This window comes from Hippocampus zosterae, chromosome 10, assembly GCF_025434085.1.
Source record: "Hippocampus zosterae strain Florida chromosome 10, ASM2543408v3, whole genome shotgun sequence".
Lineage (NCBI taxonomy): Eukaryota > Metazoa > Chordata > Actinopteri > Syngnathiformes > Syngnathidae > Hippocampus > Hippocampus zosterae.
This window is the reverse complement of record NC_067460.1, coordinates 6,660,329-6,948,686: the sequence shown is the minus strand read 5'-3', so window position 1 is coordinate 6,948,686 and position 288,358 is coordinate 6,660,329. Positions and strand designations below refer to the sequence as shown.

Genomic DNA, 288,358 nt, shown 5'->3' with positions numbered 1-288,358 from the left:
GAGGGCGCACAGGCTACAGTGTACACTATCTATTTTGAAACAGCTTCTCTTCCTTTGCTAATACCATAAGTGTTGCATTGGCAATGAAAGGTAATGCTACGATACGACCGTAGCAACATCCACCTGTGTCAGGTCTCCCACGACGATTTCAAGCTCAGAGAGCTACCCGTCTTGTATCTGCTTTATTTTTGTGTTTTGTTCATGTTAGGGTCAGTTATGGCTATTGCTGATCATAGTGTACATATGTGCACGTGTACGTGCTCATGCAGCCATGGGTGTGTATGCTCTTGTATGAGTTATAGGACAACAAGGATAAGTGCTGATAAGTGCGTAGATTTGCGATGTTGACACTGAATTGTTCAATCGCAGCAAGTTGGTTGCTTGAACAGTACTTTGGTCAAAAAAGGTTCGACACCCCTGCTGTTGTAACTGTTTTTAGAAGCAGGACATTCTGTTTGTAAATAACGTAAACATATCACAACAATTTCTGATGATCATTCTGAACCCTGATCAATAAAGAAAGCAGGGGTGAAGTAATATATTGTATAAAAGAAAGTGAAAATGTAATAAAGTGGGCACTTTCAGTGAGCCACCGGTTAATGGCAGCAGGCTGGCAGAGTCCGGAAAATCCTTCGTCTTCGGGCATTTAAATACCCGCACATCACATTGCATACATCTATTGTATGCATTACATGTCTACCTCTGGCAAAGAGTAAGCCTTCGGTTTGCCCGTTTTCATGCTCTAAGGGTTTTAGGTGGATCAAGTTTGACAATCGTAATGATATCATGCTCCTATGATGTTATTGAAACAAATGTGAAGAGTCAATCAAACGAGTGGCCTCACACATCCTTGTTCTGTCATTCTTGCTCATCAGTACCACAATGCTATCCGTGAGATGAGTTTCCAAATGTGTGATGTCATCCTAGCAGTGCTGATTCATTTGGCCGCAGAGCCATTGATTTCAAAACGATTAGCTGACTAAATCACCAGAGTGGCCTCATTAATTAACAAACCGTACAATGAATGACTCGGATCCATTTCAACGGCAGAATGGATCACACCCAAAGAAAGTTGGATGAATTTTGTCCATCCATTCATCCATTTTCTGATCCGTTTTATCCTCACAAGTGTCACGGAGGGGGGGGGGGGGGGGGCTGCTGGAGCCTATCCCAGCTGTCTTCGGGCAGTAGGCGGGGAACACCCTGAACCGGTTGCCAGCCAATCGCATGACATAAACGAACAACCATCCGCGCTCACACTCTCACCTCGAGACAATTTAGAGTGTTCCATTAACGCATGTTTTTGCAATGTGGGAGGAATCCAGAGTACCCGGAGAAAACCCATGCAGGCGCGGGGAGAACATGCAAACTCCACACATGGAGGCTGGAGCCGGAATCGAACCCTGCATCTCTGGACTGTGAGGTTGACGCACTAACCACTTGTTCACGGGGCCGCTCTAGGATGAGTTTGGTATCATTTCTAAATATTTTCACGTGACCCTGCTATAGCATCAATGTTTGGGCCATTTAAGGTCTTGACAATGGAAACAAACAGGCCTCGATGAATTCCTGGCTATTTGGCTCTGATGGGTTGCTGGTTGTCACATGCTCAAAATTCGTTTGGCTAATAAAGTGAGATTCATGAACACTTATGGTCCGCTCCCATTGAGCCATGAATATTTGCGAGTGCTTGTGAAGGTTGCAAATGATAGGATATGTCTAATTTCTTCAAGGTCACAAATGTTCGTTAATGTTCGCCTGTACTTTTTTTTCTTGTGAGGAGAAAATCACGAAAACTGTTGGCAAATATCTGGCAAACAATTGGCGAACATTTGCGACCTTGAACGAACCCTGATGTGAATGCGCAGTTGCGAATGTTCATCGCTCAGTGGCGTAGGGGCTGAAACTGTACTTTGATGACCTACAGACAATTTGGAGTGTTCAATCAGCCTGCCATGCATGTTTTTGTAATGTGGGAGGAAACCGGAGGACCAGGAGAAAACCCACGCAAGTACGGGGAGAACATGCAAACTTCACACAGGGAGGCCGGAGCTGGAATCGAACCTGGTACCTCTGCACTGTGAAGTTGACGTGCTAACCACTGGACTACCGGGCCGCCCTGTTGCCATCAATGTATGTATTTTGATCCTCCCCCCCAACAATAACAAAAAAAATCTCAAATCTACGAAAGACGATGATGCTCTCAGAGTCCCGAGCAATGCTTTCATGCTTTGACAGGCTTTCAGCACTGCCTCTCCAAGGACCCTGGGCACTACCACCTGCCATCTCTGGCATAACTACGGGCAGCTGCAGCTGCTCACCGGTGACATCATGGTTTCAATGCGTTTTATACATTTGTGAGCTTTTCCACGTGTGAGTTTTGACACATTTCTGTGTATTTTCTTTCCTCGCACCAATTCTGCCGTGTTTATATGTTACCTTCTACAGCTCCGGCTTCATAGTTCTTACATGGTTGTTATGTTGAGTAGCAAATTTGAAACCTTGGTTACTCTCTTCTGAATGTTCATTCTTTCACCAACCTGTTATTGAACTATTCTAGAATACTGCCGCTAAGCTTGGCCGGATCTTTAGGGACCACCATGAGCTTCTACCACTGGAGAAAATCTTGACGGTGCAGTCAGTGTAGAACACCAAAGCCCAGACAGCATTAGCGGGGAAAAAACATCGCTCTCCAGAATTCCCACACACTACAGATTTTGTCAATAGAAAAGCTAAGGGCAGGTCAGTCACAAAGATTAGGTGGTATGGGAGGACGAAAGGATAGTTTGTCCAATAATCTGTGAGTCACAATGAGTCTTGATGACGTGACATGAGAACACGCAAAAAAGAAAGAACCAAAATGAGGTTAAAAGACTGAGATAGACCTGTTATTCTTTTGTTTTTTGTTTTTTTAATCATAGCCAGACAAAAGCAACATCTCACTGGAGTTGAGCGGTAGATTGACAGCTAACTCGATCTGTGAAGCGGCAGTGAGCCTATCGTTGTGTCCCGCTTCTCGGTGTGCGGTCAAGGGAAACTTCCCCCGCCACTGCGGCCGCAAAGGGACTATTCTGTCCACATATCAAGGATTCTATGATTTTGATTATGATGTGCTTGTGACCTAAAGAGGGGTTTGTCTATATGCTAAAAATACGAACAACGCTAACTCACAAACAAGGGCCGTGTAATATGAGATCATATCATGAACCAAAACTTGGATTTTATTTTTTAACAGAAACATGAGAGCAGCCATATTTCAAAATTCGAACCCAAATCTGCATTGAACGTATCCATGACTCATTCTTATCACCCCCTAAGACGCAAAACGACTTATCCTTTCCAGTGAATAGCAACAATTAGTAAATACCAATGAAATGAATATTGATTGTAACGTAACAATGGCCCGACAAGACCACGAGCGTAAAATATTAAATGTAATCTGACTAGCCAAACCTGTATTGTTTTGCGACCCTTCCCAGTTCCGACGATGTGACCTTTTGTAAAGTGGCAGAGACTTGTGAAACATCCTGCATATTGATCTGGCATGGCACATAACGAACTGTTAATCTGTGGGTCCTGTCCTTTGATGACCCAGTAAAGGGCTGGGAGTATTAAATATCGGAGAAGATGCAACGTTTACTCCTGTTGTAAATTAAATGCCCGGCCGGCCTAACCGATCTGAGATGCCAATTAGAGGGTGAGATCTGTCTTTACCAATGAGAAGCACTGTACTCGTGGCAATCGTGTCGCACAATAAAAATAAAACACACATCAACCTCATAAACGGACAAAATGTTAGTGAGTGACAAAGAAATATTGGAAGAAATGTTGCTATATGTGTTGTTCACCTACCTGAGAAATAATCCACTGTTGTGACATGCAATAACAAGAAATTGGCTCATTAAGCTGTATCTCTGCTTCAGTGGCAACATTTGGAGGGCAGTCATGCTAAAATTACACAAAGATTTTTGCAAGCAGATGCTGCAGACATCCAAAGCGATGGTGACAAACAACGTGGCAGCTTCAAGGCCCATTCTAAGTAGAGCTGGTTTCCATCGTTCTTGCTATGCAAAATTCACGTTTGGTGATTGCAAACAGCAAAGAATTACTTGCAAGTACAGTATTATATTATTGTTATTATTATTGTGATTTGAGATTTTTTATCATTTTACATATGGATTGTTCGCCCTATTAGGGACATATTTGTTTATTTACTGTCGATTGTATAAATATGTAACAAAATGAAGTTTTTATGTTTTTGTCCCTTATTCTATGATATACGTTTTTTTTTTCTTTTTTGATTAATAATGAAATGTTGAGTCCATTACATGTCTTCAGTGTTTAGGACCATCAACAAATTACTGTCGCCCTGCAATTGATACTTTAGCACATGGGTGCCAAAGTCTGGTCCGAGAGAGCCCCTACCCCACCTCATTTTTTCTGTTATAAGCCTTCTGCAGAGCTTGCTGTTTTAGCGGACTAGTACTCGCTACTGTGCAACATTTGCACTTGTGAAAAAGACCGCTACTAAAAAGGTTCTTGAGCCCATTTGATTTTCTGTTCATGCCGGAGCCTATCCCAGCTGTCTTCCGGCAGTAAGCGGGGGCAGCCTGAACTGGTTGCCACAATCGCAGGACACACAATCATCCGTGTTCACACTCACACCTAGGGAGATTTTAGAACAGGGGTGTCAAACATATGGCCCACGGGCCGGAATAGGCCCCCAAGGAGGTTCGATCAGGCCCACATAATAATTTAAAAGTAAAGAATGCATAAAAGACACAGAAAGAATCATTTTAATTAGGTGCAATCCATGGAGTATCCGCTAGGGGACACACTGTTTTGATCAGAGAAGAAGACAACAGCAGCGTCAGTCTGTCACTGAGACAGACCCAACACAGCAGTGTTGTCAAGGACATGTGATTACTTTACTCTTCGCACATTTAATAGCACTCTCCTTAGTTTGTAAGGTGTAGGCAGGGATTAAATTTTGATTTTATATGCACATGTGTAAGTGGTTTAAAAAATTTTTTTTTTTTATGAATGGTTTAAAAATGCCTTTCTTTATAAATGTAATTTAATCTTAAAGTGCATTACTGTATTTTTCAACACCAATTGTTAAAGTTTTGTGCCTTTGTACAATCAGTGAGATCAGTTACAATGCAAATATGTGAATGATAAAATTAAATTGCACATTTGTCTAAGGAAATCTTAAGGTGCTTCATGAGATGTTTTATAAAAGATATGTTCATTAAATTTCAACATTTTCCTAATGTTCTTGTGCTTCTTTAGACCAAAACATAGGAAAGACATATTATTTTGGTTATTTATAGCAGAGTACGGTATAATTTTAATGGTCCGGCCCACTTGACATCTACCAAGGCTGTATGTGGTCCACAATGTGAAATGAGTTTGACACCGCTGATTTAGTGTTCCATTAACCTGCCACACGTTTTTAGAATGTGGGAGGAAACCGGGGTACCCGGAGAAAACCCATGCAGGCAAGAGGAGAACATACAAACTGCACACATGAAGGCCGGAGCCGGAATCGAACCCTGCGCCTCTGCCCCAAAATTGTAGGCAAATGAACAATTTTTTGTGTGTTTGCTCAAACCTCCTTCGTGGACCAATTCATGGAATCTTAGGTCAGTCTGAGCAGATGAAACATAACTTTCAGATATACTTTTAAAACTGTAAACTGTAAAACTGCTGATCTTCTCTTTCAAACTCCACGTCTCATTGCATAAAGTTGTACTTTTCTGGATATCCCATTAGTCCAGCCACAACACTCCTCCCAGGGGAATAAGGTGCGGCCCGAAGGAAATTCCATTGATGAGGACGCCACCCAGATACACCAAAACACTCCTGCCTGGGGTTAATTGCGAGCAATGTCCATCAATTGTTCAAATGTCCCATGTTTGCTTACATCCAACGTGCCATGTTCCGTGTTTGTTGACATTGAGTGAGTGGCTTCCACTGCTGCCACTCTCATTTTGGTGCACTACCTATTACGCACTCGTCAGCCTCTTCCTTTACCTTCAATTGCCTCCATTCCTACAAGTGCGGGTTGAAACCTGAACTTGTGATACCAGTAGTGTGAATTCAATTGAAAGTCTCTCGACACGTCTCTCGTGTCGGTCTCAATCGAGTAAGAGGTATCCGCTGTCAGATGATTACTTTTTGGGGTTTCTGTTTTTTCAGCGGACGTGTGGTGAATGTGTTTTCGGTCAGTCTCTGCAGATCCACCACGTGTGGGAGTTTTGTGTTTATGTGTGCATGTGTTGGCTTTTGTAGAACGTGAAAGAGCATGATGCCAGACTAAAATGTGGTTCAAGTGCCTCCTAAATCAATTCAGATTGAGTTTAATGTGCACTGTTCAGAGAATATTAGCACTATTATATTTGGCCAAAAACATCTTATTGTCTTCAGTTGGTGCTGTGAAAACGTTTGACGGATGTAATGCGAATAGCAGACATGTTAATATTGCGGGAATTAGATGTTGAGCTGCTCAAATCGAATGCAAGTCTGGAAAAAGACTGTGTAAAACATCTGGAAATAACATTCAAACATCCCAGACTACACGCACAGCCCATATGTAAACGCTATCAAGAAGCATGGTACGTAAAACCGTGAGAAACATTTTTGTCAGGCAGGCTCAGAGTAGAAAGATATGCTTCGGCAGCCTAAACCGCGAACCAAAAAAAACCACAAACAATTAAAAAAACAAACTATAAGACGTTCTAAAGCTGTGAATCTGTGTGGAATGCAAAAAAATGTAAATAATGCACGGGAATTGTTAATAGTCCTATTAAAGTTCGGTGGCAGTTTTTTTTACACATTCAGTGTTTTTTGGGGGTTAACAAGAGCATTCGACAACAATACCAAAACTGGGGAATGACCTAACCCCAAGCCAAACAAAGCACAAATGGCCAGGGAACCGGTTAAGAATGCAAATATAACAATAGCTGTGAGAAACTGTATCACTGTGTTGGTAAAATGATGGCGAACCACAAATGGAATTTTCTTCTGAGGGCAAGGGAATAGAGACGGCACTAAAGGATGGCAGGGCCAGAGAGTAAATTAGTTCTAATAGAATGGAGGAAGAATGGTGAAGGGAAGAGATATATTTCATGTGCGTTCGGAGGAAGCTATATGAAGTCTACAGATGGAGAAATGGAGGAACAAAAAAAAAACAGCAAAACAACCTGGGGCCAAATACCCCGGAAGAAAAAGATATAGCACAGAGACACGTTCCCAAAAAGAATTGACACACACAAACACACGCACTCACAGTGTGTGGCACTTCCCCTGGAGGTAGCTCAGTCACTGAGGGGTCAGCCATTTATCCTGTCCCATTACCGCAGACACTGCTGTGAAATTGTCCAATAAATCAGTGTCTTTGAGCAGCAGAGCTCCCCCTGCTGACCGGCCACCTGTCGTATACAACTCCAATTTAGGCTCACACTCGGCAGACACAGGCAATCCAATTTATAGCTACCTCAAGAGCAAAGAAGCAACTTACTTTGTCGTTTGCTGACATTATCTTGGCTGATGATTTGGAATATTGTGAAAGAGCTGCTGGCAGGAGGGAGAACAAAGTTTCTGGGTGATTTGCTTGAGCCTTAAAGGGAACGTATCGGTTTAGGGACAGAAGGGTGAAAGAAAATCAAAAAAATCAAAATTAAAAGGTAAGAAAAGGTACACTAAATCTTCTTGGAATCCCCACTTAACATTTGATAAGCAGCGCGTGATGGTGTGGTGAAGTTGTGGATTGTGTGGGAGTGAGTTTGTATTGGGTAATGTGTACACTAACCACATATGGAGTAAGGTCAGACAAGTTTATTTACTCATTCATTTTATTCATTTGGATTATTCAATCATCATTTTCCCTCTCCCTACCCAGCCTTTTTCCTTTCTGAATTCTGATTGTAATTTCCCCATTGCGGGACAAATAAAGGATATCTTAATCTTAATTTTTCTTTAACCTCACTAGGGTCGCGGGGGTGCTGGAGCCTTACCTGGCTGTCTTCGGGCAGTAGGCGAAACAAAACAGTAGAAGGATAACATTTATGGATTTACTTTGGTTCATTTTAAGGAAAACATTTCATGCTATCGAGACGTTTGCTCTTTTATGCTTTCCCCCCAGTGAGGTCACCTGTGACACCGACCAGTCTCACAACGTTCACATTTGCAGCATTATTTACCTCGGAGATCATCTCGAGATATACATTCTAAAAATGGTCATGTTCTTCCCACGCATGACTGTACCACATTCTTTCCACTTTGTCTTTCTTTCTTGGAGGAAAGTGAAATGGCCCACAAGTCCTATCATCACTTTCTACCAGCTATGGATATAATCTCGCATTTGCACCATTTTTTAAATTTTTTATCCTCATTGCGGGACAAATAAATGATATCTTAATCAAATCTCATCTGCTTTCCTCCCGAGATTGTGATTCAACTGGGTGACGATCTTCCGTTCACTGTTTCGGTCGCCCTCTGATTGGTTCTCTTCTCGCTTCTTGCCATCTGTTCCAAGTAGTTCTTTTCTTCTACCTGCATATGATTCCTTCTTTTGATTGGATTTTGTCACTGGATTTTCGCTCGCCTTTTATTTGTCGATTTCTGTTTTTGTTTCGGGGGGAAAATTTAAAAAATGGATGAAATTAAAGACGAAAAATTTTAGTCAACCATATTAATAATGGTACACGTGCAAAATGCCCATCAACTGTGCACGCAATCTATTAGAGGTAACATGCAATTTAGAGCTCACTATTTTGATCTTGGTTCAAATCAAGCCAATAATGTTGGAAAAATACAAGAACGTTCAACATCTGCATGAGTTTTTTGGAACCTCACTCATGTATGCAATGATCGCATTAAAATGTGATCATTTGTACATTTTTCTCGTACACCACATTTTCACTTGTGAATATTATTATGATACTAAGTATCATGAAGTGTTTGCTGTCACGGTCTGATATTTATTACTGTATTACTAAATTAACACCACGCAAGTCAGTGAATAAAAGTCAAAACAAAACACCTCCAATTAGCCAACCTTTAACTGCAGCCACTTTGATTGTCGTGCATAGCCGTGCTTGCAGCAGAGGGATTTTATGCGTCAGTAGCTACTATTCCTCGTAACAAGGAGATGAATGGTTGTGTTCACGAGGCTTGACTGAGGTCACATAGTCCAAGTGCCAGTGCAGAAAAGAAATACGATCTTCTCATCCATTTCCCATCTTTCTTACCTTCTCCTCGTTCACCTGTAAACCTCCGTTTGAAATCCGACTGTGTCTTTGTGCATCACTGACCACACGAGAGTCTCCTAAAATGAAAGACTCTGGTAAACCGCCACACATATTTACAGAACCAAAATGTGATAAGAATGGGAGAATTTTCGACGGGCACAACTCATTTCTTGCCCTGTGAAATAAATGGCTTCAGAAGTGGGATTGTTGTAAATATTGAATCCTATACAGCTCAGCATATCTGCTTTTTTAAAGGGAAGTTCCAACGGTCCATGTCAAGCTAATGATGGGGAAACATAGCAAAAATATCAAGTTTGATAAATGTCGGATGGTTCCATATTTGTGTCTAGTCCTGTGTACCCCAAAAGAGCACACGCAATACCCTTGGTTAATTTTAATTCAACACGCCTCATTAGGAAGGGATGTGGCGTCATTACCGCCTTCCCTTGCATTTACCAGTTTAGATTGACCGATACCCCAGATTATTGTTGTTGTCACATAGTGCTCAGGAGATCATACCTCATATCCAGAATCGCCGATTCAGTGTTTGTTAACCATTTATCCACCAAATTTCACCTCCATTTGAATGCATTATTAATTGCTTCTGGAAATCCGTTATAGATAGGTCAGAAAATGTCACAGAAAATTGATAGTCGCTTTTCGTTGGTGACGTTTCCTAGTTATTACTAGGCGGAGTTCGGGGGAGTATCATGGAGCGGTTTGTGTGAAGGAGACAGATCTGGTTTTGAGGGGGGCAAGCTTGTCGAAGCAGGAGGGCAGTGTTGTTGTAGATGTTGGCCAGGTCCGTGGGAGTGGGATGAGGGCGGATATTTTATCAGTGAAGCAGGCTGACATGGAAGAGGTTTTCTGAAGCGCTTATCCTCTTGGACTACTTTAAATACATCTATTTGTCATACAAGCTCAGAGCTAGCGCTAAACTAAGAGGCAAGCAATAAACCAAATGTTTTGATAAACTGTTCATCTGGGCTTCATTAAGTGCTTAACAGTTGAATTTAATGCTCGAAAACGATTCCACTTTTTGTTCTCGAATGCAGCAGGATGTCATATGGCGCCGGTGCTGTCATATGGTCCAGCCACTTAAGTTGTTTGCTCTCAACTGAACGCTATTCCAGCGAGACCTACAGTACATGACACATCTACTGTATCACACATGCTATTATTTAGATCAGGGGTGCCCAAACTTTTTGGACCGAAGATCTACTTTTCGATCAACTATCCTCCCAGGATCTACCCTTACCGGCACGCGCACACACGCGCCTACGCTATGATGACAAATAGCTTGAAACAGAGGCTTGCGACGCACTTTTGCAGCCTGTTAACTATCGTAGCTCACACGTACTTTTTTGAAGTGCTTCTCTGGGCCCTCCAAGATTCCTATTCTTTGCTCGTGCTCGGTGAATTGTACACGAAGCAAACTCTGAATGAGAATCATGACGATAAAAGATGGAGCGCAACAGCCCTGATCACAAGCTGCAATTGCAAACTGCTGAGCGCTAACAACTTCCGGTGACGTAATCACGTGCCACGGTAAATTTAAGATTCACCTGCTTTGTTTTATTTTTTAAATATTTTTTTTGTGAAAATGAGACTGATAAGATGATTAATGTGCAGTGTATATTAACACAAAAAATATATATTACTAACATGTACAAGTGTTTGTTTTTCTCTCCTCGACACTCCTCGGATCTACTTGGGACCTGTCTTAGATCTACCGGTAGATCAAGATCTACCTAATGGGCACCCCTGATTTAGATGTTTTGCGACTGCATTTCAAGAGCTTAGCAATTAGCATGGCTTTGCCATTTTAATTACTACTGTACTCGCCTTCCCTCCGTGATTATGTGATTACTCGCTGGTTCGCCGCCCTGCGGGCGGCTCATCAGATAATTCCTGCGGAAGGCTGGTAAGGTGGTGGTTCACCGCCCTCCGGGCGGCTCATCAGCTAGTTCCTGCGGAAGGCTGGTAAGGTGGGCCTTCGGCCCACAAAAGTGTTGTTGCTTGGTTCAACTTTTTGTTCATCTTCATTGCTTATCGCGAAAATAAAGAGATGTTTAGCTCTACTAAATAACTAACAATTTTATTGCAATGCTTGTGGGTAGACAACATTTTTTCGCTAAGATGCCCGCGCGATCGTAGTGAGCCACTGCCTGAGCGGCGCAGTGAAGTAGGTACGTTTTGAAAAGGGACAGACGGAAGGACAGACCGCGTGCGGCACGACGCGCAATATATATATAGATGCTATGTATGGATGCATAGCTACCCCATCGTGTTTAGCCACCTTAGCTTTGCAGCCGGAGCTCATGGGTTACCATGGGCTCTGCAAAATAGCATCCAAGAAACAATCCCTAATAGAAACAGTGGAATAAAGTGATGTGATGCAGCATCTGGTGGGCATAACATCTTAAAAATATAGTTTAATTCGCGGAGGTTTTATTCCACTTTATCTTGAGTCTGGCTTTACATTTATTGCAATTTTGAATAGTGAGCATTACGAGAGATGCAGACATAAACTGGTCGGTAGTATCCAAATCTCTACTTTCAAGCATATTCGTACCTTATACCATGCACCCATACCTACTCCATTACACAACCGAACGTCAAAATCATATCATATTAATTAGTGGGGGGAAAAAAAGACATTGCCGCCATCTCACTTTTTTTCCCTTTCACTTTTGAGGAGCATTTCCAGATGCTGATGGGAGCTGAAGCGCCCATCACAAACAATAGTCATCATAATAATGGGCCGTGAGTTATCATTTTTATTTTTTATTTATTTTTTGCTAATGGATGTGTCATGTGCTCAGCGTGTTGCTTGGCATTCTTGTCAACTCTCCATTTGCACCATCTCCTAATAATTCAGTTATGAGCACGGAATTCTGATTAATTCTTGTGTTGAATTTATTAAGAAGTGAATTCAAAAACACTGGCTCATTCAAAGTAGCCTGCTATCGAGCCTCAAACTCGTAACTTGCGATCACTTCCGGATCCATGATGCAAGTTCATTTCACATCCAAAGGTGGGACATATTTTCTAAACGTATCTCTGGAATTCACATCTCATGAGAATTTCACACTCTCCTGAAATTAGGGCCGCCCTTAAACTTACAGAATCACGCCTGTTTGGTGGCAGCGCACGTATGTTCAGGTTACACATAATGAGTGTGTCAGAAGTCTGTATGGGAGAATCGCGGCATCTTGAAAGTACGCAAGAAAGACGAAATTGATTGAAACACGAACAAGAGAATAAGCCACATATGTACTGTGTCACATTTATTTTGAAAACCTTACATAGGGCATCAGAGAGGTGCAGGTTGTTACAGAAAAAGGACTTGAAAAATGACAAGAGAAAAATGAGGATAAATTGAAAGCCAGAGTTCACTCCCATTCACTTGAATGTACCTGGCCTGATATATACCACCTGCGTACGATTTTATAACAATGTTCGCCATTTCATCCATCAGTACATATGAAATTGTAAACATGATACAAATATGATTAAGTATTGTTGCAAAACATATATATATAGACCGGCCAAACAAGGTCTGCGTCAGGTGCTGGGAACCAAAGCACCTTCATGAAAAATGGGATACTGGAACAAAGCGGAGATGGGCGAGATGCGATAACATGGTTCTGTTGGAATGCTACTACTCAAGCAACCCTAGTCAGAGGGCTTACATCCAGAGAATGTGGGCTAAATGGTTACTTCGAAACCCACAGTCACGGTTGACCACGAAACAACGAGTAGCTCAGTGTTCCAACATCCACAAACGGCAACTGCTGTCACAACTTGAGATTGATGAGGTACAACGCAGGTTCCATGGTGCCAGATCAGAGGAGGAGGTCATACAAGAGATTGGGAGGCAAGCCCCAATGAATGCAGATGATGAGCTTGGGTGGCCAGCCCCAATGAATGAAATGCTGAGCGAGGCAGCAACTGGCCTGAAAGCTAAGATCATGGCGAGAATGAAGGCTGGGCAACCTAGAATCCGATTACAACGGCTATGTGAAGTACCATCTGAAAGTCTCATAGAAAGTGTGAATGCAGTACTGAGGGCGATCCCTACCGTAACGATCACAGAAACCAATGAGCTGATATACGCTTCAGCATCAGTGATCCTGGAGACTCTGGGCTATAAGAGCAACCATGGAAGCCATGGAAGATACGTTACCCACCATGGAAAAGACGGTTGGAGGCTAAGATCAAGGCGGCCCGGAAAGATGTGAGTCAATTGATGGAGGCCCAGAGAGGTGTGATGAAAAGGCCGATACCCAAGAGTTACATCCAGATGACCATAGCTGAAGCACTCGAAACTGCCAAACAAAGGCTCCAAGCCTTGTCCAGTCGCCTATAGCGGTACACGAAAGAGAATGAGACCAGACGAATAAACAGGCTGTTCGCAACGCAAACTGCGAAAGTGTACGCTCAGTGGCAGGGTCCTAACAACAGAGCTGACCCACCAAGACTGGAAACTGTGAAAGGTACTGGAAAGGCATATGGGAGAAGGAGGTTGCACAACACAGCAGTGCACAATGGCTGGTGACCCTGAGAGAGGAGCACAGCAACCTCCCTGAACAGAACCCAGTTACCATAACAGTGGCGGACAGGAAAGAGTCTCAGATATGAAGAACTGCACAGCACCAGGCCCGGACATGGTCCACACCTACTGGCTAAAGAAACTCACAGCACTCCATGAACGCCTAGCAGCACAAATGAACCAGCTGCTGAGGGATGGGACTCACCCAGGATGGCTAACCGAAGGCGAACGATCCTGATCATGAAGGATCCCTCGAAGGGTGCAGCCCCATCCAACTATCGGCGAATAACCTCTCTCCACAACATGGAAGCTCATGTCAGGCATCATTGCGGCTAAGATAAGTGGACACATGGATCGATACATGAACGAAGCGCAGAAGGGCATTGGTAGAGATACCAGAGGAGCCAAACATCAGCTCCTGGTTGACAGAACAGTCGCACAAGACTGCAGGTCCCGACGTACCAACCTGTGCACAGCTTGGATTGATTACAAGAAAGCCTATGACTTGATGCCACATACATGGATCACTGAATGCTTGGAGTTGTATAAGGTGAACAGGACCCTAAGAGCCTTCGTTGCGAACTCGATGAGGATGTGGAAAACCACACTTGAAGCCAATGGCAAGCCACTTACCCAAGTGTCCATCAAATGTGGCATATACCAAGGTGATGCACTCTCCCCATGCTGTTCTGCATAGGACTGAAACCCCTAAGCCAAGTAATCACCAAGACAGGCTATGGATACCGCCTCAGAAATGGAGCTACAATCAGTCACCTCCTCTACATGGATGACATATAGCTGTATGCTAAGAGCGAAAGGGACATAGATTCCCTGATCCACACAACCAGATCTACAGCAGTGACATCAGGATGTCATTCGGGCTTTAGAAATGTAGTCGGATGGTGACTAGTAGAGGAAAGGTAGTCAGCACTGAAGGGGTCTCACTCCCTGAAGGAACAATAGCAGACATTGAGGACAGCTACAAGTACCTTGGTACACCACAAGCCAATGGCAACCTCGAACTGGCAACAAGGAAAGCGGCTACGGCCAAATACCTCCAGCGAGTGAGGCAAGTCCTAAGAAGCCAGCTCAATGGCAAGAATAAGACCCGGGCAATAAACAGCTATGCCCTGCCAGTGATCAGATACCCTGCAGGAATAATAAGGTGGCCAAAGGAAGAGATTCAGACCACGGACGTTAAGACCCGAAAGCTCCTAACCATGCATGCAGGATTCCATCCCAAATCCAGCACCCTGAGACTGTACGCAAGCCGAAAGGAAGGAGGCCGGGGACTAGTGAGTGTGAGAGCCACTTTCCAGGATGAAACATCCAAGCTCCATGAATACATCAAGGAGAAGGCTCCAACGGATGACGTACTCAGAGAATGTCTCAGACAATGGGGAACAGAAGATGAGGTGCTGGAAGAGGGACCATCATGGGAGGACAAGTCCCTACACGGGATGTACCACCGGACCATAACTGAAGTGGCTGATCTCAAGAAGTCCTATCAGTGGCTAGAGAGGGCTGGCCTGAAGGACAGCACAGAGGCACTCATCCTGGCTGCTCAGGAGCATGTCTTGAGCACCAGAGCCATCGAGGCCCAGATATACCACAAGACCCAAGGTGTAGGTTGTGCAAAGAGGCACCTGAGACGATCCAACACATAACTGCAGGGTGTAAGATGCTGGCAGGGAAAGCCAACATGGAACGCCATAACCAGGTGGCTGGCATCGTCTACCGAAACATCTGTGCGGAGTATGGACTGGAAACCCCAAGTTCAAAATGGGAAACACCTCCGAAGGTGGTGGAGAATGACAGAGCGAAGATCCTGTGGGACTACCAGATCCAGACTGACAAGATGGTAATGGCGAACCAACCAGATATCGTGATCATAGATAAAGGGCAGAGGAAAGCCGTTGTAGTGGATGTAGCGGTCCCAAGTGATTGAAACATCAGGAAGAAGGAACATGAGAATCTCGAGAAATACCAAGGGCTCAGAGAGGAGCTGGAGAGAGCCTGGAAGGTAAAGGTGACAGTCGCGCCTGTGGTGGTCGGCGCGCTCGGGGCAGTGACCCCCAAACTAGATGAGTGGTTGCAACAGATCCAGGGAACAACATCGGACATCTCAGTCCAGAAATGTGCAGTGCTGGGAACAGCAAGGATACTGCGCAGAACCCTCAAGCTTCCTGGCCTCTGGTAGAGGACCAGAGATGAAAGAGGGACGGACACCACCCGAGGGGTGAGATGAGGATTTTTTTTAAATATATATATATGTGTGTATGTTTACTCTTTGTATCGAATTTTGTCATGTGCTGATGCGGGGACCGGCTGGGTCCTGCTTTTTTAAAACACACACACACAAAAAAAAAAAAAATGTGTGAAAGCTGAAGTGTATTTTGATAGGTTGTAATTTGTGATGTAGCCGCATTGTGTAACTGTGATTCAAATACTGAATCACCGCAAAAACAGTGGCCAAGGCTAGTCCCTCATGAAGAATAGTTGCCAAACTCACACACACACACACACCGTACATTTCAGTCGGGCAGTGTGTCGCGGCTGTTGGTCTTGTCAAATTCAATAGATGTGCCAAAATTTGTTCTGGTATGGACCACGACTAATAGGTTGGCCATGATAATCCATCGATTGTGAGAAAAAAAAAACAGTTTCATAGAGCCAGTCTTTATTTGTTTTCTTTTAAACATTCAAGTGATTGGTGAAGATTTGTTGGAGTCTTGGTGTGCCCACACTAAGTCGAAGGGCAAGGTCGAGGTGACAGACATGCAGCACAAAAACATAAACTACAGTGAGGGAAGTCAAGTCAAGTCAACTTTATTGTCAAATGTGCTCTATGTGCAACATACAGCACAGGTGAAATTTCTTTCCTCTCAACCACAGTGCAAACACAAGTGAGAGAGTATGAGAGACCAAAACAGCATCGCTATGTCGTGATCGATTACATGCAGCTGAGGTGAAAAATAAAAAATAAAAATCATGATTCGAGTCATTTAGTTCGAGGTCGGGAGTGCAAAATTAAAATTTCAAATCAGGCAGGTTTCACAAACAACCTGTATGAGGCAGATGTTTGGTTAGCGCTCTATGCATGCTCTGCCCGTACGGAATCTTAAGCCTTTTGAGTTCAGGAACTACTTGGATGCTTGACGTCTGCCGCCCAACACACTGGAAATACACAAAAGTAATCAAACATGGGGAAAGTGAGAGAGACACACAATTTTGGAGAGGTGAAAGACATGACTGTCGGTAGATATTAAAACGCAAAAATGGCAGCTATTTGGAACTCGACATTGTCCATGCATTGTGGCTTAAATGGAGGTATTCTAATTGATCACAATGACAATGGATAACTGCTCACGCATGTGAACGACTTATTCCAAATGTTTCAAAACCAGAGTTTTGACCTCAACCCGAATATTGAAGGCAATGTGGTAGAAATTCAACTGCGTTGCACGGGTTACCAATACAGTGATGTTTAACTCCCTCATTATAATATTGCGACATAACTTGCTTTCATGCATGAATACATTCAATTAAGAGAGAAATATACTCATTAAAGAAAGATCTTAGAAATGATTGGTTTTGTTTCGTTTTTCTTCACGTAGTCAATGCAATTCGGGCTGAAAATAAAACCGTACGTATTCTGCTCAACTTTGTGCTGGTTTCGCTACAGGTTAGCTCAAAACTAATAAGCTAATGATGCACTTTGTCACCTAATCACTTATTTTCATACACTTTGTCCACAATGTTAAGTAATAAAAATGAGAGACGTTAAGTCCTTAAGACTTTAAATCTCCATATCGAATTTTTTAAACATCCAATTTATTTTTATCTATTACTTGAAACTAACCGTTACCACATGTAGATTCTTCAACCAGCCAAAGTGGGTAACAATACGAACAAAAGGCATTAAAAAGATATATTCAAGAACAACAAATTATAGATTAATACAATGTGAATATATAAACGCATACTCATCCTAATATATTTCTTTTTCTTGCTTTTTTTAAAAATCATTTCTTTATCAGCCACTTTTCAGTTAGAAAATGGGAGCACTTGATTTCTTCATATAAATAGGCTTTAACCCTTAGATGCATATGTGGGTCAAAAATGACCCGGTGAGGTTTTTTTCTTGAAATATCTTCGGACTGAAAATTTATTATAATTTCATATTCCAGGTATTCCTCAAAAAACATGTTTCTTATATAATGTCATTCACAATTTTCACTTACATTTTATACATTTTAAGAAATTTCAGTTTTTGTATTGCTACCCAAAGTTTCCATAAATGGGTCAAAAGTGACCCGTGTACATTTTCTATGGAGTCCAATGGAAACCACTGATTCGAATCGACTTTGGCTGTCAGCAATACATTGACTGCGGACTGGGCAGACTATACTATCAGAAATGAACCCCTCAGGAAAATTATTTTACACTGTAAGAGCTGATACGTCTAAGTATTATCTTCATATAAAATTGTTTGTGTGTCGTTCATGACTATGATTTATCTACAAATTGGCCTTCCGCCTGGAAACAGATCATATGGAAGTCTTTCGCTATGTATGGTACCTGTTCCTGGTCAACTGCAGACAGCGATTCATCCCCAGTGATTGTGTCACTGTCGATGAACAGCTTGTGCCATTCAGGGGAAGGTGCAAGTTTCTACAGTACATGCCAAGCAAGCTTGCCAAGTATGGCCTAAAGATCTTCTGGGTATGTGATGCACGCATCCCCTATGCAATATATAGTATAGTTTACACAGGGAGACAACCAGGGGAAGATGTTCAGAAGGATCTGGGAGAAAATATTGTCCAGCAGCTGTGTGGTAGATTTAGAAACACCGGTCGCAACATCACCATGGATAACTTTTTCACCAGTGTGCCACTCGCGCAGCATCTCCTGGAAAAGGAGCTCACTATTGTGGGGACTCCATGTCAGAACAAGCCAGACATCCCTACTCTGATGAAGCTTTCCAAGTCCAGGGAGGTTTACAGCACAGAGTTTGGATTCAATGACAGCCTTACCATGGTCAGCTATGTCAGAAAGAAAGGAAAAGCTGTTGTGCTCCTGAGCACGATGCACCACGACAAAGCAGTGGATGAACATAGAAAAAAGAAAAAAACAGAAGTGATCACATTTTACAACGAGACAAATGGAGGTGTAGACACCATTGACCAGATGGTTGGCAACTACCCATGCAAGCGACAAACACAGAGGTGGCCCATGGTGCAATGGTACAACATAATTGACATCGGCACCCTAAATGTCTACACCTTTTTCATGGCTCAGCACCCAGATTTCAAGAGTGGCATCACCAATGCACGACTGTTCCTCAAAGAGCTGTCAAAGGAGCTTGTCACACCACACATGAGGAGTCGACTGGAAAGCTGCACCCAACTGCAAATCCCGATTATTGAAGCAATGAAAAGGTGCGGGGTGACAAAAGCCACCACTAAGACACAGGAAAGAAAGGGCCAACCAAAGTGAAAAAGGTGTCAGATCTGCCCAAGTAACAACGATCGCAAAGTCAGCAATAGGTGTGGGAAATGCAATGTACCTGTGTGCAATGATCACTGCCAGAAAGGCAAAACAGGCAATGCATACAGACAGACAGACAGACAGACAGACAGACAGACAGACAGACAGACAGACACACACACACACACAAAATGGATGTTCACATTTTTCTATTGCTGTTCTGGGTAATTTTTTTTTCTTTCGTGATTATTCTTAACCAAAATGACAAAAATGTCATTAAAAAAGCATTGATTGTATTATGGGTCATTTTTCACCCACCTATGGAAGAGTAGGGGCCAGTCACTCATGCATCTAAGGGTTAAGTAAACAATGTCAAATCATGATTTCCATACAAAGATTTACCATTACGTTGTCAAATGTCACACCGACTACAGTCTAATTCAATCAAAAACTTTTGTTTTCACTCAGACGACTTTTATGACCTTGTAGATGGATCCTGGTTGTCAGGTGTTTCTCTTGATTCTGTTGTCATTTGCCATTAGCTTCACATTAATCCAGGAAGATTTGTGGACTGACCTCTCATCAAATCATTTGCTTCACTGAATCAATTTAGCTTGACACACACAGTTTATTAAAGCCTAAATGGCTTACAAAGAAGAGTCAAGAGAGACACAAATAGAACACTTTAAAAGTAGCTGACTGTCTGTGCTGCTCCAACACTTCCAATGTCAAATCATGAGGGCTGAGGGCTAATGATTAAAATAATTTACGAACATTAAGAGGTAGTCAAGAGCAGTACTCACTTTACTTCATAATGCAGACACACGACAGTTGCCTGAGAAATGGCATAATTCTGTCAGGTTCAGAACCGAACCAAATAATGTTTTGGGTTTTTTTTTTGGATGCCATACTTCCTACCTTTGAACATCACTCCAAATTCTTGCCCCCCCCCCCCCCCCCCCCCACAATACATCCAGCCAAAGGGGCGGCCCTTTGGCTGGATGTATTGTGAAGCTATCAATTTAGTGACTACAATTTTTTTCTTAATTTCAGGTCACCCGTAAACAATTTAGCTTCAGATTAGGACAAAAATCTATTGTTGAAGAGGAAAAGAAAGCAAGACAGTTCCTATAGGTACAGAAAATATGCATTGTCACCTGACCGCAATGGAGTCTCTGATAGGGGAACTGCCCTCCGGAGCAGAATTTGTCAGAAAAAAAAGAGTAAAAGAAAGAAAAGTGCAGCGTGTGTAAATCAATGACAATATCAAACCATTTTTGCCCGGTTGATTAATGAGCCAATTATCACCTTGTTGTGCCTCTCTTCCCGCCCTCTGTGTGCAGCATATCGGCCTTGACACAAACAAACAGGAGAGTGGCTTGCTGGCAGCAGCGGCTGACAAAGAAAAGTGTTTAACAGACTGCTTTCCATTCTGCCTAATCGTAGCCTTTTAATTCTCTGACTGATGGCGTCTTTTACACCATCCCTCCATCTGTCATTCATCCCTACGCTTTTGTTCTTACATTCCCTCTGTCTTCCATCTAATCCCAACGTGTGCTCTCTTTCAAAACTCCAAGAGAAAAGCCTAGTGTTAATATCTAACAATGCAACCGGTCAAACAAAACGTTTTGTCTCATCTGCCCTGGCTCCGGCCTTCCTGTGTGGAGTTTATATGTTCTCCTCGTACCTGCATGGGTTTTCTCCGGGTGCTCCGGTTTCCTCCCACATTCCACAAACATTCATGGCAGGCTGATTCACACTCTAAATTGTCCCTGGGTGTGATTGTGAGTGTGGATGCTTGTTTGTCTCTGTGTGCCCTGCCATTGGCTGGCAATCAGTTCAGAGTGTCCTCAGCCTACTGCCCAAAGACAGCTGGGATAGGGTCCAGCACAGCGACCCTTGTGAGGATAAAGCGGATCGGAAAATGGATGGATGTCTCATCCGCTGAAATCCCCTAATATACACTCTCTGACTGTACAGTATCGTACTAGACTACATTCATTTCCTGATGTTATAACCAATGGTAAAAAATTTCATTTGAGTTGCTTTTCCTGGCAGTGGGCCATCCATCTCATAGACATCTGGAAAGCCACTTGTTTGGTCTTTTTGACAAGCCTGTGCCATGCTAGTCTCTGGCTGCACTTATATCAAGGCCTGTAAAACAAACGTCTTTTTGCATGCAGTGCCACAGTAAATAGGAGGCGATGCTGACATTGAATTAACACAGCAAGCAAATATTCTACATGGCAAGTCATGTTTTCGGCATTCAGCAAGCCCAACCAGAGCGCCTCAGCCTAATGATATATTCCCTCACCAAATGCGTACATGCTATCGAGGACTAACCGGAGCCACGGAGAATAGGAAGCCTTTTCTGTTGATAAATGATAATTGATGATCTACCATCCATCCATCCCATCCATCCATTTTCTGAACCGCTTAATCCTCACTAGGGTCGCGGGGGGTGCTGGAGCCTATCCCAGCCGTCTTCGGGCAGTAGGCGGGGGACACCCTGGATCAGTTGCCAGCCAATCGCAGGGCACACAGAGACGAACAACCATCCACGCTCACATTCACACCTAGGGACAATTTAGAGCCTCCAATCAGCCTACCATGCATGTTTTTGGAATGTGGGAGGAAACCGGAGCACCCGGAGAAAACCCACGCAGGCCCGGGGAGAACATGCAAACTCCACACAGGGAGGCCGGAGCTGGAATCGAACCCGGTCCCTCTGCACTGTGAAGCCGTCGTGCTAACCACTGGACTACCGGGCCGCCCTGTTGCCATCAATGTATGTATTTTGATCCTCCCCCCCTATTTTTTTTGAAGAACATGAATATTTTCTTAACTGTATGAATAAATATTTACAGAAGAATCTCAGAACTCAGATTCAATGGTTTTCATCACAATAGCAGAGATGTAGAACATTTTTACATATTTTTTTTCTCCTGTAGCATTCACTGTATAAGAGAAGCAAGCTTTTGGGTGTTCAGCTATATGTACTGAGTATATGTGTAAGTCATCTGTAAGATTTAAATTTCAATGTATTTTTAATGATCTGTGTGAACTTGATGATTTATGCAAACAGCCTGTTTTTATATTATGTGCATGCGCTGCAATCTACTAAAATAGGGCCCATTGTCACAAGGGCTACATGACCGATTGGTTTCATTAATATGCAATTTAATATGTTTTGGTTGAAGCAAGTGAAGGCAACAAGAATGACAAGGTGCATATAATTTTTTTTGACTGTTGAAAATATCAAAATGCAAAAGGTATTGATTTTTCTTAATTTCGACATCCAATGATACTAGAAAGTTCATTTGAAATGAATAGGCTAATAATTTTAAACAATTTGAATTTGAAAAAAAATGTACAAATGCCAGCCATTTACTTTTTATAGAGCGCTGTGTTTGGATTGGATTGGATAAACTTTATTGTCAAATGTACTGTATGTGAAACATACAGCACAGATGAAATTTCTTCCCTCTCAAATCAAAACAGGAGGAGCCGCTCCGGGTGTCCGCGCCGCCATCAAAAGAAAAGTTAACAAAGAAAATGACAAAATAATACAAAACAACACATGAGACACAGACAATCGTGCACTCTTAACCATTTTCTTGCATACAATTTGTTGTCCGAAGCAGTTATGGATGAAAGAGGAGCGAATCAAAGTGTCCTTTTCACCAGTGGATCAAAGACGTCATGCTGCAATGTGCACGTCTGCTACAAGCTAAGTTTGAAAGCAACAAGAAGCTGAAGCATCCATTAACGAAAAAGATAGATTGGCTCTCTTCTCCTGTCCCATGTAAATCCACTTCAATTCCAAGCTGTGACTCCCAGTTCCACATACACATCGGCGCTCTGCGCTGATGCTCCTTTCTTCTCATCGTCGGCTCCTCAATCCATCAGCAAAAAGTGAGGAGAACCTCTACACAGGCGTGTTGGTTAATTTTACAGGGTTCCAGTTTTCTTTTTTTCTTTTGTAGTTAACCCATGATGAAAAGCTGACTAGTTTCTTTGAACTCCTCTGGAAAATTAAGTGCCTTTGATTATCAATGATCATAATGATTGTGTAAATATAATTGTTGCATGGTCTAATGTGGGGGTCTGAAACTCCGCTCCTTGTGGGCCGCTTTCCTGCCTGCAGAAGCCTGCTAATGATCCTGCTTATTTGAATCCATTGAGTTGCAGCAGGGGGAGATGGGAAAACATGCAGTCATCCGTCCCTCGAGGACCGACGTTTGACACCCCTGGTAATGTAAAAACAAACTACAAAAAAACATCACAGCTGCATATTTGGGCATTGGTTTGTATAAAAAAAGAAGAAAATGCAAGGCAAAAGAGGAAAAAAAAAGCAGGAAAAGTAATAAAAGATGGACTTGGATTTGACACAACAAAAGTTAGCTGCAGAAGGTTTTTTTCAATTCAATTCCTTGGAACTTTTTGTCACCCTCCTCCCTTCAACTAATCGTAAATTCCTTTTTCTGAAATTTCTACCCTCCGATCTTGCCACGCGATGTATTAGACGAACCTTTTATGGCTGCTTCGGCCAAATCAGTCACACTTGCGTGCACCAACCAACACAGACACATTTCTCCTCAGTCTTCTCTTCCCTAATACACTTTCTTCTCCCATTCGCCACTTCCTATCTTTTTCTTCACACTACATTCTCTCCAATTCTTTCCACATAATTCCTTCTTACTTTCCTCTGTGACAAGAAACTCTTTCGTTCACCTTTTTGCACACAGCGTGACACATCTCGCTGCCTGTCCTGAGAAACACTAGCCAGTATTTCCCTTCTTATCCATCCTTCACCTCTATTTACTCTTTCAATCCATCCAATATGATGCCTCTTGTAATCACCCTTTGCTTCTTCACCGACTCTTCTACCATTTTTGCTTTCAACTCCCCGCACCCACTTACTTTCATTCACCCCCCCCCCCCATGCACCCCCAGGATTTTCCTTCCATTGCTTCTTTTCTCCTGGGCTCCACCATAACCCTTATGCTGTGATCCACCCACTCATCTACTACTCACATTTCCCCCCCGTCAGAAAATCACCCCTCATGTCCCATTGCCAAATGAGATTTGGAGGCCAGGGTCTGTGCTCTTCCCACTCAGAATGAGGTCAGTTACTGTAGGCTGCATGCAGGTATAAACCATTTGCACCCCCAAGCATTTCAGCACCACCTACTAAAAAAAACATCAAATGTTTCTCCCACATTATTTTTCTGAGGGAAGCCAATGATATCCATTCAGGCCATCTAAAGCAGGGGTAGGGAACTCCGGTTCTTCGAGAGCCATATCCTACCTGTTTTAGATCCCACTCGAGTTCAACACACTGATTCCAATGATCAGCTCATCAGCAAGTTCTGTAGGCCTAAAACAATCATGAACAATTGAATCAGGTGTGTTGCAGTAGGGAGGGATCGAAAACAGGCCGGGTATGGCTCTCGAGGAACCGGAGTTCCCTACCCTTGATCTAAAGTGAATGTCAGTATCAGGGATTGACAAAACAGAGCGGCGTGCGGTCTGATCTTGTCACAACTTTTGCCTATATTTTGTGCCAACACTAATACTACAATACAATAAATTTCAGGTCATTGATGTTTTTGAGCCACTTGCTTGTCAAAATGAGCGTAAAAAAAGTCATATTCAATGAAGTTGATAAAATATGTATTTAATCTTTGTTCAAAGTGATTAACATTGTTGTTGTTTTGTTCCTCAAGTATTTTCTCATTTTGAATTTGACCACCACAAAGCTGGGATAGAGGCAACAAAAGATTTGTGAAGTTGATGAATGCTGAAAGAGAACATGTTTAGAACATTTCACAGGTGAACAGACAAATTGGACAAAGATGGGGCAAGGTTCACCACTTTGTGAAAAACTCTTGTTTGAGGAAATAGTCCATCATTTCAAAAAAACATTTCTCAACATGTAACTGCACAAAACACTGAGAATGTTTTCAAGTGGTTTGAGTACAGTCTAATGAGTTTTTAGTATCTTGTACAAAGAAAATACAATACATCTTTATTTATATAGAAACGCTATATAAGCACTAGAGCATCGGGATTGCTTTCCTGCTAGATTGCAGCCAGTTATGAAGTGATTGCTTGCACCTGGGGCCCTGCTCTGGCATGCCTATCGCCAATCCTGCACACAAACACAGAGGCGTCATGCTAGGTTCAGACCAAACGTGAAATGGCTCACGTTTGTTTGCCGTGGCCACTACATTGCTTCAAGCAGGGTAGACGAAAATAAATAAAGTTTGAACATAACTAGTCATTCAAGTGACATGTGGTTGCATTGGTTGCTAAAATGATATCTTGGTTGATCACTCAACTGGTGTCAGTCAATCCACTCACCAGAGAGTCCAACTTCCTTGCTCCCCATTCACTAAGCCTACTCCTTTTTTGTGTCGGTCCTGGCCAGTAAAGGAAGATGGCTGTTTTAGACCGCAATGATATTGTCCCACATTGTTTTGATTTCATCACATTGCGACTGTCATTTGCTTTTAACTTTATTTGACTGTGCCCCTGCTTGTTTTACGCCTGCGCCTGACCTAATAAGTACATTCTTGATACCACTTGGATGTCGCCGACTCACCGGTGGCAAAATTTCTCTTCAGCGGCCCTTGGCGAAATGGGTTAAATAGCCAAGTATTTGCTTCAAACGCACTGCCCGGCACGCAACTGTCCGGAATGTAGTGACTATTTATTCATGCCGTTTATAAACTTCTTGGCAACATGGAACTCACACTTCTTTGTTTTGACAAAGACATGGATCTCTGGGAGTCTTGGGAGTAACTGTCCCACATTCTACTCATGTTTGGAGGAGCACTGGAGAAACTAATGAGAATTTTGCAAGATTTTTAACAATTTTGACAACAACAACAACAAAGGCATTTTAGGGTGTGTCCAGTCACTAAGAGGGTTTTGAGTCTTAAACCAGGACAGAGTGTGTTTACAAAACTGATAGGCTCATGGTGGTTACTGGAGATCTGGAGAGATACGGGCTCTGGCCTCGACAGGTCTGACCTTGTAAGGTGTAGTAAATGGACAAGAAGAGATATCAAGCATCTTTCCACCTGTCTCCTTCAGCACTGTTTGTGTCAACCCAATCTTCAGTGAATTTTCATTCATTCCCAATGCAAAACGCAGTTTCTTTCCCTAATGTTCCACCTGTCCTTCACCCAGTCCCAATCACCGACGTCCCTTCACCCACATGCCTACTGAGGTCTGCTCCAAACTCCAATCTCTCCCCTCTAAATTATCTCTTGATAACCTCATTCAAATTACTCCAGAACCTCTTTTATAATAATAATATAATACCTTTAACTCACTGTCAATTGCTACACAAACGTTGACTACTCTTCGTGTTCCAACACACCCTATCTTCCTTTTCTCTCTTTTCCTCCTAACCAATCTTCCTTTCTTCCTTCTTGTCTTAATGAGTGAATGATAAACAAACATTCTCTCCCCACCACCCACCCCCAGCCCCATATCATGCCCCTCTTGGTTACTGAAATCCCAGTTACCTTATGATAATTGACTATGCCTTGCTGTGTAATTTGAGGCCGGTCCCTTTCCTTGGTCATGATTATTTTCACGCCATGATGCAAGACTGCATGGAGCTCCAGACTGACTGCAACTCATGGTCAATTTGTCCCTTTGACTTTATAATAATGCCACCAATACTTATTATACCGTCCCTGGTATCGCCTGACAGCTCTTGAGGTATAGAGATTGGAAGGGAAGAAATGTATTCTTCCAACAGGTGTGCTTCTTACATTTAATGAGTTGAGATCAGGAGAATTGAAAATTGGTTGATCGTGCAGAGCCATATGGGCACCAGCCAATCTGGGCAAGCCAGAATTCAGATTGAGTTGTAGGGCATCAAGTACTTATTTCACTCAGTAAAATGCTCTTATGAATTGTATAATGCTTTTTGGGCAGTTTTTTTTACCGATATTCTATAACCATTAATATAATAAAATATGATCAACAACCATAATAAATGGAGACGGAGGTTTTCTCCTACTTTACAAAAACAGGCAGGTTCAGTTAATCGCAAACTTAGAGATGGAAGTGGACTTCCTGAAAATAAAAATAAAAATACATTATATATATATATATATATATATATATATATATATATATATATGTTATATATATGATTTAAACTAACTTACCAGGATCGTTGACCTTTCTGATGTAGTCAGACAAGAAATCGCCGCTCAAGCCATGACCACTTGAACATGTTCCTAACACTCGCGTCAATTGCACGTATGTCAGCTTGCCTGGCTACCTCTTTGAACATTGCGCTGGGGCCATACCTGGACGATCACGCATTAATTACTTTACACAAAACACTATTCAAAAATTAATATTCAATGATTAATCTGCCTTTTGTGTGCACACGTGCACGCTTTGTGGCTTCCGTTCTCGCCAAAATGTCGAGATCTCCGAGATTTGATGAGACCATGAGAATTCAAGGGGAGGGGTATTACTGTTACTAATGTTCGTTCCTCAACATGGCTACGCTCATGAAAGCAAAATAACAAACTCAAACGTGTGTTCGATCAATGTTGTCAACTAATATTAATTGTAGGGAATTTTTCCTCAATTTTCTGGAGGTAAACGTCATGAAAATTTGAAAATCCAAAATTCTGGAAAAATCCGGAGGGCTTTCATCTCCAAGACTGTAAATTGCTATTTTTATTGGCTAAGTATTGTGTATATAAAACATACAAGAAATTTGGCTCCAGAAGTATGACGCTCACAAGTATTGTGGTAACAAGCAACTATTTAAAAAAAAAAAAATTGGGACATGACACATACGGTCTTTACGTAATGTACCCATAGTACTGTAGTACCAAACAATGCCAATGATGTGGAGAGTCAAGTAAAAATAAAGTGATCGTTAGTGAAATAATATAACAATATAATGACAGTTGTGGATTTGATGTAGAGAATCGTTGAACGATTTAAAATGAAAAGTAGTGCATTCATGAGGATACAATGACAAATTTGGCAGATACAGAAAGTGCTTGAGCACTTGTGTGGAATATTGGCAAGGGAGAAGAAGCTTTGGGAATGTCTGCTGCTTTTCATGTACATAGTTTGCTAGCACATACTTGAGGGAAGGAACTAGAAGAGGTGGTGACCAGGATGTGGAGAGTCAGAGAGAACTTTGCTTGCCCATTGATTTTTTTTTTCACCTATTCAGCAGTCCCAACTGTCCATTGCAGTCGGATGTTGTCCTTTTTGTGGCCGCACTGAACCAAACTGTAATGGATGAACACAGAACTGATTCAGTGACTTCTGCATGGATGGAATTGATGTTGAGTTGTTCTCAACTGACGACAGAGGGCAGTGAGACGGTCTGAGTGGCAGCTGTGGATGTTTCTTGAAGCCCTCAATTATCTCTACAGTCTTGATCGTGTTCAGCTCTAAGTTGTGTTGATGGCACCAGAGTAACAGCCGCTCTACTTCCTGTCGACTTGCAGACTTGTCAACGTCGTTGGTGAGGCCGTTGACTGTGGTGTTGTCTGCAATCTTCAGGAGTTTGACAGCTGTTCCAGTCATTTGCGCAGAGCGAAGATGTCAAACTCCGGTCCTCAAGGGCCGCTTTCATGCATGTTTTCCATCTCTGCCTGCTGCATGACACCTGATTCGAGTGGTCAGCTCACCAGCTAGCTCTGCAGGAGCCTGAAACGATGCTGATCATTTAAACCAAGTGAGTTGCAGCAGGGCGAGATGGAAAACATGCAAGATAATAGCCCCTGAGTTTTACACCTGTGGTGCAGAGGAAAGAGGGGCAGCAGAGAGGGGACGCATCCTTGGGGGCTTTGGTGGTGATGGTGGATGGTGAAGATATTGCCTCCCCCCACTAGCCTCACCTGCTGTGCCCTGCGCATCAGGAAGCTTGGGTCCACTGGCAGATGGCTAGATACAATCTTAGCTGGAGAATTTTGGAAGAGAGGAGACCTGTGTCGAATGCAAACCTTAAATAATCAACAAACAGGATCCTTGCGTAGGTCCCTGCGCCATCAAGATGTGTTCCATTAGTAAGTGCGCTCCCATCACATACAATAGGCTTGTGTATGAAGTGAACATATTTATTTTTAAAAATCAGTCTTGTCTCACAAGTTAAAATATAACACCGTAATTTTGTGTGCAATTTAGTAGTGCCCCTGAATATTATTATTATTATACTATATATTTGTCTCCATCCATCCATTTTCCGAACCGCTTGATCCTCACTAGGGTCGTGGGGGGTGCTGGAGCCTATCCCAGCCGACTTTGGGCAGTAGGCGAGGACACCCTGAATCAGTTGCCAGCCAATCGCAGGGCACACAGAGACGAACAACCATCCGCGTTTATAAAAATAAACACATTCAGAATGGGTGAGGGGGGGTGAGTCCAGGTTTTCAGGTCTGTCTATTCAATAGCCTGACAGCAGTCGGCAAGAATGAGCGGCGGTACTTCTCCTTCTTGCAGCGCTGGTGTATCAGTCTCTGGCTGAAGGAGCTGCCCAGTGCTGTCAGGGTGGCCTGGAGAGGGTGGGCGGGTCTGTCCATCATAGCTTTTAGCTTGGCTAGCATCCTACTCTTGCCCACCTCCTCCAGAGTGTCGAGGGAGCAGCACAGGACAGAGCTGGCCCTCCTGACTAGTCTGTCCAGTCTCTCTCTGTCCCAGGCTGAGAAGCTGCCTGACCAGCAGACTGTGCCATAATGAATGGCTGAGGCCACCACAGGGTCATAGAAGGTTTTAAGGAGTGACCCCTGAACTCCAAAATACCTCAGTTTTCCGCCCCTTCCTAATCAGAGGGTCTGTGTTGACCATTCATTCATTCATTCATTCATTCATTCATATATATATATATATATATATGTATATATATGGTCCAATATAAATTGCCCAAAGTATTTTTTTTTCTCTGTACCTTTCTTTGTATTATACAGTCCCCAATTGCTGGTAACCACACTCAAAAAGGTGAGCATTATCCACATAATTTGTAAGATTAGAATTTCTGTTTAAAGACAAGTTGTCTTAAGTTGCTCACAGTTTCAGCTGTCATTATTTTCGCTACTCATGCGAATCCCACGAGTGGATTCATCCCATCACGGGTCAGGGTGAGGTACAAGGAAATTGACCGTATTTAAAAACAAGCATGTCGGCTTTGTATGAAAGTAAATTACACAGATGGTATTTTCCAATATTTAAAGTATTTTACAAAGCAAGTCTTTTTCGTTAGTGCCATTTCACAACAGTCTTACCTCGGACACACACACACACACACACAGTGGAAATGAGCAGCTCATATCCAGGACTTTTGCTTCTTCTTTGTTTTTGGGATGTCACGCAAGAGGACTTGGTCTCACGTCATGCCGCACCTCGCTAGATCACTCAGGCTACATATCGGAGCTTTCACCGCTTCCTGATGTGACACCAAAAACACACTGAGAAATGGGACACCCATTCATTCTTGTGAACCGTGGGCTAAGAGGTGAAACAAGTACTAGGGTTAGAATTGGGATTGGCCCTAATTATTGGTGGCATGAAGCTTCTTATTTGTAAAAATTGATAAATTATTAAACATTGCAGGATTCAATGCGTGTAAAAAAAAGAACTGCCATGAGACATCAGACTGTGAAGGAAGGAGCAGAATTTGCAGCCATGGAGCAGACAGGACACAGTAGAGGCAAAGTAAAATTCTTTATGCACAAAAATACAATCCAAAATCAGCCAACCCCCACGACCTTTGTGAGGATAAGGCAGATCGGAAAATTAATGCACGTTTTGTTTTCAGCACAGCTGAGGACTTGAGGGTTTGTCGAGGCAAGTGAGGCACCCAATTGCAACGCTCCCTGCTTGACGTTCTCTAAATGGGAATAGTTAAAACATTTTAAAAATTGTGAAAAAATAACATGATTACTTTAAATTATGCTTTAGTTCTCTGGTTCGTGCTTTCCATTAACAAGTATCAATATTCATCACTAAAATGTGCGCATGTCCTATTCAAAATCATTGGCAGGAAGTGAAGCATCGCATGGCCGCGCTTCCGCTGACCATGTACACATTCGTTACTGACTGAGGTAGTTGACACTTGTACTCACACAACAGACTTTGCTGTTTGTCTCACAAATATACATGTTTTATCACACATGCACTGCACATGCTGAAGTTCAACCGTCTGGTTAATATATTTAATTCATGCCTGTGACATATTTAGTCACTCTGATAGCCAGAAAAGCGACTCAAAGTGCACACTGGAGCCCAGAATGTACCGAACCATTCCCAGCATGTGGTTTTGTTTTATTCCATTGGCGCAATGCTTAGAAGTAGCCCACAGACAGAGAAAAGCCTCGGCTGGTTGAGGACTTGTACATTTGGCCACCATCTTGAATCGTAAGTCCGTCAAGCTCTTTCATTCACTTGCTTTGATGTAAATGTGCTTCATTCCAATTAATTCAGCATCATTCGTTCAGCTCTTTACCAATTTTGACATGGATTGGTTTGTTTTAAATATCAGACATGCAGTTATGATCCCAGACACCAAGCTGATACTATAATTGGGAATTTTATAACACGGTATATTAAATATATAGGTAAGACGAAATTATTTTACTTTAAAAATGTCACTTTGCACCCGAAGCGACAGAATGATCGCTTCGTGCACAACAATAACTGGAAGTGGATTCCCGAAATAGCAGACACAGAAAAAATGTTTGTCAGAGAAAAAAGGAGATTTAATATACAATACAATACAATACAATACATGCTGATTTATATAGCACTTTCACAACAGCGGCAGCTGTAACAAAGCGCTTAACAAAGCAGTTAACATAAAGTAAAATGATAAACACAACACATAACATAAAACACGGACAGTCGTGCAGTCCTAACCGTTTTTCCGTCACACGCTTTGTTGTTTGAAGCAGTTTGAGATGAAAGAGGAGAGAATCAAGGTGTCCTTTAGCCAGTGGATCAGAGATGTCCTGCTCAAAATGTGCACACGTCGGCTACAAAGTTTCAAAGTCAACAAGAAGCTGTAGCATTCATTGATGAAAAAAGATTGGTTCAGTTCATGGAAATCCATTTCAATTCCAAGCGGCGACTCTCGGTTCCAAATACGCATCGGCGCTCTGCGCCAACGCTCTTGTCTCCTCATCCTCAACCTCAGCAGCCATCCGCATCTCCACTGAACAAGACGGGGTTGTGAAAAATGCTGCCCATTACAGGCGCAAAAAACACAAGCATCCCAGGTCTGTCTGGCGCCGACATTCCTCCCAAACAAAATCTGTGCAAACACAAAATACCCGTCTAAACGAACAACAGAAGGCGCTGGTCAAAATAAGGACCAGGAATAAATCAGGAGACAACAGAAAACGCTTGCGGAAAAAATAGCAAGGAGAATATTTAGGTGAACGATATAATCTCACACGAGAGGGTATAAAGGCGCGCAATAACAGCCACTAGGCTTTAAGTCAATGAATAAATCGAGAAGGAATGGGCGAGAGTATTGGCACGGCGTGGAATACTCCGGCAGTGAGTCGACTGCCAGAGCGCCCAAATAAAGCATGTGTAATTATCCACCAATGGGTGGCAGGTGTGCAGGCGGCAAGCAGGAAGCCTGCCCCCTGCTGACAAACACGGGATGTGACAAAAAAAAGAGGCATCTGGTAAGTTTGAGTGCTCAAACTTACCACATTTAATACTAGGGCTGCACAACACCAACCTAATTGTACACATTGACAAATGAAATTATTAGTATTAATAATTTCTTCTATCACAGGAAATATGCAGTTTGAGCTGAAGATTTAAATTTGTACAGCAATATGCCAAGCTTCGGACAGATTAATTCCTAATTCCAGCTGAATGTGAGCTGCATAGGCAGCGCTATGTGTATATGTTTATAATATACCGGTAATGCGTATAAAAGTCTTCTCATCTGTTTTTCTCTTCTTGAAGACACGCACGCAACCTCTTGTTCTTTTCTCAAATGCATAAAGAATGACAACACTTATATTTCCATGGGCATCAAGTGGACTTGCATTCCAACCCACAGCTGGATGCTTTGTGTGTATTTTCCTCCACTGCCCATTTCAACTCCTCGCGCTGAAATGTATCTCATACCTTTGTATCTCCATAGCTTGAATTTGATTGTGACCCATGAAAAAAACACACTTGTTTTTTTCTCCCAAAGTGCTTTTGCTAGTACCTTAGCTTTTCATGGAACTATGCCAAACTATGCCAAACATATTCCCTGTCTAAATACATCACACACACATAAGTCCACAGACACAGATGAGAATGCAGAAGTTATTGCAAATCATGTTCTCTCATTCGAATAAGTGCACAATTTGCCCCTTCAAAGGAATTCTTCCATGTTGAGGAGAATGCGTGTGAAAATGGCTAGCAATTGGCAAACGCAAATGCAGCAAACTATCACAAATATCAGCTCTCTTCTCACAGTGGTCCTGTCTACAGAAAAAGCAGTGCAATTATCCCTTTTTATGTCTGTGATTACCACCAGCAAGGACTTAGGGCTCCAACATTAGTATATCTATTCCGTTCCTGTCCACTTTCCTTACACTGTGTGCGTGCTTTCACTTCAGAGTATTGATTTTGTACGGGAAACAGCGTGGCATGAAACCTGGTGTGATGCTACTGTATATCAACTAAATGACCAGCCATTCTCTCTTTTACATTAGCAAAGGCAATACCTGCTGTGTAAATTACCCGACACACACACACACACACACACACACACACACACACACACACACACACACGCACACGTCTATCAGTGGAATGTACGAAATACAGTGGCAATCAGCGCCATTCCACAATAGAATAGCCGTGCTGAAAGTGAGGGTACAGATAAAAGGCCTCGTCAAACCACACAGCCTTTTTGTCTCTAACAACGGTTAGACTACCAGATGAATATACTGCTGTGTATTGAAGTGGGTGAGATGTCACACCGACCAGACCCTGCCCAGTTGTTGCATGCTTCCGTCAAGATTCAATCCCCCCGCCGCAGGTCTGTCGGGGAGGTGGACAAGTGACTGTCCACGGAGGCATTATGTTCATGTGTGTCGCATCTCTGTTCACGAAAAGAAGAAAAAAAAAAGGCTTTGGACCCATTCATTCCTGAATGGTGGGGAGAGTGCGGAATGGTCTCTTCAAAAATCACTTGAGGTCACACATTTGTTTCGTGACACCACCTTTGCAAATCAGCAACTAGCTTTCCAGTTAGCAAACGTAGCATGAGATGAAATGCTATGTATACTTTCCAGGATTTAACGTTTTGTTCAAGTCACTTTTTAAATCTTGTACACTGCATTGTGAATGTGTGCACCAGATCCATGCTCTCGTCATGAACAGGAGAGCACCATCGTTCTATTGGTCAATGCTGAAGAAGCGATCAAAGGACGACGTAGTTTTCTTTGAGTACAATACAATACAATACAATACAATACAATACAATACAATACAATACAATACAATACATGCTGATTTATATAGCGCTTTCACAACAGCGGCAGCTGTAACAAAGCGCTTTACAAAACAGTTAACAAAGTAAAATAATAAACACAACACATAACATAAAACACGGACAGTCGTGCAGTCCTAACCACTTTTCCGTCACACGCTTTGTTGTTTGAAGCGGTTTGAGATGAAAGAGGAGAGAATCAAAGTGTCCTTTAACCAGTGGATCAGAGACGTCATGCTCAAAATGTGCACACGTCGGCTACAAGCTAAGTTTCAAAGTCGACAAGAAGCTGTAGCATCCATTGACGGAAAAAGAGATTGGTTCACTTCTCCTGTCCCATGGAAATCCATTTCAATTCCAAGCGGCAACTCACGGTTCCAAATACGCATCGGCGCTCTTCGCCAACGCTCCTCTCTCCTCATCCTCAACTTCAGCGGCCATCCATCCAGCCGCACCAACGCCAACTGTCCACTGAACAAATCGGGGTTGTGAAAAATGCTGCCCATTACTGGCGCAAAAAACACAAGCGCCCCAGGTCTATCCAGCACCGACAGTCAATGGCGCCGACATTCCTCCCAATCAAAATCTGTGCTGGTACAGGCGTCACATTGCACGGAATGTGACCTGTCAAGACACTCAAAATCGGTTACTGGACGCTACGTTTATCTGCGAAACATTTGTCAGCTCAAAATCAGGCTTCATTTAGATAGCCTGATGGCGGCATAAGGCACTTTTCATTCTTAATTCTCATGTACATTATTTTTGCCATTTTCTCACTGCATGCTCATTTAGGTACAGTACCTTCAGATGTATGCTCAAGTATACCAAAAAGTCCCTCAGTTTGTGTTTGTGGTCGGTAATATCTGACCATATGAAAGACAGGTGGGGTGCAGGGAGGACAATATAAATTTTAATGATAAAATCAGTGGCGTAGAGAGTTTTAATTTGGTTTGGCCTTCCCAGTGGACTGGTGTAATGGACTGAAAATGGACATTAGGTCTGACATAAAAGCCAGGTGCACTGGTCAGTGAAAAATAAACATACTGTATATTTGTGTTATCTCAGCTCATATCGTAGAGTCTTATGCATTTTATACCGGAGGACGAATTTGTGAATGAGCTCCAGAGCAAATGTAGGGAAAGGAGAAAATAGAAGCTCCACCATGTTCACTGCCATCTAAAACAGAATACCACCAGCCCCATCTTGAGACTTGCTGTTAAGGCTACAGAGGACTCCCCCCACCCGAATGAAACCCAGACAAGGTCCAGAGTCAACACAGCTAACTAAAGCTAAACAAAGCAACACAGGGCCGCTCTTGTCTCTCAACTAATTTGGCCTGCCATGAAACATCCCCTCAACAGAAGTTTACAAAATAATAATAATAATACATTTATTTGAAAGCGCTTTTCATCACACTCAAATACACTTTACAAGAGCTTAAAACACAGGATAAAAATGTGCACATAAAACAAGCATACATAATTTACAAAAGCACATTTAGATGAACACAAAACAAAATGGGTAAAAGAGATTAAAAGGTATTAAAAGCATTGCGGAACAGGTGAGATTTAAGGGATGATTTGAAGGATTGGAGGTCAGTACAGTTGCGGATGTGTTGCGGTAGAGCGTTCCAGAGGGTGGGGGTGGCGACAGAGAAAGCTCGGTCCCCCCAGGTTTTGAGCTTGGTCACGGGGATGGCGAGGAGGTTTGTGTTTGAGGAGCGGAGATTGCGGGAAGGAGTGTATTGGTAAAGAAGGTCAGAAAGATAGGAGGGGGCCTGATTGTGAAGGGCTTTATAGGTGAGTAGGAGCAGTTTAAATTGAATACGCTGGGGAACGTGGAGCCAGTGGAGGTTTTTAAGGACGGGGTGATGTGATCACGAGTGCGGGTGGGGGTGAGTAGGCGTGGATGAGGGTTTGAGCAGCGTTTAAAGAAAGTGATGGGCGGAGACGAGAAATGTTTTTGAGGTGGAAGAAAGCAGTTTTGGTGATTTGGGTGATGTGTTGGTCGAAAGAGAGGTTATTATCAAAAAGGACACCGAGGTTGCGACAGTAAGAGGAGGGGGACAGGGTGAAGTTATCTATAGCGAGGGTAAAGTTGGTGGTTGTTTGGGTGAGGGACCGAGGACCGATTATAAGCAGTTGAGATTTAGTACAGTTAAGAGTTAGAAAGTTTGTTTGCAATCAGGATTTGACATCTAAAAGACAGTTAGACAGGGTGGAGTGGGTTGTTGGGGTAAATGATTTGGTGGATATGTACAATTGGACATCATCAGCGTAGCAGTGGAACTGGAGACCATGATGACGAATGATTTGGCCGAGGGGTAAAAGGTAGAGAATGAAGAGAAGAGGACCAAGCACAGAACCCTGGGGGACACCTTGGGACGGTGGGGCAGTGTAGGAAGAGCAGTTGTTTATGTGTATGAATTGTTTCCTGTCTGTGAGATATGAGTGAAGCCAGGTAAAGACTTTGTCGGTGATGTTTAGGGATTGTAGGCGAGAGAGTAGAATGGAATTGTTGATGATGTCAAAGGCAGCTGTAAGGTCAAGAAGGATGAGGATGGAGAGTAGGCCGGAGTCAGTGGCGAGGAGGTGGTCATTGGTGATTTTAAGGAGGGCTGTTTCAGTGCTGTGTTGTGTGCGGAATCCAGATTGAAATTGTTCAAACAGTTGGTTGTTGTTTAGGTAGGTTTTAATTTGAGATGCGACGGCACGTTCTATGACTTTGGACAGAAAGGGGAGGTTGGAGATGGGTCGAAAGTTGCTCATGATGTCAGGGTTGAGTCCGGGTTTTTTGATGATGGGGGTTATGGCAGCCAGTTTTAGTGAGGAGGGGACATAAGCAAAGTTGAGGGAGGAGTTGACAATGTTCATGACAAGGTGGGAGATGGTGGGAAAGAAGTGCTTGACGAAGGAAGATGGGATGGGATCCAGTGTGCAGGTGCAGGAAGAATTCATTGTTGATATGATATTGGTGAGTTCGGCTATGGAGACAGGTGTGAATTCAGAGAGAGGTGAAGTAGTTGGAGTGATGGATGCTGGTAGGAAGGGAGGGGGGACAGGTGAGGTGGTGAGTGAACTGTAGAAGATGTCGATTTTGGATGGAAAGTGGGATAGGAATGAATTGCACGGTGAAAGAGGTTGAAATATTGTCGCTGGGTTTGAGGAGTTTGTTGACGGTAGAGAAGAGAACCTTTTGGTTGTTGGAGTCGGTGTGGATAAGGTTGGAGTAGTAGGTGGAACGGCTGGAGTGGAGTGCGATCTTGTATAACTTAAGGTGAACGGCGTAGGCGAAGAGATGAACAGTTAAAACAGATTTTTTAGAAGTTTTTCTAGCTGGCGTTTTCGGGTTTTAAGTTTGCGGAGTTCTGGGGTGTACCAGGGGGCTGAGCGAGTGAAGGAGACAGATTTGGTTTTGATAGGGGCGAGTTGATTAAGACAGGAGGAGAGAGTGCTGTTGTAGTAGTTGGTGAGAACAGTGGGGTCATGGGACAGTGGAGGAGATAGTATGGACAAGTGGTTGAGGACGGAGGTAGAGAAGTCAGTTGGGGAAACGGATTTGAGGTTTCTGAATGATATGGTGCGCTTTACCTTGGGAATGGGGGCAGGAAGGTGGAGGTCCAGAGTGATAGCCAGGTGATCGGAAATGTTGAGGTTGGTGCTAGAGAGTTTTTCAATGGTGAGACCGGTGGAATAGACCAAGTCCAGAGTGTGACCGTGGGTGTGGGTGGGGAAGTTGACATGTTGAGTGAAGTTAAGGCAGTCCAAAAGGTCAAGAAATTCAGAGACATGTTTGCAGTTAGTGTTGTCAAGAAATTCAGAGACATGTTTGCAGTTAGTGTTGTCGATGTGGAAGTTAAAGTCACCAAGGAGTAGAGTGAAAGGTGAGATGGGTGAAAGCTGTGTGGAAAAATCTGAGAAGTCTGATAAAAATGATGGGTTGAATTTTGTGGGATGGTAAATGACAGCAATGACCAGGGGGGAGGGACCAGGGAATTTGAAGGTGATGTGTTCAAAGGACTCAGTGGGTGAGGTGGATATAGTGCTGATTTTAAACTCTATTTTATGGACTGATGCCACCCTACCACCTCGGCCGGTGAGGCGGGGTTTGTCGATGTAGGTGTAACCAGGTGGGGTGGCTTGGTTGAGTGAGAAGTAGTCCAGGTGTTTGTGTCAGGTTTCGGTGATAAAGAGGAAATCCAGGTTATTGTCAGTTATGAATTCATGTAAGACGAGTGCCGGTTTGAGGATTTTGTGGTGTGTGTGGGGGACAGTGAGGATTGGGGGAGTGGGTGGAGGTTGGTATTTGATATTTTAAAATATTTTCTCTTGTTATTATAGTAGTGAGGGTGTCTGGCTGTAATGATGGATTGAATGGGGTAGATGGCGGCAGGATCAGGATGAGACAGTGACAACCGGGGCCTGTAGGGGGGACTATGGCAAGCTGAAGTGCCGGGTGTTGGTAAAGTGGAGGAAGGGGAAGGTGCAGGTGTATGATTCGTGATTAGTCAGCTTGTGGAGTGGTGGACAGCATGCTGGACATTTGCTGCCAGTATTCTGCTGCCTAATTTGTTGGGGTGAAAACCGTCCGCCTTTAAAAGGGATGGACAGTGCCAAAATATATTAAAATTGTTTGGTTTATTATTATTATGTTTGGTTCCTTGGAACCAAACATAATAATACTAATCAAAATTACAACAGTGCGGCCCGGTAGTCCAGTGGTTAGCACGTCGGCTTTACAGTGCAGAGGTACCGGGTTCGATTCCAGCTCCGGCCTCCCTGTGTGGAGTTTGCATGTTCTCCCCGGGCCTGCGTGGGTTTTCTCCGGGTGCTCCGGTTTCCTCCCACATTCCAAAAACATGCGTGGCAGGCTGATTGAACACTCTAAATTGTCCCTAGGTGTGAGTGTGAGTGTGAAAGGTTGTTCGTTTCTGTGTGCCCTGCGATAGGCTGGCAACCGATTCAGGGTGTCCCCTGCCTACTGCCCGAAGACAGCTGCGATAGGCTCCAGCACCCCCCGCGACCCTAGTGAGGATCAAGCGGCTCGGAAGATGAATGAATGAATGAATGAAAATTACAACAATAAACACAAAAAGCACCCAAACTGCAAACAAAGTACAATCAAACAATATACCGTACCAAAATTAGTCCAAAATAAACTATATATTCGCCCAACCAGTCTACATGTGTTTTGTGGACTTGGAGAAGGCGTTTGACCGTGTCCCTCGGGGAGTTCTGTGGGGGGTGCTTCGTGGGTATGGGGTACCGAACCCCCTGATACGGGCTGTTCGGTCACTATACCACCGATGTCAGAGTTTGGTTCGCATTGCCGGCAGTAAGTCGGAATCGTTTCCAGTGGGGGTAGGACTCCGCCAAGGCTGCCCTTTGTTGCCGATTCTGTTCATAACTTTTATGGACAGAATTTCTATTCGCAGCCGAAGCGTTGAGGTGGTCCGTTTTGGGGGCCTCAGTATTGCATCGGTGCTGTTGGCTCCTTCAAACGGGGCTCTCCAACTCTCACTGGAGCGTTTCGCAGCCGAGTGTGAAGCGGTTGGGATGAAAATCAGCACCTCCAAATCTGAAACCATGGTCCTCAGTCGGAAAAGGGTGGAGTGCCCCCTCCGGGTCGGGGGGGAGATCTTGCCCCAAGTGGAGGAGTTTAAGTATCTTGGGGTCTTGTTCACGAGTGAGGGCAGGAGGGAGCGAGAGATCGACAGGCGGATCGGTGCAGCGTCTGCTGTGATGCGGACGTTGTATCGGTCTGTCATGGTGAATAAGGAGCTGAGCCAAAGGGCGAAGCTCTCAATTTACCGGTCGATCTACGTCCCAACCCTCACCTATGGTCACGAGCTATGGGTCGTGACCGAAAGAACGAGATCCCGGATATAAGCGGCTGAAATGAGTTTTCTCCGCAGGGTGTCCGGGCTCTCCCTTAGAGATAAGGTGAGAAGCTCAGTCATCCGGGAGGGGCTCAGAGTCGAGCCGCTTCTCCTCCACATCGAGAGGAGCCAGATGAGGTGGCTTGGGCATCTGATTCGGATGCCTCCTGAGCGCCTCCGCGGTGAGGTGTTCCGGTCATGTCCCACCGGGAGAAGACCCCGAGGAAGACCCAGGACACGCTGGAGAGACTATGTCACCCAGCTTGCCTGGGAACGACTCGGGATCCCCCGGGGAGAGCTGGAAGAAGTAGCTAGGGAGAGGGAAGTCTGGGCTTCCCTGCTAAAGCTGTTGCCCCCGCGACCCGGCCCCGGATAAGCGGTAGATGATGGATGGATGGATGGATGGATGGATAAACTATATATGCAGTCTTTGGGCAGTAGGCAGGACCAATCATAGGGCACATAGCGATGAACAATCATTTGCGCTCACACTCACATCTAGGGACAATTTAGAATATTAATAACCTGCATGCATGTTTTGGGAATTTGGGAGGAAACCGGTGCGCACCGAGAAAACCCACCCAAACACCGGGAGAACATGCAAAAATCACAAAGGAAGGCCGGATCTAACCCTGCACCTGTGAGGTGAACTTGCTAAAACAGTCAACACCATGCCACCCCAACATGTAATAAATAAAATAAAACAAAAAAGTACGGCACGGGCCTCCAGTGTGTGACGCGGAACAATAATGCAACACCTTCGGAACAACGGTTCTACCCATGACAGCATGAGCTGGACCCCTTTAACCAGCGAAGAATTTGTAATTGTAGTTGTCATGCGATTCATGGCAAAATGGTGGCGAGTTGCAAAACAACCGCTGCGTATTTGATTAGATTAAATTTGATTTAATTTTGAATTAGTAATTAGTCGGTCATTGCCATTATGTTACACGTGGTCATGATTTTCTCACACGCGCATGACGTTTTAAAAACTATTTTTTTACTATGATTTGCTATTCTTTGGCTATATTTTGAAATTTTGTAATTTCTGAATGAAAATGCACGTCTTAAAATACCCCACCCCTCCAACCCTGTATTAAGCATATACACTGTATATGGTTAAAACAGTATAATGTCTGTAATCACAAGTAAAATATACATTAACCTTGTTTTGATCACAGTGAAGGTAACATCACAGCTGCTGTCTGTCGGTAACAGATGACACAGCTGCTGCTGATGTCTATTGGGCAGCTCAACCAAAACTAGAAAACAAAATGGCCAATTAATTGCAGTTGCTGTTGTTGTTGTTTATTAATTATAAAATGGCTGGAAAAAAGATCTGCAATATTGCCAAATTACAAATTTTAAACATACTGTATGACCACATGCATTCGCTCTCCCACTTACCACATACACGCAATCAATATGTCAGTGTGAAACGTCAGTCCTTGCTGTAAGAGTCTCGTTCTTTTTCCTCCATGACTCTCTGATACACATACGCACACACACACACACACACACACAAAGATGCACACACAAAGATGCACACACATTTTCACACAGCCTTGTACTCCACTGGCATTTTTTTTGCAACGCGTTCACGAAAACATCAAGACAGTTTTTAAAATTTAGATAATTACAAAGTGCAGCCACAAACCCACAATGCACTTGCCAAACAACTGAGTTTTAACATTTGTAGAATGAGAACAAACATCCTGGTCAACAGACCCGTTGCTAATACACTCAAAATGCCATAATCCATCCATTACCACGTGATATCGTGTGCTTTGTGGCTGTATGCCTGATCGAGGTAAGAAAAATGTACAGAGAGCAAATATATATCGTCCAAGGACACAATACTTTATTCCATAAACAATTTAAGGAAGAGTGTGCATCTTCTTCAGATTTATTACATTGATGTCACATCCTGGCTCCAATCCCTGGCAAATCAAGCGACCAAAAAAAAGTCTGTGAAGGACACATCTGTCCATCGTTTGCCAAAAAGATATTCAGAAGTTCTCTCTTTGTCTCTCTCTCTCTCTCTCTCTCTCTCTCTCTCTCTCTCTCTCTCTCTCTCTCTCTCTCTCTCTCTCTCGCTCTCTCTCTCTCTCTCTCTCTCTCTCTCTCTCTCTCTCTCTCTCTCACCATCACACTTTAATTTGAAGTTGAAATAGAGCAGACAAGGCAACATTTTTACTCAATAGAAACAAATAAGAAAATAATATATAGAAATATGTTAGGAGATTTCATGTAAGGAAAGAATATTTACACTATCAAGCATGTATTCTGTGTCAAAAAAATTAATCCAGCGTGTGGACCTCCCTATGTGGTGTTTGCATGTTCTCCGGGCCTGCATGGATTTTCTCTGGGTACTCCGGTTTACTCCCACATTCCAAATACATGCATGGCAGGCTGATTGAGCACTCAAAATTGTCCCGAGGTGTGAGTATGAGCGCGGATGGTTGTTGGTCTCTGTATGCCCTGCAATTGGCTGGCAACCGGTTTGGGTGTCCCCCACCGACTGCCCGAAGATAGCTGGGATAGGCTCCAGCACCCCCCACCCTTGTGAGGATTAGCTGATCGGAAAATGAATGAATGAATTAATGAATATACTGTGTGTGTGTGTGTGTGTGTGTGTGTGTATATATATATGTATATATATATAAATCCTCGTCTCACCACTTGGGTGGTGTCCGTCCCTCATTCAGCTCGGGTCCTGAGAGAGGAGCACAGCAACCTCCCTGAACAGAACCCAGCTACCATAACAGTGGAAGACATACAGGAAAGCGTCTCAGATATGAAGAACTGGACAGCACCAGGCCCAGACATGGTCCACACATACTGGCTAAAGAAACTCACAGCGCTCCATGAGCGCCTAGTAGCACAAATGTCTCCTCTCGGGTGGTGTCTGTCCCTCATTCAGCTCGGGTCCTCTACCTGAGGCCAGGAAGCTTGAGGGTTCTGCGCAGTATCCTTGCTGTTCCCAGCACTGCACATTTCTGGACTGAGTTGTCCAATGTTGTTCCCGGGATCTGTTGCAGCCACTCATCTAGTTTGGGGGTGACCGCCCCGAGTGCTCCGACCACTACAGGCACTACTGTCACCTTTACCTTCCAGCCACTCTCCAGCCCCTCTCTGAGCCCTTGGTATTTTTCTAGTTTCTCATGTTCCTTCTTTCTGATGTTTCCGTCACTTGGGATCGCTACACCCACGACAACGGTTTTCCTCTGCCCTTCATCTATGATCACGATATCTGGTTGGTTCGCCATTACCATTTTGTCAGTCTGTTTCTGGAAGTCCCACAGGATCTTTGCTCTGTCATTCTCCAACACCTTTGGAGGTGATTCCCATTTTGACCTTGGGGTTTCCAGTGCACACTCCGCACAGATGTTTCGGTAGACTATGCCAGCCACCTGGTTGTGGTGTTCATGTAGTCTTTCCCTGCCAGCATCTTAGACCCTGCAGTTATGTGTTGGATCGTCTCAGGTGCCTCTTTGCACAACCTACACCTTGGGTCTTTTCTGGTGTGGTATATCTGGGCCTCAATGGCTCTGGTGCTCCGGGCCTGCTCCTGAGCAGCCAGGATGAGTGCCTCTGTGCTGTCCTTCAGGCCAGCCCTCTCTAGCCACTGATAAGACTTGTTGAGATCAGCCACTTCAGCTATGGTCCGGTGGTACATCCCGTGTAGCCGTTTGTCCTCCCATGATGGTTCGTCTTCCAGCACCTCATCCTCTGTACCCCATTGTCTGAGACATTCTCTGAGTACGTCATCTGTTGGAGCCTTCTCCTTGACGTATTCATGGAGCTTGGATGTTTCATCCTGGACAATCCTTCCTTCCAGCTTGCGTACAGTCTCAGGGTGATGGATTTGGGATTTGGGATTGAACCCTCCATGCATGGTTAGGAGCTTTCGGGTCTTAACGTCCGTGGTCTGAATCTCTTCCTTTGGCAACCTTATTATTCCTGCAGGGTATCTGATCACTGGCAGGGCATAGCTGTTTATTGCCCGGGTCTTGTCCCTTTCGCTCTTAGCATACAGCTTTATGTCATCCATGTAGAGGAGGTGACTGATTGTAGCTCCATTTCTGAGGCGGTATCCAAAGCCTGTCTTGGTGATTACTTGGCTTAGGGGTTTCAGTCCTATGCAGAACAGCATGGGGAGAGTGCATCACCTTGGTATATGCCACATTTGATGGACCGTGGTGGAGGGGGTTTGTGTGTCCCAATGATCCTAGGAGCTAAGTTGTCTGGGACTTTTATGCCCCTGGCAGGGTCACCCATGGCAAACAGGTTCTAGGTGAGGGGCCAGACAAAGCACGGCTCAAAGACCCCTGATGAAGATTAAAATAAATGGATCGAAGTTTCCCTTGCCCGGACGCGGGTCACCGGGGCCCCCCTCTGGAGCCAGGCCTGGAGGTGGGGCTCGTTGGCAAGCGCCTGGTGGCCGGGCCTACACACATGGGGCCCGGCCGGGCACAGTCCGAAGAGGCAACGTGGGTCCCCCTTCCCATGGGCTCACCACCCATGAGAGGGGCCAAAGGGGTCGGGTGCAATGTGAGCTGGGCGGCAGCCAAAGGCGGGGAACCTGGCGGTCCGATCCTCGGCTGCAGAAGCTAGCTCTTGGGACATGGAATGTCACCTCTCTGGCAGGGAAGGAGCCCGAGCTGGTGTGTGAGGCAGAGAATTTCCGACTGGATATAGTCGGACTTGCCTCCACACACAGCCTGGGTTCTGGTACCAGTTCTCTCAAGAGGGGTTGGGCTCTCTTCCACTCTGGAGTTGCTCACGGTGAAAGGCGCAGAGCAGGTGTGGGCATACTCATTGCCCCACGGCTCAGTGCCTGTACATTGGGGTTCACACCGGTAGACGAGAGGGTTGCCTCCCTCCGCCTTCGCGTGGGTGGACGGGTCCTGACTGTTGTTTGTGCATATGCACCAAACAGCAGCTCAGCATACCCACCCTTTTTGGAGTCCTTGGAGGGTGTGCTGGAGAGTACTCCTGCTGGGGACTCCCTTGTTCTGCTGGGGGACTTCAATGCTCACGTGGGCAATGACAGTGAGACCTGGAGGGGCGTGATTGGGAGGAACGGCCCCCCCGATCAGAACCCGAGTGGTGTTTTGTTATTGGACTTCTGTGCTCATCACGGATTGTCCATAACGAACACCTTGTTCAAACATAAGTCCATATGTGCACTTGGCACCAGGACACCCTAGGCCGCAGTTCGATGATCGACTTCGTAGTTGTATCATCAGATTTGCGGCCGCATGTTCTGGACACTCGGGTGAAGAGAGGGGCGGAGCTGTCAACTGATCACCACCTGGTGGTGAGTAGGCTCCGATGGTGGGGGAAGATGCCGGTCCGTCCTGGCAGACCCAAACGTATTGTGAGGGTTTGTTGGGAGCGTCTGGCGGAATCCCCTGTCAGAAGGAGTTTCAACTCTCACCTCCGACAGAGCTTTTCCCATGTTCCGGGGGCGGCGGGGGACATTGAGTCCGAGTGGACCATGTTCCGTGCCTGTATTGTTGAGGCGGCCAATCTGAGTTGTGGCCGTAAGGTGGTTGGTGCCTGTCGTGGCGGCAACCCCCGTACTCGCTGGTGGACACCAGCAGTAAGGGATGCCGTCAAGCTGAAGAAGGAGTCCTATCGAGCCTTTATGGCCTGTGGGACCCCAGAGGCAGCTGACGGGTATCGACTGGCCAAGCGGACCGCGGCTTCGGTGGTCGCCGAGGCAAAAACCCGAGCGTGGGAAGAGTTCGGTGAGGCCATGGAAGCCGACTTCCGGACGGCTTCGAGGAAATTCTGGTCCACCATCCGACGTCTCAGGAGGGGGAAGCAGTGCACCACTAACACTGTGTACAGTGGGGATGGGGCGCTGCCGACTTCGACTCGGGACGTTGTGAACCGGTGGGCAGAGTACTTCGAAGACCTCCTCAACTCCACCAACACGCCTTCCTTAGAGGAAGCAGAGCCCTGGGACTCTGAGGTGGGCTCTCCTATCTCTGTGGCTGAAGTCACCGATGTGGTTAAAAAGGTCCTCGGTGGCAAGGCCCCAGGGGTGGATGAGATCCGCCCAGAGTTCCTCAAGGTTCTGGATGTTGTGGGGCTGTCCTGGTTGACACGCCTCTGCAACATCGCATGTTCAACAGGGAGAGTGCCTCTGGATTGGCAGACTGGGGTGGTAGTCCCTCTTTTTAAAAAGGGGGACCGGAGGGTGTGTTCCAACTACAGAGGGATCACACTCCTCAGCCTCCCTGGTAAGGTCTATTCAGGGGTGCTGGAGAGGAGGGTCCGTCAGGAAGTCGAGCCTCAGATTGAGGAGGTGGTTTTCGTCCCGGCCGTGGAACAGTGGACCAGCTCTACACCCTTAGCAAGGTCCTCGAGGGTATGTGGGAATTCGCCCAACCAGTCTACATGTGTTTTGTGGACTTGGAGAAGGCGTTTGACCGTGTCCCTCAGGGAGTTCTGTGGGGGGTGCTTCGAGGGTATGGGGTACCGAAACCCCTGATACGGGCTGTTCGGTCACTATACCACCGATGTCAGAGTTTGGTTCGCATTGCCGGCAGTAAGTCGGAATCGTTTCCAGTGGGGGTAGGACTCCGCCAAGGCTGCTCTTTGTCGCCGATTCTGTTCATAACTTTTATGGACAGAATTTCTAGGCGCAGCCGAAGCGTTGAGGGGGTCCGTTTTGGGGGCCTCAGTATTGCATCCCTGCTTTTTGCAGATGATGTGGTGCTGTTGGCTCCTTCAAACGGGGCTCTCCAACTCTTACTGGAGCGTTTCGCAGCCGAGTGTGAAGCGGTTGGGATGAAAATCAGCACCTCCAAATCTGAAACCATGGTCGTCAGTCGGAAAAGGGTGGAGTGCCCCCTCCCGGTCGGGGATGAGATCTTGCCCCAAGTGGAGGAGTTCAAGTATCTTTGGGTCTTGTTCACGAGTGGGGGCAGGAGGGAGCGGGAGATCGACAGGCGGATCGGTGCAGGGTCTGCTGTGATGCGGACGTTGTATCGGTCTGTCGTGGTGAAGAAGGAGCTGAGCCAAAGGGTGAAGCTCTCAATTTACCGGTCGATCTACGTCCCAACCCTCATCTATGGTCACGAGCTATGGGTCGTGACCGAAAGAACGAGATCCCGGATACAAGCGGCCGAAATGAGTTTTCTCCGCAGGGTGTCCGGGCTCTCCCTTAGAGATAAGGTGAGAAGCTCGGTCATCCGGGAGGGGCTCAGAGTCGAGCCGCTTCTCCTCCACATCGAGAGGAGCCAGATGAGGTGGCTTGGGCATCTGATTCGGATGCCTCCTGAGTGCCTCCCTGGTGAGGTGTTCCGGGCATGTCCCACCGGGAGGAGACCCCGGGGAAGACCCAGGACACGCTGGAGAGACTATGTCACCCAGCTGGCCTGGGAACGTCTCGGGATCCCCTGGGGAGAGCTGGAAGAAGTAGCTAGGGAGAGGGAAGTCTAGGCTTCCCTGCTAAAGCTGTTGCCCCCGCGACCCGGCCCCGGATAAGCGGTAGATGATGGATGGATGGATGGATGGATGGATGGATGGATGGATGTGTCCTCTGTACCTCTGTAAGCGAGTATGAATACAGCCTTCTGACAGTCATTTAAAATGAAGCAAACAGTTCATTGTTTGTGCATGGAAGGGACAACAGTCTGCTGATCAACTCCAGTTTAAAGTTTCATTAATATGGTAATAGCAAAACATGACACATTAGTTTTCAGAAAAAGTGAGCACAACATAATGGTTGTCTGAAGACTTCTCAGAGAAGAAAAAAAAATCTTTCATCGTGTTCATTTGTTTCTGCAGGTCACTCACTCCAGTGGAAAAAGCTTGGGTTTGTCCAGCAAGTTCATTTGGCCTCGGGTAGGATCAGCTGGGACAGGCTCCAGTTCACCCACAAGGAAAATCCGCATAGTAAATGTATACATGATAACAATGATACATATTTTTGTGAATGGCAGCTGAGAAGAATAAACATGTAACACACAAAAAACAAATAAACACTGTAATATTGTGAAAATCTTCTTTAGATATTGGTCACAATACTTACCACCTCTATTTTCCAAAAGATCAGATCAAACACTGTGAAAATGCCATAATAAAACAAAACGATAAACGATGTACACAGCTGTGTGTGTGTGTGTGTGTGTTCGTCACCCCACTCCCCCACCAGTAAAATGGCTGCAGTAGAAAGTCCAGTCCAGTCCATTGCTCTGAACTGTATGCAAGCGACCGATATAAAGAAATGTCAAATGACAAAACTTTGGGCATTCTAGTGCAAATAAATTACCCCGACTGTGCTGTTGGTTTCGGCACTGATGAACAATTATTGTATTTTATTATTAAGTGAATAATACTTTCCCACCAATTAATATGTATTTTGTGCCTGGTGTTCACAGTCATAGTATAACTGCCACCCATTTCTCTTGCTTTAATTCAGAAATAATGGCACAATTTCCTCAGCATGTGCCAGACATGTGGAGGCGTTTGTGAAGATGAAAATAAAAAGCGGTTGAATTCATTTATTTTCTACTGTTAGGCAAATCCTGTTGATCGAAGAGTAAACCAGGAAGAAAACAAGTGAAAAATTGTGTCTTTGTGTAAATGCTTGTGAATGCAAAGTGTTGGAGTGAGTCATGATTTACCACGTAAAATGTATGCTGCAGGCAAAAGCTGAATGGATATGTGTCAACGGGGGGACTTAATCTTGTTTTTATTGGATGTATGTTTTTTTGTTTTTTTTTGCCCGTGGCATTTTCCTTACCTGAACTCTGACTAATGTGAGACCACAAAGCCCTGGGGGGATAAGCAAGTTTAAATTGTCATTTTAACAATGATACTTGGCCGTTAATTCATAATGTACATTACAAGCCTAGTCCAACAAACATATTAGTGTGTGTGTGTGTGTGTGTGTGTGTGTGTGTGTGTGTGTGTGTGTGTGTGTGTGTGTGTGTGTGTGTGTGTGTGTGTGTACATATACGTGTGAATGCTTTGCTACTCTTTTGGCTGTAGCATGAACACATTTCTTTAGACTCTCGATTTCGACTTTTACTTTGTGTGTGGATGTGAGTCACCAAAACTTGCACATAAATGAGTCACAAAGGGAGGAGAATCCACAGGGAGAAAGTTGCAAATTATTAGAATCAGAAGGCAATCAAAGCCATCAAGACTGAGTTCAATCATGACTTGTTTGCTTGCTCCAAATGTTCGTGACAAAGCTAAGGGAAGGGAATATGCATCAATTTGTAAACGCAATTTTGAAGACCCACATTGGTTAGTGTACGCTTTGCACGATTCATTTATTGGCTGTTAGCTCAGATACTAATGGTTAGCCTGCGGCTGATCACTAAAGTCTAATCAGTCACACCCCTTTGCACTTCCTCTTTCAGTTATTAACAGACACATTCGGGTGCTTCAGCTCAGAAAAGTCACATCTCGTTTTATCCAAATGGTAACTTTAAGATGGTCAGAATTGATAAGTGATGCTTAATATTGTGTGATCATGTATGGAGGGAGGTGGACGTTCCTTCTAGTACTGATGCACGTTTTGCTGATGACAGATGAATGATTGGAGACAAACCTAAAACAAAGTGAATAAATTGATGAACTATGCAGTGACAGAAATAGGTGTAATCATCACCAACCGGGTCAAGTACTCCTCTTAGTCCTTCACGGACGGATGCGTGTTTTGCTGAAGACTGACAGAAACATGCCCCGCTTATTTCGTATATGTTTGCTTGCAGAGGTTTCTCAGAGAGGACTGCATTGACAATATGAAGTGTCAAAGTGAGTGCTCACATGTTCAGTAGGATCTCTGTGATGGTCTACTGTGATTGGCCAAAGAGGTGAAATCAGGTGACATCACTTCAATTTGAAATACTCCAAAAAGTTTGCCAACAAACACATCCGGCCCGACCACATCACCAACAAGGACGAGGTAACCCACATCTAGAAAATAAAGGGCAACACGCACAACGGGACGGGTGACATTGGCTTTTACTGTTTTGCTTGGTTTCCATGGTAATGGACAGAAACAGCCAAAGACAAATTGCGAGAGGCATGGGATCGATGGTTTGTTTTTTGTTGTTTTTATTTTTTGGGGTCACCAGGGTTGTGAAAGTATCATTCAAATAGTTTTAACCGTTAGTATTCCTCAAAAGATGCTCGGCCAAGTTTACTCCACACTTGACCTTTATTAACAACTTCTGACCGAGCACGCACAAAGCAAAATTCTTTCTTTAATGGTTTTTTTGAATTAATGTGATGATTCTTACCAAATTCTTGAAAGTGCACCAAGTCTGCGGCTGGATGGATGCATGGATTGAGGAGTCGACGATGAGAAGAAAGGAGCGTCAGTGCAGAGCGCCGATGCGTATGTGAAACTGGGAATCGCAGCTTGGAATTGAAGCGGACTTACATGGGACAGGAGAAGAGAGACAATCTCTCTTTTTCGTGAATGAATGCTACAGTTTCTTGTTGCTTTTAAGCTTAGCTTGTAGCAGACGTGTGCACATTGCAGCATGACGTCTTTGATCCACTGTTGAAAAGGATACTTTGATTCGCTCCTCTTTCATCCATAACTGCTTCAGACAACAAAGTGTATGCAGGAAAGTGGTTAAGAGTGCACGATTGTCTGTGTCTCATGTGTTGTTTTGTATTATTTTGTCTTTTTTTTTTAACTTTTCTTTTGATGTCGGCGCGGACACCCACAGCGGCTCCTCCTGTTTTGTGTTGATAGGGAAGAAATTTAATCTGTGCTGTATGTTTTACATACAGTACATTTGACAATAAAGTTTCATTCAATCCAATCCAACCCAAATTGTGAAAGTGTACCAATAAAACAAAAACAAAAAAACAAACAAACATGTGCGAATAGATTAAATATAGCTGATGAGAACAACCTAATTGGAGAAGGAAATAAAATAAGACATATATCTGCCCTTTCTTTGTCGACTTTACCTTTTCATCTCCCTCACTGTTTGCTCACTGAAAATGTGAAGTATACATGATAGTCCAGCACTTTGGAGCAGAAAATGAATTTTACAATGCGCTTGCACTTAATGGTAAACACCGTTTGCTTGGATCCTGTCCCTCACTCTTTCTGAGGAAACAAGAGAAACTGGAAAACTGAATAGGATTCTTTGAGTTGGCTTCTCATTATCGCAAAGCAATTTCAATCCAAAATAATTAAGAGACGACAAAGCAATAACTGTCAGCTCATTCCCGAGAATAATAAAATCCACATCACATTGTCATTCTCACAAAATGCCAACTTCAGGCGCCAACTGTCACCATGAAGTCAATCCCTTCCTCTTTAACGAAGAAATTACAAAGGGGCTTTGGGAAGAGCCCCATCTGTTTCGATTTCTTATCTCCAAGTCCTGTGTCACTCTTATAGCATTAGGAAGAATGACTGGATCTGCGTGGATTACGTTGTTACTTTAAATGTAATCAAAAATTCCAGAAAACCTTTCCAAATAAAAACGTAAATCATCAATGTCCCTGCTCCAGAGAAAATATACTTCAAGAGATATTTTATGATCAAAATGTACAAAATGGATTTGATTAGTTTGAAGACCCCGGGGACAATTCCCACCTGTTGTTTTACCTTGGACAAAGGGGTGATTTTCAAAGATGATACAGTGAAATTCCTCTACAAAGAAACCTACATGGGCGAAAATACTCCCTAGTGTAAAAAAATCTTCATGCATTAACACCATCCCCACTCTCCTGCCCCCCATACAACAAAAAAAACCCTGTTGCGTTATACGAAATATTTTTCTCTGCTCTCGCCTCGCAACGAGATTCACTACAACGAAGTCTAATCCAACAGCGACCCTGCTTCGTCGACAACAGCAACCACCACACTGGTTTACACATACGCAGTAGTCCAGGAAGTATTTGATATTGCTCATTTCAGACGCAGCTAAAACGTTGCATCGCTAAAATGGACCTTTGGATGTCAAGCAGCTAAGACAAGAAGAGCTCTGACGCTGAAAGTGAGGGTAAAAGTGATTAAAATGAATGACGGAGGAAGCAAAATAAATGACATTATCCAAGGAATTGATGTAAGTGAAAGTGAATGCTGATCATACATTTTGCAATTTCTTTCCTTTTTTTTCTTTCTACACTTACTATATGAAGTGTCAAATATGTGTATGCTCATACGTACGCCCTATTGGAATAGAAATAAAGAGTACACATTTGTTTGTGTGTGCATGTACACTTTTGTGTGTGTGTGTGTGTGTGTGTGTTTACATCTGATATCAAATTTGCTACAGTGAAAAATTCCTTGCTGCAAACATGATTTTGTTGTAGAGGAGTTTCACTGTAATAATAATGCATTCTATGAATTGATTGGTTGAGATTGGTTGAAATTCATCTAACGATGAATTTACTACTGAATTTAGCCCAATTGTCTAATACCTGAACCAAAAAAAATTTTTTTTAAACACCCTCGGTCCGGCAGAATGCCCTGCCAGGTTCCCAAACAGCCCGTACCTGCAAGAAAATCAAGATGCGCCAATTTTTACACTCAATCTATCTTTGAAAATAAAGCCCAAACAGGCTCAAAATGGCTGTTACATAACAGAGATAAATGTAATGAAAGGTAAATAAACATTTTGAATTGTCATGTCTCGTATTTGCCAGCAGGGGGCAGGCTTCTTGCCTGCCGCCTGCACACCTGTCACCCATTGGTGACTAATTTCTCATGCTTTATTTGGGGGCTCTGGCAGTCAACTCACTGCCGGAGTATTCCACGCCGTGCCAAATTATCTTGCCCATTCCTATTCTAATTATTCGTTGCCTCTTAGCCTTGTGGCTGTTATTGCGCGTCGTTATTTCTCTTTCGTGGGAAACTATAAGCATTCTCCAATCAGACTTTCCTTGCTATTTTTCCGCAAGCGTTTTCTGTTGTCTCCTTAGTTGTATTCCTGGTCCTTATTTTGACCAGCGCCTTTTGTTATTCACCCGGACGGGTATTTTGTGTTTGTATTAAAACTCCTTTATTTTCTGACAAACATCTTTCTGTGTCTGCTTTTTCGGGGATCCACTTCAGTTATTTTGTTGTACTCGAAGCGTTTATTCTGTCGCTTCGGGTACAACGTGAATATTTTATATGTAAAATATTATCTATATTCATTCATTCATCTTCCGACCCGCTTGATCCTCACTAGGGTCGCGGGGGGTGCTGGAGCCTATCCCAGCTGTCTTCGGGCAGTAGGTGGGGGACACCATGAATCGGTTGCCAGCCAATCGCAGGGCACACAGAAACGAACAACCATTCGCACTCACACTCACTCCTAGGGATAATGTAGAGTGTTCAATCAGCCTGCCACGCATGTTTTTGGAATGTGGGAGGAAACCGGAGCACCCGGAGAAAACCCACGCAGGCCCGGGGAGAACATGCAAACTCCACACAGGGAGGCCGGAGCTGGAATCGAACCCGGTACCTCTGCACTGTGAAGCCGACGTGCTAACCACTGGTCTACCGGGCCGCCCATTATCTATATTAGTTGTCTATATTTATATTTATATAGCACTTAATTGAACGGTGTACAAAACTGTAACATTTATTTTGTGAATGCAAACACTTTCTTCTTTCTACCCACAATCTTGGGTCGGTAGACTGTAAATTTCCCCAGTGTGGGACAAATAAAGGATATCTTATCTTAATGGAAGTATCCTAAAACGTGTTTCATATTGGAAAACACCCCCCCCCCCAAAAAAAAAGGGAAAACAAGAAAAAGAACAAAGCTGTTACTCAAGAGGAATTGTCTGCACTTTTACTCAGATTTCTGAATCACAATAAAAAAAAATTCCATTGTTCATATTGGAAGTTATGATGCCCATTATCCCGTGCTCGTTCGTTTGCTCTCCTGCAGACTTGCATTAGAAATACTTAGTTCACTTTTTTGGAATGTAGGATAAAATTTGTGCAGGATAACAAGCGCTAATTGGCAGTGATGAAAACATGACTGTTGCACTTATTTTGTCTGATTTTTCAAAATACACACACACACACACACACACACACACACACACACACACAGATACAGTTACCGGAAAGTAAAAATCGTGTCAGAGTTAGTTCATTATTTGACCACACACATTTTTAAGGTAGCATCATTCTCTGAGCCTATGACTTAATTATTTTCTAGAAATGACGATGAAGTAAAAAATGTGGTAAGTCACATATGGGATTGCGATTCCTCATAAAAGAAAGACAACAGGCTGGAATAAGAGTCAAGGGAAAGCAAGAACCGACACATGAGCTCTCAGAGCAGTTAAGTTAGACCTGCAATCTATCTGATTTGTACACACACAAAGACATACAATTCTCATTGTTTGTAAATTGAATCATAAAAACAAATCTTGTGAGTATCCACCATCACTAATGAGCAATACATCTCCCTTTTAACGTGCAGGCAACAATACATTCTTCACATTTTTTTCATCATGCATGCTTATAAGATAAGAAAAATAAGATAAGAAAACATTTATGAGTCTCACAACAGAAAAATTCCCAATTCACAGCAGCAAAGCTATGAAGAAAGAATATATGAAAGGAAGAAGTAGAAAAACAAAATAAAGGAGCTGCTGGAAAGGCAGCCACTCTCGCAGCGCCATCTTGAAGTCAAAATAACAAAAATAACACAACACAACACATAGGACACAGACAGTCGTGCAATCTTTACCACTTTTCTGCATACACTTTGTTGTCTGAAGCAGTTGTAGTTGAAAGAGGAGAGGATCAAAGTGTCCTTTCACCAGTGGGTCACAGACGTCAAGCTGAAAATGTGCACACGTCTGCTACAAGCTAAGTTTTGAAAGCAAACACGAAGCTGTAGCGTCCATTGACGAAAAGAGATTAGTTCACTTCTCCTGTCCCACGTAATCCTCTTCGAACTCCAAGCGCGACTCCCACTTCCAAATACGCATCGGTGCTCCGCGCTAACGCTCCTTTCTTCTCATCGTCGGCTCCTCAAGCCTTACATCCGTCCAGCCGCAGACCGTTCAACAGCACCGATCTCTCCGCTGAACAAAACGGGGCTGTGAGAAATGCTGCCCATTACAGGCGCAAGACACAAGCGCCCCGGGACTGTCCAGCAACGACAGTCAAATGGCGCTGACATTCCTCCCAGTCAAAAACAGTAAACCTTTTTCCTTTGTACCTTTTTATCGTGTGGGTTTGTCTCAAAACATCGAGCTACTAAACTGCTGCTAACTGAACAATAAATATAAGGTTTTATCTTGCTCTATTTCATTCTAGTCTGTGTCTCTCCTTGCAACATCCACATTCTGTCGGGCTTATCCTCATTACAATTTGGATGAGCTAGAGTGAGAGTTTATCCCAGCTGCTATTGAAAAAAAAATCACTGCGTACACTTTGGACTGGTCAGCAACCATTCACACTCACGTTCACACTTACGGACAAATTCGAAGCAGTTGCCCTAAATTGGCTATTAAAAAAAATAAATTAAAAAACATGTAGAGTGAAAATGGCAATTAATATGAACAGCCGAAAAAACATGAATTCTTCCTCCAATCACCACAAGACGCATGTGCTTAGTATACTGGGTAGAATGGTCGATTATAGCTGTGATGAAGAATTCCAGTTTTCTCAGACATTATGAGATGAAGCGTGGGAAAGGGGAGACATTTCCACATAATTTAGTAAGAACTAAATTAATACAATTAAATCATCAATCATCTACAAGCAGAATTCTCAGGATCAATGACACAGCAACAAAAAACAACAATGTTCACTTAGAGTGATATGGGTTTTGGGTACGCACAAAAAGCCGTTCTCAAATACAGACAGAGCGTAAGAATGCATGATCGAAGTGGTGGACACACTGCTTGAAGGCAAACAAAAAAAGAGAGAATGAACACAGATAAAATTATGCATATCCACATCACAATGCTGAGTTATTTAATTATTTAAGTATGGTTTTCATGGAAAGGCCATTTTGTTTTGAATATAGCATCACGTGGCCCAGCAGACCTCAAAAAGTGCATATTAATAAAGAGCCTTCAACTCGCTGATATAAAATATTTGTGGAACTTTATATTTTAGAATTCCTCATTTAGAGTCTTTAATAAACATGCAGGTTTTTGAAATGTATACGTTTCTAGTTACCAGGGGGGGGAAAAGGAAAAGACACATGTACAGCATGCCCAAGGGCCCGAGGGCCAGATCCGGCCCCCTGTCATTTTATGTGGCCCGTGGGAGCAAATCATGTGTGTCAACTATCATGATTCTTGCTGAAATCTGTTCCACCATGTCAAATTGTCATGGGTAATAAATAACATTGAGATTTTGCACCGGCCCCCCGAGGGAAGGCGTAACTCCGAAGTGGCCCGCGACAAAAAATGAGTTTGACGACCCTGATTTACAGAGACAATGTTGCTTCACTCTGGTGACTTCATCAGATTGAAGTGGGAAACTTATTTAGCGAGGTGGGGGTGGTCCGAAAAGATGGATGGAGTGTGGGGGAGTGGTACAAGAGCTTACAACCCTGAACTGACAACTCAGTTTACCAGCTGTGAGAAGGGGGGAGGGGGGGATGGCAAGAAAGAGTCGTTAAATGGCTGAAGGGTAAGAAAACAGAATGAAGAGTCATAAATAAAAGGGGAATCTAATCAGCCATTGAATACGCAAGGTGAATTGGGAGATTCTGACTCTGTGTCAGTCAAACAGAGAGTGAGTAGGATTGCTTTATTTTCTCTTTCCGCTTCATGTTAGTCTGTCTGTGTGTATGGTGTGTGATATAGAATCAGCAAGTCCGGCTGTAGTTCATTAATGTAACACGACCTCAATAAGAGTGACTGTTGGTTTTGCCCAGATGTAATCATAATAATAGTAATAATGAAAACAGCGACTGGACAAAAACATATAACCCTCAGGGCTCTTTCATAAACAAGGCCAAGTACGTTCGTTGGGAAACTGGCACATTTTCATTTTTGTGCCGCACAAGTGTAGTTTACCGATTTTACGAATTTAACAGCAGTTAGTGTAGCGAGGGTGTTTTCTATTACATGTACCTGTCACACATGACCATTTGGTGACAGAGATCAGAATCAGAATCATCTTTATTGGCCAAGTATGTAGAACACACAAGGAATTTGTCTCTGGTAGTACAGGCGACACTAGTATCAATAACATGCAACTACAGTAAACAAGGACATGACAAATAAGTATGGAAAGACGTTCCGTAATGTACGGGTACCGTTGGGCAGTCGTACCACCCAATGACAGCTGTGACACAATGTGCAAAGTATCAAGCAGAGGTCAAGTGATCAGTCGTAGAATACAACACTCTTAACAGTTGTGCAGCTGGTTCAGATAATCATTGGACCATTTTAAAGTGACCAGTAGCAATATTTGTACAGCAACTTTAAGTGTGCAATTGTACAGACGTCCTTGAGCGCTTTAAAGTGTCTGGTGCTGTGGAATATAGCTCAGTGACAATGGTTGAAGTAAGTACAGAGCGGGAACTACAGTGATTATTGCGGTCATTCTGTTCCACAGGGTGTGTAAAATTGCAGAGCCACTATGCAGGTAGATTTGGATTACTGTTGAGGGAGTTAATGGCTAGAAGGAAGAAGCTGTTTGAATGTCTGCTGGATTTGGTGCACATGGATCGGTAGCGCTTGCCTGAGGGGAGTAGCCGGAAAAGGTGGTGGGCAGGGTATGGGGGGTCCAGTAGAATTTTCCATGCCCTTGTATCCCTTTAAGAATGTAATTTGTGCCCGCTAATCTCCTGCATGAACTCCACTGAATTGGTGAGTTTGATATGCTCCCGCAATATAGATTATGTACCTCACCTGTGCTGAATTTAAAGAGAATGAGAGGAGTCACTTTAATTGGCTGGAAATTAACTTGTCACGACCATAACAGCACAAGCAGACATTTCTAATGGCACCCATTTATGAAGATACAAAAAGAGAGAAAACTCCACCTATGCGTACAGTTAGACTGTGGATTGTGCGAGACTTGCGTAGGGCATGAAAAGAGAGCCCCCAATGTTATCATAAGTGTCAGCTCACATATGCATAAATATTTCCATCAAAAATCCAGAGGCCTCATTTATCAAGCATGCATATGCACAGAAGTATACCTAAAACATTGTACGAACATCCCCGTGCAAAAATATCGGATTTTTGCATTTGGCTTGTCGAGCACGGATGGTTTTTTCGTCTGTGTGCCCTTACATGAAGCATTTTCCTCATTAGGCGACATTAAGCTGATTGCGCACCTAGGAAGAGGAAGACATTAATGTCTTTAAAATCTCAAATATTTTTGCAATCGTTTAGATTTTTTTCAGACAGTGATGTTGGCGTCGGTAGAAATGTGCACATACATTTTGGTATTAATTGGTCATAGCTTTCTTTTATCAAGTGACTTAAAAGTGGAAGACACCCCCAAAAATTTCTTCAGAATATGTTCTATGCACTTCCACGAGCCTACACTGTCACGATAGATCTCTTTGTGACCAATAAGTGGCACTGGAGGGCTCCTCCTACAGTGCGACACCTGTTGGTAATCATGTTATTAGGTTTTTCTCTTTAAATGACTCCCTGTCCGACCACTCAGGGTCCATTGTATGTGTTTTTGTTTTGCTTCTGCCATGGGTTTTTGTTCGTTACCTTTGTTTCTTGTTGTTTTGAATTTTATTTTCTCAGTGTTTTATAAATACATTTTGTCAAGTCCACCCTGCTCCTCCCTCCTGTCTGCTTTTTGGAGTTCTCCACCACCACGACCATGACTTAAATAAGGCATTCTGATTAATATTGTGTGTGTGTGTGTGGAATATGAGGTGAGCAACAAAATCCAACTGGTTTTAGCCATCTTAAGGCTTAGGTAACGAACAATCTCACCTCACCTATTTTCTGAAGCTATGCCATGATGGGTTGTTACCTGAGCCAGCAGCAGCTGTGATGTCATTTTCAGTTGTCAGCAACTTGCAAAATGTCCGCCCCCTGAGTTAGACAAAAATGAGTTGATTTTAGGACGATTTAACTCACATTCGATAAATGCAATAGTAATCCTAATGCCGTTTTTAAATTAGTGGGGCTGTATAGAATATATTCTTGTAAAAAAAAATTTGGGGTTGTAGTTCTCATTAAGGAGTTTGCACATTTGACGCTCACTGTGCTCAAAACGCCCTGTTGAAGTAAAAGAGGACAGTTAACCCACAGTGGCTCATGAGGCTATGTCATCAATGCACGAACAAGCTGTTTTATTGCTTGCGTGGCAACCTTTACAGCCTTCATTAATCATTCTGTGAATTATGTGACATGCTGCATCAAGTACCTTAATGGTAGAATGGCGCACGAAAAGGCAAGTGAATCCCATTTATCATCAGAGTTGGAGAAGAAATCGTGTAAGGTACACTTCAGAGGTATCTAGATTTTTTACTCGGATTGGACCTTTTTATTGTCTAACTCAGTGGCTCTTAACCTGGGTTTGATCGAACCCCAGGGGTTCGGTGAATTGGTCTCAGGGTTTCGACGAAGCCTCTGCCACAGAGGGGACGACACATGACTCAACATGTCGATTAGTTATAACACGCCCGCTTGGTCATCAATGGCTGCAGATAATCAAATGCCATTGCTTGTGCAATCAGTGCTGCGGGAAATTTAGTTTGCTCAGTAGTCAACGTGTGTCACGTTGAGCCCGAGGCGATGAGAAATCGCCTCGTGCACAACAGAAAAAAACGAGGTGGATCCCCGGAGAAGCAGACAACGAAAAGATCTTGTGAAAACAAAGGGGTTTTAATAAAGAACAAAAGGAGCCCGAACAGGGAAAACGGTAACAGAAAACGCTGGTCAAATAAGGACCAGGGAAAAATAAGGAAGACAACCGAAAACGCTCGCGAAACGATAAAGGGCGAGGAACTACCGAGATAACAATATGATCACAATAAGAAGTACGCGAAGATTGAGGCCGTAAGGCAATAGGGCAGCGAGAAATTGTCAAACGACGAGAATAGCAAATAGAGAGCAATGGCACGGTAAGGAATTCTCCGGCAGTGAGATGACTGCCGGAGTCGCCTAATAAAGGCACGTAATCAGCCCGAAATAACGGGCAGGTGTGCCGAACAGGCGGCGGGAGAACCCGCCACCTGCTGGCGAGCACGCGACGTGACAGTACCCCCCCCTCAATGGACGCCTCCCGGCGGACTACCCGGTTTGGACGGATGAGCTGTGTGGAAGTCGCGCAGAAGGGACGGGTCAAGGATCCAGGAGCGAGGCACCCATTGCCGCTCCTCCGGCCCGTAGCCCTCCCAATCGACCAGGTACTGGAAGCCCTTGCCCCTGCGCCGAGAGTCCAGGATGGCACGAACCGTGTACACCGGGTCCCCGTCGACCACCCGCGGGGGCGGCGGCGGAGCGGGAGGGGGCGCCAAGGCGCTGGAAGACACAGGCTTGAGCAGGGAGACGTGGAACACGGGGTGGACCTTCATGGAGGCCGGCAGCCGGAGCCTGACCGCGACGGGGCTGATGACGGCCTCGACCTCGAACGGACCAGCGAACCGGGGCCCCAGTTTGGCAGACGAGCCGGCCAGGCGAAGATCCCTCGCAGCCAGCCACACCTTCTCTCCCACCGCATATGAGGGCGCCGGGCGCCGACGACGATCAGCGATCCGCCGGTTCCGGGACGCAGTGCGGGACAACGCAGCCCGGGCCTCCCTCCACACGTGATGGGCCCGCCTAAGGTGGTGCTGCACGGAGGGGACCTCCACCTGCCCCTCCTGGGACGGGAACAGCGGCGGCTGGTAACCGTAGGCTGTCATGAACGGCGATCTGCCTGTAGCGGAGGAGACGAGAGTGTTGTGGGCATATTCCACCCAGGGCAGGTGGTCGGCCCAGGATGCCGGACGGTGGAGACAAACACAGCGGAGGGCCGCCCCCAGATCCTGGTTGGCGCGCTCAGCCTGTCCATTGGACTGAGGGTGGTACCCCGAGGTCAGGCTGGCCGTAGCTCCGAGGGACCGGCAGAACCGCTTCCAGACGCGGGACACAAACTGGGGCCCCCGATCCGACACGATGTCCGCCGGAATGCCGTGGAGACGGAAGACGTGCTGGATGAGGAGGTTGGCGGTCTCCAGCGCCGACGGCAACCTGGACAAGGGCACAAAGTGAGCGGCCTTGGAGAAGCGGTCCACGATCGTGAGCACGACCGTCCGGCCCCGGGAAGGCGGTAGGCCCGTGACGAAGTCCACGGCGATGTGAGACCACGGGCGAGGAGGAATGGGCAGCGGCTGGAGCAGTCCCGCCGGAGGTTGATGCGACGACTTGCCGCAGGCGCAGGAGGTGCAGGCCTTGACGAACTCCGTCGCGTCGCGGCGGAGCTCCGGCCACCAGAAACGCTGGGCGACGAGCTGCACAGTCCGGTTCACCCCGGGATGACACGCCACCTTGGATGCGTGTCCCCACTGCAGGACCTCCGATCGAAGGGCAGGAGGAACGAACAGCCTCCCCGCTGGGCACCCCGCCGGCACCTGAACCCCCTCCAGGGCTGTCTGGATCCGCTGCTCAATCTCCCACTGGACGGCCCCCACGATGCACTGGGTCGGGGAGGATGGTCTCCGGGGAACGGTCCCTCCCCGCAGGTTCGTGGAGCCGGGAAAGGGCGTCAGGCTTAGTGTTCTTAGATCCGGGGGAGTAGGTGAGGACGAAGTCGAACCTGGTGAGGAAGAGGGCCCACCGGGCCTGACGGGCGTTAAGTCTCTTCGCGGAGCGGAGATAGGCGAGGTTCTTATGGTCCGTGTACACGGTGAAAGGTTCCTTAGCCCCCTCGAGCCAGTGCCGCCACTCCTGTAAGGCGGTGACCACAGCCAACAGTTCCCGGTTGCCCACGTCGTAGTTCGACTCGGCGGCACTGAGTCGACGGGAGAAGAAGGCGCAGGGGTGCAGCTTCTGGTCGACTGGGGAGCGTTGGGACAGCACCGCACCCACCCCTGAATCCGAGGCGTCCACCTCTACGACGAAAGGGCGGTCAGGGTCAGGATGTTGCAGTACCGGGGGACTAGTAAACGCCGCCTTAAGACGGGCGAACGCCGTATCCGCGGCAGGGTCCCACTTAAAAGGGATCTTGGTCGAAGTAAGGCGGGTTAGGGGAAGCGCCATCTGGCTGTAACCACGGATGAAACGCCTATAGAAGTTGGCGAACCCCAAGAAGCGCTGCAGTTCCTTACGGTTGGACGGGACCGGCCATTCAGTGACCGCACGCGTCTTAATGGGGTCCGCCCGTAGCTTGCCCTGTTCTATAATGAACCCCAGGAAGGAGATGACGGGAACATGGAACTCACACTTTTCTGCCTTGACGAAGAGCCGGTTCTCGAGCAAACGTTGTAGCACCAGCCGAACATGTTGCTGGTGCTCATGCAGAGAACGAGAAAAAATTAAAATGTCGTCAAGATAAACAAAACAGAAGATGTTGATCATGTCCCGGAGCACGTCATTAATGAGGTTCTGGAAGACGGCAGGTGCGTTTGTGAGGCCAAAAGGCATGACGAGATATTCGAAATGGCCCAGGGGGGTCTTAAACGCGGTTTTCCACTCGTCGCCCTCTCGGATGCGAACCAAGTGGTACGCGCTGCGTAAGTCTAATTTTGAGAATATGGTGGCTGATTGTAATGGAGCGAAGGCGGAGTCCAACAAGGGTAGCGGGTATCTATTTTTAATTGTAATTTCATTTAATCCACGATAGTCTACGCAGGGTCGTAGGGACTTATCCTTCTTCCCTACGAAGAAGAAACCCGCCCCTAACGGTGAGCGTGAAGGTCTGATGATACCTGCAGCGAGCGAGCTGTTAATATACTCCGTTAACGCCTCACGCTCGGGATGGGATACCTGATACAGACGCGAGGTTGGCAACGGAGCGCCCGCCTGCAGGTCTATCGCGCAATCGTAGGGGCGGTGTGGGGGCAAGGAGCGCGCGCGATCCTCGCTAAAGACCTCCCTAAGGTCCCGATAGCACTCCGGCACTCCGTCAAGGCAGATCTCCTCGGGGGGCGTGACGCGTTCGTGCCTCCCGACGGCTGACTGCAGGCAGTGCTGGTAACAATAAGGGCTCCAGCTATCGATAGCGGGGCGCGCCCATGAGATCACCGGGTTATGCGTCTGGAGCCAGGGTAAACCGAGGATGATCGGGGCGTTCCGGGACCGCATAACATAAAAACGGCGATGCTCAATATGATTACCGGATAACGAAAGCTTTAACGGCTCCGTTCGATGCGTTACCGCCGCCAGGAGGCGCCCATCCAGATCACGCACCCGCTTCGCCACAACCAACTCCTCTAAAAAGCACCCCAGTTCGGACGCCAGATTAGTGTCCATTAAACAATCATCTGCTCCCGAATCCACCAGGGCCCGAACCCGTCTTGACCGGGAACCGCCGAATACCTCCGCCTCGAGCTCGAGTCTATTGGGGTGTCCTGGTCGCTTGTCTACTCGCCTAGGCTCGGGGGGCGACGCGCGGGGCCGTGACTCACAGTACTCGGGAGGAGCGTGGAAGGACGATCCCGGATAGCTGGTTGCGGCGCGGGGGGATGGTTGGGCGCCGTTTGTTGTAGCATGGTCGCGATGACGGCGCCCTCCTTCCTCCGCACCACCGTCCTTGCCGCCCAGCTGCATCGGCTCGTCCGTGGTTGCTGTCTCCCGGCCCCGGGAGTGATCACCGAACCCACGATGTTCCTCACGGTACGTGGTGCGGCGGGACGGATACCGATCACCTCCACGCTCCCGGCCTCGCTCCCTCAGGCGATTGTCCATAAGGAGGGCGAGGTCGATCAGCTCCTCCAAATCGGTGCTGTGGTCGCGGGTCGCCAGCTCGTCCTTGAGTAATGAGTTCAGGCCACGGCGAAACACACAGGGCCCGATCGTCGTACCCGCTCTGCGCGGCCAGGATCCGGAACTCGATGGAGTAGTCAGCGACCGACCGCCCTCCCTGCTGCAGGGCGAGCAGCCGACCCTCCGCCTCTCTGCCCCGCACGGGATGGTGGAACACTCGACGGAAGGCTGCCACGAAGTCAGGATAGGAGGTGCGGAGATTCGGTTTTGCGTCACTGGTCGCGATAGCCCACGACGCCGCCGGACCTGTTAAAAGACTCATGACATAAACCACCTTGGCGGCGTCAGTAGCGTAGGCGGACGGCTGTTGGTCGAATATTAGCGAGCAATTGTGTAGGAAGTGTCCACACTGCCCGTGCTCACCCTCGTAACGAGGGGGATGTGGAAGCGAGGGCTCCCTCGACATAGTAGGGTACGAGGAGGGAGCCTCCGGGGTGGTAGGACGAAGCCCGGAAGGTGGTCCTCGTTCCTCCACCCGAATAAGGCGAGGTTCGAGATCATCGAACCGATGAGCCAGCATGGAGACCGCGCCGTTGAGTTCCGTCAGGGCTTGGCTGTGCTGACTCATTTGCCGCTCTTGTCGAGCAAGAGCGGACAAGATCTTTTCGGCGTCTGCGGGATCCATGGTGGCCGGAGAATTCTGTCACGTTGAGCCCGAGGCGATGAGAAATCGCCTCGTGCACAACAGAAAAAAACGAGGTGGATCCCCGGAGAAGCAGACAACGAAAAGATCTTGTGAAAACAAAGGGGTTTTAATAAAGAACAAAAGGAGCCCGAACAGGGAAAACGGTAACAGAAAACGCTGGTCAAATAAGGACCAGGGAAAAATAAGGAAGACAACCGAAAACGCTCGCGAAACGATAAAGGGCGAGGAACTACCGAGATAACAATATAATCACAATAAGAAGTACGCGAAGATTGAGGCCGTAAGGCAATAGGGCAGCGAGAAATTGTCAAACGACGAGAATAGCAAATAGAGAGCAATGGCACGGTAAGGAATTCTCCGGCAGTGAGATGACTGCCGGAGTCGCCTAATAAAGGCACGTAATCAGCCCGAAATAACGGGCAGGTGTGCCGAACAGGCGGCGGGAGAACCCGCCACCTGCTGGCGAGCACGCGACGTGACAACGTGTGACTGTTGTGAATTTTTTTTTAAGTATACTTATCTCTTCAAATGTTATTCAGTTTTTTCATAAATGTGTTTTTTATATACAATATATCTTGAATTTGTAAAAAAATTAAAATGAAAAAATTATATGCATCTTATCTTTGTTTCTTTTTTTTCACGAATGAAGGGTTCGGTGAATGTGCATATTAACTGGTTGGGTTTGGTATCTCTAAGAAGGTTAAGAACCACTAGTCTAACTGTTTTATCTTCTGGCAATCATATGAGTTGTGCTCAGATCCAGACGCTCCCATGCAGCTAGTACTTGAGCCTTCGGTGGGGATTTATTCGCTCCAATATCACGTTTCAAGTACGTATAGAAACTATCTACACTCTCTCTCTCTCTCTCTCTCTCTCTCTCTCTCTCTCTCTCTCTCTCTCTCTCTCTCTCTCTCTCTTTCTTTCATATATCTCATATATACATCCATCCATTTTCCAACCCGCTTTATCCTCACAAGGGTCACGGGCGGTGCTGAAGCCTATCCCAGCTGTTTTCGGGCAGTAGGAGCAGGACACCTTGAACCGGTTGCCAGCCAATCGCAGGGAACACAGAGATGAACCATCATCTACGTTCACACTCACACCTAGAGACAATGTAGAGCAGTGGTCCTCAACTAGAAATGCTGTAGGTCCACTTTGCACGGCGGTCATGGGTAGCAGGGCTATATGCCCATTTTGTGTGGTCAAGCCAAGCTTATACAAATCAACACTCCTCACAACCAACTGTGTACATACATCTACTGATGCCTAGTCTGGACACATCATCAGTGATGTTCCTGGATTCACTGGACGTTTCGGGTCTTTCAACTATCAGACGCCCTCCTCCAGGTGACCCAGCCGGGGTTGATCAAGTCCCGGCTTGTGTCCAGACAGCTAGCTAGCTACCATGACTCCATGGATCTCCTCTTTTGAGCCACAGCCAACTTGAGGCTCTTTCTGCCGCTTCAGTGGTATTGCGGATGGCTCTCCTTTTCCTCTCTCCATCGATGCCTAAACTACAGTAGGCTCTGGCCAAGGAACGGGCTGCAAATCCTCTGCAACCAACCTCCACAGGGAAACACCTTGCTCTCCAACCAGCCAGCTGGCAGTCGCTGACCAGTCCTGCGTACTTGGAGAGCTTCCTCTCAAAGGCTTCTTCCAAGCGATCTTCCCACGGCACTGTCAGCTCCAGCAGCACTGCTTGTTTGGTGGACTCCGATACGAGGACAATGTCAGGCCGTAGGGTGGTAACTGCAATATGGCTGGGGAACTTCAGCTTTTTTTCAAGATCCACCAACAACTGCCAGTCTCTTGCAGATGTCAGGATGCCTGCAGATGATGTTCTGCTGGCCGCGGTAGGCTTGTCCCCAGCTCTGACAAAGGCGATGGTTTTATTGGAGGGGCGGAACTGTTTAGCCCATGCCAGCCCTGCGGTAATGGCTTCCGCGATAGTCTTAAGGACTTGATCATGCCTCCACCTGTACCGTCCATCTCCAAGTGCCCTTGTGCAGCCACTGAGGATGTGTTCCAGGGTTCCTCGCTTGGAGCACAGTGGGCATGCCGGTGTCTCTGCTATGCCCCATGTGTGCAGATTTGACGGGCTTGGGAGCACATCATAAACTGCCTAGATGAGGAATTTAATGCGTTGAGGCTCTGCTTTCCAAAGCTCTGCCCAGGTCACTTTCCTCTCAACTGAGTTCTCCCATCTTGTCCAAGCACCCTGTTGTTTCATTCCCACAGCCTTGCAGGTTCTTGTGTCCTCCACTGCTGCTCTCACCTCGTCCTGGACAAGACGTCGCCCCTCCTTCCCCTTGGTGTTCAGCTGGGGAGATTGAAAGGATCCTAGCCCAGCTCGACCTCGTGTGACCACTCCAGTCAAGCACCTGTGCCGGAGCCTTGCATCTGCCTCTTCAACCGCTTCCTCTGCCCTCCATTTCCTGCCAGTCCTCACTTGGATCCCAGCCTTAGCCACCTTCGGATCTCTTGAGTCCCTGTATTGAACCACTTCTCTGGCTCTGGTGACCTTAAATTCCTCCTCCAAGGATTTGAAGGGCAGTTGCAGTTTGTTGCTGTTTCCGTAGAGAGCGATGCTGCTCAGGCTCTTTGGAAGTCCTAGCCATCTCCGGAGGTGGCTGCTGACCTTCCTCTCTAAGGTCTCAACTGTCGAGATGGGGACGGAGTAGACCAGGAGGGGCCACAGGATCCTGGGAAGAATGCCGTGCTGGTATACCCAGGCTTTAAACTTCCCCGGTAGGCCTGACTTGTCCACAACCAATAATGGTGTGCATGAAAATAGCAATTATTCACTTTGCCAGTACCTGTGTACTGGCAAAGGTACTGTACTGTACTGGTGTACAGGTACTGTATTGTGTTGAGGCAATGGAACTCTTTTGTTTTGTTAAGTTGTGCCTGCTTAATGATAGAAATAGCCCTTTTAGGGAAATGAGACATTTTTACTTTAATTTTGTTAAACAGCAGTTGTCTTTTTTCCCTTAATTTAGCAAAAACAAAACAAAATATTCATTTTAATATTTTGACTCTTCACCAGAGCTACTGTCTTTCGGCGTATTAGACACATTGGCTTGGTGCTCGACGGAGGTAGAATGAAAGCATACTTGTCGGCCGATTCTTCAATGAAACGCCGATTTTCACTGTATACCTTTCTCTTTGTAGCAAATTTAGAGGACGCCATTGTGATGTTCATTTCCCATGTTGCGGTGTTCTGCTGTTAAACAGCTGCAAAGATCCCCTGGTAGACGGGAGCAAAACTGCACACAATCGAAACCTCCCGCGATTCGTCTTGTCTAATTGTCTGTGTGCGGCTCTCCTGGGCTGAAGCTGTGAGCACACTGTGGCGTTGTGCATGCGTCTGTTTCTTGACACAATCATCCATTTTGAATGCGTGTGTATTGGGATAGATGTGTGCTGACGCTTATGTGGGGGCACACCTTAAGTTCAGAGGAGCCAATCAGCGCATCGTTATCGCCGACATGCCCTGCTCAGCCAGGGTCTCCAGTTAGTCAAACATAAAACAACACACAGTCGCGCTGTTGCGGTTCTCTGCAATAATACATCTGTGAGTGCACGCAAAGAATACAACGGATAATTTTAACTAGCGATCGCGGTAATGTGCAGATTATAGTCCACAAATATAAAACTCTGGTGAAGAGTCAAAATATTACAAGGAATATTTTGTTTTGTTTTGTTTTTTTGTTAAATTAAGGGAAATATTACAAAAATCACTTTATAAATTATTATTTTACACAATTTGCCGAGGGTCCGGACAGAGGAGGTGGGCGGTCCAGTAGTGGATCGCAGTCCGCCAGTTGAGGTGGATGTAGAGTGTTCAATCAGCCTACCATGCATGTTTTTGAATGTGGGAGGAAACCGGAGTACCCGGAGAATGTCAGCAGGGGGCAGGCGTTCTTTCTTGCCGCCTCGGCGAGTCGACCCTCGGCTGGGGCACCCCAAGAGGCTGGAACTTGATGGAGAGATTTATGGGGCGTGCCGGGCGCGGCGGATCAGCGGCCTAATAGATTCGGGGGCTGATGTCTGTTTTATCGATACCGACCTCGCCTCAGAGTTATGCTGTTTTATCGAGGTGTTGGCCGTAAAGAAGCGTGTTCATGATCTCGATGGGCGCCTCCTGGCGGTTGTAACACAAAGAACAGAACCACTAAAACTCAAAGTTTCCGGGAATCATGTCGAACGCAGACGGTTTTATTTAATGCGGTCCCGAGCCATTACGGTTATTCTTGGCTTGCCCTGGCTCAAAACTCACAACTCCGTTATTTCCTGCGAGCGCCCGGCAATAGAGATTTGGAGCCCGTACTGTTATGAGCAGTGTTTACGATCGGCCGTAGGGGGACGCGAACGTGCCGGTGACGACTCCCCTGAAATCATCTGCCTTGACGGAGTGCGAAATTGTTATTACATTGACGACATGTATTCAGTAAGGAATGCGCTCGTTCTTTGCCCCCGCACCGTCCATACGACTGCACCATAGACCTACAAGTGGGCGCTCCGCTGCCGAATTCACGGCTATATCAGGTGTCTCAACCAGAACAAGAGGAATTAACGGAGTATATAAATAGCTCGCTCACTGCAGGTCTAGTTAGACCATCGTGATCACCGTTAGGCGCTGGCTTCTTATTTGTGGAGAAAAAAGACAAGTTGTTGCGACCGTGTGTAGACTATCGTGGGCTAAATGACATCACCATCAAAAATAAGTATCCACTGCCTTTGTTGGACTCTGCCTTCACTCCTTTGCAATCAGCCACCATTTTTTCAAAATTAGATTTATGTAGTGCTTACCATTTCTTCCACATTCGTGAAGGAGATGAATGGAAGACTGCTTTTAAGACCCCATTAGGTCATTTCGCCATATCTTTCCTGGGTTTTATCATTGAGCAGGGCAAGCTGAGAGCCGACCCCATCAAGACGAAGGTGGTGGTGGATTGGCCAACACCGGCTAACCGTAAGGAGCTACAGCGCTTCTTGGGGTTTGCAAATTTCTATAGGCGATTCATTCGTGGCTATAGCCATAAGGCTCCGACTGACGTCCATTAAAATCCCATTCAGATGGGACTCGGATGCGGACTCGGCATTTGCGCATTTAAAGGCAGTATTCACTAATCCCTCCGTGCTTCAACATCCTAACCCTGACCACCCTTTCATCGTAGAAGTGGACGCATCGGATTCGGGAGTGGGTGCGGTTTTGTCCCAGCGTTCCCTGGTCGACCAGAAGTTGCACCCCTACGTCTTTTTCTCTCGTCGACTCAGTGTCGCCGAGTAGAACTACGACGTGGGCAATCGAGAACTGCTGGCTGTGGTCGCAGCCCTACAAGAATGACGACACTGTCTCGAGGGGGCCAAGGAGCCATTCACTGTATACACGGACCATAAGAACCTGGAATATATCCGCTCCGCCAAAAGACTAAACTCCCGTCAAGCCCGGTGGGCCCTACTATTGACCCGGTTTAATTTCACCCTCACATACTGTCCGGGATCCAAGAACACCAAGCCCGATGCCCTTTCCCGTCTCCACGACCCCGCGGAAAGGGACCAAACGCCGGAGGCCATTCTCCCGGCCCATTGCATCCTGGGGGCGTTGAGGTGGGAGATTGAGCGGAGGATACAGGAAGCTCAAGATGGTGTCCAAGTCCCGACTGAATGTCCCGCGGGGAAGCTGTTTGTGCTTGTGTTTGGACATAGTGTCGGACCGGGGGCCCCAGTTCGTGTCCCGAGTGTGGAAGCGGTTCTGACGGTCCCTCGGGGCCACAGCCAGTTTGACCTCGGGTTATCACCCACAATTCAATGGGCAAGCAGAGCGCGCCAACCAGGATCTGGGGGCAGCCCTCCACTGTGTGTGTCTCCACCGTCCCTCCTCCTGGGCCGGCCGCTTACCTTGGGTGGAGTATGCACACAACACCCTCGTCTCTTCAGCCACTGGGAGGTCCCCCTTCATGACGGCCTACGGGTATCAACCGCCGCTGTTCCCATCCCAGGAGGGACAAATAGTGGTTCCTTCTGTGCAGTGCCACCTCAAGCGGGCCCATCGCGTGTGGAGGGAGGCCAGACAGATCGCGGACCGTCGTCGGCGCTCTGCACCAACCTATGAGGTGGGGCAGGAGGTGTGGCTGGCGACAAGGGACCTGCGCCTGGCCGGCACATCCTCAAAATTGGGGCCCCGATTCGGCGGGCCGTTCGTGGTGGAGTCCGTCATCAGCCCTGTCGCAGTCAAGCTCCGGCTGCCGGCCACCATGAAGGTTCACCCCGTGTTCCACGTCTCCCTGCTCAAACCGGTGACTGCCAGTCCCTTGGCTCCTTCTCCCACTCCGCCCCCTCCTCTGCGGGTCGTCGATGGTGACCTGGTGTACACCAGACCGGTGTAGCCAAATAAGAAGAAAAGAAAGATCCCTGTGGTGTTTGAGTTTGATGCGGATGAGTTTGAGCCTGCCACACCACCCAATGACACTGCAGAAATAGCACTGGGTGTCAAGAAGTCAAAAGCATTTAATGGTTCAGCTACACCAAAAGCCAAGCCAAAGACATTTTCGGGCCATCCTGTACTCTCGGCGCAGGGGAAAAGGGTTCCAGTATCTGGTCGACTGGGAGGGCTACGGGCCGGAGGATTGGCAATGGGTCCCCCTTGACCCGTCCCTTCTTCGTGACTTCCACGCATCTCACCCGTCAAAACCGGGTAGGCCGCCGGGAGGCGTCCGTTGAGGGGGGGGGGTACTGTCACGTTCCGTATTTGACAGCAGGGGGCAGCCGTTCTTACTTGCCCCCTGCACACCTGCCACCCATTTGTAGGCGATTGCACCTGCTATACTTAGGCGCTCCGGCAGTCAACTCACTGCCGGAGTATTCCACGCCGTGTCATTGCTATTGCCTATTACTTCTTGGTTAAAACATTGCCTTAAAGACTATTGACAATTGTTGCGTTACTAGATATCTTCTCGTGAGTGATCATAGTATTTTGCCTAAATTTTCTCCTTGCTGTTTTTTTTCCGCAAGCGTTTTCTGTTGCCTCGTTACAATTATTTCCTGATTCTCTTTTTGACCAGCGTTTTCTGTTGTCCGTTTAGATGGGGATTTTGTGTTGTAATAAGTATCATTTTTGTGACAAAGTTCTTTTCTGTGTCTGCTATTTCGGTGATCCACTTATCTCCAGTTTGTTGCGCACAAAGCGATTACTCTGTCGCTTAGGGCACAACGTGACAGAGAAAACAAATGCAAAACAAAAAAAAATGCTCCACACAGTAAGGCCGGAGCCGGGATCAAACTCACGACCTCTGCACTGTGAGGTCGACGCGCTGGGCCATCGGGCCACCATATCTATACACACACACACACACACACACACACACACAATACTAATCCTACTAATAGTGATAACCACAAGATGAGCAGCGACTTTCTCCCAAAGCTTAAAGAATGTAATAACCAGACACACACCATTGTTACTCCTGACAACTGTCTACCACGCAATTAAAAAGATTCCTCGAACCATAGACGCACCAACTCATGTATGAAAAGATTTTAACCCTTTCATGCACCAAAAATGATGACCCATATCCTAATAACATGATAAGCTGTAGTAGCCGTTGTCCCTGAAAGGGTTAAATGGAGCAGCATCAAAAGATCATCCCCAACATACAGATAATCAAGTTGGGTGTCAATGTAGAAATATAAAGTTAGCTGCAGATGTGGGAGAGTAGCTGGGGGAGATAGAGCAGGTGAAGTGATTACTTCCCTTACTTGTCTAATAGGGTTCCTTAAGGATTTTGAAGCTTGTACATACAGTCACAGGTCAGAATTTTAACAATACATGGGAACAACACCCACACACCCACACATACACACTCTCACACACACACTCACACACACACACTCACACACACACACACACACACACACACACACACACACACATACACACCTAAACTCAGGGTAGTGATATGAAGCTACTTAAGGGGTCTTGAGATTTCCCACTTGAGCAATTGTTTATGGTCTGCAAGCACACACACAAGTTCCGCCAGCCCCTCTGTGTATTCTAAGCAAACAAAGCCAAGAGTGGAGTAAACAGAGCAGTGTAAAGCGATACACATGCCTTGCTGAATTTTATGGACACAATTTGTGTGCTACATGTGTTCTCTTTAACAAGAGGAATTTGTCTGGCATTACCTCTTTGTTTTTATGCCTGAATGCCATGATGAACAGTGATATACTTTCATCTTTGTCAGATAAATTAAAACCCAATTATATTTTCATTTCACACTCTCTTACTGGCTTAAAAAAAGATGGAGAGCATCGCAGCTTGGAGGATGTGAAGTGGGAGAAGGAGGCCACAGGGTGGATGATACGGAGGGGGCTGTAACTGTTAACTCCTCCCCCCTGGTTGCGTTTGATATTACTTTGTCTGTTTCTGTGACACTGCGTTTTGTTCACTCCTGTGAGGAAAAATGCCAAGTACATTAGAGTGCTATAAGGTGCTCTACAGCTGTATGGAAAACAATGTATAGGTTCTGGAGTGTGGCCTTTCAAGTCATTACTCAGAAGTACACATATAAAAAGTGGAACAAATTAATGCGCTGCATCAGTGTGTCATACTTTCAGTGTCACATAATGTGTACAGCGTAAAAGAAAACAAAATCGTTGTGCATGATTGAAGAGCGAAAAACAGACGCAATTAGCTAAGCTTGGTCATCCGGGGTGGGAAATAATCAAGTGCAAATACATTGTTGACTTTTTTTCCCCAGTGCATAGGGCTCTCGTGCATGAACATTGCCATTCAAGAATGGCACAAAACTGGTGAAGAAGAAACCAACATTAAGTGCATGAATTCATCGTGTGCATTTTTTCACAAAAATCAGCTCAATTTTTCAATCTTATCTTTGTACTGTTTGTTGTGCATGCTATTCCAAATCTGTTGTGGGCAGTGTAAGACCCTGTGCAAGCTAAACTAAGCCATGTCACATGATTCATTACTTTTGCTCAGCTCTGTGTTCTGTCCGGAGTTAACACATTTAGATAAAATACCATGAAATAAATGCTGGACCCCTGAACTTTTGTCTCATCTTTGGATCTGAAACCCAAATGTGTTCAGTATGCAACAAAAACAAAATAATTGACTTTACGGTTGCAATACTTCTGAAGAGGACGCCCGCCAGGTAATTTATATTTTCTACAAAAAATCTGCGGTTTCCTACAAAGCCCTTAAATTAACTTTTTTTCTATGTTTCACTTTAGAGTCTACATGAAACATTACTTCTACCGGTATTTTACGGGTCTTTTTTTTTAAACAAAGAGTTTGTACTTTTACTTAAGTAAACCTTGTGAGTACCTTGGTTACATGTACTGACCATTAGACACTCGCTGGGGACATTCTGGACAAGTTAGGCACCCTGGTTGTTACACACAACACACTGCTGCACACACAACCCTATTTTGCCAAACCCACTTCAGGATTTACTGAATGTCTGTCTATCAATCACTTCACAACTCATCCAGCAAATCATCCTTGTCCTTCCCATCCCCCACTTGCTCGCACTGCTAACACTTTTAAGTAGGAAGAGTTCAAAATTATGAGTTTGAAATGCACTGTCATTGGCATTTCTGCAAAGGCAATACCTTTGTTGTTATAAGTCAAATGTGCGCGTGCGTGCACGCGTGTGTGATTGAGAGACGAGAGGAAGAAAAAAGTGACATGGGCAGCGAGCGCACAAGGATGACTTTCAAATGACACCTTAATCAATGAACAGCCTTTTCACTTGGTCTACCATGCATGCTCAGTCACACACACACACACGCACACGCACACGCACACACACACACACACACACACACACACACACAGGCACACACACGGCCATTATGGTTTACATTTTTAAGGGTGCAACGGTGCATTCCCCCCCTCCCCCCATCTATGCCGGGGCCCAAGTTTCAACAATGCTTTGGGTCACTCACTGGGTGATATCACTGAAGGTGGTCATTTTGGTTTTGCCCCAGCAGCAACTTAACTTGCATTAAATAAACCTTTAATTGACAGCTCACATTATACATATACATACAGTATATACACATATTCCCATTCCTCTTTGTAACGCAGCTGTAAACGTGAAATGTATCACTTTTTCACTCACTAGTCTTGAGTTTAGACAGTGTGCAATACTGTACTAGCAGTCATACATTGTTGGAAAAATAAAAGAGGTGCAAAAACGACTTGTGATTTTGACTTCGCGCAGTTCTTCTCCTATTGTGTGGTGTGGCCTTGATAGTTGGGCCGACTCCATCAACAGGTGTAGGTAGACCCGACGGTGGCAGGTCCCATCTTGGCCCCAGCACTGAATGACTCCCCCAGCACCAATATTTCCGATTGAACTGACTCCATCAACAGACCATTTCCCCAACAGTCCCATCTTGGCCTCCACACTGAACGGCTTGCTTGCATCAATACCTCCAGGTAGACCAGCTTTATTAACAGAGACGGCCCCCACGGTGATAGTCCCCACCACGGACTCAACATCTACCGTGGTCTCATTTTCTTCATCAGTGTCAAGACCTTTTTCTGTGGAAACTGCTCAAAGTAATGTACAGCTTAAATCGAGGATTTCTCTCATGGTGAGTACCACCGGCGCAGGTGGGCGGCGGTTGGCTGGAGCTGACTTGCCTCACTCGGAGGGCATGGAAAATGCGGTGCTCGCTGGAAGGCCCGCTGCAGGGTTCCGTGGCAGGGCGGCAGGGTAGGGACACTGGTGCACTTGTGGCCTTCCCGGTGATGGAGAGCGAAAAGGGGTCCATGGAAGCCGTCCACACAAAAGTGGGACCCTCCGACGATGGGTCATGGCAGTGGTGGCGCCGAGCAAGCCCCTAGTTGAGCAAGGAGGTGACTTGCGCTGTTTATTTTTCGGTTATCCAGGTCAGGGATTTGCCACTGAGGCAAAGTGAACAGTGATCTTCCAAAGTCCTACCAAGCACCAAACGGGAATGGCCTGCACCTTGCCGCTTTGTGAATCTAAACTTTTTTTTAAGCACAGTCCTCTTGTATCGCGGTGGGTGCAGTTTGACTACAATCTGATGATGAAGGGTTGGATCACCCGGTTGCATATTTTTAAAAAAGAATTCAACAGCCACTGTTATTGTCAAAACCGCGACTGTTATGAGCGCTTCTGATGCTTGCTAGACAGTAGTGGGTGGCAGCCGAGGCAAAGAAATTGGCTTCGCTTAGTGACATCACAAGAAAGAAAATGGATAACACTGAGCAGAGCGAAACGGCACAGCATTAGAAAAGAGTGAGCATGGAATCCTTTTGAGCTACTTCATTAGCAGCTGGCCCGGAAGCACCATGGGTATCTAAACCTGCTCTAAGAATGAGGCAAAACCCTTTTTGTTTAGCTACTCCCTGTTAATCTATTGCTTAAACATTGCAAATAATTGAACTGTCAAGGGAATTATTCGAAAGAAATATGCAACTTCATCCATCCATTGTCTTTTATTTATTTGCTGTCAGGTCACGCGAGATTAACATTAGCAGGGAAATTCTGATTTATCTAACCCCAGCCACTTCATCTAGCTCTTCCGGGTTAATCTGAGATGTGTCCAGCGCAACGAGGAGACATAGTCTCTTCCAGCATGTCCTGGGTAGTCCCCGGGGCCTCCTGCCAGTGGGACATGTCCGGAACACCTCACCAGGGAGGTGTTCAGGAGGGATCCTAACGAGATACCTGAGCCACATCATTGACTCCTCTCGATCCATAGCAGCGGATCTCTGAGCCCCTCACCCAAAGGGAGTTTCCTAACACCTTGTGTAGGGATCTCATTCTGGCCGTTTGTAGGGACCATGGTCTCTAGGTGATGAGCCAGACCTCATGAGCATAGGAGAGCATAGGAAGGAACATAGACCAACTGGTAAATCGAGAGCCTTTTAACTCCTTCTTTACCACAAAGAACCAATACAGATTTAACATCCGCACTACTGCAGACGCTTGCCCGATCTGCCTGTCAATCTTCCTTTCCATTCTCCTCATACTCATGACAAGACCCCAAGATACATGAGGCAGGATCTCATCCTCATTCTGGAGAGGGCACTCCAACCTTTTCCATCTGAGTGAAAATTGTCTCAGATTTGGAGGTGTTTATTTTCATCACACTTTCTTCATTAATAAGCCAGTATCATCTTATATTGACTTTTTTGTTTTTTAGACTTCATTGTTTATTTACTATTGACAGAAAACTATTTCATTTAATTTCAAATTACTTTCCAATTCTTATCCTGATGTAGGCCTGAGCACAAACAGGGGCAAATGTTATTTTCTCGGGTCCCTAATGATCATGGACCCTGGGTCTTGAGTACAAAGCCCCCCATAAAAACGGATTCATTAGAATGCTAAATAAAGTATTATTCTACCTAATTTTTGAAAAAAATGGAACATTCAGGGATCGTGATTAGGAGGTGCCCGAAGTAATTTATCAAGTCGGCTAACTGATAAATCCATTGCTTCAAATCTGGTGGTTTAGTACAGCGAGTCCTTCCCAACAACTGATCATCCTCCTTTCAATACACAGATCTAATAGCACAATGATCAATTGTGATGTAAAAAAAAAAAAAAGGTTTTGTAAAATCAGTGCAGGTGGCGGGAAGGACAATATTTTTCGTGTTTGCTCTCGGGCAATGTGGTGATATTTAATGTAATCAAAATGAAATATTCATGCATTGCCTTTGGCCACCTACCTTTTATTAAAACACACATACACCCACCTCAATGGCTCTCCTTCCCACCATGAATTCCTAATGATTTGAAATGATTTACGGTCGGCTCCACCCTCCACACCCACAGCCACCACTGGAACAACTCTCACATATTAAAATGGACCACGCCCCCTCACAGTGGCCTTAAGTGGCCTGGTGAGCCAGCCTAAACCACCCATAAAGCTCTCTTCGTACGTGTGGCTTTCCAACTCACTTACTGTCTGCATACCATGACTGTCTGATACTCCATTATGCGCTCTTTCCTTGAATGGTCTCTGCTGACTCCACCCATCTAATGATACAGATATATTTGTGTCCTTTGCAGCAAATGTGCATTAAGATATAGGTCGCTATGAGGCTAAGTGCTTGAGAGTGTGTGCGCGCACACACACACACACACACAATTGGCGACAGTGGCAGAGATGTAAGTAATGGTGGCGTCGGACCAAGGGATCCATATAGATGACATCACCCTCGGATATAAAAAGAGGAGAGTGGTCTTAGCAAACTATGAGCTCAGAATGTCAATGCAGGAGGACAGCACTAAGCACTCCCGCTGCTGAATTTCCATCTCGACCAAGTTCTCGCCTTGGCCACCATTCAACATCCATAACTCTTTTAATTCCGAGGCTTTCATCACTGGGTCTTGACACCTGTCCTTTTCCTACCCTTCTCTCGAATGCTCTCCAGCTCAGCGGCTAACGTGGTGTACATTTTTTCAACTGACAAGGTGTCTTTTAAATAGTCTGCCTTCTTGCTTTTATTTTGTACATTCGATTGGAAACGAACGTTCTATTCAGGCACAGATACTGCATTTGCACAACAACGTTAGCCCGATTACTCCCATACCAGCAAAGAAGTAATAACTGAATTCCTCTTGGGAATCCGGGGACAAAAACAACAACACAACAGAAATTGCTGTCCAGTGTCATCGAGATTTTTTTTTTTTGAAGAAAGTGATGCATAATAATGATTTCCTCTGACAACAAAGGAAATGCGTCCAGTGTGGTTCTCGGGTATACCATTGTAATTTAAATTGTTAATTACTGAAAATTTGGAACACATTATTTGATGCTGTGCAAAAGACTGAAAACAAACCTGAATCATTGTTGCCTTTGCTGCCTTTTTAAATGGTTGGAAAATGACTATGATCTGTTTGACGAGACTTTTGACCAGAGAAGAAACCACGCAAATCAACATGCTGCTTCTGAGTATTTTGCTCATAAATATAGCAGCATTTTTTTTTTTTTGCTGGAGAGGCTTTGTCCTTATTTGTGACTCTCCAAAGCTCTTCTTCCGCAAAACCAAGCCACGGCCATGTTGCAATTTTAGTGTATGAACAGCGAAACACAAATCAACTAAAATTCCTTCCTGTGAATTCCCAAACAATAATTATACCCATACATGTAACATCTACAGCCATCAGAACCAGAAAAAAATGGTTATGGTGTATTGTGATGAATAAAACCATAAAGCAAATGGTGACATCCGTTCTGAAAGAGTGGAGGGTGCCAATCACTCAGAAAATTATGATAATTACAGCAGCAATTCAAGTCGATTTACTGATGCCAAGAAAGTACAAGTGCACCTTGGAGTTGTGCAGCGTGTTATTGTTCATTGTAAATTTCCTAAGTTGTGAGGTATGTTTGTTCTCCCTTCTCCATCCTCTCCCTCATCCCTTCATCTCGCCAACGTCCCTTAGCGTGGCCGCTCAGCTCCCTCCATCCATCTCTTTCCTTCCAACCATATCTCTTCGCCTCCATGCGTCCTTCCCTCCACGGCTCTTTGAACGAGAGCTCTTTGAGGGTCCACTGATGTAAATACTGTAATGGGGTTTCTGGCACTTGAGACTAAAGAAGTAAAAAAAGATGGCAAAGAGGGGCCGTGGAGAGCGTAAATGAAGGAACATTATAATTAGTTTTATGGAAAAACTCCTTGGTCTGTGAGCATAACAGAAAGTAAAATTCCACCGAGACGTTCTTTTGCCACGTTTTGTTGTACTTAAAGTCACTCATTTGTTATTGTGAAAGTTTAATTGCATGTGTGCGAGAGTGCAAGCAAGAATGCACAGCAAACGTTAGCTGTTTAGTGTGTATGCTCACACACACACACACACACACACACACACACACACACACACACACACACACACGCGTGTACATTCAAACGTCTTCAGAGGAGACTTTTTGGCAGCAACAGTTAATTAAGCAATTATTGATCACTGCAGCTGTGGCTCACGGTAGTAATGCCGGTGCGTTTTCGAAAGGTTTTGCAGTGTTTGTCAATTTTTCATCAGTTCAAGCTCTTCCAAGGACAGAAAAAAAATGTTTACAGGGATTCATGTCATGTTTCACTGCCCCAACTCAATTTTTAGCAGCACCTAGCTTTCGTTCAGTTAGCGACAGATGAACTCTGTAACAATTTGCTAATTCATGTTCTTCATTTGCTTGTGTGGCTTTTCTACAGGTGTGACAGCAGTGGTTCTTAACCTGGATTCGATCGAACCCTATGGGTTCGGTGAGTCGGTCTCAGGGGTTCGACGGAGCCTCTGCCATGGAAGGTAAGACACACGCGACTCAACATGTCAATTAGTTATGACACGCCCACTTGGCCATCACTGGCTGCAGATGATCACATGACGTTGCTTGTGTAAACAGTGCTGCGGAAAATTTAATTCGCAAAGTAGTCACCGTGTGACTGTCATGATAGTATGTCATACAATTTTTTAAAAACCTATACTTATGTCATGTAATTTTATTGACTTTTTTCTGTTTTTCATAAATGTGTTTTTTTCGGTATCTCTAAAAAGTTTAAGAACCACTGTGTAACAGCATTCCCCACAAATAAGCATGTCAAATGGATTACATTTTGACATTTTTCATCAGACAGGAATATCCTGACCAATTATCCTGTTGCGATTTATTCTCTCTGCCTCCAATCATGCATCCATGCACCTAGTTTGCATTCTCTGGTCTGAACAAACTGATCTGTTCATAAACAATGTCCAATAAGCACTGCAAACTTTGAATTTATACTGCGATGCCTTCACTTTGTGGGATTAACGAGAATTAGAAAAACTGTAGGATATCTTTTGCGGTAAAACTAGAGACACTAAGGACCTGCTCCCAGTACATTTCAACAGCTCCAAACACTGAGAATTGTGTTTGCACTGTGCACATAATAGGAATAGCAAATGGCAAGTAAACCAAGCAATAACATGAAGAAATTGAGCCGGCATTTGCTGCACAAGGATTTTTCCCCAACTGTCATAATACGTATTTGAATAAATGAGACGATAGAGTGTATTAGTATAATGTTCTGATATTTTGACACATTGTAAATGCTATTGTTTAAGCGAGCATGAAGATAAACAAGGATGTGCACTAAACTGGAGACAGTAAGTAAATGGAAATTCTGCCAGCTATTGATTGCACACTTTTTGAAGCAAGAAAAAAAGGAGGGAAAGGAAAAATACAAATTTAGATGCTCAAACTGGAAACAAATGTAATGCCAGTGTTAATCATTATATTTAAGATAAATATTTGGTTGCTTTTTTTGTCAATTAATAATGGTCCACTGAAATACATGACTCAAATTAATTACCGGCGGCCAGGTAGTCCAGTGGTTAGCACGTCGGCTTCACAGTGCAGAGGTACCGGGTTCGATTCCAGCTCCGGCCTCCCTGTGTGGAGTTTGCATGTTCTCCCCGGGCCTGCGTGGGTTTTCTCCGGGTGCTCCGGTTTCCTCCCACATTCCAAAAACATGCGTGGCAGGCTGATTGAACACTCTAAATTGTCCCTAGGTGTGGGTGTGAGTGCAAATGGTTGTTCGTCTCTGTGTGCCCTGCGATTGGCTGGCAACTGATCCAGGGTGTCCCCCGCCTACTGCCCGAAGACGGCTGGGATAGGCTCCAGCACCCCCCGCGACCCTAGTGAGGATTAAGCGGCTCCGAAAATGGATGGATGGATGGATGGAAATTAATTACCAATAATCCTAACAATCTAATCATCCACCGAAAAAACAGTCAAAGTGAATACTTCTTTTCCAACACAAAGTTGACTTTTTAAAAGAACAGTCGAATAATGTACATGGATCATTAACGTTGCCCTGTCATGTAAGGTAACGGTGGAAGAATATGACTGGATCTTTCCATTAGTCTTTATGAGTGGGAGAGGGAGGAGGCGGATGCATGGGCTTGGGTCAGCCTCACGTGGTGAGCAAAACAAAAGAAAAAAAATCATGTTGTCCAGCTCCCTGAGACAAACTATCTCCATCCATCATGCGTCCGCCTACTGCCGCACGTCAGCTGCAGGCAAATCCTTCCGTTTCTGTTTCAACCACCCATGTAGAAGCTGGTCTACATCAGTAGTCATGCTGACACACGCTCAGCGGCGACAGCATTTGCCACACCTGCACAATGCGCTGAGATTTGGTGAATCAAAAAGTACAAATACTGTATATTGTTTCTTGGCTTTGTCTGACAATGTGAAAGTATGCATTTGTGTTACTGAAATATGTTGCCAATGTTAATGATCGTTTTTTTCTGTAAGTGTGGAGCTTTGCATGATGGTAGAGGACCAAAAAAAAGCAGAGAGGCAGGAGAAGCAGAGTGCACTGAACAAAATGTATTAACAAAAACACCTGCACAGTCACATTGGGAAAAAAACTACATCCAAAAAACAATCAAAGTCTTGAAAATGAAAATAAATCAAAGAAAAAACCAACAAAAAACAGCATGGGGTAAAACATGAAACAAAACCAAATCTAATCGAAACCAAAACAGAATCATGATAGAACCCCTTCCTCAAGGGAAGAATGTGCGATGTGCTCTGCTCGAACCAGGTGGAGGGTCCCTTTTTGGTTGGATCGTTGTCATGTTTTGTGTGATGGGAGAGAACCAAAACAGGGAGGCAGCAGAAGCAGGGTGTCCTGAACAAAATATGTTAACAAAAACATTTGCAAAGTCCCTGTGGAAAAAAACTGAATCCAAATCACAAACAAAACCCCCAATAAACCAAAGTAAGTACTTCTGACAGAAGCGCAAACAAAGTCCTCAAAACCCCATTAAACAAACAACAACCACCAAAAAAACCATGACAGTAAAACATGAAACAAAATCAAATCTAATCTAAACAAAACATAATTATGACACTGCCAATGTTGTGTCAACATTTTTAACGAGCAAATATGTTTGCAAATACGTACGGAAAGTACTTGTAGGCTAAGTGCTAAAAGCTTTTATGCCAGGGAATTGAGCATGTGCAAGTAATATATACTGTATACACACACAAAGAGTAGGGAGAACAAGTATTTGATACACTGCTGATTTTTAAGTTTTCCCACTTACAAAGTAGGTAATTTGTATCAAAAGTACTTTTCAACAATGAGCCACAAAATCAAAAACAAAAATCTAGAAAATCACAGTTGATGATTTTTTAAATAATTATTTAGCATTTTATGACTTTTCTTGTTGCTTGTTGCTAAATCGCCTTTCAATTTTCTGGAATTTTGTTTCAGATTCTGTCCCTCAAAGTTGAAGAGTACATTTGATTCCAATTACAGACCTCTACCTGCTTTATAAGTGGGAGAACTTCAAAAATCAGCAGTGCATCAAATACTTGTTCTCCCTACTATGTGTGTGTGTGTGTGTGTGTGTGTGTGTGTGTGTGTGTGTGTGTGTGTGTGTAATTTGGCCTCCATTATTACAATATATCTGAGTATCTTGCCTCTGACCCAAAGTCAGCTCAGATGGGCTCTAGCACACCCATGACCCCCAACAGAGTTATCAGTATACATTTGCATTGTACAGATTATTTTGCATTTTTCAGTATATTTACAGCCTTAACTAAAACTCCCAATCATACAATCTCAGGGGAGTTGCCCCTGGTCCCACTCTATTGGCTTGGCTTCTTATTTAAGGGCATCGTTCCTTCCAGCTGTAAAGGATTTAATCAATTTTTGATTAACCTTGATTACAAGAGGACAAGAGGATTACAAGTTTAGAGACCAATCATATTAGTCTGCAAATTTGGAGAGGACTACCCAGATGTGTTTGTTTCCCCAGCAGTACTTTTGTTTGTAGGAAGTCTGTGCACAGCAGCCAGAAATGGTGAGAGGGTTTTCTTTTCCGTCCTCTTGGCAGCAGGTGTGCAAACACCCTTAATACAAATCTGGTTGAATGAAAGTGCCACGCGCCCCAAGCACCAATCGTCGTCACACCCCCTCACGTTCGTTAAGTTGGACTCCAACATTGATCCCAGCTCATCTGCTCATAATCAGTGTCCCTGGCTCAACGGGGTTTTCCCTCGTTTCTGGTCTCCTGGGGTACTCGTTATAATTCTGAGGCTGTAGACCGCAAGTGTTTTGGGATATAATTGTGCCAAGTGTTCTGCTTCTGTGCAGGCTGACAGCTGAACCCAAATGAAATGCTTCACTGAGCCAGATTATAGGCCAGTGTGCCTCGTTGCTCTCACTGTTACCTGTGAGCAAGATGACTTCTGGGGAAAGTGGAACAAAATGCCTCACAGCTAAAGGGAAATTGTCAGAGGGCACAATGAAACAACGCCTGTAAAGACAGTTTTTGTCGAGATCCAGGTAGTAAATAAAAATGTGTGTGTGCGTGTGTGTGTGTGCATCCCTGTGATAATTTCGCTCCACCGTGATCATCAAAGTCAAGTCAAGTACAACTTTATTGTCAAATGTGCAACATACAGCACAGATGAAATTTCTTCCCTCTCAAGACAACATAAAACAAGAGGAGCCCCTGCGGGTGTCAGCGCCGCCATCAAAAGAAACATAAAAAAAAGACAAAATAATACAAGACAACACATTAGACACAGACAATCGTGCAATCGTAACCACTTTCCTGCATACGCTTTGTTGTCTGAAGCAGTTTTAGATGAAAGTGGAGCGAATCAAAGTGTCCTTTTCACCAGTGGATCAAAGACGTCATGCTGCAATGTGCACACGTCTGCTACAAGCTAAGCTTGAAAGCAACAAGAAGCTGTAACATCCATTGACGACAAAGAGGTTGGCTCTCTTCTCCTATCCCATGTAAATCCGCTTCAATTCCAAGCAGCGTCTCCCAGTTCCAAATACGCATCGGCGCTCTGCGCTGACGCTCCTTTCTTCTCATCGTCGGCTCCTCAAACCATGTATGCATCCATGCAGCCGCACACTGTCCATCAGCACAGACCTTTTCGCTGAACAAAGCAGGGCTGTGAAAATGCTGCCTATTTCAGGCGCAAGACACCAGCGTCCCGGGGCTGTCCAGCAACGATAGTCAAATGGCGCCGACATTCCTCCCAATCAAAATCAGTTCTGGTACACATGTGCCGGCGAGAAGGCGCCACCACCAAGCACAGATTCTTGTTTTTTGACGAATGCCGTGGGCAAAAATACTGAAAACATTCCACATCAGGTCCACATGACATAATAACAACACCATGTGACAAAAGACAAAAACAACAAAAAATGCAAGGCTCTTGTAGAGCACTTGCCGACGGCTGCCTACTCGGGCGCCATCTTGGGGGAAAAAGATGCATAGTCACAGCTTTTAGCAGTGTAAACATTTCCATTCTTGTCAATCACTCCTTGTTCTATACATCTTTTGGGTGATGGGTGGTCTCAAATCTATCTCAGCTGACCTAGGGCAAGAGACTACTGTCGGCACCAGTCTGAGTGATTGGGATGGAGCACTGACCAAAAATTGAGCCAGAGCTGTGTAAAAGTGCCATCCTTGATAAATCTCATTCATTAACATATCATTTGAGTTGACACTTTAAAGCAGAAGTCAAGTCAAACATTTTTTTCACGATATATGTTCTATGCGCCACAACTAATCTGTCTTGAACTGCCACTTGCTGTCAACCGTAAATGACATTGGAGTGTAAGGTTACGAATGACAACAGTTTAAACGTGTTGTGGTCCAACCCTTGATCAAGAAACCTGGTCTTGATCCGGATGTGCTGTCAAGTTACAGGCCCATTTCCAAACTGCCTTTCATTTCCAAAATTCTGGAAAAAGTGGTGCACATGCAGTTGAAACTTTTCTTGGATGAACATAACATCTTGGAGGTCTTCCAGTCATGTTTCAAGACGATGCATAGCACGGAGTCAGCCCTGTTACGCGTTTCTAATGACATCCTCCTGGCAAATGACTCTGGAGACCACGTGTGTCTGGTTTTATTGGACTTAACTGCAGCACTTGATACAGTGGATCACAGTATTCTGCTGACTCGTTTGCAGCACTTGGTGGGCATTGGCGGTAGTGCTCTTGAGTGGTTTAGGTCCTATCTAGCTGACAGGACCTTTTGTGTCAGCCTTGGCTGCTCTGAGTCACGCACTGCTCCCCTGTCATGTGGTGTTCCACAGGGCTCAATTCTGGGGCCTCTGCTGTTCTCGCTGTATCTGCTCCCATTAGGTTCCATCTTAAGGAAACATGGTATTCCCTTCCACTGCTATGCAGATGACTGCCAGATCTATGTCCCACTGAGCAAGAAAGACGCCTTCTCATTAAGGCCACTCTGATCCTGTCTGGAAGAAATCAAAACCTGGATGGCACAACATTTCTTGAAATTCAACAAAAAGAAGACAGAGGTGATATTGTTTGGTCCCAGTGGCCCTTGTACATTCCATCCTGTAGACTTGGGCCCCCTGTCTCCTTATCTGAAATCAACGGTCTCAAACTTGGGCCTTAAACTGGACAGTGATTTCAAACTCGATCGGCAAATTGGTGCCGTTGTTAAATCCAGCTTCTTTCACCTTAGACAGCTGGCCAAAATAAAACCTCTCCTCTCACATGAACACTTTGAGACAGTAATTCCATGCCTTTGTCACATCCCGGCTCGATTACTGCAATGCCCTGTACTTTGGAGTCAGCCAGTCCTCCATTAAGCGCCTTCAGCTGGTCCAGAATGCCGCTGCTCACCTCTTGACTGGTACTTGTAAGAGGGAGCATATAACTCCTACTCTGGCATCCCTTCACTGGCTCCCCATTCATTTTAGAGTTATTTTCAAGATCCTCCTCTTTGTTTTCAAATCTCTGAATAATCTCGCGCCACCTTACCTCTCTGAGCTCATCCGCCCCTACACACCTGCTCGGCGCCTCAGGTCTGTGGACCAGTCTTTGTTAGAAGTACCAAGAACTAAACTGAGGCTAAGAGGGGATCGAGCCTTTTCTGTTGCTGGTCCCTCTCTCTGCAATGACCTCCCACTGAACATTTGGCAAGCCTCCTCGCTGCCCATCTTTAAAGCCCTCCTCAAAACTCACTTGTATTCTTTGGCGTTCGACTCAGCATGACTTAGATTTGTTTTTGATTTTACTGCTTGGTGCTTTCTACCGCCTTTATTACGGATTCGTCTTTCTGTTCATTATGTATGTTAAATTGCTCCATGTACAGCACTTTGTAAGCAGCGATGGCTGTTTGAAAGTGCTCTATAAATACTGTTGACTTGACTTGACTTGAATGTGATGGCTCACCAATTCTCTGGGTTTGGTCATGGGACTTTCGCAAGAATTCTGTGTTTAGACTAGTGGGGAGCGTGTAGAATATATTGTAAAGCTAATTTTTGACTTGACTTCCCCCTTGAAGGAGGTGTACTTTTTTTCACAATTTAAAACAGTTGCTTGATGTCTTACAGGTATAGTTGGAGCCAGTTCCCAGGATGGCTTTCATTCCTATGCTGACTCGGGGCCATGGAGTGTGCCAATCTGTGCATGTGGCACATGCAGTGAAATGACTCAAAACTGCACAAAATTCAGAATGGTTTGCTTTCTGACACATTTTCATGACAATGTGGATAATAAAAGCTACCGGTAGATTTTAATTGCACATATAATGGATGGCAGGCACTGCAGAAACCCAACGTCAAATTGCATAAAACATTATTATTATTATTATTATTATTCCATCCATCCATCCATCATCTACCGCTTATCCGGGGCCGGGTCGCGGGGACAACAGCTTTAGCAGGGAAGCCCAGACTTCCCTCTCCCTAGCTACTTCTTCCAGCTCTCCCCGGGGGATCCCGAGTCGTTCCCAGGCAAGCTGGGTGACATAGTCTCTCCAGCGTGTCCTGGGTCTTCCTCTGAGTCTCCTCCCGGTGGGACATGACCGGAACACCTCACCGGGGAGGCGCTCAGGAGGCATCCGAATCAGATGCCCAAGCCACCTCATCTGGCTCCTCTCGGTGTGGAGGAGAAGCGGCTCGACTCTGAGCCCCTCCCGGATGACTGAGCTTCTTACCTTATCTCTAAGGGAGAGCCCGGACACCCTGCGGAGAAAACTCATTTCAGCCGCTTATATCCTCCTATATAGCTCGTGACCATAGGTGAGGGTTGGGACGTATATCGACCGGTAAATTGAGAGCTTTGCCCTTTGGCTCAGCTCCTTCTTCACCACGACAGACCGATACAACGTCCGCATCACAGCAGACGCTGCACCGATCCGCCTGTCGATCTCCCGCTCCCTCCTACCCCCACTCGTGAACAAGACCCCAAGATACTTGAACTCCTCCACTTGGGGTAAGATCTCCTCCCCGACCCGGAGGGGGCACTTCACCCTTTTCCGACTGAGGACCATGGTTTCAGATTTGGAGGTGCTGATTTTCATCCCAACCGCTTCACACTCGGCTGCGAAACGCTCCAGTGAGAGTTGGAGAGCCCCGTTTGAAGGAGCCAACAGCACCACATCATCTGCAAAAAGCAGGGATGTAATACTGAGGCCCCCAAAACGGACCCCCTCAACGCTTCGGCTGCGCCTAGAAATTCTGTCCATAAAGGTTATGAACAGAATCGGCGACAAAGGGCAGCCTTGGCGGAGTCCTACCCCCACTGGAAACGATTCCGACTTACTGCCGGCAATGCGAACCAAACTCTGACATCGGTGGTATAGTGACCGAACAGCCCGTATCAGGGGGTTCGGTACCCCATACCCCCGAAGCACCCCCCACAGAACTCCCCGAGGGACACGGTCAAACGCCTTCTCCAAGTCCACAAAACACATGTAGACTGGTTGGGCAAATTCCCACATACCCTCAAGGACCCTGCTAAGGGTGTAGAGCTGGTCCACTGTTCCACGGCCGGGACGAAAACCACACTGCTCCTCCTCAATCTGAGGCTCGACTTCCTGACGGACCCTCCTCTCCAGCACCCCTGAATAGACCTTACCAGGGAGGCTGAGGAGTGTGATCCCTCTGTAGTTGGAACACACCCTCCGGTCCCCCTTTTTAAAAAGAGGGACTACCACCCTGGTCTGCCAATCCAGAGGCACTCTCCCTGTTGACCACGCGATGTTGCAGAGGCGTGTCAACCAGGACAGCCCCACAACATCCAGAGCCTTGAGGAACTCCGGGCGGATCTCATCCACCCCTGGGGCCTTGCCACCGAGGAGCTTTTTAACAACATCTGTGACTTCAACCACAGAGATAGGGGAGCCCACCTCAGAGTCCCCAGGCTCTGCTTCCTCCAAGGAAGGTTTGTTGGTGGAGTTGAGGAGGTCTTCGAAGTACCCTGCCCACCGGTTCACAACGTCCCGAGTCGAAGTCAGCAGCGCCGCATCCCCACTGTACACAGTGTTAGTGGTGCACTGCTTCCCCCTCCTGAGACGTCGGATGGTGGACCAGAATTTCCTCGAAGCCGTCCGGAAGTCGGCTTCCATGGCCTCACCGAACTCTACCCACCCGCCTCGGCGACCACCAAAGCCACGGTCCGCTTGGCCAGTCGATACCCGTCAGCTGCCTCTGGGGTCCCACAGGTCATAAAGGCTCGATAGGACTCCTTCTTCAGCTTGACGGCATCCCTTACTGCTGGTGTCCACCAGCGAGTACGGGGATTGCCGCCACGACAGGCACCAACCACCTTACGGCCACAACTCAGATTGGCCGCCTCAACAATAGAGGCACGGAACATGGTCCACTCGGCCTCAATGTCCCCCGCCTCCCCCGGAACATGGGAAAAGCTCTGTCGGAGGTGGGAGTTGAAACTCCTTCTGACAGGGGATTCCGCCAGACGCTCCCAACAAACCCTCACTATACGTTTGGGTATGCCAGGACGGACCGGCATCTTCCCCCACCATCGGAGCCTACTCACCACCAGGTGGTGATCAGTTGACAGCTCCGCCCCTCTCTTCACACGAGTGTCCAGAACATGCGGCCGCAAATCCGATGATACAACTACAAAGTCGATCATCGAACTGCGGCCTAGGGTGTCCTGGTGCCAAGTGCACATATGGACACCCTTATGTTTGAACAAGGTGTTCGTTATGGACAATCCGTGACGAGCACAGAAGTCCAATAACAAAACACCACTCGGGTTTTGATCGGGGGGGCCGTTCCTCCCAATCACGCCCCTCCAGGTATCACTGTCATTGCCCACGTGAGCATTGAAGTCCCCCAGCAGAACAATGGAGTCCCCAGCAGGAGTACTCTCCAGCACACCCTCCAAGGACTCCAAAAAGGGTGGGTATGCTGAGCTGCTGTTTGGTGCATATGCACAAACAACAGTCAGGACCCGTCCACCCACCCGAAGGCGGAGGGAGGCAACCCTCTCGTCTACCGGTGTGAACACCAATGTACAGGCACTGAGCCGGGGGGCAATGAGTATGCCCACACCTGCTCTGCGCCTCTCACGGTGAGCAACTCCAGAGTGGAAGAGAGTCCAACCCCTCTCGAGAGAACTGGTACCAGAACCCAGGCTGTGTGTGGAGGCAAGTCCGACTATATCCAGTCGGAAATTCTCTGCCTCACACACCAGCTCGGGCTCCTTCCCTGCTAGAGAGGTGACATTCCATGTCCCAAGAGCTAGCTTCTGCAGCCGAGGATCGGACCGCCAGGGTCCCCGCCTTTGGCTGCCGCCCAGCTCACATTGCACCCGACCCCTTTGGCCCCTCTCATGGGTGGTGAGCCCATGGGAAGGGGGACCCACGTTGCCTCTTCGGGCTGTGCCCGGCCGGGCCCCATGGGTGTAAGCCCGGCCACCAGGCGCCTGCCAACGAGCCCCACCTCCAGGCCTGGCTCCAGAGGGGGGCCCCGGTGACCCGCGTCCGGGCAAGGGAAACTGAGATCCATTAATTTTACTCATCATAAGGGGTCTTTTGAGCCGTGCTTTGTCTGGCCCCTCACCTAGAACCTGTTTGCCATGGGTGACCCTGCCAGGGGCATAAAGCCCCAGACAACTTAGCTTCTAGGATCATTGGGACACACAAACCCCTCCACCACGGTAAGGTGACGACTCACGGAGGGGTATTATTATTATTATTAGTGAAATGTGTCGTGTCCATATATTTTTTTTCCTTCTAGGTAGTGGCCACTTGGCAACAGGACACAAGAATGTGACTCGTGAGGAAACATTGTTTTTTCAGATGGCTTTTTTTGGCATGCAATGACTATTTGGTTTGATTTGGTGTAAATCACCTCAAATATTTACCCCATTAATTGCAAAAGGTTCCAATATATAGTCCAGCTGGTTGGTATGTTTGTCGGCTATTTGAGGAAGAGTTAACTGTGGGTCTGTAGCTAATATTGCTGGAAGCATTGCTGTTGAGAACTGCACACTTTTGATAATTATATTTATTCAACCTTTATGTAACCAGCTAATTTAAAGACTTGCGATTGGCTGGCAACTAGTTCAGGGTGTCACCCGACTAAGGCCTGAAGTCAGATGTGATATGCTCCAGCACGCCCGCCACCCTTTTGAGGATAAGCTCTTCAGATCATGGATGCAAGGATCATTAAAAGGCTTGTTTAGACCGAGGTTTCATGATGACCTGGTCAAGTGGTTCGGAGCATCCATCTTACTAAATCTTCATACGGGGAGTAGAAGAGTGGTCATGTCCCAACCCATCTGTTGTGAGTTCGATCCCTGACCCTTGTGACCATTTTGAGCACCTTGAGCAAGCTACTGAGCCCACCCAGTTGCTCCTGATGCTGTGTCATCAGTAGTTGAAAGAAGAGTCAGTGTGATGCGCTTTGAACGCATTGTAGGTGGAAAGGTGATATACAAGTGAAAGCCCATTTTACCATTGACAGGTATCACTCATGCAAACATACATCGGATTTTCATAAAAATAATCAAGTGCAGGATTTATAAATGCAATATCAATTAAAGACAGATGTCATCCAATAGTTTTCTGTTGGCTGTCCTTTAAAATAATGCAAAAAGTTCCATATTAATCAACCTCTGACAAGTCCAACGTAATGTCTAACCATCCATCAATTTTCTATCCCACTTACCATCATCAGGGCACGTATAACCAAACAACTATTGAGACTCACCTTCATATTAATTGTTAATTAATTGAGTGTCTTTAATTAACTCAAGACGCATTTGTTTAGAATGTGGGTGTAAACCAGGAAAGCACGGGGAGAACAGGCAAACATCGTGCAACATAAATAATCCGCACCATATCGCTCATGCGGAAAACATTGCTGTGTACACTGTGGTTTCTGTGTAAAAATGTAGTCATCCATGTTGTAAAAGGTGATTAGAAAGCAATTTGTGCGTCTGGGTGTGAGGGGATCATTTTGTTTAACAATCTGCTAAAATGCTTGTGTTTTCCCCGATAACTGTATGGCGCCAAGCTTGGTGACTTGAGGTACAGTGTTGTATCTGAATGAATTCACTGAACAAAAGTTTGTGAACTTGTTCAAATTTTTGTCAAACGTGAATTGAATGTAGTGCATTTCTGACAGATGAATGTTTTTGAGAACACGTCAATCTGGCGTCTGAATGGTTTTTGAACGACACTTCATTTTGGTTCAAGAGTGCCAGATTTTGTTGGACTTGCAAGAGAGAACCAGGCTAAATACAAGGTAAATGAGCCTTCATATATAGGGGGATAAACAACAAACCAACCTACTGAGAGTCGCATGGCCGTATGCATCATCAAAACGGTAACTGTAAAACGCGGGGGGAGGGGGTGGAGACAATTTTTTTATGTTTTAATTCCTCATTAAAAGCAAGAGCATTCAAGCAATAAATTTTCCTCTTGTATTTGAGACTGTAGGGACTAGTGTGGAATTAATGGTTGGCAACAATCGAGAAACGTATTTTGAGATTACCGGTAATAGTTCACAGCAAGACAGTGGGAAAAAAAAGAACGAAAACAGCTTTGAAGGACCCTCATAGCCCAGACCACTTAGGGTTTCTTACATTTCGGGATTCTGGCACATTGACATTTGAAAAGGACACAATAAACCTCTGACATCTGCACATGAATGTGTGTGTATGTGTGTGTGCGTGTGTGTGTGTTCACAGTTTTTCCTTGCCCAGTTGCAGGTTTGAGTTGTTGCCTATCGTCAGCTGTGGTCCTGTGACTGCCTTTGAGAATCTTGTGAATGAGGGTTCTACAAATGAAAAAAAAAAGTCAAAACTTGAATGAACATTCGTCTTGCATTTGGTGACTGGTAACTGAAAAGAATGGTCACCAGCAAAAAACAGGAGAAGTGAAATAATAGCAATGTTGTAACAATAGATTGTCTCCTCCTATGACAGCAAGACCACATTTAATTTGTATGTGAGTCTGGACATGCCGCAGTCTATCATTAACCTTCGCTAACCCTAGTAATAAAGTCATAATTACCATTGCAGACAACACATTTTAATGTAAAATAATCAAATCAAAACCAGTAAGAGCGGAAGCAACTAGGACTGTGCTCTTGTGCACTTCCCGAATGTTACGTTCTTGCCCTGCTGCAAAAACTAGTTCATTGTGCGGCATTCGAACCTCGAAATGTTGAATGCCATATTCTCAAGGCCGTCAAAATATTACCACCTGCACCTACCTTCTAAAAGACAAACATATGAAGAAGTACAAATGATGGATTTGCCTTTCCTCCCAATAGTGGTAATGAAATAGCCAGTTAGTCAATAGGCTGATTCGCAGTATAACATTTTGGTGTGACTGTTTTATGACTTGTTGGCTGTAAATGATTGTGTCTGGTGTGGTGGTTAGATGGTGACAATCCAATTCAGGCCGCAGAAAAAAAATAAAAAATAAAAAACGAGCTGTGCAGTATGCTTTCCCCAGTACTCCCGCGTTCCAAATACGTGCATCTTATCTTTGTCGCTGGGGTGAATGTTAGTGTTAATGATTGTTTGTCTGTATGTTCCCTGTGATTGGTGAGCAACCAGTCGAGGGTGTACCCTGCTTCTCACCCAAAGTCAGGTCTGCAGGCCTTCTTCGGTGGTATGTGAAATGAATCACTGCCTAAATAGAGTTTAGCGGTATTTAACTTTTTTTGAATTTAACAATGTGTTTTTCTTCAAACTAGTGATTTTAACTAGTTACTTATACACCATTAAAACGACTGGATCAATTTTGTAATTAAACTGTACATTTGAGGGTGCAGTACAATTTTTATTTACATTAACTGTTAAATGCTATTCCAGTGCAGAGGTGCAGGGTTTGATTCTGGCCTTCCTGTGTGGAATTGCATGTTCTCCCCGTGCCATGGGTTTTCTCTGGGTACTCCGGTTTCCTCCCACATTCCAAAAACATGCATGGCAGGCTGATTGAACACTGAATTGTCCCTCGGTGTGAGTGTGAGCGCGGATGGTCGTCTCTGTGTGTCCTGCGATTGGCTGGCAACCCGTTCAGGGTGTACCCTGCCTACTGCCCATAGACAGCTGGGATAGGCTCCAGCACGCGGAAAAGTTGATCAGAAAATGGATGGATGGATGTTAAATGCAAAATACTTTTCTACACTCAAGTGTAGTGTTGATGTTCAAGCTGTGCATACTATTTTAGCTGCCTACTATAACATACCATGCCCACTGTGCCATTGTATTTTAATGGTGGTCATGCTGGTGGTAGTTTGGGAGATAAGAATTTATTGAGGGCAGCACTTTGTGTGCAAAAAAATTGTAAGAACAACTGCACTGGACCATGTCAGTAAAAACAATACCTAATTTGGTTGGCACAAAACCTATACAATTCATGTGAAATACACAAACAAAAAATAGAAGTGGAAAAAGCAACCATACATGGACACTCGAATAATCAACGTGTGTCTTGTGTGTCTGAGTGTGTGTGTGTGTGTGTGTGTGCGCGCGTCTCTCTCTCTCTCTCTCTCTCTCTCTCTCTCTCTCTCTCTCTCTCTCTCTCTCTCTCGCTCTCTCTCTCTCTCTCTCTCTCTCTCTCACACACACATTCACACACACACATACACACACACACATACACACACACACACCTCCATCCTTTGTCCCTCCCTCTCCCCCTCCCTCACCCTCGTACTAGTTGAGAGGTTTTGGTCTGCAGCAGCGGCAGTTAGCGGTGTACATCGCGGTGTACATCGCGGTGCGTGTGGCAATCTCCGGAAGAAAACGGATCACCTATTTGACGAACATTGGAGCGGATCTGAATCACCTCTCAGACACATTTCCCTTCCTTGCCACCAGTGGTTTTGATTTACTCTCCACAGGTGAGCTCGGGCCGCACTCTTGTGAGTAATAGTTTGGGATATCATGCTGCTGACAGGTGGTCTTGGCAATGGTACTTTCGACAAGTGTAGTCCAATTAGAATTTGGGGACTTACCGAGAGAACAAGCACAAGTTACTGTTAGTCACTTTACGCACAAATGGTTCGAGTAAGCTGTTTGATTTGGGCACGTTAATGCGCATTTGAGTAAATAAGTAGACGCTTGAATGTTGCTGTTGGTCACGTATTTCTCTTTCATGGTGTTGTTCATCCTTGGTGTTTTTGTCGCCCAATCAAAGTGGCCATCGCACACAACCGTGGTTGCGTTTTACGCACACCTAAATATTTATCGATTATAATAGATTTGCGTCTCCTTAACAAGCAAAAGTTTTGAAAGTATATCGTGTGTGTGTGTGTGTGCGTGTGTGCGCGCGCGCGTGTGAGTGTGTGTGTGTGTGTGTGTGTGTGTGCGTGTGTGTGTGTGCGTGTGTGTGTGTGTGTGTGTGTGTGTGTTTACTCGCGTTAGGGTTAGAGTCTAATTAGAAAGGAACATCAGATAAAAGTGAAAGGAAACAAATGTGAGTTATCAATATACCCACAAATTGGAAATGTACAGTATGTGTGTGTCACTTGTTAAAACTATGTGATCACATCCTTAAGTTGTTGTGCCTAAAATGAATCCACTGGCACGAAAAATCCCAAATCCAAGTCTGATTTTCATACCCGTAGCCATACATTCCATTGCTCTCTCATTTGCCTATGGCAGCTGCTCAGACGAGTTGTGTCCCAGTACTCCTGCAGTAAGTTTTGGAACAATTTTGATGTTGTGATTGTCATTGCATCTGTAGAGAATTTAAAAACAAACAAACAAAACAAAGGATAAGAGTCGAGCCTGAACTCTGCATTCATTGTGAAGGCAATTTATATTTTAACCATGATTGTGGCTTCAAAAGACACTTTGTCGCGCTCATGTACATAAGGTCCTTTGCTGCATCCACCACTCTTTCAGAAACTGTTTTGAAAATCATTATACGATTCAATGCCAAACAGCAAGCCGACATACGGTGTGACTCATTGGGGATGGTAGTGGTAGTGGAGAGAGGTTTTAATTGAGGTTCGATGCCAATGTGCTGTATGTTATTATTATACAAATACTGCAACTTCACACCGATTAAATTACACAGACATTAAACATTCTCCGTCAAAATACGGGTACACTCAACATCTATACAAAACCTTTTGCAGCCCTATCGAAAGAAGCCAGTTTTGGTGAGCAGCCTCCTGTTTTATGGAAATGACCATTGCTGTCCTCCACTGCGGGGAGTGCAGAATGGACAAAAAATTGCCACAGTTCTTTTGGGCCCTCAATAAAAATGTTAATCATTCAAAAAAAAAAAACTCCAAGTGCCAAGTGACTTGTCAATTTGCATCTGGATCTGTACTTTGGGAGTATGCAACTGACTCATTGACAAACATAAATAGCATGTGATGTCACATTCGGAGGAATAAATAAATAAAATAATAATCACAAGAATAAGAATGGGCAGTACAGTGGGAAATTGGTTATCACGTCCACCTCACATAGCAGAGGTGCAGGGTTTGATTCCGGCTCCGCCTTTCCTGTGTGGAGTTTTTCATCTTGTCCCCATGCCTGCGTGGGTTTTTTCCGGCTATCCCGGTTTCGTCCCACATTCCAAAAACATGCATGGCAGTTGAATGGAACACTCTAAATTGTCTCTCGGTATGATTGTGAGCGTGAACGGTTGTTGTTTGTCAATGTGTGCCCCGGGTTGAATAGCAACCAGTTCAGGGTGTACCGCGCCTCCTGCTCCAAGACAGCAAGGGCACGCCCCCCACATGCCCATGACCCCCATGAGGATAATAAAAATAATACATTCAATGAAGTGATTCCCGCAATAATTCAATTGGATTTGATGCCCTCAGTTCATACAAATACTAATGAATGAAACACAGTGACATGTTTGATTAGCTGAGAAGCTGTCCAGCTGTGCCCTGATCAAGTTTGTGAAAATCGCGGAATGGTACCATAAGGCATGAGGTTCGACAGAATTCCTGCTACCAAATTTTCAACTGCGCTGGGCGCATATGAAAAGACCCTTTACTACACTGGAATTCCCCACTGGCAGCGCAGACGGGTCACCAAAATTGTCAAAAAAGCAAGGCGACCCTTGCGCCTGCACAAAATTCAGAATACACTAGACCAGAGGTCCCCAACCTTTTTTGCCCCACGGACCGGTTTCATGTGAGACAATATTTTCAGGAACCGGCCTTTAAGACCGGATAGATACAACAATATAATATGGTATGACCTGCATGAAAAGTGTTGTATTTTCGAAACATAATAATAAACACGAATCATGACACAAGGAACGTCCTATCTGGCCGCCACGTTCTCTGGTCGCTATGGTAACTTTTAAACGTGCCTTAAAAATAAGATACGCCACAAATAAAAAGTGCATGAAAAATACGACTCACCATCGCCGCTGATGATGCAGAGTAAGTCGGCTTGGTGCGTCTGAATCTTCCGTTGAGATAAAGCCGTATTTTAAATAGGGTTCCTCATACTGTCTATTAAATATTGCCTTCTCTTTCTTGAAAGTCGTAGGCTCCTCTTGTGTCTCCGACTGGGCCTTTTCCCCTTCCCGAAAAAAGACCTTTGTTTTTTATGCGGTAACCCATCACGTGACCGAGAAGCGGACATTCACCTGCATCAAGAGGGGCATACTGTAGACCAGGGCTCACCAACCTTTTGTGAGAGTGAGAGCTACTTCATGTGTCATGATTGTGTGAAGGGCTACCAAATTGATACATGTCTGAAATAAAATTTGTACAAATTACATTTAATAATACAGTATTAGAATGTGTTATTTTTAATACTAAATGATTTTAATTTTCAGCCTCTGATCATCTTAAAGATGTCTCACAATACTGCCCGTGTTTGCATGTTTAAATAATTTATACTAGCAAATCGCAATCCTAGCACTGGCTGGCTATTGGTGTGGTCCTCACGGGCTACCTGGTGCCCGCGGGCACCACGTTGGTGACCCCTGGTGTAGGCTGATATAACAGAAAATCCGGTAATTTTTCAAAATGAAACATCTTTAAGTTTCCGAAATGATTAAAACGGAAGGAATGTAAGTCATTTATTCTTTCTTTTCGGCCCGGCACCGAATGACCTGCGAACCGATACCAGTCCGCGGACTGGCGGTTGGGGACCACTGCACTAGATGCTCTGTGCCGGATTGAAGTACACTTTCCTGGCCTTGGCATGACTTGGGCACACAACCTCGATACGGTGTCTATTCAAAGCTTGTTTCACACAACAATTATAAACTGAAACACTCAAAACAATTCGTAAAGTCAGGAATGTTGCAACCTTTAAGTGTTTCAAATGATGAAATGATGTCACAGGGCAGTGGCTTATCAGGCTGAAGTTTGTGGTGTTACAATTGAATTGAGAGACAGTTTAAGAGCCCGCTAGCGCATCCAACTTGCCATATAGAAACAATTGCCTGATAAAAACCTGTTTAGCTTTGTCTGACTGTTGACATTTTGGACAGGAAAACAAGTATTTGAAGGACCAATTTTACGCGTATACTGAGGATGAACATATTGTATGTACAGTATATTAATTCGCGAATGGCAGAACACAAGGCCATCGTTGCGTCAAATCTCATCTCTTTACATCTTCTCCCGTCTAATGTCCTCAAATAGAGAATTGGGGGACATCTAATTGGGACCATATGGTTGGGGTTTGGGATTACATTTTTTCCCTGAGGGCTTAATCTTGACTATCAGCTATTTTTTGCAAAACTCTTCACAAAAATAAGAAAATCTTTTACCAAAATGGCAAATCATCAAAGTTATTTTCTAAAAGCCAAAAGATATTGCTTCACTCTTCAAACCATTGAAAAGAGTGTGTTTTGGTATCAGACAATTAACAAAAGCCAATCACACAATGTCTCAAATAAACATTAATGGGAAGAATGGAAAAACGCATCTGCTTTTGCTTTCTTTCTGCACATGGAAGTCCATTGCATTGAGGTCATACATTTGTCATAGTTTTGTAAACACACAGGGAATCAAATTTAAAGTACGGTGTTTACTGTCAACATGAAAACAAATACAAAACAGTGTTTATCCATGTTACAAGTTTTGTCCACTGCTTGAACACATTTTGCAAAACTGTGTCAAAACTCGATGTGCTAGCATATAAATCACACCACAGGGAAATAAACCTTTCACACCTATGCCAAATGGAAAGTCTGCACTCAGAACCTAACAATCCTTTGTCAAAATGTCATTCTGAGGACAAAATGGCACTTGGCATCATAGCAATACACACTCTCAGATCAGTCTTCTTTCCATAAAATGCAGAAGTCATTCGTTTCCACTTTTATAAAAATGTATTTATTTTTATTTACTTCCACAGAAGACACTTATTCACAATAACTAACTCAATACAAAAACGTCACAGTAGAGTCTTTTCTAGTGGAGTCAATTCAGTTAAAGCAAAAAGCGCAACTCTGTCCAAGTGGGCTTTTGGATCGTGGATCTGTGCTATATTTACTAAACAAAGTAATGAAACACCAACACATTCTCATGGTATCTTTTGTGAAACTACCACTTTTGTCTGGAAAAAAAGGAACATAACCTGGAGAAACCCTCAATGCGGTCCATGTGATATGGTAACGTGATGTGCAATGTCCTTACTTGTCATGGATGAAATCGTGAAATGGCTCGGATTCGGATGTGCTCTCTGCCCAGACTCCCTCATAGTCAGGTTGTGGTTTATGATGTGATATACCAAAGTTGCTCTTAGGTCATTTGAAAGAAGAGTCCTTGCATGGTTTTTTTGACCACGTCTTCCTCTGTCCCTCTGTCTTTCTCTTTCTCTGCCTCGAGTGCTCCCTACATCCATGCTGGCCAACTTCTCAAAATGGCTTAACTTAGTCCTTTTTATAGTGGATGATTGGTGTTCAATTTAAGTATTTTCGATTCAACAATGTGTGTTCTATTTTGAATAGATGTGTTTTCCCGGTGGTACACTGAGATTTGATTTTTGAACTAAGTGTATTATGTATGAAATAGCGTGCAGTGTGCAGGAGCAAGTGTGTTGCCAAAAATAAAAAAATAAAAAGCTAGTGTATGTTCCAGAACCGCAACTTACATATGTACCAAGCAGCACTTTTGTTTAAGGAATGGTCACAACAACTTCAAGTTATGTTGATTTGTTTCAAGCACGTGCCTACAGTGTTCAAGCAACAGGCAAAATATGTAAAACACACACACACACACACACACTCAAACAAAAAGTAATTTCACTGAGATGTAGAGTGAGAGAAAAAAACCCTAGTCTTCGTCATGTCTCGTGTTACATGGCTCAGTATTGTGGCTCTGATGTCATCAATAATTCTATTTCTTACTCACCTTCCACCTTCACCTTCACGTGCTCCTCTTCCTCCTCTCCCTCTTGCCTTTTCACCTCTGTGTATTCTTCCTCGGCCCCCTCTGAATCGCACTCTTCTCCCTCCGTTGTACTCCGCACCGACAGCTTACCGATGGCTTATTTCTCGAGCTCAGGTTGATTGCAAAGTGAACTAATGATCTCAAAATGATTTACACTGTGACTGTGTGGTCAGACAGGTGGTAGAATAGTGTAAATAATTGCCATGAGTGTGTAGAGTTTTGCAAGGTGCGTGTCGATGGTTTGGAAATTGAAAGCAGTGAGTGGTGCGTTACAAACTTACAAACTCAGTTCAAAGCGGCGTTTGTGCGTGTAGTTTTGCAAACTCTGTGAGTGGTTTTAAAATAAACTAAGAAACCCTCTATTTGTCTCACAATGGAGAAATTCCCAACTTACAGCAGCAAAATCATGAAAGGGAGAAAGTAGAAGACAAAAAGTATATAAATAAATCTAAAATATAAATACAAGCATATTAAAAATGGGTAAGTGGGGGTGAGTCCATTTTTCCAGGACCGTCTATTCAATAGCCTGTGTGATAGATATTAACTCATTCAATCCCAGCCATTTTCACTGGACCAACCCTCTCAATCCCAGCGTTTTACTGGATTTTGACTCCTCTTGCAAGGCCCACAGAATATTTGGTTCTAATGCTACTTAGACATGGAGCCTATCAAAATAAAGCTTGGACTCTCTTCTTTCAGCAGAAATTTGTTTCTATCTTTTTCCATTCTTCAGCAGTCGGCATTACAAAATGTCTAAGTTTCATGAAAATGGCGATTCCTGGGCAAAAAATGGAGAAAAGCAGCTTTTTGTAAAAGCATGCATTTTAAGCATGTGAGGCACCACTGCCACCTACTCATCGCTTTTTAACATGATTTACAATGCAAACTGCTTATTCTGATTCACAGATTGCATCAGACGCTCCTCCTCTCTATGACGCAAAAAAAAAAGACTGAGAAGTACAAGTATGTCCTTGGTTGACGTACAAGTACATCTTGTGGAATGAAAGAGTTAATAGTTTTGCAAATTTTGCCACAAGAATCACTGTTAGAGTTTCAGCAAAAGAACTGTAACAGGTGCAAATAATTCTACAAGCTAAACAGTTGTTCATGAATTTGCACAAATGTTTTTAACAGCAGTCATACGACCACAACCCTTTAACCCTTTCAGGGACAGTGGTCACTAGAGTGGACAGATTATAATGTTATCAGGTTAAGGGTTATCGTTATTGATGCATGAAAGGGTAAAAGTGGAGCTCATTCAGATTTCATTGAATTTTATTTTGAGAAGAAGTTAACTTACCACTGTTAAGGAATCTATTCCTTACTGTGATTTTAGCCCCTCTCTGTTGTTGGTTCTATTCAAACACTTGAAAAAAATAATGTAGAATGCTGTTGAAGGTATTCTCTTCAACTATGTGAAGAGAATACTTTCAAAGGTGTACAATATAAACAAGTTGGGTTGTACAGCTTGTTTTTTAAAAGGATAAAGGTGTCTCGGAAAAGATGCCAAAGTGAAATGTCTCATGAGATACATGCTTTCCACGTATGTGTCCAGTGTCCATGCAATTGCAATGTGTGTGTGTGTGTGTGTGTGTGTGTGTGTGTGTGTGTGTGTGTGTGTGTGTGTGTGCTTATGCTTCAGCATAAGTTACCCTCAGATATCAGAGGCTGTCATGTTCAGTAAATAGCCATTCATCACACAAAGCATTCTCTGATGGAACTCACAAGATCCAATCCATTATCCATACCCTGGTTCTGGTGTGTGTGTGTGTGTGTGTGTGTGTGTGTGTGTGTGTGTGTGTGTGTGTGTGTGTGTGTGTGTGTGTGTGTGTGTGTGTGTGTGTGTGTGTATTTTGCCATAATTTATTGTAGTGATTGAGGAGCTGTGGCACAAGGGAGTGCACATGCATTTCAAAAGCAGAGGAGAGTAGTTGCAAAGAGAGGAGGCATATATCTGAATCATGTAATCATGTAATCCAATAACCTGTGCATTATAATAAGTAGAGGTAGAGGGAATATGTGCTCATCCATTAAGTACATGAAACTGATGTCATGATATGTATTTTTCTCCTCACAGACTGAGCATGTGTACCAAAGTGGAGGTTTGATTGATGAAAATTTGGATGGACGGTGACATCTCACTGATACACTTCATGGTTGAATTTCCACAATTCCTACTCCTATTTTCTGCCCTTTTGGATGCCCAATTTGCTTTGAACCGCACAGCACTTTGTCCCATGATTAACACTATGAGGAGGGTCCGAATCCCTTATAACCAAGCGACAGAAACTTGAGGGCACTAATGACAGTAACGTTCTTTATGTAGATGCTACACTCAAGGCAAGACGGATTCAACATAACTTTGGTATACATACAATTACAGTGCAGTACGAGAAGAATGTGGATGGTGTTTGTGCAAGCGCCAAATACAGTTTGTGCATATATGTCCGTACTGCAGGTGCATGCACGACAAGGCAAGGAAAGCATTTCGGCCTCCACCGACGACTCCTTGGAGCCTAAAAGGTCAAAGACCAGTGTTGAGTCTACAGACTCGGCAACCGCAGCAAGATCAGGTGTAAGTGGTGGTCTTCATAGCTGAGCAGGTTGACTCTGGCTGACCAATAACCCCGTCCATCCAGATGTAGACACTCACACTGGTTCAAGCATGACTTATCTGGCAGGTGCTGTCATTGTGGGATGTGATATCGCCTACAGGCAGTATGGGCAGTGGATTAGTTGGAACAGACAGCCCTGGACTATTTAGATGTACCTTTCCCTTGTGGGTCTGTGGGCTTTCACAAATACATTACTGAGCATTCTTTTTTTGTTTGTTTGTTTATTTATTTATTTACTGTACTTATTTATTTTTAAATGGACTTCATAAAGATGATTTTACGACTGCAACCATAGATGTGGAGACCCGATTTAACATTTCATATCACCGAGATTTACCGTATTGGCCCGAAAATAAGACAGCCCTGATTATAAGACCCCCTCTTTTTCAAGACTCAAGTTTGAAAAAAGACTTTTTGAACACCCCATTAATTTCTATACAGAAAATAATTACAGTACATCTGAAACAAATGATTATAACAATATATTTGAGAGAAAAAGCATGTTATTTTGCCTCATTCGAATCTTAATATCTGAGCATTCAAATATGTAAAATAAAGGGCAATCACATTCGTAAATGAATGGCTTCCGTTTTTTGAAATGTAAATTACATCATAACTTCTCCTCGGCTGCCGGTTAACCTGGCTGATCTTCCACCCACTTTTCTCCAGATTATCGCTACGTTTCTCCATTTTCTGTTATCTTTTCTAATATTTTCTTCTCTTTTCTTTCTTACCACTATTTTTTATTTTTCTTCTTCGTGCTATTGCTATTTTTATTATTTATTCTTCGTGACAGGGGTTCACTTTGGCATGGGGAGTCGAGTTCAGCTCTCGCTTCAATGATATCTGGCGCCTTCTAGCGTCGTAAATGGGCATAATGTCTAGACCCTGAATATAAGACGACCCTCACTTTTTCTTATTTCAATGCAAAAAACACAGTTTTATATTCGGGCCAATACGGTAATTTTTTGTGCTGACAGCATACTATGACTGTTCCCTTGGTTACAACATGGATCTGGATGAAATTGTTCCTTCTGTTAGGACACATGGATGATCGTCATTCAGCCAATGATTTCTCTGATGACAAAGGTTGATGCTTTTGGTTCCTCTCCCTGAGTGCATTTTATGTTGAAGCACACATTTACTGTGGCAAAACCATCCCCCCAACTTCTGAGCTCTTATCTCTCTTTTTTCCATCCAAAGTGGTGAGTCATCATAACTTCTGTCAGAAACAACGATTAACTCAACAGGTTTCGCTGCCACACAATAGAATTAGGTAGAATATGTGTGAAAACTGTGCCAAAACTTTTAATTCCGGGCTGTTCAATATTTCTCTCGCTCCTTAAAGCCCCTTCCTGAATCATTCTTATTTTCATCAGCAGGTGACCTGGAACTGGTTGGGGAGGAGGAGAACAAATGGAAAGGGAGCCAGGAGAAAGAGGATGAGAGAGATAGAGAGCAAGACCCGGGAGATTCCTCATGCAGAATGGAAGTCCTCATTCTGCCGGCTCGCGAATTGAAAGGAATAAAGGCAACGTAGCCTTAGAAGTCTGTATCATCCATGTTTTGCCCTGTGTGGCCTCTCTCTATTTATCTCAGTCGGAGTCATGGTCTTAATCTGAACACAAAATAAATCCCCTTTAATCCCTTCCCCCCCGCAGCCGTCTGCTATTGACATCTAATTCACAACGCCCAATTGTCATGGAGAAGACGTACTCACTCACCGCGCACTATGATGAGTTCCAGGAAGTGAAATATGGCGGCCGATACAGCAGTGACATCCTCAGTAATGGTATGACCCTTCACTTGGGTGGCAGTCTGGACCGTCACATGACGCGTGGGCGGGGTGGCACCTGGTCAAATGGTCGCAACAGAGATGCAGGCAGCGCTAGCAGCGGTGGCGGACTCCCCCGATGGAGCCGGAGGGAGATTTGCCTCCTTTCGGCTTTGGTCTTCGCCGCGGGCATGTGTGTCATTTTGGGAAGCATGCTCGCTCTAAAATACATTTCGCTGGAGGCCCAGCAAGACCCGCAGTGCAGGCAGGACTGCCAGCGGAGACGCGTCCTGTTGCGGGCAGCGCGTTTTGTGCAAGCTAATATTGACCCCACGATCCAGCCCTGCCAGGACTTTTACTCCTTCGCGTGTGGAGGTTGGTTGAGGCGTCACGCAATCCCAGAGGACAAGCTCAGCTATGGAATCATTACGGCCATAGGAGAGCACAATGAAGAAAAACTGCAGCGCCTCCTTCTGGACCCCATTCAGAGGCATGAGCCTGACTCCGCAGAGCGCAAAGTCAAGGAGTTCTACAGATCATGTGTCAACATCCAGGAGATCGACAAGCTGGGCTCCGACCCCATGATGGAGGTGATCGACAGCTGCGGAGGGTGGGATCAGGCTGGGGCTCCTCCTGGTGCTGCTGGCTGGGAGAAAGAGGGTGCCCCACAAAGACCAGATTTCAATGAAATGCTTTATAGGACGCAGGGCGTGTACAGCACTGCTGTGTTCTTCTCACTCACCGTCAACGTGGATGACAAAAACTCTTCTCAGAATGCAATCAGGGTGAGACACGGTGTCCATTTCTAAGTTGTGTGTGTGTGTGTGTGTGTGTGTGTGTGTGTGTGTGTATGTGTGTGTGTGTGTGTGTGTGTGTGAGATTATGCAAGAAGGTTAATCCTCTCTGACAGCACAGTTCATTCACACAGAACTGACCGTTAATTAGGATATTTTTATGCGGCCGTTATTGTAGCAAAACCATTTCCAGATGCGTCTTTCACTCCACAAATATGTAAAAAGAATCCGTATCTGTAACCACACTAACAAATGTGTAACATTATTTGAAAAATGGGTGACTCAAGTCACAGATGACGAGAATTGACAGATGCGTCACCGAAGTCGCAAACGAGTGACGAAAATCTACAAATACGTAACTGGAGTCTTATTAGTGTGACAAAAACCTACAAATGTGTACATTGGTTTGCATGCCTAAGCACATGGTTAAATGCGCAAATAGATCTGTAATGTAAATTAAATCAATAAAATCAACATTTTGAAAAAAACATTTTGATAAAAAACAAATGTATAATATAGCCATTGAATTGTAAAATAACAGTAGTAGTAAATGTGGTATTAACCTTTTTTAAAAAGTAAATATTTCATAATGTTTATTCTGGGGAGGCCTGATGGTCAACCGGTTAGCGTGTCAGTGCAGAATTCGTGTGGAGTTTGGATGTTCTCCCCATGCCTCTTCTGGTTTTTTCCAGGTACCAGTTTCCTCCCACATTCTAAAAGCTTTCATAGCAGGTTAATGGAATACTGTACTTGAAATTTTCCCTAGGTGTGAGTGTGAGAACGAATGGTTGTTTGTCTACGGTATGTGTGCCCTGCGATTGCCTGGCAACCGGTTCAGGTAGTCCCCCGCCTTTTGCCCAAAGACAGCTGAGATAGGCTCCAGCATGCCCCGCGACCCTTGTGAGGATAAGCGGATCTGAAAATGGATAGATGGATAATGTTTACTATAACAATGTTGTAAATTTCTTGCTTTCCAAAGATTAAAAAAAAATGAATTAACATGTTTTTATGAAGTCAATTTTTATTTATGTCCTTTTCCATAGTGGCCTTTTTTACCTTTTCAGCACAATAACTAGGTCTGTCAATCAAAGTTAGTGGGATTGGACCTCTGAGTGTGGTCACCAGTGTTACTATTTGGTAGCATCAATGCTGGACTGTTATGTGCAATAATAGACACCAAAACTACCCTGCTGCTGCAGCCCTCTCTCAGCCCAAAGTAAAGGCCTTACGTTACTATCCAAACGCTTTGCAGCCTCGTTGAGTCACTCTGAAGCCGATTTCTCTCCTGCAGCTTGGCCCTCAAGCTTCTCAGCATTAGTGATAAGGCAAGTCTCTATGCTTGAATCGATACTGCAAGTGCTCATTTCTATGTAAAGGATCATCCAATCACTTAACTGGCTGCGCCTCATGTGATTTGATTGACAGACCAAGTCATTGTACGGAAGAAACGACATAATGAAAAAGGCCATTGTGGAGAACGACATTAGGAAATGAAAATGGACTTTGTAAAAAAAGAAAAAAAATGTTTTTTTTTTAATTCATCAAATCTTGGAGAATCTATCCACTCATCCATCCATCCATCCATTTTCTGATCCGCAAGGGTCGCGAGTGTTGCTGGAGCCTATTCCAGCTGTCTTCGGGCAGTCGGCGGAGAACACTGGTTGCCAGCTAATTGTTATAATAAGCTGATTAGAAAATGGATGGATGGATGGCTGTCCCATATATGTGACTGCAGTCACGTACTTTTCAATTATAGTTGTTATTTGTGACCTCAGTCGCACATTTGTGAATTCGCATTACACATTTTTGACTGCGGTTACACGTTGGGATTCTTTTTACATACCTGTGAGTTGAAATACGCCTTTGTCAATGAATTTGCTACAATAATTTGCCCGGCATATGTTTATAGTGGTTCTTAACCTTGTTAGAGGGACCGAACCCAACCAGTTCATATGCACACTCACCGAACCCTTCATTACTGAAAAAGAAAATTGATTTTTTTACAAAGTCAAGGCAAGAAAACCGCATTTATTAAAAACAGAATTTTTTTTTTTAAACAGAATTAGTACATGAGTAGAAATATACATTTTTTAAAATTGTGCATAAAATGAACTGGCTGATATCACTGGCTGCAGTGATATCATAACTAATTGACACGTTGAGTCAAGTGTGTTTTATTCTCCATGGCAGAGGCTCCGTCGAACCCCTGAGACTGGTTCACCGACCCCCTAGGGTTCGATCGAACCCAGATTAAGAACCACTGGTTTAAACAAGGGAGTTCGAACTTATCAAGCAGAACTGTTCCTCCGTTTAACACGCGGCACATATCCAGGATCAAATAGTGTGACTGTGACAAATACTTTTCTCCTGGTTAAAGAAGAGATGGAAAAAGGGCGGGCAAAGACAATTAATTGAAATTCGTGGCTGCTGCAAGTTTCAAACCCAAACTTCAGACAAAGATAATTATTAGAACATATTGAAAGATTTTAATCATTTCGTGACATTGTTAAATTTGAAATCTAATGACACTTGTGTGTGTGTGTGTGTGTGTGTATACATATATGTACACACACACACACACAAATACATACAAACAGGTATATATAAAATCCTGAGACCCAGCCAATCCACTCAATGGGATAATAATCGAATCGATTGGTAGATGGTATATTAGCTTGTAAATATCGGCACTTTTGTGACTGTGACATTGTATTATGTGTCTGCCGACTGTGTAGATTGATCAGGAGGGGCTCACGCTGCCTGAGAGAAGCCTTTACTTGGGTCAAGATGAGGACAGTGTCAAGGTAGAAAGTTCTGCTTTTGTTGATTGGGAGCCTCTGTCATTCATTTTGCTCCACCGTTTGCCGACGGCACTTTCCCTTCCCCTTCTACTCTTCGTTCCCATTGGACTGCATCCTATTTTTGAGCCCCTTTGCAAAATGATGCCTTTCTTCACCTTTCACCCGTTTGTCTTTTCTTCCTTTTTTCCCTCACTTTTCCCATCTGTTCAATTCACTTGTCTCACTCATCTGCATTAAACCACCTGCTTTTTTTTCCTGCGTCCCACTGTGCTTTTGTCATCCTTTCCACCTCGCCACATGTCAAGCCGTCACCAGCTGTTATTGATGATACTCCTCCCCTCGATCAGTGCTGAAGTCATTGTGCCTTTCAGATCTTGGCGGCATACAAGGCCCTGATGGAGCGCTTACTAAGCATGCTGGGAGCTCACAACGCTACACAAAAGTCCAAGGAGATTATACAGCTGGAGACTCGTCTAGCCAATGTGAGCTGATTCTATGTGTGTGTGTGTCTGTGTGTGTGTGTGCACGCACACGCAGCAGTTTATGTGGAAGCATACGCTTGTGTGTATGCAGTGTTCAGTAAAATCTCTTTTCAGATCACCATGTCAGAATATGATGACCAAAGAAAGGACGTCAGCACGATGTATAACCGCATTACACTCAGGCAGCTGCAGCGCACTGCTCCTGGTGTGAGTACTGTATACACACGCACATGGGCGCACATGCGCGCGTACACACACACACACACACGCACACACACACACACACAGCCCAAGTGAATCACAAAAGTGTCCGCCCTGCAGGACTTAAAATTGAGACTTGAATGCAAGAAGGAGGAAAGAATATAAACGGACATTGGAGGGTGTTAGACATGATGGCAAGAGGAGGAGGAGGAAAGGTAAATTGGATTTCGAGCGAGGAGAAGAAGGAGGAGGCACTACCCTGAAGCAGTGCGAATGCTGACAGAAGATCCTCAAGATGTTCTGTGGTTAGAAGGGACAGACACGTGTGGGGGAAACGAAAGATAAAATGCTTGATTTCAAATTCTTAGCCAAAGAAAAAGAGATTAAATGTATAGTGTGTATGAAAAATAACATACTCTGAGAGTGAATTTGCAACCCTGAAAATGGGGCCAAAGATGCAGATTGAAATGTGAACAGATACAGAAGCATAAGAATTAGTCTGACAATTGGATCTGGAGGATGCTGATTAATTTAGGATGCAAATTTTGTTTACATGATGCGTAATTAAGAGGCTTTACTCATTGATTCCTCAAAATGAATTTGTGGAAGGCAGCTGCTCTGAACCGCTCTTGATCTTTTTTTGTTTGGTCTTTGCTTTAAACTCTTTGCACCCCGAGGCATCATTTGTCAAACAAGCGAACACAGTCTCGTTAATTTAATTAGATCTTGTCAAATAAAAATACATGTTTTTAATTTATCTACTATTTGTAATGGGAAACTGTCACATTTTGCAGACTTCTTGAAGTAAGATTTTTTAAAATTCATCCATGTTGTTGAAATTATATATTCTACAGTCCAGGATCCCTTAATCTATTCATTCATTCATTCATCTTCCGAGCCGCTTGATCCTCACTAGGGTCGCGGGGGGTGCTGGAGCCTATCCCAGCTGTCTTCGGGCAGTAGGCGGGGGACACCCTGAATCGGTTGCCAGCCAATCGCAGGGCACACAGAAACGAACAAACATTCACACTCACAATCACACCTAGGGACAATTTAGAGTGTTCAATCAGCCTGCCACGCATGTTTTTGGAATGTGGGAGGAAACCGGAGCACCCGGAGAAAACCCACGCAGGGGAGAACATGCAAACTCCACACAGGGAGGCCGGAGGTGGAATCGAACCCGGTACCTCTGCACTGTGAAGCCGAGGTGCTAACCACTGGACTACCGGGCCGTCCTCCCTAATTCTAATTAGTTCAAATTCTAAAGAGTTCTAACCATCACCTTGCCCACATTAAATGACGTCAGTGGCTTCTGATGTTGGAGTGCTACGTTGGCCTGACTCGGGCGTAGGTAGCATGGGTTCGGTTTCTAAATGCAGCCATGGTAAGAAATCTCATAAAGAGAGTCAGCAGAATCAGTATTGTATAACAGTGTGCAATATCGACTGTGAATATTGACTTATGAATCTATGCCTTGGTTTTCATTATGTTAATGATTCAGCCTAGAACAGACATATTGAAATGAAGTCTGTGACTATGCATTCTTAAGTACTGTATTAGTCGACAGTATAATAGAGCCTCTGACTTACTGGGTTGGTTTAAAACATGATTTCGTAGTTGGTTAAAAAAAAAAGAACTGAGATTTGGAGAGTTGAAAAAGTTTGAATACATTTGCAAACATACTTCACTCCTTCCTCGTATGGTTTCGAAATGATTTGGTTCAATGTATTTCATGATTAAATTGTTGCTTTCTTTACACATTAACTGCGTGGGCTGGTGTGTTCAATCTTCTGATTGTGGACTGAGCACCATGGATGTTTATTCCCTAGAATTGGCTCTTTTTCTGATGATGAGAAAACCGAGACACACAAAAAACACAGTGAAAACAACACGGTGATAAGCAGAAAGAAAAAACACATTTGAGTATGGAAATTGGCTGTTGGAAGACACAATTGTAACGTGATATACTGTTGTAAATAACATAAGAAATGGGCCGCATAAGTAAATGTTGCCGCTCCATCATTTTCCAGTGACTGTCAGTCCGTCATTATTTCAATCCAAACCAAAACTATCATCGTCGATACGTCAATCTCGCTTCTCTAAATTATAGTCCGTCACCAGTATTTTAGAACCGTCATGAAATTTCACCCGTCCGTCATCGATATTTTAACCACACTCCTGTCTCTGCAAATTCCATCCACAATCTTATTTGATGTGGTTAGAGCGAACGCAAGCTCTCTCTGTCTCTTTCAGGTTTGTTCTTCTTCTCTTTCTTCTTCTTCCCTTCCTCTTAGTTTAATGGCCGATGAGTGCTCTTAGCTTCATACCGGCACTTAGTGTACAGGAACCGCAAAGGGAGTTGGCTGGCCGAGTTCCAAGACAATACACATGTTTACTCATAGAGCACTTTCACAACCTGTGCAGTTGTAACAAAGTGCTTTACAGATCATACGAAATAACAATTACACAATAGCACACATTAAACAAAGCACTGACAATTATACAATCCTATCAACTATTCCTGCATGCACTTTGTTGTTTGAAGCAGTTCTCGATGAAAGAGGAGAGATTCAGTCTCCTTTCACCTTTCACCAGTGGATCAAAGACGCCATGATCACAGCGTGCTTGACGCCACACACGTCTGCTACAAGCCAAGTTTGAAAGTGAACGAGCAGATGTGTCCATTGGCAAATAGAGAGAATTGTTCAATTCTCCTGGCCCATTTAGATCCGCTTCAATTCCAAGCGCCTCCTCTCAGTTCCTAAAACACATGCGCACTACGCGCCAACACTCCTGTCTCCTCATTCTCACCTCCATCAGCCATCTATCCAGCCACACCGACACAGACTGTCCCACAGCAACGAAATCATCGCTGAACAAAACAGGGCTGTGAAAAAGGCTGCCCATTTCAGGCAGAAAAAAACACACCCCGCCCCACGGCCGTCAAGCGGCGATAGTCAAAAAGCACCAACATTGAAGCTTTTGGAGATGACTGCCATCTTGGAAAAAAAACTAAAAACTTGGGAAAAATGTTAACTATCTACTGGATCAAAGCTGAGCGCTTCTGGCGACACGTTTCCATGTATAGTCAATGCAGTCTGCTCGAAGCAACCCCTGTGGGTGTTTACCCCCATGTACAAACGCATGAGAAACACGGCACGTGTTTCCGTCAGCAAAACGGGAGTCTGTCAATGATGGACTGAGAAGGTCAGTCGGTAGTGACGAACTGAAACCCACTTCATTCGCCACTTAATCTGTCAGTTTTTCAAAGTTTCCTGTCATTCGTCATTCACCAGCAAACCGGGAGTCACCTGGCCTTCCGTCATTACTGACGGAATGCCCACCTCTGGTAAATAACATGACTCAATTCTAATTTAAAGCTTGAAGCACCAAGTGAAAAAAGGGACTCACATTTTGGATTCATCAAAGTCAATCAAATAGTTCCAGCATCATGCATTATGAAAGAAATAACATTTTACACTCATTTTCTGACCACAGCTTCACTGGAAACGCCTGCTGGATAAAATCTTCCACGATAGCTTCTCTGAAGACAAGGAGATCGTTGTGCTTGCCACAGATTACATACAAAAAGTGTCCGACATCATCAAGACCACATCGAAAAGGTAAAAAATAAGTGAGTAGGAAAGAGAGTGGGGAGGTCGTGAGGGGTTGCATTTAGGGGCAATCCCCCTAATGATTTCCAAAATCGATCGTATTTGATATATGCATTTTTGGGTTGGTCCTTTTATGAGTGTTTTTTTTAAGACTGCTCGGTGCAATGTGGTTGTATCGAGCAATTGCTTGGTTTTTTCTTTGGAGCTGTCATCTAACTCGTTTTTCAGCCTTTTGTGCATGCACATTTGAGGATGCTACTGCACACCAGTTCCTGTTGAATTACCTTCCAGTTCCACATCAGCTGATTATTATTGATCCACCCACACTGTTCTCACACTTGCACACGCAGGCATGCACACACATTGTTCTTTCCTCTTCTTGCTCTTGACAAGCTGCGGGGCTACACCACGTCAAGATGTGTGTTGGAGCCACTGACGGCTCGCCAATAGTCACGGTGCTCTACACAACAACACTCAAGCTGCACGCATGACTGACTGACTGGTGGGTGTATTACTTCCTTGCCATCAATGTGAAAAAATCGGTTGGTGTCATTTGTGTCATACACCCACATACATAGATACATATGTCAGCCATGGACAGTAAACTCCAGCTCCATTAAGGCTTCCGGGGAAAAACACATAGTACCTCAAGAAGTATATCTCCCATGGAACCCTATAACATGAAGACGGATCCATTTTGTGACATAGGCGACACATTATTATGTTCCTACATTTCGACACTCACTCCGTCATTTCGACCCCATCCATTCAGGATGTCCAAACATGGGCATAGTGTACGAACAAGATTCCTACATGAGTCTCTTTTGCAAGAGGTCAAGTGAGAAGAAATGCTTGCGCTATCCATCTATTTTCCAAAGTGCTTATCCTAGTATTGATATAACTTGTATTGAGACTTAGTTATGCTTAAAATGACCTTGGTGCTAACATAAAAGCAACAAAGTAACAGCTGATATTATTTGCGTCACAAATTTCAACAATATGTTCTATTTATATTTTAATGTATTTCTGACATACCTACACCATGTAACTTATGATCTCAGGTCTTGCATTCGTGGTTTTCCCATCATTGGCTACTACAGTGAGGCACTTGCTTGCATTTGTACGGCAGTTTTTTACGGCAGATACCTTTTTTTTTTCGTCTTTTTGGGTATTTTTTAGGCCATTGGTGGAAATTGAACCTGCACCGTGCGCCTGAAATGTAGCAACATGTTCCACGACTCCACAAGTGCAGGATACTCATTGACTGACCGCAGTCAATGTGATTTTTTTCCAATCCCTTTTTTTCTTTTTTTTACTGGATGAAGGATATGATTTGGGAAGATTTGTCCATCAAAGGTTGGAGGGATTAGTGCCACAATGTCAATTCACTTGCACAAGCAGAAAAATGAAATGGGTTAGCTGTTAAAGCTACTCATCTACAAAGCTTGGTCATGGAGCCCCCTAATGTATCGTAGCATCTCTGACAAATCTGTCAAGCTGTTCTCATCAGCCAGCAGAAGTCATCCTTTACCAAATGCGCTAAACATGTTTGGCCTTTGCAGAGAAAGGTGGGAAATGAAACTGGTCATTTGATTTGGCAGCAAATGAGTTTGCCTGTTTTATGTACCAATTATTGGAAAAAGTAATTCCAAACATGTTCTGGATGAACTGCCAGAACCATAACATCCTGGTCCACTAGCCTAATGTCCAGCATAGCATCACTGCAATCATGGATGTTTCGTTTTAGCAGAATTAAGACCCCCCCAAACTCTCCCTAATTGCCCTCTCAGGCTGAACTATCGTGTTGACATCGGCCTGTTTGGTTTGTGTTTTTACCCTGTAGCATTCTGTTTTCTGCTTTGTCAACAGTAGACAGAAAATAAATTCTGTTCTTTTATCTCAGACAAGTTTCTTTTCTTTTTTTAAAGTTGTTATTTACCTGGCATTTTTGTGCGGAAGTCTTTCACCTTCTTCAGAGTGTCACATGTTGGTGTGCGACTTATCTTTATCAGCTGACGTTCAATGAAGGCGTGACTCAGGAGGAAAAACCACATTACAGACTAAAAAAGGGCCAGAATCATTCACACTGAAAACAACAAGCACCAGCGTTGGATCAGGGAGATTATTGAGATTATTCAGTTTACAGATCTTTGAAATGAACTCCAAAGATGTGTCATGCTTGTCTTTTGGTCATGCATATGATTTTGTACACTGTGACTGCAGAATCGTCAAAAGTATTTATCTTAGTTATTCAAGTAGAAATATAGATATTGGGATTTAAAAATACTTCAGTAGAAGTTGAAGTGTCAACTGCAGCTTTTTAATTAAAATGTAAAACTACTTAAAGAATAAGATAAGATAAGAAAACCTTTATTAGTCTCGCAATGGAGAAATTCCCAATTCACAGCAGCAGTTATGAAAGGAAGAAGTAGAACAACAAAATATAGGAGCTGCTGGAAAGGCAGCCACTCCCGCGGCGCCAGTCAAAATAACAAAAATAACACAACACAACACATAGGACACAGACGGTCGTGCAATCTTCACCACTTTTCTGCATACACTTTGTTGTCTGAAGCAGTTATAGGTGAAAGAGGAGAGGATCAAAGTGTCCTTTCACCAGTGGGTCAGAGACATCATGCTGAAAATGTGCACATGCCTGCTACAAGCTAAGTTTTGAAAGCAAACACAAAGCTGTAGCGTCCATTGACGAAAAGAGATTAGTTCACTTTTCCTGTCCCGCGTAATCCGCTTCAAACTCCAAGTCGCGACTCCCAGTTCCAAATCCGCATCGGCGCTCCGCGCTAACGCTCCTTTCTTCTCATCGTTGGCTCCTCATGCCTTATATCCATCCAGCCGCAGACCGTTCAACAGTACCAATCTCTCCGCTGAACAAAGCGGGGCTGTGAAAAATGCTGCCCATTACAGGCGCAAGACACGAGCGCCCCGGGACTGTCCACCAACGACAGTCAAATGGCGCAGACATCCCTCCCAGTCAAAAACATTGCTGATGTACCCATGCTGCCGAGAAGGTGCAACCACCAAGCACAGAGTCTCCTCCTTGATGAATGTCGTGGCCAAAAATGCTGAAAAAAAATCCACATCCGAGCCACACGACGTAACAACAAACACAAAGTGACAAAACAAACACAAAAACAACAAAACAAGCAAGGCCCATGAGAGCACTTGCCGACGGCTGCCTACTCGGGCGCCATCTTGACTAAATGATAATTGAATAAAAGTAAAAGTAACAAAACAAAGAGAAAACAAAAGGCAAATGTTCTCTTTTTGATCTGCCCTGATAGTCGAAACACGGTTTTTGGATTGATCTCACATTAAGATATCCTTTATTTGTCCCGCAATGGGGAAATTACAATTAGAATGCAGAAAGGAAAAACGCTGGGTAGGGAGAGGGAAAAAAAAACACGCTCGAACTATCCTCTTCCTAGGATAATTTAAGTCCAGGATAAAAAAAAGACCATTTCAATTCGTGTAATCATGATAATTAATCAGATTAATCCAGCCCACGCCCACATTTTTCACTTGACTTTACGGTCAAAAGCTTGGGCTGCATCATGGGGGCAGATTGTCCATCACCCCAGCTGAACATATAGTTTATTTTCGAAAAGACATAAAATTATGTGTACGTGTTGGCGTTCCTTGAGATCCCGGGCGAAAATTAAAATAGAGGTGCATAAAAAAACGACATTAAGCAAATCACAAAGTACATCATAAAGTACTTTTTTTTTCCCCAAGATGGCGCCCTAGTAGGCAGCCTTCGGCAAGTGCTCTTCAAGAGCCTTGCTTTTTTGTTCTTTTTTGCTGTTTTTGTCTTTTGTTTTGTCACATGTTGTTTGTTGTTTCATTGTGTGGACCTGATGTGGACTCTTTTCAGCGCTTTTTGGCCACGACATTCGTCAACGGAGCAGTATCTGTGCTTGGTGGTTGCGCCTTCTCGGCAGCACGCCTGTACCAGCACAGATTTTGATTGGGAGGAATGTCGGCGCCATTGACTGTCGGTGTTGGACAGACCTGGGGCGCTTGTGTTTTTTGCGCCAGTAATGGGCAGCATTTTTCACAACCCCGATTTGTTCAGTGGCTATGTCAGCGCTGTTGGACAGTTGGCGTTGGTGCGGCTGGATGGATGGCCGCTGAAGTTGAGGATGAGTAGAGAGGAGCGTTGGCGAAGAGTGCCGATGCGTATTTGGAACCGTGAGTCGCCGCTTGGAATTGAAATGGATTTCCATGGGACAGGAGAAGTGAACCTATGTCTTTTTTCGTCAATGGATGCTACAGCTTCTTGTTGACTTAGCTTGTAGCCGACGTGTGCTCATTTTGAGCACGACGTCTCTGATCCACTGGTTAAAGGACACTTTGATTCTCTCCTCTTTCATCTTAAACTGCTTCAAACAACAAAGCGTGTGATGGAAAAGTGGTTAGAACTGCATGACTGTCCGTGTTTTATGTTATGTGTTGTGTTTATTATTTTACTTTATGTTAACTGTTTTGTAAAGCGCTTAGTTACAGCTGCCGCTGTTGTGAAAGCGCTATATAAATCAGCATGTATTGTATTGTATTGTATTGTATTGTATTGTATTGTATTGTATTGTATTGTATTGTATTGTATCATTAATAAAACTCTGGAATACTGCAGGTGCGTTGGTCAGACCAAACGACAGGACCAAGTTTTCGAAATGCCCCAAGGGTGACTTCAAAGCAGTCTTGCACTCATCCCCTTCCTGAATCCTTATCAAGTGGCAAGATCTGCGTGGGTCTAATTTTGTGAAAATTGTTGCGGATTGTAGAGAATGAAAATGCAGAATCCAATAAAAGAAGTGAATACCTATTCGCACAAGAGCGTATAGACTTTATAGTATAGATCTTTTTGAGAAAGAAAAGCTGTCTCCGACTGGTGATTTGTATGGCCTACCATATTAATTAAAAAAAAGAAAGGAAAAGAAATCAAAAAGAGTGGGCCTCATCAATAAGTTTCTCAGAAAGTACAGTAAAAGTTCACAAGTTCTTAAAAAGCAATCTAGCATTTTCCCTCATTGCTGAAGCTCAAGCCAGTTGGTTAGGAAAAGAGACCAAAAGGCAAGAATAGGACCTTCAATGTTAATGAGCAAGGCACATTCCTCGCCCAATGTTTCTTTTCTCACAAGTCTACCCAAACTCACCCCATCTGGTCCTCCCCCACCAATTTTCTTGTCCTCCTTTCCCTCGCCACAGCCCACTCTATGCCGTCTCCAGCCACTGCGGTGACTGCAGCCGATCCCATTAGCCAGATGAGCAAACCTCCAATGGAGGAGAAAACATAATGACAACACCAGAATTGCTCACACACATTTCTCCCCTCACCATTACTCCTGCTCCGTCTGCTCCTTCTGTTCATCGTCACTCTCAAGGGCGTGAGGGAGTGAGGTTGGCATGCCGATGTGTGCCATTTTTAATGGTTTGCTATTTAACGGCGGGGTGGGAGACTATACTATATAGTCTAATTTACTGTATGTTAACTATTTATTTGTGCACATTGCTCTATCTGTGTCGGCCCCTGCAGCTCGAGATTCTCTGTTGCCCTGCTTTCAAAATACACACACAGTCTAGTTAGAATGTAGTTTACGGTTCACCAAATACCGGATTTCATGGTGCTTTAGCGCTGGCACTCGCAAATAAACGTTTAGGGCTCATCCTGAACTGAAAACATGCAGTTGTGATACATAAAGGTACTCTGAGTGTAAGCCTGTCCCAAAGCATATACTTTGATTCTTTCATTTTTGATTTTGCATTTGCAGAGCGTAGTTGAGTGGTTTTCCGCTGCTTATCTGATCACAATATGTAAATGTATTGGCACTTTTAGCCTGGAATGCCATGCGATTGTAGGTTTGGAATATAGGAGGCTCTCAATCCCACCCATTACCCTTCAGGGTCATTACCTTTGTTAATGGGAGGACAGTGTCTTTTCATCTCCCTAACTAGGCTCATTAAAATCCATTCAGCTAATGAGCCCTCATTCCTTCACTAATTAAGGCCTACTGGTTGATCTGTATATTCTGCTGTTACTCCATTACTGCAAATGTACTTGCTGACGCATTGTACATGTCATCAGATAGGAGGGCTCCACCTTTTAGGTGACTGGAAAGAAGGCAACGTGGGGTGATAAGATGTTTCATGTAAAATGTGGATGAAAAGGCAGACTACAGTTGGCAACAGAGACGTCAAAACTGTCCAAGTTAACTAGGTGGGAGGATTCTGTCCAACGTTTGCCGCTTTGTGCATTAAAATAGATTAAATGTTTGCCAAGAATTCATCATGTGGAAGTAATTATTCAGCAATTATTTCTTGTGGCACTTGGAGTCCATTCAGCCTCACTGAGTTCGTGGTCTAAAGAACACAACCATGATATCAGTGAAGGTGAGCTACACCCATGAAGACCAGTGTTATGGTTGCATGATTCTCCTCCAAGCCCGGTGTTGAATCACATTCAGACATAATGCAAACATATCTGTCCTTTCAAACACACTTTGCATCACATAAACTGTCAGTCTTGGGCTATAAGTCCATAGCTCTAACTGTACAAACATTTTCATGTTAACTCGTGTGTCTTACTATAGAGAGCAGGTCCACTTGGGGGGCTGCTTATCTTGTGTAGTTATGAGCAGCAGTTGTGTACTTCCCATCCATTTTTTGATCCGCTTATCCTCAGGAGGGTCGAGGGCATGCTGGAGCCTATCCCAACTGACTTCGGCCAGTAGGCTGGGTATACCCAAACTAAAAAAAAAAACAAGAAAAAAGGTCCACCTTTAACAGATTGCCAGCCAATCGCACGGCACACATAGACGAACAACCATCCGCGCTCACACTCACACCTCGGGACAATTTAGAGTGTTCAATGAGCCTTCCAAGCAGGAAGGCTCATGAACCTGTCATGCATGTTTTTGGACGATGGGAGGAAACCGGAGAAAACCCATGCTTGCACGGGGAGAACATGCAGTCTCCACAGAGGGAGCCCAGAGCCGGAATCAAACTCTGCACCTCTGCACTGTGAGGTCGACGCGCTAACCAGTCGACCACCGTGCAACCCTGCGTGCTTTCAATGATTAATCAAATGAATTTACTAACACGAGAACAAAAAAACATTGCTAGATGATGCCCATTGTCCACTAGATCTAAGTACATAATTTCAACAACGTGTGTAAATGTACACAATTAGATTGCATCTTAAATTCTGGGTATATTGAATTTCTCTTGCAACGCATAATCTACCAATCCAATCCTCCTTTACCTTTTGCCATCAATTGCATTCAGTGCAGTGCTTTGTTGGCAGGACCTTCAGGGTACTGTTGACAACCTCTTCTGATTCCACATCTGCCATACACAAGGAAAATAAAATTGTTGCGGAAACAACATGCCCTTGAGCCTCAGATGGATCCTCACAATGGGTGTGGGGCGTCTGTCCCCCACAGCACATTAAAAGAGTGCACCCAGCAGAGTAGGGCACAAGAACAGACCAGCGTTCCATCTGAGGGAGAAGATTTAACTATAATGCATAAATAAATTATCCCCATTCTCTTTTCGTGACTCTTATTACCGCATTGGACCAGACCGAACCAGACAACTTTCCATTTGTTTTCATTCATTGATTGTCTTGTTCCCTCATTTCTTGCTACTTCCATGATTAAGATTTTGAGAGCTAACAGTTAGGTCCGGTGACAGTGGTTGACTGGTTAGCGCGTTGGCCTCACACTGCAGGTTCGATTCTGGCTCCGGCCTTCCTGTGTGGAGTTTGCATGTTCTCCCCAGGCCTGCGTGGGTTTTCTCCGGGTGCTCTGGTTCCCTCCCACATTCCAAAAACATGCATGGCTGGCTGATTGAACACTCTAAATTGTCCCTAGGTGGGAGTGTGAGCGTGGATGGTTGTTCCTCTCTGTGTGCCCTGTGATTGGCTGGCAACCAATGCAGGGTGTCCCCCGCCTGCTGCCCGAAGACAGCTGGGATAGGCTTCAGCACCCCCCGCGACCCTAGTGAGGATCAAGCGGCTCGGGAGATGAATGAATGAATCAATGAATGATTGTGTTGTTACACGTGCATTTTGTCAACATACTTGCAGGTTCATAAAGGACATGTGCCATGAAATGAGGAATTTCTGTTATCAGGACAAATTGGACAGCGCAAACACGAGTCCGTACTAGAGAATATTTACTATGTATGGATCAGTATTCTGATTTCTTCGATGTAGTATTTTAAATGTTCTGTAAAGCACTTTGTTACAGCTGCAGCGGTTGTGAAAGCTCTATGTAAATAAAGCTGTATTAGATTGTATTGTATTCCCTTTAGCGTAGCTTCATCTAGTGGATGCATAACGCAACAGCAGCCACGATTGTAGCCTCCATTCTATGCGCCTTATAATGCGGTGCACCCAATATATGAAAACAGTTTTAAATTGTAAATTTCAATATATGAAAACTGTTCGGGTTTGTATGTAACCCCAAACGCACGACGACAGACAAGGATGGCGTTAGCCAAAACTTTGCGTAGTTTATTGGCCTTGCAAAGTCAACTCAGGAGAATTCAAACTGAAAACTTACTTCGCATTCAAGCGAAAGCACAGAGTCCATGGTGAGAAAAAGAACAATGGCATTATAATAAAGAAACAAAGCAAGATGGAATGATATGGAGGAAAAAAAAGCATAATATATATGTACTTTTCAAAAATAAAACCACCTTTTTGTTTTTTTGCTTTATTTGCCTTTTATTTAACCTACAAATGTGTCAGATCATTTTGCCTGACCCTGTATTAACTTATGTGAGAGAATTAATGTTCCAGTACGTTCTGGAATATAGTATTGCTTTTCAGAAAAAATAAGAGGAAGCGCCTTCCAGAGGCATGGATGGAATTTCAACAGCGCTCACGATTGTGGCCACAGAGACACTTTTTCATTTATTTGTATGCTTTCTACCAAAAACAGCCTCCTTTGTGTGTTTCCTGTATCTTCCACCTTAGGGTTCTCCATAACTACATGCTGTGGCGCATTGTGGCAGCGCTAAGTGAACATCTGTCAACCGCCTTCCGAAGCACCATCCATGAGTTTTCTCGGGAGATTGATGGCACCGAGCAGCAGCTGGAGCTGGGCAGACTGTGCCTCACCCAGGCCAACAAACACTTTGGCATGGCCTTGGGAGCACTCTTTGTCCAGCAGCATTTCTCCTCACAGAGCAAGGCAAAGGTAAGAATGCAACCCGGGGAGCGGTTGAATGGAACAATGAATGCATACATGTCGTTGCGTGTCGCCTGTTACGTCAACAATGCACAAAATGTGAGCTACTTTCCAGTGATTTCTCGGATTGAGCGCTTTTGGCTTTGAGAGGAAACTGGACAGTGTTAAACCATAAGCCTTCCAAGGCAATAGGAGGAATTTTAAAAGCGGACCTTGGCCTCAGGTGTCTTATTAAGGTTTATTGCTGAAAATACAATTGTTCACATCCGAATTGGAACATTAAGTCAGGGAGGAAATTAATACAAATTTATATTGAATGCATTTTTTTGTTACATATCAGCATAGGTTTCAAAAACAACCCGATGATTTTTGATGTTTTGCTGAGCTCCAATCTAAAAAATCTATCATTGGCCCATCTTCGTGCTCTCTAAACCAGTTCACACTCATCCCACACCTCTGGCCCTGTGCCACCTATGGTCCGTTTTTCTCCAATTTTGATCCCTCCACATTGCTATCCTTATCTCAGTCTCTCGGCCATTCTAGAACATGAGGGTATAGTTCCCAATGTTTTTTGTATAACCTCTGCAACAACAGTCTCCGACCTAGTCTGTCAACACAACTCTTATCCTCCTGACGACCAGTAGTTTAAATTTGACCTCTGTAGAGGACATTTGTGAACCTAAATATCTCCCACCCAGTGCCTCCAATCGCATTAACTCCTGTTGTGACTATAAAGAGGACATTCGGTGCTTTCCAATGATACCACATTTGTAGGGGTTAGAAAAAGTAAGAAAATAGCTTCCCTCAGTGCAAGCACTTTTTATGGGAAGAGGAAAAGTAATACTTTTTATCAAACACATTTTGTCTTGAAATGCTGTTGGCATTTTAATTATAAGACTCTTATGAAGACGTTAAAGTGTTGTTTGAGTTGTTTTAAGTGTATTTGAGCCTGTTTAAAAAATGTAGTGGGATTTCAAAAATGTATTTTGGAGTAGTCCAACTACTTCACATAGATTGGGGAATTTCAAAATAAATGTCATTGGACAACATTTTTTTCCTGGTAGTCAGGAGAATATGTTGAGATTCGATTTGCAAACTTGTTAAAAACATATATATCACTTCTTAACCGCACATAACATTGTTTTCACATTTCACATGGTAAATCCTAGTTAAAAGAATTGGGAATTCAGTTTATACACATTGACCACATGTAGTACTCTGTTTTTACTCTGAAATTAATTGAAAATTAAGTCATGAGTCTCAAACTTAGGTCTTAACCGGGACAGGGATTTTAAATTGGACCGGCAAATTGGTGCCGTTGTCAAATCCAGGTCCTTTCATCTGAGGCGAGCTGGCTAATGAAAGACTTTCCTTTCTCAAGAGCACTTTGAAACAGTAATTCATGCCTTCAGATCCCGGCTGGATTACTGGAATGCACTTTACTTTGGAGTCAGCCAATCCTCCATTAAGCGTCTCCAGTTGGTCCAGAATGCTGCCGCTCGCCTCTTGACTGGTACTGTCTGGGGCTTTATGCCCCTGGCAGGGTCACCCATGGCAAACAGGTTCTAGGTGAGGGGCCAGACAAAGCACGGCTCAAAGACCCCAATGATGAAAACAATAAATGGATCTAGCTTTCCCTTGCCCGGACGCGGGTCACCGGGGCCCCCCTCTGGAGCCAGGCCTGGAGGTGGTGCTCGTTGGCAGGCGCCTGGTGGCCGGGCCTACACCCATGGGGCCCGGCCGGGCACAGCCCGAAGAGGCAACGTGGGTCCCCCTTCCCATGGGCTCACCACCCATGAGAGGGGCCAAAGGGGTCGGGTGCAATGTGAGATGGGCGGCAGCCAAAGGCGGGGACCCTGGCGGTCCGATCCTCGGCTGCAGAAGCTAGCTCTTGGGACATGGAATGTCACCTCTCTGGCAGGGAAGGAGACCGAGCTGGTGTGTGAGGCAGAGAATTTCCGACTGGATATAGTCGGACTTGCCTCCACACACAGCCTGGGTTCTGGTACCAGTTCTCTCGAGAGGGGTTGGACTCTCTTCCACTCTGGAGTTGCTCACCGTGAGAGGCGCAGAGCAGGTGTGGGCATACTCATTGCCCCCCGGCTCAGTGCCTGTACATTGGGGTTCACACCGGTAGACGAGAGGGTTGCCTCCCTCCGCCTTCGGGTGGGTGGACGGGTCCTGACTGTTGTTTGTGCATATGCACCAAACAGCAGCTCAGCATACCCACCCTTTTTGGAGTCCTTGGAGGGTGTGCTGGAGAGTACTCCTGCTGGGGACTGACTTGTTCTGCTGGGGGACTTCAATGCTCACGTGGGCAATGACAGTGAGACCTGGAGGGGCGTGATTGGGAGGAACGGCCCCCCCGATCAGAACCCGAGTGGTGTTTTGTTATTGGACTTCTGTGCTCGTCACGGATTGTCCATAACGAACACCTTGTTCAAGCATAAGGGTGTCCATATGTGCACTTGGCACCAGGACACCCGAGGCCGCAATTCGATGATCGACTTTGTAGTTGTATCATCGGATTTGCAGCCGCATGTTCTGGACACTCGGGTGAAGAGAGGGGCGGAGCTGTCAACTGATCACCACCTGGTGGTGAGTAGGCTCCGATGGTGGGGGAAGATGCCGGTCCGTCCTGGCAGACCCAAACGTATAGTGAGGGTTTGTTGGGAACGTCTGGCGGAATCCCCTGTCAGAAGGAGTTTCAACTCCCACCTCCGACAGAGCTTTTCCCATGTTCCGGGGGAGGCGGGGGACATTGAGCCCGAGTGGACCATGTTCCGTGCCTCTATTGTTGAGGCGGCCAATCTGAGTTGTGGCCGTAAGGTGGTTGGTGCCTGTCGTGGCGGCAACCCCCGTACTCGCTGGTGGACACCAGCAGTAAGGGATGCCGTCAAGCTGAAGAAGGAGTCCTATCGAGCCTTTATGGCCTGTGGGACCCCAGAGGCAGCTGACGGGTATCCACTGGCCAAGCGGACCGCGGCTTCGGTGGTCGCCGAGGCAAAAACCCGAGCGTGGGAAGAGTTCAGTGAGGCCATGGAAGCCGACTTCCGGACGGCTTCGAGGAAATTCTGGTCCACCATCCGACGTCTCAGGAGGGGGAAGCAGTGCACCACTAACACTGTGTACAGTGGTAATGAGGCGCTGCTGACTTCGACTCGGGACGTTGTGAACCGGTGGGCAGAGTACTTCGAAGACCTCCTCAACTCCACCAACACGCCTTCCTTGGAGGAAGCAGAGCCTGGGGACTCTGAGGTGGGCTCTCCTATCTCTGTGGTTGAAGTCACCCATGTGGTTAAAAAGCTCCTCGGTGGCAAGGCCCCAGGGGTGGATGAGATACGCCCGGAGTTCCTCAAGGCTCTGGATGTTGTGGGGCTGTCCTGGTTGACACGCCTCTGCAACATCGCGTGGTCAACAGGGAGAGTGCCTCTGGATTGGCAGACCGGGGTGGTAGTCCCTCTTTTTAAAAAGGGGGACCGGAGGGTGTGTTCCAACTACAGAGGGATCACACTCCTCAGCCTCCCTGGTAAGGTCTATTCAGGAGTGCTGGACAGGAGGGTCCGTCAGGAAGTCGAGCCTCAGATTGAGGGTGGTTTTCGTCCCGTCCGTGGAACAGTAAACCAGCTCTACCCAACCAGTCTACATGTGTTTTGTGGACTTGGAGAAGGCGTTTGACCGTGTCCCTCGGGGAGTTCTGTGGGGGGTGCTTCGTGGGTATGGGGTACCGAACCCCCTGATACGGGCTGTTCGGTCACTATACCACCGATGTCAGAGTTTGGTTCGCATTGCCGGCAGTAAGTCGGAATCGTTTCCAGTGGGGGTAGGACTCCGCCAAGGCTGCCCTTTGTCGCCGATTCTGTTCATAACTTTTATGGACAGAATTTCTAGGCGCAGCCGAAGCGTTGAGGGGGTCCGTTTTGGGGGCCTCAGTATTGCATCCCTGCTTTTTGCAGATGATGTGGTGCTGTTGGCTCCTTCAAACGGGGCTCTCCAACTCTCACTGGAGCGTTTCGCAGCCGAGTGTGAAGCGGTTGGGATGAAAATCAGCACCTCCAAATCTGAAACCATGGTCCTCAGTCGGAAAAGGGTGGAGTGCCCCTCCGGGTCGGAGAGGAGATCTTGCCCCAAGTGGAGGAGTTCAAGTATCTTGGGGTCTTGTTCACGAGTGGGGGCAGGAGGGAACGGGAGATCGACAGGCGGATCGGTGCAGCGTCTGCTGTGATGCGGACGTTGTATCGGTCTCTCGTGGTGAAGAAGGAGCTGAGCCAAAGGGCGAAGCTCTCAATTTACCGGTCGATCTACGTCCTAACCCTCATCTATGGTCACGAGCTATGGGTCGTGACCGAAAGAACGAGATCCCGGATACAAGCGGCCGAAATGAGTTTTCTCCGCAGGGTGTCCGGGCTCTCCCTTAGAGATAAGGTGAGAAGCTCGGTCATCCGGGAGGGGCTCAGAGTCGAGCCGCTTCTCCTCCACATCGAGAGGACCCAGATGAGGTGGTCTGATTCGGATGCCTCCTGAGCGCCTCCCTGGTGAGGTGTTCCGGGCATGTCCCACCGGGAGGAGACCCCGAGGAAGACCCAGGACACACTGGAGAGACTATGTCACCCAGCTGGCCTGGGAACGTCTCGGGATCCCCCAGGGAGAGCTGGAAGAAGTAGCTAGGGAGAGGGAAGTCTGGGCTTCCCTGCTAAAACTGTTGCCCCCGCGACCCGGCCCCGTATAAGCGGTAGATGATGGATGGCTGGATGGACGAGTAATAATTATTCCCAATAAAACGACCTGTGACAAGAAAAGAAGTGCAATGACAAAACACATTGTTTTCATTCTTTTTTTACTCAAAGGGGTGCAAGAGCCCATAAAGTCTTAGCAAAAAACTGAATAAAAATGTTGTGAAATTTTTCTCATTATGTTGTGATTTCGGTCATTGACTTTTGTTGCACTGAGTGTGTCATGGAGAAGTCCCTGCCTTCTGAATTTGTGTCTGTGATCGCGATACTTCTTAAGTTGCTGATTGAAGTACCTCAACACAATGTCGTTAGATATAAACTCAAATACAAACTCAATACCAGTGAAGTTGGGCCGTTGTCCATCCATCCAACTATTTTCTGATCTACTTATCCTCACAAGATTCGCCGGGCATGCTGGAGCCATCCCAGCTGTCACCGGGAAGTCGGCGGGGTACACGTAGCACACATAGACGAACAACCATACATGCTCAATCTCACACCTCGGGACAATTTCGAGTGTTCCATTAAACTGCCACGCATGTTTTTGGAATGTGAGAGGAAACCGGAGTACCTGGAGAAAACCCACACAGGCACGGGGCGAACCCTGGACCTCTGCACTGTGAGACCGGCATGCTAACCAGTCGACCCCAACGTTCCGCCCACAAATAACCATTAACTTAGAATTTAGAATTAACACTTCAGAGAACCAGTGTCAGTAAATACAGTTCGGCACGACATTCTTAAGTAGAATTCAAAACTTGTGCAAAGCACAAGCCATTTATCAACACCAGCCGAAAATGCCACTCCCTTCTCTGGCCATGAGCTTTTCTAAGACGTACTAATGCAAAGTTGAAAAATGTTCTGAGGTCTGACAAGTCCACATTTCAAATCATTTCTGGAAATTGTGGACATTAAAGAGAAAAAAAGGATCAGCCGGACTCCAAAGTTCAAAAGACAGCACCTGTGCTGGTTTGGGGTTGTGTGAGTACCAATGGCATAGGGAACTACATCAGTGAAGGCACCATGCATGCTGAAAGGTACAAACGGTTTTGGAGAAACATATGGCTGCCATTAAAGACACTTTATTATGGACGCCCCCACTTATTTCAGCCAAACCACATTTTTGTACGTGTTATAACAGCAGGGACGAGACTGGCCTGCCTCCAGTCCAGACCTGTCTTCCATTGAAAATGGGTGGCACACTATGAAGCGTAAAATCCAACAAGGGAGACCCTGGACTGTTGAACAGCTGAACAACAAGGAAGAATGGGAAATAATTTGCAATAAGCCATTTGTGTCCTCGGGTTGTTTATTGAATTTGTGCAAAGAAAAGATGATGTGACACAGTGGTGAACACAATTGTGTGCCCGTCTTTTTTTAGAATGTGTTGCAGCCATAAAATTCTCAGTTAATTATTATTTGCGAAAAACCAATACATTTGATCAGTTTGAACATTAAATATTCTGTCTTTGTCATGTATTCAATGAAGTGTAGGCTGTACATGATTTGCTAATCATTGTATTCTGTTTTGATATATGTTGAGCACAAAACACAATTTTGTTTCCCCTTTTGTCTCAGCATATCCAAAAATTAACAAGGATGGTCAACAGTAATTTCATGTCAAAGAAACGCACAGTAACTGTTCCAACATCTGCTGAATGCATTATGTTCCTGTGCTAAGCCTATTCCTGTGCAGGAAAGAATCTGAGTGCAAAAAAATTGTTTTCAGGGAGCCTAAAATGTAATGTGATCACCCTCCAGGTGCAGGAGTTAGTGGAGGATATAAAGCATTCCCTGGACCTGCGGCTGCAGGAGCTCGACTGGATGGATGAAGCCACTAAGGACGCAGCCCGAGCAAAGGTTTCAAACTTGATTTCTCCATCTCACGCATGCAAGCTCCTGTCAGAGCCGGTGTAGGATTTGGATTTGTTTAGTCTTCTACTTCTCTTCCTTCGGCGGGTTTGACTGATTGCTGGGGTAGATGAAACACAGTGATAGAATACATCAAGGACTTGACTTTGAGAATACGGATCTCTCTGCGGTGCTGATTTAGGGTCTGCACAGCAAGATATCCCTTCTAATACATTTACAATGTGAAGTTATAATCCTTTTATAGGGTCTTTCCGAATATAAAGAGCTTCCCTGTAATCCTATTTTACTTGCTTTGCTTGATTAGTTGACGCGCGTGCCCGGCTCCAAATGCAAATATCTGTTGAATATAAGTTGCGGACAAATGTATGGAGAATGGATTTGTTTTTCCTCCTCACTTTCCACTTTTCCTTCGTCCCTCATAATCCTCTCCAACTGCTCTTTCTCAGCTGAAGTACATGATGGTCATGACAGGATACCCAGACTTCCTGGTCAAACCTGAGCTCATAGATCGTGAATATGGGGTGAGTCATAAACTCTCACTTTTTCAGCTTTGCTTTCTTATTGAAAAGGGATTTTCCACCAGGAATTCCCATCTCGGGAGACTGTTTAAATAGAGAGAGCATTATAGGTCAAGCTGAGGCATAAAAGCTTTAGAAGTTGTATCGTGAAGTTAACATTGCTGTATTTCTGTTCAGAAAATATGCACTGTGTAACTGTTGTTGATGAGATTTTTGCCTAAAAGCGATTGTCCAATTCGACTGCAGGTTGATTGATTGTTCTAAATTATCCTTTTATCTTAAAGAACCAAAAGAACCAATCCTGACTTTTACCTAATGTACAAAAAATGTTTGGGGATTCACTGCCCCATGCTCCACACCATTACATTTTGAATTATCGGGCCCTATTTTTGTGCCCACTGCAAGTCTAATACAAAAGTACAATCCAACTGTTCGCAAGAATGGAGTTTTCTTTCTTTTGGCATTTTTGTACATGTTAGAAATGTGTGCTTGTGCTGTTGTGGGAGTGAACACAGCAGAGCTGATTCCTGGCCAATCAAAGCATCTCATTTCATTCCCTTCAGTGCAGGTAAGTTGCACGGGCTGCATGGCAGAAGCATAACAGACTCACATGCTGCAAGATATTGGCATGCACAGAGTGCGTTTCAAAGGAACTGCAAGAAAAGATCTCCACTTGCGGATAATGTAAAGTTGGCCCCAGTAAAGTGGACACTCTGAGATCGTCTTCCACTGATGATCGCGTGTGTGTGTGTGTGTGTGTGTGTGTGTGTGTGTGTGTGTGTGTGTGTGTGTGTGTGTGTGTGTGTGTGTGTGCGTGTGTGCGTGTGTGTGTGCCTCGATGGGATCACCACCTAATCGTGGCGAGGCACTTTGCGCGTCTCCATCACCCCTAGAGCTATGTCGGCAGGAGTCCCGCACTCCTGGCAGGGTCACCCAAGCCGAACAGGTCGAAGGGTAGAGGCCAGACAAAGAGTGATCCCAAACCGGCACCTGGGGGCAGGCATAGGCGGAGTCCAACAGACCGGACTACCGGCAGCCCCCTGCAACTCTTGCCAGGAGAAGGTCGTCATGGGTACCCTCATGCCACCGGAAACCACCTGGCAGGAGTGAAGATGGTGGGAGTGAGGACTGTGCACTCACACCCTCACCTTAATCCGAACCTCTGCGCAAGCTTCTTGCCCCAACCCCACACCCAATCCCCCACCCTGCATCCCCCTAATCCCCCAAAGTCCTGTGGCGATGTGGAATGGCGGTGGGCACAGGCCAAGGATGTGGCTGGGAGTGCCTAGCCAAACCATGCACACAGGCGGCAATGGAGTGATGGTCGTTGACACTGCGGGATGGAGCAGCGCATCTCTTCGGCAGCTTCCATTGTGACTGAGCAGCTCCACACTGCTCACCCCTGTGATGGGGAGGGACCTAGAAAAAATGGTCTAAAAATTGGCTGCTCTCCACACTCCGGACGGTAAACCGCAATCGTCGGAGCATCCCCCTTGCGGTCGAAAGGATAATAAACGAAATAGAAAAAAATCTATGCATAGCTTCGTGGAACGTCCGCACACTGCTGGACTTGGCTGAAACTCCTGACAAGCCCCACCGGAGGACAGCACTTGTGGCCACAGAGCTCGCGAGGTATAACATCGATATCGCAGCTCTCAGCGAGACCAGAATACGTGGAGAGGACTCCCTGACAGAAGTTGGTGCAGGGTATACCTTTTTCTGGAAAGGAGTCCCCGAAGGCACTCGTCAAAACCATGGAGTTGGCTTTGCTGTGAAGTCACAACTGTTGAAGCGCATCCCAGAATCCCCCACCGGCATCAATCAAAGACTGATGACATGGCGCATTCCCCTGGCAAAGGGACGCTTCGCCACACTCATCAGTGCCTATGCACCAACTCTGAATGACGAGCACAATATAAAGGAGGATTTCTACAGAGCTCTGGACACCATCCTGCAGCAAACACCGGCTAAGGACAAGCTCATAGTCATGGGAGATTTCAATGCTAGGGTGGGCACGGAACACCTGGTAATGAGCAAAGTTATTGGCCAGCATGAAGTGGGAAAAATGAACAACAACGGCCTTCGGCTCCTCTCCCTCTGTGCAGAACATCAGTTGGTCATCACTAACACCATTTTCCAAATGAAGAACAGGTTTAAGACCACCTGGCAGCACCCCCGCTCCAAACACTGGCATCTCCTGGACTATGTGATTGTCTGTCAAAAGGACATACGGGATGTCCTCATCACCCGTGTCATGCGCGGAGCTGAGTGTTGGACTGACCATCTCATGGTCAGATCCAAACTCCTCATGAGCATTCAACCCCGTCATCCAAGGACAGCTCCCAACAAAAGGCTCAACTGTGCAGCATTGAACAACCCCACCACCAGAGCCAACCTCCGGTGACTCCTTGCTGAAAACCTTGACAAGATCCCGGAGGAATCAGGTGACTGGCCATCTCTGCACCAGGCTATCCAGAGCACAGCTTCGGAGGTGCTTGGCCAGTCAAGGAGGCGCCACCAGGATTGGTTTGACTGCAACTCAACCGAGATACATACACTTCTGAAAGCAAAGCATGAGGCCCATAAAGCTCTCCTGTCCTGCCCTACATCTCTCACCCGTAAAGCCACCTTTTCTGCAGTTAGAACAGTGACCCAGCGAGCACTCCGTATCATGGAGGACACCTGGTGGTGCAGAAGGCAAATGAGATCCAAAACCTGGCAGACTAACAACACCCAGGGCTTCTACAATGCCATCAAAGCACTGTATGGTCTCAAGAAGCGGGCAATTGCTCCAGTCCGATCAGCTGATGGCTCTGCACTCCTCAAGGACCACCATGAGATCCTTGCCCGTTCGGCAAACCACTTTGAAAATCTTCTCAACCATACCAACCCTGTCAACCCACACATTCTGGACAATCTTCCAGACCTGCCAACAATCATGAGCCTCGACACCCCACCATCCTATTCTGAAACCCAGCAAGCCATTGCAGGCCTAAAGAACAACAAAAGCGCTGGTCCTGATGGCATCCCTGCAGAGGTTTTCAAACACGGAGGTTATCTCTTCACGCGCCGACTGCATCTCCTGATTCAAAACATCTGGGAACATGGAACCGTCCCGCAGGATTGGAAGGATAAGATAAGATAAGATATCCTTTATTCGTCCCACACTGGGGAAATTTACAGCCTCCAGCAGCAAGAATGTATGTAGAAAGAAGAAAGGAGAAAGAGAAAAAAAAATACAATATGAACACAATGGATAAATCGCAGTACTTTTTACAATTTTACTTCACATAATTTAATTATTATTATTATTATGATTGTTATTTTTTATTCATCAGCCTGACAGCAGTCGGTAGGAACGAGCGTCGGTATCTCTCCTTCTTGCAGCGCGGGTGTAACAGTATCTGGCTGAAGGAGCTACCAAGTGCTGTCAGGGCGGGCTGGAGGGGGTGGGAGGGACTGGCCATCATAGCTTTTAGCTTAGTTAGCATCCTTCTGTTGCCCACCTCCTCCAGAGTGTCAAGGGAGCAACCCAGGACAGAACTGGCCTTCCTGACCAGTCGCTCCAGTCTCTTTCTGTCCCGGGCTGAGATGCTGCCTGACCAGCAGACAATGCCATAATGGATGGCCGAGGCCACCACCGAGTTATAGAACGTCTTAAGGAGTGACCCCTGAACCCCAAAAGACCTCAGTTTCCTGAGTAGGAAGAGTCGGCTCCGTCCTTTCCTAATCAGGGTGTCCGTGTTTGTAGACCAGTCCAGTTTGTCGTTCAGAAGAACACCAAGGTACTTGTAGGAGGTCACCCTCTCTATGTCCATACCCTGGATGTTCATCGGTGCTGGTGAGGACTTTTTCCTGCAGAAATCCACAACCAACTCCTTAGTTTTCCTAGGGTTGATCTGGAGGAGATTCTGCTGGCACCAGTCCACAAAGTCCTTTGTCAGTCCCCTGTACTCCCGATCGTCCCCTTCTGTAATGAGGCCAACAATCGCAGAGTCATCGGAGAACTTCTGAAGGTGGCAGTTTGGAGTGTCGTGTCTGAAGTCCGAGGTGTAGAGGATGAACAGGAATGGAGCCAGAACAGTCCCCTGCGGCGCTCCAGTGCTGCAGAGAAGCCGGTCCGACTCACAGCTCTGCAATCTCACGTACTGCGGCCGATTTGTGAGGTAGTCTATGATCCATGCTGTGAGATGGTGGTCCACTCCGGCATTCTGCAGTTTGCCTCCCAGCAAATTGGGCTGGATGGTGTTGAAGGCACTGGAGAAATCAAAGAACATGATTCTCACAGTGCTCCCAGCCTTCTCCAAGTGTGACAGCACTGAGTGGAGGAGGTAGATAATGGCGTCTTCCACGCCGATGCCAGGCTGATAGGCAAACTGCAGCGGGTCCAGTGACGTGCTCACCAGCGGTCGAAGGTGGGCGAGGATGAGTCTCTCCAGCGTCTTCATCAGGTGAGACGTCAGCGCCACCGGTCTGTAGCTGTTCAGCTCCTTAGGGTGGGGGGTCTTGGGCACTGGGACCAGGCACGAAGTTTTCCACAGCTGTGGAGCTCTGCCCAGCTTCAGGCTCAGGTTGAAGATGTGCTGGACAATGTTACACAGCTGGTCAGAGATGCTAACATTGTTGTTATTTATAAGCAGAAAGGGGACAGAGCAGCCTGTGGGAATAGCCGAGGAATCTCTCTCCTCTCCACCGCAGGAAAGATCTTGGCCAAAATCATGCTCAGCAGGCTGGTCGAGCACATCTCAGAAAGTGTGCTTCCAGAAACTCAGTGTGGCTACCGGAAGACTAGATCCACCATTGACATGATCTTTGTTTTAAGACAGCTAATGTAGAAAAGCAGAGAACATCACAAGGACCTGTACATAGCCTTCATCGATCTCAGCAAAGCCTTTGACACCATCGACCGTGAGTTGCTCTGGAAACACCTCTCCAAACTTGGGGTGCCACCCAAGTTTCTCAGCATCCTCCAGCAGTTGCATGATGGGATGCAAGCCAGAGTGCTAATTGGAGGACTCCAGTCAGAGCTCTTCAAGGTGAAAGTTGGGGTGAAGCAGGGTTTTGTCTTGGCTCCAGTGCTTTTTAACATTCTCCTTTCTGCCACTACGTGCCCCTTCCACCGTGGCATGGGACATGAAGACGGTGTCCATAGGGAGTACCGCCTAGACGGAAGCCTCTTCAACATCAGACGGCTCCAGGCTCACACAAAGACAACAATCTGTCAGATCTGTGAACTTCAGTATGCTGATGACTGCACTATACTAGCTCACAGTTCAAACTCTATGCAGCACGCCCTGGACACCATTTCTAATCTGTACCAATCCTTTGGTCTTCAGATTAACATTAAAAAAACTGAGGTCATGTTCCAACTGCCTACCCCAACTTCCACATCCCCCACCTTTCACTTTAATGGCACTCCACTAAACGTAGTGGACCATTTCACCTACCTTGGCTCCACTTTATCTTCAAACTGTTCCCTTGACACTGAAGTCCACACCCGTATTAATAAAGCATCATCATCCTTTGGTCGCCTACGCAGCAGAGTCTTTGAAAACCGAAACCTGAAGACCCGTACCAATATTGCTGTGTACAATGCAGTATGTCTCTCCACTCTGCTCTACGGGTCAGAGTCATGGACTCCATATCGCCGGCACATTACTACCTTGGAAGCCTTCCACATCCGCTGCTTGCAAAAGATCCTCGGCCTGTCCTGGGAAGATCGAATTCCCCATACAGACATCCTCAAAAGCGCCAATTCCATCTGCATGGAAGCGGCCGTGGCGAAGAAACATCTTCGGTGGATCGGACACACCATTCGCATGCCAGACAATCGCCTGCCCCGCCAGGTCCTCTATGGCCAACTGAGAGGTGCAAAGCGTTCTGCTGGGGGGCAAAAGCGACGCCTCAAGGACTATAGCAGGGACCTCCTAAAGCGAGCCAACGTCAACCCCACGCAGCTTGAAACACTAGCACTCAACAGACCAACCTGGCAGATCACTTGTGCCACTGCAATCTCTCAAATACACCAAATTAACCAAGCCAGACGAACCGAGAAACACATTAAACGACATCAGCGGGCAGCTGATACCCCCCTGGTATCCGGTTTCCCTTGCTCCATCTGTGGTCGAGTCTGCGGCTCAAGGATCGGTCTCTATGCCCACGAGAAGTGGCACTAGCGACAGAGTCGCTGACCCCCACAAATCCACCCCCCACCCAACCCATCCTCCCTTCCCTTGGAGCAAGTGTCATCATCAGACATGATGGACAGCTAATCTCAATTGTGTGTGTGTGTGTGTGTGTGTGTGTGTGTGTGTGTGTGTGTGTGTGTGTGTGTGTGTGTGCGCGCGAGTTGTGCCTTGGCCAGGGGGCTGCTTTGAATAATACATCAATGCACTTTATTATTATTTCTTACCACCATCTTCTAAAGGTGGCAAACAGCCAAAATGGGACACGTTATAATTCGCAGTGTATTGCTTTCAATATGTTAGCATGCATTTTTGAGCATTTTGAGAATTTTGGTGGTACTGTACCAAAGTTGAAATGGTTGTACAGCCCAACTCGCAATAACTTTTTCACAAATGCCAACTCACAGATGAATAGATGAATGGATAGAAGGCCCATTATAGATAGTCTGTTGGACTTATTGTATTTTACTGCACTATTACTTGTTTTCTCTCTCGGCATCAGCGAAAGTGTACATTGGCCTTTAGGTTGAAAAGCATTTTTTCAAATCACTCCACTGGAAAGGTTGTGCTTGTTATTAGTGGTTTTCAGAAATATCCATTCATTACCTGAAATAGAAGAGCATAAGTGGTAAATGGCCTCGCCTATGTAGCACTTCTTTACATTTAGGCCTTCAAAGCGCCTTGGATATTTAACCACAATCACCAAAGTATTGATGGAATATTTTGTCATGGAACAAAAGTTAACAGCTCATTCACATAGTGATGTGCGGGTGGGCGTTATTGTGGTATCTGGCTTCTGGACATTTCAGCTACGTCGTGGGGAAGAACAAACTCTTTATCAACTGTCACACAAACATGGCCAGGAGAGTCAGTCATAAATAACTATTTGATTAGTTACTAAATAATCCAGACGAAAACAAGTATATTTTAATGAGACATTGCAAAGTGTACCTAATTGATGGTGAAGGACAAAAAGCGCCTTTATCCACAAATCACTTTCTTAAAAATATATCCTTCCGTCTTCTGTTCTGCTTTTACTCATTAGGATGATGTGGGAGCTGGAGCCTATCTTGGGGCACAAGGCAGGTTACACTCTGGACTGATGGCAGGGCACAGTCACAGGGCACATAAAGACAAGTGGGACATTTCGAGTCTTCAATTCTATTAACGTTCAGTTTTTATGTGGGCACAAGCATGGAGAATCCATGCAAACTCTACAGCTCAGCCAAGGTTCAAAACCTGAATTTTTGAACTGGCGGCAGACACTTAAAAACATGCTCCTGTGACTTCAATTGAACATTAGGTTGCATACTTAATATTAAGGAGTGTTGGGTTTCTATCACAACGAACTGCAAGGCACGGTATACTCGCCAATTAGCGTCATCATATCTTACCGTTTTTGCAGTTTGATGTGGATGAGAAAACCTACTTCAAGAACATCCTCAACACCATCAAATTCAACATTAAGATGTCGGTCAAGAAGATTCACGAAGAAGTTGACAAGACAGTGTGAGTTTCCCCTCTCAGCAATTGTTTTTCTGATGTTCTTTTTAGTTTGACACATTTGCGGTTGTCCTTTGTGATAAAACAAAACAGATTTAAAGTTGACATACACACACACACACACACACACACACACACACACACACACACACACACACACACACACACAGCTGGAGAATATCCATTGAGTTACTTATCTACAGCAGCCAGACAGTAGGGACGTTCTGTGAAACATGGAGCTCATTTTTGTGAAATACAGCAGAGCCTGATACTCCTGGACTGAGTGATTCTTTGCACTGACACACATTATTATTCCAGGATGCCCGGAACAACTGCTCCATTAGCCCACGCTCGATACCCTAAAGAGTTGAATCACGCACTCCTCCTTTATCACCAAAAAGTGCATCTTTCATTGCTTGCTCTCTCTGTCTTGTCAGTGAGAAATAAATAAACGTTCCTCATTCTTTTCTTTCGGTCCTCTTCAATGCTACAAAGCCCACGCAGAGCCATCAGTCTTTCCGTCCTGGAACAAGGGCATCGCTCACTTTCAGAGTTAGTCATTTAGGGAATTTGGTGGCAATCGATTGGTCTGGCTTCAAGTGAATTAGCATAGAACTGTCCTTGTTTTCAAGTGCAGGGAGCTGTGGCTGTGGGATCACGGGCACTGAATGCTTCTCACCACTGGGTTTTTTTTCAGAGATGAGAGAGAGAGAATCTTTTGCGATTAAAGTTAGTACTTTTGTAGATGTGTGTGTTTGTGCCCTTGCCTCTGTGTGTCAGGGTTATTTGATTGATATCTCCGCAGGTGGATTCTCCCTCCACAGGCGCTAAATGCCTACTACCTTCCTAACAAGAACCAAATAGGTGAGTGATTCTTCAAATGAACAGAAATATTGGTTATTGCATTTGTAGGGCCTGAAAATTGGGGACTTTCTCCACTCTTCGGGCAAGAGCCTACAAGATTTTGGATTATGTCTGTAGGAATTGTTACCCAATAAAGTTCATGGCTGTTGGCTGGGTGTGGTTAGCACATCCGTGTCCCAATTCAAATCCGGACTCCAAAGTTTGCATGTAGATGCTTCTGTGGATTTCCCGTGGTTATTCCAGCTTCTGCCCAAACTCTCAAAAATTCACAAAACATTTACGTGAGGTTCGAAATTGTTCTTTGGTGAGTTGTGAGTACTGAGGAAATGATCAAGAACACGTATTGTAAATGTTAAATACACTGCGTCAGCAGTCACCTTCAACTGAAAATATAGACATGACTTTAAAGACATTAAAGGAAAGTATGTAAGAATGTTCATGACAATTGCTCATTATGGCATCAAGAAAAGTGCTTCTCAATTAGTCTCACCAGCCACAGATGACACTGTTCAAAGCGCAGCATCTCAAACTCTTAAGGGCTCAGTTATCATCGTCATCTCTGATCAAAGGTACAATGGAATGTTCGCTGAAAATTTTGAAATCAAACTGACAATTTGTTCCGCTAATGGTGATGGGGACAGTTTGATGCTGCAACAAATAATTTTCACCTTCAGCTGTGGGGAACAAACTGTTTGATTTAATTGGAGGTGACCTATCAAGGGCCATTATATCGTATTCATACTTAACTCGCGATATTAAACCTTTCTCTTCAACTCATAGAGCCACAGTACACACATTGATTTTTTTTCCATCTTAACTAATTTATTTTAAGCGAGTGCGATTCAGGATGAAGAAAAAGCCAATGTGTGTACTTATGAAAGACACAGCACACCACACACAAAATGTTGTTTGTCATAATACCCAAACTGACCAGTGAGGGGTAGCATAGAGCCACAGCACATCCAGACTGATACAAAATTCAAAGAAGAAGAATCTACTAGTTGAAGAAAGAGAAGAAATGTACTCCCTTTATCTGTTATTGATGTGGCATTAGCTGCTGGTCTTTTTGACCTTTTTTTCTGAGTTTGGTCATGTGATGTTCGCATGCTGGGCCGTGATTGGTTGTTATCTGAGTCCTTAGGCACTGTGATGTCATTTTCAGTCCACAGCAAGTGACAAAATGGCTGCCCCTTGAGATGGATAAAAACAGGTGGATTTTACGGCTTGAGTCCACAAATACAATATTAATCAGGTTAAATACAGAGAACATATTGAAAAGAACCTTTTTAACTTGACCTCCCCTTTAAAAGACCTCACACCATTGGATAATTGGTCAAGATAATCTTTTACACACATCCAAGAATTGGGCCTTTGCAGACTCTGGTCAAAAAAGGATAAAATTCTCAAATTGTTGGCATGTTGTGTACCTCACTTTAAATACCAACAAACAGTAAAACCTTTTCAATTAGAAAAATAGCCTCGCTCTGTCACCCTTTCCTTACTCTTGTCGCTCACTGAGCAGCACCTTCTTTGCTGTCTGCGAGCCTACCTTCCTAGTAGTTTAATTCCTTCACTGAAAAGACATCAATGGTTTTCTCCTAAACTGATGTAGAGAGCGGGGGGGAGGGCGACCCCCGCCACCGCACACACACACATTTCTCTCATTTTGGAAGCAGCCACTTGAGCCAATTTAATTTCATACTTTTTTTTAATTAGTAGCAATTACCGACAGTGTGACAGCTGTTGCTTCTCTACTTTTTGTCACAATAAAAACATTTAAACATTTACAACTTCCAAAACTTGGTGATGGACTGCATGCAGGTTAGCGCGTCAGCTTCACAGTTTTTAGGTTTGGGGTTCGACATTTGGTCTTCACGTTTTAATAGATGCATGGTTCCTTGTCGTGATGAGCAATAGTCAGAACAAACCCTAATATAAACGAAAGAGAAAAATAATCTAGATACAAGACAAGATCGCGTTTGTTAAAAGGAAATCGCCACCAAACTTTGTGGAAAATGGGACTTTTGCAGCATGTTCAGTGCAGAGACGTCGCAATTGTAGCTTGTGTGTACTGTTTCAAAATGCTGCTCCTGGCTTTTGGTCCCCACATTGGTGCATTGAGGGGGGGAAACGCATATAAATAATAATTTCAAGCCTTTGTCAAACATGGTTGCAGTGCATGACATTCTCTTCCCAAATTATCTTGAGTCTTAAAAACAGTGTTCAGTAAATTGGGCACAGACTTTTATTCACTTCTTTCAACATATTATCCCCCCAAGATGTATTCTTCCAAGTTAAAAGGAGCAAACTTCCTGTCCTGAACTACTTTAATTGAGATGTGCCTCATATTAATATTATACACATACAAATTCAATAACCATGCAAATAATTCAACAGCTGATAAAAAAAAGTACTTTGAAGGCATTTGAGTTTGGAATATGAATATTAGGGACATATTACAGGAATAGCTGTCTCTCTCTCTCTCTCTCTCTCTCTCTCGCTCTCTCTGTCTCTCTCTTTCTCTCTCTTTCTCTCTCTCTCTACCTCTCACACACACACACACACACACACACACACACACACACACACACACACACACACGCACACACACACTCACACCTAAAATGCTCTTGTATGCACAACTGAAAAGACCTCACACACTACTGAAACAATCTCATACGCACTTGTAAATATTTTATACTTTATAATATTTTGCCGGTCCATCCTCCATCCGCGACCTGGGTACCTTTCCGTCATTTTTCGTCTGTCCTTCTTATTCATATAATAATCGTGCTCCGTCCCCATCCGTCCTCGATCTTTTAAAGCGCTTCTGTCCCAATCCCAATCCGGGTTAATACGGAATTATTGCTTTTGATTGTATGAAGTTATCCTAGCTCAATCTTATGGCTAATATGACTTGACTTGACTAATATTAAAGCCACATACAATAGGGCATGTGGGCCCACATATCGCTTTGAACCAGTTTAACAATTGCCTGCTACAGAAAAATCCTCTCATTCACACGAGTAAATCGCTGTCATAATAACAACTAAAACAAGCTAGTACACAAACTTGACACCCTCTGTTGTAAGGACATGCTGGCTACAAAATCAACTTCGCCCTGCAGTTTACATCTAGACAATGAAAGGGCAGTCCTATGTGCAACAAATGTATGCTTAAAACTCTTAGTTTGTATGTAAAGATGTGGACATAATGTACACAAAAACATACGTATACACTGCGGGTGCCTTGGCACATGCCTCTTTGCCCTTTGATGTCCAAAAGTCCTTCCCCTCCTTGTCATTTTCTTTTTACATGTCCTAGTTTGTGAAGCTTGTCTAACACCGTAGGGCAGGCATGTCCAAAGTCCGGCCCGGGGGCCAAATCCGGCCCGCGGTCGAATTTCATCCGGCCCTCGGCCCCTGTCATAAAATCAGTGCCGTCTGGCCCCAGGTTGGGCGCAATGGAGCACGTGTTGCATTGACTGAGGTCTCGTAGACTGGTGAGTGATGTTTCATAGAGTACTGCTTCCCTCTAGTGGCTAAATGAGTAATAGCATTCACTAAATGAGTAATAGCATTTAGACACTAGGGGGCATCACTCACGAGTTAACAAGACATCACTCCGTGTTTATATTGACTGATATGTCATATTTCAAATTCCTGTTTCAAATGAACCAAAAGAAATTCTTAAGATTGTTGAAATTCAAATAAAAATGGAAATGTGAAACAGACTGGCTTACTAAAATTTGTTGAACAATATTGTTGTTCAATGTAAAGAATGTCAGCCAAGGTCGGCCCCCCGACATTTTACCACATAAAATCTGGCCCCCTTGGCAAAAAGTTTGGACACCCCTGCCGTAGGGTAAAATGAAGCCAACTTTTTTTTTGTTGGTGTAGCATTTTTCATGCATTAAAAATGCAACCCAATGTGCTGTACCGAAATTAAAAGAAAAACAGTCAAAAGGAAAAAAACAACAAATACACATAACCCCACACCTCCCATTCTCACATGTAAACACATATGCACCAATACGACCACCCCCACTCCCATGTACACATAACACATATGAAGTGGCAGTGTACAATAATATCAAGGCACTGAGGATCTAGGTGAGGAAAACAATCTGTGGAAGCAATCCACACCAAGAAGTGTCCCAGTCCACAACCAAACCACAGAGGATTCCCCCAGAGACCACCCCAAAAACAATTTTCAGAACCCTCGCCGTGCCCCAGATGCGGGCAGTCCGTAGGAAGACATCCCTGCGGGCGGATCAAACACACCTCTCAGCACGGTGGCTCCAATGAGGCAACACCAGAGACAATAAAATCTGTATTGTAAAAATGTATTAATCTGATATATTATTTACATTTTTTAAATGAAAGGAAAAATGTTTTTTTGCACTAACAAAATAAGTTGGGGTGCCCAAACTTTTTTGACTGAAGATCGACTTTTCAATCAACCAACCTCCCGCGATCGACCGTGTGCATACGCACTCACGCACGTAAACACGCATGCCATGATGAGCAATAGCCTGACGCTGAGGCACGCGACGCACTTTTGTAGCCTGTTAACGATCGTAGCTCACGCATACCATTTAAAATGCTTCTCTCGGCCCTCCAGATTCCCATTCTTTGCCCGACTCCGCTGTGACTTGTACAAAACAAACTCTGAATGAGAATAATAATAATGATAAAAGATATAGTGCAACAACTCAGATCACAAGCTGCAACTGCAGAATGCTGAGCGCTAACAACTTCCGGTGACGCAGTCATACTTCACCGTAGGTTAAAGATGACCTGCTTTATTTTATTTTCCTTTTAAAATACTTTTTGTGAAAGTGAGACTGATCGAATGATTCGGGTGCAGTGTGCATTAACACAAAAAATATATTACTAACATGAACAGAAACACAAATGTTTTTGTTTTTGTTTTTTCCTCTCCACCTCGGATCGACTTGGGACCAGCCCTTGATCTACTGGTCGATCGCGATCGACGTAATGGGCACCCCTGGGTTAGTGTTATGCCTCCTCTTAAAAATACCAACGGTCTCTGTGGCAAGGCCGCCAAACACAAATTACACACTGTCCGTAGGGTTCGATCATCCATGGTGCCCCATTTTTTGCAAGGGGATGCATCGCACCACAATCGAGTGCGTTTCGGACATCATGCGTGAACGTGCCGACAAGCACTATACGTCATCCAACCTGCCCTCCCCACTCCGTCAACAAAATATTTTCGTTCCAAGATAAATGGCCGTTCACCCCTGACTTCAAATAGCCTTTTCACATTGTTGTCCATATGTCCGTCAAAAAACACCCATCTCACCTCAGTTGGTATTTGTGCGGCATGAAAAATGGCATTTGGGGGGGCCTCCAAATGAAATTTTGCTCTGAGCCCCAATTTGGTCTCGGGTGCCTCGGCTGTGTGGTTAGATGCCCTCTAAAAGGCTGTTCCAGAGGTGCAAGCCATAATGGCTGAATGCAGCCTCTCTGTAAGTTTTTGTTCTAGCGCTGGGAACCATTAAAAGGTATGTGCCAGAGCACCTCTGGAACTGCGAGGGTTGATATAATGAACGCATACCAGATAAATATGATGGACCAAGACCATTAAGACAGAAAATAAACAATTAGTAAAAGAGCCTTAAAATCAATCCTGAAACACAAGGGTAGCCTTGTGATGATCTTAAAACTGATGTTATGTCCTCCCCGCCCTCTGGTCTTTGTGTTCACACAGGCTGCTGAGTTCTGGAGTACCATATTTTCCGCACTATCAGACGCACGTAAAAGCATTCCATTTTCTCAAAAGCCGACAGCGGGCCTTATAATCCGATGTGTCTTATATATGGATCAATATTCAGATTTCTGGGATGTAGTATTTTGTATGTTCTGTGAAGCTCTTTGTCACAGCTGCAGCAGTTGTGAAAGCTCTATATAAATAAAGCTGTATTGTGTTGTATTCCCCTTCGTTTAACTCCATCCAGGAGATGCAAAACACAACCACAGCCACTATTGGAGCTTCTATTCTCTGCTCCTTTTAATGTGGCGCGCCCCATATATGAAAATAGTTTTGAAATAGGCCATTCATTGAAGGTGTGCCTTATACTCCAAAGTGCCTTATGGTGCGGAAAATGCGGTAATTGTAGGTTTGAAATGCTCTTTTTTTGTCGTTGTTGTTTATTGTGGGGGAAGATCAGAGAGATTAGAGATCAGATTGCAATGCATGCACTGGTCGGCACCTCTGTGTTACCTTGAGAGAGGAACGGGCTGTAGTTTGAAGATGGTAAACACCTATTTTGGTTTCTCTCCTGATGCGCGAAATAAAATTAAGCTCAATGTCAAAAAGTGACACGCGGGTTCTTTGCACCATGTTGAATTTTGGTAAAAGCTTTTCTCTCTTGCCTACAGGACATCACTAAAACTTCTGTGTTATCCTACATGATCTGATGGAAATTCACTGCCATCTACGACTTCATTTACCTCACATATTTTTTTAAATTGTGTTTCAATAGTGGTGCGCTCGCTCCCTTTGTAGACTTACTATACAGGAGAACTTGTTTAGAGAGTGCTTTAATCATGTTGTGTCTGTATTGTTTTTCAGTTTTCCCTGCAGGCATCCTTCAGCCCACTTTGTACAATCCCGAATTCCCACAGTAAGTGTCTGTCCTCCTGTGTGTCCTATATCCTACAGGTATGACACGATCACTAGTGCCTCAAAAACAAAAGTCGTGAAGTCTCCATTATTCTGGCAAACCTCTCCTTCCCAAAAAGGCCCAGCTCCCCTGATTTGATCCACATCTCAATTAGCGAACAAGGTCTCTCCGAATGGAACGGGTTTCATTGCTCGTTCGCTTCCCTGAGTACAAGTGAAGTAATTGGACAGAAATTGACAGATGAGAGGACTCCTCTTTGTCAGTGTCTCCTCTCTTTTTGCTCATCTTTCAGCTGAACACCTGTATATGAGAACTGCAGTATGAAGCAGGCCTAAATAATTTTACTTCGTGCTTGAACTTGCACATACATTTCAGACCACATGTTTACATCCAACCCACTCCCTTCGAGATTTGAGAGACGCTTCTTAGTTTTAATATCACAATGTCGAAATTGTTGTCAATCAATGTCGAGTACAGTGATCCCTCGATATTTCTCGGTTCGTTTATCGCGGCTTCAGTGCATCGCTGATTTTTTGAAACATATTCATAATTTCTTTTTTCATATACATTGAGTACAGTACTGTATATGTTGCTCTATGTGACTCGCTGTTGTTTTGCAGCTTCTCACGGACCGTTTGCGCACTTTTTGCAGACTTAAAATATATATATATATAAGAGCTGTCAGTTTAGTGCGTTTTTATTGGCATTAATTTAAATGAATTTTAACGGATTAAAATTTTTCTCGCGAGATTAACGCGGCACACGTAACAAGCGGATGTTACGTTGCTCTATAAATACACCAGAAACAAAACAACAAGCGCGCTGCAGAAGTCCACGCCGATGTCTGTTTTGCAAGCCACGGCAGCGCGAGACACCGAAAACGGATACTGCTGTTCCCAGCATTGCACATTTCTGGACTGAGATGTCCGAGGTTGTTCCCGGGATCTTTTGCAACCACTCATCTAGTTTTTTTTTTTTTCTCTTCTTCTTTCTACATACATTCTTGCTGCTGGAGGATGTAAATTTCCCCATTGTGGGACAAATAAAGGATATCTTATCTTATCTTATCTTAGTTTGGGGGTCACTGCCCCGAGTGTTCCGACCACCACAGGCACGGCTGTCCCCTTTACCCTCCAGGCTCTCTCCAGCTCCTCTCTGAGCCCTTGGTATTTCTCGAGTTTCTCATGTTCCTTCTTTCTGATGTTTCCATCACTTGGGACCGCTGCATCCACTTCAACGGCTTTCCTTTGCCCTTTATCTATGATCACGATATCAGGTTGGTTCGCCATTACCATTTTGTCAGTCTGGATCTGGAAGTCCCACAGGATCTTCGCTCTGTCATTCTCCACTACCTTCGGAGGTGTTTCCCATTTTGACATTGGGGTTTCCAGTCCATACTCCGCACAGATGTTTCGGTAGACTATGCCAGCCACCTGGTTATGACGTTCCATGTAGGCTTTCCCTGCCAGCATCTTACACCCTGCAGTTATGTGTTGAATCGTCTCAGGTGCCTCTTTGCACAACCTACACCTTGAGTCTTGTCTGGTGTGGTATATCTGGGCCTCAATGGCTCTAGTGCTCAGGGCCTGCTCCTGAGCAGCCAGGATGAGTGCCTCTATGCTGTACTTCAGGCCAGCCCTCTCTAGCCACTGATAGGACTTCTTGAGGTCAGCCACTTCAGTTATGGTCCGGTGGTACATCCCGTGTAGGGGCTTGTCCTCCCATGATGGTCCCTCTTCCAGCGCCTCATCCTCTTTTCCACATTGTCTGAGACATTCTCTGAGTACGTCATCCGTTGGAGCCTTCTCTTTGATGTATTCATGGAGCTTGGATGTTTCATATATATATATATATATATATATATATATATATATATTAGATAAAGGGCAGAAGAAAGCCGTTGTAGTGGATGTAGCAGTCCCAAGTGATGCAAACATCAGAAAGAAGGAACACGAGAAACTCGAGAAATACCAAGGGCTCAAAGAGGAGCTGGAGAGAGCCTGTAAGGTAAAGGTGACAGTCGTGCCTGTGGTGGTCGGAGCACTCGGGGCAGTGACCCCCAAACTAGATGAGTGGTTGCAACAGATCCCGGGAACAACATCGGACATCTCAGTCCAGAAATGTGCAGTGCTGGGAACAGCAAGGATACTGCGCAGAACCCTCAAGCTTCCTGGCCTCTGGTAGAGGACCCGAGCTGAATGAGGGACGGACACCACCCAAGGGGCGAGACGAGGATTTGTGTGTGTGTGTGTGTATATATATATATATATATATATATATATATATATATATATATATATATATATATATATTACCTGTATATGTTTATTGGTCGTTACTTCGCAGATTTTCGTTTATCGCGGGTGGTTTTGGTCCCCATTAACCGCGATAAACGAGGGATTACTATATGCAGTTTTCGATGAGCCCGTTTAGTACCCACCGTACATTAAAAACTGTCTAAACTACGGGTAAACACGCATTTTTGGTCAGTGGGAAAGGCTCACTGATCAGTGTCGATCCGTGTCTACCAGCACACCATGGGAGGCGGGTTGTGACCGCCTCCACTTCGTATCGCTTGCAGTTTGAAAGCCTGACACGGTAGCTGCTCGGTAATTACGTGATGACATAGGGCGGTACGTGATGCGTCAAAACATTGCGCGCTATCGGCCTCGTATATAGCACGCCCCCCGCAATTTCGGCCAAAAATTCATGTCGTCTACGTTGTCTCAGTAGTAGCAAAGAGTTGATCCTCCGCTGCTTTTCGACCATTTTGAGGATGGTAAAAAATATGATCAAAGAAAGAACATTCACTTCCATGTTGCCTTATTTACCACCAAGAAATCTGTCGCACCATCATCTACGCAATCACAGCGTGGTGACGTAACCAGACACAAAGTTCTGGATTGGTCGCGGAAGCGCCTTCTGTTGATCAATCGGAAAGGGATAACATGCCAAATGGTTGTGTGTTGCCACGGATCACTACTACCCACTAGTTTCAGTGGGAAAAGGGTAAAAATTGAGGTTTAATATCACTTTAATCATTTCAGGACATTGGTTACTACGGGTTATCATTATTAGTGCATGAAAGGGTTCAGGGCATTATTTTAACTAATTTGGGGGATTTATACAGGTTTACTTGATACAACAAGATCAATCGGTAAAACTAATGTCTACGAGAGAAGTAAATAGTGCAAACTGTCTGTTCAAACGTATCGTGCAGCATACTAATAAAATTAGATTCGCTTTAACATACTGAAACAACTTTTTCTTTTAAGTTTTGTCAAATGGTCCTGTGCTTGTTTCTATGCTGTCGTCGTGTTCCCTTCATATAATGCAAGTACAGAAGAAAAATCCATTTGGAAAGTGATAGAGCAATAGAGCATTACAAAGTAAAGCAACAGAGCAGAGACTGCAGCTAAAATGACATTAACTTCTTAAATTAGAACAATGAATTGCCTGTCAGACAGAAGTCATCCTCATCAAGCTACAACTTCATTTGCAAACCATTCTGGCATGAATTCAAGTAAGGGTGCTGGTTTTGGTGTGTGGTTTTGAAAAGCGATGCAAATTAATGTTGGAGATGATCGAACAAATCAAGAGTGGTTCCAATCCAGTTTTCAACCCCTTTGTAAACTGAATGCTGCTCAAAATGATGTTGATGCAAGTGCAACTATTGAACTGAGTCCATATTGCTGCAACTTCTTTTTATAAATCCCACACTCAAAAATGAGATCTAGAGCAAACAGTTTGTGTGCTAAGCTTGAACGTATACTTTTATGTCCTCATTAGTGGAGATCGCCACTAATTCCACTACCTGCTGCCATGCAAGCGGGTAAACATTAATTAATGGTATGGAGTATGGACCTGTTCCGCTTTCAGGAGTCCAAAATTCCCAAACACGTACACGTACACACACACACACACACACACACACACACACACACACACACACACGCACGCACACACACACACACACACACACACACACACACACGCATACCTCAGGATCACATCCAGTAATTGAAGCTTCAATCAGCCAGTTAGTTTTAGCGAGGGAGTCCGGCTCATTGCGAGGCAGCGTATCGACTTGCTGTCAGAAAGTCATTTTCAGACGTAGCCATGTGAATAGCCCCGAGTCTGCCCTCGAATTGGACTCCCATCTTTGCATGAGCTGCAAAGACAGCCGGCTTCCGGTTAGGGTCAACAGTTGGGCAGAGTTGTGTGTGCCTAATAAAGGGGAGGTGTGGGGTGATGAATTTCTCTCGGAGAACGACATTCCAGGCCTTCCCCTTACATTCTCCAGTGCAGTTGGTAAAACAGATAAAGTATTAAGCACTACATTGCATAGAGAATTGTGCGTTTGTCCACGTCATTAAAGTGTGTACCTGCATGAGTGAGCTCAGTGTGAGTCCCATTGTATGTGTTATGGTTTGCCATGGCTGCAGCACCCTCCCACCCTCAACAACACAATTAAATCAATGAAATTCTACTGGGTGGAACCTCCAAAGTTATTGTTATAACAGTACCTGTACAATACAAACTTACAATATATCAGAATTCTAATGAGTAACCTAAATTACTTGCAACTTAAAACAGTCGGCCAACCATGTCTCATTTACTTTCATCTATTTTCAGTCCGTCGGTTCCCAGTACCTCTGCTAACCTAAAAATATTATAAGCAATGCTATTGTCTAAATTGTTTATCCGATCTAGACGGAAATACTTTTGTGTAACAGTGTTTCATTCTACCTGCTAGGTCTTTGAACTATGGGGGAATAGGAGCAATCATTGGCCATGAGTTGACTCATGGATATGACGACTGGGGTAAGAATACTTTTCTTAACGCGCAGTATTCAAGAAATGAGAAGTGATGATAAAATATCTTGATCATACACAAAGCCGGATGTATCATTCTCGCTTGCCTTTTCAACATTGATCCGCATAACGTAGGGGGGCAGTATGATCGCCATGGCAACCTCCAACAGTGGTGGACTGAGGACAGCTACAGAAAGTTTCAGAAGAAGGCTGAATGCATCGTGAAGCTCTACGATAATTTCACAGTTTACAATCAGAGGGTGAGTTTTGGCTATTTCAAACTGAATTTCACTTGTCCAAGAAAATCATACACACAATTCTGCCACATTTTGTCGATTGATAAGTCTCTTGAGAGGAATTCACTCAACAGTGGGAAAAATAAAAATGAAATGAAAACCTTTACAGTTAAATTCGAGTACCTGTACCTATCCTTAATTGAACCATTGAACCAAAATGACTGGAAGTGCATGATTGCACCAGTACATCGTTGTACCATGAAGTGATGACGGATGATATTTGTCATGTACAACTGTCAGGTTACAGTTGCAATTTGACATGACATATAAGTATCGAAATACTTTCCATAATGTATTGGTACCATTGTGCCATTTGGTACCACTCAATGACAGCTGTGAGACAAAGTGTAAAGTCATAGAGCAGAAATAAAGTGATCAGTGGGGGCTTGAAATACGGCAGCTCACCGACAGACTCACCAGATTGATAATGCCCACCTCTACAATCAAGCCGCTTTTCCCAGTTACCCGTCTCATCATGATTAAACTGCATTTTCAAATTACCACTGGCCACTGAGTGGTTGAGCAGAGTCATCCTTGCTGTGTTATTTAGTGACTTTTCATTAATTTAGCTTGAAGAGTTGATGATGAGATTTAATGTGGCTTCAAACTCGTCACATAGGAACAGTTTCCGCTGGTGACAAAAGCAGTTCTCTTTTTTAAGAGAAAACTCTAAACTATACCAGGTCGGGTCAACTGTGGCAAACTGGATAGGGATTGTGCAGTGAAAATGGCGCTCTATTAAACCATCAGCTCCAGGCAATGGACTTTAATTCTGCGTTTCTTTTTTTACATTTGACTTCATGATGATATGCCACAATTTTGAATTAAATTTTTGTGTGTTTGTTAAATATTCAGCATGTAAATGAGCAGTTTATTATCCCCTGCATTTCCATTGTGTGCACTAGGGATAATTGAAAGCAAAACATTTTATTGCACCCAATTTGTTAATTTGAGTGAAGATTTTAGAATGCAATGTGAATGTGTTTTCTGTATCTAGGTTAATGGCCGCCTGACACTGGGAGAGAACATAGCAGACATGGGAGGACTCAAGCTGTCATACTATGTGAGTATGAATTACTTGTATGAACTTGTATGATCAGACTCATACTGCTGAATCTCAGCTCAACTCAATTGTATTTATAGAGCGCTTTCAAACAACCATCGCTGCATCCAAAGTGCTTTACATAACTGATGTAAAAGTCATTTAGAATGCAGAAACATTCACCGAGGATATGCAATTTATGCTAAATTTATATTAAATGAATATAAAATGCAGAATAATAGGAGATGAATATGGTTACAAAATCTGCTCCTGATCTGAGCCAAAAAAGTTTGGGTTAGCTTCAGAGAATTTTAAGATTTCAAACTGGGCCCTGACACTATTTTGTTATGTGATTGATGTGGGTCATGTGTGAGTTAAAGCATGTCAAAAATTGCACAAAAATGTGAATCAGTCCAAGTGGATGTCCATAAATTTTTTTATTTTATTAAAACCCCAAAACAGTTCATTTCCATCCACGGAGGACGAACTAAGGAAATGAGAAAGTATTGTGACTTCAAATCGTACTTTCTTTCCATTTTGTGTTGCATAAACTTGCTCACAAGAGCCGCGTTTTTCAGATTTTTTTTATGTGGGTTTTTTTGGGTGTTCAGTGTGGCCATTGGACATGAAATTATCTAGGCAACTTATGCTTGACTGTCATTGTGTTTTACCTCAAATATAATTTGACAATTTGGTTATTTAGTTATTTAGCCACTGCAGAAAAGCAGCAGTTGGGGATAATAAAAGTTGGCTTATTTCCTGAACGTCCTCCGATCCGTCTGGAAATTGAAACAGAAACTGAACCATGACAACTCCACACAGTCAATAACAGAATGCCCATATGTTAAGGCTGAAATCTTGTATTAGTCCAGTAAAATGTGTTAATTGTCTTTAAAATTAGGGGATTCACTTGTTTTCCACACTCTGGACTCTGCTTTTGTCAGTATAGAAACAAGCAGCCAAACGGCAAGCAAAATGGCCAAAGGCTGCCAGCCAACTATTTCTCAGTTTAATACCCCTTTCTCTCTGCCGGGTAAACACACTTTTTTGGGCAGTGGGAAAGGCTCACTGGCCAGTGTCGATCCGTCAAGTCAAGTCAAGTCAACAGTATTTTTAGAGCACTTTCAAACAGCCATCGCTGCATACAAAGTGCTGTACATCGAGCGATTTAACATACACAATAAACAGTAAGACGAATCGGTAATAAAGGCGGTAGAAAGCACCAAGCAGTAAAATCAAGAACAAATCTAAGTCATGCTGAGTCGAACGCCAAAGAATACAAGTGAGTTTTGAGGAGGGCTTTAAAGATGGGCAGCCGTTCCACAAGCACGCCATCGGAGGCGGGCTGTGATCGCCTCCACTTGCAGTTTGAAAACATAACACGGGACTTCCCGGTAATTACGTGAAGACATAGGGCGGTACGTGATGCGTCATAACATCGCGCGCCATCGGCCTCGTATATAGCACACTCCCACAACAAAGTTAGGATCGCCCCTTAAGCTGTTGTCTCAGTCGTAGCGAAGAGTTGATCCTCCGCTACTTTTCGACCATTTTGAGGATGGTAAAAAGCATGATAAAAGAAAGAACACTCGCTTCCATGTTGCTTTGTTTACCACCAAGAAATCTGTCGCACGATCATCTACGCACTCACAGCGTGGTGATGTAACCAGACGTAAAGTGGTGGAAGGGGGTATGGGCGCAGAATCGCCTTCTGTTGGTCAATGGGAAAGGGGCAATATGCCAATTGGTTGCGTGTCACCACGGATCACTACTACCCACCAATTTCAGTGGGAAAGGGGCATAATACCTCTTTCCCACTGAAATTAGTGGGGTATAATACCCCTTTCCCACGGAATAATTTCATACTTAGAGGTACCACTGTAATTAAGAAATGTCTCAAGTTACATATTGCTGGTGTTAAGTTTGGTCAATTTCATATTGTTTCACAAATGCAAATCGATACTATTGGTCATTCGGCCATGTGGTTTTCGTCCAGGCTATGGAACAGTGGATCAGCTTCCCACTGTCATCATGGGGCATGCATGGGAGTTTGCCCAGCTAGTCTACTAGACTCAGAGAATGGCATTCAAGCAGTCCCAAGGATGCCCTTTGTCGCTGATCTTTTCCATAACCTTTATGAACAGAATTTGAAGGCTCAGCCAAGGCATTGGGTGGGTCCATTTTGGTGGCGTTGGTATTTCGTCCCTACCTTTTGCAGATGATGTGATTCCCTTTATTTCGTGAAGCCATAACCTTCCACTCTCAAATGAATGGTTTGTAAGCAGGTGAGAAGCGGTTGGTATGAGGATCAGCACTTTCAAATATGAGGCCATGGTCCACCGACCAAAAGGGATGCAATGCCCCTTTCAAGCCTGGGAGGTAATCCTACCCCAAGTGGAGGAATTCAAGTGTTTAGTAGGCTTGTTCACAAGTGATGGAAAAATGGAGTGGGAGATTGACAGTTGGATTCGGTGCAACATCTGCAGTGATGTGGACTCCGTATCGGTCTGCGAGAAGCAGCTAGCCAAAATGCAAAGCTCTCAATTTACCAGTCGATCCACATTACTACCCGCACCTATGGTCACAAACTGTGGGTTATGATCAAAAGAACAAGATCACGGATAAAATAAGAGTTTGTTCCGCAGGGTATTCGGACTCTCTCTTGGAGAAAGGATGAGAAGCTCAATCATCCGGGAGCGGTTCAGAATAGAGCGCTGCTCATTCGCATCAAGACTAGTCAGATGCAGTTGCTTGGCCATCTGGCTAGGATGCCTTCTGGATGCCTCCCGGGTGAGGTGTTCCGAGTATACACCACAAGAAGCATGCCCAGGACATGCTGGAGACACTATGTATTTTGGCTGGCATGGGAACACTTGGTGATACCCCTGGAAGAGCTGGTAGAAGTGGCTGGTGAAAGGAAAGTCTTACCTTCCCTACTTCAGCTGCTGTTCCCACGACCTGAACTCATAGAAGATGGACTGATGGACTTATAATTTTATGGACACATGGCTGATAAATTAATGCATGCTTGCAGTCTGTGAATGAGGATATTATTGCCAAAAGTCTTTCAAATATTCACACTCACTCCGCTACTTCTTTCCAGTTCACTCTCTTTGTGTATATTCCATAGCTTACGAGGCCAGAGCACATATGTGTGTGTGTGTGTGTGCGTGTGTGTGTGTGTGTGTGTGTGTGTGTGTGTGTGTGTGTGTGTGTGTGTGTGTGTGTGTGTGTGTATAGAAAGAGAGAGAGAGAGAGATAGATACACATACAGGGGTTATCCAGTGGTTAGCGTGGCAACCTCACAGTGCAGAGGTTCAATTCCAGCTCCGGCCTCCCTGTGTGGAGTTTGTATGTTCTCCCGGGCCTGCGTGGGTTTTCTCCGGGTACTCCGGTTTCCTCCCATATTCCAAAAATATGCATGGCAGGCTGAACACATTAAATGGTCCCTAGGTGTGAGTATTAGCATGGATGGTTGTTCGTCTGTGTGTGCCCTGCGTTTGGCTGGCAACCGGTTCAGGGTGTCCCCCACCTCCTGCCCGAAGACAGCTGGGATAGGCTCCAGCAACCCCTGCAACCCTTGTGAGGATAAGCAGATCGGAAAATGGATGGATGGAAAAACAGAGAGAGAGAGAGATCACAGTTTACGATTCACTTAATGAGCACCCCTGATTTAGAGTTTGTATTTGTCTCATGTTTTGTAATGTGGGAGGAACTCCACACAGGAGTGCCAGAGCCAACATTTGAAACCAGACTCTAACCCCTTTTTTACTGTGCAGCTTATTTATCTAAACGTCTGTCTTCTTTTTATTGATAACCCCAATCACATTCACTCTGTCCAGGCATATCAAAAGTGGGTGAGAGAACATGGGCCAGAGAGGCCCCTACCAGGGCTGAAATATACACATGAGCAACTGTTCTTCATTGCCTTTGCACAGGTACTAAGTCCTCTCATTGTCTAACTTTGTTGCCATAGATGCTTAATTTGTTTCAAGTGGAGACCTCAATTTGTATCCTTGCAGTTGAAGTAAAACTGATTGTATTTCATTTGTTTATTTATTCATTTCTTTATTTCAGAACTGGTGTATGAAAAGAAGATCTCAGTCAACCTACTTGCAGTTGTTAACGGATAAACACGCACCAGAACACTACAGGTAAATTGCATGCACCAAATACACACTTACGTACAGCAGATCCTTTGAAAGTCATGAATATCTTGCATATGTGCACATATCTTATCCCAATGTACTAATATAGTATTCATTTTTCACCCTTCAGAGTGATTGGCAGCGTTTCCCAGTTCAATGAGTTTTCCCGTGTTTTCCATTGTGGGAAGGGTACTCCCATGAACCCTGTTGACAAATGCTCTGTATGGTGACCCCAGCAGAAATAATTTGACTTAATTTGAAGTTGCCACCAACACACACACACACACACACACATTCCTGTAAGACTATATTTGTGAGGTCCGGGTAACTCCAGATAGGGAGTGAGGACCACCCTTTCTGATAGGTTTAGAGAGGAACTAGTCTTAGATTTGTACACTAGATGTCACCCCAACTACTTTCCCCACTTCAACTTCTTTAAAAAACAGAGCAATAAAAAGTAGACTTGAAACTGAAATCATAGCAGGAGTGAGGACTCTGAATGGGCACATTCAAAGTCCTCACTCCTGTTGTGACTTTGGTTAAAATATCTCATCTTTTTTGGTTTTGTTGCAGTTAAGCATACAAATCAACTTTTGGTATTGAGTTTTTCCTCTCTTATTAACCTGCAATTACACAGCAGACATTTTGTATTTTAATTTTAAAAAGTGTGAGTAGTCTGTTTTATGAATAATTTGATAGTTTCAACTTAAGATAAGCAGAGTTCCTCATTTATACATTATATATCAATCACAACTTGAACCGATTGATTGCTGTACAATTACTACTACAATAAAAGTGACCCATGCTTTGGCCAATTAATTTACGGAACTAAATCAAATATCTTGTAAAACTTTATAAGTACATGTCAACATTAAATCTCACCTCAAGTAGAACATTTTTAACAACACTGCTCAGGAAGAGTAGAAAAGAATTGAAAAAAAAATACTCCAGCAAGAAAATTTAAATTTAAAAATGAAGAACTCGAGAAGCAGATCTTTTCTTGAAGTTCTTTACGTCTTTACAGGTTCTTTGAGCCAAGGCCTGCGGCTCTTTCATTTTGCAGTCAGTGCATTGTTCTTGCTTGACACCCTTTTATAAGTCTCCCCAGGTATTTTTCCACAGCAGCCTTTTCTTCTTCATTCCATGGTCTCCTCAAATTTGCTCTGGGAGACCCTAAATATGATGACAATTGCAATTTAATGATACAAAGACCACCTTGTGATAGCTTTACAATGTGGATTTTATACGTAAAAAAAATAAAAGTACTTGTCTTTTTCTCCAATTTAGATTTTGCCTGCTCTTTGGGTGTAAGGTTTTTTCCATCCATTCATCATCTACCGCTTATCCGGGGCCGGGTCGCGGGGGCAACAGCTTTAGCAGGGAAGCCCAGACTTCCCTCTCCCTAGCCACTTCTTCCAGCTCTCCCCGGGGGATCCCGAGTCGTTCCCAGGCAAGCTGGGTGACATAGTCTCTCCAGCGTGTCCAAGGTCTCCTCCCGGTGGGACATGACAGGTACAACTCACCGGGGAGGCGCTCAGGAGGCATCCGAATCAGATGCCCAAGCCACCTCATCTGGCTCCTCTCGATGTGGAGGAGAAGCGGCTCGACTCTGAGCCCCTCCCGGATGACTGAGCTTCTCACCTTATCTCTAAGGGAGAGCCCGGACACCCTGCGGAGAAAACTCATTTCAGCCGCTTGTATCCGGGATCTCGTTCTTTCGGTCACGACCCATAGCTCGTGACCATAGGTGAGGGTTGGGACGTAGATCGACCGGTAAATTGAGAGCTTCGCCCTTTGGCTCAGCTCCTTCTTCACCACGACAGACCGATACAACGTCCGCATCACAGCAGACGCTGCACCGATCCGCCTGTCGATCTCCTGCTCCCTCCTACCCCCACTCGTGAACAAGACCCCAAGATACTTGAACTCCTCCACTTGGGGTAAGATCTCCTCCCCGACCCGGAGGGGGCACTCCACCCTTTTCCGACCGAGGACCATGGTTTCAGATTTGGAGGTGCTGATTTCCATCCCAACCGCTTCACACTCGGCTGCGAAACGCTCCAGTGAGAGTTGGAGAGCCCCGTTTGAAGGAGCCAACAGCACCACATCATCTGCAAAAAGCAGGGATGTAATACTGAAGCCCCCAAAACTGACCCCCTCAACGCTTCGGCTGCGCCTAGAAATTCTGTCCATAAAGGTTATGAACAGAATCGGCGACAAAGGGCAGCCTTGGCGGAGTCCTACCCCCACTGGAAACGATTCCGACTTACTGCTGGCAATGCGAACCAAACTCTGACATCGGTGGTATAGTGACCGAACAGCCCGTATCAGGGGGTTCGGTACCCCATACCCACGAAGCACCCCCCACAGAACTCCCCGAGGGACACGGTCAAACGCCTTCTCCAAGTCCACAAAACACATGTAGACTGGTTGGGCGAATTCCCACATACCCTCAAGGACCCTGCTAAGGGTGTAGAGCTGGTCCACTGTTCCACGGCCAGGACGAAAACCACACTGCTCCTCCTCAACTGGAGGCTCGACTTCCTGACGGACCCTCCTCTCCAGCACCCCTGAATAGACCTTACCAGGGAGGCTGAGGAGTGTGATCCCTCTGTAGTTGGAACACACCCTCCGGTCCCCCTTTTTAAAAAGAGGGACTACCACCCCGGTCTGCCAATCCAGAGGCACTCTCCCTGTTGACCACGCGATGTTGCAGAGGCGTGTCAACCAGGACAGCCCCACAACATCCAGAGCCTTGAGGAACTCCGGGCGGATCTCATCCACCCCTGGGGCCTTGCCACCGAGGAGCTTTTTAACCACATCGGTGACTTCAACCACAGAGATAGGAGAGCCCACCTCAGAGTCCCCAGGCTCTGCTTCCTCCAAGGAAGGCGTGTTGGTGGAGTTGAGGAGGTCTTCGAAGTACTCTGCCCACCGGTTCACAACGTCCCGAGTCGAAGTCAGCAGCGCCCCATCCCCACTGTACACAGTGTTAGTGGTGCACTGCTTCCCCCTCCTGAGACGTCGGATGGTGGACCAGAATTTCCTCGAAGCCGTCCGGAAGTTCGCTTCCATGGCCTCACCGAACTCTTCCCACGCTCGGGTTTTTGCCTCGGCGACCACCGAAGCCGCGGTCCGCTTGGCCAGTCGATACCCGTCAGCTGCCTCTGGGGTCCCACAGGCCATAAAGGCTCGATAGGACTCCTTCTTCAGCTTGACGGCATCCCTTACTGCTGGTGTCCGCCAGCGAGTACGGGGATTGCCGCCACGACAGGCACCAACCACCTTACGGCCACAACTCAGATTGGCCGCCTCAACAATAGAGGCACGGAACATGGTCCACTCGGACTCAATGTCCCCCGTCTCCCCCGGAACATGGGAAAAGCTCTGTCGGAGGTGGGAGTTGAAACTCCTTCTGACAGGGGATTCCGCCAGACGCTCCCAACAAACCCTCACTATACGTTTGGGTCTGCCAGGACGGACCGGCATCTTCCCCCACCATCGGAGCCTACTCACCACCAGGTGGTGATCAGTTGACAGCTCCGCCCCTCTCTTCACCCGAGTGTCCAGAACATGCGGCCGCAAATCCGATGATACAACTACAAAGTCGATCATCGAACTGCGGCCTAAGGTGTCCTGGTGCCAAGTGCACATATGGACACCCTTATGTTTGAACAAGGTGTTCGTTATGGACAATGCGTGACGAGCACAGAAGTCCAATAACAAAACACCACTCGGGTTTTGATCGGGGGGCCGTTCCTCCCAATCACACCCCTCCAGGTATCACTGTCATTGCCCACGTGAGCATTGAAGTCCCCCAGCAGAACAATGGAGTCCCCAGCAGGAGTACTCTCCAGCACACCCTCCAAGGACTCCAAAAAGGGTGGGTATGCTAAGCTGCTGTTTGGTGCATATGCACAAACAACAGTCAGGACCCGTCCACCCACCCGTAGGCGGAGGGAGGCAACCCTCTCGTCTACCGGTGTGAACCCCAATGTACAGGCACTGAGGCGGGGGGCAATGAGTATGCCCACACCTGCTTTGCGCCTCTCACCGTGAGCAACTCCAGAGTGGAAGAGAGTCCATCCCCTCTCGAGAGAACTGGCACCAGAACCCAGGCTGTGTGTGGAGGCAAGTCCGACTATATCCAGTCGGAAATTCTCTGCCTCACACACCAGCTCGGGCTCCTTCCCTGCCAGAGAGGTGACATTCCATGTCCCAAGAGCTATCTTCTGCAGCCAAGGATCGGACCGCCAGGGTCCCCGCCTGGACTCGAATCTGCAATGAAATGGGACATCCCTGATTTGACACTCATTGTCAAATACGTTGCATGCATTTTAACTGGTTAAATTATGAAAAAAGAGATACAGTTCCTCATCCAAAGCTTACCATCCAATTCAGTCTTCCCTCTTTTGGAGAGATGCTTTTCCCTTTTTGGGGGTAAAGGTCGATACCACCACATGAAAAGGAGAACAAAGTGACACATTTTACTAAATCAGTGTTGAACAAAAATATGCTATCAAGGCATTCATTTAGTAACCCAATTCCAGTGAAATTGGGACATTATGCTCATCAATCAAAACAGAATACAATGATTTGCAAATCATGTCCAACCTATATTTAAGTGAAGCATTACAAAGACAAGACAACATTCAATGTTCAAATTGGTACATTTAATTTTTTCCAATAATATTTAACTTAGAATTTAATGGCTGTAATGCGTTCCATAAAAGATGGAACAGCTAGCAAAAAAAATAATGTTGAGAAATGCTCATCAAACCCCTGTTTGTCACATCCCACCGGTGAACAGGCTAACTGTGAATGGGTGGGTGCCATGATTGGGTCAAAAAGTAGCTATCCTGAATTGCTCAGTCATTCACAAGCAAAGATTGGGTGAGGGTCACCACAAGTTGAATCGTTGAAGGACGGAGTTTCACAACGTATAATTGCAAGGAATTGAGGGATTATGTCATCTTTGGTCCATAATATCAAAAGGTTCAGAAAATCTGGACCAATCAGTGCATGTAAGCGGCAAGGCCAAAAACAGATAACATTCAAAGGCCATGACCTTCGACCTCTCAGAGAGCACTGCATCCAAAACCACCTTGTCCCAGCTTGTTTGGAACGTGTTGCAGCCATCAATTCCAACATAGTAGTGTAGTCAATTAAATAGAGGTTGAACATGATATGCAAATCATTGTATTATGTATAAAATACAAGTTCGTGCTTCCATTAAGAATAGAGAAGATTTACTGGGCAACATATAACATTTGAAAGGTATGTTACAAGAACATCTTGTATGATTTCATGCTAGTCAGTGTGAACCAACCGACATAATTAAATTTTGTTAGACCAATGCCAATATCTGGCAGAAATAAAATACTGATTCCTGATTCAAAATAGCTATCATCCATAAATTATCTTCCCCCTTCAAGTGCATTCCAGTGGCAGCCAGTGAACGAGCCTGGTCTCTATTGAACGCGAATAGCAGGGGTGAAGGCTAAATATGTTTCGAAAAACAACTTTCATATTGATAGATTACATTGTCCAGTGTGGGCAATGCATTTAATAAATGAAATGGTAAGAACATGAATCTAAATACAAAAATACCCAAAACAATGCTGTAATCGTGTAATATTGTACAGCAGAAATTGTTGTTGTACGTCATTTCATAGTGCTTTAGGTGCTAGAGTGAATTTACGCCGCATCATTTCCCCCATGAAACATTTGATTTATAACGGCTAAAAATACACAAGGATTAAATATAATTTATATATGTTCTTCATACTGCGTGACAACTGACCGGAACAAAATATGGAGAAATTAAAACTCTTGACATGTCCATTCATCCGTTCTCCCCCCGCTCCCCACCCCAAAAGCCGACTGGCCCCATGTAGAGCGTTGCCACGTACAAAGTTACACCAGTGTAGCCCCTGAAAACAGCTTAAAACGGAGCAAATGTAACCCTGCTCAGGAGGTGGTTTAAACATTTACTCTGGAGTAAATGCTAGTATGCGGGGCAGCACCGATATAAAATGGGACGTGTGAACGCTACAGGAGTAGACTTGCTACGCGTGAAAAGAGTTGATTACATACGGGTAGAATGTGTTGCTTTCGTGCTCGTTTGTACTTCTGTCATCTTTCCTTTTGTAGGAGACTGGACTGTCTCAGAGTTGATTGTGTAGTTTGTTCCTTTGTTATGTGTTCACAAACCCCCCACAGAATTTATTTTGTGATTCCTTATGTTTCCTTTCCAATTGCCTTGCCATCTTTAAATTTGATTGGCCACAGTAGAAGCAATAATGATTTCTGTGCCAAACTCGTTTGCCTTCCCTTTTTGTAAATGTTTTTATGTTTAAAGAAGGATCTTCTTTGCTCATCTCTTGTTTTTACATAGGTTAATGGCTTACCTTCTTTACGAATTGCAGACGTGACTGTGCTCCTCTGCTTCATATGTCTGATGACTTGTAGAGTCTTCACTGGATGTATCATAAGAGAACAATTTTTCTACCTTTGGATGGAATATCTCCTCGTCATCACTCGACTCAGAGGATGTCTTAGTTGGTTTGTATTCCTCATCCGATCCAAAAAGACTGAGTCAGAATAATCACCAACTTCAGTGGGATTGTCCATCTGTTATAAAAAAAAAAAAAAAGATCAGAAAATACCATTGCAATTAATGATGTTAGAGAATAGTACTGATAATTCAGGCTTACATGACAAGATAGTTCTGTGGGATAAAATATTAATCGAACACATTAACATGGCAAAACAGAAATACCTTATAGAAATAACTTATTTTGTTTAATATGGGCAAATAAAGCATTTGAAACTGACCGGGTAATCAATTAAAAGTCGACTTATTATAATTTTTAAAAATGTCTATATCACTCATTTCCAGTGCTTGGCAAAGATAGGTAAGTGCCGAAACCAAATAATGGTATCAGGCTGATACCGGCATTATTTTAAGGTTATCGTGGAGGCTGCCAATACCAGCAATCGATATTTCAGAAAATTAAAAACTTAATAAATGTAAATTTAATACTGTACTAGTTGCCACTACACATTTGGCGAATCATCTGCGTCACAAAGAGAGGCTTATTTCCAAGTATTTGGCAATCCAATAACAATGATGGCCGACACAGAGTGCGGAGAGAACAATTTTCCACGTGAGCTGTACCCAGGTCAATCTTTTCATACACCTATTAAGATGCAATTTCTGTATATAATTACAATATTTACATTAATTCTTTGAACGCCATCATGTGTACTTTTTAATCAAATTTGTTTGAATTCCTTCCACGTTCATCCTATTATATTCCCAGAAGAGGAAATTTCTCTTAGTATGTGGCGACTAAAATGAACGCATATTCACTAAATCTCTGCACGCCAGAGCATTTTTTTTCTCCTTGAATTACATCAACATTCATCCACTAATTTGCCGATTAACGTCTAATCACTAAGTTGATATGAGTATGATAAGGTTAAGATTCATGCTGAGAATGCATCACTAGTGTGTTTTTATAAGCCTGGGCCAATAACTGGTTTGACGTTTGAAAAGTCAAAGTTTCAATCACCACTAATTCGGCTTTGCCAATAAGGATATTTGGGATCAATAAACGATGAGCGAGTGTGGTTACAAATCGCAAAGGTTGATGACAGTGACAATGTATGTTGCCACAAAAAAAATCATCAAAATGTCCCCATAAAATAGTAGAAAGCTTAACAAACATAGAAAATATGCATCTCTCCTCATATAAGTGGGGGGGTTTTCAGCCCAAAATGCATAGGTTTTGGTGATCCACACATTTAACCTTTATTCTTATTTTTTATTTATTTATTATTTTATTTTAACTTTTGTGTTGATAATGGTTCACAGTATAATATTTCGTTCAACCCACTTTGTTATCTGTAAATTGCTTGGTATTTTACATCGTCTTTTTGCAGTTACTTTCTGTATATGGAAAGACACTGGTTCCATTTGCAACTAATTCTCTGCTCAACTAAGATGGCGGCGGCGGCGAAAGACGCTGGGTCATTTGCAACTAATTTTCTGCTCAACTAAAATGGCGGCGACGACGACGACGGCGGCGGGGGGGGGGGGGTGTTAAAACTTGATTTTACCACACCAACGGCCTATTCTGTGGCGCTGTATTGTGTGTCTGACGGCCTATTGAAAGTTTATTGTTTGAGAGGAAACTTTCTATCTTGGTGACAACTCCTTAGGTACAGCATAGTAGTGTTATTCATATAGTTGGTTTCACTCTAATGCTGATATCACACGAACCTTTGAGCCTGCCCGAATTACTTAGAATAACTAATTTGTAAGAAAATATTCAAAACTTGAGTGTCTTACCTGCTTTAATTCTGAAGTATTTGTCACTTTCTGGGGTTTTCTCGATGATGCTGACTCGTACGCTCACTCTTCTCAACGCCTTCCTTTTGTGCAGGTAGCAAAGCGCGCGTTTCCTAATTGATGGTCAGCGAGTGTGATGTGGGGGAGGGTAGCTGTAGAAACTCGTTTCCTGCAACGTAACTGTGACGTTTTGGGGTGTGAAAACAGCCCCGCCCCTTCATAACCAAAACTCCTTCACTTTTCCTCTGAGGTCCGTTTTGAAGTGGGGCATAGTAAATGTCAAGCAATATCAACATATTTTATGAAATCTTGTTTACACCAATGTCATGTACTCCTAAAATGAGCACAGCATATATACATGTGTGTGTATATACATACTGTATATATATACAGTATATACACACACACATATTTTAAAAACGACTTAAAATATTGTAATTGTTCTGAAAGCAACATTATTCCCAAATGCTAATATGGAATTGTGATGAAACATCATTATTATTTACTTATTGGATGCAATTCGTATTATACAGTTTCGATGTCCAAAGCAGAATAAAACGAATTAGATTTTCTGGGGACACGACTGCAACACAACTCTTCTTGCAAAGCTTTGTTGCTGCTGTATGAACCGCGCTCCTAATTGATCACGTGCTCAAACTAGTGTGGGGGAGGGGAGCTGAATAAACTAGGTTCAAACAGTGCAACTGCGAGGGTTTGGAGCTGGGAACAGCCCCTCCCCCCTTCATGGCCAACGATAAACTAAAATTGCTCAGCCTTTAACTTTTATTTTACTCTGCGGTCTGTTTTGAGGGGAGCATGATAAATTTCAAGCAACATATATATGTTTCAGCAACTGTAATAACACAAATGTATATACCTGTTCATATTTTTTAAACCAGACTTAAATATTATAATTGTTCAATGAAACATAATTACAGTAAGTATTGCCATCTATGGACTTCTGTCAAACGAAAATTCCCTCACCCAGAATAAAAATCTATGCATTACACATTTGAGTACGATATTACATTATATGATTGCTTCAGGAGTATGAGGTACCGAATCCCCTGATGCGGGCACTTTGGTCCCTCCACCACAGATGTCAGAATTTGGTTCACATTACCGGCAGTAAGTCAGAATCGTTTCCAGTGAGGGTTGGACTCCGCCAAGGCTGCCCTTTGTCATCGATTCTGTTCATAAACTTTACGGACATTGGCAATTTCTAGGCGCAGTGTAAGTGTTGATGGGGGTCCATTTTGTTGGCCTCAGTATTACATCTCTGCTTATTGCAGATGATGTGGGACTGTTGGCTCTTTCAAGCAGGGCCCTTCAACTCTCACTTGAGCGTTTCGCAGCTGAGTATGAAGTGGTTGGGATGAAAATCAGTCGGAAAAGGGTGGAGTTCTCTCTCCGGGTCTGGGAGGAGATCTTGTCCCAAGTGGAGGAGTTTAAGTTTTTTGGGGTCTTGTTTGCAAGTGAGGGCAGGAGGGAATGAGAGATCGACAGGCGCAGCGGTGAAGCGGCTGCTGCTTGCTCTGCGCGCTTTTTATCGGTCAGTCGTGGTGAAGAAGGAGCTGAGCCAAAAGGCGAAGCTCTCAATTTACCGGTTGATCTACGTTCCAACCCTCATCTACTGTCATGAGCAATGAGTCGTGACCGAAAGAATGAGATCCCAGATACAAGCGACCGAAATGAGTTTTAAAGGTGTTCCGGGCATGTCCCACCGGCAGGAGGCCCCGGGGACAACCCAAGACACGCTGGAGAGACTGTGTCACTCAGCTGGCCTGGGAACGTTTCAGAATCCCCGGGAAGAGCTAGGAGAAGTGGCTGGGGAGAGGGAAGTCTGGGCTTCCCTGCTAAAGCTGCTGCCCCTGTTACCCGACCTTGGATAAGCGGTGGAATATGGATGGATGGATATTACATTAGTGATCGATTCATAACAACGGACGAACGTTCCGATACCTGGAACCTGGAAGCCATACCGAAGCTCGAATTAGAGCAAACTCAAGCAAGTCCCGTTCGATACCGCGGAATAACTGTCTGTACCACTTTTTACTCTCTTTGGCACAAAAACAGCAGAATCTCTCTATTAGCATGAGTTTACTGGAATCGTGAACGACTTTCTATTCCATTCATTTACATTTACGTCCTGTCGATCGTTGCATCCAAACAAAGGAATGGTAATGACTGTGGAAGGGAACATGGAATGCATCCGATTAGATGCTCAAAGCAAGTTGCTTGTGGCTCGACGGACTGTAGAGTAAATGAACGTTTCCTGGAATGCTTGACCTGCTATCATGCTAACTCAACTCAACATTATTTATAGAGCACTTTCAAACAGCCATCGCTGCATACAAAGTGCTTTACATGGAGCAATTTAACATATACAACAAACAGTAACGCAGTCTGTAATAAATACGGTAGAAAGCACCGAACAGCAAAACCAAGAACAAATCTAAGTCATGGTGAGTCAAATGCCAAAGAATACAAGTGAGTTTTGAGGCGCGTTTTGAAGATGGGCAGCGAGGAGGCTTGCCGAATGTTCAGTGGGAGGTCATTCCAGAGAGAGGGACCAGCAACAGAAAAGGCTCCATCCCCTCTGAGCCTCAGTTTAGTTCTTGGTCCTTCTAATAATGTCTGGTCCGCAGACCAGATGAGGTCAGCGAGGTAAGGTGGCACGAGGTAATTTAGAGATTTGAAAAGGTCATTTAGAGATTTGAAAACAATTTGCGCTAACTGGAGCGCTAATCAGAGAGAAGGCGAGTTCCATCGCGCTATGGGCATGGAGGACTTTGAAGGGTCCCGTGGATGCCTTCAGACATTTGTTGCACAACATCAGCTGAGCAACGCTGTCTTGGGTGGTGATCGAGGGGAGGTCAAGTTCGAGATAGTGAGTGATTGGAAAGAAAAGCCACCAGCTGTTATAGGTCTCATTTTGGAGCAAAGAGCCCTCATTTTGTGACTACTCTTGTTATAATGTATTTTGTTCATATACCTGTACTGTATACTGCCGTTTTTGTGTTATTTGTGTTGTTGGAGCATATATTTTTGCATTTTACTGCTTGTGTTCTTACACATGTATTTTGTTAACACACTTGCATGTTCATAAAGGACGTGTACCGTAGTCATGTCCCACATAAGGAAATTCTGTTATCAAGACGGATTGAGCAACGCAACCATGATTTCTACTAAAGAATACTTACTGTTGTTACTTACTGGATGCAAATCATAATGATCCAGTTGAAATGTCCAAAGCAGAATGAAACAAATTGGATATGCTGGGGACACTTCTGCAATACAGTACCTAACTCATTTTTTCTTGCAAAGCGTTGTGGCTGGCTTCTGCGCAGCTCTACTAATTGAAATGTAAACAAACTCATGTCTGGGGGGAGGGGTGCAGCAAAAACTTCGTTTTGGAGCAGGTAACAGCCGCTCCTCTTCATGGCCAATGACTAAGTCAATTATCAAAATTGCCATAGCCTTTTTGAACTTTGAGGTCTGCTGTGAAGGCGAGCATGATAAATTTTGAGCAACATCTACATACAGTATTTGAGTAACTAGGCTCACCAATGTCACATACTCCGCGCACACACAGTATATTTAAACTGACTTACAATTTTACAATTGTTTTTAAAGCAACATAATTCCAAACTCTAATATGGAATTTAGATGAAACAATTATTTACTTATTGAATGCAAGTCATATTTTCCAGTTTCAATGTCCAAAGCTGAATGAAATAAATTGGATATGCTGGGGACACTTCTGCAATACAGTACCTAACTCATTTTTTTCTTGCAAAGCGTTGTGGCTGGCTTCTGCGCAGCTCTGCTAAATGAAATGTAAACAAACTCATGTCTGGGGGGAGGGGTGCTGCAAAAACTTCGTTTTGGAGCAGGTAACAGCCGCTCCTCTTCTTGGCCAATGATTAAGTCAATTATCAAAGTTCCCACAGCCTTTGTGAACTTTGAGGTCTGATGTGAAGGAGAGCATGATAAATTTTGAGCAACATCTACATACAGTATTTGAGTAACGAGGATCACCAATGTCACATACTCCTAAAATAATTACAGCAAATAAAATTATATATATCTTCACAAACACAACCGCACACACAGTATATTTAAACTGACTTAAAAATTTACAATTGTTTTTAAAGCAACATAATTCCAAACTCTAATATGGAATTTAATCGTTTCTTGGTTTCTTGGAATTGGAATTCTTTACTTATTGAATGCAAGTCATATTTTCCAGTTTCAATGTCCAAAGCAGAATAAAATGAATTGGATTTTCTGGGGCCCTCCGTGAGTCGTCACCTTACCGTGGTGGAGGGGTTTGTGTGTCCCAATGATCCTAGAAGCTAAGTTGTCTGGGGCTTTATGCCCCTGGCAGGGTCACCCATGGCAAACAGGTTCGAGGTGAGGGGCCAGACAAAGCACGGCTCAAAGACCCCAATGATGAATACAATAAATGGATCTAGGTTTCCCTTGCCCGGACGCGGGTCACCGGGGCCCCCTTCTGGAGCCAGGCCTGGAGGTGGGGCTCGTCGGCAGGCGCCTGGTGGCCGGGCCTACACCCATGGGGCCCGGCCGGGCACAGCCCGAAGAGGCAACGTGGGTCCCCCTTCCCATGGGCTCACCGCCAATGAGAGGGGCCAAATGGGTCGGGTGCAATGTGAGCTGGGCTAGTTTCAACTCCCACCTCCGACAGAGCTTTTCCCATGTTCCGGGGGAGACGGGGGACATTGAGTCCGAGTCCCATGTTCCGTGCCTCTATTGTTGAGGCGGCCAATCTGAGTTGTGGCCGTAAGGTGGTTGGTGCCTGTCGTGGCGGCAACCCCCGTACTCGCTGGTGGACACCAGCAGTAAGGGATGCCGTCAAGCTGAAGAAGGAGTCCTATCGATACTTTATGGCCTGTGGGACCCCAGAGGCAGCTGACGGGTATCGACTGGCCAAGCGGACCGCGGCTTCGGTGGTCGCCGAGGCAAAAACCCGAGCGTGGGAAGAGTTCGGCGAGGCCATGGAAGCCGACTTCCGGACGGCTTCGAGGAAATTCTGGTCAACCATCCGACGTCTCAGGAGGGGGAAGCAGTGCACCACTAACACTGTGTACAGCGGGGATGGGGCGCTGCTGACTTCGACTCGGGACGTTGTGAACCGGTGGGCAGAGTACTTCGAAGACCTCCTCAACTCCACCAACACGCCTTCCTTGGAGGAAGCAGAGCCCGGGGGCTCTGAGGTGGGCTCTCCTATCTCTGTGGTTGAAGTCACCGATGTGGTTAAAAAGCTCCTCGGTGGTAGGGCCCCAGGGGTGGATGAGATCCGCCCGGAGTTCCTCAAGGCTCTGGATGTTGTTGGGCTGTCCTGGTTGACACGCCTCTGCAACATCGCGTGGTCAACAGGGAGAGTGCCTCTGGATTGGCAGACCGGGGTGGTAGTCCCTCTTTTTAAAAAGGGGGACCGGAGGGTGTGTTCCAACTATAGAGGGATCACACTCCTCAGTCTCCCTGGTAAGGTCTATTCAGGGGTGCTGGAGAGGAGGGTCCGTCAGGAAGTCGAGCCGCCAATTGAGGAGGAGCAGTGTGGTTTTCGTCCCGGCCGTGGAACAGTGGACCAGCTCTACACCCTTAGCAGGGTCCTTGAGGGTATGTGGGAATTCGCCCAACCAGTCTACATGTGTTTTGTGGACTTGGAGAAGGCGTTTGACCGTGTCCCTCGGGGAGTTCTGTTGGGGGTGCTTCGTGGGTATGGGGTACCGAACCCCCTGATACGGGCTGTTCGGTCACTATACCACCGATGTCAGAGTTTGGTTCGCATTGCCAGCAGTAAGTCGGAATCGTTTCCAGTGGGGGTAGGACTCCGCCAAGGCTGCCCTTTGTCACCGATTCTGTTCATAACCTTTATGGACAGAATTTCTAGGCGCAGCCGAAGCGTTGAGGGGGTCCGTTTTGGGGGCCTCTGTATTGCATCCCTGCTTTTTGCAGATGATGTGGTGCTGTTGGCTCCTTCAAACGGGGCTCTCCAACTCTCACTGGAGCGTTTCACAGCCGAGTGTGAAGCGGTTGGGATGAGAATCAGCACCTCCAAATCTGAAACCATGGTCCTCAGTCGGAAAAGGGTGGAGTGCCCCCTCCGGGTCGGGGAAGAGATCTTACCCCAAGTGGAGGAGTTCAAGTATCTTGGGGTCTTGTTCACGAGTGGGGGTAGGAGGGAGCGGGAGATCGACAGGCGGATCGGTGCAGCGTCTGCTGTGATGCGGACGTTGTATCGGTCTGTCGTGGTGAAGAAGGAGCTGAGCCAAAGGGCGAAGTTCTCAATTTACCGGTCGATCTACGTCCCAACCCTCACCTATGGTCACGAGCTATGGGTCGTGACCGAAAGAACGAGATCCCGGATACAAGCGGCCGAAATGAGTTTTCTCCGGAGGGTGTCCGGGCTCTCCCTTAGAGATAAGGTGAGAAGCTCAGTCATCCGGGAGGGGTTCAGAGTCGAGCCGCTTCTCCTCCACATCGAGAGGAGCCAGATGAGGTGGCTTGGGCATCTGATTCGGATGCCTCTTGAGCGCCTCACCGGTGAGGTGTTCCGGTCATGTCCCACCGGGAGGAGACCCAGAGGAAGACCCAGGACACGCTGGAGAGACTATGTCACCCAGCTTGCCTGGGAACGGCTCGGGATCCCCCGGAGAGAGCTGGAAGAAGTAGCTAGGGAGAGAGAAGTCTGGGCTTCCCTGCTAAAGCTGTTGCCCCCGCGACCCGGCCCCGGATAAGCGGTAGATGATGGATGGATGGATTTCCTGGGGAGCGGCCTGGTGAACTAGTGGTCCGCGTGTTGACCTCACAGCGCAGAGGTACCAGGTTCAATTTCAGCTCCGGCCACCCTGTGTGAAGTTTGCATGTTCTCCCCAGGTCTGTGTGGGTTCTCTCCAGATCCCACATTCCAAAAACATGCATGGCAGGCTAATTGAACAATCCAAATTGTCCCTCGGTGGTGAGTGTGAGCGCGGATGGTTGTTTGTCTGTGTGTGCCCTGCGATTGGCTGGCAACCGGTTCAGGGTGTCCCCTGCCTACTGACCGAAGACGGCTGGGATAGGCTCCAGCACCCCCCGTGACCCTTGTGAGGATAAAACGGATTGGAAAATGACTGAATGTATGTTACAATGAGAACTCCGGCATGCCTGAGGGCGTAAATATGCTTACAGCTTTAACTTTTTTAATTTAATTGCACTTTCCTATTTCTATTTAATGTGGTAGTTTGAAAATATAAATAAGAAGTTCCTCACCAATTACTCAGTACTTGTGATTCTTTCACTACGTACATTCATTCATCTTTCGAGCCGCTTGATCCTCACTAGGGTCGCGGGGGTGCTGGAGCCTATCCCAGCTGTCTTCGGGCAGTAGGCGGGGGACACCCTGAATCGGTTGCCAGCCAATCGCAGGGCACACAGAAACGTTCAACCATTCGCACTCACACTCACACCTAGGGACAATTTAGAGTGTTCAATCAGCCTGCTACGCATGTTTTTGGAATGTGGGAGGGAACCGGAGCACCCGGAGAAAACCCACGCCCGGGAGAACATGCAAACTCCACACAGGGAGGCTGGAGCTGGAATCGAACCCGGTACCTCTGCACTGTGAAGCCGACGTGGTAACCACTGGACTACCGGGCTGCCCCACTACGTACATATTTACTCTTATTCAAGGACTCTTTTTTTTTACATGTCATATTTTTCAAAAGTAACACTAATACAATTGAGTGCACATTTATTCTGCCACCTCTGTCCTTGTGTCCTTATGGAAAAGATGAGACTGATGCCCTAAATATAATAGTAAATAATAGTTCCATCAGTAGTATACAATAGAATATAAAACATTACTCAGTAAAAATACTCAGAGAGCTTTGCTTAATGTTAGAAATGTGCACTTCAAATTACAAATTTGGAGCTATGAAATGACAACTAAAACCTCAATATGTCACAAATGGAATAAGTGTGTACTTCACTAAATTATTTTAGGTTTTTTATTTAGTGGTTTGATTTAAGGTGTAATTTCGTGTGGGTCTGAGGCCATATTCCAGATTTGGGTTTGCATAACAAGTTCTATTTCATAACAAGATGTTTGTTAAAAAAGTTAAACTTAGACAAATATTAGATATAATAAAAAATACATCATTGTTTTACTTTCTAATAAGCCCATGAGACTGTTTTCTATAGTTTCAGTTTTGTTGGAACAAAAATATTTCAGAAATCAATAGGTGGCGGTAGTGAGTAAAAAGTGTGTGTATTGAATTTAAATGAAAATACACACAAAAAATCATTTTTGGTATATTTGTGAGGACCTCTCTGAAACTTTGAGAGATGCCTATATAAACCCTCTAGAGGCCTTTAGAATGAAAAACTTGTGAGGACTGGCCTAAATGTCCTCACTTGTCAAAAATGTCCTCACTACGTTGGTCTTGTAATCACAGTGGTCCTCACAAGTATAGCCGTACAAACACACACACGCACACACACACACACACACACCGTCACCACTATTCATTACAAGCAGATGTCCTACGTGACGGTGAAAGTGAATCTTTTCACACTCATCACTGCAAACACAGTGAATGAGTGATCCTCATACAGTCCATCATCTGAAGAAATGTCTCCTAACCGCTCTCATCAGTCATGCACATATCACAAATTAACACATATCATTGACGATACATATCTATTTTTGTATTTTAGCTCTCTTTTTTTCCCCCTTCAAATCATCTATTTTTGTATTACAGCAAATATATGATGGCCATAATGTATTTCAGCAGGTTTAGGTTTTACTTAAGCAACACATATCTCTGTAATTTAACATCCGATGCATCACCCGGAACATTCTCAGCACATCCCAGGAGGTCCAGTAGGAGGGTGATTTCAATGTAGACCGGTGTCGATTAATTTTTTTCCTCAACTGCAATGACAACATTGTTTTGCATCGCGAAATGTTGCCCCTTAGTTCCGTACCGTATTCAAGTTGGCTCTTGCTCTTGTGGTTTAGAGCGCAAAGCTCACTGTCATGACTGTTGTATCGTTTGCCTGCATTGTTCTCTTGTTCGAGTATTTGTACCTTTTCAAGCGGCGTGAAGTGTTTCTTTGTAAAAGTTGAATTCGTTATTGACCTTTTTCCTCAGGAAATGTAGCGCCAAAATTCAGTATCGGTACAACTCTCACCTCATCACCAAATGAAGGAGCTGTTGTTTGTCAACAAAAAACAAAAAACAAACGTTCCTCATTGGACAGACCAGACAAGCTCATGTGATCATATGAGAACCAGTAACCGCAAGAGAAGCAGTGCATTGGATCGCCATTAGTGTATATTCACGGTCAATGAACTCACAAATAACAGAATACAGCACTGTACTGTATATGCACTCAGTCCACTCAACCGAACTTTCTGGTGGAGATGACTCAAGCATATGTACTGTTATTTGAAAGAAAAGGCTTTTGTCCAGCAAATGTGATGAGTGTTGTTGTGAACTTGGTTTTGACGAAAAGAGCATGTTCCCTCCCTTTGGCACCTAACATCACAAATCTCAAACTGACATACTGTACATGGATCATTCAGGACCGACTGTGCAGCGGCAGTATTCATTCACATGTGATCGCTATCGCTTTCCTCTCTATGGTTGCTGTTCAATGTTTGAATAAATTCAAACAAATCCTTGTGCCATGTATGTGTGTGGCTTTGGGTCATTATCGGTGTGTTATCAGTGTTTGTGTGCTCCCAGGCTTGCTTCTCTAGCAATGGCCCAGCTCAATCGCAGCAACTGTATGGTTGATGGTGGACTTCGCTATCAGGTAGAACTGGACTTACCGAATGAATCTCTTTGTGACTGGGCATAGGCACATATATTCATGAACTCAAATGCCATCATGACCTTTGAGTGTCTGATTGTGAAAGTGGTTGTAGTCGTCCAAGGTGCTCACAATTTATTTCAAAACCGCAAAGCAAAACAAAGCACGCTTTTCCTACAGCAAAATATCGTACTTTTTTTATATGCTTCTCAACATGTCGGCATGGTGGACTCAAATGCAGGGAAAGACATATCGTAGTTTGTTTTGAGGTGATCGAAATAATGGGACTAAATCCATTCAAACTGATGACACAATAAGGCACATTCACAATTTGTTGAGTCCAACTGGACAGAGGTGACAATCCACAGTCTGAATTTTCTGTCAGAGCAGCGCCTGGAGTTAATCAAGGCTGACTCAGGCTAGATTTACCTTGCATGTCATTGCAAAAGTATACAGTCGACCAGTGGCTGATGTTGGTCTGTCAAGGAGGGTAAGCTCAATTTCGGCCTACATCATAAAATGTGTCTGTTTATTTATATATGAATTCTTGAAAAGCGCTTATAAATAAAATGTATTATTATTATTATATTACTCTCCGTTCCTTTTCAAGAAAATGATCTGTGACTCTGTGGTGATATAAGTCAGTCTGCGAACACAAGTGAGGGTGAGGTTCGTTTGTACGGCGGCCGTCACGCTACTTTGTGTGATCGTTGACAGGGTGGAGGCAGGCAGAATGTGGCCATCACGTTCCTAAACATAATCGACGAAGGAGGAGCGAGTGGGATGTACGGCGGACGTCACACTACAAATGTTAATGGCAGCCGGTGGGAGTGTGGCAGTCATGCGGTTCGCCCAGCCCACAACTAGATCAGTAAAAGCACCACATTTCCCGGAAATTCCAAATGGTTGTCACCAAAGTTCTGCTTTCTGAATTTATTCCACATTGGGCTATTAAAGCTAGGTTGTTCAGTAACAATGAGTCATATTTTGTTAATGATGCAATCAGTCAGCTTTGCAATTACTTGAGCATTAACTTGAGAACTCACTGTGCCTACCTCCCAGGTAGTGCTAAGAGAAAATGGCACACTCAAACAAAAATTAGCGAAATGTTCTGAAGAAACAAAATTACCATGGACAAAGGCCCTGCCCGTAGCACTAATGTGGAGATTGAAATGTGCTAAACTATCTTCTAAACTTGCCAGAATCAGAAAGGTGGCAGCCATCGGTCCCACCGAAATCAGCAGAAGGCTTCCGTCACCAGTTCCAACCAGATGACTGTGGTGATCAAGGTCCTCAAAAGGAAGAATTGGCACTTCCTCAGGTGGCAAGTTCTGTTCCAGGTGTTGATGACCCACAGTGCAGTTTAAGTTGCAGAAAGGGCCACTTGGACCCATGTCAGTCATTGCTGGGAGGTGCTAAGTCCAGTTGAGACAACCGACCAAAATACGCCTGGGGTGAAAGAACCGCCCTTTTTCCGACAGGTGATCTGCCCGGTCACCAACTCATCTCGGCGAAAGAAGCCCCTCATTAAAAAAAGTCCCACTCATATGACATTGTGCTGATCAACCACCGAGCGCCTCATCGATTTCATAGAATTTCATGGTGGTCTTTGGTGGGTAATTGAAGAGCAAACAAAGACAAGGCCAACACATTCCTAACAGAGCACAAGAAACACTTGAGCTGTGAAATACAAATGTGCAACACCATCTAATTCGTTGGAAAACCTCACTGTGTTAAGAAAAAGCTGGAATTTTAATATTAGACTGCAGCTTTTCACAGAAACTTATGATGACAATTGTGAAGGGGGATGAATTTGATGCTTGATTTTTTTCAGAATTTTTATTTTCTTGATCATTGAATGATTAAAGCCTCCTATCATCTGCCCTTCGAAATGTCCATCCAGCCATCCATTTTCAACACAGCTAGCTTATCCTGAAGCGGGTCAAGGGGGTTGCTGGAGCCCAGCTGACTTTGGGAAAAAGGCAGAATAACCGATTAACTGGTCGCCAGTCAGTCACAGGGTACATATAGAGACGAACAACCATTACACACCCACATTCACACCATCACTGACAGGGAACCGATCCCTCGCTGCAAGCATACAAGTGAGGCGAGTGTACCGCTACACCATCAGCAACTCCTTCGAAAAGTGCTAAGCATAACCTCTCCTTTGTCTGCGAGCTGATAGCCGCAATAAAACTGTCCCCTATGCTCTGCAAAACTTCAGGATAGCAAGGCGCTTGTTTTATTGATGTATTAGGTTTCTGAGTTCAATCTGTTTGTCCTCGGCTTAGTATTTAGTCTTTGGGAGGGTTTTTTTCGCCTCTCGAATACTTTACAGAGACATTTATGATGCAAGTCTGAAAGAAAGAGGACAAGTGAGGGAAAAGCCATGGGTGTCGCCAATGATATGAGCAGGCCTTTGCAATCTGGTGGGAAGACGGAGACCCTGGCCTACGGCGTGTGAAGGCAGCAGTGCGGTCAAGCTCAAGTGATCACAGCATTTTTAGTTGGACAACAGAGATATCGATCCTATACACAAGTCTCCAGATCAAATCAAACGGCATCGGTCACCAAAAGCAAAGACTCAATGGTTGGCTGGGCTCATTACAAATTATGATAGCATCTGCCAAGAAGGTGTTTCCTTTATTGCTCTCTCCTGAATTAATCAGTCAGTCCTCCAATAATCAACGTTAACTATGTCTGAATTTACACCACGTCCATTTTCTAATAAACGTATCCATTAAAATGTAAATTGGAGCCACCCTTGGGTCTCTCTTCCAAGCGGTTTATCTCATGAAGCATATTTTCAATGAACGCTTCACAAATCATATGAAGGTGTTTAAAAAAAAAAAAAAGGCCAGACTTTCAGAGTCATGTTCCCTTTGGAATATGAGACGCACATCATTCACCCAAGCCGTTCACGCCGTTTCTTAAACCCTCTGCCTCCGATAAATGGTGATACTTTTGGAGAATATTTCTGCTTTTGATATCCTAAAGAACGTGTGACAGACATTGTTGACAATTGCAACGTTTTGAATGTTTCTACAAATATCTTCCCTCGGGTCATGATGCACATGGATTGTAAAGTTAGCTCGGTTAACTGCTTGTCTGGGAGGAGATGACTTTAACTTGAAGTATTCCAATTTTGCAAACAGCCTTGCCCCAAAGGGCTTTCGTGGCATCTTGTAGACAGTACTGAAGTGATATGCAAAAGTCCCGCCCCTGGAGTATTTCTTGTAAATTCAAAATATGATTTCATTATTTTTAGTGGTGGGATACTATTGATTAATTGATAATAACATATCGACAACATTACATCCACATAATGACCGTAATGATGCAGTTCAGCTTGACCTTTGACCTGTCTTCTGCTTCCTCTGACGTGGCCTCGCGGACCAATTTTGACCTTGACGTTGTTATCGGGAAAAGAGGACTTTCTGAAATGAAGGACGCTTGCACTTTTATTCATAACAAACCAGGAAGAAATGTTTCTGTCAATAATTCCCCGTTCAAAAATGAAAAAGCTGTGTTCAACTTTTATTAGCAGAGAACTTTGCAGTTGACAGCAGCTGTATCTCACTCATTGTGTGATCCAACTGCAGCTGTTAGTGTTTTTTCACCCAAAAAATAACTGGCAGCAAAAGTGACAGCATTCTGACTTTATGGTTTAAATGTGGCAACATTATGACCGTTTTGGTCTCGTTTTTCTACGTCAGAATATGGAAGGCTAAGTTCATATTGGAACATCACTTCACTGTGTTGGCAAAGGTGATCAAAAGCTTTTATTTTGTGTCAATATTTAATTCCCTCCTCGTTCCTGCAGCTCGCCTTGTCCAACTTCTGAAATCTTGCAAAAATCTGTCCTTTAATTATTTGTAGAGAGCTTCTGTTTAATAAATCCGAAATGTCTTGAGCATTTAATCACAAAGTCCAATCTAACACGAACCCGAGGCAGTGCAGTAAACTTCCACTTGATTGGTTATTGATTGATTTCGTAAATTTACTGTGGGTGCAGTCTTTCATCCACGCACGCATTCTCTGTGCCGCTGATCCTCACTAGGGTTATAGGTGTGCTGGAGTCCAATCCCTGGTGACTTTGGGTGAGAGGCAGAGTACACCCTAAACTTGTTTGCAGCCAATCAATCACAGGACACACATAGACAAAAAAAAAATCACCCACATTCACACTTATGGACAATATTAGCAGTGAAGGCCCAAAGGTGGCCTGTTCCTACACTTGTGACAGCCCTCCTCAAACTTTTGAAATAACTGTACCCAAGCCGTTTTACATTGTAATGACAGTTTTCGCCAGTAGAGAGCAGTGCAACTCCACTCTCAAGATTGTACTTCTCTAGCAGGGAAGACAAAAGAGCAATGATCCGAGGACCAAATGAGGTCAAGAAAAATGGCGTCATTCAGGTAAAACAGGAAGCAGGTTACAGTGTAATGTATGCTCACTAAATTTAAACAAAAACCAATCTGCCTCGTTTGTTTAGAAGTGCGATCAGTCATGACACTACAACACTATCTTGACAGTACACAAGATGGATGGATGGATGGATATTACGTTCACCTGGAATAGTTCATATAGAATAGAAGAGAATATTCCCTCTAACTGTGAAACTGGAACTGAGTTGAGTACCCACGGCTCTATTGTTCTTCAATTGTTGAGCTCTACTACTTGCTCACTCTGCACGACTGACTTTCCTCAACAAAAGAGAATAGGTAGAAACCTAACAATCACAAAGTCCCAGTTTATAATGTGGCAATGTCACCCGGAAAAAAAAGAAGTCTACTCCTCACAGATTGAGAACAAATGGTTTAATTGCTGGAATTGCCGGACATCGCTTTTGTTGGACAACAGTGGCCTCTGTTGGTACAAACAAAAATCTGAGTGCATGTTTGTGGGACTCGAGATGAACATTTCTGATTCGTCATCTTTACTTTTCAAATTTTCTTTCATACTTTCATCACGTTCAACATTTCAAACATTTTAGTGGCACAAAATCAGCTACGTCACCTGAAATGAGACAACATAAATCAATTCCTAACCTCTCAACGGATAACGGTACAGCCTCTTGATGAGAACAGTTTTGTGTGGCTTCACACTATTGTCAGTTCCTTGAAGTTTTATTTGATTGATCATTCCATCATTCTTGTCAGACTACATTTTGCTGTTTGCAAAAACTACCGTTCTCCAGAATATAACGATACAAACAAATACACACACTGCACAGCAATTCCCATTTGTAATATTGTACTGTTCTAGGTTTGACACATTTGAATGTATGTTGGTTTTCTCAAACATATATTATCTGCACAAATACAACAATTGTGTTACATGTGATATCCCATGATGATACAAAATACATGTATAGTATTGAGATATTTGCGCCCCGAACACAGTTTTGCATTTATCAACATACGGTAAGATCAACGTGCGAAGAACATTACCGGTACTCATTTGTGAAACGGGTGAAAGTCATTGATGAACTTCCCCATGAGGTGTAAAAACTACAATTTATTTTCCAGATGAAATAAACCGTATAAGACAATTCTGTTAAGATGCCATGTGATCTTCAATACTTTAAGCTCTGTTTTACATGTTGTTTTTCATTACGGTGCTTAAAAAGAAGCATTTAAAGAAAACTTGACAGAATCACTTGTCACAATTACCTTTTGCGACAGTTTCTTCCTTTAACCAATTGTAAGACATCAGTCTCCATTTCTGCCAATGTGTACGACTTTTAGGCAGAAAAGCAAGCCTGTATGTCATCAACAAAGCTTTTGGAAATCTTGGAACCTTCGCACCTTCTTGACAAGTGGATGTTTTTCTTTATCTGGTGTTTGAAATTGCACTGCAAAAGTCATTTTAAAATCACTTCAACAAATACTTCCAATATTTTATAGAGTTAACCGACCAGCCAATTTACAATTACCACCTTTCAATAGTCATGCTGAAGAATGCTGTAAGACAGAAAAATCAAAGTAAGATGTCCAGGGAAGCAGAGGAAGAGGCCTCTTCACCACAACAGGCCCATTCAGAGTCTGAACCATGACAGGCTTAAAGTAATGGCCCTTTTGACAAAATGTGTTGAAATCTCCATTTCCTGATGAATGTGTAATCCCAGACCTCTTGCATAATTTTCCATGTAATTGGTATTGAATTCTGTGGGGGAAACAACCAGTAGCTTAGCGCCATTCCATGAATGCTTGAATAATGACACAATGATGCAGCCTTGAATAGGACATTTTATGGAAAATTGGCTTTTTAAATATGGAGTAATTGCCCTCCCGTTAAGTATAGATTTACAACATCAAGTACCGTATTTTCCGCACTTTGAGGCCCTTTGGAGTAAAAGGCACACCTTCAATTCTATTTTAAAACTGTTTTCATATGGAGGGCGCACAGCATTATAAGATGTAAGATATAGAATAGAAGTTACAATAGTGGCAGCGGTTGCGTTATGCATCCATTAGATGGAGCGACATTGAACAGAATACAATACAATACAGCTTTATCTATGTAGAGCAGGGGTGCCCATTACATGGATCCTGATCTACCGGTAGATCTAAGACAGGTCCCAGGTAGATCCAAGGAGTGTCGAGGAAAAAAAAAACAAACAACCATTTGTGTGTCTTTGTATATGTTAGTTATATATTTGTTTGTGTTAATGAACACTGCACCCTAATCATCCTATCAGTCTCATTTTCACAAAAAATATATATTTAAAAAATAAAATAAAGCAGGTCAATCTTGAATTTACGGTGGCGCGGAAGTTGTTAGCGCTCAGCAGACTGCAATTGCAGCTTGTGTTCAGAGCTGTTGCGCTTTATCTTTTATCGTCATTATTCTCATTCAGAGTTTGCTTCGTGTACAATTCACCGAGGGCACGGGCAAAGAATAGGAATCTAGGAGAGCCCAGGGAAGCACTGGCGTGCGTGCATGTGTCTGTGTGTGTGTGTGCGCACGCATGCGCCGGTAATGGTAGATCCCGGGAGGTTAGTTAATCGAAAAGTAGATCTTCGGTCCAAAAAGTTTGGGCACCCCTGGTGTAGATGTTTACAGTCAGTACAGACAGTAAAGTCAAGTCAAGTACAACTTTATTGTCAAATTTGCTGTATGTGTAACATACAGGGAGGGAGGAAATTTCATCTGCGCTGTCAGGAGGGAGGAAATTTCATATATATAGAGCTTTCACAACCGCTTCTTCCGTAACATAAAGCTTTACAGAACATTTAAAATACTATGTCGAAGAAATCCGAATATTGATCCATATATATATGGCGCATCGAACTGTAAGGCGCACTGTCGGCTTTTGACAAAAAAATTAATTTGTGCCTTATCTTGCGGGAAATACGGTAAATCTTATTTGGCTGAATATTTCCGGTGGAGCACAAGCGAAAAAAGTACAAATTAGCATTTTGATTTATTTATTAATTTTATTTTTTTTTTAATCTGAAAATAGGTGTAACCAAGGATACCGAACGCGAGTATGCGGGGTCCACAGTAGAATGAATCTATGCAATGACTCGCAGCACACAAAATGCAGGTCATCAATTCTCATCTAGGGCATTGGCACCACACGAGAAAATAATATTCAGCAATTGACAAAAATAAGCTACTCTATTTTGTTTGTCCGAACAGACTTATTATTGCACTGACTGCCTTTTGCAATAATTTTACTGTATCGCTAATGTACCCTTAATTAGATTCCTATTTAAAAGTCTATACCTGTGGAACATCCATTTATCAAGTGTCTGTTTTTATTTACAACTGGAAAATTTGGGTATTCATGTGTCATCCCTGGGTTATTTTGGCATATTTCATTTTGACAGGGTATATTTGATTTGTCAGTCCACACTGCAGTTTGAATGACAGAGTTCCTTGAAAGAGGACTATATCCGATTTACTAAATGATGAATACCGGAGGATAGCGCGACCACTGTTTGTCATTTACTTATGATGTTACATGGCTCTACAATATGTCATGTCAGAGTGACACATAGAGGATGACACGTAAGAGAACAAACTTTTCTTACAAATACTGTCGACGTCTAGTCAGAAGAAATTGAAATCTGCGGAGATGACTAGCAATCAAGCACAGAAAAGCGGAGATGCCACCGGTACGTGAATGTCTTATTTCCTTGATCATCGCTATTATGTCTCTGGCCTTCTGTTTGTCGAGGTTAAATGAGTTCAATCCTTTGATTTTTATCTCATCACCTCCTGCTTCATTAGAGAAAGCTCCAACTGCACGAGCTATTTCAAAGAAGTCTGCGACCAAGGAGTCCAGTTCTGAGAGCTCAGGTTGCAAATACTGCAGCTCTTCTGTCGCATTGGTTGGAGTGTTTCCTTGTATTCTTCTATAACAATCTTGTCCTCTCAGATCCAAGCTCAGATGAAGGGACCAAAAAGCCGGCAGCCAAGGTCGAACCAGCTAATGTGACACATCAAGTCTCCACTAGCTCAGGCAAGAGATGTCAAATGTTGACTTGTTTAGTCATGTCATGAAACTCTTTCGGCGTGGCCTCAATGACTAATATTTTTCCACAAGCGTACATTAGTATGTGGGGTCCGCAGCGTGGTGCCCATAGGGCACCAGGTTGGACGCGAGGAGCCTGTGAGTCTAAAAATAGCTTACCAGTGATGAGCCAGATGGAGAATACTTGGGACATGATCATTTAAAATTGCAAACACTGGCAGAGATTTATAGGAATGCAGTGTTGCATGTTGATATTTTTCCAGGTATACATTAATTATTAATAATCACATTAAAAAACTGTAAGGTAGTTTCAAGAATTTTTTTATCACAAAAATGTGTATCAAATTGCTATTCGCATTAATCCGTACCCAAAAAGTAGCTACCAGTTTGTAAACGTTTGTTGACCCCAAGCCATGCAAGTTAGCGTTTTTTTAAAAGTAGTTTTTCATCATGCATTCAGACAGCAGCTCAGAAGATGAAGCTCCGGGAATGCCTGCTACCAAAGCTGCGACGCCTTCAACACGGTTTCTTGCTTCATTGTCACCAGCCAAAGGCGAGCCAATTGCAGCAAAGGCTGCAGTTCCTGCGGTGAAGCGGCTGCAGAAAGCAGCTCAGACTCTGCTTCCTCATCTGACAATGAATCAGTGAAAGCAAAGCCAGCAACACATAAACCTGCCACCCCATCCTTCAAGCCCGCAACCCGTGCTATCAGGTTTGCTGCGACAGTATTCAAAAGCAGTTGCGATTCAGATTCTTCATCTGACAATGAGGAACCTGCAAAAATCAAGACGCCAACAAGCAAACCTGTCGCACCCATTGCAATGGCTGCTGTTGCTCGAGCGAAGACTGGCATTTATGCAAAGACTGCTGTGGCAGAAAGCAGCTCAAGCTCAGAACTCTGACTCCTCATCTGATTTAATTTGAAGCAGGTTTTAAAAAGCTTTGAATTTTCGATTCTGGTCGAGAATTGAACACAAAAAAAAAGATCACTGTGGGTGGTGTTGCAGTTGACTGACATTCCTTCACTTCCTGTGAAATAAAAAAACTGAAACTAACTTGTATCTGACACAAAATTTGTATTATCTTTTAATAGACATATATGTCGATGAGATCACTTACTTACTATACATGGTCGGGGGGGTTTTCGACTAAAAACTCCTTACTCTACATGTTTTTTTTTCGGCTAAAAACGCCTTACTATACACATGGTCAGTTTTTTTTCGGCTAAAAACGCCTTACTGATCATGGTCGGTTTTTTCAGCTAAAAACGCCTTCCTATAGATGGTCGGGTTTTTTTCGGCTTAAAACGCCCTCTATACATGGTCGTTTTTTGGGGGGTTAAAACACCTTACTACACATGGTCGTTTTTTTTCGGCTAAAAACGCCTTACTCTACATTGTCGTTTTTTGGGGTTAAAAAGCCTTACTATACAGTACATGGTCATTTTTTTCGGCTAAAAACGCCTTACTGCACATGGTCATTTTTGACGCAAAAAATTCCTGACTATACATGGTCGTTTTTTGGGGGCTAATAATGCCTGACTATACATGATTGTTTTTTTGGCTAAAAACGGCTAACTATACATTGTAGTTTTTTCCGGCTAAAAACGCCTTACTATACATGGTCGTTATTTATAGGCTAAAAATGCCTGACTATACATGGTCGTTTTTGACGCTAAACATTCCTTACTGTAAGTGGTCGTTTTTTGGGGGCTAAAAATGCCTTACTATACATGGTTGTTTTTTTTCGGTTAAAACGCCTTACGATACATGGTCGTTTTTTGGGGGCCAAAAATGCCTTCCTATTATACATGGTCGGGTTTTTTTCGGCTAAAAACAACTTACTATCCATCGTCGTTTTTTTTCGGCTAAAAACGCCTTACGATACATGGTCGTTTTTTTGGGCCAAAAATGCTAAAATCCTGTTGTGACTGAGATGGCTGATGACATTTTAGGAAATGTCCTGTTGTGATTGAGATGGTCAGATGACATATCCCCTTTCTCCGACAGGAACAGGTGGAGAAGATCGAAGCCAAGAAAGCTGCAGAAGAGCAAGAAATGACAACACAGAGAGAATTAAGAGTATCATGACTTTTAATGGTTTTTTTAAAGTGTTTTATACTTTCATTTACACATTTGAGTGTGATGCTGGCCTGGCTCCGTGGCCCACTGATTTGTGTGTTGGAATGCAAACACAGAGGTCCAGGGTTCAAATCCAGCTCTGGCCTGTTGGTCTTGCGTGTTCTCTTCTTGCTGGCATGGGTGCTGTCCGTCCACCCTCCCATCCGTTTTCTCATCCCCTTGTACTAAAAACGTCTTAGTACACATGGTCATATTTTTCATCTAAAAATGGCTTACTGTACATGGGCATTTTTTTCAGGTTAAAACGCCTTACTATACATGGTCCTTTTTTGGGGGGCTAAAAACGCCTTACTATTCATGATCGGGGGTTTTTTCGGCTAAAAACGGCTTACTAGTGATGGTGGGTTTTTTTCGAGTTAAAAAGCCTTACTATACATGGTCCTTTTTTTCGGCTAAAAACGCCTTACTCTACATGGTCGTTTTTTTTTCCGTGTTAAAAAGCCTTATTATACATGGTCATTTTTTCGTCTAAAAACGCCTTACTTTACTATACATGGTCGTTTTTTTCGGCTAAAAACGCCTTCCTATAGATGGTCGTTTTTTTCGGCTTAAAACGCCCTCCTATACATGGTCGTTTTTTGGGGGTTAAAACACCTTATGATACATGGTCATTTTTTGTCTAAAAATGCCTTACTATACATGGTCGTTTTTTTCGGCTAAAAACGCCTTCCTATAGATGGTCGTTTTTTTCGGCTTAAAACGGCCTCCTATACATGGTCGTTTTTTTGGGGTTAAAACACCTTATGATACATGGTCATTTTTTTCATCTAAAAACGCCTTACTGTACATGGCCATTTTTTTCGTCTAAAAACGCCTTACTCTAAATGGTTGTTTACTGTACATGGTCGTTTTTTCGTCCAAAACGCCTAACTCTAAATGGTTGTTTTTTCGGGTTAAAAAGCCTTACTGTACATGGTCGTTTTTTTTCCGGCTACAAACGCCTTACTCTAAATGGTTGTTTTTTCGGGTTAAAAAGCCTTACTGTACATGGTCGGGGATGAGGGGGGTTTCGGCTACAAATGCCTTACTGCACACGGTTGTTGTTTTTTTTTCGGCCAAAAACGCCTTACTGTACATGGTCGTTTTTTCGGGTTCAAATGTCTTACTAAACAAGGTCGGTTTTTTTTCGCCTAAAAACGCTTTACTATAAATGGTCAGTTTTTTTTCGGCTTATAAATGGACTGCACACAAACAAACGTCAACATCAGTGTTCATATTTTTTTTTGTACTGTATATTTTTAAAGTGCACTGACATGAGCACAAACCATTTGAGGATTAGCTATTTTTATGACTGTAAAATGATTACAAGGGCAAATTCCTCTCTTCACTCCACTGTGTGTACAAAATTAAATTGCTCCTAACATGAGATTGTTGCTAACATGAGGCTCACAGGTGGTGTTGGTACTATTCATCAATATATATTTTTTATCTTTAAAAACAATAGTTCCAAGTATGTTCAGAGAAGTCACAGATTACAATAACAATATATTTAAGTTGGCAACATTGAAATCAAGTCACTGCTCTTGTTCGCCTGCATAGCTGACACACATGCACTTCAAAATAAAAGCAGAGGTTGCTTGACATTGTAGTTTGACTTTCTCAAGGCTGCAGAAATTCTGGACAGGCCGGATGTGACCGGTGAACCCGACTCTTCTCATATGTGCTGTAAATCTTTATGTTCATTCATGAGGTCAGTCAGGTTGGGGCAAAAAACAAGCAACAAACAACCTCGGGTACCCATCTAGAACCACACCGATATTTTGACATGCAACACCAAATGTGAAATGTTATTCACTTTACGTTAATTGAATGTCTGTTCCAAAACTTTTGCTCACTTGAAACATAAGGTACGGTACTCGGTCCTGAGCTATTAACACATCTAGATGTAAACACCATGAACTAAAAGTTGGAATTTGGAATTTTTGTGTCAGTCATCTTGTGATCTGAAACCCAAATGTCTTCAGTCCACAACAACAAAAAGAAAGAAATTGACCAATATTTTTGGCGAGTACTATAGATACAGTAGATACCTTCAATCTTTGTGAAAATGTTTTGATAAACTACACTGTAAAAGTACACAAAGGGTGTCAGAAGTTGTGTATGACGATAGGCTTCCTGAGTTGGCCGCAGATGACATCGTCAACGTAGAGGAGTCTGGCCTTGACCTCAATGTTGTGTTGCAGCTCCAGCTGGCAGCGGACCAGCGCCCTCTGCTGCTCTTCAGATTGCTCCACTGTTTCATGCAACCTGACAGGGGATGAAATTAGGAATGAGCAAGAAATTAAGAGATCAGGGACATCATGGCAATATATGGCGAGCACGTTTAAGTGAATGCACATGATGTGACGTACTTGTTGATTTGACAGGCAAGCTGTCCGACCTCGGTGAGGAGCTGTGATTGTGCTGGATCATGGCATTGCTCTTTTGGAGGCCTGTGCTGACGCACATCCAACCTTGCCTGAGCCAAACTCAAGAAATGCTCATTCTCTGTGACTGCCACCAAGAGATCGTCTCGGTTTCTCTGCTGACTGGCAAACTCGGACAAAACCTAGCATGGAACAACATGCCGGTCAAAACAATGTGCACAAACACCAAATAAAATCATCACTTTGGAATTCTGTGTTGTCTGTATCATCAAGGTCAGGGGTACCTAAACCTTTTGGACCAAAGATCGACTTCAGAATCAGAATCTCCTTTATTGTCATTGTATAGAATACAACTACATTTGGGTGCCACTCCTTAGTGCATTTCGTTAAAAAAATTAAATAATGGTTTAATAAATACAAAGCTGAACAACACACAACAACAGCAGCAGTTGTGGTCGTGTTGATTGAGGCTTATATTGCACACAGGACTTTTCAATCAACCCGTTACCTTGCACGTGCACGCACATACACAAGGATGCCATGATGAGCAACAGCCTGACACGGAGGCATGCGACACACTTTTACAGCCTGTTAACGATCGTAGCTCACAAGTACCATTTTAAAGTGCTTCCCTCGGCCCTCTAGATTCCTATTCTTTGCCCTTGCCCTCTGTGAATTGTACATGAAACAAACTCTGAATGAGAATAATGACGATAAAATATGTAGCGCAAGAGCTCTGATCACAAGCTGCAATTGCAGACTGCTGAGCGGTAACAACTACCAGTCACGCAGGTCACGTGCCACCGTAGGTTCAAGATTTACCTGCTTTATTTTAGTTAATTTTTTAATACTTTTTTTGAAAATGAGACTGATAGGATGATTAGGGTGCGCATTAACACAAAAAATATATTACTAACATGCAAGTTTTTTCTCCTCTATACCCCTCGCGATCAACTTGGGACCAGTCCGCGATCTACCGGTCGATTGCGATCGGCGTAACGGGCACCCTTGATCTAGGTTATTAATACAAGACATTTGTTAAAAGATTTTGTTTTCCTCCAAGTCCGCCTAATTCTTCTCCCTTTAGGTTCCATTCAATGCCATTGACAAGTATACTTATCAATTTCGGGGACGGGGGCAGGGGGGGTCAATGGGGGTGGGTGTGGGAGCATCTAATAATCCTCCACTTGTTTTTCCCTTTCAACCCTTTTACACTATCAATCACATGATAATGAACAAAAATGATTGGAATGTTTTGAGGTCCATTTTGTTGGTACTTTACCCACTACCCCCAAAGCAGGGTGGCAAATAGTTTACATGTCATGCAAGTTATAGTAATGGCATACTATACAAAACCAAACCATAGTATATTAACTGGTTGAAAGGGAAACAGGTATTAGACTTAGTATAAAGGCAATGATTAAACATTTTTGCCCAACACCAAAGAGGGAGCTTTAACCCTTTCAGGGACAGCGGTTACTACAGTGGACAGCTTATCATGGTATCAGATTACAAGGTGCATGAAAGGGTTAAATCGTCCCTACGACTCGATCCAAATTCTACGATCCACAACTATATGTAATCAACTAATACATACAGTATATTCCTGTTTCCAATCTATCCCTTATTTTCTACAATGGGAGTTTTGAGGGCCGCAAAGCAAGCCAGGGCTCAGGTTGACACTTGGCGGTGCACCATTGACTGTCAATCAGTTCGATAGAACGGTTCAACCCCCTCCGTGAGTCGTCACCTTACCGTGGTGGAGGGGTTTGTGTGTCCCAATGATCCTAGAAGCTAAGTTGTCTGGGGCTTTATGCCCCTGGCAGGGTCACCCATGGCAAACAGGTTCTAGGTGAGGGGCCAGACAAAGCACAGCTCAAAGACCCCAATGATGATTGAAATAAATGGATCTAGGTTTCCCTTGCCCGGACGCGGGTCACCGGCGCCCCCCTCTGGAGCCAGGCCTGGAGGTGGGGCTCGTTGGCAGGCGCCTGGTGGCCGGGCCTACACCCATGGGGCCCGGCCGGGCACAGCCCGAAGAGGCAACGTGGCTCCCCCTTCCCATGGGCTCACCACCCATGAGAGGGGCCAAAGGGGTCGGGTGCAATGTGAGCTGGGCGGCAGCCAAAGGCGGGGACCCTGGCGGTCCGATCCTCGGCTGCAGAAGCTAGCTCTTGGGACATGGAATGTCACCTCTCTGGCAGGGAAGGAGCCCGAGCTGGTGTGTGAGGCAGAGAATTTCCGACTGGATATAGTCGGACTTGCCTCCACACACAGCCTGGGTTCTGGTACCATTTCTCTCGAGAGGGGCTGGACTCTCTTCCACTCTGGAGTTGCTCACGGTGAGAGGCGCAGAGCAGGTGTGGGCATACTCATTGCCCCCCGGCTCAGTGCCTGTACATTGGGGTTCACACCAGTAGATGAGAGGGTTGCCTCCCTCCGCCTTCGGGTGGGTGGACGGGCCTTGACTGTTGTTTGTGCATATGCACCAAACAGCAGCTCAGCATACCCACCATTTTTGGAGTCCTTGGAGGGTGTGCTGGAGAGTACTCCTGCTGGGGACTCCCTTGTTCTGCTGGGGGACTTCAATGCTCACGTGGGCAACGACAGTGAGACGTGGAGGGGCGTGATTGGGAGGAACGGCCACCCCGATCAGAACTTGAGTGGTGTTTTGTTATTGGACTTCTGTGCTCGCCACAGATTGTCCATAACGAACACGTTGTTCAAACATAACGGTGTCCATATGTGCACTTGGCACCAGGACACCCTAGGCCAATAGTTCGATGATCGACTTTGTAGTTGTATCATCGGATTTGCGGCCGCATGTTCTGGACACTCAGATCCATGCGCACCAAATCCAGTAGACACTTAAACAGCTTCTTCCCTCTAGCCATTAACTCCTTAAACAGTCACTGACATAGTCACTCTTCTTGCACCACAAAATGGTACTACAAAACTACTGGTATACTCTAAAATGGTTCAATGATTTTGTTGTTTACGATGATACTAGTGCAGCGTGTTATACCAGAGACAAATTCCTTGTGTGTTCTACATACTTGGCCAATAAAGATGATTCTGATTCTGATTCTGATTCTGATTCTGAAGAGAGGGGCGGAGCTGTCAACTGATCACCACCTGGTGGTGAGAAGGATCCGAAGGTGGGGGAAGATGCCGGTCCGTCCTGGCAGACCCAAACATATTGTGAGGGTTTGTTGGGAGCGTCTGGCGGAATCCCCTGTCAGAAGGAGTTTCAACTCCCACATCCGACAGAGCTTTTCCCATGTTCCGGGGGAGGCGGGGGACATTGAGCCCGAGTGGACCATGTTCCTTGCCTCTATTGTTGAGGCGGCCAATCTAAGTTGTGGCCGTAAGGTGGTTGGTGCCTGTCGTGGCGGCAATCCCTGTACTCGCTGGTGGACACCAGCAGTAAGGGATGCCGTCAAGCTGAAGAAGGAGTCCTATCGAGCCTTTATGGCCCGTGGGACCCCAGAGGCAGCTGACGGGTATCGACTGGCCAAGCGGAACGCGGCTTCGGTGGTCGCCGAGGCAAAAACAAGAGCGTGGGAAGAGTTCGGTGAGGCCATGGAAGACGACTTCCGGACGGCTTCGAGGAAATTCTGGTCCACCATCCGACGTCTCAGGAGGGGGAAGCAGTGCACCACTAACACTGTGTAGAGTGGGGATGGGGCGCTGCTGACTTCGACTCGGGACGTTGTGAACCGGTGGGCAGAGTACTTCGAAGACCTCCTCAACTCCACCAACACGCCTTCCTTGGAGGAAGCAGAGCCTGGGGACTCTGAGGTGGGCTCTCCTATCTCTGTGGTTGAAGTCACCAATGTGGTTAGAAAGCTCCTCGGTGGCAGGGCCCCAGGGGTGGATGAGATCCGCCCGGGGTTCCTCAAGGCTCTGGATGTTGTGGGGCTGTCCTGGCTGACACGCCTCTGCAACATCGCGTGGTCAACAGGGAGAGTGCCTCTGGATTGGCAGTCTGGGGTGGTAGTCCCTCTTTTTAAAAAGGGGGACCGGAGGGTGTGTTCCAACTACAGAGGGATCACACTCCTCAGCCTCCCTGGTAAGGTCTATTCAGGGGTGCTGGAGAGGAGGGTCCGTCAGGAAGTCGAGCCTCAGATTGAGGAGGAGCAGTGTGGTTTTCGTCCCAGCCGTGGAACAGTGGACCAGCTCTACACCCTTAGCAGGGTCCTTGAGGGTATGTGGGAATTCGCCCAACCAATCTACATGTGTTTTGTGGACTTGGAGAAGGCGTTTGACCGTGTCCCTCGGGGAGTTCTGTGGGGGGTGCTTCGTGGGTATGGGGTACGGAACCCCCTGATACGGGCTGTTCGGTCACTATACCACCCATGTCAGAGTTTGGTTCGCATTGCTTGCAGTAAGTCGGAATCGTTTTCAGTGGGGGTAGGACTCCGCCAAGGCTGCCCTTTGTCGCCAATTCTGTTCATAACCTTTATGGACTCCGGGCTCTCCCCTAGAGATAAGGTGAGAAGCTCAGTCATCCGGGAGGGGCTCAGAGTCGAGCCGCTTCTCCTCCACATCGAGAGGAGCCAGATGAGGTGGCTTGGGCATCTGATTCGGATGCCTCCTGAGCGCCTCCCCGGTGAGGTGTTCCGGTCATGTCCCAACGGGAGGAGACCCCGAGGAAGACCCAGGACACGCTGGAGAGACTATGTCACCCAGCTTGCCTGGGTTCGACTCGGGATCCCCCGGGGAGAGCTGCAAGAAGTAGCTAGGGAGAGAGAAGTCTGGGCTTCCCTGCTAAAGCTGTTGTCCCCGCAACCCGGCCCCGGATAAGCGGTAGATGATGGATGGATGGATGGTTCAAGAGAAAGGCAGATATGGAAATCGTGACACTACCGTGACCCCTCTATGATCAAATAAATCACTCCGTTGGTAGACCGGTTTGGAATATTCTATGCAATGCACTTGGTCATCACTTATGTGAAAATAAACAAAATGCAGCCTTGCCTTGGTGAGTTGGTCCTCCATATGACTTTTGACGGTCTTCAACTGCTTGATATTGAATTGAAAGGCTGCTGATGTCGCCTGGAATTGCTTTTGCATATCAGAGGCAGTTTGTGCCAGCAGAGACTCCACCAGGGCCCTCAGGGAAACAGAGTTTCTCTTCTGCTGTTCTGCCTTAGCGATGTTGAAATCAGAGTGGTTGCCCCACTGTACAGGTGTCACAGATGAACTGAAAAAGGAGGACATTTTATTCCAATTTATCATGGGAATGTGGATGCACATACATATATATTAGGAGGGATGTAATGGTATTATAAATATCGCATTATTTCGGTGTCAAAAATCCTCATCATAATGCTGTGGAACACGACTGTGTCAAACGGCGCCAGTGTAGCAGACTGAGTGGGCGGCCATCTGAAAAGTGAAATGCCACACTTTGTTGTCAACATCGTGGGGGCAGTGTGTTGCAAATCATACAGTTGCACATGTACAATAAGATAAAAAAAAGTAGAAGAATGTCACGATTTAACTTCATCACTATAGGCAAGGCTGCATAGCTCTTTTTTCACAGAGTAGGAAGACTACCGGTATATGCCTCATCGTCCTGTCACATAACCTTTTTGGTATTAAATCAGTGTTAGCCATAAGATAGCACTTTGGGTAAAAGAAGCGAAAACAAAGTATGCATTCATGTATGATACGATGTGTGTACTTTTGTTTCGTTGTTTTATTTTACATGAAACTGCAATTGGAGTCTCAACAAACACTCATCCCTTATCGGTGCTACCCCAACCGCCCAAAACAAAATAGTTCATAAAGTGACACTGACAGATCCTTTTGAACATTGAATTGGAATTAAGAAGAACATCGCCAGTCACCTGGAGGAAACTGGCTTGCCATTTAAAGTTTGCTCTGTGTTGATGAGGGAATGCGGGGTCATTGAGGCACAGGATGAATCTAAATTCTGCGCCTCATATTTCTCCTTGAGATCCTGTTCAAGTTGGAATTTGGCCGATTGGTTCAATCTGGGGAAAAAAAAAGTTGGGATGATTTCATGAATTATAATGGACTGACTAGACACATTATCGTCAAAGTTCTCCCTTACCGTATTTGTTCAGCGATCTGCCTCACGACGCGCTGCATGAGGGCTGTAACTCCCTTTGTGAGGTCAGCCTCCCTGAGCAGCTCCATGCATACTTCATCGTTCACCTTCTCAGCGGGTTTATTTCTGCACTCCACAGTTCAAAAAGAGGTAGTACTACTTACTATACTTTGTATCATTCTTCAGCAGTCAGTGACTTGTGATGACTATATACTTCTTATTATTCTTATTATTTTGTCTATATATATGGCAAAATAAAAGAGGAACTATATTCCTCGCTTAAATTCAAGCTACTAAGGTACTCGTAAGTAGGTTCTGAACAATTATTTTTTCGGACTGAAATCATGATCTCAGTCAATGTGATACCATGACTGTCAAAGCTGCATTTTTTTTTCAAGCTCTCTCGTCTTATTGCCCCCCTGCCCCCCGAAAATTCACCAATCAGAAGTGGCATGCTACTCATAGATAGGTCACACACCCAAAAAAGCTATTTAAAAAAGTATTCCGTCTGCATTACACATTCACCCATCCATCTGCTCTTCTGACTCCTCACTAATGCGAGGCACTCACCTAAATTGTTCTGCACAATGTTTATGACACAGCTGTGCGGCGCAGAGCCAGGTGGCAAACAAGCTGCACTTCTAACAACTTGTGCAATCACTCAAGGCAAACAAGAAGTCGATAACCATGCAACAATGAGCAACAAGAGATAACATGACAAGATGGAGTTAATGCTTATTGCTGATGTGAAACAGGAAAAGACCAGAATAACAGTTTAGGTGTACAGTACACTTTTTACAGAGGTCCGGGTAGAACCGCAATAAGTGGAGAGCAGCAAGTTATCACCAGCAAATTAGCAAAACACTAAGTATCAATAGATGAAGTAACAGAATTGATACAGACCGCACACTTGAAATAAGGAAAACAATCAGTTATGGATGATGTAGGTCATGGGGAGGAGCTTGAGGTAAAAAATGTATAAAATATTTCTAATGTCAACAATCGTTTTGTTTATTTGCACCACAAAGTCGCCAACTGTGCTACATTTTTAGATCTACACAATAATAGGTCTCGGCACAATTATAATAGGTTTCATATTAATTTAGCTTGGCTAAACTTTTGATGGTGGCGCGGTCACCCGCAGCGGCTCCTCTTGTTGTGAGGGAAGAAATTTCATCCGTGCTGTATGTGCAACATACGTGAACAGATGAAATTTTGACAATAAAGTTGTACTTGATAAAGGACTACAGGCCCTCTTTTTATATCCAGCGCAAGTATCGCGCAAAATGCAGTCTCAGGGCTTTGTCAAACTACAGGAAACGCCCGTGACCCTCGTGAGGATAAGTAGATTAGGAAATGGACGGACAGATGGATGGATAAATATATATACAGGTAAGAATTCTCTAGTAAGGAGTCATATTTGCGTTGTCCAATCTTTCCTTATAACAGAATTTCCTTATGTGGGAAACAACCATGTTACATGTACTTTATAAATATGCAAGTGTGTTAACAAAATACATGTGTAAAAACCACAAGCAATAATATGCAAAACTATATGGTCCAAAAACTGCAGCATACGGTACAGGTATCTGAACAAAATATAGTATAACGAGACGCATCACAAAATTAGGACGACTTGCTATAAAATGAGACTAGTAACAGGCCTGGTAGTTTTTCTTTCCACTCACTAACTTGACCACCCCTCAATCACAGTACAAGACAGCTCAGACTTTTGAAGCCAGCCACGGGATTCTTTGAAGTCCTCTTTGTCCATCGTTAGCTCTATGGAACTCGCCGTCTCTCTAATTAGCGATCCAGTTAGCGGAAGATTTTTAGCATGATAACAGGTAAAGCATTCCAGGGAACGTTCGTTTCCTCGACTGTCCGTTGAGCCACACGCAATTTACTTTGAGCAGCCAATCGGATGCATTCCACTCTTTCTTCCACGATCATTACCGTTCCTCTTCGATTGGATGCCACGATCTACAGCACATAAATGTAATTGAATGAAATAGAAAATTCAATTTCAATTTCAAGTTCGCGATTCCAGTAAAACTCACGCCAATTGAGTCACTTACATGTTGCCATTTTGGATCCAATGAGAGTAAATACCGGAGCGGCCAGTTATTCTGTAGTGTCGAGCGGGACTTGCTTGAGTTTACTTTACTGCGGGCTTCCGCGTGGCTTCCAGGTTTCGGGTCCCGGAACTGCCATTATTATGAATCGAACGTTAATGGAATATTGTACTCGAAATTTTAATGCATAGGTTTTTATTCTGGGTGAGGGAATTTTCATTTGACCGAAGTCCATAAATGGGAATACTTACTGTATTAGCATTTTGCACAACATCCCAGCTTCATTGTAGTTAGATTTCGTATAATACCCATCCATCCATTTTCTGATCCACTTTATCCTCACAAGGGTTGCGGGGGGTGTTGGAGCCTATCCCAGCTGCCTTCGGGGGACACACTAAACTGGTTGCCAGCCAATTGCAGGGCACACAGAGATGAACAACCGTCCACGCTCACACCTGGAGACAATTTAGAGTCTTCAATCAGCCTACCATGTATGTTTTTGGAATGTGGGAGGAAACCGGAGGACCCAGAGAAAACCCACGCAGGCACGGGGAGAACATGCAAACTCCACACAGGAAGGCCGGAGCCGGGATCAAACCCACGACCTCTGCACTCTAAGGTCGACGTGCTAACCACTGGACGACCGGGCCACTCTGTATAATATTAACCCTTAGGTCCTTCGAAACAAAAAAACCCTAAGTTACGCGTTTTACAATTTTGGAAATGATGTATGTTGTGTTATACAAACATTCTTCTTTTTTTTTCAAACACTCAAAATGTTCTGTGCTATCCATACATATATAGTTTTTATTAGTTCTTTGGGATTTTTTATTCTTTATTTTTTGCAAAAGGAAAAAAAAATTGTGTCTGGAGGTCCCAACCAAGCCCTACTAACAATTCCGACCGGACGTGTTCATGTAAAATGCATTGGTCTGAAGCCTCCTGCAAAAAGGCAAACTCATTTGCGATCCTCTGGCGCCACCTAAAAGTTGCACAATTGGAATGACCTCAACCCAAAAATGTGGCATGCATACGTCTGTCCAAGCAAAAACAAAGCGATTGACGTAAAAATCGCGTGAAATGCATGTTTACACATTAGGTTTACAATGCATTCAAAAATATGAATTATAATGGGTCTCTATAGTGCAAAATATGTAAATTGTGAAGATTACGGAATCAAAACCTTTTTTATTATTGCTGCAATGCCTGAGAATTATCAGCCAGTGATGTCATGAAATTTCTGCCATTTTAGAACCCCCCCATACGTTTCAGCTCTCTCGTGTTTTTCCGAATGCCTTTGCTTTTGATTCAAAGACATAATTTTGCATTTGTCGCAAACGGTGGACTACGAGGGTTAATAGTTAATAAGTCAACAGTTCATCTTCCTGAACTGGATCTTGGACCCCGTTAAACGTGAAGATGTACTGTAGGTTAGATTCACCTCTCTTCTATACAGAGAAGAGTGACTCGAAGAGGCTCCTTGCAGGACTCGATAGCTTTCGTCACTCTGTTCTGGACTGCAATAAGCTGATCTGTCTCCAAAATATTTTCCTCCAACTTCAGCTCCAGCTCCTTCTTCACAAAGTGAATGTCCTGGACGCGTTGATCTGTACAGCACCAAGCAGCACCTCATAAACGAAGCTGAACAGTCTCTCCGTGTTACTCCTGTTACTGCGAACTGCTTACCCAGCCTCTCGCTGTCATCATCCTCCAGGCGCTTGCAAGATTTGCTGCAATCCTCGATCAATCTCGTGCATTCTCCTCGGAGGAGCTTGGAGTGGTTCCGTATGACATTAATACTCTCCAGAGTTGATCCACCGATCAGATGGATATTCTTTCCCCGAGTAGACATCCTTCAACATAGGTAGTGGGTCACTAATCATATCAACAACAATAAAGAATGTGGCCAGCAGTTATTCTGTATCCTATTGGAAACCTGCCTGAATGAAGTGAGCAATTGATTATTTGTTGTAATATAGCACATATTCACGATAGTTTAAAAAGTTAGATGGTATTGAATCAAGACACCTCGTTAATGGTTTCAGCTGACAATCGCATCCGCTTTGGGAGTGAGTGACTTAAATCACAATGTCTTCTGGGAACGCGTTGAAATTTTGTACACCTTATACAATATACAGTTTCAGATAACTGTGTCACGGTGGGAAATAGAAATGTATCAAATCTTGGCCAGAAGTAAATAATTGAATAAAAACAATGTTTAACAAAAAAGAATGTTCTCGATTTTAAAATAACCTCACTGCAAGTGACATTTGGATCCAGTGTGAGTAAGCATGACGTTATCAATTATGATCATTGTACAATTAAGACACAGCCCTACGCAGACGACATATACGGCTACTTCAGTGGTTTTTAATCTGGGTTCCATCGAACACTAAGTGTTCGGTGAATCGATCTCAGGGGTTCGACGGAGCCTCTGCCATGGAGCGTAAGACACATTAATTTAGTTATAACACGCCTGCTTGCCCATCACTGGCTACAGATTATCACATTACATTGCTTGTCCAATTAGTGCTGTGGGAAATTTAGTTTGCTTCGTAGTCAACATATTACTGCTGTGATAGTATGTCATTAAAAAAAAATATCCCTTGAAATGTTAACTTTTTCAGTTTTCAATAAATGCGTTGTTTGTTTTTTTTTAACAAACTCAATTAGTAAAATATATGGATATTTACTTTTCACGAATGAAGGGTTCAGTGAATGTGCATATTAACTGGTTGTGTTCGGTACCTATTAACTGGTTGGGTTCGGTACCTCTAGTAAGAAGGTTAAGAACTACTGGGTTACTTGTTAACGCCAAACTTTGTAAAAACACAGTAATGATTCCCACCGGGAACCAACCGACTGAATAATCAAGACACGCGTCGCATTTTGGTAAAGTATCTCATTTTTTTCATATCAGTCAGAAGCACTGTGTTGAAATTCAGGGTGTCCAGGGATAAAAATTCAACATAAAATAATTACGACGTGGGAGAAGTTCAGTTTTAGTTATCTGCGGATAAGAAGTGAACGTATTTGCCTGGACATCATGGAAAGAGAAGAGACGATCTGGACCAGGGATGTCCAAACTCGGTCCTCAAGGGCCACTGTTCTTCGTGTTCTATGAACAACCCCGGAAAGTCTGGGTACGACTCAACCGGCTAAGAACTTGGGTAGGCCGTTTCAACGACATGTTCCGATCGGGGTCTCGTCGCATCATCATTCTGCGACTGTGGACCAGAACTCCAAACTGCAGAACATCTCATCTACTATTGTCCCAATTATCGACCACCAGATGGCAACTTGAACCTCACAGCACCTAATGAATCCAATGTCCAATGGCTGCAACGTCTGGACATTTAACACCGCAAAGCTGCCCTCATACGCGAGAGAGACTGTTCTTCGTGTTTTAAATGTGTCCCTACTGCAACATCATTTTTCGTCGTCTTCCTTGCTTGATGAAGAACTGATCAGGTGTTTTGCAATAGAGACTCATCTAAAACAGGCGACACAACGATACTCTAGGACCGCAGCTGGACATGCCTGGTAAAGACGTACTTTTTAAAGCAATAGGTTTGCAAATACACCCGTTGTTACTGTATCTTCCAACACTACTTTGTAAACTACAAATAATGACGTAAACAAATAATGCGTCAATGACGATTTGACTTGAAACAGGTCTGCGGCTGGGCGAATCCTATCTGATTTACGAGGTTACTTGAACGCAACTTTTGTTTTCGGTTCAAAGACAAGCTTCGCAATTTGTTTGGTCGACTTTTAAGACTAACTGCAAGTTTAAAATGGGATATTGCATAGAACCGAACATTATTTAGTCATCAAACATACCTTGTCCCCTCTTGGCTGCAAGTTAAGAAATAACGTGTATGCCTCTTGCTGAAGCCGCCGGAATGAATGAAGTTACTATGGCAACAGCTAACAAACGTCAAAGGCGGCCTCCTGACATTTGCAATCCGACTTTTCAATGATGCACGAACAACAAAACACTTGACATCCATGAAGACAAAACACAAAACATGGTGACATTACTATTATTAATAACTGCATTTTCAAAACTCGAAATGTTTGGTCTTTGTGTTACAGCACGTTTCATTACTTCATTGCAAATAAATCACAGGTTTGGATGCCTGTGTTCCAGCAAGCTATAAACTGCATTCAGGTGAAATTATTTCAACTATGAAAAATGTCTTAATTACAGTGTAAGACAATGGAAAACACTATTTTGTTCAAATAGTGTGATTTGAGTGACACATGAGCACACTACAAAAGTAAAACATGTTTTGCCTTTTTGAACCAACAAATATTCTTTAAAAAAACATAGATGAAATATATTTATATCCTCTATAAACCAGCAGCTGAATTAAGATTTATAATTTTAAATCAATAGTTAGATTGGCTTCCTGTGCTGGCAGAAAGATTAAAGCACACAGCCTTTTTTGGGTGGGGGCAAACGCTATAAAATAAATCTGCTTTCAAGTCTACCAGGAACATGTAAAGTTAAGTGAGTGACTTAAATAAACCCTTCCAGCAACAGCTCATTCACAGCAAGGTGTTTCAACGTTAACCATTTCAAACAATTCAAACAAGATAACAACAATGAATAAATGCACTGATCCATTTTACAGATTACAGCTTTGTCAGAGCACTCGACAATACAATACAGTAGACAATGAATTCCTATTAAGTTAATACTATGTGAACGCAAAGAGCACAATAGAGAGACTTACTATGCAGGTGAATGTGTAGTCATTAGACAAGACAATTCTATCAACTTTACACCAAAAACAAATGGTCGTAGACTAGCAAAAGTACCAACCTGTTTCCACTGTGGAAGCAAGGAAAACCTGCACAAGAGCTTCACATTTGCCCTCAACGCAAGTGACTCACTGAACTGCCCTGAAAAAGTAGATCTTAAAGCAGTGTTGAAAGCTTAACATCTGATGTAGTCTTTTGCACCCTTCATGACCCAAACACAGTGACATCAAGGCATGGCATCATCAACAATTGATGATGCCATCTTATACACAGTACACAAATCGCTGCTGCTGTTGCTGGGAGTAGTCTCAGAAAATGGATTAAAAGCTTTGTTGCGATGTGGTAAACCAGACCAAAATATGATTTGTCAGTCATGAATGTTTTCAGCTGCGACGATTTGATCCAGAATATTGATCTTCTCGTGCAGTAAGCCCTCCTCGATGGCCACTTTGGACTCATGGACCTGCGAGAGAGAGGCACTTGTTATAACGTGAGCCCTGCCAGACACCATGCAATGCAGCCAAACGTGACTGAACTGTACAATGGCAAACAAATTCAAGTCCGAATACGACTCGGGTACTCATACATGGGAAATAATGTTCTAAGCTGAAGTGCCATATACCAAAATCTTGAAACCAGACCAATGCAAAGTTCTGAAGCGTAACAGTGTGGATACTGGACTTCAATTTAATCTCATTTGAAACATAAAGCATAAAGTGGACATTGATGGTGATTGTAATCATTCTGGGCAGCCCTGTGGTCCAGTGGTTCCCTGTGTGGAGTTTGCATGTTCTCCCCGGGCCTGAGTGGGTTTTCTCCGGGTACTCCAGTTTCCTCCCACATTCCAAAAACATGCATGGCAGGCTGATTGAAGACTCTAAATTGTCCCTCGGTGTGAGTATGAGCGTGGACGATTGTTCGTCTGTGTGTGCCCTACGATTGACTGGCAACCGGTTCAGGGTGTCCCCTGCCTACTGCCCGAAGATAGCTGGGAGAGGCTCCAGCACCCCCGGTGACCCTTGTGAGGATAAAGCGGATCGGAAAAAGAATGAATTTAATACTTCTGACACCATGTGACATGGGGTAAATGATGTGATGTCATCTTCAGTAGAATGCGGAGAGATTTGTCTCAAAATTATTCACACAACATACATCAACATCAACTACGACGACAATTTATATATACACTAACATTTAACTCCTAAACTTTTTTTAGAGCAGATAGTCATGAGATAATTTGGTCTGCCATGGGAAGTTATCAAATTTCAACTTAACTCATTCAGTACCAGCCAATTCTGGACGAAGTCTGAAAAGACGTTTAAAAACGTCTTTTGGAGTGAATGATTTAATTGGTCCAAACAATATTTACTATCAATAAGCTTTGTTCTGGGCATCCCGGTGTTCCACTGGTTCGCGCGTGCAGAGGTCGTGGGTTTGATCCCGGCTCGGACCTTCCTGTGTGGAGTTTGCATGTTCTCCCTGGGCCTGAATGGGTTTTCTCCAGGTACTCCGGTTTCCTTCCACATTCCCAAAAACATGCATATCAGGCTGATTGAACACTCTAAATTATATGTGTGTGTGTGTGTGTGTGTGTGAGCGTGGACGGTTGTTCGTCTCTGTTTGCCCTGCGATTGGCTGGCAACCGGTTCAGGTGTCCCCCGCCTACCGCCCATCCATCCAGAAAATGGATGGATGGATAATCTTTGTTCTCCTGCAATGGTAGTGACGGGCACAAAAATTAAATATTCAGCAGAAAGAACAATTAGTTCTTACAAGCGATGAATAGCATCCATCCACTTTCTAATCGGCTTGGCCTCACGAAGGTCGCGGGCCCATCTTGGCGGTCTTTGGGCAGTAGGCGGGGGTACGCTCTGAACTGGTTGCCAGCCAATCGCAGGACAAAACGGAGACAAACAACCGTCCGCGCTCACACTCCCACTGAGGGACAATTTCGAGCGTTCCATTAACCTGCCATGCATGTTTTTGGAATGTGGGAGGAAGCCAGAGTACGCCTGAGATCAATAGCATTGTATTTAAATTCTAAATTAAAATGACAAAAATGATTCAGGGACAGATATGTTTCAGGACAAGAACATCCTTATTGCAGTATACTGGTATATATAGTACTTTGTAACAATTTTTAGGTTGGCCATGAAATTCTTCTCATGCAAGATATGTGCCTTGGCTCATTAAAAGTTGGAAAACGGTGTACCCAAGGCAGGAGAGGATATTCTCTAAAAAGTATAAATGCATGAAAGAGTGACATAATGGGCATGTGGGTCACACAGCACTCACCCTGAATGGTTCACTGATTCCAATAATGCACTGCAGAGTATGACAGTAGTAACCCAGTAGACACTCTCCTCCTCGCACTGGGATCTCCTCTTTACTCACATACACCTAAAAAAACAGCCCCCCAAGAATGAACGCATGCATATATTTGAATCACAATGGCCAGTTAACTCAATTCACCGGTATTGACTACCTTGATGGCATCTTCATCGATGAACACTTCGTCATCTTTGACCCAAGTGTATGTGATGTAGTCTGACACGCTAGTAAACCCAACCTGCATTTCATGAGGCAAAGTCAAATCTGTGACTTTGTAGTTCTAGTGAAAGGGGGAACAATCGTTTGCAAAACTCACCTTATACAATCCAATCCAGTCCCACGTACTGGTAGGGAATGGCTGCAGCGGGCTGTAAAGCAGCATGGCATCAATGTCCGCGCTCCATTCACCTTCTGCCTGCAGGTGCACCAGTGGAGTCGCGTACATCTTCTTCAGCTAAAGGAACACAGTGAACAGGCGATACTTAGTGGCATGCTTTAAGCCAAAGTAACATTAACGAGTGACAGCATCACGGCTTGTTAGCGCACGCATTGGTAAGTTATTTCTAGTGAGAAGGCCAACTACACCAATTCAAGTTCAATTCAACTTTAATGTCAAATGTGCTCTATGTACAACATACTGCACAGATGAAATTTCTTTCCTCTCAACCACAGCAGAGAGAGGAGCCGCTGCCGGTGCCCGCGCCGCGCCTTCCAGCAGCTTAGCCCTCACTCCCGAGGTTGGAAACTACAATTGGATAGGGTTTCCCATGCAAATAAAAAAAAGATATATGGGCTGGGTGAGTACGGAGAGACTGGCGAGCGACGCAGCAAAAAATCGAAACTGTCTAGTTCTCTCAGTCCTCCTCGCGAGATTGGTACCAGAATTAAGTGTCTTCTCTCCTTTTTTGTGCTGTTATATAAATGTCTAATCGATGAACCTGACATTTCGGTAGTAGCTTAAAAATTACAGGACAAGAAAAGCTCTAGCCCAGGGGTCGGCAACCCACGGCTCTTTCGCACCGCCTGAGTGGCTCCCTGGAACTGTGTGTAAGTAGTGCGTTTGCGCGCGTGTGTGGAAACGGGTCGATCGCTGGGGGTTGATTGATCGAAAGGTAGATCTTACGTCAAAAAAGTTTGGGCACCCCTGCTCTACAGGATGAACCTCAACCGTAAAAAACATTCAATCATGAAGGCTCATTGTGTATTTGTAGCCAACTTAATCATGTTGATAGCAGGCTAATATCGCTAATATAGATACATACAGCATGTGTTGCCTTCATAATAAAGGTCATATATGGCTTTTAATTTTTTGCGGCTCCAGACATTTTTTCTTTTTGGGTCCAATATGGCTCATTCAACATTTTGGGTTGCCAACCCCTGTACTAGAGTAACAACCACCCAAACGCACATTGAACATGCGGAACATAGCTGTAGTTTGCAGTGTGTAGTCTTTGAAAAAGCTGATTTAACTGCTGCATTGAATCTCATAAGATTCTTCACCCAATTACGACTTCTGAGAATAGGACCTAACGTCTAAGAAAACCACGGTATAGTATCTCCCGCCGGGTGCGGTTAAAGTTACATCGATTGACAGCATTTAAGTAAGTTACCTTAAGTGTAAAAATACCGGTGACAGGTTTGTGGTCACTTGTGCTGTACTCCATGTTGCTGGTGTACAAGTCCTGTCTGATCTCCAAAGGGTATTCTTCAGCTTCTTCTGGCGGTTTGACATTGTGTGCGTCTGGTGCGTCACCGTGTTTGTTTTGCTCGTCGGCGTGCCTGGCTTTGGGTTGGAGCCGCCACAGAATACGGTCCGTCCAGGCGGGTTTGCGCTTCTTACTGCTGATCGGTGGAGGTGAGAGACAGAGAACAGAGAACATGATCTGTTTATGAAGCTACTCTGTGTTTGCATTGGACCTTTGCACTTTCAATGTGATCAAAAGACTCAGAAGAGAATCATGTTAATGCTGTCAAGGAAGAAAAGTCCTGGAGCTCATTCCCACATTAGACGCAGAAGAGGGTTTATTTTGCTGTGAAATCTGGTCCTGTGAGTTGAACGCACTCTGCTGTGTGACTGGCAACAGATTATTTTACTGGAAGAGCACTAAACTGTTCTGCCTGTCACTCAACATTGCTAGCATGCTGTAGATTATTGGTAAATTATTCCCATCCATTTTCCGATCAGCTTGATCCTCACAAGGGTCGAGGGAGGTGCTGGAGCCTATCCCAGCTGTCTTCGGGCAGTACGCAGGGGAGACCCTGAACCCGTTGCCAGCCAATCGCAGGGTACACACAGACGAACAACCATCAACGCTCAGACTCACACGTAGGGACAATTTAGAGTGTTCAATGAACCTGCCATGCATGTTTTTGGAATGTGGGAGGAAACTGGAATACCCGGAGAAAACCCACGCAGGCCCGGGGAGAACATGCAAACTCCACACAGGAAGGCTGGAGCCGGGATCGAACCCACAACCTCTGCACTGTGAGGTCGACACGCTAACCAATGGAGCACCGGGCCGCCCCCTGGTACATTATTTGTAGTATAGAAAGGAGAATTTCATTGCTTTAAAACGATTGCATTGTTCCCTCAAAGCACTGAACCGTGACATGACCTCAATCTAGTAAAAATGGAAGATTATGATCTCTACAAATGACAGCATTATTAAAACTGTCTCGGGTCACATAGACCTGAGAAGTTCACACCCGACGATACTCTCATTTACCAGTACATGCTTGACCGGTAAGCTTGACGACGAATACGTCGCCACTGCTCACCGTAAAAGTATACTTTGCTGGAGAAGTTCATTATCTTGAGTTGCCCATACGCAACAGCCCTGTGATCCAACACTGATGCTTGATGAGACATACTCTGGATTTTTTTTTCCGAGATGAGCATCTAAGAACACAACTGATTGGCTCAAGGCACAAAAATTTGTAAGACCTACCTAACTGGTCCATTATTATCCAGAGAAAATAAAGCAAAGGACATCTTTACTTTTTTTTCTACTTTCTTCCCTTCAAAAAAATTGCTGCTGTAAATTGTGAATTTCTCTATTGTGAGACAAATAAAGTTTTACTTTTCTTATCTTAAAAAGTCTGATTACATTAGCGATATGAACCTCAGGAACATTCAGCATTACTTTCCGGTGTTCTTCCGCTATATCACGGCTTTCTCAGCCATCGTTTTAATAGGAGTTTTCTGCATATGGTCAAGTTCAAATTGATAGTTGCACCTCAGTGTAGTGCCGCATTGTGCTGCATCGTGCCGGCCAATGCGGAGGAATTACGAGTAAGAAGACTACGATGCCGCCCGAGCAATGTTAAGGGTGATGTTAAGGCACTATTCATGTGAAGTGTAATCTCGCAGGTGGAGCAGGACCCCAAGATTTAGCCCCAAGCTCCCGCATCAAGCTGCTGCGTCATGTTGACAGGAGGTTGATAATGATAGTAGCACCGGATGGAGTTTTGAGGTTAAACAGTTCGGCATTGCAAATATAGTGTGCCTCTGTCTTTCGGAATGGATTCATGTACTTCATATGCTTTCTCATATGTGTCTCCATAACAATGTTTGCCTTTATTTACGTTGCCAAAAATAACAATTGTTATTTCGATCAAAAATAACAATTGTTATTTTTGCCAACGTGTGGTATTTGCACATAAAAACCACAAACTCCAAAGGGCATATTTCATGAAAACAACCAGCTTTTGACTTCCCACACCTTTCGCTCAAGATAAAAGTTATCCAAACTTAGAGTTAGTTAGATTTTTTTAAAATGTGCGTATTAGTTAGAGGTGAAAAAAATGTGTTACTCTAAAGACTAAATTATTTTACAGTATATTTGAGCTTTATAAAGCTGTTAAATGACATTTGCATCCACACCAAAGAAGAGTTGTGATATACTTTTGCCAGTGTGGACATAAACGAGTTACAAGTCTTACGTAAAGGCAAACCATGTCCTGTAGAGCCTGCGAAGGTGACAAGAGGAGCAGATCACATACACACATTAGTATTGTAGGATCACAAATACAGGAAATATGCGGTCCCCCCCGCGCCCCCCCCCCACCCGACCCCCACCAAAAAGTAACTCATTGCAAGTGACTTGTCTGCTACCTGCTGTCATATGTGTCGGTGTTGACGTCAAACTTGTACGTGGGCTGAAAGTCAAGGGGCCCTTCCTCAAACTCTTGCAGCAATTTCTCTTTTTCCTTCATCATGATCAGCTGAAAGCATCATTGTACAAAACATTCCATGACGTTCCATACTAAACACAGATTTAGGCCCGGCTAACACAGTATTTAGTCGGGCCTAAATCTGCAAGGGACATATGAATAAGAGGACTTATCCAACCTGGTCTTTTTTCCACAGCAAGTTGTAGTTTTCATTGCTGATGCATGTTCGAACAAAGTGCAACCCATGATCCTGGATTCGAAAGTTGAGATCTCCAAACCAGAAGACTAGCCTTGAAGACAGAGGATAGCGAGATAAAAGAGGAGAAAATCTTGTAAAAACTGCTCGCGCCACAGTCTACATACAAGCAGAAATGTTAAAATGGCAAAGAACGTGACTTCCAGAAGAAAAAGCGCCACACAATCTAGAATTTAAGCATCTGGAAATAAACATGCATTGGAAAGTCAGACGCAAGTTGAGCAAAAAGCGCAGTCTAACTGTGCGCATGGGTGGAGTTTACTTATTTTGATATTTTGCTAGACTTTGCGTGGCTAGAATTAGGTGTAACGTGGAGTTTGTGCGCCTGGGATGGAATTTAATATTTTCCCAGCCAACCCCCGTTTCATCCCGAATTTCCACCCAAATCAGGGTGGCACAAAGCACACGCCCCAAGTGCGCCATGTTTCACATGCAGAAAGAGAAATCATCCTCGCTGGAGTTTGTGCATGACACTGGCACGCATACCGTAATATCTAACGTTTCGTATGTAGTTGGCTGTGTGTGTGTGAGGTGAGCAATTGATGACCCGCCTTACACCTCCTGATCATGCACAAATGTTGCTTTTGTTTAACTCCCTCTTTAAAACATTTTCTGTGCAATAATTACAATTTTAATAGATACAGTTTGAAAAGAAAACTGAAATTATAAACAGCATTTCGAGTCTGATGGTTTACGGCAGGGGTTTCAAACTCATTTCAGCCGCAGGCCAATTTGGAGTTGCGTGGTCTCTCAGAGGGCCGTGATGACAGTGAAACCACAAAATTATTACTTGTATACAACAATTCATAGATGACTCATTTTTAAATCAGTCAAGTCAATTATAATAGTTTGTCCAATTATTGTTCAAGTGAGTGTAAACAGGGTAACAAAATTATCATAAAAGCTCAACGTTATTTATTACACATGACAATTTGGTCCAGATTTTAGCAAGTTGACGCACAAGATTAGCTTTCGTGGGCCACATAAAATGACCTGGCGGGCCAGATCTGGCCCTCGGGCCTTGAGTTTCACACTTGGTTTACAGCCTTTGGAGGTTCCACAGTATGCACTCACCTGTGATCAAGAATTTTCCCAGCCTTTTCGCATTTGAAATTCTGTGAGTTCAGAATGTGCTCAAATTCGACCACTCGCTCATTGGCATGTTTCATATGTGCAGCTAGGTGGCAATTGAGGAAACAGAGCATGTGACCATAGAGAGACAGACGAATGGACACACCACCTTTGTTACCCTGCGACACAAAGAAGAGACACAAAACACACAAATGGTTAACTTAAAGCAAGCAAGCAATTACTGTATTTTCATGACCATAAGGCACACTTCAAAATTATCTCCAAAATGGACGGGGCGCCTAATAATGTGGAGCGACGTGTATTCACAGAGTTGCAAAATCTGTGAATGTTGTTGTTACTTCGACGAGCGCGCCACTTGACTGACTGATATTGTGCCGACACGCTGCTTAAATAGAGGAAAGGCGGCCGTAACTGAGACATCCCCCCCCACCCCCAAGATGGCGCCCGAGTAGGCAGCCTTCGGCAAGTGCTCTTCAAGAGCCTTGCTCTTTTGTTCTTTTTGGGTGTTTTTGTCTTTTGTTTTGTCACATGTTTGTTGTTTCATCGTGTGGACCTGATATGGACTGTTTTCAGCGTTTTTTGGCCACGACATTCGTCAAAGGAGAAGTATCTGTGCTTGGTGGTTGCGGCTTCTCGGCAGCACGCCTGTACCAGCACAGATTTTGATTGGGAAGAATGTCGGCGCCATTGACTGTCTGGTGCTGGACAGACCTGGGGCGCTTGTGTTTTTTGCGCCTGTAATGGGCAGCATTTTTCACAACCCCGTTTTGTTCAGTGGCTATGTCGACGCTGTTGGACAGTCGGCATTGGTGCGGCTGGATGGATGGCTGCTGAAGTTGAAGATGAGGAGAGAGGAACGTTGGCGCAGAGCGCCGATGCGTATTTGGAACCGAGTCGCCGCTTGGAATTGAAATGGATTTCCATGGGACAGGAGAAGTGAACCAATCCCTTTTTACGTCAATGGATGCTACAGCTTCTTATTGACTTTTGAAACTTGGCTTGGAGTCGACATGTGCACATTTTGAGCATGACGTCTCTGATGCACTGGTTAAAGGACACTTTGATTCTCTCCTCTTTCATCTCAAACTGCTTCAAACAACAAAGCGTGTGACGGAAAAGTGGTTAGGACTGCACGACTGTCCGTGTTTTATGTGTTGTGTTTATTATTTTACTCTGTTAACTGTTTTGTTACAGCTGCCGCTGTTGTGAAAGCGCTATATAAATCAGCATGTATTGTATTGTATTGTATTGTTAAACGGGGAAGTGTGGGAGTGAAAGAGGATGCGAAAGGCACATCCCCAGTAGGTGTATCGTGCCGGAATGTGCTTTATGCAAAAAAAAAAAATATTCCTAAAACACACAGATACAACAGTGTTGTTACGTTGTGTGGACCTGATGTGGACTGTTTTCAGCATTTTTGGCTACGACATTCGTCAAAGAAGAATCTGTGCTTGGTGGTTGCGCCTTCTCGGCGGCACGCGTGTACCAGCACTGATTTTGATTGGGAGGAATGTCGGCGCCATTTGACTGTCGTTGCTGGACAGCTCCGGGGTGCTTGTGTCTTACGCCTGATATAGGCAGCATTTTCACAGCCCCACTTTGTTCAGCGAAAAGATCTGTGCTGATGGACAGTCTGCAGCTGGATGGATGCATGGCTTGAGGACCCGATGATGAGCAGAAAGCAGCGTCAGCGCAGAGCACCAATGCGTATGTGGAACTGGGAGTCGCGGCTTGGAATTGAAGCGGATTTACATAGGACAGGAGAAGAGAGCCAATCTATTTTTCGTTAATGGATGCTACAAGCTTCTTGTTGCTTTGAAGCTTAGCTTGTAGCAGACGTGTGAACATTTCAGCATGACGTCTTTGATCCACTGTTGAAAAGGACACTTTGATTCGTTCCTCTTTCATCTATAACTGCTTCAGACAACAAAGTGGTAAGAAGGTGGTTACGATTGCACGATTGTCTGTGTCTAATGTGTTGTCTTGCATTATTTTGTCATTTTATGTTGACTTTTCTTTTGATGGCGGCACGGGCACCCGCAGTGGCTCCTCTTGTTGTATGTTGTCCGTTTAAGAGGGAGGAAATTTCATCTGGCCAGCACAGATGAAATTTCCTCCCTCCTGACAGCACAGATGAAATTTCCTCCCTCCCTGTATGTTACACATACAGCAAATTTGACAAAGTTGTACTTGACTTGACTTTACTGTCTATACTGACTGTAAACATCTACACCAGGGGTGCCCAAACTTTTTGGACCGAAGATCTACTTTTCGATCAACTAACCTCCCGGGATCTACCCTTACCGGCACGCGCGCGCACACACACGCACACATGCACGCCATGATGAGAAACAGCCTGAAACGGAGGAATGCGATGCACTTTTGCAGCCTGTTAACGTAGCTCACACATACAGTTTTAAAGTACTTCCCTGGGCCCTCCGAGATTCCTATTCTTTGCCCGTGCCCTCAGTGAATTGTACACGAAGCAAACTTTGAATGAGAATAATGACGATAAAAGATAGAGCGCAACAGCTCTGATTACAAGCTACAATTGCAGACTGCTGAGCGCAAACAACTTCCAGTGACGTAATCACGCGCCACTGTAAATTCAAGATTTACCTGCTTTATTTTATTTTTTAAATGTTTTTTAGTGAAAATGAGACTGATAAGATGATTAGTGTGCAGTGTATATTAACACAAAAAATATATTACTAATATGTACAAAGACACACAAATGGTTGTTTTTTTTCTTCTCGACACTCCTCGGATCTACTTGGGACCTGTCTTAGATCTACCGGTAGATCAGGGTCTACCTAATGGGCACCCCTGATCTACACCATGCAGCAGGAGTCACCAACATGGTGACCCCTGCCTTTGAGGTTCCACTGTATTGCTTGGCATATTTTAAGTAATTATTTCATTAGGTTTATGATCCACAGTGTGATAGACCAACTCTGATAGTAGGTATGTTAAATATGTCACCATGTAGTGATTTAATATGGTTCGTTTTATTTTATTTATTTGTCTGTATCACTTCAAGATTAGGTTTTTTTCTGTCATTTGGGGATTTCTGTTTACAGTGCTGATAACACTTTACCCAATATCCAAAGATGCCAGTACGCGTGTATGTCGTCTGGATGTCACGAATGAATGGGAGATGTTCCAGCTTGGAGAAGAGTAGCAACAACAGACCTTGCATTCTGATAGAGCACACCTAAAATATATAGAAACATACATGTCATGTGTAGGGCAGTCGTGTAGTACAGGGGTCTATAGAAACTATTAGTTCAGCCTTTTGTGTACCTTCACGTATTGCCTTGGTGCTAAGGCGGTCATAAGCACAGAACTCCAAGGGTCATCCAATACAACATCTGACATGAATCTCAGGGGCCCGGAGTACACCTCCTGCAGGCTTTGGTCAACATGAATCATTGTGCCAATCCTCACACTTAAATCAAAATAATCTTTGATGGCCAAGTATAAAGAGCATTGAGAACAAATAACATGAGTAGTGAGAGTCGTTAAGTAATGTAACAATAGCGTGAGCACAGTACAGTGTTCCCTCACTTATCGCGGCTAATGGGGACTGGGACCCTGCTGCGATAAGTGAAAAACTGCCAAGAAGGGTTGGCTGCCCTGCTAGGAATTTTGTGTAAGTGTATGTGGGTAACAGCATGTTTAAAATATGTCAACAGTATTTACATTTTACAAAGACTACAGCAGTACATTTATTTACTCACTTTTTTAACTATAAAACCTTATACAGAAAGTAACGTTCATCAGCATTGTCTTCTGAGTGAGGTAAAGAGACTTGTGTTAGTGACGTCGAAGGTGCGCTCTGACGGTGTATCCGCCATTAGCTTCCAGCTAGCTCCTGGCACAGCCGATGCGTTTATGATAAAACAATTTCTTTTTCTCTCTCTCCATCCCACCCTCTCTCCCCCTCTCTAACATCGTGAGGAGACACTGATCAGAGTCAACAGGGAAGGATCTGGGCAGGGCTGCAAAGATGTGCAGCCAATCAGCTCACGGGATAAATCAACTCGTGCTGTTATTGGTCGACGTAGCGCCAGGAAACAATCATGCGTAGTCATGTGCAAAACCTCAAAGTCATTCGGCATTTTTTTCTGAATGCCGTACTTTGGAAAAAACGCAATGTAGGGAAGCCACGATAAATGAAGCGATATATAGCGATCACTGTAGTGCCAAACAATGACAGCAGCACAAATGATGTGTAAAGTTGGCTGGCAAAATAAATTGAGCAGTAGTGCCGTAATTACGATACAATGACTGTTGGTGCAGATGATGCAGAGATTTATCAACATAATTTAAAGTGGCCAGTAGTGCTTAGTGTAGAAACTGATACAATCAATTTCCATTCATGACGCCATCTTACCCAATGATGTAGAGGTCTGCATCCTCTGCAGAATCTAAACGGAGAAGTGAGCTCATGTCATCTCGGGGATCAGCGGTGGCTACATTCCATGTCACTATGTGGAGCCTGGGGACAACATTGAGTAAAAAAAAAAAAAAAAGGGCATCCGGATTACTTAAAAGGAAGCGTGTCGATTCCAGCGTGGCAGTGAAAGAAATTAATTCAGTGAACAAACCCATACAATGAAGACTTTAGCAGCTTACTCCACCCACATATTCACCAGTAAATGTGGACCAGCCATGCTTTTCCATACAAATAACCGAGTTACCTTAACTCATGGTTTTAATAAGGTTGTGAGTCATAATGCGATTAAATGTATGCATATGGCATATATCAAATCCATGTTCCCAAATGAGGTAAATTTAAATGCTATCCAGCTATTCTAGACACCCCAAAAACAATTTTTTGTGATGCGTTTTTTTTTCAAGAGCACTATATTGCATGGAAAAAATACAATGAAAAAAATAAATGAGAAAGCAGAAAAATAAACCGCATTTATAAATCGTCATGAATATACACCGAGTAGTATTTGTGTGTTGGTAATGTGCTTTTGAAGGGACGCACAAGCTGCAATGGTTTGAGTTGCAGCTACATCACTTCAGTTTTGTATTTATGTGTTCGACATTCCCAGCTCACACTTAATGCTTGGAGGAGGTAAGAATTTAGAGGCCACACACAAAACTACATTACCGGTAATATTGTCTTGTGGAAATGCTGACAAAAAATAAACAATTAAAAAAACATGCGTATGTGGCAAGTTTTTTGTTTTGTTTTGTGGAGGAATGTGCAAATATTTCATGACCAAAACAACAAAAGTGGAATAAAAAGCTGTTATTGCAATTATTCAATTGTCACTCGAATGAGAGTGACAACACTTACTGGTTTAACTTTATCGGTTCTGCAAGCATACTTAAAAACAAATGTTAGTACTGAGGATGGATCTTCAAATGCGCATTTGGATAAGATCTGCGAGGACAACCAGTGACTGCACTTCACCAACTGGTGGTATGTCATGCATATCACACAGCCTTGCAGGTCGTTTTATCAGAAAAAAAATATTCACATTTTTACTTGATTTTTGCCGTGCAAAGATACCCTTTGTTTACTATTGTGCAATTCTTGTAGTGCAGTAATTGAACGAATGTTCCTATTGTAAAGGGTGCATGATATGTCAGATTGACATTTAATTTCTTGTACACAAAAGGTCGGGTCGCTGAAGTGTCTGACCCCTCCAATCATAATGTCAAATTTAACAAGGTAATGTGTTGCTTGTTTCTAAAAATGTGACCGTGCACAAGCAGCTTTTCCACCCCGCACGTAACAGCTCTTGTTGTATTTTCAAGGCTCTGCTACCTGTCACCATGGCAATGGCAAGCCAGACTTATCATTGACCCAGCAATGGAAGGGAGAAACATAACCAGTCCCTCAAAAACGGCCTATTTTCAATCAGTCTAGAATTTGGGTGTTAAAAGTCAGATGTAATTCTTGAACCTTGAACAAAAGAAGCCACAGTTCTGTGCCTGGGAACTGTTTCAAATTGTGGGGAAAATTGCATAACAAGTCTCCAAGAAAACATGATGATATATAATTTCTCAAGCTGCAGTAAAACATTCACTGGTTGTTGCTGCATCAAAGAGTAAGAATGGCATTCCGCACGTTTGTCACCGCTTTCCCACAACAAAATTTTTGGAGTAATCATGCTCACTTTCTGCTACTGTGCAGAATTCCCATCCAAATAACGCCGTGACATCCCTGAGATTGTAACAGTACCCGTTAGTTGATTACCGGTACTTAGTAGCTCGGTGATAGTATTGGTGTTGATGCAAGCAGTGTCAGCTGTTTTCTTGGAAGTGTGCCACAAGTACAAGTCGTGAAAGCAAGCATTGTATTTTGTATTTATCAACAACATTCAGACGTTTTAGTGCCTTCTGTGGAGTCAAATAGGCAACAAAGGGCCACTGAGTAATTAGGGAACTGGTTCTTAAACCCTCCATTGTTTGCCCATTTAATCTCATTTATGAATCCTGAAAATGTAGAAGTGTTTGTAAACTGAATTAACATTTAAAGTTCAAGTCCCTCTGTAAACTGTTGAGCTCAGAGTCGATCTTTTCTCATGGCAACATGGCAGCATGACTGTCATTTCTGCAAATCCGTTTTAGGTTAGATAAAATCGAGCAACCTAATCTAGAAACACATTTGGAGAGTCTTGTGGAAAATTGTGTGATGTTTATTATTTTCCAATAATCTATTTTTTTAAATGAGAAACCTCTGCAAAATACTTTAAATGCGTGATTCGATACCAGTCCACGAATAAGTACAATTACCCTCTTTCAGCTACGTCAAATAAATAGCGTCTGTTCATCTGTTGACGTTAAAACCAGTGGAGAAATATTATTTCTGGCACAAAGGAAAATATGACATTTTGTTTACCTAAATTTGTCTCCTTCGTAGTCTCCCCTCGGCATACCCCGATTCCGCTCCATCGATGCCATATCTGAAAGTTACGTTTTGAAGCTCAGCAGTGCAACTGAAAAACACACAAGTACTTTAATAGGTACAATGCAGTACAATACAGTACAGTGCAATACAATAGGCAATATATCATTTACGGACAGCGAGACAACTGACGAACACGATTGTAATGAACTAATGTTAAACATGTAGCTTTCGGAACCATCCAGAGTTGACGATGAAGAGAAAACACAGAGCATGCTACATGGATCAAACGGTCTAATCGCATTTCATTTCACGATCAAAAGCAATGAGAGCAAGCTTCGAAAGATCATTTGAGTCAATTAAACGTTCGATTGTGACAAGAAATTCGTGCATAAATGAATGTTTTCTAATACCCGACGCGGTCACGAAGTGCTTGTTTTCATAGTAAGCCATCAAGTACGTATCTACAGGACTTCTACTCTTATTGAGGAGGACCTCCCCTATTGCGGAAGAAGCTTCCGCGCCTTCAAATTAAAAGCGTTGAGAGGCGAAACTTGACCCGCCACCGGTTGCCTGAAGCTTCCTCCTACGAGTCTGCAGCTGGATACTATTGACCGGTTTTGGATTTACGCTGCATGGTCAAGAACACTTGTAGCTGAAGCCTGGAGAGGGCCGAACTTCGCACCAAGTTGCTTGTGACACCGCCCCACCACATGAGGCACGCGTTATTAAAAACAAACCAGTATTTGTATTGTTATTGTATTTTAATGTCTCATAGGAGTAGTGTTGGTGTTGTTTAATATAAACGTTGCATTATTTAAAAGTGAAACATTACAATTATAAAGGTCAATGGTAAGAAGTCGATTGATGGCCAATTATATGTGTAACCGCACAGTACGGCAACTGATGAGGGACAGTTTTACAAGGAGTCGGCATGTCAAACGCCTTCCTCGCATGTTTCATAGGAAAGAGAACCACGGGAGTACATAAGTCATCGAAAAAGATGCTTTTACTTTGTTTAGGGTTTTTTTTCCTCTGGTGCAGACACTACCTTAAGCAGGGTTGCCTTTTCCATTCGGAACAAGAATCGATACACACTGTGTATCTGTGGGGAAAAAAACCCTCTTCGTCCAAAGTCAGGGGTGCAACCCACTGAGAAGTTTTAGACAGCTGCAACACCTGATCATGAGGAGCATTTAAGGCTGGGGTCCCCAACTTTTTTGGCCCAAACCTCTCAAGAGACTAGCCCGCGATCGACTCGTTACCGCACGTTCACACATGCAAACGCGCGCGCGCACACACACCCACCCCATATTAACTAAAGTAGAAGCTGATTTTTTTCCGTTGGTCAGATTAATTTCTATAATAGGATTATGGGTACATTGTTTTGACATCGTATGTACAGTTAAATTATCCAATGCTAAAATAACACCAACGTGTTTAATGCTGACTTAATGAAACAAGTCAACAAAAATCACGGTGAAAAAAACTTAGATGAAAATATACTCGAATGGAGTAACTGCAGTATTCAGAAAATAATACATTGTTGACCTTTCAGATGTCAACTTCATTTAACCCCCGGTTGGTGTCAAGTACGTAAAACACCACAAAACAGACTCGATTTTTAATAGAACTGTATTCCACAGAAAAGGAAAAACAAAAAGTACACCTCTTAGCGCCATTAAAATAACTGCTTTTGCTCCGTAACTTTCAATTTGCATCCAACATTAGTTAAAATTTTAAATGAATAAAAGATAATGCACTTAAAATAAAACTCAAAATTGAGCCATATTTGAATCCCTGTCAGGTTCTCTGTCATACTAAAATAACGAAGACCTAGAAAAAAGCAAATGCAACAAATACCATTCAATGCTCCAAAACATGACCCCCCCCCCCCACACACACAAAAAAACACACACACATTATTGTACAAAACCAAGTGAAAAGCAGCAATGAGCAACATTTGAACAACTAAACCAAAGTGTTTACATTTAACAGCTTTTGGGGAAAATACTTGCTCCAGTTTTAGTCTTTTGGTGACTCCACACAGGATGACTTGCATAAAAGCATTGTTTTCAATGCTTGATGACTAATCACTTGTGACTTACAAATCTTCACAAAAATGTCTTTTTTTTTTAAGAGCACACCTTGCAACCACAGGGTCAGAATCACACGCTAAAAACTTGCAGAATGAGTGGCAGTCCACTGGGGGTCGTGAATTTCATTCCGGGCTCTGTCTTTCTTGCGTGGAGTTTGATATGTTCTCCCCGTGTTCGTGTCTGCGTGGGTTTTTCTCCGGGTGCTCCCACGTTCCAGAAACATGATAAGCTGTTCTGAGAACAGATGGGTAGATGGATGGATTGATGCTCGGTTAATTAAAGGCTCTAAATTGCTCGGACAGGCTCCACCACGCCCACCACCCAAGTGATGTAATAGTTTCATCTGCTCTGTAAAAAAAAAGACCATGCTAAATACTACTGACAGTGACCACAAAAATATAATTTTTGAAATTGTACATCGTGCGCATTCCAAAAAAAGTGGAATTTGAAGGGGTAAAAAATAAAAATGGATATTTTACACTAATGACAAAAACTGATGTTACAAAAAAACTTATACAATTTGCTGGAAACGGTAAAAATTCAATTAACAACGGAGTGTCTGTAAATGGCCAACAATGTCCTCTCGCTAGCTGCAGTGTAGTGAAATTGAACACGGCCCGAAGGCTGATATTTTGATGACTATTTGTGTATTACAGTTGACATCCACGTTGTCACTGTCTGCTGGTGATGCTTGTGAAGTTATTTCCTTGCAACTTGGGCTCATGCGCACGCAGGCTGTCTCAAGTGTTGTTGTGAATGTAAACGCCTCCATATCAGAGATGTGTTCCTTGAAATGTCCAAGTCAAAGGTTCCATCAATGACAGGAAACATTGAGTAAACCTAATCCACAAATGATTATAAACGCCTATGCAAAATATCCTGTGGTCATTTCCCAACAAGTATTGGTTCTGCAAGTGAATCGAAAGAAGATGAAAAGGAATGACAAGTGTACATTTGACATACATTGGTAGACACTCAAATGGATGACATTAAATCCAATACCATTTCATCCAAGTATCATCACAAAAATAGGTTCCCAAATCTTTGCAAACTTGAGTGATAATGACATTAGCACCTGCAACAAAAAAAAAGAAAGAAAGAAAAGTTCGAGTGTACAAAACATCAGTTAGCTCACCGAGCCATTACATCAGCATTTTCCTCCACCTCTGAATGATCCTTTGAAAATGGAAATAAATACACTACTTAATATCAGGGAGTTTTAATAGAACATATAAGCGGGGGGTTTTCTTGTGGTTACTCAAATGATGACATAGAATCCTTCAAAAGATACTAAAAGGATCATCTGTAAGCCCCAAACAATAGGAACTGACATAACAAAAGTCTCAAAAGCAACACGTTTCATTGTATTAAAGGAGAAAGAAGAAAAAAAAAGTTGAACAACTTTGTCTTTTGGAGACCATACAACAATAAAACGGTAATGTATCAATCGAGTGCAATTCAGACATGACAAATCACTGACAGGATAACTGGTATAGGTCACTTCATGCCAGTAAATTTACAAGGTTCAAGCACCTCGCAAACTTGTTGACTGAAGCTACCGTTTTTTTTCCCAAACTGCTTTTGAATGTATAATTATAAGCTTCTATAAAGGAACTGTAGCCTCCTCGGATCAGAAAGGGGAGGGCTCGGTCCAGTGTTTCAAGGGTACAGTCTGCATGAAGAGCACCAACTGAAAAGCAGATTAAAAACATGTTCTAGATAAGACAAAATGTGAAATGTATGAATTATTAACCAACCTGGACAAAGAAAATTGCTTACGCCCTCAGTCATCAATGGCCATGCCTTTAACTTCACCATTTTGTCTCATCTGTGGAAGAGGGATATTGTCGGCATGCGTCATTCCAGTGCAGTCTAACAACCAATTCCATTTGATCAAGTAGTGATGCATGACATGAACATTTTCAACCGATACTGACAACTTCCTATGTATAGCGCAGTGGTCGGCAACCTGGCGGCCCTTTGGCGACACCCTAGTGCAGGGGTGCCCAAACTTTTTGGATCGAAGATCTACTTTTCGATCAACTAACCTCACGGGATCTACCCTTACCGGCGCAAGCACGCACACACACACACACACACATTTAAGATTTACCTGCTTTATTTTATTTTTTAAATATGTTTTTTAGTGAAAATGAGACTGATAAGATGATTAGTGTGCAGTGTATATTAACACAAAAATATATTACTAACATGTACAAAGACACACAAATGGTTGTTTGTTTTTTTTCTTCTCGACACTCCTCGGATTTACTTGGGACCTGTCTTAGATCTACCGGTAGATCAGGATCTACCTAATGGGCACCCCTGCCCTAGTGGTTCGCTGGAGCTTTTTCAAAAATGTTTGAAAATAGAAAAAGATGGGGGAGGGACATATATTTTTGGTTTTAATATGATTTCTTTAGGCGAACAAACATTCTTAACGTTTTAACGAAGATTTGCGTCATACCCTGCGACACACATTCCTATTAGCAGGACGGGATACCAGGCAGGTGACTGTTGTAAAAATAAATAGCATTTTATGTACAATTCACCGAGGGTACTGGCAAAGAATGGGAATGTGGAGGGCAGAGAGAAGCATTTTTAAACGGTACACGTCAGCCACGATAGTTATTGCTGCAAAAGACTTGTTCTTGATTTTACTGCCTGGTGCTTTCTACCACCTTTATTACGGATTCGTCTTACTGTTTATTGTTTATTGTGTATGTTAAATTGCTCCATGTACAGCACTTTGTATGCAGCGATGGCTGTTTGAAAGTGCTCTATAAATAATGTTGACTTGACTTGACAAAAGTGTGTCCCACGCTTTGTTCATCTTAGGGGCCCTTATGGCTGTTGCTCATTATGGCATGTGTGTGTAAGTTTATGAGTATGCGCGCGTGTGGGAACAAGTCGATCGCAAGAGGCTGGCTGATCGAAAAGTAGATCTTCAGCCAAAAAAGTTTGGGCACCCCTGATCTACAGGATGCACAGTGCAGGGAGAGAAAAAAATCATGAAGGCTCATTGTGTATTTGTAGCCAACTCAGTCATTTTGATAGTAGGCTAATATAGATACATACAGCATGTGTTGCCTTCATTATAAGGCTTTTTATTTTTTGCGGCTCCAGACATTTTCTGGTCCAATATGGCTCTTTCAAAATTTTGGGTTGCAGACCCCTGGTATAGCCATATACAAATACTTTTTTTGTACAGTACAAATATATCTGATGTTGTAGCTTAAAAGAACAAAAAAAAATCCAACCTTGTTTCCAACTAAAGTAGCAATGTCGGCAGATGATTAAAAAAAGAAAGTGGCGAGGACAAGGTAAATTCAAGTTTTGCTACTTTCTCAACTCTTGTCACTTTCGACCAGCGGTCGGCAACCCAAAATGTTGAAAAAGCCACGTTGGACCAAAATAAACAAAAAACAAATATGTCTGGAGCCGCAAAAAATTAAAAGCCTTATGATGAAGGCCACACATGCTGTATGTATCTATGAGCTATATTAGCCATGTTGATAGCAGGCCAAGTTGGCTACAAATACACAACGAGCATTCATGTTTACCCCCGCCGCCCCACCCCCCCAAACATTTTGGACGGAAGATCTACTTTTCGAACAACAAACCTCCCGCGATCAACCAGTTACTGCACACGCGCGCATACACACACATTTTTCACAACCCCGATTTGTTCAGTGGCTATGTCAGCGCTGTTGGACAGTTGGCGTTGGTGCGGCTGGATGGATGGCCGCTGAAGTTGAGGATGAGGAGAGAGGAGCGTTGGCGAAGAGCGCCGATGCGTATTTGGAACCGTGAGTTGCCGCTTGGAATTGAAGTGGATTTCCATGGGACAGGAGAAGTGAACCAATCTCTTTTTTCGTCAATGGATGCTACAGCTTCTTGTTGACTTTGAAACTTAGCTTGTAGCCGACGTGTGCACATTTTGAGCATGACGTCTCTGATCCACTGGCTAAAGAACACTTTGATTCTCTCCTCTTTCATCTCAAACCGCTTCAAACAACAAAGCGTGTGACGGAAAAGTGGTTAGGACTGCACGACTGTCGTGTTTTATGTTATGTGTTGTGTTTGTTATTTTACTTTATGTTAACTGTTTTGTAAAGCGCTTTGTTACAGCTGCCGCTGTTGTGAAAGCGCTATATAAATCAGTATGTATTGTATTGTATTGTATTGTATTTACACACGCATGTCGTAAAGAGCAACGCCTTAACAGCTGCTAAAATGAACGAGGTATCATTTAAAAATGCTTCTCTTGGCCGCCCACATTCCCATTCTTAGCAAGTACCCTCGGTGAATTGTACATGAAAGGCAGCTGGGTTTTTTTTTTCTTACAACAGCCCCCTGACTGACATCCCACTCTGCTAATAGAAACTTGTGTCGCAGGCTATGACGCAAATATTTGCTGACGAAATGTTGACATTAAATATTTGTTCGATACATTTTTACAGCATCGGAAAACGGTAATGTTTGTGTCATGTTTGTCCTCTGACAGAAACCATATTAAAACAAATAATATGGTTTTATCATCTTTTTCCATTTTCCAAATGAAGGTAGGACCCCAAACATTTTAGTGCTAGTGTCCATTTTCATGTGAAAATCGGCCTGTTGCAAGAACAAATTGTCCCAGAAAGTACCATGATAAAACAATCAGTTTTTTTGTTTGTTGGTTGTTTTTTCTGCTTCTCTGTGAGATTATTCTCATGTAAAATAGACACCTTGGCTCAAGGAAGGTTGATTTCCAAGTGGTCCAATCAATACTTAATTAAAAGCTAAAATACGCTTTTCATGATGCACACAGACTGATGTGTTTGTACAAACAAGCGAACTGTAATCTTGCTTCAATTCCTACTTCTTTTGTTTTCATTCTACTCAATCCACACCTTTTGGTGTTTTTGTCTTAATTTTTCTCTTCCCGACCCTTCCAGAGGTTCGTAAAAAATATAATTATAATAATAATAAAAAATAGGTTGCTTGGAACGGTGGGGCGCCAGTGTATTTAGGAAGCAAACAAGTACAGTACTATACTGTTCAGTCACCTCATCCAGCTCCTTTTTTGTCTCTTCCTCCATTTTTCGGATGTCATCCATGGAAAGATCGATCCATTTGTCAATCGAGCAGAATAGCTGTCTGTGGAAGTGGGTGAAAATGCGCCTCTCCGCCTGCACAAAAAAGTACGTTAGTGGAGGTATACAACAGGACCGTGACAACGTGAGCACTTCTTTGTTGCAGTTCACGCATCAGCCCACTAGATGGTAGTATGACTGACAAACCTTTAGAATGATGTTTTCCACCATTGACTGCAGGCCCATCCACTTAAACTCTATCGTGACAAGTTTATAGGCACACATATGTGGACAGCTGGGGTCGTTGAGAATGTCTTTCTGCGATCACAAAAGCAAAAAAATAAAAAATAAAATAAAAAACAATCTGTATGACTGCCACACTAAAATGTGATTATTCTTGTGAAAATGCCTACCTTCCATTCAGGTCCCAGGGGCCCCCTTCCAGTTTTTGCAGACTTAAATTTGGCAGGATCCTGATCTGCTTTGTACTCCTTAACAGAGTATTCATGCGCACATTTAATCACATATGACATACAGTATATGTCAAGCAATGCAATAAATAAATCATCTCCTCTGAGTGGACTGAGATGAAATCTGTGTAGCTCAAAGTTATTGTTCCTTTCTTACCTTTTCACTGACACGGTTAGCAATGTCGATGTGTACAACCTGAGCTTTATCCCATTTCTCGTGTCCGTGTACCTGTAACATGGCATTTCAAATCAAGCCATTGTGGCCGTTGTTTTACAAAATACATGGACATACAAATAAATTCAAATACCGTATTTTCCGTACTAAAAGGCGCATTGGATTATAGAATTTATTTTGGCATTTCCTTGAGCGTAGCTGCAGCAGGACGATGAGAGGTCAGTAAAATGTAGGAGACTGGACTCTCTCATAAGTGTTTGTTATTTATTCCTTTGTTGTGTACAGTGATGTATTCACAAATAAGGAAATCACAAAATAAATTCTGTAGGCGGCTTACCGAATTTATTTTGTGATTTCCTTGCTTGATTTTTTCTTTTGATGCATTATTATCAATTTTCGTAGTTTCATTAAAGGAATCATTAATTTACGTTTTTCGGAGGCGGACATGAACGCCTATCGAGTCAAACGGAAGAAGAGAAGGCACGGAGACAGACAAAGACGTGGCCGTATTTGTTGAGACTGTGAAAACCATTATTAAAGTGTGCGTTTAAAAAAAACAACACCACAGCTCTCCTTTTTTCGGAGCTGCAACAAAAATGTATTGAATAAAGCAGCGACACAGTTCACTGAATCAACAGCAAGTTATAACATTGCAAGCATGACTCCAACAAGGAGCCATCTTGGGGTTGACGTATTACTGTAATGGCCATACACAAGGCACACCGGATTTTAAGGTGCGCTGTGATCTTTTCAGAAAATGCTATACTTTTCAGTGCGCCTTATAGTGCGGAAAATATGGTAACATCATTACCCTGATCGCATCAATTCCAGCATCTTTTTTTTTTTATCTTAACATCACAATATCAGTCAGCCAGGACATGATCATTTGCACAAGAATTGACACAAGGCAACTGAAGTCTTATTTGTTCAATATGTTACTTTTTTTTCTCCCCCTCTCATGTTCCAAAAAACTTTGGAAAATTACTTTGACAATTTCAGTCTGCTATGAGGCAAAGTTTTTTTTTAAAAAGTGTGTTTCAGTAGTTCAGTTCCACAAGTCATACTCTCTGTATGATACACATATCCCCAAAAAACATTTTGTCCGAAAGCTAAGTGGACTGTACGTACATGCAAATACGTTTTACAATACAATATATCCTCATTTATATCGCGCTTTCACAACAACTGCAGCTGTAACAAAGTGCTTAATTTTGACTTTGAATGCATTTGCCAGTCAAAACATTTTCTCTCCACATTGGCTGCTTCTGTACAAATGCTCCCAAATTTCTGTTAAATTTTTTTTCCGGTTGTTTCTGTAAATCTTTTGTTTTCTTGATATGGTAACATGCCTTTTTATCTGTATTCTGTCATCATCAAAATGACTTCAAATGTTTCATTATTTGTCATAAATATATTAAAATTTCGCTTTTTAAAATTGAACCACTAAAATTTTTTATTTCACCACACAATGCAAGTTTATTGAGAGGATTTACAATCGGAAAGTCAAAGCAACATCAGAAAATTTCTAGATTACACACAACCTAACACAAGCACAGCACACAACTTACATTCTCCTTTTCTCCCATGTCCGGCTTGTGCCAAGTTTCAACCTTAATTTCAAAATTGCCCTTCATGTATGAGTTCTGGAAACAAAGGGCATATGGCATAGCGTCAGTCATATTCCAATGCACTCTATGAAATAGCACGGTTAAACCAAAGCACCCCGAGACACGCTCATCGAATGCCTCATTGCGTCACAACATTTCATTTTGTGCGGCATGTTTTAATGAAAACGTGTTTCACCCAAAGAATAAACACAAAGGAAATTATTACTTACACTGAGAACTTTATCAGGGTTGTCCACAAGTGATGGATAAAGTGGAGAGCAGAGACTTAAAGTTAATACATTGAGTTTATCTTCTCATTCATAAATGATAAATGGCAGATCTTTAACAGACTATAAATTTACACCACAATTTATTTATTTATCTTTTTTGTGGGATTCGGAGGCACTCACTGGTTCTGCAGTAGGGATATGCATTCCAGGCCTTCTCATGGACCTCAAGAGATCCCTTTGGAGCAAGCCGTCGCACGATGGTTGGCACTTTACTGTCGAGAAAAATAGTCTGATATGAGTCGGGATGAATGAACCCTTTCAGGGACAGTGGCTACTACGGTGGACAGCTTATCATGTTATCAGGTTACGGGGTGCAGGAAAGGGTTCATTACAACTGGCAACTAATTGATGCCTCACAATTGATTCAACTGGCACCCTTTTGGTCATGTTTTAAGACTTGAAACCAACATTTCGAAAGCCAGTCTGATATGGCACTGCTTTTTAAAGTAGACTAACGTCCAAAACGGTATTAGTGAGAGCCTTCCTTGCAATTTAGCTCAAGGCGGCCCAATAAATGTTCAGGAAGCGGCGTGCGACGTAACCTCTTGAGGTGGTAGATCTTGTGGGTAAACTGTCCTTTCTCCCCGTTTTCTTCATAGGGCTCATTGACCACCACTTCAACACCCTCTCCTCCACCGGTCTCATTTTTGCTGGCTTCTGCTACCGTATACAGCTGGCCCACTTGATACTGCAAGAGAAGAGATTTTCATTTATCCTATTTTTCAAACCGTAAGTCACACTTTTTTTCCACAGTTTGGCTGGCCATGCAAATTATACGCAGGTGCCACTTGTGTATCATGGTTGTCCGAATTCTTGTCTCGTCAAAATTGCAACTTTTTTTTTTTTTTAATAAAATAAAAAAATGAAATGACAGCTTGCTTGAGTTCCCATGGCATCACTTTGTTTGAGTTATACAACCCCTGGCAACAATTATGCAATTGCCAATCTCAGAGTCACAGGTTATTCATTCAGTTGTTCAATTTTGTAGGAAAAACAATGACAATGACATAAAAAAAAACTAAGGTCGTTTTAAATGGCAACTCAACTCAAAACACTCAAAGAAATCAAGGATGGGTTAAAGGTGATAGTAACAGTTACTTGTGTGGACAAATCAGAGGGAAAAACAATTTGAAATCATGAAATTCTGAATGAAAAAAAAACGACAAAAAGGAAACTTCAACACCACCTCTGGTTTTTATAACAGCTTGCTTTTGTCAAATCAGCTTCTCAGGTAGGAGCCTTGTCGTGGCCATTTATTCCAACTTCCACCAAAGATTTTCAATTGGATTGAGATCCGGTTTACTTGCAGGCCATGACGTTGACCGTATATGTCGTTTTGTTCAAGGAATGTTTTCACAGTTTTTGCTCAGGATAAGTGTTTTGGAAAATGGATGGATGGGGGTGATGCATTATCATCTTGAACAATTATTTCCTTAATCCCCAAACATCCTATCAACTGGTGGGATCAGAAAAGCGTCCACAATGCCACCATAAGCTTGTGTATATTTCGAAGATGTAAAGACAGCCATTTTCCCCAGTGCCTTGACCTGACATGCATCGCTATATCATCAATGACTGTATGTTTTCTTTGGGCAGTTGTCTTCATAAATCTAATTGGAAGAACGCCAAACAAAAATTCCACCATCATCATCACCTTGGCCAATGCAGATTCGCGAGTCATTACTGAATGTGACTTTCTTCGTATCACGTGTCTAGCATGTGGGTTTCTTGCACCACAACAAGGACTGAAAAGCAATTAACAGCTCGTAAGTACTTGAACTGTCTCCACATGTGCTATCTGACGCACTGGGCTCCAGCACTCCTTTTTTTTGGAGCACTGAACATCACTCTGAATTTCCCCACGGTTGGAGTGAAACAGTGCCTGCTTGGACTGTGTTTACAAATACACCCATGGTTAGGGAATGGAAATTTTGGGTGTGAGTCTGAGTGTTCTTGTCTCGGGACATCCTGAACCGGTTGCCCAGCCAATCGCAGGGCACACAGAGACGAACAATCATCCGCCCTCACACTCACATCTAGGGACAATTTCGCCCACCCTGCATATTTTGGGAATGTGGGAGTACTTTTCGATCAACCAACCTCCCGCGATCGACCCGTTACCGCACACGCATGCCATAATGAGCAACGGCCATAACGGCTCCTAAGATGATCAAGGGATGGGACGCACTTTCATAGCGTGTTAACTATCGTAGCTCCCGTGTACCGTTTTAAAATGCTTCTCTCGGTCCTTCAGATTGCCATAGCTATTCGGGAAAGGTGACTGGCTACCTTTCATTCTCAATCTGGAAAAACCTATTTCCCTTGAATGAAGAGGAGGTGTCTATGCAAGGTTGAGTTGAAACAACGGAATGTCACGAAGCACGTCTAACCAGAATGTTTCCTTTGCTTTCTAGAGGACGCGACCCAAGCCTTTGTGAGATTTCAGGGCGACCAGTTTATATTAAACTGCAATAGACCAACAGGATAAACTTGATATGCATGGTTGGTCTGAACATGTTTAGCCAATATGCTCACTCTCTCCTCCTCGGTTATTTGAAAGCGTATTTAGTGGACTGGTGAAACAATGTTAAAAGTTGTGTCACGGGGAATCTGTGAATTTCAAGCATTTCATCACCTGCTTGGTTTAGTCATTTAAAAAAAGATAATCAATTATAAACTTTCCCATTCACTAAAATATTACAGATAACTTCAAATCCATCATTTTAGATCACAACGTATCCTTGCGCTCACATGCCAACAGTTTGAGTTGTTGTTCCTTGAAACAAACATCCACAACAATAAGGTTGGCGAAAATTAAACCGAAATAACTTTCAAATGGCACTTAAAGAATGGCCATGTCTTCATCAAAATACCGGCATACAAATTTTTTTTTTAAGACATCAGGTATTGCTCCAAACGCAAAAGTTGACAGTGATCCATGTTCTGCCTTGAAAAATTCTGTGGGCAGGTAGACAACTAGGAAACAAACGAACCGGACTGTTGATATAAAAAAATCACATCCACACAAACACTTCTTCGTTATTTTCATTTTTGGTGTACCTTTTTCATCCATGTGCAAAGTCGGTTTAGGTCCTTAAAAACTGAGTTTTGGGAAAACTCGGCACAAAGTGAAGACTTCTGTCAGCATTTGTGCATAGTTAGGGAGAACGGCATTACTGTTATTGTTTTGCATTGCTCATCTGCATCCTGAATACTAGATTTAGCATGTACAATTCAAGATCAATATATTCAAACGTGTCCCTCAGAGTGGCTCATATCCAACCATCAAGATGGCGGTTTTAGAAATAAGTCAACAAGTGACTTTACTGCGTGAAGTATCAATTTGTTTTTTTCCGTTACTGTATTCCAAGAGATCAAAAGGGGGAAAGCGGTCACATAGAAATCAGTTCATTTCTGTCTGGCTGAGACAACGGCTTCTGCAGTGTGTTGAGGAAGAGGTGATTATTTGAAGTAGGATTTTCAATGAGAGGGTTGAAAGATCAAATACCTGCAAGTGCATCATCTCAACACATTTTGCAAACGTTACAAAAGGTATGGCTGCACGTAAATTGATGTCGGCATGCAGTCCCAACCCTGTGCCCAAGAGATACTTGATTCATTTCAACACCACATCTCTATGCACACCTTATGACTCATTGACGAAAAAAGGTTGGGACGTTTTTTGTTTTTTTTTACATCCTGAAATGCTTCATTACTTCAGCATAAAAGGTATTTAGTCCAGAGAAAATAAATAGCTCTATAAACATTGAATGGACTGTTTTGCAATTATCAAAATTAACTGCAACAACATCAAATTAGACAGGCCTTGATGTATTAAGTACATGGGAAAGTCTTTACCTCATCTACTGACACGGGCAAGACGATTCGGCTAGGAGAGAAACACAAACATCAGATGTTAGAACACTGCAGAACAAAAGATTTTCTCTTCAGTAAATGTTAACACATTGTCGAAACATATTGAAATCATTCTTCACTTTCTTCGGTCAATGTCAACAATCTCCTCCTCCTCCAGGGATGGCCAGCTAGCAACAGCTAGCTGGCCCTCAATTACTTCAGTATTTGTCTCTCTTCTGATCAGAGAAAGCCAAGTTCCAATGGCAAAACATGTCTGCCAACATCACTAGATATCCACCGTCATGTATTTTACAGCTGAACCTTGGTTCATGAATGTCCGTATTCATGAACAAAATCGCTTCACGAACAAGATGTTTGGATAAATTTTGCATTGGTTGACAAACTGTGCTTCAGTTTGCGTACAGCCACAGCAATTTATGTAGGAAGCCGATTTGTGATTTCTGCCGTACAGCGTCAACACCTGAAGCGAACAATGTTTCACATAGTCACTTAGTACGGCTTTCAAAAAAGCGCTCGCGATTGTGCTGTTAAAATAATCCGGTGTAAAAGGTGGATAAGTCTAAATTCCAACTGATGGCCGATAGCTACCAAGAGCCCAGCCCGTCGCTGGTTAAGTAACTGTGACGGGACTGTGTTCACACACCATCAGTGGCACTTCAAATGTTACAACCCCCCACCCCGCAAAAAAAATGTAGTCAGTGTTTAAAATAGCTTGTTTTAAAATAGCTACTGACTCCCACTACCTGGTACTTATACTGAAACAAGTTTCACAGAAACCTAAAGAGGAGGAAGAGGGAATGAACAAACAAATCAAGACAAAAGACAAGGGCTTTGTGTGTAAACCATGTACAGTGTGTGCGTGTCTGCGCATGTGCGTGCGTGTGTCCCATTTGGAACATTCTCATGCTCCTTGACACAATATCTAATTAATTGCCACGTGTTATTGTCCGTCTAGCAGGGCAGGAATATTTCATGTGCGCTTTACATTTGATTTTCTATAGAATAACCCACGGCCTGTTGTTTCAACGCACTTTAAGTGAAATGACAATTACATAAATAAATATTTTGATATCGAGTTGATTTTAGATGAGGGTTGGTGTGACTAAAGCGTAATAATTGAACGTGTCTGCTCCCTTCAATGCACTTTGGACTGCGGTCAGGTGACAGCTAACTACTGGATGTTAAGTCAACCAACAATGATTTTATTGTACAATTTCGCCACTGCAATACCGTGTGAAATTTGCGTTATACACAGCAAAACCACTTCATCACCCCATTTAAGACTTCACGAATTTAACATTGCCTTCCTTATCAGCAGCCTCCACTTAATTGTTCTAGAGGTCTTAAAGGTATACTAGTCCTCCGCATAACACTGGGGGTGTATTGTATGATAATATTGTTTAAATTTGAGTAAATGCAATCAAAAGCAAGCTCAGCAGTAAAGTCCTCTTCCTGTTTAATTACGTCGCAGTGTCACGAGGTCGGGGAACCGGTGGAAGTGTGCGCTTCTTGAACTCTGGCTCAGTTGCAAACATCATAAAAAAACAACGAGTTACTTTAAAAGAGCACATCCTTTCAAAACTGGACTTGGTTAACGCACTGAACAAATCCACAGCATAAAAAGCAAACTCCACATCTCGTGGGACGCTCACATCGCGAAACAAGTAAAAGTTTGGCGAGCACGAAATATTTCACTTTGACGCCACGAATGTTTCCTGACAGACACAATGACAATCTCGCCAAGTTGAAACAACATAAATGACTCACAATTCTCGAATCAACATGTTGAGGGCGTCTTCGTCCGAGCGAAAGGATGTAAAGCACCAAGCAGCTTCTTGTTCAAAGTTGACAATTCACCGTCTGCCTTCCCTGACGCCGCTGTCTTACGTCCAGGATTGAAAAAAAAAGAAAGAGGGAGTCTCTGCCCCACCAAAGGGAGGGGCAGAGATTCCCACCTAGTTTCAGGTAACTCCGTCGCCGTGCTGCGTTCACGTGTCACCGGACAGGAAAAAAAAGTCTAATTTCTCTCGCTGACACACACCCGCTCGTGTTTTAAAGGAATGTTGTACAATACCTAAAGTATTATTAAATCTGAAAACGACCATAAGCAAGTTGTCAAGTCTCCCACTTGCGAATTAAGGTGGCAAATCACCTTTATTTCAAAAATCCCACTTGGACCCTACAGTCGTCAAACATAAGCCTTAATGCACAGATGTCAAACACAAAACTCTTTACGTGACCCGTGAAATGAGCAAATACACATTTTAAACAAATGATAAGTGGTCAAAATGACATCTTTGCACTTGAAAAATTATAAAATACATTTTGTGCACCAACCAGACAAATGAAAATATGTTTTTTTTAAATGTCAATATTATAAGCACACTGTAGTCTTCATATTAAGAATGACATTGGAAAAATGATCAAAGTACTTTAAATTTAACTACCCATTTTTTTCAAAAGTCACAAAGAGCCACAACAGAAGGATGAAAGAGCCATAAGTGTCTCTGGAGCCATGGGTTGCAGATGGCTTCTTTTGGATTAGCTCCTCTGTGTGAAGAATTGTGATTATTATTTTTTATTTTTTTTGCAGGGGCAAAGGAACTGTGAAAATACTTGCGTATATTTTGTAGTATATACATTACATATTTAAGTCTTGGAAATGGATAGGTCTCCCCGATGCCTTTCGACGGCTGTGCAGTGAGTGATGCACAAGTGAAAATGGCAACTGGAAGGAAACGGAGGGCTGAAGAGGAAGTGCGGAAGGGAGTGAGCAGGTTGCAACTTCAAGAGTTAGCGGGAAGGGTCCAAGCAGGGTGGACGGGCCACGGTTTGGGGCACCAACCATCGCTGTGGTCCAAAGTGACAAAAAACGAGAGGAAGGATTGTCGCTGAGGTTAACATGGGAGGCTATTGCAAGCCGAGCAGTCAGCTAGCCAGATGTGGAAAATGCCACGAGCTTGGCTGAATTTTCCTATTAGATCATCCTACGACAGCCTACCCAGCACACAATACATCCACCAGTGGTTTTGGACTGAGCAAATCTGGGCCCTCTGTTGGATGGTCAGTGCCTCCCTTCTTCATATCTTATCCGGCTGAAGAACTTCATTGACAAAGGGTCGGTTTCAGTGGAGGCACGACCAGATGCTTAGGAAACTGGCTAAATATGGAGGTGAGGACACAAAAAGGCGAATCACACCAGGCCAACAGGGGAACAACGGAACATCAAGTTCTCCTCCAAGTACAAAGAGGAGACAAGCACACAGCCTGTGGAGGTTGAAAGTGAACCTGCAGTCAGGTCAAGGCCTGTTTCAGGAAGGTACAGTCCACCATGGACAGGGCTATGCAGGTACGTCAGGCCTTATGACCCAACCGGATCAGCAGCTTTCCCCGTGTTACGATATTTATTTTGATTGGTTCTTGTGATTCTTGTTCTATGGGTTAAAGTACGCATGATCCAACTGCTACAGCAACGGTAGAGTCCGGTCTAACCTGTTTATCATGCGCTAAGTCACAACCATCGATGTTCTTGAAATAACTTCGCTGCGGTGGCAAGTTGTTGCGAATCAGGTTTACCAAGTATATGGGCGGACATTTCTGTGAAATCTTGCCTCCCAGAGTCCCACTGTTCTCATAAGGTACTTCAACAATGCCCCGAATGTGCTTTTCTTGCATTGAAATGACACACTGTGTACAAATTACGCTTTATTCTTTTCAATGATTTTTTTTCATCAAGTTACAACATGATTTAAAATGACAATGTATTAATGTGATACAAGAATAACATAAAATATACAATGTAAAAAATAAGATAAAAATAATTTTAAAAAACTCCAAACAACTAAGAAGTTCAAATGAAATGAAAATCATTCATACAAATATTCATGTCAGGGGAGTAAAAAGGAAAAAAAAGCATTATGTCAGATATCGATCATCACGAACATGACATGAAACACCTGAATGGAATCTATATGGCACCTTGATTGACAATCAGCGGACAAGCGGTTTATCGAAACATCAATACATCAGTCAGAATGGAAAGTCATTCGTCGAGTAGACTTTGATGAATCACATCAGAAGCGATGAGGTGTTTTAAGGTAAGGGAAAATGCAGATTCATATCCTGCAAATCCCGATTAGGGAGCAAACGGATTTTACCAACCAACTCAACCACTCATTCTTTCAGTTCTCTTTTGAAAACCATAAAGGGTGTAACCAATCAAATATAGCGTGAATAAGGTATGCGACAGTTAACTTAAGACAAACCGATTAAACGACATTTTTGTGCACAAAAGCTTGTTTGTGGATCAAAGCTGAGCATATATTGAAACAGAATAAGACACAAGAGCCAAGTCTGGCCGGATCAAAAATTGTCCTTTGAAAAACAATGGCTATATTAACGTGCCATGAATTCTTCTAAGTTGCTCTCTTATTTCTCTCCCAAAGTATCTGCATCCGCGAGAAGATTCCAAAATGATTTCAATCGTCTCATTCGCGTTAACTATAGCACCCGTGCATGCTGGGCAAAAAGCCAGCCGAGAATTCATACATATGATCATGTTCAATATAGCCACTGGCATTTCATTAAGTTTCCATGCATTTATGAACTTTCAAAGTCTTCCATCATGCCTCGATGGACGTTCTTGAGCTGAGAGACAAGACTCTTATTGTGGCCTGTATATGAGCCCAATGTAACGAGCATGCCATGAAATCTAGTCTTCTACGGGAGTTTATAAAAACAACAACAACAAAACAAACAAAAAAAAACGTCTGCCTTTCTGTTCCCATATTTTTTCATTTTACATTCTTTGGTGACGTGTCCCACCAGCCAGCAGCCGAGCATTGTTCTTGCCACGGACAGGAGCAAAACTATTCGGAAATACACAGCTGAGGTCCATTCTAGGGGGTCTAAAGTGCATGGTGTGCAATTCATGGGAAGCCTCTTACGGGGGCGGAGGCTCGTCTCTCAGCTCAGGCATTGGAAGTCATTTGTGGACGGACGGAGAGATGGATGGATGGACAGTGACATGGATGGACGTAAAAGATGGAAGGCAGAGGGGTGAGACACATCCCGTGGAGTTCCACTTCTTCCATCATTTGCACTTACCGAGAGGCACTCTTAGGAAGTGCCTCTGTGAGTTCATGCCAGGCAAGACGCGTCGGTTTGGCTCGTCATCCGAAAACATTTGTAACTATTCTCAGCCATTTGGATTCTCACGTTTTCCACAGAGGATGAGTGCGAATGCATTGTTGCTGCCTTTGACACTTGGTTTTTACAGTGAGGATGTCTGCAAACGGACAGCAAACCAAGGAAATAGGCAGGCGCTGCTCTTTTTGCTGCATTCTAATGATGGCATTTGAACCCTTTCATGCACCCTGTAACCTGTTAACATGATAAGCTGCCCACTGTAGTAAACGCTCTCCGTAAAAGGGTTAAAAAAAAAAAAATCACCGTAAAAAATGTAAATGTATGTTGACCGACAGTGTGCTTGCCTGGCATCTCACAGAGGAACTTATTGCTACTACAGCTAAGCCACGCGAAAAAATGACATGGTACTTCACCTGCGCACCACGCCAACCCTGCAGCATCTATTTTCAGGTCTCATTCTCTTAAGCACACCATTTTTTTTGCTTACACATATATAGACAACAATTATTTAACAATATCCTGCGAAACGTGTCACATACAAAGAGCGAACGTTTAAACGTGGATCTAAGGTGGTGATACAAAGTCTCCAGACTTGGAAGTTTGAACACCAGAGCCAGCAGTCGGAGTCGCTAACAGGCAGCAAAATCATTTTCATACACTGCATCACATCAGCATGACTTCGTATGTTTCCACCATGGTTTGCTACCAATTCTGCTGTCTTTGATTGTTTAGTTTTTTTCTAATGCCCTCAAGGTGGTTTGTAAGAAAAGAATACTTGAGCCATGACATCACTTGACATGACTATCACATGTAAAAATGGACTCCATCTTTTGATGTTACGTGTGAGCACAGGTCCTCGAGCCAAAGTCCTCCTGGTTCTAGATTTGTGTGGCGGCTTAAAAGCCCAATACTCATTTAATCTTCTGTTCAATCTGCGCACTGGGGCTTTTCCATTTGAGTGTGCTGTTCTACTTCTAATCTCATTTCATGGAAGAACAGGCTGAGCAAAAACAATGCAAAGTATGATTTGAATATCAACGTCAAGAACTGTAACGGGTGGTCTCGTCACAGCCAGACTTGCTTTGTGTCTGTCGGTTTTACCGCTCACTTCAGTGATGCAATTGTACCACCAAGGAACTTGAAATTGCATGCGTGTCTGCATGTGTGTGTGTGTGTGTGTATCCAGTTTATCACAGTGTCCGATGTCAGTGATGGTGAAGCTGTGTGCAGTTGTGCAGGAAACACAGTTGGCCAGTCATGACTGTGTTTGTGAACGAGTGCGTGTTCAAACCCAGAGAGGCACCACAGAAACAGTGCAAGAGTTCCTACAAGAGGCAAGTGACCTCCGCGACTCCTGTCTCGTCTCTTTTCTTCTCGCCCCCCCCCCCCCCCCCCCCGACCCCGTGTAGTTTGTCAAGTTTATGGAATTCATCCAAGTGCTTGCTCTGGATCTAGACAAAGGCCTCGATCTTGTTGCCGTTTTCCATCTTGACGAAGATCTTTGGGTCGTCATCGTGCTCGTCTCTGAGACGCTGGAGGTGTCGGCTGTGACACAGCAGGTAGAAGGGTAGGCAAAATCCCAGCATGCTCAGCGACAAAAGGCCCACGTTCACCTGAAGACAAAGAAAGTCGCGACCGTCACTCGTGCCCTTGGATCAACCCTGCCGAGGAGGAAAACAAACCACCCTCCCTACTGATCACCTCATACTGTATTTGTCCATGGACTTGCTTACCCATAAGGGGTCTCCCTCCAGGGGTCCCACCATGGCCATGAATAGAGGCTGCTGGAGCAAGGCGAACAGAGCGCTGATCAGAGACTGCATGCCTGTCAGGCTGCCAAACTGAGAGGATGGGTACCTGTAGGGAAAGAACAAGATTATACTTCAATTGTCAACGGGCTCCAATGTTGCACCGACACTACGAAGGTTGATCGTGAACAAATATGAACTTTCAATTCCTGAGGCCCGAAACGCACGGGTGTCCAAATTATGAATCGAGGGCCATATAATTGCTTCGAATACCTTTTCCTACACTGGCGGATTGGATTTAGTCATAGTGTGTTTCAATGAATTAAAAGAGAAGAGGGTCTAAGTGGCTTTGCATTTTGGCAGAAAGACTTTGGGTACCGCTTGGTAAAAAGTATCGCAGCAATCTAATTTCAGCAGGCATCACGAGATGAACTGTTCGTCTTCTGTGGCTCTATCTCTGGCTCAATTTATACAAAACGATGAAACAGCCTCAACAAGGAGTTTCAAGAGCATAGTTAAAGAAAAGAATGTACCGTACACCAAACATGAAGTGAAATTAGCAGACTATAAGGACTAAGGTCAAAATGTGCAAGTGCGGTTTCTTCTAGGATATCACCATATGCATCACAACACTGAAGGTATCACACACTTACACAGCAGCGTAGAGGCCGCCAACCGCAGAGTGGATGAAGCCCCGTACAATTGTATGCAGGACAAAGGACAGAATCTGAGGGGGGAAACATTTTCTGTAAACAAGCAGGCCAATGGTCGCAATAACTTGCATGTGGAAAGTGGCTTTCATCATTGGATTCTATCAACTCTAAATGAATATTGTTCAATACGTATTCGATCCACTAGATGTCGCTAAAACACCATGAAACGTTCTCTCCATCTTTCAGTTTCAACAAAGTATGCAAGGACACAGACCATATGGACAAAGCACTGTCACATCTGACCAATATGAAAAAAGGAAGAAGATTTAGACTAGAGCCTTGGATACCCTCGTTTGTGAGATGAGCTAGGAGAACGTTTGGTTTTTGGATGAGAATTTGACTCACACAAAACTCTTCTGCAAAGGTGTTGGGGTTGAGGTCATGTCTGCCTTTCTAATTCTTTCACACCAAGCTCATCCTCGTGTGTCTTTACTAAAGCGTACTTTCTGCTTTGGGGAACAGCCAGATCGGAACAAAAAAGAAGTGCATTCACCATATGTTCCCAACTGGTAAGATAAGATGTGGAAGGAAGGTAACACAGGGAGCAGTCCAACCTTTCATTGAGCAATTTTGTCCCAAGATTTTGTTGTGCGCAGAGCAACAAGTTCATTATGGGACTATCTGTTAGGATTCAGGAAATCTCTTCTGTTTACTGTACCGTTTGCGTGTGTGTACCTGAAGTGGGAGGCTGGGTATGACGCAGGTTACTCCAAAGCACACCAGGAGTAAGTTGGTGAAGATGAAGGCTCGGGTGGAGTTGATGATCTTCTGAATCTTTTTGTCCGGCCGACGAGGCTGTCCAGGCTCCCTGATGGGCAAGAATTAAGCAAGTTCAATTTTATTTTTCTTCACTTTTTTTTATCATTTCCCGCCAGAAGAGTCACCCAAATTTTGAAAGCATCCCAGAGTGTGAATCATTTTTATTTACTTTGGTGCCAACTAGACGTATCTCGATTGTATCTCACCTGGCAGTATACTTGTCATTTTCATCCTCGCAATCTTTCAGTCTCCAGTCCATGACGTAGCCAATCACTGGGGAAGTCGCCAGACACAATAGCTGCAGTACGCCGAAGATGGACGTGTATGTGCTGACTGGAAGACAGACAACGATGACACCAAAGTTATAAATATGTTTTGTGTTGTTAAAGCGTAGTGAAGATTTTTAAGGCAAAAGTGCAGATCGGCTTGACGTCACAGTGACTTTTTAGGTTATGACCACACGTTTTGTTTTGTTTTTTAGTCAGAGGTGATTTCACAGGAGTGGAATAGCAGAGGAAGGCAACTTGAAAAGCACTGGTGTTATTTTTTGTTGTTGTAATGGCCAGCTGAAGTCTCTTACCCACTTGCATCCGTTCCACTGCAACAGCAACAGGAAGGCAGTATGACAGAGAAAAAAAAGGAAAGAGCAAGAGACGCACAGAAAAGGAAACACGGAGGGGTGTTAACCAGAAGCAACAGATTAGCTGAGTGACAGAGAAGATTGTTAGACACCACGATGTCAGCATCGACTTGGTCAAGAGGTTAAAACCAAGCACCCAGTGCAAGAAATGAGTGTTTAGACGGTAAAAAGGAGGAGCACGCCCAAGCTGTGTGAAAACAAGAGTACACACACACCAGTGTTGAGCTCTCCATCGGTCAGCGACTCCAGAATTGTGTTCATCGCGCCCATGTAGAAAATGAGGCGCAGTTGGGTGACGCACATGGTGATGAGGCTCAGGAGGAAGATGGGGCTCAACACGCTCCTCATGAATGTCTGGGCTGCACAGGAAATGACAGAGGAGAGCAAGATCACATCTCTGTCGTTTAATATCTGGTGGATGTTTAATATCAAGTTGGACTCAAATTGCTAGTAATGTGAGAGGAAGATTATGCAGCGCTTCCAAAACAAAAGCCATATTCCATGGACGTGGCACGCCTCAAAATGCATTTCGATCAGGCCAAACTTCAAATACCGTACGAGAAAAATAGACATGATGCTTAAACATGCAGTACAAGCTTTTTTTTTTAAATCACTTGATTGTTGTCACATCCATATTTCCCATTTTTGCCTCATCCTACTGTCTTTGTGTCTAAACACAGCCGCGACTGCTTTACTGCCTCTTGGGGATTTCGAAAAGACCAACAACCGCTGAGTGGATTTGCTAAAAATGGGTTCCAAAATCAATTCCGTTTTGGGACTAAAAACACCAAATCCAATCGGCCCACCTAGACACCCTGACCCTCAATAATGTGGGAAAACCCAAAATGCTTGAGGGTGAGCTGGATTGACTGATTTCGTCTGGATGTAGCGCAATAACCTACGTTAGCTATCTGGTAATGAGGGCCAGAAGTAACAGATAAAGAGAGTAATAATATTATAATAATAATAATAGCTATATGGCTTGCACACTTTCAGGGTGCAGCAATTCTCCCGTCCAGACTTTGGACACCCCCACCATGTGTGAACTGGAAATTTGTGGGCAAGCGCCAAAGAGGTGCGATTATGTGAAATCAAAGGTTGGATTTGTCATGAGAGATGTGAAATTCATAGAGATTCCATGGATGGAAAATATGGCAGATTTAAACCCTTTCATGCACGCTGCAACCCGATAACAGGAGAAGCGGTCCATTGTAGTAACGGCTGTTTACGGCCAATTGTGAAATGAACTTGCAGAGTGGATCCAGAAGTTCCATTTATCACTTCCAGTGATGTGTCTGTGTGGCTCATCTAACAGATTAGCGTGAAGGAGCATTTGTGTTTGCAGCCATTGCTTCGGGAGAAAAGCAGAGCCAGTTGTGGTCTCAGCTTTGCCTCCCGACGCATCATGACACGCTTCAGGTGCATTACTTCTTTGGATTTCACGACCCGCAAACGAATTTGTGACAAACTGCCCAATTCTGGAATTACCTTCTTCTTGGGACTTGCACGTCACCTGCAGGTCGACGGCGGACAGGCACATCTTGCTGGCGTCTTGAGAAGCGAGGTCTTTGGAAGGCGGCTGTTGCTGCGTTACTGAGTTGCTTACACTCAGACGGCGCCCCACCGTGGTCACCTGCCGGTAAAACTGCTTCCCTGTGATCTTGTGGTCAAATCCCAGCCAGCTGAATTTGATCTTCACTCTGGGGGAGGGGAGATGTGCCAATAGGAGAATATTAAAGACGATAAGCTGTTTGATTGGATGGAGGTAAAGCTTGTAGGAAAGGCAAAAGGAGAAACAATAGATCACAGCAGTGGCAGATCAAATTTGCAGATATGTTGGACTGGAGGAGGTATGGCTTGGCTATGGCTCATGTGTGCCTTCAAATATGAGATGACTTACGATTGTAAAAGGATAATAATAGCTGCTTTCCAGTAGCACGGCAATAAGACCTTTAATCGCGTTAACAAATTGGTCTGACATGGATATGTTCAGACAGATTTGGATCTGACCACACACTTGACGGTACCATTCATCAAAGATAATGTCTTTTGGAGGACAGTTGGAGCCACATATCTGCCTTTTGAGTGTGTCAGCGAGGGTGTGTGTCATGTTTCGTACGTGAAGTCCATGTCCTCCGGGCCAGGGAAAGGTTCCAGCGGCCAGTTGACGAAGCAGTTGATGAAGAGCAGACAGGCGCAACCGGCCCAAACCAGCAAGATGGAGATGAAGGTAGCACCCAGGTCATAGAGTACCTAAAAGGAGGGAGAGTTCGTGATTAATGATCACATCTTAAAAAAAACCCAAAAGGGGTGGGGGGCGCACAATCAAGAAGAATTTCCTGATGTATTAGTGTGATTATATACACAGAAAAAAATCAGGTGTAAGCATAAAATAGAGTAAATACAGCACACCGTTTTTTTTCAGTGTACAGTAAAACCTCGGTTTTCGAATGTCTCTTATCAACCAAATCGGATTTCGACCAGAAAATTTGAGATTTTTACGCCACAGATTATGGCCGAAAACCAGTTTTTGACCAAACTGAGCAAACCCGAATACGTCACTCGACTCCTTTCGGCTTCCTTACGTAACATTCATTGTGAGCAGATGTGTTTGTTGTGATTTACACACCCGCTGAGCGGATTTGCTAAAAATGGGTTCCAAAATCAAATGTTTCGTTATTTCTGCATAGTGTATTATCCTCTAATCATGGGCGAATAAAATCGTTTCGGTTTCGAACAAATCGCTTTTCGAACAGCCTTCTGGAACAGATTATGGTCGAAAACCGAGGTATGACTGTACCTTGAAAAGGGTGCCGGGGATTATGGGTGACAGCCTTAGTTACCTTAATGCCTGGGAAAGTAACAGCAGAGGAGGCGTACGATCCGATCATCAGGGCGATGAAGGTCGACCTGAGGTCTCCGAACATGTTGGGAAGCTGACAAATAAGCAAGAACAGCAGAAAACATCATGTAGCATCTAAAGGAGGGAGGGGGTGGGGGAGGGGTACAGAAAAGCTCAGAAGAAAACGTGCAGAGGTACATATAACGTTTGTAATTTTTCAGAGCTCCATGTTTTAGTAGAAACAATGAAGAGTCGGGAAATGATCTCATGAAAACAACGGACAATCGGATGAAATCTCCTCGGACCCAAGTGCGGATCAAAGTAAAGCACCGCCACTTGAGCTTCATCTCAGCTCCGTCGTTATTGCATGAGGAGGCGATTTGCCTTTGAAGTTGAACTTGCGGACTTGAGAGTGACCTATTGTAACGGGCGCCGTTTCTTCCGAAAACCACACACACGATAAAACACGCTGGTAAACAACTGCCGCTGCTTAACAGTAAAGACCAGTGGAGTGCACGTCCCTATTAAGTATGAGCTGCATTGTAAAAAAAATAATCTTGCCGTGTTTTTCTTCTCGCATTTGAATCACAACAGAGACACTCTTTGGCCTTGCATCACGGGTCTCGGCACACGCTGTTCGTAATCAAAATACGCTCTCTTGTAAACAGCCCTCTTGAATCGAGCAACAACAAACACGTCAAAAGGTTTCGACACATTCCTGCCGGAGCATCGAAGGCGGTGGGACAAGCAGGTACAAGCACGGTCTTCGTGGAAAGGCCCTTATGCCAAGAAAACCTTTCAACAAACTCCTTCATCATTGTGGTTTATTTTCCATCACGGTTTATCTCATCACATCTGACTTTGACAATACTTTGACCGTAAGTATCCATAAAGCCCTTTCTTTGCTTGATAGGCGTCCGAGCCTCTCCCGCTGGGATAAGCTGCACTACTTTTGGCCCACTTTCTGGAGAGAACACGCAAACAAGATGCTCGGCAAATGTCCGACTCAGCATATCGGAGGTGGTCAACAGGATTCATCAAGGCCAACACAGAGTCACACATCAAGTACGAGTTCCGATATGAAGCGTTTCTGGTTCCTCAATGAGCTGTTTGTCACTTCTCGAGCTAGTCTGCCATGTAGTCCGTATTTAGATTGCACAACCGGGACCCACAATGGCCAGAAAAGTGGGGGGAGTTGTTCGAGTTATGTTATGGGGGGCACATTATAAAAAATAAAAAAAATTTTAAAAGGATGTTAGCAGAAATGAAACGCCCCCGAGGTCGTCCCAATTTTCAGGAGAACTTTGCCTGTAAATGTCATGCATTTTGTCAAAGGAAAAGACAGGACAATGCGCGAGAGCTCAGAATAGAGCATTTGAGTGGGCATCAGGCATCAAACGGAGTGAGCAGAGTGTGTACTTTCTGTTTTGTGAGTGTCTTTTTACTGACACTTATTGCATAGGTCCAGTAAGTCTACAGTTTTATCGAGCAGTTTTATGCTTCTTTTTTCAAATGTGGTTGACTTTTCTTGCACTTCTGTGCCATAAGTAAAAGAGAGAGAGAATCCTTGCACGTGACAAAGATGCCCTTTCACATGTGTACGACAATTGATGAGCATGGTAAAATGTTGCTTTAAAATGTCTACATTGTTTCACGATGGTCATAGTTTGACACTGGAACAGATATTCCCCATTTCTTTCCTACAGGATAATGATTTGGATATTGGAAGTAAGCCAGCTTCCTGGAATAGATTGCATGTATTGTCATGAAGTACTGTATTTTCAATCTAATAAGAAAAAAGATGAGGGACACATTTGCCACGTACATATACAACTATACACACGATATACAGTGATCCCTCACTTATGATTAATGGGAACCAGTACCCCCGCCCCACGCAGTCTTACGAGGGTCTACAAGTTGTACACATGGTGATTGCATTCCCCCTCCGACCAAGACGGCAGTCCAAATTAAAGAACCTCTACTCTTTCCAGAGGTTATATTACTAAACGAACCCGCTTGCACAAAGCGACACATGTGTGAGTGTATATAATATTTATAAGGCCAAATTTAATGCTATATAATATGTATGTCTTATATATATACTGTACATGTATAAGATGGATAAGTTAGGTAAGATTAGTGTATAAATAACAAAATACATTAAACATTTACATCTAGTACTGTATATGTTGCTTTATGTGACTCGCTGTTGTTTTGCTGACTTTCGCTGCCTCTCGCAGACCTTTTGCGGCATTTTCACAATTTAAAAAAAAATTTTGATGAATGCTTTTGGAAAATCTGCAATGCACTGAAACCGCGAAGTAGCAAGGGATCACTGTACTTCATCTCAGACATCCATTCCAACTGAGACTATGCAAAACTATATTCACTATTACCTAAAAACATTTTTTTAACCCTTTCATGCACCCTCTAACCCAGGGGTGGGCAAACTACGGCTCGCGGGCCGGATCCGGACCGTTGGTCTTTTTAATCTGGCCCGCCGAAGATTGGTGCACAATTAAGGTTTAATTGCATTCATTTCGTTTGGACTTGTCAAGTCAAGTCAACGGTATTTTTAGAGCACTTTCAAACAGCCATCACTGCATACAAAGTGCTGTACATGGAGCAATTTAACATGCATAATAAACAGTAAGACAAATCGGTAATAAAGGCGGTAGAAAGCACCAAACAGTAAAACCAAGAACAAATCTAAGTCATGCTGAGTCGAATGCCAAAGAATACAAGTGAGTTTTGAGGAGGGTTTTGAAGATGGGAGGCTTGCCGAATGTTCAGTGGGAGGTCATTCCAGAGAGAGGGACCAGCAACGGAAAAGGCTCGATCCCCTCTGAGCCTCAGTTTAGTTCTTGGTACTTCTAATAATGTCTGGTCCACAGACCTGAGGCGCCGGGCAGGTGTGTAGGGGCGGATGAGCTCAAGAGGTAAGGTGGCGCGAGATTATTCAGAGATTTGAAAACAAAGAGGAGGATCTTGAAAATAACTCTAAAATGAATGGGGACAGGTATTTCAACACCAGGTGGCGCGGTTACTTCATGTTGCAGAGCACAGGGAGGGAGGGGAAGACAAAGAAAGAGGGAGAGAGTAATGACCATGGAAGGGAACGTGATATGTATCTGATTAAACGCAGCGGGTAACAAAGTACGAAACATTCAGGAGATGCCTGGAGTTGGAAAGACTCAAATCTACGAGACTTTGAAAAACAGGGAAGCGATTCTTACTCACTCCGATTCTGGCAATTTCCATGCTCAGAGTGAATTGCTTGTGGCTCGAGTAAATGAACATTTCCTAGAAAGGTTTGATTGTTATCATGTTAAAAACTTTCCGCAAACTGGACAGCTGATAAGAGTCGGAGAGCAATCAAATGTGTAGAGCGTGAACAACAGGGGGCTCAGTACACCTCCTTGAGGAGAACCGGTGCTGAGTGTGATGATGGAGGAGAATGTTACATTATTACTGGCATACAAAGACATTGTGCTATCTTCCTTATTTTCTATTTCTATTTCTAACTTTTGGCCCGGCCCTCCACAATATTTTCTGCTTCTCATTTGGCCCCCACGGGAAAATAATTGCCCACCCTTACTCTAACCTGATAACATGATAAGATGTCAACTGTAGTAACCGCTGTCCCTGAAAGGGTTCATATCAAAAACATAGTGAAAAACAGGTAATTATTTAATTTTAAATGTGATTTTATTTTTGGACTGTCCTACTTGTTGGCAAAATGAATGTGGGTTGATTCATTAAAATGACCTAACTCGCGGTGTCGTAATATTTTTGTATGAAGGTAATGCGTCCGACTGACAGCCAGGTGGCACAAAGAAAACTAAATTGGGAGAGAAGGTGCCTAAGTTAGAAAATGATTCAACATTCAGTCCCCAAACCATGCAGATCAAAAGCAACTAGAGTTCATTTCATTTCCAGGAAGTCCTGTTGCTACAGGCAGTCATTTCATTAATTGTGCAAAAACAACCACATCACGAGTGGAGCCATGTCTGAGCAAAAAATAAATAAAAATAGAAGGGGGTTTGTATGTGTTGCAACAAGTCCAGACCGGCTTCTACGATACTCCTTGTGATGTCTGACAGAGCAAGTTTGCCACCACATCTCATTCACGGGGCGGAAAAGAAACAAGGTGGCGCCAAGAGTTTTTTTGGGGTTAATGGTTATGCGTCATATTCAGGGGCTGAGACAGCCGTTTCCAAAATCACATCTCAAACCAACTAGATGTGCTGATCACAAAAACAAATTGAGATGATGAACTGTAGTGGAGTGTGAGAATAGATGACAGTGATCCCTCGCTATTTCGAGGTTCGTTTATTGGGGCTTCAATGCATCGCAGATTTTTTCAAACATATTCATAATTTTTTTCCGCAAAAAGTCCGCAAAAGGTCCGCAAGAAGCAGCGAAAGTCAGCAAAACAACAGTGCGTCACATAGAGCAACATATACAGTACTACATGTATATGTTTACTGTATTTTGTTATTCATAAAGTAACCTATCTTATACATGTTTAAATCTATTAGTATACGGCATTAGGTCATATTAACTACTTCAAAATTTACTTCTACATGCATGTATACCATTAAATTTGACCCTATAAATATTATGTACATGTACCTACAGTATATGGGGGGGTTGCTACCTTGCGACTTTTTGTTTATCGCAGGTGGTTTTGGTTCCCATTAACCGGGATAAACGAGGAATTACTATATAATACCATAAAATAGTATTTTCTTTTTCTCCCCTGAAATAAGAATATATAAGAATGTCTATTGTCATTATGTAGTGCGCAATGAAATTGAAGGTGCCTTCTCCTAAACTACCGTAATTTTTTTTATAAAGTATGTTATGCTAAGGATTTAAAAAATATATATCCTGTTTAAAAATATTTCATGTCTGAAAGTGCCATTAGGTGCGGTTTGAAAAATAACACTTAAGACAAGTGACAAAAGTGCAACAATTTTGCTGCGACTGCCTCCAGAAATGGTGAGCAACACACAAATGCGAGCAGATCAACACCTGGTCAAGCAGATGAAGCATCCCTCCTGTTCTTGGTTTCACATTTCACTCGATTACACTCACGAGTCTCCTTTGCAGGACAAATAACTAGCAGAATGTGCAGGTCGCATCCAAATGGCGACAGCGTAGATAAGCGGCGCTGACCACCCCACCTACTATTGCTGTTGCACCTTCCCTGAATAACTCTTTTGTTAGCTCTCTGGTCAGTGTATCCAAGCAGAGAGTGGAAGTGTACACACTGATGGACTGGCTGTTTGGACAGCCATGTAAGGTCTATATTCGTTCCCCAAAAGGTCACATGCAGATAGGATCACGGTTCAATGGGCGGGTTTGGTTAGCGTCAGGCGCAGATGGACATCGGCTGTCGTAAAAGAGCTCACCTCACCACACAGGTATTTTGAAAAATCTCCATCCCAACACCAATGGTATTTACTTATATATTTTGTTATTTCTGTTAACATTATGACTATGTAGAATGTCCGCGGCCAAAAAAAAAAAAAAAAAAAATGGTTAACAAGCACACATGAATATAATGAGCATGAAGAAAAAAGAAGTCTGAAAGCGATGGAAACATGGAATCAGACATTTTATGAAAGATGTTGAAATGCACTCCCACCTCCACTCTGGGATGGAAACTTATGAAATTGTGCAAGCGGCCCGACGGCGTGAGATTGGGACAAGGCTTTGGATGTTTGCAGACATCAGCACATGTTTCGCAACTCTGCTCAAGAGTGAGTGTGCGCTGACGTGTGTCTGACGCGTGCATCACCGAGTTGACTGTGAAATGACCAAAGAAGAGATGCCTCGAAAGGGCAGCAGGTGGTCTAAAACAGGAAACGAGGAGCAAGTCCTTTTAAGAGGAACGATGAGGGAAACGAAAGAAGGAAGAGGGATTGCTGCAGCAAGTGGAAATTCTGCTGCTTGCCAATGCGCCATTGAGAACCAGCTCGGACCGGTCCAGACCTGACGCGCAGCATACGTCTCCGTTCCACCCATCATAAAGTGCAGCCAAGTGTGTTGGAAGATCAGCAAACAACAGCTGACACACGGCAGCAGACTGGCTTCCACCCCCAACATCACGTTTCCCTCCAACGAGACGGTCAAACATTTGAACGATGATGTCGGCTCATCCCAGAAGCATGCGAGTTTTCTTTTTCATTCGAAGGGAAAGGGTCGCCCGGGAGTGCAACAAAGGGCCGCTTTGCAGCCCCTCCAGATCAGCAGGTTGCGCAGACCCTACCGCGGCCTACACGCGTGCCAAATTCGCACTCATCCACTAAGTCTTAGGCGCACGAGGCTGCATATCGGCGACTGCTGCTGCGTCTTGCCAGCTCCCCTCTCAAATTGCCACTCAGCTTTGCAAGCAGACACTCACTTCATCTACATATTTCCTTTCATCTCTGCGGCGGTCTGGAAACAAACCACAAAATGTTCTCTCGGTGCACTCCCCCCGCACCCCTTATCGAGGGGGTGGCGCGTGCGTCAGGAAAACTATGATTTGAAAGATTCGATCGAGGCAGAGAAATGCTTCCGAGTGGGGAGACCAAACCCGGGAAGCTAGAGGTGCTCCAAAACGTGCCGAGAAATGGAATTGACGGGAGTTTCACGTACCATACTACACATCACGAGAATCTATCAGGTGTGTTAACTCATTCAGTACCAGCCAATTCTGGACCAAGTCTGAAAAGACGTTTAAAAACGTCTTTGGGAGTGAAGAGTCGCACAGCAATTGCCCTCATCCAGGGACACAGGGAACCGAAAGTGAGCATCGCTCAGACAAAGAGGAGAAACAACAAATGAAAATGCAGACATGCGGTCATAAAGGTCACTCAGTGAGGAATGAGCGGGGGGGATAAGAGCGCATGCTGTACTTTTGCGCTCTCCATAGCCGCCGAGATTTGTGGGGCTCTCCGCCTTGCAATTAGGAACAAAGAAAACTGATACGCGACATCCGAGCCGTGTGACACAAGCCTGCTTTTCCCCTCCTTGTTTTTCCTGGAAACAAATAACCTCGACATGAAGCAATATAAATACAACCGACAGGGAGCAATAACTCACACCGCTGAAAGCTTGGAATGTTGGTTAAACACACATACGCGCCGGTGTATATACTGCGACATGCACATCAGGTCAGTTTTGACAGTTGGAAGCAGGTCCGGCCTTGCTGTAACTGGAGACGGGCAAAAACAACCTCTCGACTCAAGAGCGGGGCGAATGAGGAGAAGGCAAAAACTTGCATGGTAACTACCTGAACAGGAGACGGTAAAAAGTAGATGGGGAGACGCAGACAACATTCCCATGTTGCGGCTTCCCGTTTATCTTCTCAGTAACAAAGTGGAATATGATTGCTCAGCCTGTAAAGTAACACTGATGCGAAAATGCCCAAAGGTCAAATACGATGGATAAGATGTGGTTTGTGCAGGAACTGTTTGCCATCCTTTTTTCACGCACCGTTCTACATACTTACAACAACAACTGGCGTGCAAGCAGACTTGCAGAGTTATCAACACACATCGCCATGATGGACACTGTACGGTGCATCATCTGCTCTTGTGCTGATGAAATAGTCATGAGCCGTCTTTTTCTGGCCACCAGACAGAGCGACCGAGCAGCGGTGAATAATAATAATAATAATAATACATTTTATTTGTGGGCGCCTTTCTAGAAACTCAAGGACACCTTACAACAAGCAGTTAAAATCACGAGTACAATGTTAAAAAACTACATCAAATAAGATAAGAAAAAATACAACAAAATAAATAAATAAAACAATGGCTTTATGGTCTGAGTGAATAGGCTTGTCGAAACAGATGTGTTTTGAGGCGGGATTTGAAATGTGTTAATGAGGCTGTATTACGAAGGTCAGCGGGGAGTGAGTTCCATAGCTGGGGAGCAGAGCGACTGAAGGCTCTATTTCCCATGGTGACGAGGCGAGCAGGGGGGACAGAGAGGAGGACAGAGGAGGAGGAACGAAGAGAGCGGACAGGCGTAGGAATATGGATGAGGTCAGATAGGTATGGAGGGGCTAGGTCATGAATGGATTTGAATGTGAGTAGCAGGATTTTATATTGAATGCGGTGTAAAATGGGAAGCCAGTGATAATAGATGACGTGCTTCTCTTTACTCGGGCTCTCACGTGGCCTCTCCTGTGATGCAGCACTTTTATCTCACTGATGGGTTCACCCTGACCGCGCTGGCTTTTCTGATCCACTCCCATCCTTCCATTTGCTTCCGTATCCACACGACCACTCAGAGTGAACGCAGACGTTGCCCAATGTATCAATCTTAGCGGAGCCCACAGAACGTGCAGCCGTTAGCTCTGTACCGTCATTTCGCGAGAATAACACAGATTCATTCGCAAAAATAACAATAATAATAATCAAACAATTAAAAAGCATTCAAAATCAAATGGGCGTATTAAAAAACGGTTGTGGAGAAAACAAAAATGTGTCATATTGTAAAGGCGCTGCGAAAAAAAAGTACTTTCATTCCAATATGATATTTAATTTATATATAAATGTGGCAGTTTGGATCATCTCACCGACAAAACTGAGGAGCGATGAGTACAAAGTATGCCCAAAACGTGTGTTTTTGGCATTGCGGGCTTCCAGGTCACTTCCTCGGCCGATCGGAGCCACGACGAGTTTGAAGTGCCGCTAAATCACAATTGCCTTTGGTTGTCTGTTGTTTGCTATTAATTGTTTTATTTGTTCATATTCATATATGAACAAATACATAAAGACATATACTGTATATATATATATATATATATGTCTTTATATTTTTGTATGCAGTTCACTTTGCTGCCCGTATTTTTAGCTGTGTGTGTTTCAATGTACTGCATGTTTGCACTGTATGTTGCATATAGAGCATATTTGACAATAAAGCTTGACTTGACTTTACTAAAAAATCATTTTCGCTACTAACCCTGAATCTCAGACAATCACAAATGCCGGCAGTTGATACCTGTTAGCATATCATATCTGTTGCTATTGCATCCGTTCGACCTAACGTGGCGTCGGATTTCACGCTTTAGATTGTTTGACAGCAGAAACTCTCCTGTGATTTAAAAAACATTTTTTTTTTTAAATGTAACTTGCACACAGCTGTTGCTGCTGCTTGTTTGTTTGCGTTGCACACGAATCAGCTCTGTTATCTTGATTGTCTCCCCAGGTCCCCCGGGTTTCGTGACGTCTGGGCAGTTGTTTCTTCTGCTGTTGTTCTTAAAACGGGACTCACGCCATGGCAATTCCAAGAATCGGTCATGGCTCAATCGACTTCGAGCAGTCACTAAAATCTCGGCTACCAAGATACCAAGATGCTGCACATACATCAACACGCATTTAATTGCGGTTGCAGATGCGCAAAAGCAACGTCGTTATCCGCATCGAATCGATTTGTGGCTGAGACGAGACCGAAACCAAAAGTCTACCGCACCATGATGCTAAGTAGCACCACGGTACCTGTGCTTGGGCTTGGTCTGCCCTCGGGAACTCGAATCGAGCAAAACATTCTTGGTTCCACGAGTTAGTTAGCGAACACCTTCCTCGCTTCCCAACCAACACTTTTTATCGCCCTGTTGTTGTTGTTGTTTGACTTTTGGCTTAGTCCCTTTTAGTCTTGAGTCGCCACGGCGAGTTCAGACTAATCGACAACACAAATTACGATTCGGACAACAATTGAGGGTTTTTTTGAGCATCAATACAATGTGCACCACATTATAACATTCAATGGCCGATACCCCCAAACCTTGCGGCTGAGCCGAAGCTAATGACACTGGGCCGCTGAGCAAAACGCGGGAAGTCAATTCCCAGTCCCCAAAGCTTGACTGCAGCAACAAATTTCCACCAGTAGAGGGTGTTAACAGACTACAAAATATTTGAATACGGGTCACCCACCAATGTAGCCGTCCAATGTCCGGGTGGAAATTGGCCAAGGATAAAGCAACTGCGTATATTCAAGGCAGAGATTCTGTGTTGACCCGTTTTTGCAGCCAATTTATCTGAGTTCTTTTTTTTTTACGCCAGCCTAACAAAGTAGGTAACCACCTGCAAATCAGGGCGCGTAATATTCATGAGTACAAAGAAAAATATAATTCTGAAGGGTTGTTTTTAAGGTGCCGTATTATATTGGGCCGTGTGTTGTCACTTCTTTGAGGTAGAGGAAGGGTCAACCAGCATACAAAATGTTTGTCAGATAAATGTTGCCATGCTGATGAAAACATAAGGTCCTTGGTCGGGGCAAAATTAAGCTGGTGTTTTGGGACATTTTGCTTTGACTTCATGACCCGGCCAATCATCTCGGCATTTTCATTATGATTAAGAAATCATAGCAGTGCTCTTACCGTCAGAGAGGTGAAAGTCATGCACATGCCTCCGAATCCGTTCATGGCCAAGGCAAAGAAGATCAGGATGGACAGATCTATAGGACAAAACAGATTAGTGGACCAGACAGACGCAGTGTCATCAGAGCAGGCTCATGTCGACTGTCAGATGTCAAGTACGAGAGTTGGCATAAGCGGTTGGACGTACTGTTGGGATCGCTGGCTCCATAGGCGATGAGGAGGCAGGAGAAGGCAAAGCAGGCGCTGGAAATACAGAGTCGCTGCGTGTGAACATGTCAAATAGATACACTCGATATAGAGCGGGTCACGTCTCGACTCTCACCTGCCCAGAAGTCGCAGCTTCCGCGGCCCATATTTGTCCATGACGATGCCCATGGGCAGGGTGATGGCGGACAGCAGGAAGGAGCCCACAGTGAAGGCCAGGTTCAGCATCTCATCCTGGTCCTTGCAGATTTGCCAGCCGTTCATCTCCAGGTACTCCTCGGCGTCGGACGCCTCAGCGTCAGACGTGTTGGAGAGACTGAAGTTGGAGCTGTTGTTGTCTGGATGGAGAGAAAACGATGAGAAATGAAGGGGAGACATCTGAATGCATATGTCGTCACTCAATACATGAATACACCTGTGAATACTTGTTGTGCGGGTCATTTTTGCAAGTTTAAAATAAATATTGTCATCCTTTTATCATTTCACTCTTCTCTCATCATGCATTTGTTATCTTATAATGATTCGAACATTCTTTTGAAATCTGAGCTTACTGCTCAAATATGCCAAGTGATCCAACGGTCACGTAAACAAACAGTCGGTTAACAACACATTCCGAATCAACAAGCTCCCAGGATGGTAAAGCGCTGCCTGCCCGCCCTCCTTCTTCCCAGTAGCGGAATCAACACTCAACACGTGCATTCTATTTTTGTCCATCTGTCCTACTGGACTGCATCAACAGACCGGTGCGCTACCCAGGGAGCGCTGATGTCGAAAAGCAACTCGTTCACCTCGGTCTGCTCAAACTGTCAGGAAAACAAAAAACAAGGACTCAGCAGTTTGTAATTTTGTCGCTATGAGGGTCGGAGGAAAAATATGCCTTCGTCATCGGAGTGATTTCTTCAACTTCATGCTGAGGGCACGTTGTCAAGTGCAGCCACGGCCAAGTCCATGTGGTTTTTATGATTCGCAGAAAAGAAAAAAAAACTGTAGCTGAAAAATATTTACGCTGTATTTTAAAAACGAATTGCACTTATTTTCATCCATTTTCCATTCCACTTGCCCTCAGCAGAATGATGCTCACACTTATGCCAATTACTTTTAAATTAAGAATTTTGAATTAGTTTTTAGAGCTTTTTTTTGCCACATATATGGAGACATACGAGACCAAAACCCGGGAAGATTCTTCCACTCGACCCCTCAACTCACCAAATATAATTTTAAAAAGCTTTATTGCTTTTATTTTATTTCATTAATGAAAATGTTTTGCGCTGAATCAGGCTCCGGCCTTCCCGTGTGAAGTATGCATTTACTCCCCATGCCTGCGTGGGGTTTTTCCAGGTACTCCGGTTTCCTCCCATGTTTCAAAAACATGCACGGCAGGTTGACTAAACACGCTATATTTGTCTCGAGATGTGATTGTGAGAGCAAATGCTTTTTTGTCCTACCTGCTGCCCCAAGACGGCTGCGATAGGCTCCAGTACGCCCGCGACCCGCCTGAGGATTAGCGGGTTCGAAGATGGATGGATGGATACCGATGCTTTTCAATGTTTTTGTTCACTTTTGTAAACTAAAATAAACTTGCACCAAATCAGAAAAAAAATAAATATGCTTACTATTTTTTTTCTTTAAAATATGACAGGCATGTACTATTAACCCAACGATATGTGCAAAATGTGAGCACAATAATTGTTTGAGAAAATAATTTCACTTGTGAAGCTAATAGCGCCAGTGGGATGTTTTTATTTTTATGATGTTTTAATCTGCCCACTAAGATGAAATTTTATGTACAAGTAAAAGCATTCATGCCCCCCCCCCTTTTTTATATATATATATTTTTTATTTAAGACGACTGGAATCCTGTTGGAATACTCTGGTAAATGTGGCTTGTACATCATGTGGTTTTACACCCTTGTTTGTATGACACTACCACAAGTTGTAGAATAGCTCTTGAAGAGGCATTTTGCACTGATCGATACAGTTGTTTTATTTTATTTTTTTAAGTGTATATTCTGAATTAGGGTGATCTGGAACCTATGAAAATGAAATCCTTATTTATGCACAATGTCCACATTTCGGGGTTGTTTTTTTTTCTTTATTTGAGCTCCTTTTTTAAGTACTTTTTTAAAAACAACACCCCAAAACCCAAAATAAATAATGCTGACTCAGAAAAAGCTCTGTGTTGTCATCAATTATATGTGTCTGATGAGCACACATTTGGTCCACAAAGTAGGATGCTGACAGGGTGAGGTTAAAGATGTGTGCAGTGATGCCTGCCTCCTCTGCGAAATTGTGACGTGTCAGCTGGCAAATCAACAAGAAGCATACTCAAATGACTGCGGTGATTCAATAGCCCTGAACACCCACACACACACACATTGGAGTTTGAGTGTGGGAGGTCAGTGTTGAGCTGACATCCTTTAAGGAAGTTTCTAAGTCATAAAAAGGAAATTCCATTTGACAGTTTTGCCATTCCGACACATCCTTTTCGAGATGAATTCTACAATGCAACCTCCAAAGTCAAACAGTTCATTCCACGACACTTTTAATTTCAAGAACTGTCAGCTGTACAGACTTTGTCTTAAATCGCAATTTCGCATTTTTCGCTGTCGTACAAGTTAAAACGGTAACGACCTTTAGGTTGTTCACCTTCGGGGGCTTCACTGTACGAGTATCCTATCCAATGTGGTTTAATGATTACCGTCAAACAGAACGTCAGTGGATTCAATCAATGGAAGTCAAACATCCGCATGCCTTTTAGTGGCTGCCGAAATAAAAAGGCACTTGATGATTTCCAAAAAGAGACTTGGCCCCGTGCGATTAGCATCTGAGTATCCGAACACTTGTGCAAATGTGACAGACTTAAATGGGCAAACCTTGCAAACCACGGACAGTTTCGATGGTAACATGATACACAAGTGATTCTCACTTCCCTTTGTGTCTCTTTGGTGCTTGGGGAACTTGTACAAGGTGTCAGCATTTAGCCAAATTCTAAGGAGGACAACAATGACAGTGACTATAGTGCAAGGAGAGATAAGCAGTGGTGCTTCTTCCTGACCTGATTATTTTGTCATCCGCAAAAACAAATAAAGGCTGCAGGGTAGGTCAAAGGGGTAACAAAGGTCCTATAAGAATGAATAATCCATATAGGTTGATCACTTTATTGTTTGAAGATAATCTATTCAAATAATATGTCAATTAATCATGGTTGTGCATGTGAAGACAAAGCAACTGGCGTGATTTTTTTTTTATTTTGAACACAGTGATGACAATATGCAATCTCTCAGTCGAACCCTTATGCACAAATGAGCGCCCAAGCACAGCTTTCATCACTTCCCCGACAAAGCCAGAAACAAGGCTGCTTTAATGAAAGGCCTGATTTAGTGTAACTTCAGCTATTAACTGCCCGGCAAAGCAAGCAACTCCCAAATGTCTGCAGGCGATGAATCACTCCTGCAGCCTGTTGTTGACTTACTTTATCTGACCTACATTATTGCATGGTACAATGAACAGCAAACACATATTTTTATATTCAGTAGGGCCCCCCACCCCACACACATGACCATGGTGGGCCAAGGACAGAATCTGCAAAAAGGCTAATCTGAGCCAACTGTAGTTATATTGTTGCAGCGCAGACTGAAGCTTTTGAAATTTGGAGCTTAGTCATCACAAGTTGTTTTGCCCAAAGGATCCTCAACTTTTTTTCCATTTGAACTGGTATGCTTGCTGAAAACAACCACTGTGTCATTGTGTGTGCTATTAATGCAGCGTGTTATACCGGAGACAAATTCCTTGTGTGTTCTCCATACTTGGCCAATAAAGATGATTCTGATTCTGATCACGAAATTTCAAAACTCCTCCTCGGCATAAACACCACTCAGTGGGTCTTAAAAGACACCTGAGGTGTAGTCACACATCCTATTCATCACAGTGCAAATTAAAGGAAGACAAAGAGAAGAGCAACTAGTCAAACATTGTGAGGTACAAAGGCCGATAAGCATTTGTGTCATCCTTCGCATGACAAAGGTCACTAATTATATTCAAATAATTGTGCTTGGGGTTCACTAGTGCCACTTTGGAGAGTTCCGATTGACTTTGCAGAGGATCTCACATACATCGGACAATAACAGCAGCAACTAGAGTAAAGCTCAAAGTGAAACGCAATTCATTCTATGATGCCGTTTGACGTATTGTTCAAATTTCAATTCATTTTTCACTTTTCCCTGTATTTATTTGTGCTGGGCTAAAACTGTTGCCATCATAAAACCTTTACTGTATTACCAAATGTGCAGGCATTATTATATTTTATTTGAATTATCACTGAGGTTGCCCTGAGCAGCCAATCACACATGGTAAAGATTGGAACGGACACAGTTTGTTTAACTTTTGAGTCATATTAAAAAAAAGATAATTGTTTTCATATCCACTCTTGACTATTCTTCACTATGTTAAAATAATGCTGAAACTTTGGTACTTTCTCTTCATACGAAATGAAGCTTACCTGGTGCTTTGCACATTTTGCTTAAAATATTAAAAAAAAGATAAATGTTTTTATATCCACTCTTGACTTTTGTTCACTATGTTAAAATAATGCTGAAACTTTGGTGCTTTCTCTTCAAACGAAATGAAGCTTACCTGGTGCTTTGCACAGGTAGGAATAGAAGCCCTCTGACTTGAGCATGATGAGCAGGGATCCCCAGCCCAGGAGAACAGCAGAGAAAAGCAGGTTCTCGATGACCGCCGTCACCGCCATCCACCAACGGCGGCTGAAAGCCGTAGCCAAGGTAGGAGCCATCCCGACTGAGAGGACAAGAGCGGTGGAATGCTTCACTCGTGTGACAGGAGAGATGGAAGGTCAGCTATGGTCGCCTGGATGATTAGGGGGGGAAAAGGGAGAAGGGGGAATTCAATTGAATTAAGTTGAATGTTATTGATTTATTGAACTTCTTACTTCAAACAAATAAAAAAATAGAAAATTTAATCACAACACAAAATGGGATAATTTGCTCACTTAATATTGTATAACAGCGATGGTGCAAGGCTTGTAGTGGCAATTGATGGAATGTTTGGGAAAACTTTTAAAAAAAACATCAGTTCTAAGATGCTGTGGGACACAATCCTACAGGCGCTTTGAGAAAATAGCAGTGACTCATCCTGGTGCTTTTGTTCCTTCCTCAAACCAATGTACAGACTCGACTAAAAAAAAAAACAGCTGAGCACCGTGGGCGGGTCAACCCCCAATTTACGCACTGAAAGACCTTGAGACATCTGATTGGAGCGTGGGGGAAAGAGCTCTTCGACTACTGGCTGCTAATGACATAGGAAACGGAGCAGCTGCACGTGAGGATGCTGCATTCAGCTTGTACAGAGTACAAATTGTTCTGAGAGGAACCCTTCTCAGAAGTGATTTTACTAATACACAAAAACAAGTATCGTCGATATAACGAAACAGCTCAAATGACCCGATGTAATAGGATTTTAAAAGACTGTTGGAATTTTCAAGTTTACAACAACATCCTGATAAGTGACAACTGACAGTTGTCTTAGGATGACTGATTCATCGCCACGAGAAGTTAATATTTAAAACTGATTGAGTAGATATATAAGCTTTGAACTGAAAGCTATTTAAACTTGGGCGTGTTTTGCGCAAAGACGGTTTTCAATTTAGAGACTCAATTGTTGGGTATAGAAAAAGCGACAGTACTTGAATGCAGCACCAGCTCTATCCGGTTCGAACCAGCACGGCGCGATATTGTTTTTCAGGGGCTTGAAATGGACATCATGTCCTGATTTGTATGGCATGTACAGGACGTAAACAAACACAAAACGAGGGCATTGTGTGCGTCTAAACAAGTTAACATGACAACAAGAAAGCGACATTTTAAACAAAATCGCATACGTTTCGCTTGTCTAGCTAAAATTGTGTCTTTACGAAGCAGACAAAAATTCAGTAGTCGACTCACACATTTGTGCACGTACAATACATTGCCTATTGTTAAATGTTCTTTTGTTTTTGTTTTGCAGACACGTAACTTCTATTAGTCATCACTTAGGTAGCTCTGCGCCTGTACAATATGTTTTTAAGATGTGTTGTAACAAATCGAAGCAAGCCAGCACCTCATCATCATCACCACAACGACAATAAAGACAAAGTCAGAAGGCCAAAACTGGTCTGAACTGGACTGCCTATCACCACACACTCACACACACGCTCACACTCGCGCACGCACACTTCTGTATCTGCGTGTCAAGCGCCCCGCTAACAGAATGTCTCGGTGTCCGGTGATCCAGCACATCATTTTCCGCTTACAAAATAAAATACAATTTCTCCATTTAATTTCAACTATATACACTAGTATACCCAATGCATTATCGTTTATATTCATCTGTTAAACACACACACACGGGTATTGGATGACACCACTAAATGTAACTACAATTTTCAATTTTCGCAAATTTTAGCTCTTATTTCGGTCAGTATATTATTATCCGGAATTGAACGAGGTGATCTTTGGGATTTTTATCTCCTGTACACTACTAAGTAACGCTCAGCTGTTTGGAACAACAACTGTCAAGGAAAAGTAGTAAACGTTGCCGAGCCGGGGGGATGAATGAAGCGGACTCCTATGCTCCAGGCATTTAACATGTTCGACTGTCAGAAAATAATGACGATATAAAGGGTGAACGAGACTAAAGCTTAGATCTCAAGATAATGTAAATAATAGTGTCCTTCGCCATATATCAAACAATACGAGGCTCTGTGTAATTTAAATTGTCTGTCACATTTTATATAATAATTTAGTGGAATGGTGGCGAAAATAGCCAAACTCTGTTTCAGCCTCTTCTCTAGTCAGATGCGGTGAGTGTGAGTCAGAGCATCCTCGATTGCGGCGGCCCACCTGAGTGTGCGCGGCTTCGGGGACAAAGACACCTCAGTTTTCAGTCCGATCCGCCTCTTCGCGTCCAGACGTCCGTCGACAAGCCGGTTGAGGTCAAAGTTGTCTCGTAGGACGAGCGTGGTCGTTCTTTTAGTGAGTTTCTCCATTCCCTTGTCATTGTCGACATTATATAGCGGCCGCAGAGCCGATGCACAAACAACGTCGCCCTCCCATTGGTGGAGGCTTGTGCCAAGGGGCGAACTCCAGCCAATCTGAGCTCGCCAGTGCCGAACTGCTTAGAGTCTCAGCTGTAGTGTTGCTAGAATAAGACGTTTTAGTAAACACCACTTGATCGCGCATAAGAAAATCGTTTTTACACAAGTATTACTTCATACAAACCGCACATTATTGTAACTTAATCGTTATACTACTTTCTGAGGGTATGGGGAAATAAGAGACAAGAAACATTACCTTTTCAGGTTCGTTGATCTGTACTTGTTTTCTGCAAATGCATGCCTTACATGACTATTTGTATTCGGGAGTTACATTGCCAATAGCTGATCGAGTAAACAAATGCAATTTTTTTCACGCAAGCCGACCTAAAAATGGCAAAAATAGAGAAAGCGATAATTTGGCTCTTCATTTTCTCCAGAGCTGTGATGATGGGGCCATATGCATGTGTGAGATAATGAAACAAAGTTGCTCTATTCAAAGCAGTCTCTACATCAAACAAGTCATACCGGTGCTTAGGAATTAGCTGTTACTATTATTATTAGTATTAATGTCGATGTTTTATGTGATGTGTTCTGTTATTTTATGTTAAATGTTCTGTAAAGCGCTGTGTTGCAGCTGCAGCTGTTTTCAAAGGGCCATGCCTATAAATTGCCTGGAGGTTAATCAACTTCTATCACATTAGGAATATAAAATAGACACCTGGGCACTTCTACAAGACAGACAGACAGACAGACAGACATACCACTCGAAATTAGCCATCAATGCTAGAAATCAGGGAAAGTGATAATTTGGCAGTTGTCTCGTCATTGTCTCCAGAGCAGTTATTATGACGTCATTAAACGTGAAATAACAATGTGACAAAGTTGCACCTCGAGTTTATTCGAAGCATCTGAAAACAATCCCTTCGTCTATTAGGGACACTCCCAATGTTTATATTTTAGGTGAACTGGAGGTTAACGAACTTTTATCACATTAGGAATGTAAAATAGGCACACGAGCACTTGCACGTGCACGTGTGTTATAAACGGACTCACGTTTGACTCGAAATGTCACACCAAAGTTGAACTTCTAAGAAGGAATGTCGATGCTTTGCCAGTGTGGAGAAACTCTTGTAGGGCGACACTTAGCGGCCATTTCAATCCATTACTCTAGCCACTTGTAAATGGTATTGGACACAGGTGGGCTTGAGCCTTTTCCTGCTGAATTCCGGCGAGATACATCATAACCAATCCACCACCACCCTGCCGCAGTAACATTAGTGGGCTAAAATTTCACCTTACTGATAAACAGAAAAGTATAATTGGAGTAGTAGAAATATCTAAAGCTGCATTTTGTTTTGGCGTCTGTCATTTCACATGTTGTAAATAATGGCTGGAATAAAATCACAAGACTCTGTTAGAAATGGAGAGGGAGAGCTAGAATTCTTGTGGTATCTGCTGGGGAGACAACTATACTATTTTATAGGAACGTGGAACAGTTCTGCCATGATTTATACACAATCTAGGTTCATGTCAAGGTTCCTGAGGAATTTAAAAGCTCATGTTCTAACCATGAAAAAACATGCAGGGTAAAAATGACCCTTCTTTTCCAAAAATTCAAAAGCTAACAACAAGAGACAGGCACACAATCACACTAATGGAGAATTCCAGTTTCACTCCTCATCCATCCGATTTGTTTGGCCAAAAACTGCACGTGTGCACACATGGATGAAAACAGGATGAGTTAATAACGAAAAGGCATATTTTTCTGCACGTCAAATTTATTCAACGCATCTTTAGTATCGTATGTTTCATAGTGTGCTTTCATAATTATACATTAGTTTGGATCATACAGTAATACAGCTGACAAAAAGGTGTATCTTAAAAAAACATTAGGATTTGGTATCAATAAAGCTGTCACACAAGCCTTTTTTTTTCAAGCAGTGAAACAACAATCAAACATTTCTCTGTCAGACTTAATAGACAAGGTCGTATGAGTCATGAGTCTCTTAATATTGCTAAGCAACAAGGCACATTCAACTATTGTACATGTTTTGCCTCCCAAAATGTTTTACATCCTCAAACTCGCCTTGGACATCCAATTTATAGCAGAACACAAACTGTACAAGCGTCTCCCTCCGGAAAGAAAATAAAATCAGATCAAAACAAACAAAAACTATTCAAAAAATTATACAACTGGTACTGATCAGAAATCTAATGGTTCTTTGGCTTTTAAATGAAGCAGCAGTCTTGGCATATTGCGCCCGCCTTGGAGTGAAGTCTGCAAAAATAATAACCCTTGGGTAACATTTTGAGGACTTTCTCAAACTGAGCATTAGGTCCAAACCTTTTCATAGGCAATCAGGCTTTGGCTGGCTTTCAATTACACGTCAATTTTCAAAAGTGCTCGATTATAGGAGCTACTGTGTGTATATAAGAACATGTACTGAATATGAGTTAAGATTTAAATGCTACTTTACACGCCCCAGCATGGGACCTCACCCCTTTCCCAAATTTGACAGACCATTTTAAAATTACGGTGACATTGGGTGAAATTAAGTAAAAACTACAATGTCTAAGGGTAAAGAAAAAAACAATCAGTTTATAAAATGTCATTTTGTTTGAAATCCCCGTTTCATTCATTGTTTTTTTTTAATATAAAAGACAAACCATGACATATTTCATCAAAGTCAGGGCCTGTTTACAGTTAAGAGTCAATATGATTTATACCCAGGATACATTAGAAGTGATTTTTCATTAATGGATGTGTCTTTCTGGCTAGAAATATTGCAAGTGTCAACAAAGACTGACAAGTTGCATTTCATCCACCCATCTATATTCTAATCAACATATTCCTGTTCAGTGGTGTCAGAGCCAATTCCAGCTGCCCAAGACAGACTTCACCAAAAACAACAATAACAGCCCTTCACAGCATCACTGAGAGGCATCTGAACCCAAACGGCCTGCATGGATGTCAATCAAGTTTTATTAGAGATAATGAAATATATTTGTCTTTGTCATATTATTCATACACCTGATGATTTTTGAAGAAACATTATTTTTTGTTAACCTTCGATAGAATCTTGATTTTTAGCAAAATCTAAAGCATTCGACTTTCCCGACTTAAGAGAATGAATATTTATTGACACGGAATTTTGTGTTGAAAATTTTTTACTTGGCATGGGCCGATTAGCGGTTTAAAAGTCAAGGTTTCAACAACCATTAAAACTGCCTGTCAACAGTTATGCGTGAGATTTTCTTTTCTTTGAGGTAACTCCAAAGCAGGCAATATCTCGCTGATCAGTTGCTTGCAGAGTTCACTAAGCAAGCCACGTGGTCAAAGTTAATTACGCGAGGCCAGATGCTTTTTCTCCCTCCTTCTCGGCTGAGGGAAGGGGTGAGCAGAGCACATCATCGAGAGCAACTGTACCAACTCCAGCATACAGACATGGATGCCTTTTTGCTCTTGCGATTAATATGCATTGTCATGAAAAAAAAAGAAAAAAAAAACACATTGTGCCAACGGGTTCTAGTTAGCCCCCCAAGGACAACATGAGTAGCCTAGAGGCCTGTTCTAAAAACAGCTTACCAGTGATGGGACACTGTGACTTACAAAGAAGAAGTAAAACAGATTAAGAAAGTTAATATTTCTTTCTTCTTTCATTTATTATAATTTAAACATGGTACGTGTTTCTTAATGTCCAACAAATATCAGGGATGAGAATGACAGCTGAAAAAAAAAGTCACAATAACTTACTTGTTGACTTACTTGTTGCTAACACCAATCAGATATAAGACACATTAAATGAGGTAAAAGGCACGGATGACATGTTAGCTAATGCTAATGTTAGCACACGTCCATTGGTAGCAGCAGGAGGACTTAAACCTAACAGATAAACATGGTAAATGGCAACACCACTCACCTCCCTTGGATGCACAATGGAAAAGGCTAAAACATTCTCCTCCCTGAAATAGTCTGTATTTTGTTTTAAAATGAATTGTGTACTACAGAAAAATATTTTTATTTACCCAAGTGTCTTAAAATTGTTGCATTTTAGACCTGTAATTTTAATACAGTGATACGGCACTGTTTTTGCTCACAGTTATTCTCCTGCCCAGAATCTATAATCGACCCATGCCTCGTATTTATTATCTTTAATGCACCTCCTCAAGTAAGAAAAAAAATCCCTTAAAATTTGGCTTTGGCACCACAAATGTTGGACTTAACAGTAAAGTTACATGCAGGCGACATGTTGGTTGGACCACTCGGGTTAGGGAATTGCAGGACTATGCAACAGTCACCTGGCAGCGTGAGTTATATGGAGTTATAATCCTTTCCAATCCAATGAAACGGGAACAAAACACTACAAAGTTCATGTTAAATAAGCCAAACTCAAGTGTCTTAAAATCATACCACCTTTATGTCCATTTTAACTTCGAATTAGCCATCTAACATCGAATCCGACACAATATTTCAATGAGTGGCGTGAAATTGTAAGGTTTTGTCTCTTTGAGAGACACGGGGGTATAAAACGCCGGATTAGCTGCATGTCTGACACCAGCTACAAAGACCAGTCAGGTTGTACAAAGAAGAAAAGAGACAAAAGAAGTAATGCAAGAGATGGCTTTTGGAAAGGTGGCGGAGGTGTCATTCACCATGGAGAGCAATGCTGACGTATTTGTTCAGGGGAAAGGCAGAGTACAAGGCGACTAACAGGTGTCTGACGATTCCTGCGACCAGCCCACTGCGCCCTCCTCAGCTCACTCACACTTACCAAGTTCAAGTTGTTCACGTGCTTACCGTGAATGTAATTTGTCCCTCATCATCGTCTCCCTTTGTGTCGGAGCACACATGACGAGTTCAGCAGTATGCCCATCACTTAAAGCTTTAACATGTCTCTTATTGGAATCGATCGTCGTCCCTTCAACCATTTGTCCACATGCAATCAGACTCTTGAATCAATTTCAAAAAACACCGACAAGAGAGAAATAAAAGCAAGAAAAAGAGCAAGAAAATACATAAAAGAATAACATCCTGATGTTCCCAAATAAATCACAAATAAGCACACATGTTCCGAGAAAACCCCCCCAAAATATCAGTTAATTCTTGGCCTTACTTATAAAATGTAAATATTCCAACCGTATTAATCCCCAAAATAGAACATATAAACATAAATATATCAATTAGTATCGCTGGATCATTTCTCTTGAAATCGGAGGCGAACGCCACCATAACATCATGACAAGCTGGCACCTGATTGGCTAAAGCAGAGCTGGGCTTGAGGTCAAATGATTGACGGATGGAAGAGTGCATCGTGTGTGTGTGTGTGTGTGTGTGTGTGTGTGTGTGTGTGTGAGGGATAACAGAGAATCTGGATCATCATCTGGAGTTCAGTCTCGGAGCCGTCTGAAAGAAATGCAGAAGAGACAAAAGTCACATGATGTGCACAAACCAGAAGTGGCAACACCAACTTGTCCATTCTGACGTTTACTTGGACTGAGTGGCTTTCATCAGATACTGGAGTTTGCTGCGGGGTAGTACCAGTCAGTGAAACTGTGTTGAGAAACTAAGTTGAACTTCAACTGAGCCCACAATAGGAATCAGCCAACATTGAGCTTAAAGGGGCAAAAAACAAGACATACCGTCTGCTCACGAAACAGTTTAACCACCATGAATGACAAAGATTTGGGTTCTTGACGGCCACCCAAAAAGGTTTGTCAATGCCTTTAGAAGTGTTTGGCACAAAGATGCCACCAGATGGAGCCAAAGCAACATGATTATTTCAGACAGGATTTTCAGCGGATAATGGCCTACAAAATCCACAAGGAGAATTTGCAAATGCCAAACTGCAATTTTGTGGCTTAGACTCTGTATTATCATGGATTTGAATATGTGGTAATATGGCAAACACTGGCCACTAATATCCAAGGGAAGATGCCTATCCAGTACAAGGAGAATTTCAGGATACCACTAAATGAAATGACCGTTTGATTATAGTATTCAAAAAGAGAGAATTTGACCACTTACCACAGATAGGTGCCCATTCTTAGCCTTCGCCACCAAAAGCTCTGATCCAGGTGTGAAGTCAATAAACCCTTCTTTTCCTTGGCCGACGGTAAATTTTATACTGAAGGGGAAGCACAATGATTAGGTGTAGGCAACTAGGCATGGGCTGATATTGGATCCTGACTGATGATAACCGAGAGAGCAAAAATATTCCAGTATTACAGTATTAAAAGTACACATCTAAAATATCTTCTTTTTTTAATGTTTGGATAAAGAAAAACAATAATTTATTTTGCAAACAAAATAGAGAATGGTTGGTCTATTATTACAAGAACAAACATGATACCACAACAAGAAACAATGTTTCCATGTTTTTCCTGAAGAAAATGTAAACGTCATGGTGCAGGATGAGTCGTGTATGTGAGCTTTTGAATAAAAAAATTGGTTGACCCTCATTTCACGCCAAATGTTTCCTGTTGCCGCAAAGAAGACCTTCACAACAGTTTTAAATTCTCCTGCAAAATGTCTTGTTCATTGTGTTTGAATGACAGGTAATCTGCCTAAACCCGAGCAAGTAAAACAGTTTCACCTGTAGCTATTATTTTTTGGGCGGGACATCAATAACTCCCTCCGTGGTGCCCTCGGTTTGTGTTCACTGTTTTACCCATCCCGGATTTGTCAACAGAAATGCCAATGTGCGCCAAAGACTTCTCTTAAGTGCTAAGCCGGACTCTCTGTTTGTTGTTCACCTCACTGAGCATTTGGCACTGTGCTCTTGCATTCGACTTCCCGAGACGGCCACTTCTGGGGAGAGCAGCAACAGAGCTGAATTTTGTGCATTTATCGACAATTTGTCTTACCTTGGCCTGTTTATTCATGCAAATTCAATTCTTAATCGTAGATTCACTGAAAGCTTTTGTGCGAGGCATGGTTCATATCCGGTAACGCTTTTTGAGCCACAAACAGTAGCTTATGGGCGTGTGAAATAATTTACCATAAATTATTATGGTGCATCATTAAAAGAAAAAGGAGTATAAATAAAAACAAACATACTGTTAGCTTTAGCATTAGAATGATGTAGGGATCCATGGGAAAAAAATTCTCCCCAAAAGTTTGAGAACCCTTGGGATTGGTCCAACTGTTTTCAATAAAATAAGTGTGATTTTCGAAATATTCTGAGAGCAGTTTATAATTTTCAGGCAACAAAATGCTCATCGTGAAAACAGAGTTAAAAAAATAACGCAATTCATGCCTTATGAATTGAAATTAAAACATAATCAACACTTTTGTCACCTATTCTGTAATAATAATCACTGACGATGATGTAATGTGTGCTCTCGCCCAACGCAAACAGTTGCCCAAAGTTCTTACCTGCCCTGGTTGATGTTGATGCTGTTTACTTTGTCAGCACATATGGCGATTTTGGTCAAGGTCTCAATCACGTGGTCACTTTGTAGAACAACATCTCCCTGTGGAATTTAAACCCAAATATGATTGTGTTATGTTAAGCAAAAACACAGTGAGTGCAGCGCTTGTGCACACTACCTTCTGTTTGTTGTCATCACTGGGCACGTGCAGAACAAACAGGCCATCACTGAGGGAGCTGACAGAGATACCTATGCAGGAAGTTTCAATGAACAAGGGGCTGTCGAGAGAAAACCAGTCGCTTGGCAGTAGACTTCTGACCTTTTAGAGCATCGTAGTCAATGCGTTGCTTGATTTTGGCATCTTCCACAATAATGGCACAGTTTGCCGTAAGAAGCAGCTGGCGTGGACGGGCCTTGTAGCCCTTCCTGTCGTATTTAGTGACCGGCACCGCATACTGGACAGAGGAGTGGATGACTAAAAAAAAATCGAATCAACTGGCGAGTCTGAATGGAACTGGACTCAACTAACCTTCAACTTTTCATTTCCGAGACTCTGCAGGGCCTTGGGGTTTATGTTCTCACCGTCTGAGCGGAATTGACGAGTCAGCACTTGATATTGTGTGTTGCATGTGAACATTCGAAAGGTTTCAAGACACTTACCCAATCGAGTGCTGACAAACAGCTTGGGCACACTTTGTGGGTAGTTGTCTTTCTTGTCCTTAAATATCTCACTTGCGATTAGCTTCTGCTCCATCTAGCCATACAGGATTGAAAAATAAAGCGGTCGGTCAAATGTTGTAAATCACATTGTGGAGCACAGCGTGACAGCAGACTGAACAAGCATCACCTGGTGTTTCCATTCAGGGCTGATCTTCTTGCAGTAGATCCACACCATGTTCTGCATGCAGAGTTTGCGCAAATGTTCAGAAGCCTAAAAACACAGACAGTGGTGTGGAAGGTTATTAGAGTTGATGAAAACTAACCAAACATCTTAAATCAAAAAAGCATTTTTGTGAATGGAATATCGTAAAAACGAGTGCTTAAAAAAAGCTACTAACTGAAACAAGGGCACAATTTTATGAAACTGACCAAAACTAACTATAAAAATATTGTGATAATCCATCCATCCATCCATTTTCTGGACCGCTTAATCCTCACTAGGGTCGCGGGGGGTGCTGGAGCCTATCCCAGCCGTCTTCGGGCAGTAGGCGGGGGACACCCTGAATCGCTTGCCAGCCAATCGCAGGGCACACATAGACGAACAACCATACACGCTCACACTCACACCTAGGGACAATTTAGAGCGTCCAATCAGCCTGCCATGCATGTTTTTGGAATGTGGGAGGAAACCGGAGCACCCGGAGAAAACCCACGCAGGCCCGGGGAGAACATGCAAACTCCACACAGGGAGGCCGGAGCTGGAATCGAACCCGGTACCTCTGCACTGTGAAGCCGACGTGCTAACCACTGGACTACCGGGCCGCCTTATTGTGATAATGTCCCTCGTTTTTATCTTTGTCGGTCAATATCACATGGGCTTCTGGAGCTCATTTTAAATGCATTTAATTTGGTATTAATGTAGAGTACGTCCGTACAGAAGGTGGAAGGCCAAACAGTTGCTTGAGAATAAGGGATGCTTGTCCAACTGCCTTCCCTTTTCAAAACTGTTTTTCTCATGGCTCTCAGCTTCTTTCCTTGTCTGCCAAAATTGGTACTTTAAGTTGGTGGTTCAGCAGAGCACGTCAGGCATTCATGTCATTCAAATCTAGTGTTCTAAAATGCTTAAGAGCTGCGTGCGTGGGCAATTCCTACCTCTGTAAGAGCTGCTGGTGGCGTCGGCCAGCTTTTGTCCAGAACGTTCTTCGGCATGTTCCTGCGCAACTTCATGAGGAAAGAGTAGCGCACGTAATCCAGAAAATACTCATTCTCCGGACAGCGTTCCTTGTGGCGGTAAATGAAGCCTTTGATGAACCTGGGTGTGATGAAACAAAATCACAATCCAGTTACCAGTTGACTTCATTCAATGACCAAGCCTGGAACTCAATTTACTCATTCATCAAATCACTTTTCCCCTTTGAAATGAGTTGAAATGCTATTCAAGCCCCCCGCCCCCGCTCCCCCCAAAAAAGGCTACACTTTTTTGGTTCCATATTTTTAAACAGGAAAAACAGCACTGCATTGTAAAATATGAAATAAAATAGATTTTAAATAAATAAATGGGTTTGTTAAAGTGTAGCTAAGATGACAAACCGGCAGTTTAGTCCATTCTTGTGTGGTATGCCTTTAAGGGGCATATCGGCCAGTTTCTAGGTGGTTTGTGTGGCATCGTTTTAATGGCGTCTGAGTGTATTCATCTGTATTTGTGTGTTTGACTCATTTAATTAACATCTGAAAGTTTATCAGCCATTGTGGTGCCTTTATTGCCCCACTTCATTCGAGCAGTAGCACATCTAATACTCGCTCAAAACTCACATTTTAGTCACATTTCAGCCTCCCCCCACCAAAATATTGACCAAGCAACAGCTCGAAACACTGGAAGTTGGGGCAGTTAGTTGTACAGTAAATCAAGGTGCCGCTGTACAAATATTTTTCTTGACTTGAGTAATTAGGCTCATTTGACTTTCTTGTCTGTGTGTACCTGCGGATGGTGTCAGCAGCCTGCCGCCTGCGTTTGGCCCTGCGCCTGGCTAAGATCCCCCTCCACCACGCCTGAATGGCAATAGCTGATAAAACACAATTTTTTTTTAATGGGGGTTAAATAATTCATGTAAAAATTACATCAGGAGAAGGTGAGAGTTGATCTACTATTCCTTACCTGAAGTTCTAAGTTTCTGGTACTTGGACCTCTGGCTGTAGCCCCTCCATCCTGCCTGCAACATGATGGCTGTGAGAGGGCACCACGCAAAAATACAGATTAACTTCGAGATACAGTACTTATTTAACCGACCACGTAAACCAGATAATTCCAGTTATCTTAAATGAAGCATATAATATATGAGCAAAATCGTATCATGTTTAAAGTTTCATTTAATTTGGGCACGTCTAGACGTTTGGGTGCATATCCAGCGCCCACAAATGCCTGTGAACAAAAGCATCGCCCATCTGGGCGGGGGGCTTTTGAATCCACAATTATCATGTCAAAGCAAGGGGGCGATTGACGATTTGAGAACGCCTGTCGCGCCCAGGCGACATTTGTTGTCTGCAAAGTCTGCAACTTGTTGATTCATTGTAGACCAGACAGAAAGGCGTCAAGGTACCGGTGGTTCAAAGCTTAAACCAAGGTAACCAATCACTACCGAGGGGCCGGACAAGAAGCGTGGTATGCAAATATCGTGGGCAGTGTTTTTCTTGTATTTTACATATGTAACAATAAAAGTTCAAACTGGCGGACAGGGAACTCTGAGCGTGATTACCGTGGCAACAACAGAAGTTCGCCCTCAGAGATCCCTCCCACTGTTAACTCATTCACTCCCAAAGACATATGTATATGTCTTTTCACACTCCACACGTTCAACCTCAGATACTTTTTTTCCCCCAAAATTATTTCACGAGTTAGGGTAAAAAAAATATTTTAAAAAAGGGGGGTCTAGAATTGGCTGGTACTGAATGAGTTAATGAAGACAATTTTCCCTGTGACAATCCTTTGATATGAAATTTCACCAAGGGATAACACATCATACAATACAAATATCCTGCTGGCAATACAATATTTCTGCAGGTGAAACATTCCACTCAAATCAATTATTGCACGCAACTTTAATTTTCTCATCAGTTGCTTTTTCAAAAAAACATGGCCACAGACAAGAACACCACAATTGCGGGCGAAAAGCTTTCAAGAGGACCATCAATATTATGTATGTTGTGAAATTGGCTCTCACCAAGACTATGCTTCCTGGTCTCAAGGGCCTCCTCTGTGGCAAATAAGGTCTTGGGGAAACGGATGAAAATTTTTGATCTGCAAAGTGGAGTTTAATCAAAAGTGTATTTAGCATATTAATATATACTTTTATATATCTTGCCTAGTCGCTCTTAGAGAGTTTTATACATATTGTATGACCATTTTGTTTCCTCATCTGAGCATGTGTGTCAGTGTGTGTTAATGACCTGCCCAGCTTGTACTCTTCAGGCTTGTATCCCAGGTGCTTGACCAATATTGCGACTCCATCGGACAGTTTGCCCTTCCAGTTTGGCCAAGTCTCTGGGCACAGGGACTTGTACCTAAAAGGAATAGAATAATAGATTTGCAGAGCTGAAATATCAGCGTAATGTTTACAATATCAAACCATCAAATATGTACATACGAGTGCTACCACAACAGAAAAGCTTTACTTTTGTAGACAGAATGATTTATAATGAAATAAAATGTCTCCGGGCAAAAGAGGGCTGGCTGAAATCACATGGAGCTTGCGATGTTGTATGCTTTCTTTCTAACCGACGCACTGAGCAGGCTAAAAAGAGAATGTGTTTTCTCATTAAACTAAATAATGTGTGATAAAGTAAATCGAGTTTGATGGATATCAAAAAGTTAAGGTTCATTCATCTATTAATGAATCAAATTTAAACACCTAAGCACTTACAGGATCTCATTTCAGGCTTTCCCAGAATTTTATAGAGAGCTTAGGTAATACAGTGTATTTATTCACAGGCAGAACAACTACCGAACACCAAATCATGAAAAGTACCACAATGAAATCAGTGGTGTTCTGTTCTAAACAAATACAACTGTTGATTCATGTTAACAGCAGTGACGGAAAAATTAAAGAGTGATATCATTGTGAAAATTTTACAATTTCAAACGTGACGTTCAAAAAACTTTGAGGAGCTCTGAACACGTCATTTGGAAGAATAAACGGCCAGAGCATTTTCAGCGATTCTTCTCAGGTTTACATAGTTTGAAGTGGATTTTCAACTCTTGGGTCAAATTAGCACACACTGGGTGACTGAGCTCCGGCTGGTGGCTCCAACACGTGCATATTGTTTACTGGCTTGGCACAGGATGAAATTGGTGGATTGTATCTTAACTATAAGAGGAAAAACAAAATTCACCTCTGCAGGAAGACCTCGTAGCGCCGTCTGTAAGCAAAGCCGGCTCGCCTCACCCTAAGATTCTCCATCAGTCCCAGATACTTGACCTGGTGACGGATCAAAACATCGTCAAAGCGACCTGAGAACGAGAGGAGGGGGTAGAAGGGTTCGAGTCCGGTCACAAGAGCCTGAGAAAAATGTAAAGCCCGTTGGAAAGAATGAACAAGCAAAAATCATCAGTAGGAGTGACAAAGAGAAACAGTGTGAGCTAACAAAAGGACAACTGTAAGGGGAAAACAAAGGACATCGCAGTATACGAACGACCACATGGGGACTTTACTCCATGGCCAGTGACGTGGTCAGAACACAGAGTGTTTTGCTTGGAATTACCATCAACAGGATTGAAATGACATCTATGAAGAACATCTTAGCTTATGGAAGCTGCTAAGCTGCTTTAGCTTTGTTTACAGCCCAAGAATGGGTACATGAGGCTGACATTACACTTTTGAAGCGCTGGAGTAAGAGTCCCACAGAAAATGCAGAGTTCACACATGATCTTGACTATGCAGTCCTGTTATGCTCCAGATGGAGTAACAGTCAAACGCCTGAAGACATCTTCTCGTTTATTAGCATTCCTAACAATGTCCAAACGTCCGACATGTTTTTTACAATGCAGAATGGCACAGTTTTCATCCAATCATAAAATAACAACACACTCCCTTCGAATGTGTGAATTGCAGAGAACAAATGTCGTACTTCACCTTGCATCTGTAAATAGGTCGAAATAAACTACTTAAGAGGAAAACACAGGACTATAGCCAGAGAGAAATGATCATTTGAGATATCTACGACTTCACACCATTAATTAGCAAAATTGAATTTGAGTCCAATAGTTCACTTGTTGACCCACAACATTTTACATTGGAAAAGATATGACTTCATACTTGCTTGCTTGGAGTCATTGGGCTTGATGCAGCGAACATATGACGGTTCTTTGGACATGAGGATCTCCATGAGTTTTGCCAGACTGGTCTTGAACTGGGTTGCTGCCTGGAAAGGCAGACAAAAACAAGACAGACAACGGATGAGGACGGCAGGTCCAATCGAGTATGAAAATTTGATGAAAAGTGATGAGAGAGGAAATTGATGCTGGATGGGTCCACGCTTTGGGGGGGGGGGGGGGGGGGGCGCTGACATCAAAAAGGAGGAGCGACGACGAGTGGTGACGGCGAGCGTGAACATTGGCTATCGTGGATGAGGGTGAATTTTGCCTCACCAGCCAGTGAAAGAACCCTGTTCAAGCTGTGTGGGTGTAAGGGAAGGTGCCATTCCTCAGTGAGTGGGCGGCAGGAGAAAATCCTCGCCAGACTGCCCTCTCAACAACGAGGGAACGTGTTTGTGCTTGTTTTGCAGTGGGAAAGTATGTTGGAACGCATGAGAATGAGGTATATTACCGTGTCTGGACGTTTCTTGTCACTCAGCTCGTCCCTGTCGAAACACTGGTTCAGGATCTTGTTCTCAGACATGCACATAACCTTCAAACAGAAATGGAATTGTAAATTACCAAATCAAACAAAAACGAGCTCATTAAAATATCGCTGTTGCCGTTTAGTCAATCAGTCTCACCTCTTTTAAGTTCCTAAAGAGCAGGTCATTGTTCTTGTCCAGAAAACCTGAAGACAGGATTCATTTGAAGTTGAAGTTGGATACATGCACTAACCAAGTACAATTTTGTCTCAAACTGATTTTAAATCTAGCACTTAAAATCTCTTTTGTGTCAAATAAAGTCAACTCGTATTTACTTCTTCAGTAAGTTATACATCTGTTTGTCAACTACAGTCAGCCATCCATCCATTTTGTAGACCAGATGTCATAATTACGGCCGTGGCCGATCCTAGCTGTCTTGGGATGAGAGGCAGGCTGCACACTGGACTGGTCAATAGCCAGTCCAGTGTGTCCAAACCTAAAGTGCTTGTTTCGGCATGTGGGCGGAGCTAGAGAAAACCCTTGCATGCACAGGGAGAACAATTACGACTCCACACAGGAAAGCCGTAGCAGAGATGCAAATCAACCTCAAACAAGAGAACCGAAAGGCCGACTTGTTCACCACTAGGACACCATAAAGCCTTTGTTTTTTAATTCTTTCCAGTGCAGGTGACAGCTTTGAGCAAAATATTGATTTTCACCTAACACTAACAGGTTAAGGTTTCATGTTTATTTCTCACTAACGATTAAGCTTAGTTTTTCCCAAACAGTGCAATTAAGGAGATGTACAACGCAAGTTATTTTCTTGTTTTTTAGTTTTTCGGATGGGCTTGAACGTATTGCTTTAATGCCACATTCAACCACATTTTGGGTCATTTTAGAGAGAGGGACCAATTAACGGAAACATCTGTCGTGAATTTTGCCATTCAGCTACTTGTTGGAAAACAGAAAGCCCTTCAAAAATTACATGATTATTTACAAATTACACTAAACAGTTAAATGTGCATTCAAATGTTTCGAGTCACGTTACGGCCACCTGTAAAAGTCACAATTTAAGATAATCAGGGAATTCCACCCGAGAGCCGGCTATCCTTAAATTTTTGTGAGTGGCGTATGTACCATTAACATTGTAGTTGACTTCGCCGGCATAATGTAGCAGTCGGAATTCGTCACGACCCATTAGCTTCCGCGTCTTTCCATCAGCAAGCTTATGACTGCAAGGGAAACACATATGTACATAAACATACTGTAAATTCAACATGAAAATGCCTTAAAAGTTCTCCCGAAATGTCCAAGAAACAAATAGTGAAGCACAATGAGACCAGGCATGGAAAGAATTTGGATAATACAGGATGTAGGAATAGAACTGACGTGACAAAGTGTGGATGACCTCCCACGGTGTTCTCCAGCTTCTCTAGGAAGGTTAAGTCGCTGGCATCTCCTGGTCTCAGACACTCTTCATCCTGGAGCGGGATCGGAAGAAAAGTATCAAGCGATTTGGATTGCAATCAGACCCCATAAAAAATCACTCACACACTCTCTCACGCACGCGCACGCGCACGCGCACACACACACACACACACACACACACACACACACACACACACACACACACACACACACACACACACACACACACACACACACACACACACAGGCTATTTTTTTCTCAACAAAGGCGGCCAACTCCAAACTTTTTAGTGCCACTAGTCATTTTCATAAGAAGTAAAAACCTCAGATTAAAAATATCATGCATCATTAGTGCCACTCTACATTTTGCCACGTATTACTACCGTAATGACTAAGAAAGAAATGATCTGGACGAATGAGAATATCCACGAGCATCGATTCACCACACGGTGCTGTGCTGTATATACAGCGTTTGTTTCTTGATGATTGCTACTGTTGTCATTAGTACGCGGTGTTCATCGTTCACAAACATCTACCGCTCATTAATAAGCATTGGTGCATTATTTCACCGGCTTTTAACCCTTTCATGCACCCTGTAATCTGATGACATGGTAAACTGTCCACTGTAGTAACCGCTGTCTTTGAAAGGGTTAATATCCATAATATTCAACGTTTCGGTCGTAACGTGGCAGCGTTAAAAGATTTCCTTATCAAAATACGGATAATCCGTAACAGTTGGCAACTTAAGTTTAAGATCATAATAATTTTTTTAGGTTGTAAGGGTTTACCTCTTCAATAGGACATTATCAAAAATTGACTTTTTAATTGCTTGTACGCAAACTGGCCTGTAGAGTTGCTGCGCACCCTCAGAGTGTGAAATTCCCAACAAATTTCATCTGTAAACTGCCGGTTTCCCCAAAATTTGTCTGAGACTCAGACATTCTAAATTTTATGACAATAATCCCATGAGACATGAACAGTTGAGTGAATTTTCATAAGACCACCCTCACATCAAGTTTGTCTGTCCCTGACACGGCCATTAGGTTGGGCAAAAGGTTGGCCATGTTGAAGTAACAACTCCAACATGGAGGTTCTACCATGTTAAAATCAAAAGATAAAAGCAGAGATGCGTTGCAAAGATTAACAGTGGCTAGCAAAGTCTGACAAACGGCAGATACTCATCGTTTGGCAAAGTCGTCGATGAGGGAGCAGGGCTATTTGTGTTTGCATGCGCCACATGCACATACCTGCATACAATAACAGCCAAGTATAATTTGACTTTGTGATGAAGTGCTGCTTCAACGAATGAAAATGCAACTGCTCTTCACATTCGTGCTCCTTTTTTTCTTCTCACTCTGGGCTGGTTGTACCCTCTCCATGATGGTACCCCTAAGCTTCACCCATGGCCATCATGGTAACGAAATACATACTCGACATTAGCCCCACAGTACTGGGGGCAGAGCGAGTGACGCCACACGCCCCAAACCAAGTGACTTTACCCTTAAATCTTGCTAAAAACAAAACATAGCCTTGGGAGAGGTGATGAACCAGTTGCGAATTCCTCACCAGAATGGATATGATGCCTTTAAATTTCTCCTCCACCAGGTCACATATGATCTTGTTGTTAAAGTATTGCACCGGTTCCCACTAGAAAGAAAAAGCATTGTTGAGAGATCATTGAAAAAGAAAAAGTCATTCATCCAACTTAAAGCGGCCCTGTCTCACAAAGTGAGAGAGAACCAACATGTGCCAGGTCAGGTGACGAACATCATGAACTAATTAAATGTGCGTCAATGTTACCAGGACAGCCCCAATTGCTTTCAACACAAAGCGGCGTCACCAGTGACACTCAGATGCTATGCTTGCCATTCTCCTTGTACATTGGTGGTGTTGCACCTTAAACACGGGTTAGAGAGTCACAAAAATACAGCGAGCTGACCAGAGTGTATGGAGCCTTTGACTGAACACAGTATTAGCAGAGTTCCGCAGCGAAGCCAATGGTCCTGATCTCAAATGGCTATTGACCTTTTGCGGGTGAATCGATCGTTTTGCTGAAACTAAACCCTCACTGCTGGTTTGTTCTTAAAATGTACATGAAAAAAAAATCACTCGTTAAGTCAACCCAAATGAACGCAACATATTGTTGAATGTTGTCATTCAGTTTTCATCAACCCATAAGACAAAGTCAAAATGGTGACATGTTTCCTTGTGGTGCTTCCTCTATATATACTGTAGCTGTGCCTTTTTTGAGTAACTTGGAGACAAAAACTAAAACAAATCTTCTGCAAATCAGCAGGCAGAAGATTTGAATGACGAAATGTGTGTGCATGCTTTTGCGAGGAAAAGGGGACTGACCGTGATGCCCTCGGCTTCATACTCCTCCTGCTCTGACTTGAGGGTAAGCTCAATGAAGAGCTGCTGTAACTTTTCATTACAGTAGTTGATGCAGAACTGCTCGAAGCTGCAACATAACAGCGCCATCAACTCAAAGGGGGAAATGTGATTTTTTTTAACCTATTATTATTAAGTGAAAATAACATACTTGATATAGCAGTACCAGTACGTATACAGTATTTGGATACAGTGGTGAGGAAGGTAATTCACAGTTGGTTAAAAGTTCTCCTTCAAGTCCGAAAAAAAATCTTGGCAAAAATGTTCGACGTGCCCACACTAGTTTAAACGTGGTATTCTGATTAATACAGTGTTTGTTGAAAAGAAAACATTACAGAGCATTTTTGATTTGAGTTTACCGTTTAAACTGGCATTGGAAAATCAGGCTGTCACCACAGCATGAGGACCGGAGCCTTGCTATGACACTTTGCCTCTTTGAGACCATATTGTGTCCAGCTAGTGAACAGTTTTTACCTGTTGTGCTGGAAGACTTCAAAGCCGTAGATGTCCAGTAGGCCGATGACAGAGTAGTGTTTATAAGAGTCATCCTGTAAAAGGTGCAGGAGATGCAAGAGAAATGGAAGTGCATTCGTACAGCACATTCAACATCCAAGACAATTCAAAGTGCTTTAAATAAAACATTAAAAGCATGACAGGAAGAGATAGACATTGCAAAAAATAAAATCTAGTTGAAAATAAACAACTAGTATTTTATTTATAGTTATTATATATATAATTAGTATAGTAATTAGTATAACTCGGTTGACGTTTTGCAGGTGGGTCTCATTTTTTTATATTTCAAAACCTGCCATTCGAATGAGTGTGCATAGACTTTTTATATCCACCACATGTGTGTACAATGTGTGGCTCATGTAAGTGTATACAGAGTATATTGGCACGTGGAACATTACTAATGCTTTTGTGTTAACCTTTAAAATAATGTCCACAAGGTGGAGCTCTAGTTCATTAAAAAAGTCAACATGCTCAGTCAAGCTCGAATAGTTTGAGTGCAATTTCAGCATGAGCGTGCACGAGCGTACCGTGTATGCCAGTGAAGTGTTGATTTTATTGACAAGCCAAGTGAAAGTGCGTCCATACACTGCCTTTGACAAAGCATCCCGAGCTGAGGATGCCTGTTCGAGGTTGAGAGGGCTGATCAGCTGTTAAAAAAATATACACAAAAGGACATTAGACCCACTGACAGTGTACGCGTTTTAAATACTTAAGCTAATAAAGCACCCGTGCTACACAGAGTGTGCATCTAATCCTACCTCCTCTCCCTTAGCGATAATCTTTTTGTGTGTTAGTGCCTCGGTCAGCACGGCCCCGTTGACTCCTAACAACTGGAGAGACATATAACATCATTAGCAGGTACAACAGCAAGTGGCAAATAAAAAGAAAAATAGACCTGAAATCATGTCGATAATATTTATTGAATGTCTGTGATTCAGAGAAAGCTCGGGACTAAATGAAGTAGGGTTGGCAAAATTAATCAAGTAATTGATACAAATGAAGTGACAACGCGGCACTCTGGTCAACTTGTTTGCACATCCACCTGACAGTGCAGAGATGCAGGGTTCAATTCCAGCTCTGGCCTTCCTGTGTGTAGTTTGCATGTCCTCCCCGTGCCTGCATGGGGTTTCTCCGGGTATTCCGGTTTCCTCCCACATTCCAAAAACATGCATGGCAGGTTGATGGAACACTCTAAATTGTCCCTAGATATGATTATGAGTGTAAATGGTTGTTTATCTATGTGTGCTCTGCGGCTGACTAGCAACCAGATCAGGGTGTACCTTGCCTACTGCACGATGACAGCTGGGATAGATTCTCGTGACCCTTGTGAGGATAAACTGATAAGGAAATGGATGGATGGATGGATAAATGGAATAATCGACAACTATTTGAATAATCGGTGAATTGTTTATCGCCATTGTTTAACTTTAAGCCACGCAACAGTAATTCTTCATTCATTTCTGTAGTCCATGATAGCATGTGTTGAATAAAAATAAAACACTTATATGTTGGAAAACAATGACTGAACAAGTCACACAATCGGTACAACAATCCCTCTCAATGACGCATTACTTAATTGTTGTTTAGTTCGATGAGGACAGCCCTAGAATGAGGCTCACTGTTAAACGTGATAGTGTGTTAGCTGGGTTAAGGAAAATGAAGCAATCTGTATCAAGTATCTTTCACACGTGACGTAACGACCCATCTCATTGGGCAACGTGTTGACAATGTGTGATTATTTGGTACCGAGTCATTATAAACGGGCGTAAATACACAAGCAATAAAGTCCAATTGGTTATGAAATACCTCTGTCTTGATCTACCTTGGCAAGATTCGCTCAAATAAAAACAGGTCTCTATCGCTTTCTCTGAGTTCCAGCAAACTTGCCTGCTGCAACATCTTACCCTTGTCAAGTACTTGATCTGTGTGTCAGAAGTGATGCAGGCAATGCCGTCCTCACCACCATACTGAACATTCCCCAAGTGAAGCACGCTGGCGATTATGTTCAACAACTCCTGCACAGACAAATGCGTTGTGTGAAGAGAATGTGGAGGAGGTGCAGTGAGCGGGTGGCAATCTCAGAAAGGAAAGTGGCGGATGAAGGACATAATAGGGAAGACAAACGAAAAGTGATAAGATAAAGTCTATCATTAGAAGCAATTGAGAAGAGGAGATTTTCTTGAAAAATCGTGTTCCATAAAAGTTCAGGATACTTGATGTGAAATTTTACTCCTCCAAAAAGGAGAAGTGCGATCCCCACAAGATTGATCTGTAAACAGATTTATTCCCTGCAACGGAAGGCATACTTTATCTTCCTTCTCCCTCCTCCTCTTAAATGTTTTGGTTTTTAGCAGTGACTTTCGAGTCTGGAAACAAGCCCTGACCCATGAACCTGTCATCAAAACTCTCACGCTGAGCACAAGTTCTCACGCCGCACCCAAAAAAATAAATAAATTAAAAAATGTAAAAAGCCACACAATTTCTGTGGAGGACTGGGTTATACTCAAGAGAACACTCAGTAACATAAGCAGTCTCTTGTGCATTACATTACTAAAGCAACTCGACATCACATGAAAACAACTCACGATCGTTGAAGAAATGCACACAAATCCCAGAATAATATGCATTGGCTGGGAAATGGTATGTATAAATGCACAAACTTCCCCTCTGTGCAATGATTCCAGCCATACTTTTCTTCAGTTGATAATATTCTGGAGGTGTTGCATTTCCCAGTGATGATAAAACAAATACTACTAACTATGTCAAGTTATGATTTACGCTCAGTATGCAGCATCGTTACCTCAACCTCGTCCTTGTTAAAGCCAATCACAGTCAACGCCTTCCTCACCACCTTCCAATCACTGCGGTCATTGATGGAGCTCACTTTGGGACAGTTACCCTAATGATCAAAGACACACACACACAGACACACACAGACACACACACACATAACACACGTATGAAAACTTTGTAAAGTCAAAGGTGTCCACAAAAACATCCACAAATCAGTTGGGCTGGAAATGTGTGACCACGTAAACACTAATGTGCACAAAAACACGTCTGAGGTGTTTTTCACGTACTCTTTGTGCATGTGTGTGTGCAGAAGAAAGGGTGCTATTAGTGCCTAAAGTCACATTGGCCCCCAAAGAAAAAGATGCTGACAGAAAGCCTATTAAGCCAAACTCCCACTGGGATTTCCTGTTTTACAAAGATACTCACACACAGTCCTTCACACACCAATTGCTCTTTAAAGCTTAAGCTGTGGTCAAAGAATAAAATCTGTGGAGTTTTTTTTTTTGAAGTTATTCCCCATTAACATTAACAAGTTAGGAGAGAAAAGGACAGAACTGGCACACTGGCAGGTTTCTCAACAACTGGTGTGCCATCATTAGAGAGACTACAGTTAAAGTACTGTAGTTATGTACAGAATTATTTGGACAATGCAATTTCATGATTTTGGCTTTCCACGCCACAGATTTAAAATAAAACAATCAGGAAGGGATGTTGACATTCAGGTGGTTTCACAAAATGACACAAGCGTAGCACCCTTACTTTAACCAGATACTGGTACTGCTGAGGATTCCTCTCTAATCCAAGGTGTCGAAGCAGGTCTTCCTCACCGCCCTCGATCAGCTGATAGAAAATGTGAAAATTCCTCTCGCCATGGTTCTGGTGAACCACACGCGACTTCTCCAGCAGGTAATTAATGATGTGGCCTCCCACCGGGGCACCCTGACGACGAGACAAAGGCCAGGGACGCAAGGGAGAGCAAGGTGAGGTGGTACGGGAGGAAAGAGGAAAACTAGGGTACTAGAGTGCGATTGCAACATGCGGGTCAGGGTAAATATTGTGGGACCACGGTTGCAGGAGTGGAGAAGTAACGTGATGACATCATAAAACATGGGAGACTCAGCTGCATGAATGTAGACACTGACAATCGGCCGCTGGATGAATTTTACAAAGCTGCTTTGCCTTACTGAAAATTAGACACTCCTTCTCACCTTGAAGTCAAACTGGATATCCATGTACTTCCCAAAGCGACTGGAGTTGTCGTTTCGCAATGTCTTGGCGTTGCCAAAGGCCTGGGGGAAGAACAAAGGAAGGGTAAAGGACAAGTGGACTTTGAGTAAGACAGGAAGATTGATGAAATTAAAACACAGTGAACAAAGGGCCATCAAGGAGGGCATTCAAACTACAAAGTCAGAAGTTCTTCCAGTGTAGGGGCCCACAAATTACAAGCTAAAGTAAACACACACATCTGGAGAGCACCTGGACATGACATTCCAACATCAACATTCCACATAAAGAGCTACAATTATTAAACACACACACTCTTAAACACATCAAACATGCATTTTTATGAGAGTTAAAATAATTTGTCAACAAAACCACAAAGATCATTTGAAAGTGCTTTTTTAAAAACATGCATTAGAACAATACAATATCGGTCAAAGTGGAAGTGGTTTACATTCAAGAATCTCTCTCAACAGCAACAGAAAGTCCAACGCAAGTGCAATGCTTTTCAAAGCTCATTGTCAGTGCGGTGCAAAAAGAAATCTTTGCGGCCCACCTCGAGTACTGGGTTGGACTGCAGGAGGCGGTCTTTGATGGTCTGCACCTGCTCGCTGGCAGGACAGGTCACCGCGTAGTACTGCAGGATCTTCTTCGATGCTTCCGTCTTCCCAGCACCACTCTCGCCAGAGATTAAAATGCACTGGTCTTTCCGCTCTGTCCTCATAGAACGGTACGAGTTGTCAGCCACTGCATAGCTAGACAAGTGGAGGGAGAGATGAGACGTGTCACTCTAAATATAAAATAAAATAAAAGGTTTGCTCCATCATTTATTGGTGATAATACTGACAATTTCGCCTATTTGATTTTGATCTATCACATCTTGAAAGAAATAGCAGCATCACGGTAATATAATTTACAAAGGCAGAGTTAGCACCTGAGCTAAAAACAAGTACGTATGGCAGCATCGCTTCATCTCTGTTTAGATTTGCTAAATTCTCATCAAGAGGTTCATGTTGAAATGCTGACATGTCTCTACAAGAATGAATAAGCTGGGAGTACTTGTTGTGCTGTGTTGGGTTATATGGTGGACTCGGCTGTCTTTCAGTCTGGTGTTTGTTGTGCTTTGTTACACAGAATACCAAAGTGATTAATAGTGATTAGGGAAAAGACTTTTAGCTACCCCAAATTAATGTACGGCAAACACTTTGGATGGGGTAACTGTTGTGTGCCTCAAGTAACAACAACAATAACAATAATGAATCACCCTCAGGATTCCAGATTAAATTTATAGGTCAACTCAAGCTGATCTTATCTAAACATTTGATGCACATGTCCACCTGTTGAATATTCCCAGTGCAAAAGCACACACCTTGCTGTGTATCAACTCCCTCCCTGCACTGTCCGCACTCGCGCCCTCTGCCTCTCCCCAACTCCTGCCTCCTGTCACAGACTATTACACTCCCCTCATTATCGGACATCTGCGTATTGTGTATTGCACAATGCACTACCTCACTTTACCCACAATAGCCACAAGTGCCATTGTTTATGTTGTTGTTTATGCTGTTTATATTGTTTATATCGTCTATACTGCTTATACTGTTCAGATTACAATTAGGTCTTTTTTATACAGTGTAGCTGCTATCCTTTCTTAGCTGTGTGTGTTTAATGCACAGCATGTTTGCATGCATATTTGCACTGAGGATTGAGAGGAAGAAATTTTATCCATGCTGCATGTCATACATAAAGTATATTTGACAATAAAGATGACCTTGACCTCCAACAAGAAACGAAATGGCAAAATTCACAACAGGTGCGATTGTTGCATGAAGGATAAATTGCAGAAACTCTCAAATTTTTCGAGATGAGTGTGTTTCAACGGTTATCAAATCGTGACTCTTTGAATACTGTAGCGTTTAATTAAATCCAGTATGTGAAATCTGGAGGATAAATGCAGCAATAAAGAAGCATTCAAGCTTTCTTCCATCTCCCCGCCAAAAAAAAAAAATGTAAAGGTGGTGTGAGTTTCAGTGTCAGTTAGCAATGTCTTGGCTCCTATCTGCCTTGATATGTTGTTTCAGCCTGTTTGGACACATTACTGACACCTGACTAACGGAGAATTGATATAAACCAGCTTGGCCAAGGAGGCTTCGGATTGTATGTACAATATTACGGAAAGCAGTGTGTTGAGGTCAGGTTTAGTTTAGAGGAATTCCCTGTTGGGGCGGGGAGATCTCATCGTATCATTTGCTTACGTTTCTTTCCACACTTCCCGAACCTTGTCTCTCTGGCTCTCCATCTCAACTTGCCATTTTCCCCATTTCCACTCAAGGGAAGAAAACATTTGTATTCAATGCTGAAGTAAAGTAACCACCGGATTGGAAAGCGAGTGAGCTCACGGGAGAATATTTGGTTGAAGTCACCTCAGTCTCCATTAAGAAAATGTTGGTTTAGTAGATGACCTAATAGTCTCGGGAGAATTTACTGCGAGTTACCTCGGCATTCCTGTGGCAACTTTTCAAACAAACACCTCGCCTTGTGGCATGGCATCTTCTAAACTAAGGAGAAATTGAGAGTCCAACAGTGAGCTCATGTTGTCTGACGACATTTAGAAGGGCAGGTTCAAATGTTATGTCATTGTGATGGAAAAATAGTCATAATATTTTGCCAGACTTATTCGCGAATGTAGTGGAAACACAAGGTCATATTAAACAGATGGTCATGTGCATACAACTCAGATTTAAAACTGGCAGCAGTAGGTTTTGTATTGGGACTCGGGCTTTGGAATGGTTTGAGGACCGCTGCAGAAAAAAAGAAAAAAGAAAAAGAAAATTGAAATACGGCAACTACTTGTTGAAGAGATGCTGGTCTGTTTCCTGACTACTGTGAAGATGCCAAGATGCCCTTGAGCAAGGCACAGGCTCCACCCACCCACACTAGCGCAAGAGATGCAGCACTGTTTGGATTCCCTTGCGGGTAATCCCTAATGCGTTTGAGTCATGAAAATGTTTTGATTTTATTAACATTTAGTTCCAGTAACATTTTCTTGAGCCACGCACTGCTTGTAACCTCAAAATGTCAAATGTCAGGACTGGCGCAAATTGAGGACACAGTCCTATATTTCTGAAAGGATTTTGATATGGATGACAGTATATGTTGTGAAAAAGAAAATGAAAATAATTCTTACATGTGTGGTGAGACCTCATAGAAGTTGACCCCACGGTATCTCTCCATGTGGTTCTTAGTGTAAATCTCCAGGTCTTTATATGGGTTAACCGACACAAGCACCGAGCCAATGTAAGTCTGAAAAACAAAATACAGTCACAATATTGTTTCAAAACAATTTTCGGGTATGGTTTCAATAAACATCACAACATCATCACAAGAGAGATCTGAGAGTTGCATAAGGGATTTCTATGATGCAATGAATGTTAATAGGGTAAGCGCTTGGTCGAGGAGGTTGATGGTAGTTAAAAGTAATAGTAATTTTATATGAAGAGATGAATGAGAAAAATCAGAAGGCAAGAAAAATAAACAACCAAACCAGCTATTGAATCACTTTCCACAATAATGATATTGCTTATTTTTGTTCAGTTTTTTTAAATGAAACTATGTTAAATAACGGGCGGCCCGGTAGTCCAGTGGTTAGCACGTGGTCTTCACAGTGCAGAGGTACCGGGTTCGATTCCAGCTCCGACCTCCCTGTGTGGAGTTTGCATGTTCTCCCCGGGCCTGCGTGGGTTTTCTCCGGGTTCTCCGGTTTCCTCCCACATTCCAAAAATATGCATGGCAGGCTGATTGAACACTCTAAATTGTCCCTAGGTGTGAGTGTGAGTGCGAATGGTTGTTCGTCTCTGTGTGCCCTGCGATTGGCTGGCAACTGATTCAGGGTGTCCCCCGCCTACTGCCCGGAGACAGCTGGGATAGGCTCCAGCACCCCCTGCGACCGTAGTGAGGATCAAGCGGTTAGGAAGATGAATGAATGAATGAATGTTACATAACAATAATTGTTCAATAAACAGTAGGGATGCAAGGTACCAGTAACTGTTTTCCCCGCCCTCCTCCACTGATGCCGATAACTTCTTGCTTCTCGAAACTGAGACTGTTAACCGCTAACTTATTTTGTAGACTACAAATCTACCTCTTGTTGCAGCTGAAAAGAATAAACATTTCAGTCCTGCTTCCGACTAATGTAGCGGAGTCAGAAAATATATATATATATATATATATATATATATACATACACACTGTATATATAAAAGAGTGGTCAGCCACAGCAAACAGTTTGCATGTTCTGCTACCTTCTGTACTCTTGTCACTTTAAACAGCTGCTGCATGTCAGTAGCTCTTAGTAAAGAAGAATAAAGTTGGTCATGTTTTGTTATCACCCCCACTAGTGTTTTATATCCATTTAATTATGCGATCAAAGCCTTTAATGTCCACTCGATCACTTTAATGGCCAATTGTTCTACATATCACATTTTATTACATTTGAGAAATGTACACTTCTAGCTATGGTAGCACATTTAATTACATAAATAGTATTGTTATGAAATGTTACATATAAAATATTTTAAGAAATGCAGTGATTTACAACCTTGAAATATATTGTTTACCTTTATCCAGCTATGCCTAAAGCATGACAAATTTAAACGAGGAAAGCTTTGCATGCGTTGCGTTCATCTGGGTTATAAAAAATAAGGACGTATGCGCTACATTGATAGCGCACGTTTTGGCATTGACCAAAAAGGCAGCCTCGTCTAAATCATTTGAGAACCGAGCAAGCTCTGCGTTATTTCCAATGGACATGCAATGACATTTACATTCTCTGGGAGCGGATATCGCCACCACCAGAGGACGAGCATTAGCATCTAGTTTCATTGCGCTCAGCTCAGCGGTTGGAACCCTTTGCTGACTGCAGAGAGTTTCAGAATTCGGGCCGATTGCTGTCTGGACTTGTACCAGACATTCAAGTTTGATTGACATCTCAATAGTCAGTCTTCTATTTCTTTAATTATTCACGTAATTACAGTGAAGCGAATATTTATTATTCTTCTCTTTTATGTGGGTGCCACCCAGTGTTTAGAAACCACAATCAAAAAACAATTGAATGGTCACTGTTCTTCCATGTTACTTGAAGCACTGTTCTTATTTTCCTTTTACAACTTATTGATTATGCTTCATGAAATTAATAATTAAAATAGTAATCTCAAACTCCCAAATGATATTACATGTGACATATGTGATGGAGTATTATTGATGATCTATTTGAACCAATGTTCTGTTTTTGACTACCGTATTTTCACGACTATAAGGCGCTATTAAAAGTCTAAAATTTTCTCCAAAATGGACAGTACGCCTTATAATGCGATGCGTCTTTTCTATGAGCCGAGTTCCAAAATCTGGCTGAGACCCGACATGCTGTTTATATAGAGAAAAGGCGGAAGTGAGGTCGGCCAATCAGTGAAGTGCGGGGAATCGGTCGGCCAATCAGTGAAGTGCGTCCGCGCACTTATATTTACATATCTCTCTCTCCATAATTTACATATATGAAGAGAGGTGGACGTGAGGGAGGACAGGCACGCAGGGGGTGGGTCCGGCAATGAGTGAAGGGTGGGCGTGTAAGGCACGCCTCTAGCAGGTACCAGCACATGTATAAAAGGTGAGTGTGTGCATTATTGCAAAACAACTTCGGTTTTGGTTTTCAAGAACCCCCGAAAATGAGTTCCACAAAGAGACACGCCTACGAAGCGCAATTCAAGCTCCAAGCCATCGGTTATGCAGTGAAACACGGGAATCGAGCAGCCGCCAGAGAATTTAATATCAACGAATCCATGGTTCGCAAATGGAGGAAGCAGGAGAACGAGCTTCGCCAAGTCAAAAAGACCAAGCGCAGTTTCCGTGGAAATAAGGCGAGGTGGCCAGAGTTGGAAGACCAACTGGAGCGGTGGATTCTTGATCAAAGCGCAGCCGGCAGAAGCGTCTCCACGGTCACCATTCGACTAAGGGCGAAAACGTTAGCCGAAGAATTGAAAATTGAACATTTTCAAGGAGGTCCGTCTTGGTGCTTTCGCTTTATGAAACTGCGCCATCTATCTATGAGAGTGAAGACGACCGTGGCTCAGCAACTTCCAGCGGACTACAAAGAAAAGCTGGCCGTTTTCCGCACCTACTGCAGTAAAAAGATTGTCGACAAACGCATCCAGCCTAACCACATTACCAACATGGACGAGGTCCCGCTGACTTTCGACATCCCGGTGAACCACACTGTGGAGAAGAAGGGGACCAGCACGGTTGCGATACGCACAACGGGGCACGAGAAGTCAGCTTTCACTGTCGTTCTTGCTTGTCATGCTAACGGACAGAAACTGCCACCTATGGTGATTTTCAAGCGAAAGACGCTGCCGAAAGAAAAGTTTCCAGCCGGCGTCATCGTGAAAGCAAACCAAAAGGGCTGGATGGACGAGGAGAAAATGAGAGAGTGGCTAAGTGAGGTGTATGTTAAGAGACCGGATGGCTTTTTCCATGCCTCGCCGTCACTCTTGATTTGCGACTCCATGCGTGCCCATCTCACACCAGCGGTGAAAGACAAAGTCAAGCAAATGAACTCCGAGCTTGCCGTCATTCCCGGAGGCTTGACGAAAGAACTCCAACCGCTGGACATCGGCATCAACCGGGCGTTCAAGGTGAAGTTGCGAGCGGCATGGGAAAAATGGATGATCGATGGCGAACACAGCTTCACGAAGAGTGGGAGGCAGCGCCGGGCTAGTTACGCCAAGATCTGTGAATGGATTGTAGCTGCTTGGACGAACGTTGCTCCTAGTACAGTTGTTCGAGCTTTTGGCAAAGCCGGCATCATTTCCGTGGAGCCACATGACGACGAGAGTGACTCTGACAACGAGGAGGAACCCGGCGGTTTGAATGGATTACCGATACTTGCACAATTGTTTAATTCGGACACAGAAGATGACGACTTTGATGGCTTTCTGAGTGATGCTTGAGCAAAAAACGTGAGTACCTTGTAAATAAAATACACCCGAACTCAGTTCTGCTTTCGTTGCCTTTTTAAAAACGTGTTTTAGCTTCGAGCTTCAGTGTGTGCTTCAAGCTAACGTGTTAGCGAACGTGTTAGCATGCATGCATGCCGTATGTTTAAGCGTATGTTTTACCACTTTAAAACTGCGCCTATTCGTGCGGTGCGTCCTGTATATGTGTAAAATACAGAAATGTCACCCATTAATGAGACTGCGGCCATTGGTACGGTGCGCCGAATAGTCGTGAAAATACGGTAATCATAAGGGGTAGAAATCAATTAAAACATAAGATTCATCAAATAAAATTTAAAACCAACATATAAATTGACTATGTACAAAATAGCTAGCCATCATCCTAAAATTGAAAATTTTACACCAAATCCATCTGATCGGTATCGGCTGATCACACTCATGGATGATCTGAATCAGCAGTTTAAAACGCAGATTAGAACATCCCTAACATCTAATTGTGTTAGATAATTAGATAATAACATCTAATTAGATTAGAACATCTAATTGTGTTTTTAGAGTCGAGGAGACTTTGTCTGATTGTACATGTACAACAGGTAGTTTTTTTTCAGTCGGCTCATCGTGAAATTTGGGCGCTTATGTGACCAATTGAAGCCTGGTTCAAGTAAATCTTTCTGGGAAAACGAAAGCCAAGTGAACAAATGGCTTACTATTACCTTTGAAGTTGCAAGCAGCGGCGCCATATTACTGTACCTCCAACATCAAGCAGCAGAGGCTTGGACTCTTTCTTCTTCAAAATGTGTTTGTTTTAAATCCTGTATACTTTGCTTTTAAAGTAGGACCGAAACACTTGGATTTTTTTGTTTATGTGGCTGCGTGCGACGTATTACTGGTAAGTCTGTTCTTGATGGAATTTGGCTGTTGACGACGACTCGAACGGACGGGGCTGGCATAAAATACTTACGGAAGCTCAGTGACGGACTGACGATGCCCACCTTTCTGCACTTGTTAATAACACGTCACAAGTTATCAGTTCCTTCCTTCAGTGGTTTCTACTTACATAGATGAGATTCTCTTTGAAGCGTTTGCGAAGGTTCTCGATGAAAGCGGCCTCGCTCGTGTAGTTCTCCAGCAGGACAAAGTCCTGCACACCCACTCTGTCTCTTGCTGTCAGGGCCGACTCCATCATAGCCCGCACCCCGTCAGTACCCACCACCTATAGGAGGACAAAGAGGGATTAGGCAGGAATCCAATAACCAAAGCTGTGAAACACATAATCAGTTATGGTACGGCAATGCCATGAGAGGAGGGATGAAGATGGACACAATGAATATCAAGCATACTCTATATTTAATCCTTTCATACACCATGTAACCTGACACCATGATAAGCTGTCTGTCCACTGTAGTAATCGCTGTCCCTGAAAGGGTTAAACTATCATTGTTATAAAAAGGGGGAAAAAAACAGGCTCTCGAATCCTGGCCTTTAGTCCAACACAGCCTACAACACGAATCACTTCATTCAGTCACAAGAAGTAGTACCTCAATATTCAATTACAACCAACAAAAGATTAAAACGGGTATTTTTTTCCTATTGCTAAAGCACAGAGTTCGCATTAACGCTCTAAGATGTGACAACAGGACATAAAATACAGCATCTGCAAATGTCAAAAAGGCTGTCAGGTGTTTCAGCTGTTTCTGAATTTAATTTCAATATGTAAAGAGTCAAATCTAAGATCAGCGCCATTGCCCGACGTCAAATCCATTCAAATTTTGTTTTTTCGGTTGGTACTTGCTCTGGCGTTCCCAGGCCAGCTGGGTGATATAGTCTCTCCAGCGTGTCCTGGGTCTTCCTCGGGGTCTCCTCCCGGTGGGACATGCCCAGAACACCTCACCAGGGAGGCGTCCAGGAGGCATCCGAATCAGATGCCCGAGCCACCTCATCTGGCTCCTCTCGATGTGGAGGAGAAGCGGCTCCACTCTGAGCCCCTCCCCCGGATGACCGAGCTTCTCACCTTATCTCTAAGGGAGAGCCCGGCCACCCTGCAGAGAAAACTCATTTCGGCCGCTTGTATCTGGGATCTCGTTCTTTCGGTCACGGCCCATAGCTCGTGACCATAGATGAGGGTTGGGACGTAGATCGATCGGTAAATTGAGAGCTTCGCCCTTTCGCTCAGCCTCGAGAGAACTGGTACCAGAACCCAGGCTATATGTGCAGGCAAGTCCGACT

The 288,358-nt window shown here is 43.8% G+C and overlaps 6 protein-coding genes across 16 annotated transcripts in view; 1 reads left to right on the top strand and 5 right to left on the bottom strand.

Annotated features, from left to right (window-relative positions):
- Nucleotides 1-95,206: 95,206 nt before the first annotated feature.
- LOC127609139 (endothelin-converting enzyme-like 1) lies at nt 95,207-173,028 on the top strand. Of its 2 annotated transcripts, none has more exons than XM_052078890.1 (19): nt 95,207-95,364; nt 104,849-106,025; nt 108,770-108,838; nt 109,207-109,317; nt 109,432-109,524; nt 113,017-113,141; nt 122,131-122,353; nt 128,839-128,937; nt 129,396-129,470; nt 137,058-137,161; nt 137,961-138,019; nt 144,620-144,671; nt 149,428-149,495; nt 149,622-149,746; nt 150,780-150,845; nt 154,667-154,762; nt 154,902-154,978; nt 155,103-155,265; nt 171,849-173,028. In XM_052078890.1, exons 2-18 carry the CDS (start codon nt 105,168-105,170, stop codon nt 155,200-155,202), a joined length of 2,400 nt encoding a protein of 799 aa, XP_051934850.1. In that variant the 5' UTR covers nt 95,207-95,364; nt 104,849-105,167; the 3' UTR covers nt 155,203-155,265; nt 171,849-173,028. The 2 variants fall into 2 exon arrangements, with proteins under 2 accessions (XP_051934850.1, XP_051934849.1); XM_052078889.1 differs by having other exon boundaries at nt 104,846-106,025.
- Nucleotides 173,029-185,179: 12,151 nt separating this feature from the next.
- Nucleotides 185,180-199,279, bottom strand: tekt1 (tektin 1). 2 transcript variants are annotated; one of them, XM_052079013.1, is made up of 8 exons: nt 199,135-199,279; nt 195,990-196,178; nt 195,745-195,910; nt 192,232-192,354; nt 192,005-192,151; nt 191,130-191,355; nt 186,135-186,331; nt 185,180-186,030 (listed from the first exon to the last, which is right to left on the bottom strand). In XM_052079013.1, exons 2-8 carry the CDS (start codon nt 196,153-196,155, stop codon nt 185,871-185,873), a joined length of 1,185 nt encoding a protein of 394 aa, XP_051934973.1. In that variant the 5' UTR covers nt 196,156-196,178; nt 199,135-199,279; the 3' UTR covers nt 185,180-185,870. The 2 variants fall into 2 exon arrangements, with proteins under 2 accessions (XP_051934973.1, XP_051934972.1); XM_052079012.1 differs by lacking the exon at nt 199,135-199,279 and adding an exon at nt 198,147-198,223.
- On the bottom strand, nt 198,334-214,316 carry inpp5ka (inositol polyphosphate-5-phosphatase Ka). 4 transcript variants are annotated; one of them, XM_052078981.1, is made up of 14 exons: nt 214,210-214,316; nt 213,791-213,887; nt 211,322-211,426; nt 210,229-210,337; nt 210,023-210,139; nt 206,908-207,083; nt 205,756-205,867; nt 205,519-205,628; nt 205,347-205,373; nt 203,015-203,246; nt 201,721-201,858; nt 201,559-201,642; nt 201,369-201,473; nt 198,334-199,536 (listed from the first exon to the last, which is right to left on the bottom strand). In XM_052078981.1, the coding sequence occupies exons 2-14, from the start codon at nt 213,850-213,852 to the stop codon at nt 199,441-199,443; spliced, it is 1,473 nt and encodes a 490-aa protein (XP_051934941.1). In that variant the 5' UTR covers nt 213,853-213,887; nt 214,210-214,316; the 3' UTR covers nt 198,334-199,440. The 4 variants fall into 4 exon arrangements, with proteins under 4 accessions (XP_051934941.1, XP_051934942.1, XP_051934943.1 ...); XM_052078982.1 differs by having other exon boundaries at nt 203,015-203,243; nt 214,210-214,286; XM_052078983.1 differs by lacking the exon at nt 205,347-205,373 and having other exon boundaries at nt 214,210-214,286.
- Nucleotides 214,317-215,415: 1,099 nt separating this feature from the next.
- On the bottom strand, nt 215,416-229,319 carry LOC127609282 (phosphatidylinositol transfer protein alpha isoform-like). The gene is made up of 12 exons (XM_052079132.1): nt 229,159-229,319; nt 227,374-227,404; nt 224,058-224,203; nt 223,636-223,727; nt 223,456-223,463; nt 223,187-223,261; nt 221,601-221,672; nt 221,387-221,464; nt 221,181-221,291; nt 220,947-221,069; nt 217,653-217,723; nt 215,416-217,585 (listed from the first exon to the last, which is right to left on the bottom strand). The coding sequence occupies exons 1-11, from the start codon at nt 229,173-229,175 to the stop codon at nt 217,679-217,681; spliced, it is 798 nt and encodes a 265-aa protein (XP_051935092.1). The 5' UTR covers nt 229,176-229,319; the 3' UTR covers nt 215,416-217,585; nt 217,653-217,678.
- A 1,764-nt stretch (nt 229,320-231,083) lies between these two features.
- LOC127609168 (large neutral amino acids transporter small subunit 4-like) lies at nt 231,084-256,936 on the bottom strand. 2 transcript variants are annotated; one of them, XM_052078940.1, is made up of 15 exons: nt 256,726-256,936; nt 254,462-254,695; nt 249,948-250,167; nt 249,813-249,868; nt 249,626-249,702; nt 239,243-239,335; nt 238,519-238,652; nt 237,888-238,099; nt 236,615-236,758; nt 236,340-236,357; nt 235,966-236,092; nt 235,676-235,808; nt 234,941-235,014; nt 234,273-234,396; nt 231,084-234,152 (listed from the first exon to the last, which is right to left on the bottom strand). In XM_052078940.1, exons 2-15 carry the CDS (start codon nt 254,619-254,621, stop codon nt 233,991-233,993), a joined length of 1,734 nt encoding a protein of 577 aa, XP_051934900.1. In that variant the 5' UTR covers nt 254,622-254,695; nt 256,726-256,936; the 3' UTR covers nt 231,084-233,990. The 2 variants fall into 2 exon arrangements, with proteins under 2 accessions (XP_051934900.1, XP_051934901.1); XM_052078941.1 differs by lacking the exon at nt 236,340-236,357 and having other exon boundaries at nt 256,726-256,935.
- A 5,287-nt stretch (nt 256,937-262,223) lies between these two features.
- LOC127609118 (unconventional myosin-Ic-like) overlaps nt 262,224-288,358 on the bottom strand; it is a 58,444-nt gene continuing 32,309 nt past the window's right edge. For all 5 annotated transcript variants that reach the window (XM_052078848.1, XM_052078849.1, XM_052078853.1 and 2 more), the window contains 31 exons: nt 287,190-287,345; nt 282,313-282,428; nt 279,685-279,883; nt 279,116-279,196; nt 278,667-278,846; nt 277,915-278,013; nt 277,019-277,129; nt 275,873-275,944; nt 275,642-275,761; nt 275,076-275,149; nt 274,566-274,671; nt 273,777-273,857; nt 272,172-272,263; nt 271,920-272,014; nt 270,942-270,988; nt 270,770-270,850; nt 270,260-270,365; nt 269,337-269,454; nt 268,395-268,508; nt 268,169-268,245; nt 267,106-267,174; nt 266,929-267,013; nt 266,103-266,262; nt 265,138-265,221; nt 264,951-265,044; nt 264,820-264,875; nt 264,610-264,745; nt 264,469-264,539; nt 264,295-264,392; nt 262,945-263,044; nt 262,224-262,323 (listed from right to left, as the gene is read on the bottom strand). In XM_052078848.1, the coding sequence (XP_051934808.1) occupies nt 262,297-262,323; nt 262,945-263,044; nt 264,295-264,392; nt 264,469-264,539; nt 264,610-264,745; nt 264,820-264,875; nt 264,951-265,044; nt 265,138-265,221; nt 266,103-266,262; nt 266,929-267,013; nt 267,106-267,174; nt 268,169-268,245; nt 268,395-268,508; nt 269,337-269,454; nt 270,260-270,365; nt 270,770-270,850; nt 270,942-270,988; nt 271,920-272,014; nt 272,172-272,263; nt 273,777-273,857; nt 274,566-274,671; nt 275,076-275,149; nt 275,642-275,761; nt 275,873-275,944; nt 277,019-277,129; nt 277,915-278,013; nt 278,667-278,846; nt 279,116-279,196; nt 279,685-279,883; nt 282,313-282,428; nt 287,190-287,345 (3,105 nt within the window). In that variant the 3' untranslated portion in view covers nt 262,224-262,296. The remainder of the gene's footprint in view (nt 262,324-262,944; nt 263,045-264,294; nt 264,393-264,468; nt 264,540-264,609; nt 264,746-264,819; nt 264,876-264,950; nt 265,045-265,137; nt 265,222-266,102; nt 266,263-266,928; nt 267,014-267,105; nt 267,175-268,168; nt 268,246-268,394; nt 268,509-269,336; nt 269,455-270,259; nt 270,366-270,769; nt 270,851-270,941; nt 270,989-271,919; nt 272,015-272,171; nt 272,264-273,776; nt 273,858-274,565; nt 274,672-275,075; nt 275,150-275,641; nt 275,762-275,872; nt 275,945-277,018; nt 277,130-277,914; nt 278,014-278,666; nt 278,847-279,115; nt 279,197-279,684; nt 279,884-282,312; nt 282,429-287,189; nt 287,346-288,358) is intronic.

Coding starts and splice junctions, on each gene's coding strand:
- LOC127609139 (XM_052078890.1), top strand. CDS start 105,168: ATGGAGAAGACGTACTCACTCACCGCGCACTATGATGAGTTCCAGGAA. Junction 113,142..122,130: donor ATCAAGACCACATCGAAAAG/GTAAAAAATAAG, acceptor CTTCCACCTTAG/GGTTCTCCATAACTACATGC. Junction 149,496..149,621: donor TCATGGATATGACGACTGGG/GTAAGAATACTT, acceptor CGCATAACGTAG/GGGGGCAGTATGATCGCCAT.
- tekt1 (XM_052079013.1), bottom strand. CDS start 196,155: ATGTCTACTCGGGGAAAGAATATCCATCTGATCGGTGGATCAACTCTG. Junction 195,911..195,989: donor TGATGACAGCGAGAGGCTGG/GTAAGCAGTTCG, acceptor GGTGCTGTACAG/ATCAACGCGTCCAGGACATT. Junction 192,355..195,744: donor CTTCTCTGTATAGAAGAGAG/GTGAATCTAACC, acceptor TGTGGAGTGCAG/AAATAAACCCGCTGAGAAGG.
- inpp5ka (XM_052078981.1), bottom strand. CDS start 213,852: ATGGCATCGATGGAGCGGAATCGGGGTATGCCGAGGGGAGACTACGAA. Junction 210,338..211,321: donor GCAGACCTCTACATCATTGG/GTAAGATGGCGT, acceptor TGTTGACCAAAG/CCTGCAGGAGGTGTACTCCG. Junction 203,247..205,346: donor AGGACATGGTTTGCCTTTAC/GTAAGACTTGTA, acceptor TCCACCGATCAG/CAGTAAGAAGCGCAAACCCG.
- LOC127609282 (XM_052079132.1), bottom strand. Junction 224,204..227,373: donor TGCCCGTGTCAGTAGATGAG/GTAAAGACTTTC, acceptor CTTCTCTTGCAG/TATCAAGTGGGCCAGCTGTA. Junction 223,728..224,057: donor AAGATCTACCACCTCAAGAG/GTTACGTCGCAC, acceptor TTTTCTCGACAG/TAAAGTGCCAACCATCGTGC.
- LOC127609168 (XM_052078940.1), bottom strand. CDS start 254,621: ATGGCTCCTACCTTGGCTACGGCTTTCAGCCGCCGTTGGTGGATGGCG. Junction 236,759..237,887: donor GTGCAAGTCCCAAGAAGAAG/GTAATTCCAGAA, acceptor TTTCCTGTGCAG/CCCAGACATTCATGAGGAGC. Junction 235,809..235,965: donor AATGACAAGTATACTGCCAG/GTGAGATACAAT, acceptor CTTGCCCATCAG/GGAGCCTGGACAGCCTCGTC.